We start from the raw sequence: 243,793 nt of genomic DNA on the forward strand, positions 1-243,793 counted from the left end.
CATGAGGACAGGTGGGTGCTGCAGAAAGGAGTGCGCAGGCACATTCCCGCAGTGCACTGCTGCACGCATGAGGACAGGTGGGTGCTGCAGGAAGGAGTGTGCAGGCACATTCCCGCAGTGCCCTGCTGCACGCATGAGGACAGGTAGGTGCTGCAGGAAGGAGTGTGCTGAGGACAGGTGGGTGCTGCAGGAAGGAGTGTGCAGGCACATTCCCGCAGTGCCCTGCTGCACGCATGAGGACAGGTGGGTGCTGCAGAAAGGAGTGTGCAGGCACATTCTCGCAGTGCCCTGCTGCACGCATGAGGACAGGTGGGTGCTGCAGAAAGGAGTGTGCAGGCACATTCCCGCAGTGCACTGCTGCATGCATGAGGACAGGTGGGTGCTGCAGGAAGGAGTGTGCAGGCACATTCCCACAGTGCCCTGCTGCACGCATGAGGACAGGTGGGTGCTGCAGAAAGGAGTGTGCAGGCACATTCCCGCAGTGCACTGCTGCACGCATGAGGACAGGTAGGTGCTGCAGGAAGGAGTGTGCTGAGGACAGGTGGGTGCTGCAGGAAGGAGTGTGCTGAGGACAGGTGGGTGCTGCAGGAAGGAGTGTGCAGGCACATTCCCGCAGTGCACTGCTGCACGCATGAGGACAGGTGGGTGCTGCAGAAAGGAGTGTGCAGGCACATTCCCGCAGTGCACTGCTGCACGCATGAGGACAGGTGGGTGCTGCAGGAAGGAGTGTGCAGGCACATTCCCGCAGTGCACTGCTGCACGCATGAGGACAGGTGGGTGCTGCAGGAAGGAGTGTGCAGGCACATTCTCGCATTGCACTGCTGCACGCATGAGGACAGGTGGGTGCTGCAGAAAGGAGTGTGCAGGGACATTCCCGCAGTGCCCTGCTGCACGCATGAGGACAGGTGGGTGCTGCAGAAAGGAGTGCGCAGGCACATTCCCGCAGTGCCCTGCTGCACGCATGAGGACAGGTGGGTGCTGCAGAAAGGAGTGTGCAGGCACATTCCCGCAGTGCCCTGCTGCACGCATGAGGACAGGTGGGTGCTGCAGAAAGGAGTGCGCAGGCACATTCCCGCAGTGCACTGCTGCACGCATGAGGACAGGTGGGTGCTGCAGGAAGGAGTGTGCAGGCACATTCCCGCAGTGCCCTGCTGCACGCATGAGGACAGGTAGGTGCTGCAGGAAGGAGTGTGCAGGCACATTCCCGCAGTGCCCTGCTGCACGCATGAGGACAGGTAGGTGCTGCAGGAAGGAGTGTGCTGAGGACAGGTGAGTGCTGCAGGAAGGAGTGTGCAGGCACATTCCCGCAGTGCACTGCTGCACGCATGAGGACAGGCAGATGCTGCAGGAAGGAGTGTGCAGGCACATTCCCGCAGTGCCCTGCTGCACGCATGAGGACAGGTGGGTGCTGCAGCAAGGAGTGCGCAGGCACATTCCCGCAGTGCCCTGCTGCACGCATGAGGACAGGTAGGTGCTGCAGGAAGGAGTGTGCTGAGGACAGGTGGGTGCTGCAGAAAGGAGTGTGCCGGCACATTCCCGCAGTGCCCTACTGCACGCATGAGGACAGGCAGGTGCTGCAGGAAGGAGTGTGCTGAGGACAGGTGGGTGCTGCAGCAAGGAGTGCGCAGGCACATTCCCGCAGTGCCCTGCTGCACGCATGAGGACAGGTGGGTGCTGCAGCAAGGAGTGCGCAGGCACATTCCCGCAGTGCCCTGCTGCACGCATGAGGACAGGTAGGTGCTGCAGGAAGGAGTGTGCTGAGGACAGGTGGGTGCTGCAGAAAGGAGTGTGCAGGCACATTCCCGCAGTGCCCTGCTGCACGCATGAGGACAGGTAGGTGCTGCAGGAAGGAGTGTGCTGAGGACAGGTGAGTGCTGCAGGAAGGAGCGTGCAGGCACATTCCCGCAGTGCACTGCTGCACGCATGAGGACAGGCGGATGCTGCAGGAAGGAGTGTGCAGGCACATTCCTGCAGTGCACTGCTGCACGCATGAGGACAGGTGGGTGCTGCAGCAAGGAGTGTGCAGGCACATTCCCGCAGTGCCCTGCTGCACGCATGAGGACAGGTGGGTGCTGCAGAAAGGAGTGTGCAAGCACATTCCCGCAGTGCACTGCTGCATGCATGAGGACAGGTGGGTGCTGCAGAAAGGAATGTGCAGGCACATTCCCACATTGCACTGCTGCACGCATGAGGACAGGTGGGTGCTGCAGAAAGGAGTGTGCAAGCACATTCCTGCAGTGCACTGCTGCATGCATGAGGACAGGTGAGTGCTGCAGGAACGAGTGTGCAGGCACATTCCCGCAGTGCCCTGCTGCACGCATGAGGAAAGGTGGGTGCTGAAGAAAGGAGTGTGCAGGCACATTCCCGCAGTGCCCTGCTGCACGCATGAGGACAGGTGAGTGCTGCAGGAAGGAGTGTGCAGGCACATTCCCGCAGTGCCCTGCTGCACGCATGAGGACAGGTGGGTGCTGCAGCAAGGAGTGCGCAGGCACATTCCCGCAGTGCCCTGCTGCACGCATGAGGACAGGTGGGTGCTGCAGGAAGGAGTCTGCAGGCACATTCCCGCAGTGCCCTGCTGCACGCATGAGGACAGGTAGGTGCTGCAGGAAGGAGTGTGCTGAGGACAGGTGGGTGCTGCAGAAAGGAGTGTGCAAGCACATTCCCGCAGTGCCCTGCTGCACGCATGAGGACAGGTAGGTGCTGCAGGAAGGAGTGTGCTGAGGACTGGTGAGTGCTGCAGGAAGGAGCGTGCAGGCACATTCCCGCAGTGCACTGCTGCACGCATGAGGACAGGCGGATGCTGCAGGAAGGAGTGCGCAGGCACATTCCCGCAGTGCCCTGCTGCACGCATGAGGACAGGTGGGTGCTGCAGCAAGGAGTGCGCAGGCACATTCCCGCAGTGCCCTGCTGCACGCATGAGGACAGGTAGGTGCTGCAGGAAGGAGTGTGCTGAGGACAGGTGGGTGCTGCAGCAAGGAGTGCGCAGGCACATTCCCGCAGTGCCCTGCTGCACGCATGAGGACAGGTAGGTGCTGCAGGAAGGAGTGTGCTGAGGACAGGTGAGTGCTGCAGGAAGGAGCGTGCAGGCACATTCCTGCAGTGCACTGCTGCACGCATGAGGACAGGCGGATGCTGCAGGAACGAGTGTGCAGGCACATTCCCGCAGTGCCCTGCTGCACGCATGAGGACAGGTAGGTGCTGCAGGAAGGAGTGTGCTGAGGACAGGTGGGTGCTGCAGCAAGGAGTGCGCAGGCACATTCCCGCAGTGCCCTGCTGCACGCATGAGGACAGGTAGGTGCTGCAGGAAGGAGTGTGCTGAGGACAGGTGGGTGCTGCAGCAAGGAGTGCGCAGGCACATTCCCGCAGTGCCCTGCTGCACGCATGAGGACAGGTGGGTGCTGCAGCAAGGAGTGCGCAGGCACATTCCCGCAGTGCCCTGCTGCACGCATGAGGACAGGTAGGTGCTGCAGGAAGGAGTGTGCTGAGGACAGGTGGGTGCTGCAGAAAGGAGTGTGCAGGCACATTCCCGCAGTGCCCTGCTGCACGCATGAGGACAGGTGGGTGCTACAGGAAGGAGTGTGCAGGCACATTCCCGCAGTGCCCTGCTGCACGCATGAGGACAGGTAGGTGCTGCAGGAAGGAGTGTGCTGAGGACAGGTGGGTGCTGCAGAAAGGAGTGTGCAGGCACATTCCCGCAGTGCCCTGCTGCACGCATGAGGACAGGTAGGTGCTGCAGGAAGGAGTGTGCTGAGGACAGGTGAGTGCTACAGGAAGGAGCGTGCAGGCACATTCCCGCAGTGCACTGCTGCACGCATGAGGACAGGCCGATGCTGCAGGAAGGAGTGTGCAGGCACATTCCCGCAGTGCCCTGCTGCACGCATGAGGACAGGTAGGTGCTGCGGGAAGGAGTGTGCTGAGGACAGGTGGGTGCTGCAGCAAGGAGTGTGCTGAGGACAGGCGGATGCTGCAGGAAGGAGTGTGCAGGCACATTCCCGCAGTGCCCTGCTGCACGCATGAGGACAGGTAGGTGCTGCAGGAAGGAGTGTGCTGAGGACAGGTGGGTGCTGCAGCAAGGAGTGCGCAGGCACATTCCCGCAGTGCCCTGCTGCACGCATGAGGACAGGTGGGTGCTGCAGCAAGGAGTGCGCAGGCACATTCCCGCAGTGCCCTGCTGCACGCATGAGGACAGGTAGGTGCTGCAGGAAGGAGTGTGCTGAGGACAGGTGGGTGCTGCAGAAAGGAGTGTGCAGGCACATTCCCGCAGTGCCCTGCTGCACGCATGAGGACAGGTAGGTGCTGCAGGAAGGAGTGTGCTGAGGACAGGTGAGTGCTGCAGGAAGGAGCGTGCAGGTACATTCCCGCAGTGCACTGCTGCACGCATGAGGACAGGTGGGTGCTGCAGCAAGGAGTGCGCAGGCACATTCCCGCAGTGCCCTGTTGCACGCATGAGTACAGGTGGGTGCTGCAGAAAGGAGTGTGCAAGCAACATTCCCGCAGTGCACTGCTGCATGCATGAGGACAGGTGGGTGCTGCAGAAAGGAGTGTGCAGGCACATTCCCGCATTGCACTGCTGCACGCATGAGGACAAGTGGGTGCTGCAGAAAGGAGTGTGCAAGCACATTCCTGCAGTGCCCTGTTGCACGCATGAGTACAGGTGGGTGCTGCAGAAAGGAGTGTGCAAGCAACATTCCCGCAGTGCACTGCTGCATGCATGAGGACAGGTGGGTGCTGCAGAAAGGAGTGTGCAGGCACATTCCTGCATTGCACTGCTGCACGCATGAGGACAAGTGGGTGCTGCAGAAAGGAGTGTGCAAGCACATTCCTGCAGTGCACTGCTGCATGCATGAGGACAGGTGAGTGCTGCAGGAACCAGTGTGCAGGCACATTCCCGCAGTGCCCTGCTGCACGCATGAGGACCGGTGGGTGCTGCAGGAAGGAGTGTGCAGGCACATTCCCGCAGTGCCCTGCTGCACGCATGAGGACAGGTAGGTGCTGCAGGAAGGAGTGTGCTGAGGACAGGTGGGTGCTGCAGAAAGGAGTGTGCAGGTACATTCCCGCAGTGCACTGCTGCAGGCATGAGGACAGGTGGGTGCTGCAGTAAGGAGTGTGCAGGCACATTCCCGCAGTGCACTGCTGCACGCATGAGGACAGGTGGGTGCTGCAGGAAGGAGTGTGCAGGCACATTCCCGCATTGCACTGCTGCACGCATGAGGACAGGTGGGTGCTGCAGAAAGGAGTGTGCAGGGACATTCCCGCAGTGCACTGCTGCACTAATGAGGACAGGTGGGGGCTGCAGGAAGGAGTGTGCAGGCACATTCCCGCAGTGCCCTGCTGCAGGCATGAGGACAGGTGGGTGCTGCAGAAAGGAGTGTGCAGGCACATTCCCGCAGTGCCCTGCTGCACGCATGAGGACAGGTGGGTGCTGCAGGAAGGAGTGCGCAGGCACATTCCCGCAGTGCCCTGCTGCACGCACGAGGACAGGTAGGTGCTGCAGGAAGGAGTGTGCTGAGGACAGGTGGGTGCTGCAGAAAGGAGTGTGCAGGCACATTCCCGCAGTGCACTGCTGCAGGCATAAGGACAGGTGGGTGCTGCAGGAAGGAGTGTACAGGCACATTCCCGCAGTGCACTGCTGCACGCATGAGGACAGGTGGGTGCTGCAGGAAGGAGTGTGCAGGCACATTCCCGCATTGCACTGCTGCACGCATGAGGACAGGTGGGTGCTGCAGGAAGGAGCGTGCAGGCACATTCCCGCAGTGCACTGCTGCAGGCATGAGGACAGGTGGGTGCTGCAGGAAGGAGTGTGCTGAGGACAGGTGGGTGCTGCAGGAAGGAGTGTGCAGGCACATTCCCGCATTGCACTGCTGCACGCATGAGGACAGGTGGGTGCTGCAGGGAGGAGCGTGCAGGCACATTCCCGCAGTGCACTGCTGCAGGCATGAGGACCGGTGGGTGCTGCAGGAAGGAGTGTGCAGGCACATTCCCGCAGTGCACTGCTGCACGCATGAGGACAGGTGGGTTCTGCAGGAAGGAGTGTGCTGAGGACAGGTGGGTGCTGCAGAGAGGAGTGTGTAGGCACATTCCCGCAGTGCACTGCTGCAGGCATGAGGACAGGTGGGTGCTGCAGGAAGGAGTGTGCAGGCACATTCCCGCAGTGCACTGCTGCACGCATGAGGACAGGTGGGTGCTGCAGGAAGGAGTGTGCAGGCACATTCCCGCAGTGCCCTGCTGCACGCATGAGGACAGGTGGGTGCTGCAGAAAGGAGTGTGCAGGCACATTCCCGCAGTGCCCTGCTGCACGCATGAGGACAGGTGGGTGCTGCAGGAAGGAGTGCGCAGGCACATTCCCGCAGTCCCCTGCTGCACGCATGAGGACAGGTAGGTGCTGCAGGAAGGAGTGTGCTGAGGACAGGTGGGTGCTGCAGAAAGGAGTGTGCAGGCACATTCCCGCATTGCACTGCTGCACGCATGAGGACAAGTGGGTGCTGCAGAAAGGAGTGTGCAAGCACATTCCTGCAGTGCACTGCTGCATGCATGAGGACAGGTGAGTGCTGCAGGAAGGAGTGTGCAGGCACATTCCCGCAGTGCCCTGCTGCACGCATGAGGACCGGTGGGTGCTGCAGGAAGGAGTGTGCAGGCACATTCCCGCTGTGCCCTGCTGCACACTTGAGGACAGGTAGGTGCTGCAGGAAGGAGTGTGCTGAGGACAGGTGGGTGCTGCAGAAAGGAGTGTGCAGGCACATTCCCGCAGTGCACTGCTGCAGGCATGAGGACAGGTGGGTGCTGCAGGAAGGAGGGTGCAGGCACATTCCCGCAGTGCACTGCTGCACGCATGAGGACAGGTGGGTGCTGCAGGAAGGAGTGTGCAGGCACATTCCCGCATTGCACTGCTGCACGCATGAGGACAGGTGGGTGCTGCAGAAAGGAGTGTGCAGGGACATTCCCGCAGTGCACTGCTGCACTAATGAGGACAGGTGGGGGCTGCAGGAAGGAGTGTGCAGGCACATTCCCGCAGTGCCCTGCTGCACGCATGAGGACAGGTGGGTGCTGCAGAAAGGAGTGTGCAGGCACATTCCCGCAGTGCCCTGCTGCACGCATGAGGACAGGTGGGTGCTGCAGGAAGGAGTGCGCAGGCACATTCCCGCAGTGCCCTGCTGCACGCATGAGGACAGGTAGGTGCTGCAGGAAGGAGTGTGCTGAGGACAGGTGGGTGCTGCAGAAAGGAGTGTGCAGGCACATTCCCGCAGTGCACTGCTGCAGGCATAAGGACAGGTGGGTGCTGCAGGAAGGAGTGTACAGGCACATTCCCGCAGTGCACTGCTGCACGCATGAGGACAGGTGGGTGCTGCAGGAAGGAGTGTGCAGGCACATTCCCGCATTGCACTGCTGCACGCATGAGGACAGGTGGGTGCTGCAGGAAGGAGCGTGCAGGCACATTCCCGCTGTGCACTGCTGCAGGCATGAGGACAGGTGGGTGCTGCAGGAAGGAGTGTGCTGAGGACAGGTGGGTGCTGCAGGAAGGAGTGTGTAGGCACATTCCCGCAGTGCACTGCTGCACGCATGAGGACAGGTGGGTGCTGCAGGGAGGAGCGTGCAGGCACATTCCCGCAGTGCACTGCTGCAGGCATGAGGACCGGTGGGTGCTGCAGGAAGGAGTGTGCAGGCACATTCCCGCAGTGCACTGCTGCACGCATGAGGACAGGTGGGTTCTGCAGGAAGGAGTGTGCTGAGGACAGGTGGGTGCTGCAGAGAGGAGTGTGTAGGCACATTCCCGCAGTGCACTGCTGCAGGCATGAGGACAGGTGGGTGCTGCAGGAAGGAGTGTGCAGGCTCATTCCCGCAGTGCACTGCTGCACGCATGAGGACAGGTGGGTGCTGCAGGAAGGAGTGTGCAGGCACATTCCCGCATTGCACTGCTGCACACATGAGGACAGGTGGGTGCTGCAGAAAGGAGCGTGCAGGCACATTCCTGCAGTGCCCTGCTGCACTAATGAGGACAGGTGGGGGCTGCAGGAAGGAGTGTACAGGCACATTCCCGCAGTGCACTGCTGCACTAATAAGGACTGGTGGGGGCTGCAGGAAGGAGTGTGCAGGCACATTCCCGCAGTGCCCTGCTGCACGCATGAGGACAGGTGGGTGCTGCAGAAAGGAGTGTGCAGGCACATTCCCGCAGTGCCCTGCTGCACGCATGAGGACAGGTGGGTGCTGCAGGAAGGAGTGCGCAGGCACATTCCCGCAGTCCCCTGCTGCACGCATGAGGACAGGTAGGTGCTGCAGGAAGGAGTGTGCTGAGGACAGGTGGGTGCTGCAGAAAGGAGTGTGCAGGCACATTCTCGCAGTGCACTGCTGCAGGCATGAGGACAGGTGGGTGCTGCAGGAAGGAGTGTGCAGGCACATTCCCGCAGTGCACTGCTGCACGCATGAGGACAGGTGGGTGCTGCAGGAAGGAGTGTGCAGGCACATTCCCGCATTGCACTGCTGCACGCATGAGGACAGGTGGGTGCTGCAGGAAGGAGCGTGCAGGCACATTCCCGCAGTGCACTGCTGCAGGCATGAGGACAGGTGGGTGCTGCAGGAAGGAGTGTGCTGAGGACAGGAGGGTGCTGCAGGAAGGAGTGTGCAGGCACATTCCCGCATTGCACTGCTGCACGCATGAGGACAGGTGGGTGCTGCAGGAAGGAGCGTGCAGGCACATTCCCGCAGTGCACTGCTGCAGGCAAGAGGACCGGTGGGTGCTGCAGGAAGGAGTGTGCAGGCACATTCCCGCAGTGCACTGCTGCACGCATGAGGACAGGTGGGTTCTGCAGGAAGGAGTGTGCTGAGGACAGGTGGGTGCTGCAGAAAGGAGTGTGCAGGCACATTCCCGCAGTGCACTGCTGCAGGCATGAGAACAGGTGGGTGCTGCAGGAAGGAGTGTGCAGGCACATTCCCGCAGTGCACTGCTGCACGCATGAGGACAGGTGGGTGCTGCAGGAAGGAGTGTGCAGGCACATTCCCGCATTGCACTGCTGCACGCATGAGGACAGGTGGGTGCTGCAGAAAGGAGTGTGCAGGCACATTCCCGCAGTGCCCTGCTGCACGCATGAGGACAGGTGGGTGCTGCAGAAAGGAGCGTGCAGGCACATTCCTGCAGTGCCCTGCTGCACTAATGAGGACAGGTGGTGGCTGCAGGAAGGAGTGTACAGGCACATTCCCGCAGTGCACTGCTGCACTAATAAGGACAGGTGGGGGCTGCAGGAAGGAGTGTGCAGGCACATTCCCGCAGTGCCCTGCTGCACGCATGAGGACAGGTGGGTGCTGCAGAAAGGAGTGTGCAGGCACATTCCAGCAGTGCCCTGCTGCACGCATGAGGAAAGCTGGGTGCTGCAGAAAGGAGTGTGCAAGCACATTCCTGCAGTGCACTGCTGCATGCATGAGGACAGGTGAGTGCTGCAGGAACCAGTGTGCAGGCACATTCCCGCAGTGCCCTGCTGCACGCATGAGGACCGGTGGGTGCTGCAGGAAGGAGTGTGCAGGCACATTCCCGCAGTGCCCTGCTGCACGCATGAGGACAGGTAGGTGCTGCAGGAAGGAGTGTGCTGAGGACAGGTGGGTGCTGCAGAAAGGAGTGTGCAGGTACATTCCCGCAGTGCACTGCTGCAGGCATGAGGACAGGTGGGTGCTGCAGTAAGGAGTGTGCAGGCACATTCCCGCAGTGCACTGCTGCACGCATGAGGACAGGTGGGTGCTGCAGGAAGGAGTGTGCAGGCACATTCCCGCATTGCACTGCTGCACGCATGAGGACAGGTGGGTGCTGCAGAAAGGAGTGTGCAGGGACATTCCCGCAGTGCACTGCTGCACTAATGAGGACAGGTGGGGGCTGCAGGAAGGAGTGTGCAGGCACATTCCCGCAGTGCCCTGCTGCAGGCATGAGGACAGGTGGGTGCTGCAGAAAGGAGTGTGCAGGCACATTCCCGCAGTGCCCTGCTGCACGCATGAGGACAGGTGGGTGCTGCAGGAAGGAGTGCGCAGGCACATTCCCGCAGTGCCCTGCTGCACGCACGAGGACAGGTAGGTGCTGCAGGAAGGAGTGTGCTGAGGACAGGTGGGTGCTGCAGAAAGGAGTGTGCAGGCACATTCCCGCAGTGCACTGCTGCAGGCATAAGGACAGGTGGGTGCTGCAGGAAGGAGTGTACAGGCACATTCCCGCAGTGCACTGCTGCACGCATGAGGACAGGTGGGTGCTGCAGGAAGGAGTGTGCAGGCACATTCCCGCATTGCACTGCTGCACGCATGAGGACAGGTGGGTGCTGCAGGAAGGAGCGTGCAGGCACATTCCCGCAGTGCACTGCTGCAGGCATGAGGACAGGTGGGTGCTGCAGGAAGGAGTGTGCTGAGGACAGGTGGGTGCTGCAGGAAGGAGTGTGCAGGCACATTCCCGCATTGCACTGCTGCACGCATGAGGACAGGTGGGTGCTGCAGGGAGGAGCGTGCAGGCACATTCCCGCAGTGCACTGCTGCAGGCATGAGGACCGGTGGGTGCTGCAGGAAGGAGTGTGCAGGCACATTCCCGCAGTGCACTGCTGCACGCATGAGGACAGGTGGGTTCTGCAGGAAGGAGTGTGCTGAGGACAGGTGGGTGCTGCAGAGAGGAGTGTGTAGGCACATTCCCGCAGTGCACTGCTGCAGGCATGAGGACAGGTGGGTGCTGCAGGAAGGAGTGTGCAGGCACATTCCCGCAGTGCACTGCTGCACGCATGAGGACAGGTGGGTGCTGCAGGAAGGAGTGTGCAGGCACATTCCCGCAGTGCCCTGCTGCACGCATGAGGACAGGTGGGTGCTGCAGAAAGGAGTGTGCAGGCACATTCCCGCAGTGCCCTGCTGCACGCATGAGGACAGGTGGGTGCTGCAGGAAGGAGTGCGCAGGCACATTCCCGCAGTCCCCTGCTGCACGCATGAGGACAGGTAGGTGCTGCAGGAAGGAGTGTGCTGAGGACAGGTGGGTGCTGCAGAAAGGAGTGTGCAGGCACATTCCCGCATTGCACTGCTGCACGCATGAGGACAAGTGGGTGCTGCAGAAAGGAGTGTGCAAGCACATTCCTGCAGTGCACTGCTGCATGCATGAGGACAGGTGAGTGCTGCAGGAAGGAGTGTGCAGGCACATTCCCGCAGTGCCCTGCTGCACGCATGAGGACCGGTGGGTGCTGCAGGAAGGAGTGTGCAGGCACATTCCCGCTGTGCCCTGCTGCACACTTGAGGACAGGTAGGTGCTGCAGGAAGGAGTGTGCTGAGGACAGGTGGGTGCTGCAGAAAGGAGTGTGCAGGCACATTCCCGCAGTGCACTGCTGCAGGCATGAGGACAGGTGGGTGCTGCAGGAAGGAGGGTGCAGGCACATTCCCGCAGTGCACTGCTGCACGCATGAGGACAGGTGGGTGCTGCAGGAAGGAGTGTGCAGGCACATTCCCGCATTGCACTGCTGCACGCATGAGGACAGGTGGGTGCTGCAGAAAGGAGTGTGCAGGGATGTTAGAAACGGGACCCTGGCTGGCCAAGACTCGCGTCGAGGTCAGTCAGGGATCACCATTCCTAAGGTCAGGGCAAGGGAGTTACGCGCCAAGATAACCCCTACTCGCCCTCTAGGTAACGTGGCGCGAGCAGCAAGGCTAAACTTGGAGGCGGTATGAGTTAAGTATTTGCGCACGCACCCCAGCAACAACACCCAAGGCCCACCACAAAGGAAACTCCACACAAGGGTATATATAAAAATAGCCTTTGTATTCCAATAAACATACATTAGATAAAACACACACTTTACATTGTGCCAGGGGCACGGGCAGAATTTACAGGGGATATTTACAAGACAGGGCCACCTGGACCACTGTCAGGAATCAGCACTTTTAGAAGTAACACTTTTAAAAATAGCCCTTAGGATGTAAAACTGTAGCACAAAGATAACATACAACCAGTCACTACTGGTACCAGGTGAGCACCACCTATGCAACCCTCACTATCTTAGGAGATTACACTAGGGACCTGGGCCTCGCTAGTACCACCTGCACTAGGGAGAAAACAACCACCTAAGTATTACAATACCTGTAGGGGTGTAAGAAAGGAAACACATGATGCATCACAATACATTCAGCGGTGTAAAAGGACAAAGCACATGACGCATAAAAACACATTCAGAGGTGCAAGAGAAACAAGGCACATGATGTATCAACAACACATTCAGCGGTGCAGCAAAGAGCACTTTGCAGAAATCACATTAACATGAACTTACATCAAAGTCCAGGGTCCAGGTTGCGCCACTTGCGCAAAACCTAAACGTAGCAGCCGCCCACTACTTGCTGGGCAGCTGAGGGACAGAACAGGGGGGCCTAAACGCTGCAGCTGGCACTAAGTGCTGCGCAGCTGGGGAAAGGCCAGGGATGGAGGAGTGCGCCTCACTCCTAAAGTCCAGAACATGTCCCTAGAAAAGAAAAGACCTACACGGTGCAGCTGCCCACTAATTGCTGGGCAACTGGAAACATATCGGCGCCAGGGGCCCTCACTGGCCCCTCAGGAAGCAAAACTGCGCAATAGGTTGGAGCCCTCTGGCTCTGAAAACAAATATGCAAAGGGAGAGCCTCTCAGGGCTCTCAAAACAAAGGTCTGGCACTTGAGCCTCTCTGGGCTCGTAAGACAGGAAATGCCCCCTGAGCCTCTCGGGCTCTCCATGAACTGCAGCCAACGTTGGAGCCTCTCAGGGCTCGAGGACAAGGCGGGGGCAAGCGGAGTCCCCCTCTGGGGACTCGACATGGCCAAACTGGGCAACGAGCCTCTCATGGGCTTTGAAGCAATGTGGGGCCCAGGGGAGCCTCTCAGGGCTCGAGGAGTTAAGATACGGGTGGAGCCTCTCAGGCTCGAAGTACACATGCCCAATGAGCCTCGTGGGCTCTAAATAAATAGTGCCGGGGTGACGGGCCACTGGGAACAGGTATGGCCACATCGTTGGAGCGGCCCGCTATCATGTGGGGCCGCTCGAAGAACAACCAGGGACAGTCCCGAGGCCCCCCTCCTTACCGGGCTCCGGGCGTCCCTTCTCTCTGTGTCCCCTCTCCGGGGACAGCGCAGGACTCCGCCTCCGGGGCTCCCCTCACTTCTGGGAGCCCCGTCACGCAACATCCGGCATCTTCACCCGGTCCCCCATCTCGGGACCGGGACTTGGCAGGTGGAGCCCTCAAGGCTCCGGGCTCCTCTTCTCCGGCCGGGCGCCACGGCCAATCAGAGGACGGCAGCGGGCGGGACTTCCTTTAGCAAACCGGAAGTCCCGCCTACAGTCAGGCGCGACGCCGCCTGACTTCCTGTTTTGCCCGCGGCTGCGGCGGTGAACACGGGGCAATGCCGGGTGGGCACCGGCTTTAATTAAATTGTACAGCGAGGTGGGCACTCGCTAGAGGTCCATTAAAGGGCAAATAAGCGGGGTGGCACCCGCTCCGAAAATCGGCAAAATGAGCCGTGGGCAGCCATAAGCAGGGTGGCACCTGCAAAGCAAAATAAAGCGCCTTCAGCGCTAAGGGCTAGATAGAGCGCTCCCAAGCGCTAGAGTAAAGAAAAAGCGCTTCCAGGCACTTTGTGAAGGAATCCAGGGCCCCCAGGCGCTAGGAAAGAAATACAGCGCTCCCAGGCGCTAGGAAGGCACAGAGAGCAACAAAAAGTCCTTCAGGGGTCCAAGGGCTGCAGTAGTCCAGGGGCTGGGCAGGGCCCAGGGGGGGCAAGCCTTCCCCTGGGCCCAAGCAGCAGCATGCCCCTGGCAGGATTCAAGTGTCAGAACAAGAACATCTTCATGGGGTCACAGCCCCTCTTTTATACACCTTTTCCCTTTGTCTTTAGGTGCAGGGTGGGGGGAGAACCAGTCGCAGCTGGTTTTGGAGTACCCTTGATGGCCCAACCACCCCTTTCATTCATCAGGCAGGCTAGGGTCATCAGTCGCACCACAGGGGGCGGAGCCAGCATTGTGTGGGGGAAACCCAGCCTCATTCAGGACACAGGCGCAGCCCCTCCCTCACATCAGCATGCTAATCTCTCCATTCACCACTGGGGCAGACCCACACAGACTCCTGGAGCCTGGCATCCCAGCCAGCTCCAGCCAATCACACGCCAGCACCTTCACAGCACATACACAGCCATGTCTAGAAGTGGCGCTTCCGTACAAGACACATACCCGCCGCACATACCATTGCGCAGCATTCACTCTCACGAGTTCGCACATACCAAGCTTGACCATGCACGCCTCACGCATCAGGAACTACCAGGGACACAGACATTCCCCATGCATTCCTATGGGAGAGCAGGCCAATCTCACACACGCACTCAGGGAGAGCACGCACTTTACACTGCGCCACAGTGTCAAAGTGCGCAAAGACCAGAAATCACTAGGCAAAAAGTTCAGGGGTGAACCTGCCAGACGGGCCAAGTCCAACACAACCCCCTTCCAGCCAAAACGCAGGGGAGAACAATCACCACCGTGATGGACTTACCTGCTTGGGGCGATAGAACACGGACGCGGGCCCGCACTGCAGGGACACCCTCCGGTTCTACGCCACGTTTATCCATAAGACAAGCACATACTTAAAAAAAAAACAGGCCCAACTAGGCTACCCCACTGGTACTCCTTAGTTGTCCACGGCTAGGACCAGGCCCTAGGCCATCCAGATACCACTGGTCCCTGCCAATACATAGAGTGGGGGGTAGTAACCCCTGGCCTACATAGCCATTCTCCACTCCCTTTCTCAGTGTAGTTCCAAACTACCACTGATTATTCAACCTAGGGTCCGCACCCTCAGGCTGACCAGAGGTCACGGGCAAGAATGCCCCACCCTACCTCTACTTCTGAAGCACCCTCCAGAACACAACTCTACCACCAGTTCGGGACCTTTACTCCCTCAGCAGCAGTGACCACGGTCAGACCAGCACAAGATCGGTGTAGTGAGGCGTTGCACTTTGCGGGTTGCCAGGTGCGGCGCAGGCGGCGGCTCACGGACCGCGTCGAGACGGGGACGGCAAGCGGCATAGGCTGCGCGGCCGAAGGCAGACGCGGCTCAGTGCGGTGCCTACAGGACACCAGGCTGGTCATGACAGAGTCACAGCTCCCCTAACTGGTCTACCACCTGGGATTCGAATTCACTCCTCCTTCAGCAGCAAGGCAACCACTGCAGGTCAATCCCCCATGCAGCTTACCCGGTTCCTTCTCTTCAGGCAGGAGTTCCTTCAGGACACTACATACAGTTGCCCTTACGTCCAGATCCGGAAACACCGGCTACTGGCTCCCCAACCGAGGGACGTACCCCTTTGGTCAGATGCCTGGCGCACCAGGACTTCCTTGAGGGTGACACATAACTAATGTGTCGTGTACAAGTCTTCCTGACACTCAGGACAGAAGTGGCATCACCCTGGTCACTCCCTGGCGACACAACCCTTCTGGTTGGCCCCTGACCCACTGGTTACTCCACTGGGGAATCTATCCCCCTCGCACCCCTCCATCTGGACTTCTGCACCCTCCCAACTGGAGCGGTACTGCCAGATAACAGAACTACTAGAGCCCTGCTTACAGGCGCTCCACGTTCTGTCCACACTGGGAGATCTCCCTAGAAGGACGCTCCATACGGACATGCTAGGCTCCCTCACCTGGTGTTCCTAAGAAAAAAACACCCAGACTACGAAGACCAGGCTTGTGCTCCTCTGAGCCACTTCCACCACACTGGGCTGGAAGACCAGAACCTTTCCTTAGGGTCACTCCCCAACAATTAACACAATGGCACAGGGCAGGGGAAACTCCCATGAGCTTCAGGCCCACCCATGAAATCCTGTTCACTGATGTTCTACATTCTTCAAACACTCTGGGAGATCTTCCTCAAATGACCTATTGGTACAGCCTAGGCCCCCGACCTGATGTTCCCTTCAGAAACATTCCAGGCCCTGACACTGGGTTTCGGGCACCTGGAGACATGCAGTCCCACCCACTCCTTCTCCTCTTGAGACAGGACGTGAGCCCCTACACCGAGACCTAGCTGGGCTACACTTAACCTCTTCCACCACACTGGGCTGGAAGACACCTCAGCCACTCCTTTTGGAATCACTCCATCCCCTATGCCTCTCTCCTCCCAGAACATTACCAACTCCAAACATCTGTCTCTAAATAGACCACAGAAATCAAAAGCCAGCTCCACTGTCTGCAGACGTTCTTGGGAAAAGTTTAACACACGGAACTTAAGTATCTGAGCAAAACAAGAGTACACAAGCATTCAGCAAGCTCCCCATCCAGAGAACTCACACACACGTCCAGTGCAACACACCACTCGTCCACACACACACCCCTCCCCAGACTGGTAAGGCAGTTTCTACCACCCCTGATTTCTCAACCTGACCACACGTGACACAGGTACCATTACTCCAGGGCAGGGACGGGGGACACATGCACTGAACACATTTATGCTGCCACCACTGGATCCCACCCTCCTGGTGAATCCAGAAAACACACTGCACTTAGGGGGATGATCTACCCTCCCGAGCTAGGGACACCTAACTCAAAGTGCACAAGAAACACATTTCCACAGAAATGACATTTTTAGCAAAAGCACCATACAATAATCCCCAAAATGTGATTTATCTAAAATGTAGAGTTTTGTAGTGTGGCCCGTTGCCACTGTGGTACATCGCAAACACAAATCCTTATCCTCACCGCTGCGTCCAATGTTAGAAACGGGACCCTGGCTGGCCAAGACTCGCGTCGAGGTCAGTCAGGGATCACCATTCCTAAGGTCAGGGCAAGGGAGTTACGCGCCAAGATAACCCCTACTCGCCCTCTAGGTAACGTGGCGCGAGCAGCAAGGCTAAACTTGGAGGCGGTATGAGTTAAGTATTTGCGCACGCACCCCAGCAACAACACCCAAGGCCCACCACAAAGGAAACTCCACACAAGGGTATATATAAAAATAGCCTTTGTATTCCAATAAACATACATTAGATAAAACACACACTTTACATTGTGCCAGGGGCACGGGCAGAATTTACAGGGGATATTTACAAGACAGGGCCACCTGGACCACTGTCAGGAATCAGCACTTTTAGAAGTAACACTTTTAAAAATAGCCCTTAGGATGTAAAACTGTAGCACAAAGATAACATACAACCAGTCACTACTGGTACCAGGTGAGCACCACCTATGCAACCCTCACTATCTTAGGAGATTACACTAGGGACCTGGGCCTCGCTAGTACCACCTGCACTAGGGAGAAAACAACCACCTAAGTATTACAATACCTGTAGGGGTGTAAGAAAGGAAACACATGATGCATCACAATACATTCAGCGGTGTAAAAGGACAAAGCACATGACGCATAAAAACACATTCAGAGGTGCAAGAGAAACAAGGCACATGATGTATCAACAACACATTCAGCGGTGCAGCAAAGAGCACTTTGCAGAAATCACATTAACATGAACTTACATCAAAGTCCAGGGTCCAGGTTGCGCCACTTGCGCAAAACCTAAACGTAGCAGCCGCCCACTACTTGCTGGGCAGCTGAGGGACAGAACAGGGGGGCCTAAACGCTGCAGCTGGCACTAAGTGCTGCGCAGCTGGGGAAAGGCCAGGGATGGAGGAGTGCGCCTCACTCCTAAAGTCCAGAACATGTCCCTAGAAAAGAAAAGACCTACACGGTGCAGCTGCCCACTAATTGCTGGGCAACTGGAAACATATCGGCGCCAGGGGCCCTCACTGGCCCCTCAGGAAGCAAAACTGCGCAATAGGTTGGAGCCCTCTGGCTCTGAAAACAAATATGCAAAGGGAGAGCCTCTCAGGGCTCTCAAAACAAAGGTCTGGCACTTGAGCCTCTCTGGGCTCGTAAGACAGGAAATGCCCCCTGAGCCTCTCGGGCTCTCCATGAACTGCAGCCAACGTTGGAGCCTCTCAGGGCTCGAGGACAAGGCGGGGGCAAGCGGAGTCCCCCTCTGGGGACTCGACATGGCCAAACTGGGCAACGAGCCTCTCATGGGCTTTGAAGCAATGTGGGGCCCAGGGGAGCCTCTCAGGGCTCGAGGAGTTAAGATACGGGTGGAGCCTCTCAGGCTCGAAGTACACATGCCCAATGAGCCTCGTGGGCTCTAAATAAATAGTGCCGGGGTGACGGGCCACTGGGAACAGGTATGGCCACATCGTTGGAGCGGCCCGCTATCATGTGGGGCCGCTCGAAGAACAACCAGGGACAGTCCCGAGGCCCCCCTCCTTACCGGGCTCCGGGCGTCCCTTCTCTCTGTGTCCCCTCTCCGGGGACAGCGCAGGACTCCGCCTCCGGGGCTCCCCTCACTTCTGGGAGCCCCGTCACGCAACATCCGGCATCTTCACCCGGTCCCCCATCTCGGGACCGGGACTTGGCAGGTGGAGCCCTCAAGGCTCCGGGCTCCTCTTCTCCGGCCGGGCGCCACGGCCAATCAGAGGACGGCAGCGGGCGGGACTTCCTTTAGCAAACCGGAAGTCCCGCCTACAGTCAGGCGCGACGCCGCCTGACTTCCTGTTTTGCCCGCGGCTGCGGCGGTGAACACGGGGCAATGCCGGGTGGGCACCGGCTTTAATTAAATTGTACAGCGAGGTGGGCACTCGCTAGAGGTCCATTAAAGGGCAAATAAGCGGGGTGGCACCCGCTCCGAAAATCGGCAAAATGAGCCGTGGGCAGCCATAAGCAGGGTGGCACCTGCAAAGCAAAATAAAGCGCCTTCAGCGCTAAGGGCTAGATAGAGCGCTCCCAAGCGCTAGAGTAAAGAAAAAGCGCTTCCAGGCACTTTGTGAAGGAATCCAGGGCCCCCAGGCGCTAGGAAAGAAATACAGCGCTCCCAGGCGCTAGGAAGGCACAGAGAGCAACAAAAAGTCCTTCAGGGGTCCAAGGGCTGCAGTAGTCCAGGGGCTGGGCAGGGCCCAGGGGGGGCAAGCCTTCCCCTGGGCCCAAGCAGCAGCATGCCCCTGGCAGGATTCAAGTGTCAGAACAAGAACATCTTCATGGGGTCACAGCCCCTCTTTTATACACCTTTTCCCTTTGTCTTTAGGTGCAGGGTGGGGGGAGAACCAGTCGCAGCTGGTTTTGGAGTACCCTTGATGGCCCAACCACCCCTTTCATTCATCAGGCAGGCTAGGGTCATCAGTCGCACCACAGGGGGCGGAGCCAGCATTGTGTGGGGGAAACCCAGCCTCATTCAGGACACAGGCGCAGCCCCTCCCTCACATCAGCATGCTAATCTCTCCATTCACCACTGGGGCAGACCCACACAGACTCCTGGAGCCTGGCATCCCAGCCAGCTCCAGCCAATCACACGCCAGCACCTTCACAGCACATACACAGCCATGTCTAGAAGTGGCGCTTCCGTACAAGACACATACCCGCCGCACATACCATTGCGCAGCATTCACTCTCACGAGTTCGCACATACCAAGCTTGACCATGCACGCCTCACGCATCAGGAACTACCAGGGACACAGACATTCCCCATGCATTCCTATGGGAGAGCAGGCCAATCTCACACACGCACTCAGGGAGAGCACGCACTTTACACTGCGCCACAGTGTCAAAGTGCGCAAAGACCAGAAATCACTAGGCAAAAAGTTCAGGGGTGAACCTGCCAGACGGGCCAAGTCCAACAAGGGACATTCCCGCAGTGCACTGCTGCACTAATGAGGACAGGTGGGGGCTGCAGGAAGGAGTGTGCAGGCACATTCCCGCAGTGCCCTGCTGCACGCATGAGGACAGGTGGGTGCTGCAGAAAGGAGTGTGCAGGCACATTCCCGCAGTGCCCTGCTGCACGCATGAGGACAGGTGGGTGCTGCAGGAAGGAGTGCGCAGGCACATTCCCGCAGTGCCCTGCTGCACGCATGAGGACAGGTAGGTGCTGCAGGAAGGAGTGTGCTGAGGACAGGTGGGTGCTGCAGAAAGGAGTGTGCAGGCACATTCCCGCAGTGCACTGCTGCAGGCATAAGGACAGGTGGGTGCTGCAGGAAGGAGTGTACAGGCACATTCCCGCAGTGCACTGCTGCACGCATGAGGACAGGTGGGTGCTGCAGGAAGGAGTGTGCAGGCACATTCCCGCATTGCACTGCTGCACGCATGAGGACAGGTGGGTGCTGCAGGAAGGAGCGTGCAGGCACATTCCCGCTGTGCACTGCTGCAGGCATGAGGACAGGTGGGTGCTGCAGGAAGGAGTGTGCTGAGGACAGGTGGGTGCTGCAGGAAGGAGTGTGTAGGCACATTCCCGCAGTGCACTGCTGCACGCATGAGGACAGGTGGGTGCTGCAGGGAGGAGCGTGCAGGCACATTCCCGCAGTGCACTGCTGCAGGCATGAGGACCGGTGGGTGCTGCAGGAAGGAGTGTGCAGGCACATTCCCGCAGTGCACTGCTGCACGCATGAGGACAGGTGGGTTCTGCAGGAAGGAGTGTGCTGAGGACAGGTGGGTGCTGCAGAGAGGAGTGTGTAGGCACATTCCCGCAGTGCACTGCTGCAGGCATGAGGACAGGTGGGTGCTGCAGGAAGGAGTGTGCAGGCTCATTCCCGCAGTGCACTGCTGCACGCATGAGGACAGGTGGGTGCTGCAGGAAGGAGTGTGCAGGCACATTCCCGCATTGCACTGCTGCACACATGAGGACAGGTGGGTGCTGCAGAAAGGAGCGTGCAGGCACATTCCTGCAGTGCCCTGCTGCACTAATGAGGACAGGTGGGGGCTGCAGGAAGGAGTGTACAGGCACATTCCCGCAGTGCACTGCTGCACTAATAAGGACTGGTGGGGGCTGCAGGAAGGAGTGTGCAGGCACATTCCCGCAGTGCCCTGCTGCACGCATGAGGACAGGTGGGTGCTGCAGAAAGGAGTGTGCAGGCACATTCCCGCAGTGCCCTGCTGCACGCATGAGGACAGGTGGGTGCTGCAGGAAGGAGTGCGCAGGCACATTCCCGCAGTCCCCTGCTGCACGCATGAGGACAGGTAGGTGCTGCAGGAAGGAGTGTGCTGAGGACAGGTGGGTGCTGCAGAAAGGAGTGTGCAGGCACATTCTCGCAGTGCACTGCTGCAGGCATGAGGACAGGTGGGTGCTGCAGGAAGGAGTGTGCAGGCACATTCCCGCAGTGCACTGCTGCACGCATGAGGACAGGTGGGTGCTGCAGGAAGGAGTGTGCAGGCACATTCCCGCATTGCACTGCTGCACGCATGAGGACAGGTGGGTGCTGCAGGAAGGAGCGTGCAGGCACATTCCCGCAGTGCACTGCTGCAGGCATGAGGACAGGTGGGTGCTGCAGGAAGGAGTGTGCTGAGGACAGGAGGGTGCTGCAGGAAGGAGTGTGCAGGCACATTCCCGCATTGCACTGCTGCACGCATGAGGACAGGTGGGTGCTGCAGGAAGGAGCGTGCAGGCACATTCCCGCAGTGCACTGCTGCAGGCAAGAGGACCGGTGGGTGCTGCAGGAAGGAGTGTGCAGGCACATTCCCGCAGTGCACTGCTGCACGCATGAGGACAGGTGGGTTCTGCAGGAAGGAGTGTGCTGAGGACAGGTGGGTGCTGCAGAAAGGAGTGTGCAGGCACATTCCCGCAGTGCACTGCTGCAGGCATGAGAACAGGTGGGTGCTGCAGGAAGGAGTGTGCAGGCACATTCCCGCAGTGCACTGCTGCACGCATGAGGACAGGTGGGTGCTGCAGGAAGGAGTGTGCAGGCACATTCCCGCATTGCACTGCTGCACGCATGAGGACAGGTGGGTGCTGCAGAAAGGAGTGTGCAGGCACATTCCCGCAGTGCCCTGCTGCACGCATGAGGACAGGTGGGTGCTGCAGAAAGGAGCGTGCAGGCACATTCCTGCAGTGCCCTGCTGCACTAATGAGGACAGGTGGTGGCTGCAGGAAGGAGTGTACAGGCACATTCCCGCAGTGCACTGCTGCACTAATAAGGACAGGTGGGGGCTGCAGGAAGGAGTGTGCAGGCACATTCCCGCAGTGCCCTGCTGCACGCATGAGGACAGGTGGGTGCTGCAGAAAGGAGTGTGCAGGCACATTCCAGCAGTGCCCTGCTGCACGCATGAGGAAAGCTGGGTGCTGCAGAAAGGAGTGTGCAGGCACATTCCCGCAGTGCACTGCTGCACGCATGAGGACAGGTGGGTGCTGCAGAAAGGAGTGTGCAGGCACATTCCCGCAGTGCACTGCTGCACGCATGAGGACAGGTGGGTGCTGCAGAAAGGAGTGTGCAGGCACATTCCTGCAGTGCCCTGCTGCACTAAAGAGGACAGGTGGGGGCTGCAGGAAGGAGCGTGCAGGCACATTCCCGCAGTGCACTGCTGCAGGCATGAGGACAGGTGGGTGCTGCAGGAAGGAGTGTGCTGAGGACAGGTGGGTGCTGCAGGAAGGAGTGTGCAGGCACATTCCCGCATTGCACTGCTGCACGCATGAGGACAGGTGGGTGCTGCAGGAAGGAGCGTGCAGGCACATTCCCGCAGTGCACTGCTGCAGGCATGAGGACCGGTGGGTGCTGCAGGAAGGAGTGTGCAGGCACATTCCCGCAGTGCACTGCTGCACGCATGAGGACAGGTGGGTTCTGCAGGAAGGAGTGTGCTGAGGACAGGTAGGTGCTGCAGAAAGGAGTGTACAGGCACATTCCCGCAGTGCACTGCTGCACTAATGAGGACTGGTGGGTTCTGCAGGAAGGAGTGTGCAGGCACATTCCTGCAGTGCCCTGCTGCACGCATGAGGACAGGTGGGTGCTGCAGGAAGGAGTGAGCAGGCACATTCCAGCAGTGCCCTGCTGCACTAATGAGGACAGGTGGGGTCTGCAGGAAGGAGTGTGCAGGCACATTCCCGCAGTGCACTGCTGAACTAATGAGGACAGGTGGGGGCTGCAGGAAGGAGTGTGCAGGCACATTCCCGCAGTGCCCTGCTGCACGCATGAGGACAGGTGGGTGCTGCAGAAAGGAGTGTGCAGGCACATTCCCGCAGTGCCCTGCTGCACGCATGAGGAAAGGTGGGTGCTGCAGAAAGGATGCTGCAGGCACATTCCCGCAGTGCCCTGCTGCACGCATGAGGAAAGGTGGGTGCTGCAGAAAGGAGTGTGCAGGCACATTCCTGCAGTGCACTGCTGCATGCATGAGGACAGGTGAGTGCTGCAGGAAGGAGTGTGCAGGCACATTCCCGCAGTGCCCTGCTGCACGCATGAGGACCGGTGGGTGCTGCAGGAAGGAGTGTGCAGGCACATTCCCGCAGTGCCCTGCTGCACGCATGAGGACCGGTGGGTGCTGCAGGAAGGAGTGTGCTGAGGACAGGTGGGTGCTGCAGAAAGGAGTGTGCAGGCACATTCCCGCATTGCACTGCTGCACGCATGAGGACAGGTGGGTGCTGCAGAAAGGAGTGTGCAAGCACATTCCTGCAGTGCACTGCTGCATGCATGAGGACAGGTGAGTGCTGCAGGAAGGAGTGTGCAGACACATTCCCGCAGTGCCCTGCTGCACGCTTGAGGACAGGTAGGTGCTGCAGGAAGGAGTGTGCTGAGGACAGGTGGGTGCTGCAGAAAGGAGTGTGCAGGCACATTCCCGCAGTGCACTGCTGCAGGCATGAGGACAGGTGGGTGCTGCAGGAAGGAGGGTGCAGGCACATTCCCGCAGTGCACTGCTGCACGCATGAGGACAGGTGGGTGCTGCAGGAAGGAGTGTGCAGGCACATTCCCGCATTGCACTGCTGCACGCATGAGGACAGGTGGGTGCTGCAGAAAGGAGTGTGCAGGGACATTCCCGCAGTGCACTGCTGCACTAATGAGGACAGGTGGGGGCTGCAGGAAGGAGTGTGCAGGCACATTCCCGCAGTGCCCTGCTGCACGCATGAGGACAGGTGGGTGCTGCAGAAAGGAGTGTGCAGGCACATTCCCGCAGTGCCCTGCTGCACGCATGAGGACAGGTGGGTGCTGCAGGAAGGAGTGCGCAGGCACATTCCCGCAGTGCCCTGCTGCACGCATGAGGACAGGTAGGTGCTGCAGGAAGGAGTGTGCTGAGGACAGGTGGGTGCTGCAGAAAGGAGTGTGCAGGCACATTCCCGCAGTGCACTGCTGCAGGCATAAGGACAGGTGGGTGCTGCAGGAAGGAGTGTACAGGCACATTCCCGCAGTGCACTGCTGCACGCATGAGGACAGGTGGGTGCTGCAGGAAGGAGTGTGCAGGCACATTCCCGCATTGCACTGCTGCACGCATGAGGACAGGTGGGTGCTGCAGGAAGGAGCGTGCAGGCACATTCCCGCAGTGCACTGCTGCAGGCATGAGGACAGGTGGGTGCTGCAGGAAGGAGTGTGCTGAGGACAGGTGGGTGCTGCAGGAAGGAGTGTGTAGGCACATTCCCGCAGTGCACTGCTGCACGCATGAGGACAGGTGGGTGCTGCAGGGAGGAGCGTGCAGGCACATTCCCGCAGTGCACTGCTGCAGGCATGAGGACCGGTGGGTGCTGCAGGAAGGAGTGTGCAGGCACATTCCCGCAGTGCACTGCTGCACGCATGAGGACAGGTGGGTTCTGCAGGAAGGAGTGTGCTGAGGACAGGTGGGTGCTGCAGAGAGGAGTGTGTAGGCACATTCCCGCAGTGCACTGCTGCAGGCATCAGGACAGGTGTTGGACTTGGCCCGCAGGGCAGGTTCACCCCTAGACTTTTTGCCTTATTTGTGACCCTGTGTCAGTGATTTTTGGGTCTCTGCGCGCTTTTCCCTGGGCCCCAGAGTGAAAGTGCGCGCATGTAGTATGGCTGGCCTGCCCTCCCATAGGAATGCATGGGGAATGTATGTGTCCCTGGTAGTTCCTGATGCGTGGGGTGTACAGGTTCGAATCTGATATGTGCGAACTCGTGGGAGTGAATGCTTCGCAATGGTGTGTGTTGCATGAGTGTGTCATATGTAGAAGTGCCACTTCTAGGAGTTGCATATTAATATAAAATGTGTCTGGTGTGTGATTGGCTGGAGCAGGCTGGTGAGCCTGGCTCCAGGAAGGCTGGATGGGTCTGCCCGGTGGTGAGTGGGAGATTAGCATGCTGATGGCTGGGGAGGAGTGTACCTGTGGCCTGAATGAGGCTGGGTTTTCCCCAGACAATGCTGGCTCCGCCCCCCTGTGGTGTGACTGATGTCCCTAGCCCTGCCAGTGAAAGAAAGGGGTGGTTGGGCCATCAAGGGTACTCAAGAACCAGCTGCGACTGGTTCCGCCCCCACCCTGCACCTTCAGACAAAGGAATGTACTGTATAAAAATGGGGCTGTGTCCCCACAGAAGTTGTTCTTCCCTGATCCTACTCGAGGGGCTGCTGCTGGGGCCAGGAGGAACCGCCACTTGGACTGCCTCCCTGCCTGGAGGGCCAGTGAGCTGGCCCCTGGCCCAGCCTTGCCCCCCTGCCTGCCTAGGAGGACTTTTGCTGGGCTTGTGCTGTCCCTTTGGCGCTGGGGAGCGCCTTACCTTGCCCTAAAGCGTCTGGGAGCGCTGCATTTGCTTTCTAGCGCTAAGAGCGCTTCATTTTCCTGAGGAGCGCTTGGGAGCGCTTTATTGGCTCGCTGGCGGCTGCCCACGCCGCAGATTCACCTTTTAAGTGACTTAGTTCGAGTGCCCACCTCGATTTCGTCCCCGTAATCACTGCTGCAGCCCGGGGCCGGGGAGAAGCCGAGGAGCAGCTGCTAGCGTCACCCGGGAGCCGCGCTGCCATTGGCTGTGGCTGCGGGAGGCTCGCCGGGCGATCAGCGCCGTGATTGGAGGAGCCCCTTTATTTTGGAGTATAGCGCTGGGAGCGCTGTGTTCCCCTTTTTGCGCTTGGAGGCGCTTTATCCCCCAGAGCCGGTGCCCATCCGGCATTTGCCCGCAAATCGCTTTTGCCGCCGCCCGGCGCCCGACCAGGAAGTCAGGCAAGCCAGGGGCGGGCCTCCGGGACAACCGGAACCGGAAGTGGGAGGGCGGGAGCCCACCCCGCCTCCCACGCAAGAGGAGTAGCGGCTGTTGTGAGCACCGGGGCCGGCAGGAGCCTACCCTGCGCCCCGGTGCACTCCCCCAGAAGACGAGAGGAAGAAGTCCGGCTGCCTGTCTGCCTCTACGGAGAGAGGGCGCGAGGAACAAGAGGTCCGACCAAGGAGAGAGCAGAGACACCGCCTCCCCAAACAGCCGGTGAGTGGGGCTCTGTCCATTTGGGAAGAGGAGGGCGTCGGGGCACGTTGTCGGGTTCCGCCCCTCCCCTCCATCGCCAGGGCAGTTGTTGTGAAGTCCCAGAGGGCTTCAGGGGCTACTTGCTTCACGGGCCCAGAGAGGCTCCAACGGAAAGGGGCATTCTGTGTTTCAAGAGCCCACGAGGCTCGTGAGGGCACCATTTGCTCTTAGAAAGTCCAGAGAGGGCTCAGGGGCACCTTGGCAACCTAGAGTCCCCCGAGAGGGACTCCACCGATCCAGGCACATTTCTCCCGAGTCCCCAGAGGGGGTACTCCAACGCTTGGACAGCCCACCTTGTGTAGAGCCCCAGAGGCTATGGGGCATTGCTTGGTGTTTTGAGCCCTGAGAGGCTCCTGGGGGCCATTTGTTCTTTGAGCCCAGAGAGGCTCTGAGGGTGCCATTCCCTCGTTTTGGAGCCCAGAGAGGCTCCAGCCTTTTGCGTTGTGAGCCCAGAGAGGCTCATTGCCCATTCTTGTGAAGAGCCTGAGAGAGGCTCAGGGCACCATTCCTTGTACAGGAGCCCGGAGAGGCTCCGCAGTGCCACAGTGGTGGTTCTTGAGCCCAGAGAGGCTCCAACGTTGCCCTAACTTTCCCTGAACCAGTTGCCCAGCACTTTGTGGGCAACTGCTACGTTTAGGCCCTGACATTGGGACACAGGGACTGTCACAGGTGGTGACTGATTTAAGTTTTGCGCAATGTTATTGCTGCACCTCTGAATGTGTTTTTATGCGTCATGTGCTCTGTCCTTTTACACCGCTGAATGTATTGCGATGCATCAAGTGTTTTCCTTTCCTTACACCTCTGAATGGGTAGATTATTCATCATGTGTTCTCTTGTGCTGCACCTCTGAATGTGTTTTTATGCGTCATGTGCTCTGTCCTTTTACACCGCTGAATGTATTGCGATGCATCATGTGTTTCTTTCCTTAAACCCCTACAGGTATAGCAATACTTAGGTGGTTTCCTTCTTGCTAGTAGAGGTGTTGTTAGCAGAGCCCAGGTTCCCTAGTGTAATCTCCTAAGATAGTGAGGGTTGCATAGGTGGTGCTCACCTGGTACCAGTAGTGACTGGTTGTATGTTATTTTTGTGCTACATTGATAATTCTATGATCTAAAAAGTGCTATTTCTAAAAAGTGTCATTTCTAAAAGTGCATACCCTGACAGTGGTCCATGTGGCCCTGTCCCTTGTACATATAATTCCCCTTGTAAATTCTGCCCGTGCCTCTGGCACAATGTAAAGTGTGTGTTTTATCTAATGTATGTTTTTTGGAATACAAAGGCTATTTTTTATATAACCTTGTGTGGAGTTTCCTTTGTGGTGGGCCTTGGGTGTTGTTGCTGGGGTGCGTGCGCAAATACTTAACTTACATCGCCTCCAAGTTTAGCCTTGACTGCTCGCGCCACGTTACCTAGAGGGCGAGTAGGGGTTATCTTGGCGTGTAACTCCCTTGTCCTGACACTTAGAAATGGCGATCCCTGACTGACCTCGACGCAAGTCTTGGCCGGCCAGGGTCCCGTTTCTAACATTGGTGGCAGCGGTGGGATAAGGATTTGTGTTTGCGTTGTACCACAGTGGCAACTGGCCACTACAAAGCTCTGCATTCTAGATGACCACATTTTTGGGGATTATTGTGTTTTGGTGAAGTTCCATTATTGCTTTTCCTGAAGAGTGTCATTTGATAATTGTGTTCAGTACATTTGTCCCCCGCCCTGCTTCCAGAGTTTGGTACCTGTGTCACGTGTGGTCAGGTTGAGAAGTCAGGGGTGGTAGAAACTGCCTTACCGATCCGAGGGGAGGGTGTGTGTGGATGAATGGTGTGTTTCCCTGGACGCATGAGTGAGTTCTTTTTTTAAGGAGAGTGGAAATTTTGGAATTGTGTACTTTTACTTCAGATTGCTAGGTCCCTTGTGTTGCACGTGTCTGTGAGCATCCTGTCAAGATGGAATCTCCTTTTAACCTTTGTGGCCTGTTTAAGTACAGTGTGCATGAGTTGGTACGGTTATGTAAGGAGAGAGACATCCCAGTGAGTGAGTCAGACACCCAGTCCAAGCTTAGGGATAACATGATCCTGTGGCAGAAGAGTGACTGGGAGCGTGAGCACAGTGAGAGGGAGAGGGCCCGGACCGCACACCATGAGGGTGGTGGGTCTGAGGGGAGCCCTGAAGAGTCTGATGTGGAGAGTGAGTTTGACAGTGGATGGGCGCCAGCAGAGAGCGAGTACCCCCTAGATAGGGAGTCCCTTGCTGGGTCCAGTGTCAGATGTAGCACCCCATCCCTTTCCCTGTCCCCAGAGGAGTGGGTGGATAGGAGAGAAGAGAGGGAGCACCAGCTGGCCATGGAGAAGCTCAGGTTAGAGTATGCCAGAGAGATGGCGCAGCTGGGTGTGAATGAGCGGACTGCAGAGGCTGAGAGGGCCTTGGCCAGGGAGAAGATAGCCCTAGAGTGTAGGTTATCCCCTGACTGCAGTCATAATTTTCTGGATCCCCCAGGGAGGGTTGAGTCCAGTGGTGGCAGCTATTTGAATCTCAGTGCAGGAAATCCCACTCCCAGTTCCCAGAGTCTGGTACCTGTTTCCCCAGAGGAGGGGTATAGGTTGAGATTCAGGGGCAGTAGGAAACTGTCTCACCAGTCTTGGGGGGAGTTTGTGGATGAATGTCAAGGTGCACTGGCTGAATGGTTAGAGGTTCACATGGAATCTGAGTTTGACAAACTATTTGATCTGGTTCTAAGAGAGCAGGTGCTTAGTAGTTGTTTGCCAGAGTTGCGCCTACACCTGTTGGAATGTGGGTTGACTGATCCGGACACCCTTGCAGAAGAAGCAGAGCGCTGGGAGAGTGCCAGAGGTTCTGTAGAGTCATTGGAGAGTGAGTCCAACTGTAGTGGTATAGGTATCTTCCAGCCCAGCGTGGTGGAAGAGGCTCAGTGTAGCCCAGCTAGGTCCCAGTATAGTGAGAGAGGTGGAGGGGCTGACTACCTGGCTCAGTGGAGCAGGAGTCAGTGGGTGGCTGAGAGCCCCCAGAGGCCCGAAGCCCTGTCTCAGAACTTGGGTGGTTTCTTGAGGGAACACCAGGTTAGGGACCTAGGCTGTCCTGGTAGTACACTTGAGGAGGATCTCCTAGTGTCTAGGGAACCTGGAGCGTCTGTAACTAGAGCTCCAGGGGTTCCAGTGTCCGGCAGTGCTACTCCAGGAGGGAGTGCACAGAAGTCCGAAGTGAGGAGTGATTGGGGGATGAGTTTCCCAGTGGATGCACCAGTGGACCAGAGACTAGCCAGTTGGGCTAGATCTTCTTGGGTGGACCCGGGTGGCGCCACTTCTGGTCTGGGGGATCTTTGCGCACTGTCAGGTGGACAGGAGGCGGGAGATCTGCGCCAGACAGACAGTCACACGACACATGGGTCATGTGTCAGCCTCAGGGGGATTGCGTGTGAGTCCCCAGAAGTCCTGGAGTGCCAGGCAATTATTCCACCAAAGGTTTTAGACCGGAGGTTGGGAGGCCAGGTTCAGGTTCTGCCTGACCTGAAGGGTAGGACAACTGTAACCAGTGTCCTGACCGGTTCTTCCAGAGGAACTTCTCCAGTTGGGAGAGGGCAGACCTCTGGAAGGGGGTGCAGAGGGTGGGAGAGCCCACCTCTGACCCTGGTGCAACCTGAGGGGTTAAACCCTGGGTTGGAGTGGCGTTGTAAGGGTACCCCTCGCAGGAGGAGGAGGAACCCTGGAAGAAGAGGTAAGGGGAGGAGAGCCTTCCCTGAGACTCCTGGTCCGCCTGAGGTTGTAGACCAAAGGCTGGTGAACCAGTGGCAGTCTAGTCCTGTCTTGCAGACAGGGAGAGTGGAGAATGGGTACTATGTGCCAGGGGTTACTACCCCCCGCTCTGCGAATTGGCAAGGACCGGTGGCACCTGGGTGGCCCAGGGCCTGGTCCTGGCCGCGGACAGCTGAGGAGTACCAGTGGGGTAGCCCAGTTGGTCCTTACAGTAGCTTTAGAAGGAACCCTAGGGGTTCAATGTGGCATAGAACAGGAAGGTGTCCCGGCAGTGGCGGGCCTGCGTCCGTGTTCTATCGCCCCAAGCAGGGAAGTCCATCACGGTGGTGATTGTTCTCCCCTGCGTTTTGGCTGGAAGGGGGTTGTGTTGGACTTGGCCCGCAGGGCAGGTTCACCCCTAGACTTTTTGCCTTATTTGTGACCCTGTGTCAGTGATTTTTGGGTCTCTGCGCGCTTTTCCCTGGGCCCCAGAGTGAAAGTGCGCGCATGTAGTATGGCTGGCCTGCCCTCCCATAGGAATGCATGGGGAATGTATGTGTCCCTGGTAGTTCCTGATGCGTGGGGTGTACAGGTTCGAATCTGATATGTGCGAACTCGTGGGAGTGAATGCTTCGCAATGGTGTGTGTTGCATGAGTGTGTCATATGTAGAAGTGCCACTTCTAGGAGTTGCATATTAATATAAAATGTGTCTGGTGTGTGATTGGCTGGAGCAGGCTGGTGAGCCTGGCTCCAGGAAGGCTGGATGGGTCTGCCCGGTGGTGAGTGGGAGATTAGCATGCTGATGGCTGGGGAGGAGTGTACCTGTGGCCTGAATGAGGCTGGGTTTTCCCCAGACAATGCTGGCTCCGCCCCCCTGTGGTGTGACTGATGTCCCTAGCCCTGCCAGTGAAAGAAAGGGGTGGTTGGGCCATCAAGGGTACTCAAGAACCAGCTGCGACTGGTTCCGCCCCCACCCTGCACCTTCAGACAAAGGAATGTACTGTATAAAAATGGGGCTGTGTCCCCACAGAAGTTGTTCTTCCCTGATCCTACTCGAGGGGCTGCTGCTGGGGCCAGGAGGAACCGCCACTTGGACTGCCTCCCTGCCTGGAGGGCCAGTGAGCTGGCCCCTGGCCCAGCCTTGCCCCCCTGCCTGCCTAGGAGGACTTTTGCTGGGCTTGTGCTGTCCCTTTGGCGCTGGGGAGCGCCTTACCTTGCCCTAAAGCGTCTGGGAGCGCTGCATTTGCTTTCTAGCGCTAAGAGCGCTTCATTTTCCTGAGGAGCGCTTGGGAGCGCTTTATTGGCTCGCTGGCGGCTGCCCACGCCGCAGATTCACCTTTTAAGTGACTTAGTTCGAGTGCCCACCTCGATTTCGTCCCCGTAATCACTGCTGCAGCCCGGGGCCGGGGAGAAGCCGAGGAGCAGCTGCTAGCGTCACCCGGGAGCCGCGCTGCCATTGGCTGTGGCTGCGGGAGGCTCGCCGGGCGATCAGCGCCGTGATTGGAGGAGCCCCTTTATTTTGGAGTATAGCGCTGGGAGCGCTGTGTTCCCCTTTTTGCGCTTGGAGGCGCTTTATCCCCCAGAGCCGGTGCCCATCCGGCATTTGCCCGCAAATCGCTTTTGCCGCCGCCCGGCGCCCGACCAGGAAGTCAGGCAAGCCAGGGGCGGGCCTCCGGGACAACCGGAACCGGAAGTGGGAGGGCGGGAGCCCACCCCGCCTCCCACGCAAGAGGAGTAGCGGCTGTTGTGAGCACCGGGGCCGGCAGGAGCCTACCCTGCGCCCCGGTGCACTCCCCCAGAAGACGAGAGGAAGAAGTCCGGCTGCCTGTCTGCCTCTACGGAGAGAGGGCGCGAGGAACAAGAGGTCCGACCAAGGAGAGAGCAGAGACACCGCCTCCCCAAACAGCCGGTGAGTGGGGCTCTGTCCATTTGGGAAGAGGAGGGCGTTGGGGCACGTTGTCGGGTTCCGCCCCTCCCCTCCATCGCCAGGGCAGTTGTTGTGAAGTCCCAGAGGGCTTCAGGGGCTACTTGCTTCACGGGCCCAGAGAGGCTCCAACGGAAAGGGGCATTCTGTGTTTCAAGAGCCCACGAGGCTCGTGAGGGCACCATTTGCTCTTAGAAAGTCCAGAGAGGGCTCAGGGGCACCTTGGCAACCTAGAGTCCCCCGAGAGGGACTCCACCGATCCAGGCACATTTCTCCCGAGTCCCCAGAGGGGGTACTCCAACGCTTGGACAGCCCACCTTGTGTAGAGCCCCAGAGGCTATGGGGCATTGCTTGGTGTTTTGAGCCCTGAGAGGCTCCTGGGGGCCATTTGTTCTTTGAGCCCAGAGAGGCTCTGAGGGTGCCATTCCCTCGTTTTGGAGCCCAGAGAGGCTCCAGCCTTTTGCGTTGTGAGCCCAGAGAGGCTCATTGCCCATTCTTGTGAAGAGCCTGAGAGAGGCTCAGGGCACCATTCCTTGTACAGGAGCCCGGAGAGGCTCCGCAGTGCCACAGTGGTGGTTCTTGAGCCCAGAGAGGCTCCAACGTTGCCCTAACTTTCCCTGAACCAGTTGCCCAGCACTTTGTGGGCAACTGCTACGTTTAGGCCCTGACATTGGGACACAGGGACTGTCACAGGTGGTGACTGATTTAAGTTTTGCGCAATGTTATTGCTGCACCTCTGAATGTGTTTTTATGCGTCATGTGCTCTGTCCTTTTACACCGCTGAATGTATTGCGATGCATCAAGTGTTTTCCTTTCCTTACACCTCTGAATGGGTAGATTATTCATCATGTGTTCTCTTGTGCTGCACCTCTGAATGTGTTTTTATGCGTCATGTGCTCTGTCCTTTTACACCGCTGAATGTATTGCGATGCATCATGTGTTTCTTTCCTTAAACCCCTACAGGTATAGCAATACTTAGGTGGTTTCCTTCTTGCTAGTAGAGGTGTTGTTAGCAGAGCCCAGGTTCCCTAGTGTAATCTCCTAAGATAGTGAGGGTTGCATAGGTGGTGCTTGTTAGAACCGGGACCCTGGCCGGCCAAGACTCGCGTCGAGGTCAGTCAGGGATCGCCAGTTCTAGGTGTCAGGGCAAGGGAGTCACACACCAAGGCAACCCTTACTCGCCCTCTAGGTAACGTGGCGCGAGCAGTCAAGGCTAAACTTGGAGGCGATGTAAGTTAAGTATTTGCGCACGCACCCCAGCAACAACACCCAAGGCCCACCACAAAGAAACACTCCACACAAGGTTATGTAAAAATAGCCTTTGTATTATAAAAATATACCTCAGATAAAACACACATCTTATTACACGGTGCCAACAGGCACGGGCGGAATTTACAAGGGATATTTGTACAGGACAGGGCCACCTGGACCACTGTCAAGGGTATCAGCACTTTTAGAAATAATTACTGTAGCACAAAAATATAACAGTAGAGCATACAACCAGTAATCACTGGTAACAGGACCTCTCTAGCACCACCTGCACTAGGGAGAAAACAGCCACCTATATGTCACAATACCTATAGGGGTGCAAGGATAAAACACATGATGTATCAACATTCAGAGGTGTAAAGGCACATGACGCATAAGCAATACATTCAGCGGTGCAGAATCAATAACCATTACCCCATACTCACAAGTCACCACCTGTGACTGTCCCGGTGTCCCAATGTCAGGGCCTAAACGTGGCAGTTGTCCACTAAGTGCTGGACAACTGGAGCAGGGAAAGTTAACACAAGGTTGGAGCCTCTCTGGGCTCGAAGAACCACCACTGTGGCACTGGTGAGCCTCTCTTAGGCTCTCTCACCAGTAAGGGGGGGCCGCTGAGCCTCTCAGGGCCTCAGCACTGAACAGGTGCAGCCTCGCTGGGCTGTGGGGTCCCCCTCTCTGGGGACCCAAGGCAATAATGCTGGCAAAGAGCCACGCCGGGCTCTAAATCAGCTGGTGCCCCCGGGGCACGGACAAACTGCTCCTCGAGAGCCTCTCTTAGGCTCGGGACGCGGGGCTGGCAACCGAGCCTCGCAAGGCTCGACAATGGAAAAAGCCCCCAGAGCCTCTCTGGCTCTTCACTGCTACCGGCGCGAGGTCGCGCTACAGAGAGGGGGCGGGGCGGACACCGGCAATGTGTCCCGACGCTCCCCCCCCCTCCCCTGCAGGCAGGCACTCACCGATCTCGCGCTGGTCTCTCCAGCGGCGGCGGGTCTCTCCCGCTGGTCTCGGGGCTCTCCTCTCCACTCGGGGAGCCTCGGGGATCCGGCCGGCCGCTTCTCTCTTCCCGGCTCGGTGAAGAAGGCGGGACTTCCGGGTCGATTCTCCCGGGCCGCGCGGTGATTGGCCGGTAATTCCTTTGCTTCCGGGTCGCCGCGGGCAGCGCGGCGGCTCGCTTTAGTCAGGCAGGCGGCTTCCCAGGATCCGAGGAGTGGGCTCCCTCGCAGATCCCTCGAAAACCGGGCAAATAACGCGGCAATGAGCGGGGTGGCACCCGCGCCGCCAAATCCTCCCACGAAGCGGGCAAGATACAGCGCTCACCGCGCTCGAACAAAAGTACAGCGTTTTCCAGCGCTTAGGCAGGCGATCTCAGCGCTCCTAGCGCTGAAGGGCAGAGAGCAGCGCTCTCAGGTTGTAACCAACGAAGTCCTCAGTGCTCCCCAGCACTGGAGGACAGGGCAGAGCTCCAGCAGGGCTGGAGGCAGGCAGGGGGGCAAGGCTGGGCCAGAGCCAGCACACTGGGTCTCCAGGCAGGGAGACTCCCCAAGTGGCGGTCCTTCTGGCCCCAGCAGCGGCACAAGCCCCCTCTGGCAGGATCCAAAAGAAGAACATTTTCAGTGGGGACACAGCCCCTTCTTATACTGACAAATCCTTTGTTTCAGGGTGCAGGGTGGGGGGAAAACCAGTCGCAGCTGGTTCTGGAGCACTCTTGATGGCCCAACCACCCATTTCATTCACTGGGGAGGCTAGGGTCGTTAGACACACCACAGGGGGGCGGAGCCAGCATTGTGTGGGGAAAACCCAGCCCATCCAGGACACAGGTACACTCCTCCCACACATCACTCATGCTAATCTCCCACTCACCACCGGGCAGACCCATCCAGACTTCCTGGAGCCTGGCATGCCAGCCAGCTCCAGCCAATCACGCTCCAGCACCCTCACTGCACACATATCTCAATGTCCAGAAGTAGCACTTCCCAACTAGACACAAACATGCCGCAGACACCATCTTGCAGCATTCACTCTCACGAGTTTATACATACTAAACTCGAGCCTGTACTCCCCACGCATCAGGAACTACCAGGGACACACACATTCCCCATGCATTCCTATGGGAGGGCAGGCCAGCCATACTACATGCGCGCACTTTCACTCTGGGGCCCAGGGAAAAGTGCGCAGAGACCCAAAAATCACTGACACAGGGTCACAAATAAGGCAAAAAGTCTAGGGGTGAACCTGCCCTGCGGGCCAAGTCCAACACAACCCCCTTCCAGCCAAAACGCAGGGGAGAACAATCACCACCGTGATGGACTTCCCTGCTTGGGGCGATAGAACACGGACGCAGGCCCGCCACTGCCGGGACACCCTCCTGTTCTATGCCACATTGAACCCCTAGGGTTCCTTCTAAAGCTACTGTAAGGACCAACTGGGCTACCCCACTGGTACTCCTCAGCTGTCCGCGGCCAGGACCAGGCCCTGGGCCACCCAGGTGCCACCGGTCCTTGCCAATTCGCAGAGCGGGGGGTAGTAACCCCTGGCACATAGTACCCATTCTCCACTCTCCCTGTCTGCAAGACAGGACTAGACTGCCACTGGTTCACCAGCCTTTGGTCTACAACCTCAGGCGGACCAGGAGTCTCAGGGAAGGCTCTCCTCCCCTTACCTCTTCTTCCAGGGTTCCTCCTCCTCCTGCGAGGGGTACCCTTACAACGCCACTCCAACCCAGGGTTTAACCCCTCAGGTTGCACCAGGGTCAGAGGTGGGCTCTCCCACCCTCTGCACCCCCTTCCAGAGGTCTGCCCTCTCCCAACTGGAGAAGTTCCTCTGGAAGAACCGGTCAGGACACTGGTTACAGTTGTCCTACCCTTCAGGTCAGGCAGAACCTGAACCTGGCCTCCCAACCTCCGGTCTAAAACCTTTGGTGGAATAATTGCCTGGCACTCCAGGACTTCTGGGGACTCACACGCAATCCCCCTGAGGCTGACACATGACCCATGTGTCGTGTGACTGTCTGTCTGGCGCAGATCTCCCGCCTCCTGTCCACCTGACAGTGCGCAAAGATCCCCCAGACCAGAAGTGGCGCCACCCGGGTCCACCCAAGAAGATCTAGCCCAACTGGCTAGTCTCTGGTCCACTGGTGCATCCACTGGGAAACTCATCCCCCAATCACTCCTCACTTCGGACTTCTGTGCACTCCCTCCTGGAGTAGCACTGCCGGACACTGGAACCCCTGGAGCTCTAGTTACAGACGCTCCAGGTTCCCTAGACACTAGGAGATCCTCCTCAAGTGTACTACCAGGACAGCCTAGGTCCCTAACCTGGTGTTCCCTCAAGAAACCACCCAAGTTCTGAGACAGGGCTTCGGGCCTCTGGGGGCTCTCAGCCACCCACTGACTCCTGCTCCACTGAGCCAGGTAGTCAGCCCCTCCACCTCTCTCACTATACTGGGACCTAGCTGGGCTACACTGAGCCTCTTCCACCACGCTGGGCTGGAAGATACCTATACCACTACAGTTGGACTCACTCTGCAATGACTCTACAGAACCTCTGGCACTCTCCCAGCGCTCTGCTTCTTCTGCAAGGGTGTCCGGATCAGTCAACCCACATTCCAACAGGTGTAGGCGCAACTCTGGCAAACAACTACTAAGCACCTGCTCTCTTAGAACCAGATCAAATAGTTTGTCAAACTCAGATTCCATGTGAACCTCTAACCATTCAGCCAGTGCACCTTGACATTCATCCACAAACTCCCCCCAAGACTGGTGAGACAGTTTCCTACTGCCCCTGAATCTCAACCTATACTCCTCCTCTGGGGAAACAGGTACCAGACTCTGGGAACTGGGAGTGGGATTTCCTGCACTGAGATTCAAATAGCTGCCACCACTGGACTCAACCCTCCCTGGGGGATCCAGAAAATTATGACTGCAGTCAGGGGATAACCTACACTCTAGGGCTATCTTCTCCCTGGCCAAGGCCCTCTCAGCCTCTGCAATCCGCTCATTCACACCCAGCTGCGCCATCTTCCAGGCATGCTCTAACCTGAGCTTCTCTATGGCCAGCTGGTGCTCCCTCTCTTCTCTCCTATCCACCCACTCCTCTGGGGACAGGGAAAGGGATGGGGTGCTACATCTGACACTGGACCCAGCAAGGGACTCCCTATCTAGGGGGTACTCGCTCTCTGCTGGCGCCCATCCACTGTCAAACTCACTCTCCACATCAGACTCTTCAGGGCTCCCCTCAGACCCACCACCCTCATGGTGTGCGGTCCGGGCCCTCTCCCTCTCACTGTGCTCACGCTCCCAGTCACTCTTCTGCCACAGGATCATGTTATCCCTAAGCTTGGACTGGGTGTCTGACTCACTCACTGGGATGTCTCTCTCCTTACATAACCGTACCAACTCATGCACACTGTACTTAAACAGGCCACAAAGGTTAAAAGGAGATTCCATCTTGACAGGATGCTCACAAACACGTGCAACACAAGGGAACTAGCAATCTGAAGTAAAAGTACACAATTCCAAAACTTCCACACTCTCCTTAAAAAAAAAAGAACTCACTCATGCGTCCAGGGAAACACACCATTCATCCACACACACCCTCCCCTCGGATCGGTAAGGCAGTTTCTACCACCCCTGACTTCTCAACCTGACCACAAGTGACACAGGTACCAAACTCTGGAAGCAGGGCGGGGGACAAATGTACTGAACACAATTATCAAATTACACTCTTCAGGAGAAGCAATAATGGAACTTCACCAAAAACACAATAATCCCCAACAATGTGGTCATCTAAAAATGCAGAGCTTTGTAGTGGCCAGTTGCTACTGTGGTACAACGCAAACACAAATCCTTATCCTCACCGCTTGCCGCCAATGTTAGACCCGGGACCCTGGCCGGCCAAGACTCGCGTCGAGGTCAGTCAGGGATCGCCAGTTCTAAGTGTCAGGGCAAGGGAGTCACACACCAAGGCAACCCCTACTCGCCCTCTAGGTAACGTGGCGCGAGCAGTCGAGGCTGGTTCTGGAGCACTCTTGATGGCCCAACCACCCATTTCATTCACTGGGGAGGCTAGGGTCGTTAGACACACCACAGGGGGGCGGAGCCAGCATTGTGTGGGGAAAACCCAGCCCATCCAGGACACAGGTACACTCCTCCCACACATCACTCATGCTAATCTCCCACTCACCACCGGGCAGACCCATCCAGACTTCCTGGAGCCTGGCATGCCAGCCAGCTCCAGCCAATCACGCTCCAGCACCCTCACTGCACACATATCTCAATGTCCAGAAGTAGCACTTCCCAACTAGACACAAACATGCCGCAGACACCATCTTGCAGCATTCACTCTCACGAGTTTATACATACTAAACTCGAGCCTGTACTCCCCACGCATCAGGAACTACCAGGGACACACACATTCCCCATGCATTCCTATGGGAGGGCAGGCCAGCCATACTACATGCGCGCACTTTCACTCTGGGGCCCAGGGAAAAGTGCGCAGAGACCCAAAAATCACTGACACAGGGTCACAAATAAGGCAAAAAGTCTAGGGGTGAACCTGCCCTGCGGGCCAAGTCCAACAGTGCTCACCTGGTACCAGTAGTGACTGGTTGTATGTTATTTTTGTGCTACATTGATAATTCTATGATCTAAAAAGTGCTATTTCTAAAAAGTGTCATTTCTAAAAGTGCATACCCTGACAGTGGTCCATGTGGCCCTGTCCCTTGTACATATAATTCCCCTTGTAAATTCTGCCCGTGCCTCTGGCACAATGTAAAGTGTGTGTTTTATCTAATGTATGTTTTTTGGAATACAAAGGCTATTTTTTATATAACCTTGTGTGGAGTTTCCTTTGTGGTGGGCCTTGGGTGTTGTTGCTGGGGTGCGTGCGCAAATACTTAACTTACATCGCCTCCAAGTTTAGCCTTGACTGCTCGCGCCACGTTACCTAGAGGGCGAGTAGGGGTTATCTTGGCGTGTAACTCCCTTGTCCTGACACTTAGAAATGGCGATCCCTGACTGACCTCGACGCAAGTCTTGGCCGGCCAGGGTCCCGTTTCTAACAACAGGTGGGTGCTGCAGGAAGGAGTGTGCAGGCTCATTCCCGCAGTGCACTGCTGCACGCATGAGGACAGGTGGGTGCTGCAGGAAGGAGTGTGCAGGCACATTCCCGCATTGCACTGCTGCACACATGAGGACAGGTGGGTGCTGCAGAAAGGAGCGTGCAGGCACATTCCTGCAGTGCCCTGCTGCACTAATGAGGACAGGTGGGGGCTGCAGGAAGGAGTGTACAGGCACATTCCCGCAGTGCACTGCTGCACTAATAAGGACTGGTGGGGGCTGCAGGAAGGAGTGTGCAGGCACATTCCCGCAGTGCCCTGCTGCACGCATGAGGACAGGTGGGTGCTGCAGAAAGGAGTGTGCAGGCACATTCCCGCAGTGCCCTGCTGCACGCATGAGGACAGGTGTTATGTTATGTTATATGGGTATTTGTTACGCGCACAACTACTCTTGAGTATCCTGGCGCGGATCATAACCACAGAGAAGTCCTAGAGAGAGCACAGCATTGTATTAGTAGGCTTGATTAAAAAGGTGAGTTTTGAGTAGCTTTTTGAAGCAGTTCAGATTTTTAGTGTCCCTGAGAGTGAACGGCAGGGCGTTCCAGAGGGTAGCTGTTTTAACCGAAAAAGATGAGCCACCCAGTCTAGAGCGCTTGAAGCGTGGAATTACCAGCCTGCGTTGAAAAGCCGACCTGAGATGTCGGCTGGGCACGTGAAGTGTCACTCTTTTCTTCAGATACGCCGGGCCAGTATCATGTAGGGCTCGGTGAGTGAGAACCAGAGCCTTAAATTGTACTCTTTGGGCCACTGGCAGCCAGTGGAGTGTGGCCAGTTGTGATCTTATACTGATGTGTCTAGGGATGCCCAGCAGAAGTCTTGCCGCCGCATTCTGGATAAGCTGCAGCTTATTTAACAGAAAAGAGGGGGAGCCCAGGTAGAGAGCATTGGCATAGTCCAGTCGGGACAGTATCAGGGCTCTGGCAACTGTTTCTTTGGCCGGCTGGGGCAGGAGAGGGAAAAATCTGCCTAGGGATTTAAGGGTCCCAAAGCAGGCGCCCGTCAGTCTTTTAATCTGCTCTGCAAATCGCAGATCATCATTAAACCAAATGCCCAGATGGGACCAGGTGGGTGCTGCAGGAAGGAGTGCGCAGGCACATTCCCGCAGTCCCCTGCTGCACGCATGAGGACAGGTAGGTGCTGCAGGAAGGAGTGTGCAGGCACATTCTCGCAGTGCACTGCTGCAGGCATGAGGACAGGTGGGTGCTGCAGGAAGGAGTGTGCAGGCACATTCCCGCAGTGCACTGCTGCACGCATGAGGACAGGTGGGTGCTGCAGGAAGGAGTGTGCAGGCACATTCCCGCATTGCACTGCTGCACGCATGAGGACAGGTGGGTGCTGCAGGAAGGAGCGTGCAGGCACATTCCCGCAGTGCACTGCTGCAGGCATGAGGACAGGTGGGTGCTGCAGGAAGGAGTGTGCAGGCGCATTCCCGCATTGCACTGCTGCACGCATGAGGACAGGTGGGTGCTGCAGGAAGGAGCGTGCAGGCACATTCCCGCAGTGCACTGCTGCAGGCATGAGGACAGGTGGGTGCTGCAGGAAGGAGTGTGCTGAGGACAGGAGGGTGCTGCAGGAAGGAGCGTGCAGGCACATTCCCGCAGTGCACTGCTGCAGGCAAGAGGACCGGTGGGTGCTGCAGGAAGGAGTGTACAGGCACATTCCCGCAGTGCACTGCTGCACGCATGAGGACAGGTGGGTTCTGCAGGAAGGAGTGTGCTGAGGACAGGTGGGTGCTGCAGAAAGGAGTGTGCAGGCACATTCCCGCAGTGCACTGCTGCAGGCATGAGAACAGGTGGGTGCTGCAGGAAGGAGTGTGCAGGCACATTCCCGCAGTGCACTGCTGCACGCATGAGGACAGGTGGGTGCTGCAGGAAGGAGTGTGCTGAGGACAGGAGGGTGCTGCAGGAAGGAGCGTGCAGGCACATTCCCGCAGTGCACTGCTGCAGGCAAGAGGACCGGTGGGTGCTGCAGGAAGGAGTGTGCAGGCACATTCCCGCAGTGCACTGCTGCACGCATGAGGACAGGTGGGTTCTGCAGGAAGGAGTGTGCTGAGGACAGGTGGGTGCTGCAGAAAGGAGTGTGAAGGCACATTCCCGCAGTGCACTGCTGCAGGCATGAGAACAGGTGGGTGCTGCAGGAAGGAGTGTGCAGGCACATTCCCGCAGTGCACTGCTGCACGCATGAGGACAGGTGGGTGCTGCAGGAAGGAGTGTGCAGGCACATTCCCGCATTGCACTGCTGCACGCATGAGGACAGGTGGGTGCTGCAGAAAGGAGTGTGCAGGCACATTCCCGCAGTGCCCTGCTGCACGCATGAGGACAGGTGGGTGCTGCAGAAAGGAGCGTGCAGGCACATTCCTGCAGTGCCCTGCTGCACTAATGAGGACAGGTGGTGGCTGCAGGAAGGAGTGTACAGGCACATTCCCGCACTGCACTGCTGCACTAATAAGGACAGGTGGGGGCTGCAGGAAGGAGTGTGCAGGCACATTCCCGCAGTGCCCTGCTGCACGCATGAGGACAGGTGGGTGCTGCAGAAAGGAGTGTGCAGGCACATTCCAGCAGTGCCCTGCTGCACGCATGAGGAAAGCTGGGTGCTGCAGAAAGGAGTGTGCAGGCACATTCCCGCAGTGCACTGCTGCACGCATGAGGACAGGTGGGTGCTGCAGAAAGGAGTGTGCAGGCACATTCCCGCAGTTCACTGCTGCACGCATGAGGACAGGTGGGTGCTGAAGGAAGGAGTGTGCAGGCACATTCCCGCAGTGCCCTGCTGCACGCATGAGGAAAGGTGGGTGCTGAAGAAAGGAGTGTGCAGGCACACTCCCACAGTGCCCTGCTTCACGCATGAGGACAGGAGGGTGCTACAGGAAGGAGTGTGCAGGCACATTCCCGCAGTGCACTGCTGCATGCATGAGGACAGGTGGGTGCTGCAAGAAGGAGCGTGCAGGCACATTCCTGCAGTGCCCTGCTGCACGTATGAGGACAGGTGGGTTCTGCAGGAAGGAGTGTGCAGGCACATTCCCACAGTGCACTGCTGCACTAATGAGGACAGGTGGGGGCTGCAGGAAGGAGTGTGCAGGCACATTCCTGCAGTGCCCTGCTGCACTAAAGAGGACAGGTGGGGGCTGCAGGAAGGAGCGTGCAGGCACATTCCCGCAGTGCACTGCTGCAGGCATGAGGACAGGTGGGTGCTGCAGGAAGGAGTGTGCTGAGGACAGGTGGGTGCTGCAGGAAGGAGTGTGCAGGCACATTCCCGCATTGCACTGCTGCACGCATGAGGACAGGTGGGTGCTGCAGGAAGGAGCGTGCAGGCACATTCCCGCAGTGCACTGCTGCAGGCATGAGGACCGGTGGGTGCTGCAGGAAGGAGTGTGCAGGCACATTCCCGCAGTGCACTGCTGCACGCATGAGGACAGGTGGGTTCTGCAGGAAGGAGTGTGCTGAGGACAGGTGGGTGCTGCAGAAAGGAGTGTACAGGCATATTCCCGCAGTGCACTGCTGCACTAATGAGGACTGGTGGGTTCTGCAGGAAGGAGTGTGCAGGCACATTCCTGCAGTGCCCTGCTGCACGCATGAGGACAGGTGGGTGCTGCAGGAAGGAGTGAGCAGGCACATTCCAACAGTGCCCTGCTGCACTAATGAGGACAGGTGGGGTCTGCAGGAAGGAGTGTGCAGGCACATTCCCGCAGTGCACTGCTGAACTAATGAGGACAGGTGGGGGCTGCAGGAAGGAGTGTGCAGGCACATTCCCGCAGTGCCCTGCTGCACGCATGAGGACAGGTGGGTGCTGCAGAAAGGAGTGTGCAGGCACATTCCCGCAGTGCCCTGCTGCACGCATGAGGAAAGGTGGGTGCTGCAGAAAGGATGCTGCAGGTACATTCCCGCAGTGCCCTGCTGCACGCATGAGGAAAGGTGGGTGCTGCAGAAAGGAGTGTGCAGGCACATTCCCGCAGTGCACTGCTGCACGCATGAGGACAGGTGGGTGCTGCAGGAAGGAGTGTGCTGAGGACAGGTGGGTGCTGCAGAAAGGAGTGTGCAGGCACATTCCCGCAGTGCACTGCTGCACGCATGAGGACAGGTGGGGGCTGCAGGAAGGAGTGTGCAGGCACATTCCCGCAGTGCACTGCTGCACGCATGAGGACAGGTGGGTGCTGCAGGAAGGAGTGTGCAGGCACATTCCCGCAGTGCACTACTGCACACATGAGGACAGGTGGGTGCTGCAGGAAGGAATGAGCAGGCACATTCCAGCAGTGCCCTGCTGCACTAATGAGGACAGGTGGGGTCTGCAGGAAGGAGTGTGCAGGCACATTCCAGCAGTGCACTGCTGCACTAATGAGGACAGGTGGGGGCTGCAGGAAGGAGTGTGCAGGCACATTCCCGCAGTGCCCTGCTGCACGCATGAGGACAGGTGGGTGCTGCAGAAAGGAGTGTGCAGGCACATTCCTGCAGTGCACTGCTGCACGCATGAGGACAGGTGGGTGCTGCAGAAAGGATGGTGCAGGCACATTCCTGCAGTGCCCTGCTGCACGCATGAGGACAGGTAGGTGCTGCAGGAAGGAGTGTGCTGAGGACAGGTGGGTGCTGCAGAAAGGCATGTGCAGGCACATTCCTGCAGTGCCCTGCTGCACTAATGAGGACAGGTGGGGTCTGCAGGAAGGAGTGTACAGGCACATTTCCGCAGTGCACTGCTGCACTAATGAGGACAGGTGGGTGCTGCAGGAAGGAGTGTGCAGGCACATTCCCGCAGTGCCCTGCTGCACGCATGAGGACAGGTGGGTGCTGCAGAAAGGAGTGTGCAGGCACATTCCCGCAGTGCCCTGCTGCACGCATGAGGAAAGGTGGGTGCTGCAGAAAGGATGGTGCAGGCACATTCCCGCAGTGCCCTGCTGCACGCATGAGGACAGGTGGGTGCTGCAGAAAGGAGTGTGCAGGCACATTCCCGCAGTGCCCTGCTGCACGCATGAGGAAATGTGGGTGCTGCAGAAAGGATGGTGCAGGCACATTCCCGCAGTGCACTGCTGCACGCATGAGGACAGGTGGGTGCTGCAGGAAGGAGTGTGCAGGCACATTTCCGCAGTGCACTGCTGCACGCATGAGGACAGGTGGGTGCTGCAGGAAGGAGTGTGCAGGCACATTCCCGCAGTGCCCTGCTGCACGCAGGAGGACAGGTGGGTGCTGCAGAAAGGAGTGTACAGGTACATTCCTGCAGTGCCCTGCTGCACGCATGAGGACAGGTGGGTGCTGCAGGAAGGAGTGTGCAGGCACATTTCCGCAGTGCACTGCTGCACGCATGAGGACAGGTGGGTGCTGCAGGAAGGAGTGTGCCGGCACATTCCCGCAGTGCCCTGCTGCACGCAGGAGGACAGGTGGGTGCTGCAGAAAGGAGTGTACAGGTACATTCCTGCAGTGCCCTGCTGCACGCATGTGAGTGCTGCAGGTGGCATGCTGATGCAACACACCGGGCCTAGGGGGAGATTTACAGACATTTTGCGCTGGGTTAACGTTACAAAAGTGACGCTAACCAGCTCAAAATTGTGTTTTTTTGCTATTTACTTTCCAAGGCAAAGCTTGTTTTTTGAAGGCAGCCACATTTTTTACTTGTTTCAGGATAAATGCCACCACCTAGCGGTACATTCTCGTCAACAGTGTTCAAAATGAAAGCACATAACCATAGCAAGGGTCACAAATACTAAAACATATTGTGGAAATGTAGCTTCACATGGACGAGGGAGTATGTTTTAGAGAAGTGGCTATATGTCCTACGCTATGAACTTACATTCCTACTTCAAAACATTTTCCTACTATTTATGGAATAGCGCAGCAGGAACCAATTTCGAGCAAACAACTTTTATTGTATAATTATGAAAAACTTTACACTTTGAAATAATGTACATTATGCAGCTGCAGAGTGGGTGTCAAGACATCTGCCCGTGTTCCTTCTGAAGGTCTGGTCAAGGATGCTTCATAGAGGGAGGGTGTCCCCTCGAAGAGTCAGCACCCGGTGCAGTGGCACCGGTCGCACCGCCCTAGAGCCGGCGCTGGCTTCACACAGGGAGGGTGTCCCAGATGGAGCACAGACATGAAGCTGTGATGGACGGTCCACACCTTGGCTGTGTCAGTGGGAAGTGAACCCTTGTGGGGGGCTTCCCAATGCCAGGCTTCTCACTTTAATAAAAGAGTCACTCTTGTGCTTTTTGGCACCCTATGATGACACTCCACCACCGCCATTTTAACTGACTTTAGTGTGTTATTTTACCCTAGCCTTCATGAAGGATGCTCCTGCATTTGCCTGCTTCTTTTATGTCCTGTAATCTTGCTTTCTTTCAATGGGAGCTGTTGCGGAGTGGATTCACAGTCTTGCCAAGAGCAGAGCGCATCAGATGTGCATTTGAAGGTGTGCAGGTGTGCAGGAATGTGTATTGTATTGTGCATTGGTGAGAATTATGAGTTCTTACTATTGGCTTTGACATGGTTTAATGTCATTCTGTTTTCTGACTTTACCTTGCTTTATGGCAGTGCCTAGCTTTGGCATGCTTTCATGTCATCTTGCTTTTCAATTCCATCTTGCTTTGGGCCTGTCTGTGTGCAGGGCCTAACAAACTCCTTTTTCATGACTGTAGCTATTTTCTGTGCTTGCACATCGCTGCAAAGTGGGGAGGGGATGTTCTGCTCTTCCTCCTGTTTTTTTGCACTTTACTGACTAGAGAAAACCGGTTCTTATCAGAGGAATGTACATGGTCGGTCTCGAACCCATAGCAAAGGCCTTATCAACCGAATCCGTGGCCTTGGAGCAGACTGGTACTGGCTTTCATGAGAACAAGGGGGCGAGTGTTAGACGGACCGGGAGGGTCGGCCGGGACTACGGGGAGAGGTCTCCGGGGAGAGCCGTCTCCAACGACTGTACAGACAAGTAACTTCCCCCCCACAGACGGACACCACACAAGGTTGAAGTTTAACGAGGCTTTATATGCAATTCTTAGGTTACGATGATATGATACAAGGAGGTCTGGACTCAGGGGTCCCCTCGGTTCTGGTCTCTGGATTTAGGAAAAGGGGTAGCGGGACAGTCTTGTTACCAATGAGTGGAAAATAGCTCTCAATCCTCGAGCTCGGCGTTCTAGATGATCGGGCCGCGGCGGAGCCAGCAGGTCCCGAGATGGACGAAGGAAAAACGACGGTCCGCGGCGGAGCCTGCAGGTCCCGGTGAAGATGACGGTTACAACGGTCCGCGGCCACGCCAGCAGGTCCCGACGACGATGAAGGAGATGAAGGTTGCGAAGTCTTGTGGCAGCGCCAACAGGCAGGACGATGGTGCACAAGACAGAGCTACGGCAGCGCCAGTAGTCCGTCTAGGATGAGTTCCTCTTTACGTCTCTCGACTCCAAGATACAACTGCCTTCCTGCTCTGGAGCTGCCCCAGTTATAGGGCTGGTGTGCTTTGATGTCCGGACCCTCGCACTTGGAGGTCGGGAGGTCCGGGATGAGGGAGTCCAGACACCCAGCAGGGGGGTGGAGCCAGCGCCCGGGGAGGCGATGGGCGAGCGGCACTTGGTGGGGGAGAGCCATCGACACCTCCTTCTCCCATTGACTTGCCAAGTAGCCCGCTCACCTCCTGGGTGGATGGTGGTGCCGGGATGTCTGAGGCCTGGCCAGGCCCAGGGCTGAGGTCGGCCGGGGGCCAGGTGGCCACGTGGTGGAGTGTCCAAGATGGCGCCCCGGGATGGGCGCGTGGGCTGGCAGTGGATCGGACCCACGAGGTTGACATGCTCGAGGGCAGGGGTCCCTGAGGGGACGGAGGACGTGCAAGGGTGGTGTGTAGTACCTGCGTGACCGGGCTCAGGCCTGGTCGGGCCGGGGGAGAGCGGCCTTTCATGTGGCCTGTCCAACATGCGTCCCCCCCAGCTGAAGGCGGGGAGAGTTACCCATCCTCTTGGGGACTCTCCTCGTCGAGGCGGAAGAACCGGGACAGGCCATCCGCGTTGGCGTGATCTGGCCCAGGCCGGTGTTCGACTGTGAAGTCCATACCTTGTAGGGAGATGGACCAGCGTAGTAACTTTGGGTTTTCCCCCCGCATCTGCATCAGCCACTGCAGGGGTCGGTGGTCGGTCTGTACCCGAAAGTGTGTGCCAAAAAGGTAGGGCCGGAGCTTTTTGAGGGCCCATACCACAGCGAAGGCCTCCCTCTCTATGGTGCTCCAGCGCTGTTCCCGTGGTAGGAGTCGCCGGCTAATGAAGGCCACCGGTTGATCAAGGCCGTCGGTGTTCACTTGAGACAGGACTGCCCCAATGCCATGGTCGGAGGCATCCGTCTGAACGACGAACTCCCGGCTGTAGTCGGGGGCCTGGAGCACAGGGGCGGAACACATGGCGGCTTTCAATTGTTCAAAGGCAGCTTGACACTCTGGGGTCCAGTTGACTTTCTTGGGCTGGTTTTTCGACGTGAGTTCTGTGAGGGGCCCCACTATAGTCCCATAGTCTTTCACGAACCTTCGGTAGTAGCCTGTGAGGCCCAGGAAGGCTCGCACCTCGGTCTGGGTGATGGGGGACTGCCAGGACTGGATGGCGGCAATTTTTAGCTGCAGAGGGGCCACCAGGCCGCTTCCCACCTGGTGCCCGAGGTAGGTTACAGACCCTTGCCCAATTTGACATTTGCTGGCCTTGATCGTGAGGCCAGCCTGCTGTAGGGCTTGCAGCACTGCTCGGAGGTGGTGGAGGTGCTCGGACCAGTGGTGGCTGTACACAGCGATGTCGTCTAGGTAGGCGGCGCTGAATCCTTCGAGCCCCGCCAGGACCTGATTGACGAGCCGTTGGAATGTCGCTGGGGCGTTCTTCATGCCGAAGGGCATGACTGTGAAATGGTAATGGCCATCGGGTGTGGAAAAGGCAGAACGTTCTTGCGCCCGGGGTGTGAGGCCGATCTGCCAGTAGCCCGCCGTCAGGTCGAAGATACTGAGGTAGCGGGCAGCTCCCATGCGGTCGATCAGTTCATCTGCCCGGGGGATGGGATGTGCGTCCGTTCGGGTGACCGCATTCAAGCCCCGGTAGTCGACGCAGAACCGGAGTTCTGGTGTGGTGCCGGGGGCAGCTGCTTTGGGGACCAGTACTACAGGGCTGGCCCAGGGGCTGTCTGAGGCCTCGATGACCCCGAGTGTGAGCATCTTGGCTACTTCTTCCTGGATGCAGGCCCGTACCCGATCTGGCACGCGGTAGGCCCGGTGGCGGATAGGGGGGCTGTCCCCCGTGTCCACATCGTGCACACACCAGGAAGTGACACCTGGGGTGAGGGAGAACAGGCTGGCGAACTGTGATAGGAGGACTTGACATTCCTGGCGTTGCTCTCTGGTGAGGGCCTCCGAGAGTCGGACCCCATCCACGGAGCCGTCTTGCTCCCGAGTCCGTAGGAGGTCAGGGAGGGGCTCGGAGTCTTCTTCAGCCCCAGTGTCTGTGGCCATCAGGAGGCTGAGTTCTGTACGCACAAAGTGGGGCTTTAGTCTGTTAGCGTGGAGGACCCGGAGTGGGTTCCGGGAGGATTCCATGTCGATGAGATAGGTGGCAGGACCCTTGCGCTCGATTACTTTGTAGGGCCCCGTCCATTTGTCTTGTAGGGCGCATGGTTCGGTGGGGGACATCACCCATACCTGTTGGCCGGGTTCAAATTCAATGGATGAGGCATTCCGGTCATACCACTTTTTCATGTCCTCTTGACTGGCCTCTAGGTTGGCTTTTGCCAGTTCCCGGAACCGCCGGGTCTGGTTGCGGAGGGTTAAGAGATACCGGAAGACATCTGGAGGGTTCTTTAACGGAGGCAGCTCCCAGCCTTCTTTGACTAGGCTGAGCGGCCCCCGCACTGGGTGTCCATATAGCAGTTCAAATGGGCTGAAGCCCAGGGATTTCTGGGGGACCTCTCGATAAGCGAAGAGGAGGCACGGCAGCAGCACATCCCACTGGCGACGGAGGGGCTCTTCCAACCCCCCGATCATCCCCTTTAGCGTGCGGTTGAACCGCTCAACGAGTCCGTTCCCTTGAGGGTGATAGGGGGTCGTGAATCGGTAGGTGACCCCGCACTGTTGCCAGAGGGATTTCATGTATTTAGAAATAAAGTTCGTGCCTCTGTCGCTGACGACTTCTCGGGGGAAGCCCACACGGGAGAAGATCCCCATCAGAGCCCGGCCGACTACCGGGGCTGTCACAGTCCGCAGAGGGACAGCCTCAGGGTAGCGGGTGGCGTGGTCCACTAGCACCAAGATGAATCGATGGCCTTGTTTTGTGCGCGGGTCCAGGGGCCCCACAATGTCTATTCCGACCCTCTCAAACGGGGTAGTGACCGCAGGAAAAGGTTGCAGGGGAGCCTTTAGTTTGCGGCCGCTCTTTCCACTGGCTTGGCACGTGGGGCAAGACCGGCAATGCTGGTGCACATCGTTCCTCATTTTGGGCCAGAAGAAGTGGGTCACTAGGCGACTGTAGGTTTTATCTTGTCCCAGGTGTCCTGCCAGGGGGACATCGTGGGCCAGGTTTAGCAGAAAGTCTCTAAAACGGAGGGGCACCACTAATACTCGGTTGGCCCCCAGCTCGGCGATTCTTTGCTCGCTGTACAGCAGATCATTGTCCCAGTAGACCCAATGAGTTCCGGAGGTATCCCCTGCGCTTTGGGCGAGCGCTTGCTGGCGGAGTCCCTCGAGGGAGGGACAGGTCTTCTGTTCTTGGCGAAATTGTTCTTGCGTGGGCCCCCCCTCTTGAGGCCACTGGTCGAGGTTAGCGAGGTCGGAAGGTTGAGCTGGTTCGGGGGGGGTGTCACGGTCGGTGGTTTCGGCTGGGGCGACTGGAGGCGGTGGTGCCGGCCATTCGGGTTCTTCGGGGCGGTGGTTGGCACGGGCAGCCATGGACCGGGTGGTGACGCACGCCCAGTCCGGGACGCCTAACATCCCCAGGTGTTCTCTTCGCTCCACGGCTGCCCACGGAGAGCTTTCAAGGTCATTTCCCAGGAGGCAGTCTACGGGGGCATCGTCTCGGACCGTTACTTTCAACATGCCGGAGACCCCTCCCCATTCGAAAGGGACGCAGGCCATCCGACACAGACTTTCCGAGTTATCGGCTGATCGTACAGGGCAGAGAATGTTCGGTAGATACTGTTCTGGGGTCACCAGGTGACAGCGGACGGCTGTTACACTGGCCCCGGTGTCACGGAGGGCTTCGGCCCGGCGTCCGTTGATGCTCACCCATTGGCTGTACTTCCGGGTGTTAGCGGGTAGGGGGACCCGCGGGACCATGTCTTTCCCCCCTAAGCATGCTAGAGTCATGGCGGCTGGCTCCCACTCTTGATGCTCTTGTTCGTATTCTTCCTGCTCCTCGGAGATCTGTTCTTCCCCTAGGGCCGCAGCGGCCACTTGGCGGGGTCTTGGGCTCTGGTACTGCGGGCAATTTGGGTCGTTTGCATAGTGGCCGACCCGTTGGCATCGGTGACACGTGACATTGGCTCTGTACCCCGGTCGCGCCGGGGTGCTGCCCCGGTTGGCCGGGGGGGTGGTGCTGGTAGCGGGGGCGACCGGAGCGTTGTCTCTTCCTCGTCCTTGGCCCCCTCCTCCTCCTCTGGGTCGGTGCTGACCATTGTTGTTCCGGTTCTGTTCGTAGGACCCATTCCGGCCCACTCTGGTGATCTCCCACCGGTCAGCTTCGGCTGCGAGCTGCCGGGGATCCGTTAACTTGCTGTCGAGGAGGTGTTGGCGGAGTTCAATGAAGCAATTGTTCGACAGATGCTCCCATACCATCAGATTGAACAGTTGTTCGTAGGTCGTGACATTGCTTCCTCTGATCCAGCCCTCGAAGGCTCGGCTAAAGTAGGTTACATAGTCCACCCAAGTTGTACCCGGGATGCGGGTGCAGTCTCGGAACCTCTGACGGTACATCTCGGGCGTGAGGCCATAGCGGGTGAGGAGTGCCGCTTTCATATGGTCATAGGAGGTCATCTGGTGGTCCGGGAGCTGTAGCAGGGTATCGCGGCCCTCATTGAGGAATCTCCCCCATAGACCGGCTCCCCAATCGCATCTATCGATCCGGTGTGCAGTCATAGCGATTTCATAGGCCTTAAACCATTGTTGGATGTCGTCCTCTCGGAAATATTCTCGGACAACATCCTTGGGGATGTGTACCTTTTTCTCTGTGGCCCCTGAGGTGTGGGGTCGCTCGGGCACCCCTATTTCTTTATTCTGCTTGCGTAGGTTGATCTCGGCTAGGTTCCGTTCGTGTTCGTACGCCAGTTTCTTTTCCTCGAGCTCCCTTTGTCTCTGTTTCTCCTCTCTTTCTTCTCGGAGACGCAGGTGCTCTAAGTTGATTTTTTGTTCGGCCAACTTAAGTTCAACGTCCATTTTGAGCCGGGCCATTTCTAGCTCGTGTAGTCGGGTTCTTTCTCTTTCCTGGATCTCGTCTTGCGAGAGACCCGTTCTTTGCCCTTCAGGGGCCGTGGTGGTTTTTTCTGCGGTGCTTTGATCGGGGGTTCCGGCAGCCCCGGTCTCTGCCCAAGATTCTAGGGCATGCTTAAAATCATCTTTGGTGCTTAGTCCGGTGGTAGCGATACCCAGTTCGATGCAGAATTGTTTTAGTTCACGATGGCTGTACTCCTCTAATTTCTCCATTTGGAACTTCTCGGTTGATCCGCTTTCTTTAGTTGTCATTGTGATTTTGTCGTGGGGTGAGCTACTCTCTGTACGTTATGCGGTGATTCGGATCGCGCCGCTGGCCACCAATGTTAGACGGACCGGGAGGGTCGGCCGAGACTACGGGGAGAGGTCTCCGGGGAGAGCCGTCTCCAACGACTGTACAGACAAGTAACTTCCCCCCCACAGACGGACACCACACAAGGTTGAAGTTTAACGAGGCTTTATATGCAATTCTTAGGTTACGATGATATGATACAAGGAGGTCTGGACTCAGGGGTCCCCTCGGTTCTGGTCTCTGGATTTAGGAAAAGGGGTAGCGGGACAGTCTTGTTACCAATGAGTGGAAAATAGCTCTCAATCCTCGAGCTCGGCGTTCTAGATGATCGGGCCGCGGCGGAGCCAGCAGGTCCCGAGATGGACGAAGGAAAAACGACGGTCCGCGGCGGAGCCTGCAGGTCCCGGTGAAGATGACGGTTACAACGGTCCGCGGCCACGCCAGCAGGTCCCGACGACGATGAAGGAGATGAAGGTTGCGAAGTCTTGTGGCAGCGCCAACAGGCAGGACGATGGTGCACAAGACAGAGCTACGGCAGCGCCAGTAGTCCGTCTAGGATGAGTTCCTCTTTACGTCTCTCGACTCCAAGATACAACTGCCTTCCTGCTCTGGAGCTGCCCCAGTTATAGGGCTGGTGTGCTTTGATGTCCGGACCCTCGCACTTGGAGGTCGGGAGGTCCGGGATGAGGGAGTCCAGACACCCAGCAGGGGGGTGGAGCCAGCGCCCGGGGAGGCGATGGGCGAGCGGCACTTGGTGGGGGAGAGCCATCGACACCTCCTTCTCCCATTGACTTGCCAAGTAGCCCGCTCACCTCCTGGGTGGATGGTGGTGCCGGGATGTCTGAGGCCTGGCCAGGCCCAGGGCTGAGGTCGGCCGGGGGCCAGGTGGCCACGTGGTGGAGTGTCCAAGATGGCGCCCCGGGATGGGCGCGTGGGCTGGCAGTGGATCGGACCCACGAGGTTGACATGCTCGAGGGCAGGGGTCCCTGAGGGGACGGAGGACGTGCAAGGGTGGTGTGTAGTACCTGCGTGACCGGGCTCAGGCCTGGTCGGGCCGGGGGAGAGCGGCCTTTCATGTGGCCTGTCCAACAGCGAGGCTATCAAGAAGCATCGTTATGTTCGGATTTGCATTAAAAAGGGGAGCCTCCACTGCTCTGGTGGGAGTTTGGTGGATTCCGAGCGAGGGCAGGCGTGTCTGTCTCGCATTGAACCCTGATTGCTGAGCTCTGATCCCCGGCTGTGTGAAGACTTCCCCCGGCCAGAAGTGGGCAGTGTATGCATCAGGTGATGTATTGAGTTTTGTGGTTATTGCCATTGTGATGTGAGCCAGTGGCTGTGATCGTTTGAGGTGTCTCTTTGTGGTGTGGGAGGTGCACATCCAGAGTGAGCCTCTACTGTGTACATATATCTTTCTGATCTCTTGCAGGACGTCCAGTGTATCTTACCTTATATCAGTTATTGCTTGTTTATTAATCAGTATAATTATTGATTCATGCCATTTAGATTATAAATTTGCTCAGTTATTGATTCATGCCTTTAGATTATAAGTTTGCTCCATATATTTGAATCTTATGCATTTGGTATCTGAGACAGCCTTTGTTTAGAGAGTTTTATGTAATAAACACCAAGCCTTATTCCAAAAGTGATAGAGTCTTTGCATTTTGTTAAATAAAACCCCTTGTCAAAAGGTGCTGTTTGTTTTATGTTGAAGTCCTAAAGTGGGCGGGGTGGTAAAACATGCTCAAAAGTGATATTGTTTAAAGGTGCAGCGGTATATTTGCCTCCCAGGTGGGAGTGCAGGAGTTGGGTGTGGCTTATTGTTGAGTAGCCACATTCAAAGGGAAACAACCTTTACAACGCAACGTTTACAGCACAACGCACTACCATTACAACAAAACTTTTACAACGCAACATCCATTACAACGTATGCCATTACAACGCAACCATTACAACGCATGACACTACAACGCATGCCACTACAACGCATGTCATTACAACGCAGTCATTACAACGGATACCATTACAATGCATACCATCACAACGCATAGTACCCTTACACTATCCAACACTTACCCTACTGTTGCACCCCGTGGAGTTAGAATAGTAATTTTTACCCCTACACTATCCAACACTTACCCTACTGTTACACACCCCTGGAGTTAGAATAGTGATTTTAACCCCTACACTATCCAATACTTACCATACATGCAATGTAATGGTATTTGTTGTAATGGAATGCGTTGTAAAGGTAGTTTTAACCACATGGCTGCTAGGCGTTTTCCCGTCCTGCGCTAAAAAAACAAAAAGTCCATAAATCATGACGAGCTGGCCTTGTCATCCGCGCACGGCAGGTAAGCGCCATGACGAGCCCAGCTCGTCATTAGCTTCGAAGGGGTTAAAAAATTTGTTGTAATGGCATGCGTTGTAATGGAATGCGTTGTAATGGATGTTGCGTTGTAAAAAATGTGTTGTAAAGGTATGCGTTGTAAAAGTATGCGTTGTAACGTCATACATTCCATTCAAAACAATCACAAGGTGCACTTTTTTTTACAGAGTTTTATATAGCGCGAACTTGACCCGAATCGGGTATCAGAGCCCTATACCGGAGCACCAGTTGCATTAACTTTGGACACATTCATTTTTTTTGTTAGGCACTGGGAGATTAAGTGATTTGCCCAGAATCACAGGATGTTGAGCGTCATTGCCAAGACTCAAACCCGGTTCCCCAGATTCGAGGACGACCGCCCTAACCGTTAGGCCAACTCCTCTCCCCAGGGGCACACAGCAGGGATAGATAGATGCTGCATTTAAAACTGTTCAGAAAAGGGGGTGGAGATGGACAGAGTATCTGAATTAAGCAGAACACTCCTACCCAGTCAACAGATCAGGGCTTGATCCATCACCGTTTTTTAGCTCACTGCACCATCCCAGCTCAGAACCTGGCTACATGCAAATTAGTCTGTCCCTGGCCCAGTGCATCATGGGAACAGGGCAGACCAAACTATCAAGCCAATTCTTTTACTGGAAAGGAAACAAGCTTCTGGGGACCGGTTTCTGGCATTACAGCCGTCTTCGGCCCGGCTTGCTTGAATACTGATGGTGCAGTGAGTAAGGGACTCACATCTGAGCATACCCTTCCACGCTTATGGTGGAAAAAACGATTCAGAAAAGGGGGTGGAGATGGACAGAGTATCTGAATTAAGCAGAACACTCCTACCCAGTCAACAGCTCAGGGCTTGATCCATCACTGTGTCCGCCAGCAGGGTCCAACACTACTCTTCATCTTTGAAGTGTGGCTAGGCCTCAGGTCAGCGGCATGAGCAAGAATTACATCTTTTGCTCAGAAAACTGGAGGGAGGGCGCCTACATCTGACTCCCTCGTGAGCAGGAGGTAAAGATCGACCATCTCATCAACAGATCATGTAAAAAGATCATGTATTAGACCACACACACATAGAACACAACAGTGCTCTCCACATGACTTGCGATAACTGACTTCCACATAACTCTACACAGCACATGCTCCACAGAGCTGGATGTTAAATCCTCTTTCTTATTTCAGGTCTGGCGTTAGCAAAAATCTTTTGATGTTTGTTAGACGGACCGGGAGGGTCGGCCGAGGATAAGGGGAGAGGTCTCCAGGGAGAGCCGCCTCCAGCGATCGTACAGACAAGTAACTTCCCCCCCACAGACGGACACCACACAAGGTTAAAGTTCAACGAGACTTTATAGGCAATTCTTTAAGTTACGATGGAATGGTACAAGGAGGTCTGGACTCAGGGGTCCCCTCGATTCAGGTCTCTGGTTCGGGAAAAGGGTAGCGGGACAGTCTTGTTACCAAAAAGATGGAAATAGCTCTCAATCCTCGAGCTCGGCGTTCTAGATGATCGGGCCGCGGCGGAGCCAGCAGGTCCCGAGATGGACGAAGGAAACGACGGTCCGCGGCGGAGCCAGCAGGTCCCGATGACGATGATGGTTACAAACGGTCCGCGGCCACGCCAGCAGGTCCCGACGACGATGAAGGATATGAAGGTTACGAAGGTTGCGGCAGCACCAGCAGGCCAGACGATGGTGCACAAGACAGAGCTACGGCAGCGCCAGTAGTCCGTCAAGGATGAGTTCTTCTTTACGTCTCTCGACTCCAAGATACAACTGCCTTCCTGCTCTGGAGCTGCCCCAGTTATAGGGCTGGTGTGCTTTGATGTCCGGACCCTCGCACTTGGAGGTCGGGAGGTCCGGGATGAGGGAGTCCAGACACCCAGCAGGGGGGTGGAGCCGGCGCCCGGGGAGGCGATGGGCGAGCAGCACTTGGCGGGGGAGAGCCATCGACACCTCTTTCTCCCATTGACTTGCCAAGTAGCCCGCTCACCTCCTGGGTGGATGGTGGTGCCGGGATGTCTGAGGCCTGGCCAGGCCCAGGGTTGAGGTCGATCGGGGGCCAGGCGGCCTCGTGGTGGAGTGTCCAAGATGGCGCCCCAGGATGGGCGCGAGGGCCGGCAGTGGATCGGACCCACGAGGTTGACATGTTCGAGGGCAGGGGTCCCTGAGGGGACAGAGGACGTGCAATGGTGGTGTGTGGTACTTGTGGCCTGGACTCGGGCCTGGTTGGGCCGGGGGAGAGCGGCCCTTCATGTGGCCTGTCCAACATGCGTCCCCCCCAGCTGAAGGCGGGGAGAGTTACCCATCCTCTTGGGGACTCTCCTCGTCGAGGCGGAAGAATCGGGACAGGCCATCCGCATTGGCGTGATCTGGCCCAGGCCGGTGTTCAACTGTGAAGTCCATACCCTGCAGGGAGATGGACCAGCGTAGTAACTTCGGGTTTTCCCCCCGCATCTGCATCAGCCACTGCAGGGGTCGGTGGTCGGTCTGCACCCGAAAGTGGGTGCCAAAAAGGTAGGGCCGGAGTTTCTTGAGGGCCCAGACTACAGCGAAGGCCTCCCTCTCTATGGTGCTCCAGCGTTGTTCCCGTGGTAGGAGTCGCCGGCTGATGAAGGCCACCGGTTGATCAAGGCCTTCGGCGTTCACTTGAGACAGGACTGCCCCAATGCCATGGTCGGAGGCATCCGTCTGGACGACGAACTCCCGGCTGTAGTCGGGGGCCTGGAGCACAGGGGCGGAACACATGGCGGCTTTCAATTGTTCAAATGCAGCTTGACACTCGGGGGTCCAGTTGACTTGCTTGGGCTGATTCTTTGACGTGAGTTCTGTGAGGGGCCCCACCATCGTACCATAGTCTTTCACGAACCTTCGGTAATAGCCCGTGAGGCCCAGGAAGGCTCGTACTTCGGTCTGGGTGATGGGGGGCTGCCAGGATTGGATGGCGGCAATTTTTAGCTGCAGAGGGGCCACCAGGCCGCTTCCCACCTGGTGCCCGAGGTAGGTTACAGACCCTTGCCCAATTTGACACTTGCTGGCCTTGATCGTGAGGCCAGCTCGCTGAAGGGCTTGCAGCACTGCTCGGAGGTGGTGGAGGTGTTCGGACCAATGGTGGCTGTATACAGCGATGTCGTCTAGGTAGGCGGCGCTGAATTCTTCGAGCCCCGCCAGGACCTGATTGACGAGCCGTTGGAATGTCGCTGGGGCATTCTTCATGCCGAAGGGCATGACTGTGAACTGGTAATGGCCATCGGGGGTGGAAAAGGCAGAGCGTTCTTGCGCCCGGGGTGTGAGGCCGATTTGCCAGTAGCCCGCCGTCAGGTCGAAGATACTGAGGTAGCGGGCAGCTCCCATGCGGTCGATTAGTTCATCTGCCCGGGGGATGGGATGTGCGTCTGTTCTGGTGACCGCATTCAAGCCCCGGTAGTCAACGCAGAACCGGAGTTCTGGTGTGGTGCCGGGGGCAGCTGCTTTGGGGACTAGTACTACAGGGCTGGCCCAGGGGCTGTCTGAGGGCTCGATGACCCCGAGCGCGAGCATCTTGGCTACTTCTTCCTGGATGCAGGCCCGTACCCGATCTGGCACGCGGTAGGCCCGGTGGCGGATAGGGGGGCTGTCCCCCGTGTCTACATCGTGCACACACCAGGAAGTGACACCTGGGGTGAGGGAGAACAGGCTGGCGAACTGTGACAGGAGGACTCGACACTCCTGGTGTTGCTCTCTGGTGAGGGCCTCCGAGAGTCGGACCCCATCCACGGAGCCGTCTTGCTCCCTAGTCCGTAGGAGGTCAGGGAGGGGCTCGGAGTCTTCTTCAGCCCCATTGTCTGTGGCCATCAGGAGGCTGAGTTCGGTACGCACAAAGTGTGGCTTCAGTCTGTTAGCGTGGAGGACCCGGAGGGGGTTCTGGTGCGATTCCATGTCGATGAGATAGGTGGCAGGGCCCTTGCGCTCGACTACTTTGAAGGGCCCCGTCCATTTGTCTTGCAGGGCGCATGGCTCGGTGGGGGACATCACCCATACCTGTTGGCCAGGTTCAAATTCAATGGAAGAGGCATTCCGGTCATACCACTTTTTCATGTCCTCTTGGCTGGCCTCTAGGTTAGCTTTCGCCAGCTCCCTGAACCGCCGGGTCTGGTTGCGGAGGGTTAGGAGGTACCGGAAGACATCTGGAGGGTTCTTTAGCGGGGGCATCTCCCAACCTTCTTTGACTAGGCTGAGTGGTCCCCGCACTGGGTGTCCATATAGCAGTTCAAACGGGCTGAAGCCCAGGGATTTCTGAGGGACCTCCCGATAGGCGAAGAGGAGGCACGGCAGCAGCACATCCCACTGGCGACGGAGGGGTTCTTCCAACCCCCCGATCATCCCTTTTAGCGTGCGGTTGAACCGCTCAACGAGTCCGTTCCCTTGAGGGTGATAGGGGGTCGTGAATCGGTAGGTGACCCCGCACTGTTGCCAGAGGGATTTCATATATTTAGAAATAAAGTTCGTGCCTCTGTCGCTGACGACTTCTCGGGGGAAGCCCACCCGGGAGAAGATCCCCATCAGAGCCCGGCCGACTACCGGGGCTGTCACGGTCCGCAGGGGAACAGCCTCAGGGTAGCGGGTGGCGTGGTCCACTAGCACCAAGATGAATCGATGGCCTTGTTTGGTGCGCGGGTCCAGGGGCCCCACGATGTCTATCCCGACCCTCTCGAACGGGGTGGTGACCACGGGAAAAGGTTTCAGGGGGGCCTTTAGTTTGCGGCCGCTCTTTCCACTGGCTTGGCACGTGGGGCAAGACCGGCAATGCTGGTGTACATCGTTCCTCATTTTGGGCCAGAAGAAGTGGGTCACTAGCCGACTGTAGGTTTTATCTTGTCCCAGGTGTCCTGCCAGGGGGACATCGTGGGCCAGGTTCAGCAGAAAGTCCCTAAAACGGAGTGGCACCACTAGTACTCGGCTGGCCCCCAGTTCTGCGATTCTTTGCTCACTGTATAGCAGATCATTGTCCCAGTAGACCCAGTGAGTTCCGGAGGTATCCCCTGCGCTTTGGGCGAGTGCTTGCTGGCGGAGTCCCTCGAGGGAGGGACAGGTCTTCTGTTCGTGGCGAAATTGTTCTTGCGTGGGCCCCCCCTCTTGAGGCCACTGGTCGAGGTTAGCGAGGTCGGAAGGTTGAGCTGGTTCGGGGGGAACGTCACGGTCGGTTGTTTCGGCTGGGGCGACCGGCGGCGGTGGCGCCGGCCATTCGGGCTCCTCTGGGCGGTGGTTGGCACGGGCGGCCATGGACCGGGTGGTGACGCACGCCCAGTCCGGGACGCCTAGCATCCCCAGGTGTTCTCTTCGTTCTACGGCTGCCCACGGGGAGCTTTCAAGGTCATTCCCCAGGAGGCAGTCTACGGGGGCATCGTCTCGGACCGTTACTTTCAACATGCCGGAGACCCCTCCCCATTCGAAGGGGACGCAGGCCATCCGACACAGACTTTCTGAGTTATCGGCTGAGCGTACAGGGCAGAGAATGTTCGGTAGATACTGTTCTGGGGTCACCAGGTGACAGCGGACGGCTGTTACACTGGCCCCGGTGTCACGCAGGGCTTCGGCCCGGTGTCCATTGATGCTCACCCATTGGCTGTACTTCTGGGTGTTAGCGGGTAGGGGGACCCGCGGGACCATGTCTTTCCCCCCTAAGCATGCTAGAGCCATGGCGGCTGGCTCCCATTCTTGGTGCTCTTGTTCGTACTCCTCTTGTTCCTCCGTGATCTGTTCCTCCCCTAGGGCAGCAGCAGCCACCTGGCGGGGTCTTGGGCTCTGGTACTGCGGGCAGTTTGGGTCGTTTGCATAGTGGCCGACTCGTTGGCATCGATGGCACGTAATATTGGCTCGGTACCCCGGTCGCGCTGGGGTGCTGCCCCGGTTGGCCGGGGGGGTGGTGCTGGTAACGGGGGCGACCGGGCCGTTGTCTCTTCCGCGTCCTTGGCCCCCTCCTCCTCCTCGGGGCCGGTGCTGACCATTGTTGTTCCGGTTCTGTTCGTAGGACCCATTTCGGCCTACTCTGGTGATCTCCCACCGGTCAGCTTCGGCTGCGAGCTGCCGGGGATCCGTTAACTTGCTGTCGAGGAGGTGCTGGCGGAGTTCAATGAAGCAGTTGTTCGACAGGTGCTCCCATACCATGAGATTGAACAGTTGTTCGTAGGTTGTGACATTGCTTCCTTTGATCCAGCCCTCGAAGGCTCGGCTAAAGTAGTTTACATAGTCCACCCAAGTTGTACCCGGGATGCGGGTGCAGTCTCGGAACCTCTGGCGGTACATCTCGGGTGTGAGGCCATAGCGGGTGAGGAGTGCAGCTTTCATATGGTCATAGGAGGTCATCTGGTGATCCGGGAGCTGTAGTAGGGCATCGCGGCCCTCATTGAGGAATCTCCCCCATAGACCGGCTCCCCAATCGCTTCTATCGATCCGGTGTGCAGTCATAGCGATTTCATAAGCCTTAAACCATTGTTGGATGTCGTCCTCTCGGAAGTATTCTCGAACGACATCTTTGGGGATGTGTACCTTTTTCTCTGTTGCCCCTGGGGTGTGGGTTTGCTCGGGCACCCCTACCCCTTTATTCTGCTTGCGTAGGTTGATCTCCGCTAGGTTCCGCTCGTGTTCGTACGCCAGTTTCTTTTCCTCGAGCTCCCTTTGCCTCTGTTTCTCCTCTCTTTCTTCTCGGAGACGCAGGTGCTCTAAGTTAATTTTTTGTTCGGCCAACTTAAGTTCAACGTCCATTTTGAGTCGGGCCATTTCCAGCTCGTGTAGTCGGGTTTTTTCTCTTTCCTGGATCTCGTCTTGTGAGAGACCCGTTCTTTGCTCTTCCGAGGCCGTGGTGGTTTTTGCTGTGGTGCTTTGATCGGGGGTTCCGGCAGCCCCGGTTTCTGCCCAAGGTTCTAGGGCATGTTTAAAATCGTCTTTTGTACTTAGTCCGGTGGTAGCGATACCTATTTCGATGCAGAATTGTTTCAGTTCACGATGGCTGTACTCATCCAATTTTTCCATCTGGAACTTCTCAGTTGATCCGCTTTCTTTAGTTGTCATTGTGATTTCGTCGTGGGGTGAGCTACTCTCTGTACGTTTATGCGGGGATTCGGATCGCGCCGCTGGCCACCAATGTTAGACGGACCGGGAGGGTCGGCCGAGGATAAGGGGAGAGGTCTCCAGGGAGAGCCGCCTCCAGCGATCGTACAGACAAGTAACTTCCCCCCCACAGACGGACACCACACAAGGTTAAAGTTCAACGAGACTTTATAGGCAATTCTTTAAGTTACGATGGAATGGTACAAGGAGGTCTGGACTCAGGGGTCCCCTCGATTCAGGTCTCTGGTTCGGGAAAAGGGTAGCGGGACAGTCTTGTTACCAAAAAGATGGAAATAGCTCTCAATCCTCGAGCTCGGCGTTCTAGATGATCGGGCCGCGGCGGAGCCAGCAGGTCCCGAGATGGACGAAGGAAACGACGGTCCGCGGCGGAGCCAGCAGGTCCCGATGACGATGATGGTTACAAACGGTCCGCGGCCACGCCAGCAGGTCCCGACGACGATGAAGGATATGAAGGTTACGAAGGTTGCGGCAGCACCAGCAGGCCAGACGATGGTGCACAAGACAGAGCTACGGCAGCGCCAGTAGTCCGTCAAGGATGAGTTCTTCTTTACGTCTCTCGACTCCAAGATACAACTGCCTTCCTGCTCTGGAGCTGCCCCAGTTATAGGGCTGGTGTGCTTTGATGTCCGGACCCTCGCACTTGGAGGTCGGGAGGTCCGGGATGAGGGAGTCCAGACACCCAGCAGGGGGGTGGAGCCGGCGCCCGGGGAGGCGATGGGCGAGCGGCACTTGGCGGGGGAGAGCCATCGACACCTCTTTCTCCCATTGACTTGCCAAGTAGCCCGCTCACCTCCTGGGTGGATGGTGGTGCCGGGATGTCTGAGGCCTGGCCAGGCCCAGGGTTGAGGTCGATCGGGGGCCAGGCGGCCTCGTGGTGGAGTGTCCAAGATGGCGCCCCAGGATGGGCGCGAGGGCCGGCAGTGGATCGGACCCACGAGGTTGACATGTTCGAGGGCAGGGGTCCCTGAGGGGACAGAGGACGTGCAATGGTGGTGTGTGGTACTTGTGGCCTGGACTCGGGCCTGGTTGGGCCGGGGGAGAGCGGCCCTTCATGTGGCCTGTCCAACAATGTTTAAAAAAATAGACATACAATATTCTTATTAAAAGGGGTTTTCAGCCATCTCTTTCCATCCATTGGTCTGCGGTTGTATCAGTCACATTTTGCTTCTGCCCACTCCAGCATGGGGCATGGAGTCAGCTCACTTACGCCACTGTATAACTTAACTTTGAGTGATGCAGTTTTCTCTTTTACAAGGAGCACTTCTACACACAAGCTACATCCCTCTTGTGCCAATGATTTTTTTATGTATTACTTTGATATTGCCTTTGGGTTGAGAGTCTGTGGTGACAGAGGGAGGCTTTACACCAGAAGTGAGCACAGACCCCATTCCACACTCCTGCCTCCTGCCAATGCTGTTGTAAATTCCTTTCAGAGTGTCCTTTATTTGTGCACTGCTGGTATTTCACAACACACAGATTGCATCCATTTGAAACTGTTCTGTGTTGCGTAATCAATAGCTTCAATGTAAAACTTATAAATTCATCAGAGGACAAATCTTCAGAACACATTTATTTTGGACTTTCACCAATGCCTCCTTAATACACTTTGCCCAGGAAGATGAAAATCAGCCTTAATTGTGTTTAATTTGCAGTACTTGTAACACTTTGTTACTGCCTTTTTTCCTTCAGTTTTCCTCCTTTCATTATTTCCTTCTTTCTTGTTTTTTTTTCTTTCAATCCTCTTTCCTTTTTAGGTCTCATCCTATGCAGCGCGCATGCGCTGCATAGGAGAGAGACCTAATGCCATCGGCACAGCTTTCCTGTGAAAAACGTGTTCGCGTTGCATTGCTTGCAATGCAACGCGAGCACATCTCGGCGAGTTTCTGGCGGGAGCGCGCAGCGCCATATGGTCGCATTATCCGGCGAGGGAATCGCGCAGGCCCCCTCCCCCTGCTGCCACTTTCAGGGCCGCGCGACTTTACTATTGCGTGGCCAATGCTTGTTTATGTCCACAGGCATCCAGCTGCCCCTCCGTCTACATTGGTGCTATGTAGCTGCCTATGTGTTTTAATTCTGACTATAACAATATTTTACAGGCCTATTACACACCTCCTTACTCCAGCACACTGGTTAGCACGGCCTCCCAAGACAGGATAAAAGATCCGCTGTAGTCGCTCAAGCACATCACCAAAAACTTTGACGTATAGAGAGAGTCACAACAAATACAACACTGGCAATCACACACTCCCTCATAGTGTAACATGCTAAACGATCCTACCCTCTTGACTCCACCACGTTTATCGCCATGGCTCCATGCTTCTGAGTGACTATTTGTTCATTTTAGGCTGACTTAACAGCATGTGGGCTTGAGTGTGCTTCTAACGCGCTGTTGACCTGTTTTTCGCACCGGTTTGTGTTTCTCTATTGACATTTTTAACCAACCATTGTCGTTTTGTGATTGCGGCTTGTTTTCGGATATTTTTTTCAGGTTCGTAGTACTATAGGTGAATTTTGATAGAAACTTGTGCTTGTTCTCTAAAGCAGGTTCTGCGCATGTTCACTGCGGTCTTCGAGGCTTTGCTTTCTCTTTAGTTTACTTTTGTGTCTATCTTGGACCTCCAGCGGACACGGGGTGCAGGACATGGAGCCCACGGATAGTGAAGGTGGTGGAAGGCCCTCAGGATGCGGCTGGTGCTGGCAGGACTAGCAGTCTGCCTGGCCGGTGCCAGTCTGTGCCTCGCTGTGTGTGACGATGCCAAGGTGAGTGTTAGCCTGGTGAGATCTAGTCGGGTGGAAAAGGTTTCAGATTGCTAAGTGTGACATTTTCAGAGTTTCAGTGTAATTATGAGTGACATTTCAACTATGAGCGACACTATCTCCTTCACCACTCATGGCTCCTGGAAAGTACTGTGCACTAGTAATGTACTAAAAAGTAAGTTCAAATAAAATGTGCATCTGTCTACTGATGTGAACTCATCAGCTGAGCTGAAGCCATTCTGCCAGTCCCTACGGCTTGCATTTATAACCCTGCACCCTTTTAAAGGGGCCTACCCCTATCGAAAGATTACTTGAATGCACCGACACATAGAAAGTGTGGGGTGTGATGTGATCTCTGATAACGAAAGTTTAGTAAACTGTGGAGCAGGGGTCTAGGTGGTCAGGGTATTTTTAGCCAGTTCCAAACACTACAAAGGCTGTGATGTTGACTTTTGTTCGGTGCAGTTTTTGCAGTTGTGCACTAGCAGTGCCATTCTTTTGAACCCTAAACACACTATAGTACCACCAGAATTTTCGGGGCCATTGCTCTCAATCTGTCAAAGTTATGAGTCCCCTGACAATGAAATTGCAAGCCAACTCAAAATGAAGATTAAAATGTGTCTGTCAGCGCAATTAACTTTTAGGACCTGGAAATTGTTTTAGTGGAGCCAGCTAGGACCTCAAATAAAGGTCATGTGATTGCAGACCCGCACAAACAAACGGGCACAGTTGCAGGGTATCGCGGTTCACTCAAGGCACTGAGACAGCAACACAACGTCCACAAAAGTACCTGCATTCCTTGTTGAAAAAAAGTGCACTGTGTAGTTGAATTGACTTATATCACAAATGGAGACCACTTCTAGAATGTGACCAAGTTAACATGAGGTGCCAAGTGGGGCATCTCACAACAAGTGATGGACTGGCATCACACACCACCAGGTGTCATGCTTCATCATCTGCCAGTCCTCGCCCTCTAGTTGAATTGACTGCCAGCCCCAGTCACCATGGCTGCCGCGACTCCTAGCGCTGCAGCGTCATGATTCTTTCTCGCTTAACCCATAGTGAGCACAGTCTCAGTTGCGGCCAGTGGAGGGTCAGGTCCAGTTATGGGTACTGCGTGCCTGCAGCTCTTTGCCAAGTGTGTGCCACTGCAGGTAAGCAAAAGGCCACGGGGGTCGAGTCTGAGACGTCGCAGGATACTGTGGCGTGGCGAGAGCTGGTAACCATTCCCCTTCAGCACTTACACCAGTGCAGACTATAAAAACATTAGAAGTGCTGCCCGACCCCACTCGTATCTCAGGAGGCAGTAGTGAACTAAATTAACCCTTTCTATGCTGATGACGGAACCGCTCTGTCATCAGCTGCAGTGGCGCTGTGCTGATCACGGAGCGGTTCCGTCATGGCCCTGCCACCGCGCCTGCGCGGCGCGTTCTATTGAGCGGGCGGGGCCATGACGGAACCGCTCCGTCATGAGCACAGCCCAACCGCGGCTGATGACGGAGCGGTTCCGGCATCAGCATGCGGCCACCGAGTGGCCGCCCCGCCCACTTAGCGCTGCAGCGGAATAGCCGCCGCAGCGATGTGGTTAAAGAGTGCCTGGTGTGACTCACAATGTAGTTACTAGTGACGTTCTGGCCACGTGGTTTAGGGTGCCTAACGCACAGATCACACCACAGCAAGCCTATCACGGAGACCCTCCGATGCTGCTCTGCCGAGTGACGCTGCTGAACAGTGTGAACTTCTTTTACAGGGCACAGGCAGGCGATCATGACCGCGCCACAACTGCTGCTAATTTATAAAACCAATACCATAGCCAACGAGACGCCTCTGTACTACGGATGCTGTGTAAGTGCGTGCGTGACCCTCGCCCTAGCACCAGTATCATCTCTGCAGCTCTGGTTGGCAGCTCCTTCCAAAGGAATCGAAGTTGTTGATTTGCTAATGATAGAGCGCGCAGGTCACCCGGGTCACAAGTTTACCAATTTTCACCCCGCGCACTGGGCCCTGACGCGAGAGACCTAGACTAAGTTTTGCAGTGAACCGGGTGATTTCTTGCACGCCACTATGAGTAATCCGGGGGGTGTCTCTTACACCACTTACTATTCGTGTACCTGACTTACCACAGGCACATTACTCCAGACAGATCAGGAGCTATCAGGGAATAGATGACAGGTTTCCTAGGAAAGAATATACTTTATAAACCACAATACATTTTCCACACTATAATCTGTAAAATAACCACAGACACCTGATGGGTTTGAAAATTTATCTGAAGATTTCAAAGTGAATAGGTTAGGATAAGCAATATACAAAATAACACATCAAGCATTAGGATCACGACCAAAATATAACTATGAATTAGGGCAAGGACCATTTGAGTATAAGTGGACACTAGGGGACAAGAGCCTTTAGAGAACACGCTATTCAGCACAAGTTTAACTAAACGAGGGACCTAAAATGTATATTTAGACTAGGCTACTTATGCTATTCTTACTTAGTTCACTGCAACCACGCTAAGGGAAAGGGAAAACGGGAACACACTAATAAAATATGACAGTTTGATAATCTCCTACAGGTGGGGAGAGAGGTGGAACAATTCTAATAAACAATTGCATATAATTCGCATTTCAAGGTAATAGGGCAATATCACAGGCAAAGAGTGCTTTATTAAGGAAAAAGAGAGTGTAAGTGAGAGAAAGACGCAAACCCACAAATAAATAATTACCTAAATAGGAATGAGGACTAACCCTGGCCACGGGTCAGTTTGGAAGGACGGGGACAAGGACCCTCAGAAAAGGAATGCCAGAATGCGAGCAGGTACAGCTCACGGGCAGTCAGGACAGGATACCCCTCAGGATTTGGGTCAGGACTGGGCTCACCAAGGTACGACCAACACCCACAGCTTCGGAAGCAACGCCTGCGTTACCCCTCTCTGCAAGTAATCCGCCAGTAACCCCGATTGGGTTTTCAAATTTCCCAGCAAAGTGCTTCGCCAGCACTTAAGACTATTTCCACCCCTAGGAGTTTGTGGAAAGTATGGACAGAGTGCTCCGCAGCACTCTAGATTGAGCACCTATAGAGTTCGTAGGGTCAGTGACAGGTCTGCTACTCGGACAAGTCGGACAATTTTCCTAAGCTACACTAGGGTAATTATACAGTTTGGGGACCCTTAGACCACCCATCAATGTTGCAAGTGACAGTTTCTCACATTATGATTGGTCAGGAGAGGTGGCTCGGACATTGTCACCTCCTAGAATTCAACGTTCCCATCATAAATTTAAATTTTGCTTATCCGCCCCTTGGGTTCACGTTCCCATCCATAGGAATACAGTAGAAAATACGAGTGTACAAGGCATAGCAACAAAGTCTCTGGGTTTCAAGGTGAATTTCATCGTCTTGTGCTGGGTTCTCAGGCGCATTGGGCTTCAGGAGCCAGCTGGCTTGTTTCAGCTTCTGCGCAGTAGAGTTTCTCCCAGGTCACATGGCAATACTCAGAGGAGCCTCATCATTGCGCCGGTTATGAATTTTCCAGCCCCCAGAGACGCGATACATGAAAAGTAAGCGAGAACAAATTAAAATCACACATAAAATGATCACACTGTATACCGTGATAAAATTCTACACACCCCTTACTTTATAACAGCAATAGTGTTAAAGTTTAGTGCGAAAAGACAGATAGGCTAAAGCAGCAGTTGCAAGCATAGAGCATGGTGAGAGACAAGCGGCCATGTTTGCAACAGTGCGCATGAGCACAGATTCCCTCCAGAATGCGAGTGCGTCACATCACATGGGTATGACCGACGCATGCGCAGACGGAATTTCAGCGAAGCGGCCATTTCTTTAGTGCAAGCTTTGTGAGAATGAAAAGACACATAGGCAAGCCTCTTGGGGACACCCGTGTGTTGGGGAAAATGCTAAATACAAGACGGACAGTTGGATTAATATGATTATAATTTGAATGAGGTTCATGAGTGCGAGCAAGTCGCTTTACGTGCGAATCCTTGCTCCATCAATCCCCTCTTTGATGATATTTACTATCATCACTATATAACGGAAACAGATGCCAACTCTCATTCTTCCATATCATTCATTTCTATCTCAACGAACTTATTGTTGATTTTTCTTTCAGCTTCTCTATGAGAGTGGTGATTCTTTACCTTTTTGTATATTTCATTCCTCAATTCTTCCAATTCCAATTCATCAATGTTTCTTTTCACCCCTCTCTTATTTGCAAGGGACCTTCTTTTGCATTTTTGACATTTACAGCAGATGAATATGATCAGAACAACCACACCTATTCCGATTATTGGCATCAGTACTTTCCACAAAAGATTTCTACCTAAATTAGAAAACCAACTACCTATTGAGGAGAGACCTCCAATCAGTCTCGTCCAGGCACTGTCAACCTCTAATGGTTTGAGCTCTTTTTCCAAATTAGTTATATTTTTTACATATCTTTTAAGTTCGATACTTTTATCATGTATGTAGGTGCAACAATGTTGCGCCTTCAGCATTCTACAGACTCCGTCCTCTTTTGCCAATAAGGTATCAAGAGCAAGGCGATTCTGCAAAACCATTGATCTGATCGCAACCATTTCAGTATTGACCAGCAGGAATCCAGCAGCAGTGTCAGTAGATAACCGATCCACTACTGTAGATAATTTGCAAATTCTGTGTGTGTTCAGAACTACCCCCATTCCAGGTATCAGTGCACTAAAAATATCACCTATGATTTCTCCTACACTTTCACGTTTTCTACGCACTAAGCCATTAGTATCTTCATCATTGCTTCCAGCAGCATTATTCACATGGTATATTTTCGGGAAAACAATGCCAAAGTAGCAGCTTCCATACCAGTGATCCGGCAATTTGAAATAAGCCTTGTTCCCACATATATATTCCGGGGAACACAGGTTCTGACCCATTTTTGAAACCCCAACCTCCAATTACCTTATAATTATGTTCACACTCGCTGGAACCAATGAATACATTGTTATAATATTCTGTCCTTTCTCTATGGAGACAAAGTTTTCCTTTCCATTCAAAATCCAGCAACAAAGCAGGATTAGCTTCGCCTTGAGAGGTGTTATCCATGTGCTCGGCCCACCTAGGGACTCTATCCTTTTTATCATTTGCCTTTTTCTGAAACTTTTCCCTCCTTCGGTCTGCCATTTTTATAAACATCTTTTCCTGCTCTTGCAAAGAACAGGTCAGATTCTCTTGTCGTGCTTCATCTAAGTCTATGTCACCTATAGTCAGGAAATATTCACCCATATAACGGGTTACCTCGCTTTTAACATGGACAAGGTTCAGATGTCCTCTAATAGGAAGTTCAGAAAACACTACGTCAGCATTTGAATAGTAGTACTGCAAAGTGCTTCTATAAAATAAGCTAGCTAATATACTGCAGGAAATTCCGTTGGTTAGGAGTAAGTGGTGATATGTCACACCTTCAGCTACAGACGTGGGTAGCTTCATGCAGACATAACAGTCTTCTATTTCCATAGCTTCTACATAATGCACTAACAGGTTAGCGAAAACATTTAAATGCGTCCTGTTTTTCATTTTGTGAAAGTGCAGTTCTCCCTCATCTGATGCTTCTAAATTCTGTCGTGTGTGTCTTTGCCTAACTGAATTGTCATGTTGTTCTAAGCTTCGTGGTGTTTCTGCAGTCTGTGCAACGTCTGTGTCTAATATTTCAGGTTCAGTAGGGGACAAGTTAGGATTTTTACTTATCATAAAAGGTATAAAGACGGTTAATCCTATCCATATCACTATTAGCATAGCTATACTACATAAGCATATTTTACAGCAAGTTTTACAACACCCAAATCTGGATCTCCCAGCTACGCTTGAATCAGACATTTCAGCTTACAGGTGGCCTTTGCAACCCCTCTTCTTCTCTTTACACCAAGGCTTCGCTCTGTTTTGTCTCAAGGAGGGTCTTCGTCCGAACTCCGATCAGTGACGGACTCCTCGTCACTTTTCCCACTGTGATTGGGCTCATCAATTTCTTCCAGCACCAGGTATGTCCATTCGGGGCTCCGATACAGTTTATTCTGTTTCTTCACTCTGTCGCTTTTTCTCAGAAACTTGCCTCGGGCTGGCTTCCGTTCACTTTCAGCCTTTTCACGGTCTTTCAGTTTCTCCTCGACTGTTTTTATTCGGAGTCTTAACCTTTTGACGTACCTGGGTGTACTTTTGCTTCTGTGACTTTCAGTGGTCGAGGACACTTGACCTTCCTCGTGCACTCTTTTATTTTTCTTCTTGTGCTTGACAGAGTCTATTTCCCTCCCTGTCTGACTAGTTCCAGGTCTTTCATCTATTTCTTCTGCCTGGTCCTCAAACTGGTCCTGTTCAGGTTCGCTTTGTAGGTTTTCTTTGCATTTAGGTGAACTGGATTCTGATTCCTGAACACGTTCATCTATTTCTATCTGCTCTGGTTCATGCACTTCGTTCTCTTCACTGTCTTCCGCATGAACTTCAGCCCTTACCACTATCTGTCCCTTCCCAGACTCCGGAGTTTCAGGTGGAGTGTCGACGTCTTGATCTGTTCCTACTTGGCCTATTTCCTGGTCAGGTGTGATGTGTGTCTCGTTGACCTGACCTTCTTCTTCTAGTTCTGTCTCACCTGGACTATCCCACTCACTGTCTAGGTAGGAATATTTCCTGGTTCGTATTGGATCATGAACCTGGTCGTCGGCAGGGTACCACTCAACGTCTCGACTTGTGCTCGGCAGTTCGATGTCAGCGAGATCCGGACTCTCCTCGGGAGTCTCCTCAGCGGCGCTGCCTTCAGCTTCAGTCGCGTTTTCTCCGGTTACCCGCTTTGTGTGGCTGGCATGGATCCACTTCGGCACACCAGCACACTTTACAGCAGTAGTGGTGACAAGAATCACTTGTCTTGGCTTTCCCCACTTTGGTCCAAGGCAACTCTTCCGGGTGTGTTTCTTTAACACCACCCAATCGCCTGGTCGTAGCTTATGTGCTGGAGTCTTGGGCCATTCGTCTTCTGTCTCTCCAATCTGGTGGGAGATAGAACGCACTTGGTCACCCAGCTGCTTGCAGTATTCTAGCACCAAATCATCAGTAATGCTTAGCAGTTTGTGTCCAGGTACCCATGCTTGTCGCATCACTCTTCCCATTAGTACCTCATGGGGGCTCAGGCCTGTTTTTCGATTTGGAATACTTCTCAGACTCATCAGCACAAGGGGCAAAGCGTCTGTCCATTTCATTTTGGTGGAATCACACATCTTCGCCAGCCTGGACTTTATCGTGCCATTTATCTGTTCAACCACCCCAGATGCCTCGGGATGGTAGGCACAGTGCAGTCTTTGCTTCATCTTAAAGGCCTTACAGAGCTCTTCTAGGACATCGCTGGCAAAATGCCCACCTTGGTCCGTTTCAATCGACTCAGGGATCCCAAACCTAGGTATCAACTCCCTGAGCAATAGCTTGGCTGTAGTTAGGGCATCATTTTTCTTAGCTGGGTAGGCCTCCGCCCACCGGGAGAACAGACAAACTATGACCAGGATATATCTATATCCCTTGCATCTGGGCATTGTTATAAAGTCTGCCTGCATCCTAACAAAGGGACCTACTACCTTTCCGAGGGTACTCTGCTCTACTACAGTCCTCTTTCCTGCATTGAATTGCTGACACACTAGGCACCTCTGGCAAAGCCTTTCCGCCTGGTTCCTGAACTTTGAATTATAGAACACCTTGTCAAACACACGACACATGGCATCCCTTCCCATATGTGTTGGTTCATGTATCATTCGGACCATGGGATCTATCAGACTGTCGGGCAGCACGGGCACTCCACTTTTGTCTACCACCACACCGTCATTCCTCATTCTGCATTCATCTTCACTCCATCTAGCTTTTTCTTCCCTGCCTGTTGATTGTTGTAAGTCTTTCAATTCATCCCACGTTGACACATTATCAAACAACATCAGTTGGCAGCTGTGTCCACCCCACAACCCAATTTGGAGGGACATTTGGTGTCGGGCACAAAATTGGGCAATTTGGTCAGCGTACCTGTTCCCGGCTGTCACATCATCATTTCCTGATCTGTGAGCCGCACACTTGACCACAGCCAATTCTTTGGGCAATTGAATAGCTTCCAATGATTCTTGTACCACCTTTCCGTTTCTGATAGGGGTACCTGAGGAAGTCATGAATTCTCTTTGTAACCATAGTTGGCCGAAGTCATGAACAACCCCGTAACAGTACTGACTGTCGGTGTAAACAGTTATTCTTTTGTTTTTTCCCCTCCTACAGGCTCTTGTCAAGGCAATGAGCTCAGCTACCTGGGCTGATTTCACTTCGCATAGGTAAGAGGCTTCTATGGTGTTTGTCAACGTGACAACAGCATAGGCAGCACACAGACCCCCACTCTCATGTCTTAAACATGAGCCGTCCACGAACATTGTATGATCCCCATCAAGCAATGCTACTTCTCTGATGTCAGGACGGGGCTTAGTGCTGAATTCTGTTTGATCAATGCAATTATGTTCCATTTCACCCTCGTCGTCTACATCCAGGGGAACAGGTAACAGAGTTGCTGGGTTGAGGATATTGCACCGAGAAATTGTTACATTCTCAGCACCAATCAAAATTCTCTCATACTTAGTCAGCCGACTAGGTGTGAGATACTGGGTCTTGGTTCTTGTCAGTAGAATCACAACAGAGTGTGGCACATATACGGTGACAGGATGTCCCATGACAATATTTTCACTCTGTTCCAGACTGACGCAAGTAGCAGCTACTGCTTTCAGGCATCCGGGCAGTCCAGCAGCCACCGGATCTAGAGTGGCCGAGAAATAGGCTACAGGACGCCTGACCAGCCCATGCTCCTGGGTCAGGACTGAGAGCGCACTATTTTCTCTGGTGTCACAGAATAGTTCAAAACGCTTGGAATAGTCTGGCATACCTAATGCAGGTGCGGTACATAGACAATTTCGCAATGTTACCCATGCGGACATGCTTTCGCTGTCCCAACTGACTGGGTCTTCCACTCCTTTCTTGGTCATTTTTATCAAAGGTTTGGCTAGATTTGCGAAGCCCACAATCCACTGTCTGCAGTACCCCACAACTCCTAGAAACATCCTCACCTCTTTCTGAGTTCGGGGTAGGTCCATTGCTTTAATTATCTTGATCCTTTCTGTGGTGACCTTCCGGATCCCTTTCTCTATCTGGTGCCCCAGATATTTTACTGAGTTTTTACAGAACTGCAATTTGTCAGGGGATACTTTATGTCCTCCCTTCCCTAGGTGATTCAGCAAGGCGATGGTGTCGGTGACACAGTCATTTTGAGTTTTAGATGCCACTAGAAGGTCATCTATGTACTGTACCAAAATGGACTCTCCGGGCAGTATCAGGGTCTCAAGACATTTCTTTAATATCTGGTTGAAAATCGAAGGACTTTCAGTGTACCCCTGGGCGACACGATTCCAGACATAGATATGGCTGTAAAATTCAAAACTAAAAAGGAACTTGCTTCCTGGATGCAATGGGATGGAAAAGAATGCATGGCACAGGTCAATGACAGTGAACCATTCCGCATTCCAAGGAATCTGATACAAGATTACTGCAGGGTTGGGCACAATGGGACAGCAAGGTACAACAATTTGGTTTACCTTGCGTAGGTCCTGCACTACTCGGTATTTCCCACTAGGCTTTTTAATCCCAATGATAGGCGAATTGCAGGGACTGCTCATTACTTCTTCTATGATTTCTGCTTCGAGCAATCGGGTAATTTCAGTTGCGACTCCTGCCTTTACTTCTGCACTCATTTTGTACTGTCTTGTTTTGGGATATACTGCATTTGTCTTAATTGCTATTTTAACTGGGTCCACGTTTGCCATTAAGCCTACATCTTTTCCTGAGAAATCCCACACTTCTGGTACTACTCTTAACTGAAGCTCTTCAGGTAAGTCTTCAATTGACAACGTTTTAATGTCAGCATCAGGTCTTACTAACATTAGTTTGTACAAACCATCTTCATCGGGGGTCTGAACTTCGACGCCTTTTGGTGAGCAAAAGATGGTGCAGTTCATTTTGCACAACAAATCGCGTCCTAACAGGTTCACAGGACTGGAATCACAGACCACAAACCTGTGCATTTCTTTAAAGTTTCCTATGGAGATTTCCATAGCCTCAGTTACTGGAGTACTTATTATCTGATTTGAGACACCCACTACTTGGATAGCTTCTCCCGAGAGGGGTAGGTTAGGAACATCCGCTGTTCTCACAGTGGACCGGGTAGCACCAGTGTCCAACAGAAAGGTGATGTCTTTTCCCTCAACCTTCCCTTCAATGTATGGTCCAGTCTGGTCTACCGGCAAGGAGGCGCCAAGTACGCACTCCTTGTCCTCCCCTCTCAGGCCCCGTCAATCTTGTTCATCACAGAGGAAAGAATCATTTAACAGGTACTGTGGAATTGCTGCATTGCTTCCATTCTCTCCCTCCCATATTTCCGCCCTTTCATTCTGCTGGCCCTGGTTCTTGTAATTCTGTCTAGGAGCGCGAGGTACTGGAGGTAGCTTTACCTGTTGCTGGTTCTTTTTCGTCCCCTCTTTCTGCACCTGTGGATTTAAACCATTTATAGGGGCATTACCGGCCTGCAGGTGTGGACACTCGTCTCTCCAATGCCCTAACTGGCCGCACCCATGGCAGGGGAACTTCTTCATAGCCTCTTCCCGACTCAATTTTGCCCGGGGCTTCCCTCCTCCCCCAGCAGTGGCATTCTGAGCATTATTACTGGAATTCAATTTACTTAACTGTTTTTCTTGCTGTTCAGCCAATTTTACTTGTGCCCACATCACTTTCTTTTTATTTTCGATTTCATCTTCGCAGTATTTTGCGTATTTCAGGACATCATCTATGGGCTTTCCCTGCCAACTTATTTTATTGTCTCGGATCCATTGGGATATTTCAGGCCTTAATCCTAGCACGAATCTGTAACTGAAATGGGTCATGTCTTTCATGTCCACATTATCAATACCACTGTAAGTTTTGAATACTTGCAGTAACCTTTCATAAAAGGAATGGACAGTTTCATCACGTTCTTGGGTGGTTCTATCTATTCTGGTCCAATCTGTCTCTTTTGCGGGCACCTTTTTCTTGAGGTATTGTATGACTTGCTCATACTTCCTCATTACTTCTCGTCTCTCGCATATTCCTCACTAGGCCAATCAATTTCAATTTTGCAGTCGGTCCACAAATCTACAGGGACCACAATGTCGAAAAACCCATCTAGGTCTTTCAGAAGACATTTCTGAACTTTTATAAAGCGTTCTACCTGCCTGTACCAATCAACTGGTTTTTCCCTTAATTTCGGGAAGTCATTTGTAAATGACACAATATCCTGTCGGGACCAAGGGACATGGACATATTTTCCTCCCGGGACCTCTCTCATGGGACACAATTTTTCTGTCGGGGTTACTTCCTTTAGCACGAATTCTGAAGCCTGAGACTTAGCCCTGCTGTCTTCCTTTTTCTTTGCCCACCGGGTTCTCCATTTCCCCACATCTCCCCATTTCTGCAAGAGTTTCAATAATTCCTTTATCTGGATCTGTTTTCCTACCACATTCAAGCTCTCTAAGTCTTTATCCGAAAAATCTACTCTGTAGGGTTTCTGAAGGATTTTGGAGCGACTGACATCGATTCCCATTTTTGTGGCTGTGTCCATTAACCTTTCATGGAGCAATCTAGCATTTCGGGTAAGATTTTTACTGATAAACAGTAACTCTTCTTCACTGTATGAGTTTAAGCGCTCTAATCCTACGTTTCCAGCCATCATTTCTTCTATTTCTATCCTTAGTTTATAGATCTCTAATGGTCTGGATTGGGGAGTGGTCTCTTTCTCCAACTCTTTGGTCCATCTGTCTAATTCTTCTGGTGATACTACTGTGGCACTCCTAACCCCAGATGCACCTTCAATCAACACCTCTTTTGGCCTACTCTGACTTCTTGCCCCCGACATGCTAGTCCTAGGTTCTCTAATGGGCAAATCCATCAGAACCACTGATTCACATTCACTCTCTTGATCGTCATCTATGAATACTTCCTTTCTCGGGGGTGGGATGCTAGGAGTAGGCATTATTGGGGAGATAACAGGAGGACGAGGACTAGCCAGGTTATCCCTATAAAGAGGAATAGCGGGTCCAATGGTTACTGGGATAGTCAGGGAATCTGGATGGGGATGTATCTGGGCTATGGTCCGGACTAAATCATCTCGCTGCCTAGCCAGGGCTTCCTTTTCTTGTTCTCTCAAACCCTTTCCTGTGGGATTGTCATGCAATACTTGAGGTACCAAGGGAGGGTAAATACTTGGGGCAGTAGGAGTAACCAATCGTGGTGGTCCTTCTCCAAACGGCTGATAATTCGGGACCGTGGATTTTGGTCTGCAAAACCCATCCCCTTCACTGGTTTTACTGTCTGTACCTGTTCCATCTGTCTCGCTATCCCTCCGACATCTGGGATATTTGGCAAACGGGTTTGGTGAATTCAAAGGCTCTGACTCGGCTGCATAGGGAGGGGGGTTTTTCATCAATAAATCTTCTAGGTGCTCATCTTCTGAGTCCCCTACGGGCATTAAGTGATGGGTCTTTTCTATGCTTTTTCCTTTTCCTTGTTCTAATACCCCCATCATTGGAAACAATCCCTCTGTCATCATGCTTTGTCTCCACTGTTTCATTTTCTGCTCTTTGGTTTCTCTATGGACCCTCGGATACCATTTACTCACTCCCTTGTCCATCCGGGGTCTATCTCTCTCCAAAGCCTCAATTTCCCACTCTTCTAAGGCTTCGTACAGGGTCAATCTGGGTCTGGGATGCAATTCATTCATGCGGGTCCTTAAGTTAAACAGGATCCTACCATTAAAGGTACCATCAATAGGAAATGCTAGAACTCCGTCATCTGCAGTATATTTTGCCCAATTCTCTAGCCATACACAGGTATGATACCCTTTTTCAAACATCATGAAGGAAGCAGGAGTATTCGGTGGAGGAATGATCACGCCCTCTCTCGTTCTAATGGGCTTATCTGTTTTAAAGAAATTCTTTACCTTGTCGGCAAAAGACATTTTTCTTTTTATTCCGTACATCATGTGCGGTCTACCTCGTATAATCTGTTCCTTATAGAAGCCTGAGTTCTGTGGATTAGGTAAGAACTCAGGATACCACATATGCCTTTCCAGGCTCGCTTCTAACTCGGCCTGATTAATTTTGTTTACTTTGGTACTTCCAATGCTAGCGCGACTCTTATTTTGTAGAAACCAATCAACACTGTGAATACAAAAATCCTTATCCAATGGGTGCGCGGCCTTTCGCGAGACCAAGTCCCACGCTCCGGCACTCACCCCTCCCTTACAAATTCGGCTTCACTACACACCCGCTGTTCTGACCAATACCAGCGCGGCACGGAGTGACGTCAGAGCAGCCTTCCGCCCGACTCCCTCCTTCACAAGGTAACGGAAACTTTTAACTTTTCCTAAAGTGCGAGCGCAAAACTTAGTTACTAACACACAACGTCTGCCACTATGTTTGAGTGTTCTAAATAGGTAGAAAAATTTCCTCTCACTACAAGTAAACCACTTCTGTCTACTTTTCATTCACTCTGGATAGACTTCTTTGCCTGACCCCTCACACTAGTAATATAGAACCCGTTATTCTTCTGACTCATCCACCTCAGTCAGGGATATGTACTGAGCCAGGATTTCACCAGCGGACTATCTTACTTACCAGTCAAGCCTCGGAGACCCTATTACTCCTCCCACATGTGACCCTTTCTAGGTGATATCACAAGGGAAGTTTTACACAAAGGACTCGTGGCTATCAATTATACAGATGCAAAAAGATCCTAATTAGTGCTTCCAGGTATTTCTTAACCCTACACTAATGACTCTAAACAAGTGACTTTTCCAGCTAACCGGATTCTACTCACCGTTAGCTATATACTTCCCCGGGGATTCGGACTACACTGAACGCTTACAAACAGTTCTTTGTTAATACGATATGTAACATTTATAGCAGCAATGCAAAAATCATATACAGTTACCCCTAAATCTTTTAAAACATTACAAAATATTTGAAAAATGCAATAAAAAAAAATCAGCAGCATAGAAATTTTAGCAGCACATTTTAATTTCACAGTTTGTTTATCAATTATCCTGTCTACCTAATTTAACTAGTCCTAACCATTACCTCTGCTACCAGAAAATTACTGATAGAGCGCGCAGGTCACCCGGGTCACAAGTTTACCAATTTTCTCCCCCGCGCACTGGGCCCTGACGCGAGAGACCTAGACTAAGTTTTGCAGTGAACCGGGTGATTTCTTGCACGCCACTATGAGTAATTCGGGGGGGGGTCTCTTACACCACTCACTATTCGTGTACCTGACTTACCACAGGCACATTACTCCAGACAGATCAGGAGCTATCAGGGAATAGGTGACAGGTTTCCTAGGAAAGAATATACTTTATAAACCACAATACATTTTCCAAACTATAATCTGTAAAATAACCACAGACACCTGATGGGTTTGAAAATTTATCTGAAGATTTCAAAGTGAATAGGTTAGGATAAGCAATATACAAAATAACACATCAAGCATTAGGATCACGACCAAAATATAACTATGAATTAGGGCAAGGACCATTTGAGTATAAGTGGACACTAGGGGACAAGAGCCTTTAGAGAACACGCTATTCAGCACAAGTTTAACTAAACGAGGGACCTAAAATGTATATTTAGACTAGGCTACTTATGCTATTCTTACTTAGTTCACTGCAACCACGCTAAGGGAAAGGGAAAACGGGAACACACTAATAAAATATGACAGTTTGATAATCTCCTACAGGTGGGGAGAGAGGTGGAACAATTCTAATAAACAATTGCATATAATTCGCATTTCAAGGTAATAGGGCAATATCACAGGCAAAGAGTGCTTTATTAAGGAAAAAGAGAGTGTAAGTGAGAGAAAGACGCAAACCCACAAAGAAATAATTACCTAAATAGGAATGAGGACTAACCCTGGCCACGGGTCAGTTTGGAAGGACGGGGACAAGGACCCTCAGAAAAGGAATGCCAGAATGCGAGCAGGTACAGCTCACGGGCAGTCAGGACAGGATACCCCTCAGGATTTGGGTCAGGACTGGGCTCACCAAGGTACGACCAACACCCACAGCTTCGGAAGCAACGCCTGCGTTACCCCTCTCTGCAAGTAATCCGCCAGTAACCCCGATTGGGTTTTCGAATTTCCCAGCAAAGTGCTTCGCCAGCACTTAAGACTATTTCCACCCCTAGGAGTTTGTGGAAAGTATGGACAGAGTGCTCCGCAGCACTCTAGATTGAGCACCTATAGAGTTCGTAGGGTCAGTGACAGGTCGGCTACTCGGACAAGTCGGACAATTTTCCTAAGCTACACTAGGGTAATTATACAGTTTGAGGACCCTTAGACCACCCATCAATGTTGCAAGTGACAGTTTCTCACATTATGATTGGTCAGGAGAGGTGGCTCGGACATTGTCACCTCCTAGAATTCAACGTTCCCATCATAAATCTAAATTTTGCTTATCCGCCCCTTGGGTTCACGTTCCCATCCATAGGAATACAGTAGAAAATACGAGTGTACAAGGCATAGCAACAAAGTCTCTGGGTTTCAAGGTGAATTTCATCGTCTTGTGCTGGGTTCTCAGGCGCATTGGGCTTCAGGAGCCAGCTGGCTTGTTTCAGCTTCTGCGCAGTAGAGTTTCTCCCAGGTCACATGGCAATACTCAGAGGAACCTCAACATGGCGCCAGTTATGAATTTTCCAGCCCCCAGAGACGCGATACATGAAAAGGAAGCGAGAACAAATTAGAATCACACATAAAAATGATCACACTGTATACCGTGATAAAATTCTACACACCCCTTACTTTATAACAGCAATAGTATTAAAGTTTAGTGCGAAAAGACAGATAGGCGAAAGCAGCAGTTGCAAGCATAGAGCATGGTGAGAGACAAGCGGCCATGTTTGCAACAGTGCGCATGAGCACAGATTCCCTCCAGAATGCGAGTGCGTCACATCACATGGGTATGACCGACGCATGCGCAGACTGAATTTCAGCGAAGCGGCCATTTCTTTAGTGCAAGCATTGTGAGGATGAAAGGACACATAGGCAAGCCTCTTGGGGACACCCGTGTGTTGGGGAAAATGCTAAATACAAGACGGACAGTTGGATTAATATGATTATAATTTGAATGAGGTTCATGAGTGAGAGCAAGTCGCTTTACGTGCGAATCCTTGCTCCATCACTAACACCGCCGAGTTCCACAAACCTGCAGGAAATATAGCTGTATTTCTTTTTCCCTTTTACTTACAAAGAGGTCATGTTGTAGTAAACTTGTTTGGGGTGATCTAGAAGTCCCACTTCCCATTTTACATCCCATGGTTGTTTCCTACAGGATGGAATCACACCAGACATGACGTGGAGACACAACCTGGCAAATAACCACCTTTGTGCAGTACTGTAAATATATCTCGGCCAAAGGCGCCTAGGTTTAGTCCTGGACTTACACAACCTGCGATGGATTTTCTGGAAGAAATGCTCCGAAGTAGAATTAGTTTTGATTATTTTGAAAAGTTTTCACCTGCAGATAATTCAATAGTAAAGCCTCGATTTCCATAGGAAGTTAACTCTTAGAAGCCCCTGTGACTAGTGATGCACCTGAATGTATTGACAGCAAATACACAAATGTTGTGAAGTTCTGTCTCTGCGCCGCCTGGTGTAATCATAGCAATAGTGCGGGTCGCGCAGAAGTGTGTGTATATATATATATATATATATATATCTCAGAGTGTTAGTTTATACCTCATAGGAGCATAGGGGATGATGTACATACATTCCTCCATAATTTACGAGAGTGACGTCACAAAAAGCCCACAGAATTGTTTAACTGGGCCGCGGGGTTATTCTTCACTGTGTGTCAGTCTTTTCAATCTCTGCACTGTGAGTGTTCAGGGCGCGCCCCTAGCCCCGGGGCGCCCCGCTTATCTACCACGGAGTGCAGGGTTCGTGCTGATTTTCAGAATAACCCCACGGCCAAGTGAAAGCATTCTATTTACAATAATACAAACGTATCTCATGCGGCTGTCCTTAAAACCTGGTGTGGATTCAGCCCTCGCGGACAAGGCGTGTCGACAATCTTCGCAAAGTTCAGGCAGCCCCCCCACGTTCAGACCAGAGCTGACGGAAAAGTAAGACCCGTGACTCACTGACGGCCCTGGACGCAGTGCGTGACGGCGTGACGACGCCAAGGTGAGTGTTAGCCTGGTGGGATCTAGTCGGATGGAAAAGAGAGTTCGAGCTATCCCATGCCAGGGCGCGTAGCTCACACCCCGCACATTTTTATTGCTTTTTGGGACTTGTAGTTTTGCATCTGAAACTATATGAGTCAACTGGGCTTTCAAAAATGGAAGCGGTGGAGAGTACTGTCACAGTGATGTACCTTTTCTAATTCTCAATCTATCATTTTTGCAAATCTCTGGTGATGGGAATGCTTCTCAGTCCTTCGACTCGTCTAAATACATTTACCAAGTTAATTTATTTCTTGTCCTGTGATAAGAGGCCTCATTTCTGGTGTGTTTTGTCCTGTTGTTATTTTTATAAGTGCCCTCAACTAGTGCCCGGAGCTATCTTCACCATCTGCAACCACCAACATAAATGTCTTGGGGACTCATCAAACAGTATGGTCTCCAGTGATTTCCCCGAAGAGATATACGGCCACATCCATCAAAGTCCGTTTTTGCGATTCCTTATTTGCGATTTTTAGGGAATCGCAAATAAGGAATCGCAAAACGGGATGCATGATTGAAATTGCATAAAATTTGCGATTCGGTAAAAATCGCGACTTTTACCGAATCGCAAATATTATGCGAATTCCAATTTGCGATTTCGCAATTCCCATTGATTCCTATGGGCCAAAAGGCCCATAGGAATTAATGGGAATTGCGAATTCGCAAATTGGAATTCGCAAAATGTTAATGCATTCCATGGGTGCAGGGGGGTCCAAAGGACCCCCCACCTGCACCCCTGAAATGTATTTTAAAATGGATGTTTCACACACACATGTCCTAAGGACATGTGTGTCTGTAACATGACAGTGTTTAAAATGCTAATTTGAGCATTTTAAACCTTTTTCGCAAATTACCACGAGGTTCACCCTTGTGGTAATTTGCCCCCCTAATTGCGAATTCGCAATTTTAAAAACAATCATGCATTGCTTTTAAGGAATCGCAAATTTGCGATTCCTTAGAACCAATCGCATTTTTGGAAATCGCTAAAAATAGCGATTTTTCAAAAAATGATTGATGCATACTAAAAAGGTATTTAGGAATCGCAAACGGCCGATTTTACCGAATCGCACCGTTTGCGATTCCTAAATACCTTGATGCATGTGGCCGATAATCCTGCTTTTCTTATTGATTGCGAAAGTACATTCCTGTGTTTTTCAGCCATATAGCTTTAGGTTCGACCACCACAGCTCCCATGCATAAACATAGGGGGGCTGATGAATCTGCCTGAAGCTGACAGCAGAGAGCAGAGTGAGATACTTTGGATGAGAGGCAACATATGGAGAAAAGAAACAAGTAAAAGCATTTAGCGACACGACATCTTCAAATGTTGTTTTTCATCTTTTATTTTCTGCTATGCACAGTATGCAGATGACGACACCAGCCAACGCGTTTCACCCAAAACTGGGCTTCTTCAGGTCAAAAGAATAATTAGCGATGAAAATATCGGTCATATGTAGATCAAGTGGCGGCGAGAACTGTTATTTCTGATTAGAGAAAGGCTAGGGTCTCGAGTTGAGGGGGGATTCTCATAGAGTAGACCCAAATCCCATAAGAATCATGACGTGTTCGTGGAGCCGTGTCCGGAGGCCGTCTTGCAGGCAGTAATTTTGAGATATGTAAAGGAAGTTTTGTCTGGATATGAAGAGGTATTTGTTTATGCACCGCCTGAAATGCCAGAAATAAGAACTAAAACAGAAACCTTTTGTCAGGAGGAAGCCAATGGAGCTGTTGTCTGGAGTGTGAAATATGTATGTCTCTCTATGGGTCAAATATCAACCAGAAAGCCTGATTCTGCATCAGGTGACATTTTTAGGTCGAGTCTGGACAGCGCATGCGCTGCTGCGAGGCATACAGTATTGGAGTATGACTTAGAAGCCCCGCCCACTCTCCATCCTCATTTGTCATTGGCTTGTGTCATTGACCTTCATAAGCCTGGCTTGTGAGTCGTTATTAGGCGTGTTAGTCCCTCCTTGGTACCACCTTGTCTGCATTTGTAACCTCCCATGGCGACAGGCCCTCTTACTTCTGTTGCAACACAGTATGTCTTATTTAGTCTGTAAGCACTCTTTTCTTTAATGGGTTTCTCCTACTGCAGGCAGGACGATGTGCTTTCCTCGCCATGCGCGCCTTCGCTTTCAAACAGCCCCAGACAATGGTGGCCCTTTTCTTTGAAGTGAAATAGGTCTCGCATTTACAAGAGTTTTAGCTATTGCCATTGTAAATGACAATAGCTTAAACTCTTCTAAATGCGAGACCTATTGCATTGTAAATGCTTGTTGTTTATCTTCCTTTCATAGCAAACACAAGGAGATGATTGACGGTGGGCTGAAGCTTTTCAAACACTCACCCCCCGTCACGGATCTTTGTTGAATCCATCATCATTCTTTAGCTTACTTCACCACCCCTGTTTGGACCCAGCAATATGCAAATCAGTGTTGACCCCCTGCCTCATGGGAACAGTCCAGCCCAAACTGCCAGGCTAGGTCCTCCCCGGACCGGAAACAAACATCCTGGGACTAGTTACGGGGTAACACCCTTCATCAGCCAGGCTAGCTTGAATCTAGTGGAAAAGTGAGCAAGGAACCCACGTCTGGGCACACCCTGCAAACAATGTACTAAAACTTTTCAGACACTCACACCCATTCATGGATCTGGGTTGAATCCATCATTGTTCTTTAGCTCACTTCGGCACTCCACTTTGGACCCAGCCATATGCAATTCAGTCTTTTCCCTGTGCATCATGGAAACAGTCCAATCCGAACTGCCAGGCCAGGTCCTCCCTGGACTGGAAACAAGCATCCTGGGACTGGTTTTGGGGTAACACCACTCATCAGCCAGGCTATCTTAAAGCCAGTGACAAAGTGAGGAAGGGACCCACGTCTGGGCATACCCGGCCAACTTAGAGCGAACAAAGCAAACATAAGGAGATGATGGACAGAGCTCTAAACCTTTTCAGACACTCACCCCAAGTCACAGATCTGGGTTGAATCCATCATCATTCCTTAGCTCACTTTGTTACCCCAGTTTGGACTCAGCAATATGCAAATCAGTGTTGACCCTGTGACTCATGGGATGGGATGAGCCCAGCCTGAGTGCCAGGCTTGGTCCTTCCTGGACTAATAACAAGCAACCTAGAACCGGTTTTGAGGTAGCACTCCTCATCTGCCAGGCTAGCATGAATCCAGTGGCAAAGTTAGCAATGAACCCACATCTGTTCATATCCTGCCAACTTTGGGCAAACAAAGCAAACACAAAGAGTTGATGGATGGAGTGGGACTTTTCAGACACTCACCCCAGTCACAGATCTGGGTTGAATCCATCATTGTTCTTTTGCTCACTTCGACAACCCACTTTGGACCCAGCCATGTGCAAATTATCCTTGAGCCTGTCCGTCATGGGAACAGTCCAGCCCGAATTGCCAGGCCAGGTCCTCTCTGGACCAGAAACAAGCATCCTGGGACCAGTTTCGGGGTAACACCCCTTATCAACCAGGCTAGCTTGAATCCAGTAAAAAAGTGAGCAAAGAACCCAAGTCAGGGCATACTCTGCCAACTTAGGGTGAACAAAGGAAACACAAGGAGATGATGGATGGAGGGATGAAACCTTTCAGACACTCACCCCCAGTCACAGATCTGGGTAGAATCTGTCATCTTTCTTTAGCTCACTTTGCCACTCCAGTTTGGACCCAGCCATATTCAAATCAGTCTTGATGCTGAGCCTCTTGGGAACAGTCCAGCCTGAACTGGCAGGCCAGGTCCTCTCTGGACCAGAAACAAGCATCCTGGGATCATGAGCAAACCCATGTCTACCCTGTCCACAAAAGGTTCCAGGCGGTTCACATGAAGTACCCTATGGGAACTCCTGGGAGGGCCTAGGTTCACCGAGTAGGTGACCTCACTTTCTGTTCAAGGGTGGTGTGGGGGCCACTCCACTTGTTTTGGATAGCTTCTGGGCTCCAATACCCACACATTCTGTCCTGGGTGGGAAATAATCAGCACAGCCTTTTGGTCATGCCAGTCTTTTTGAAGTTCCTGACTGGCCTCAAGGTTTTTACTGGCCTTCTTCATATACTCAGCCATGCGAGAATGCAGGTCAAGGACATAGCCCACAATGTCTTTTTTGGGGGGTTTGAGAGGCTGCTCCCATCCCTCCTTAACCAGACATAAGGGACCCCTAAATGGGTGCCCGAACAAAATCTCAAAAGGGCAGGAGCCAACCCTTTTTTGTCAGACCACTCTGTAGGCAAAGTGAAGGCAGGGTATCAAGATATCCAATTTTCACCTGAGATTTTCTGGGAGTCACATGATCATACCCTTTAGGGTCTTGTTGAACCTTTCAACAAGCACATTGCACTGTGGATGGTAGGGCGTGGTAAACGTATAGTTTACTCCACACTCTTTCCACATTGCAATGATGTAACTTGAAATGAAGTTGGGACCTCTGTCAGTTAGGACCTCGTTAGGCAAGTCCACCCTTGAAAAGAGTCCCAGGAGGGCCCTAGCCACCACAGGAGCTCTGGTAGTCCTAAGGGGAGTGGCCTCTGGATACCTAGTGGCATGGTCCTCCACCATTAGTAAATAATTGTGCTCCCCGGTTCTGGACATGCTCCCTGGTTCTGGACATGCTCCCCGGTTCTGGACAGGCTCCCTGGTTCTGGATATGCTCCCCGGTTCTGGACATGCTCCCTGGTTCCAGACATGCTCCCTGGTTCTGGACATGCTCCCTGGTTCTGGATATGCTCCCCGGTTCTGGACATGCTCCCTGGTTCTGGACATGTTCCCTGGTTCTGGACATGCTCCCTGGTTCCAGACATGCTCCCTGGTTCTGGACATGCTCCCCGGTTCTGGACATGCTCCCTGGTTCTGGACATGCTCCCTGGTTCTGAACATGCTCCCCGGTTCTGGACATGCTCCCTGGTTCTGGACATGCTCCCCGGTTCTGGACCTGCTCCCCGGTTCTGGACAGGCTCCCCGGTTCTGGATATGCTCCCCGGTTCTGGACATGCTCCCTGGTTCCAGACATGCTCTCTGGTTCTGGACATGCTCCCTGGTTCTGCACATGCTCCCTGGTTCTGCACATGCTCTCTGGTTCTGGACATGCTCCCTGGTTCTGCACATGCTCTCTGCTTCTGGACATGCTCTCTGGTTCTGGACATGCTCTCTGGTTCTGGACATGCTCTCTGGTTCCAGACATGCTCCCCGGTTCCAGACATGCTCCCCGGTTCTGGACATGCTCTCTGGTTCTGTACATGCTCCCTGGTTCCAGACATGCTCCCTGGTTCCAGACATGCTCCCCGGTTCTGGACAGGCTCCCCGGTTCTGGATATGCTCCCCGGTTCTGGACATGCTCCCTGGTTCCAGACATGCTCTCTGGTTCTGGACATGCTCCCTGGTTCTGCACATGCTCCCTGGTTCTGCACATGCTCTCTGGTTCTGGACATTCTCCCTGGTTCTGCACATGCTCTCTGGTTCTGGACATGCTCTCTGGTTCTGGACATGCTCTCTGGTTCTGGACATGCTCTCTGGTTCCAGACATGCTCCCCGGTTCCAGACATGCTCCCCGGTTCTGGACATGCTCTCTGGTTCTGGACATGCTCCCTGGTTCCAGACATGCTCCCTGGTTCCAGACATGCTCCCCGGTTCTGGACAGGCTCCCCGGTTCTGGATATGCTCCCCGGTTCTGGACATGCTCCCTGGTTCCAGACATGCTCTCTGGTTCTGGACATGCTCCCTGGTTCTGCACATGCTCCCTGGTTCTGCACATGCTCTCTGTTTCTGGACATGCTCCCTGGTTCTGCACATGCTCTCTGGTTCTGGACTTGCTCTCTGGTTCTGGACATGCTCTCTGGTTCTGGACATGCTCTCTGGTTACAGACATGCTCCCCGGTTCCAGACATGCTCCCCGGTTCTGGACATGCTCTCTGGTTCTGGACATGCTCCATGGTTCCAGACATGCTCCCTGGTTCCAGACATGCTCCCCGGTTCTGGACATGCTCTCTGGTTCTGGACATGCTCCCTGGTTCTGCACATGCTCTCTGGTTCTGGACATGCTCCCTGGTTCTGCACATGCTCCCTGGTTCTGCACATGCTCCCTGGTTCCAGACATGCTCTCTGGTTCTGGACATGCTCCCTGGTTCTGCACATGCTCCCTGGTTCTGCACATGCTCTCTGGTTCTGGACATGCTCCCTGGTTCTGCACATGCTCTCTGGTTCTGGACATGCTCTCTGGTTCTGGACATGCTCTCTGGTTCTGGACATGCTCCCTGGTTCCAGACAAGCTCCCCGGTTCCAGACATGCTCCCCGGTTCTGGACATGCTCTCTGGTTCTGGACATGCTCTCTGGTTCCAGACATGCTCCCCGGTTCCAGACATGCTCCCTGGTTCCAGACATGCTCTCTGGTTCTGGACATGCTCCCTGGTTCCAGACATGCTCCCCGGTTCTGGACAGGCTCCCCGGTTCTGGATATGCTCCCCGGTTCTGGATATGCTCCCCGGTTCTGGACATGCTCTCTGGTTCCAGACATGCTCCCCGGTTCCAGACATGCTCCCCGGTTCTGGACATGCTCTCTGGTTCTGGACAAGCTCCCCTTTTCTGGACATGCTTCCAGGTTCACAACATGCTCCCCGGTTCCTGACATGCTCCCTTGTTCTGGACATGCTTCCCGGTTCCCGACATGCTCCCTGGTTCTGGACATGTTTTCGAGCTGCCAGTCAGGGGGCAGGCAGACCCCCACCTGCGCCGCTCGGAGGACGCCTCAATGAGTTGCGAATGAATGCTCCTCGAGGTGCCTGGGATCGGATGGTCATACTAAAATATATTAAATATTTCCAAACTCCCCTTTGTGTCCCCCCACCCCTCATCGCTACACTCCATCTCGTAGTGACTGTGAGCCTCGAGTTAGTTTGTAGGAAAATCACAAAAGGGACCCCAAGACGTCACTGCATGACCCTGGGACCTTTACGTTCAGAAATATTTCTATATTACATAGTTTCTTTAAATCGAATAATTACACCTTGGAACAATTGCACTGGGAAAGACGGCGATATATGGCCCAAACTGCACAATCACAGCAAAAGCCAGGATTTGAACCCCAGACTCGGGGGCAGATTTACAAGCCTCTTGCGCCACTTTTGCGTCACTTTTCCAATGTTAAAAATGACGCAAAAGTGGCACAAGGGGCTTGTAAATCTGCCCCTCTGTTTTTATTTCCTGGATCTCACACTTCTATTCTTTAAAGCGCTTTATTACCTTACATTTACTGCAAACTCTCCTGCTCGATATATATCAATTATTGATAAAATACTCACTTTTCTGATCGAAAACCCTATTTTATTGAATTTTAATGTCAGTTCTCACTGCCTTCCGCTGCAGCAACACAAAACCAGCATCGAAGGATCCCGTTTATTCCGAAAATTCAACACTTCCTCAAAGTCATCGAAGGTTTGGCTAGAGGTACATAAAAATCGTAAAATGCATCCAAAGTAAAACTTTAGAAATGCCTTAATTTTCACATAAATAATTGTGACGTTGCAGCTGCTGAGAAATGTATGTAAATCATGAACGATACCATTTGTTTCTGATTAAATTGTGCCCTACTAGCCCAGACAGGTAAGTTGTTTCGAAGTTTTGAAATGTTATATCAACGAATATTTTCTGCACCCCTGTTTGGCGCCTCTGCCGCCCTCACACACACCAGCGCAGCCCCCTGGCGGTGGCACGCGAGGAATCGTTTTTTTTTTATTCGTAAAACGAGGCAGAAGACGTCATCAGAATTATTCATTTTTTTTGTACTATTTAAAACTCCGTTTATTTTTTACACGTTAAAAATCTGAGATACACTTCTAATACATGCACACTTGTATGTCCCTTTGAGGTACATTGTCGTCCTCTCTGTTAGCTGGGAAGCAAATCAATCCAAGCTCTTTAAATTGGATTCTTTTTTTCCACTTGTGGCCTATGCTCAGCCTGAAGCGCAGCCGCCACCCAGGGAGGGTGTTCTGGCCCCCGCGAGAGATCCGAAAAGAACCGGTGAGTGGAAACGATGAAAGCCCTGCATTTTTTTTTAATAAATATTTTTTTTGCTTATAATTTAGGAGCGACTCTGGAGACCTCTGCAGGAGGGGGGGGGGGGGGGGTTCTCACGTGACCTCCCCAGGCGACTTTTGGAAACCTGCCGGTGCATTCCGGTAGTATCTAGATAAACTGCACCAGTTTATCTAGATACTACCGGAATGTTTGTCAACTATAAAAAAACAAAAACTCAAAGAAACAAAAAACAACAACCAAAAAAAAAAAAAGCATAAATGTGACCGTGGAGCATCAGAGGCACAAACTGCAGAATCCCGGCGGTCCTTGCATTAGACAAGCAGAGCCGAGTGATCTGCACCCTATCGCCCGGGGCAGAGTTCACGCCCCGGGGGCTGCGGCTGCACCTGCCTCGGGGTCCGGGATGTCCCCGGGCCTGAGACGTCCGAGAAAACAAAGAAGAAAAGAGAAATCTTGCTGATCAGGGGAAGGAAGGTTAAAGGTTAACTTCGTCAGCGCCAAACTTAATTGAGGCGGGTCCCAAAGTCCAGAGGGGGCTGTATAAAGCCCTGGAGCAAGGAAGATGAAACCAACATCCCCCCGAGGTGTCGGACACTGCCGGCCGCGGCCAAGCTGTAAGTAATCCATCTAGCCAACTATTCATTCATGCGACCCCATAATCACCCGCCCGTCCATGCGTGCGTGTGCTGGGATTTCTGTAGCTCCACCGACACCTAAAATGCGTCGGATCGCAGCACGGGGTAGAAGGCAGAGAGAAAGAGAGCGTCAGAGGGCTTTTAGGCGCGGACTGTAGGGCGTGGGGTGGACAGTTTGTGTCTCATCATGTAGTGTTGTTTAAAGAGGCCGGTTTAGTTTTCTCCTAGATTCAACAAGCATTTGCAATGACTAGGTCTCGCATTAGGAAGGTGTGAGCTATTGGTATTGTCAATGACATTTTTAGGTCGAGCTGGAGAAAGCATTGCGTCCAGCGAAGTATCTAATGTTGTCCACCTCCTGGGAATCTGAGACAGGGATCGGGCACGGGCGGCGATTGGTGTCTGTGGCTGCGCACGTCCAGGCCGGCGCCGTGCACGTCTCCTGCCTCACATTCCCTGAAGTGCGCAAACACACACATACACACATGCACACACACACACACACACGCAGGCAGGCACACACACACACGCGCATGCACACACATGCAGGCATACACACGCAGGCACACACGCGCAGGCACACACACACGCACTCGGAGGGAGGGTGGAGTCTGTGTCTATAGAACTGGGAAGCGCTGCAGGGAAAGCGCTGTACATGATAAGATCACCGCTGCTGGCCTGAGGTTTTTATAGTGTGTGAACTTACCCCCCAACTTCACCGCCGTGTGAGAGTGCATGAAGATCACCATTAGAAGCACCGCCAGTGGCCTGGGAACCTCAGGAGGCCGTTGCCTGCTCCACCTACGTCACCTCTGTGCCGCGCTGTGGTTGGCTCAAAGTTTCAGCGATTCCCGCCGTGTCATCAGAGGGCTGCGCCGGGATTGGCTGCAGCTCTCCAGGACTTCAGTGACATCACCTGTGTGCCGCGCTCCCATTGGCTTTACCCAATCACATAGGGCTTGCTCTTGCCGCCTGGTCTTAGAGCTTCGTAGCCCTGCAGACAACAGGCGTTAGGGCTGGATAGTACTTAGCTCATCTGTCTCAGAAGGATGAAAGTCTAATAAAGCCCCGGCTCCATTGGATCCGGTCACCTGCTGAGATCTTGCCTTTGCTGACATCAGACCAGGCGTGGATGCGACACCTGAGCACAGATGTATGCATGCGCTGCATTAGCCCACCGAGCTACCTGCCCGGTTTGTATTGATGCGTGCTGCGTGCCTTGTGCATTCCTCGCGTATTTCTGTTCTCCAAGATACTCACTCGCTCCTTTGTTGCTGTCACAGACTTGTCGATTGATTTATGTGTTCCTGTTTGAGGCGGGGCTGCACCTCCCCGTCGCAGACTCGAGTGTGAGGGACAACTTTAAGGCCAGAGGGACCCCCGCTGCGACAAGGGACCCTCAGGGCTGGGGACACCACAGCCGCTTGTTGGAAAGGTGGCATCCCGCGGCAGCAGGGGGAGCGGACCCCGCCGGAGCAGAGGTAACGCCGGTGCCCCTACACGCCCTCTGCTGCCCTGAAGCTCAGCTCTCCAGTCCACTCACCGGCAGTGAACTGTGTGCCAGTCACCCCAAGCCTCTAGTCTAGGAGCTTTCTCGAGCTACATCCGGCTAGATTCCTGCCAAACAACCTAGCAAAGTCCGTGCAAGGATTGTATTATAGTGTATGTACCGCAGTGTTTACTTGCTGAAGATGCCAGTGAGACCTGTGCGTCCTTTGCACCCAGGGCATTAAGTGGGACGAAAAAACGAGGGGGGGGGCTTGTTTTAATATGTGTTGGCTTTGAAAATATATCAATTAATAGCATCGTTATTCACGAAGCCAATAGCTTACACTTTCCTAATGCGAGTCCTAGTGGCTATGGCAATGCTTGTTGGTAGCAAGCAAGGACAGTGCTGTTGTGGTGCTGAGTGATGATGTGGTTGGTCTGAGTGGTGTGGTGGTGTCCCAGAGTGATGTGGTGGTGTATTAGAGTGATGTGGTGGTGTCCCAGAGTGATGTGGTGGTGTCCCTGAGTGATGTGGTGGTGCTCCAGAGTGGTGTCCCAGAGTGATATAGTTTGGCGTTCCTGAGTGATTTGGTGGTCCCCCTTAGTGGTGCCCCTGAGTGATGTGGTGGTGTCCCTGAGTGGTGTGGTGGTGTCCCAGAGTGATGTGGTGGTGTCCCCGAGTGATGTTGTGGTGTCTCCGAGTGATGTGGTGGTGTCCCCGAGTGACGTGGTGGTGACCCCGAGTGAAGTGGTGGTGTCCCCGAGTGACATGGTGGTGTCCCTGAGTGATGTGGTGGTGTCCCAGAGGGATGTGGTGGTGTCCCGGAGTGATGTGGTGGTGTCCCCGAGTGACGTGGTGGCGCCCCTGAGTGGTGCCCCTGAGTGATGGGTTGTGGTGGTGTCCCCGAGTGATGTGGTGGTGTCCCTGAGTGATGTGGTGGTGTTCCCGAGTGATGTGGTGGTGTCCCCGAGTGATATGGTGGTGTCCCTGAGTGACGTTGTGGTGCCCGTGAGTGGTGCCCCTGAGTGATGTGGTGGTGTCCCCGAGTGATGCGGTGGTGTCCCTTAGTGATGTGGTGGTGTTCCTGAGTGATGTGGTGGTGTTCCCGAGTTATGTGGTGGTGTCCCTGAGTGATGTGGTGGTGCCCCTGAGTGATGTGGTGGTGTTCCTGAGTAATGTGGTGGTGTCCCTGAGTGATGTGGTGGTGTCCCCGAGTGATGTGGTGGTGTCCCCGAGTGACGTGGTGGTGCCCCTGAGTGGTGCCCCTGAGTGATGTGGTGGCGTCCCTGAGTGATGTGGTGGTGTCCCCGAATGATGTGGTGATGTCCCTGAGTGATGTGCTGGTGTTCCTGAGTGATGTGGTGGTGTTCCCGAGTGATGTGGCGGTGAACCTGAGTGATGTGGTGGTGCCCCTGAGTGGTGCCCCTGAGTGATGTGGTGGTGTCCCTGAGCGATGTGGTGGCGTCTCTGAGTGATGACGTGGTTAGTCTGAGTGGTGTGGTGGTGTCCCAGAGTGATGTGGTGGTGTCCCTGAGTGATGTGGTGGTGTCCTCGAGTGAAGTGGTTGTGTCCCCGAGTGACATGGTGGTGCCCCTGAGTGGTGCCCCTGAGTTATGTGGTGGTGTCCCTGAGTGATGTGGTGGTGTCACCGAGTGATGAGGTGGTGTCCCTGAGTGATGTAGTGGTGTTCCTGAGTGATGTGGTGGTGTTCCCGAGTGATGTGGTGGTGTCCCTGAGTGATGTGGTGGTGCCCCTCAGTGGTGCCCCTGAGTGATGTGGTGGTGTCCCTGAGTGATGTGGTGGTGTTCCTGAGTGATGTGGTGGTGTCCCTGAGTGATGTGGTGGTGTTCCAGAGGGTAGAGGTGGAGTTGGAGGATGGAGTTAGAGTTGGAGGGTGGAGTTGGAGTTGGAGGGTGGAGTTGGAGCTGGAGGGTGGAGTTGGAGGGTGGAGTTGGAGGGTGGAATTGGAGGGTGGAGTTGGAGTTGGAGGGTGGAGTTAGAGGGTGAAGTTGGAGTTGGAGGGTGGAGTTGGAGTTGGAGGGTGGAGTTGGAGTTGAAGGGTTGAGTTGGAGTTGGAGGGTGGAGGGTGGAGTTGGAGGGTGGAATTGGAGGGTGGAGTTGGAGTTGGAGGGTGGAGTTGGAGTTGGAGGGTGGAGTTGGAGTTGGAGGGTGGAGTTGGAGGGTGGAGTTGGAGTTGGAGGGTGGAGTTGGAGTTGGAGGGTAGAGTTGGAGTTGAAGGGTGGAGTTGGAGGGTGGAGTTGGAGGGTGGAGTTGGAGGATGGAGTTGGAGGGTGAAGTTTGAGTTGGAGGGTGGAGTTGGACGGTGGATTTTGAGTTGGAGAGTGGAGTTGGAGTTGGAGGGTGGAATTGGAGGGTGGAGTTGGAGTTGGAGGGTGGAGTTGGAGTCGGAGGGTGGAGTTGGAGTTGGAGGGTGGGGTTGGAGGGTGGAGTTGGAGTGTGGAGTTGGAGGGTGGAGTTGGAGCTGGAGGGTGGAGTTGGAGGGTGGAGTTAGAGGGTGGAGTTGGAGTTGGAGGGTGGAGTTGGAGGGTGGAGTTGGAGTTGGAGGGTGGAGTTGGAGGGTGGAGTCGGAGGGTGGAGTTGGAAGGTGCAGTTGGAGTTGGAGGGTGGAGTTGTAGTTGGAGAGTGGAGTTGGAGGGTGTAGTTGGTGTTGGAGGGTGGAGTTGGAGGGTAGAGTTGGAGGGTGGAGTTGGAGTTGGAGGGTGGAGTTGGAGGGTGGAGTTGGAGGGTGGAGTTGGAGAGTGGAGGTGGAGTTGGAGGGTGGAGTTGGAGGTTGGAGTTGGAGTTGGAAGGTGGAGTTGGAGGGTGGAGTTGGAGGGTGGAGTTGGAGTTGGAGGGTGGAGTTGGAGTTGGAGGGAGAGCAAGGAGTAACAAAGAGCGTGGGTGCGAGAGTGAGAAAGACATAGTGAGAGGGGTAGGAGGAGAAAAAAAATAACACACGAGTGGTGTGAACGTAGAAAGGGAAAAAAATTGAGTTAAAAACACCTGGCAACTGCATATATTTTTCAATATTCAGCATTGAAAGGGAAAGTAGGTTAGCGAGTGGGATGTTACAGGGAGAGTGAGGGAGAGCGTAAGAATGAGAGATAACTACAGGGGAGGAATGGAGATAAAGAGAGCAAGGAGTAACAGAAAGAGCGTGGGTGCAAGAGCGAGAAAGAGATGTGAGGAAAGGAGCTTTTAGTGAGGGGCAAAAGGCCCACTGGTGAGCTTTAGCTAATGCATGGCGAGTGTAGGACTAAAAGAACAAGATAACGCGGAGTGCATTCCTTTCAAGTCTGATGCGGGTGAGGGGGGGTGGGAGAGCGGCGACCTTTGAAGTCTGTTCCAAAGCCTTCTGACATCAAAGGAAGGGTGGGAGGGAACGAGCATATGGGGTGTGAGCGATAACGAAAGTAAGAGAGGGAGCAGGAAGTGAGGCCGAGCGCGCACTGGCGAAAGCAGTCCAGATACCAGCTTCGTGCTTGAATGCCTCACATGCACTGGCCATAATCCACATTCCAAAGCCCTCTTGATAGGCTTTCCTAGAGCCTCTACATAATTTCTCACAGAAGCAATGCACAAGCGCATTGTCTACAGCGAAACCTAAAAAGGATGGGGCACCTTCCTAACACAATGCATACATGCACACACCCACCCATCCACCCTTCATCCATGCATACATGCACACACCCACCCATCTACCCTTCGTCTGTGCATATATGCATCCTTCCACCCATTCACCCACCAATCCATCCACCCATTCACCCACCAATCCATCCACCCATTCACCCACCAATCCATCCACCCATTCAACCATCATTCCATCCATCCTTCCACCCATCGCCCCTTCAACCATGCATATATGCACACTTCCATCCTTCCACCCATCCTTCCTTTTATCCACCCAACCAATCATCCACCAGAAGAGACCCATCTACCCTTGTACATTAGTTAGTCCACCTACCTAACAGCAGTATCAGTTCATCCATTCCATACTCACACCTCCATCCATCCAATCAATTCCCCAAACCACCCTTTCATATCCACCTATTCATCCATTTCTATTCATCCACATGGAAAGAAGAAGGTTTTTGGACCAGTTAAATGGGTGCACTGCCCGTTCATACGCATACAGTTCTAAGTAATTTGAATTTTCCAGGTGCTATTCGGCGAGTGGACAAACCTAAACCACTCCTGTGAGTAAAGAACTACTACTATCAAGTAAAAGGTTTGCCGAAGCACTCTGTTGAGTAAAGACGATTGTCCAATGACAATATACAAGCACATTCAAGAACACCAATTTGACAGAAGTGACCAAAGTTCCACAAGATGAGTAAATCTTGGAGTCTTTAATGAAGATTACAGCCAGCCGACACGTGTTTCATCGCCTTCGCGATTCCTCAGGGCTGAAACAAACAAATAAGTAGCATCTAGCATATTCTTTGAGCAAATGAATTTCCATACCAGACCATGCTGTCTGGTCATTATAGATATACAGTAAATGCTTCCTCCTGCAGTGAACATACAGTGATTTGTTCAAGTTTGTTTCACTAGTGCCACCACAACGCATCCGTGTCGAATAGGGTGTCTACGATCGATGTTCTATGAAGACGTGGGTATACGTGATAGTGATTGTGATGGGTCTGTGTAAGAAGAACAAATTACTCAATTTATGTGCTCGGCGATTCCCAACGACACATAATGACAAATACCCTGCGTCGCAGCGGAAGTGTCCTAACCGTGTGCGGCTCTTACATCCTACATGCCAAACTTGTGATATAGTGCAAACATGTGTCATTGAGAAGGCATACCTAGATGGCCGTGTCAACATCAGAAGGTCTGTAAAATTGTTGAGAAGAAGACAAAACCGGAAAAATCTCATCACTAACCGCGTTAAAGTGATATTTGGGCAAGATATCACCATAATGAGACTGTCCGTCAATAAGTGTAAGTCGACTCACCGCTTAGCTGGTGATAATTCCGACCCAGCCGGGCCTTCCACTAGTAGCACTGGTTCGAGTGCGTCCAGCAGCGGTGGATGTCTTTATGTCTGTGACACAATAAGGGTGAAATATGTCACTTTAAATATGTAGTATTTGAATCGTTATCTAGGGGAACTAGGCAGGGCCTTACCTATTCAATAAAAAGTCACATGGACTCTCTCATTGGAGTCCTATTATTACCAAAGCATGTGATGGAATTCCCTCTCTTTTATCCTTGCCATAATATCATTATTTGCTTCCTATTCTGAAACATGCGTAGCGTGTCATGCATTACCCTTGAAGGTAAACCTATTCTACTTACATATATCTAGAGATCATACGAGTGTAGGTTGGGCTCGGAAACCACTCGATATATTTCACCCAAATTTTGGAACTCCCGTTACCGAAAAGAATGCTGTTTAGGAAAAGTAATACTCTCGTCAATAATTGATATGCTTAATTACAATTCAGTGGAATTACACATCGGAAAGTATTAACTTATCTTACCGATTTAATTTCTATGCGGGGAAACCGGGTGCGGTTCCAAATTGACTGTGTACCAAGCTACAGGAAAAGAGTGAAGGGGGGATTTAGATATCCGCTCGTTGCTTAAGAATTGATAAAAGAAACGTCCTCATTGGTATTCGTGTACGTATGTAATCCACTTACCCGTGTGCGGCTTCTCTGACTGTCTCAGGCGAGTGCACCTCTTCCGAGCCCGGCTCTGTGTTTGGACACGTGATTGTGTTCCAACCCACGTATATGCGCGTTACGACGTGAGGCGTTCCCTCAACTCGAGCGCATAAGAGAGTGACGATATCGGCCATGTTTAAGAGGATAATATATACTATATTCAATCCTCCACATGTTGTATAAAGTTTTGTTAATCGGATTTTCATATATCGTATAAGATGAACAGTGTTACACCGAAATATGAATTGAATCCCATATGTCCATTAGATGCGAGTGTGTTGTTGCCGATATGTGATCAGTTGATCACAATATTAATCATTCGAAGTGCTCTACTCGACGCATACAGAATTAAATGTATACCGTCATTCATAGGGAACTCCGGTAATTATCATGGTGAAATCATGCTCCCGAGTGCAGCGTGACAATAGACTCTATTGTTGTGTCCCATAGTGCAGTGCGCACCGTGATTGAGAAAAATAACTTATATGAGTGAATGGCCCAATCATACTGTGACTACCTATCATAATACAATGTATACAGTATCATAATCAATGTTTGGGTTATTCATAACTGTAGTACTCCGTACGGGAGACTCATCCCAGCGTTAGGAAAGATCTGGATATCAAACATTTCCACAGATACAGTTCTGCAACATTACTCATTCTTATGACAATCACATATAAATGCAATGTTATAGTGTCTCCATTCAATCACCCAAAAAGTATTGCATTTCCTGGTCATAATTTAACCCTAACTCCACAGATTTCAAGCGCATAATCCAGGTCGCTTCAGTGCGTCTCAGTCTTAATTCGCGATTCCCACCTCTTACTGCCAGAGGTACAGTTTCTATGCCAAAAAATTGCACATTTTTGCTTTTCTGGCCTTGTTGGCAGGAGGCTACGTGCAAGGCCACAGGATATTTGGGGTCACAGTTTACAATGGCTCTCACATGTTCCATCATTCTCTCTTTCAATGCTCTAATCGTGCTCCCCACATAATGTTTACCACATTCACATTCAATAATATAAATGACAAATTTGGTTGTGCAATTGATATTACTTTTGATGTCATAACATACTCCATCAGGGCCCATAAAATTTGTTGTCCCGTGTTTCGCCCATTTACACATACTGCAGAATCCGCATTGGTGGAAACCCAGACCACGTTGTGTCAACCAGTCTGCACTCCTTATATCCCGGGGTACTGTGGGACTCAACTTGTTCCGTAATGTGTTTCCTCTTCTGAACGAGATTTGTGGTCGTTCTGTAATGCAGTTGGTCAATGCTTTTTCGGATTTCAGTAGACTCCAGTGTTTTGTTAGACTTTTTCGTAAATCAGAATGGAGTGAATTGAAATCCGTGACCATTCTTATACAGTCTTTACCATCAGAATTTGATTTTTGTCTAGTGATTAGAGTGTCTATTCTCTTCACTTTCTTGATTCTTTTCTCAGCTTTTACAATAGAATTTTTTGCATAGCCCCTGGTATGAAATCTTTCTTTCATGTTGGTCAGACATCTCCCGAACTCACAGTCCTCACTACAGTTTCTTCTTGCCCGAATAAATTCACCAAATGGTATGGCGTTAATCTGATGTAGGGGGTGAGAGCTAGAAGCATGCAAAATTGCATTGCATGCTGTTGACTTCCTGAATAGTCTACTGTGCAAGCAATTAGATGAAATATAGAATTCGATGTCTAAGAATTCTATATTCGTTTTGCTCCACTTCATAGTGAAGCTTATTTTCCACGTATTGTCATTTAGATATTGAAAGAAACTCTGTAGTTGCTCCTCTGAGCCTGACCAAATGAGGATGCAATCATCAATATATCGACCCCAAAATATTATGGAGTCGCTATACTGACTACCCTTATCGCCCCAAATTAGATCTGCCTCCAGTGCGCCCATAAAGAGGTTCGCAAACGAGGGTGATATTTTTGAGCCCATGGCTACACCTTGCTTTTGTCGGTACCAGTGTTTTTCACACATGAAATAGTTATTTTTAAGCACTAATTCTATCATTGTGGATAGCATCTCCGTGTGTTTCCATAGTGTGGCAGGTCTATTGCCAAGAAATTTATTGATAGCCTGAATACCTAAATCCATGTCAATACTGGTATATAGGGATACCACATCCATCGTCACAAGAAGAAAGTCTTCTTGCCATTCCATGTCTGCTAGAGTGCTCAGAATATGTTTGGAGTCCTGAATATAGGAAGGTAAATTTTTGACTATCGGGCCCAGAAAGAGATCCGCGTATTCTGCTATTCTTTCTGTGGGGCCCCCTATGCCAGATACAATTGGTCTCCCCGGTGGAAAAGGTAGGTTTTTGTGAATCTTAGGCAAAGTATATAACCATGGATATGTCGGTCTGAATACTTTTAAATATAGGTATTCTTCCTCGTTCAGTAACCCTGATTGTTTCCAATTTAACAAATGGGAATTAATTTATATTGTTAAGGGACCAATGGGGTTATAGGTGAGGCTTTCATAGCACAATTCATCTTGTAATTGTTGACTAATTTCTAGTTGATAATCTATGCGATCCATTACCACTACATTCCCTCCCTTGTCCGCCTCTCGTATGGTGATGGTATTGTCATTCATAAGTATATTGAGTGCTGCTCTTTCCCCACTGGTAAGATTGTCCTTATATTTGAACATTCTGCTCTTGCGTAGACGGTTCAAGTTGTCAAGATCCTCTGATACACGTCTATAGAAGTTGTCTATGGCATTGCCACCAGGTAGTGTGGGAATCCATTTTGACTTGGACTTAAGCCCACTGACAATGCTATAATCAGATTCTATATTCAACTCTTCTAGAAGTGTGTCCATATCTAGAGGAGAATCTTCCATATCGGTCAATGATAAGAGAAGGTGAGTTGCATGCACATCATTTATTGATAAGGATTCAGTGGTGCTTGTTACAGGTGTATTATTAGCCCCTCTATCCCTTTTCTCCAAACCAAAGAAATGCTTTTTCATTTTCAGGTTCCTCACAAATTTAAACAAATCAATTTTTAATTTACATACATCACCAATTGCATATGGGTTGAAATTAAGACCCTTGCTGAGGAGGGAAACCATGTCTGGAGTGAGATGTAGTTTGGAAAGGTTAATCACCTGTACTTCTCTAGTGTCGGCACCATCTAATTCCTGTTGGCCCCTGATCTCAACTTCCTTCTGTAGTCCTCTGAACTTTCGTCCCCTGCCCCTCCTGGTTTTGGATCTGACTGGTTTCTTGCTGTAGGGAATCTGTTGCCCTTCCTGATCCGTAAAACCTCTTGAAAAAAAGGTGGCATTCCTTGTCTATCTTGATTGTCTGATTCTCCTCCTACAGTGCCTACGGAGTTGAGGGAGGTGTTGCTGGATGATAGGGAGGCAGGTTCTGAACCTTGTGTTTTCTTGTTAACATTCTTGGAACTATTTGGGATCAGGGAATCATATTTTTTGTCAAAAGTAAAAATTCTACCACGAGTGTAGTCCAGCTCATCCCTTCTTAATTGCCTGGCTTTCCTATTTTTGATGTCGGATTGATGTTTTAATAGGATTTCATCCAGGATGGTATAATTTTTTACAGTGGATTCAGGTCTATTTAGATCCTTGATTTCTTGTTCTATGGTGGCTATTTCTGCTTGTAATTTCGTAACTCTGCGTTCAGCGCTTACAATTAATATTTCCATTAAAGTAATAGAGTTGTTAGAGAGAGATTCTTCCCATTTGATCATGAGGTCGGCATCTAGGTCATCATAGGTGGGAAAAATTTGGCCTCTCAGACCTCTAGGGACACGTTTTAGCCTCAAAAACTGTTTGAGAGTAGCTCCATCCCACCATTTTGAGTTTTCTAGCTTCTTTAAGCGTTCTAATTTAATGAATTTATCTCTAAGGCCCTCAATACGAGGGGGATTGGTACTGGTGGAAGCAGTTTGAGTGGACATGCCTTTCGCTAGGTTCTCAAACAACTCTTCTGCCATTTTGGTACGATCCATGTTGGGAATGTCTAGTGTATCTAGCACTGGTATACTAGAGATCTACTTATAAGTGATAGGAATGCGTGGCGGCTACCCTTAACTGCAGATAAACTGGAAAGAAGAAGGTTTTTGGACCAGTTAAATGGGTGCACTGCCCGTTCATACGCATACAGTTCTAAGTAATTTGAATTTTCCAGGTGCTATTCGGCGAGTGGACAAACCTAAACCACTCCTGTGAGTAAAGAACTACTACTATCAAGTAAAAGGTTTGCCGAAGCACTCTGTTGAGTAAAGACGATTGTTCAATGACAATATACCCATGCGTTGTGGTGGCACTAGTGAAACAAACTTGAACAAATCACTGTATGTTCACTGCAGGAGGAAGCATTTACTGTATATCTATAATGACCAGACAGCATGGTCTGGTATGGAAATTCATTTGCTCAAAGAATATGCTAGATGCTACTTATTTGTTTGTTTCAGCCCTGAGGAATCGCGAAGGCGATGAAACACGTGTCGGCTGGCTGTAATCTTCATTAAAGACTCCAAGATTTACTCATCTTGTGGAACTTTGGTCACTTCTGTCAAATTGGTGTTCTTGAATGTGCTTGTATATTGTCATTGAACAATCGTCTTTACTCAACAGAGTGCTTCGGCAAACCTTTTACTTGATAGTAGTAGTTCTTTACTCACAGGAGTGGTTTAGGTTTGTCCACTCGCCGAATAGCACCTGGAAAATTCAAATTACTTAGAACTGTATGCGTATGAACGGGCAGTGCACCCATTTAACTGGTCCAAAAACCTTCTTCTTTCCAGTTTATCTGCAGTTAAGGGTAGCCGCCACGCATTCCTATCACTTATAAGTAGATCTCTAGTATACCAGTGATAGATACACTAGACATTCCCAACATGGATCGTACCAAAATGGCAGAAGAGTTGTTTGAGAACCTAGCGAAAGGCATGTCCACTCAAACTGCTTCCACCAGTACCAATCCCCCTCGTATTGAGGGCCTTAGAGATAAATTCATTAAATTAGAACGCTTAAAGAAGCTAGAAAACTCAAAATGGTGGGATGGAGCTACTCTCAAACAGTATTTGAGGCTAAAACGTGTCCCTAGAGGTCTGAGAGGCCAAATTTTTCCCACCTATGATGACCTAGATGCCGACCTCATGATCAAATGGGAAGAATCTCTCTCTAACAACTCTATTACTTTAATGGAAATATTAATTGTAAGCGCTGAACGCAGAGTTACGAAATTACAAGCAGAAATAGCCACCATAGAACAAGAAATCAAGGATCTAAATAGACCTGAATCCACTGTAAAAAATTATACCATCCTGGATGAAATCCTATTAAAACATCAATCCGACATCAAAAATAGGAAAGCCAGGCAATTAAGAAGGGATGAGCTGGACTACACTCGTGGTAGAATTTTTACTTTTGACAAAAAATATGAATCCCTGATCCCAAATAGTTCCAAGAATGTTAACAAGAAAACACAAGGTTCAGAACCTGCCTCCCTATCATCCAGCAACACCTCCCTCAACTCCGTAGGCACTGTAGGAGGAGAATCAGACAATCAAGATAGACAAGGAATGCCACCTTTTTTTCAAGAGGTTTTACGGATCAGGAAGGGCAACAGATTCCCTACAGCAAGAAACCAGTCAGATCCAAAACCAGGAGGGGCAGGGGACGAAAGTTCAGAGGACTACAGAAGGAAGTTGAGATCAGGGGCCAACAGGAATTAGATGGTGCCGACACTAGAGAAGTACAGGTGATTAACCTTTCCAAACTACATCTCACTCCAGACATGGTTTCCCTCCTCAGCAAGGGTCTTAGTTTCAACCCATATGCAATTGGTGATGTATGTAAATTAAAAATTGATTTGTTTAAATTTGTGAGGAACCTGAAACTGAAAAAGCATTTCTTTGGTTTGGAGAAAAGGGATAGAGGGGCTAATAATACACCTGTAACAAGCACCACTGAATCCTTATCAATAAATGATGTGCATGCAACTCACCTTCTCTTATCATTGACCGATATGGAAGATTCTCCTCTAGATATGGACACACTTCTAGAAGAGTTGAATATAGAATCTGATTATAGCATTGTCAGTGGGCTTAAGTCCAAGTCAAAATGGATTCCCACACTACCTGGTGGCAATGCCATAGACAACTTCTATAGACGTGTGTCAGAGGATCTTGACAACTTGAACCGTCTACGCAAGAGCAGAATGTTCAAATATAAGGATAATCTTACCAGTGGGGAAAGAGTAGCACTCAATATACTTATGAATGACAATACCATCACCATACGAGAGGCGGACAAGGGATGGAATGTAGTGGTAATGGATCGCATAGATTATCAATTAGAAATTAGTCAACAATTACAAGATGAATTGTGCTATGAAAGCCTCACCTATAACCCCATTGGTCCCTTAACAATATAAATTAATTCCCATTTGTTAAATTGGAAACAATCAGGGTTACTGAACGAGGAAGAATACCTATATTTAAAAGTATTCAGACCGACATATCCATGGTTATATACTTTGCCTAAGATTCACAAAAACCTACCTTTTCCACCGGGGAGATCAATTGTATCTGGCAAAGGGGGCCCCACAGAAAGAATAGCAGAATACGCGTATCTCTTTCTGGGCCCGATAGTCAAAAATTTACCTTCCTATATTCAGGACTCCAAACATATTCTGAGCACTCTAGCAGACATGGAATGGCAAGAAGACTTTCTTCTTGTGACGATGGATGTGGTATCCCTATATACCAGTATTGACATGGATTTAGGTATTCAGGCTATCAATAAATTTCTTGGCAATAGACCTGCCACACTATGGAAACACACGGAGATGCTATCCACAATGATAGAATTAGTCCTTAAAAATAACTATTTCATGTGTGAAAAACACTGGTACCGACAAAAGCAAGGTGTAGCCATGGGCTCAAAAATATCACCCTCGTTTGCGAACCTCTTTATGGGCGCACTGGAGGCAGATCTAATTTGGGGCGATAAGGGTAGTCAGTATATCGACTCCATAATATTTTGGGGTCGATATATTGATGATTGCATCCTCATTTGGTCAGGCTCAGAGGAGCAACTACAGAGTTTCTTTCAATATCTAAATGACAATACGTGGAAAATAAGCTTCACTATGAAGTGGAGCAAAACGAATATAGAATTCTTAGACATCGAATTCTATATTTCATCTAATTGCTTGCACAGTAGACTATTCAGGAAGTCAACAGCATGCAATGCAATTTTGCATGCTTCTAGCTCTCACCCCCTACATCAGATTAACGCCATACCATTTGGTGAATTTATTCGGGCAAGAAGAAACTGTAGTGAGGACTGTGAGTTCGGGAGATGTCTGACCAACATGAAAGAAAGATTTCATACCAGGGGCTATGCAAAAAATTCTATTGTAAAAGCTGAGAAAAGAATCAAGAAAGTGAAGAGAATAGACACTCTAATCACTAGACAAAAATCAAATTCTGATGGTAAAGACTGTATAAGAATGGTCACGGATTTCAATTCACTCCATTCTGATTTACGAAAAAGTCTAACAAAACACTGGAGTCTACTGAAATCCGAAAAAGCATTGACCAACTGCATTACAGAACGACCACAAATCTCGTTCAGAAGAGGAAACACATTACGGAACAAGTTGAGTCCCACAGTACCCCGGGATATAAGGAGTGCAGACTGGTTGACACAACGTGGTCTGGGTTTCCACCAATGCGGATTCTGCAGTATGTGTAAATGGGCGAAACACGGGACAACAAATTTTATGGGCCCTGATGGAGTATGTTATGACATCAAAAGTAATATCAATTGCACAACCAAATTTGTCATTTATATTATTGAATGTGAATGTGGTAAACATTATGTGGGGAGCACGATTAGAGCATTGAAAGAGAGAATGATGGAACATGTGAGAGCCATTGTAAACTGTGACCCCAAATATCCTGTGGCCTTGCACATAGCCTCCTGCCAACAAGGCCAGAAAAGCAAAAATGTGCAATTTTTTGGCATAGAAACTGTACCTCTGGCAGTAAGAGGTGGGAATCGCGAATTAAGACTGAGACGCACTGAAGCGACCTGGATTATGCGCTTGAAATCTGTGGAGTTAGGGTTAAATTATGACCAGGAAATGCAATACTTTTTGGGTGATTGAATGGAGACACTATAACATTGCATTTATATGTGATTGTCATAAGAATGAGTAATGTTGCAGAACTGTATCTGTGGAAATGTTTGATATCCAGATCTTTCCTAACGCTGGGATGAGTCTCCCGTACGGAGTACTACAGTTATGAATAACCCAAACATTGATTATGATACTGTATACATTGTATTATGATAGGTAGTCACAGTATGATTGGGCCATCCACTCATATAAGTTATTTTTCTCAATCACGGTGCGCACTGCACTATGGGACACAACAATAGAGTCTATTGTCACGCTGCACTCAGGAGCATGATTTCGCCATGATAATTACCGGAGTTCCCTATGAATGACGGTATACATTTAATTCTGTATGCGTCGAGTAGAGCACTTCGAATGATTAATATTGTGATCAACTGATCACATATCGGCAACAACACACTTGCATCTAATGGACATATGGGATTCAATTCATATTTCGGTGTAACACTGTTCATCTTATACGATATATGAAAATCCGATTAACAAAACTTTATACAACATGTGGAGGATTGAATATAGTATATATTATCCTCTTAAACATGGCCGATATCGTCACTCTCTTATGCGCTCGAGTTGAGGGAACGCCTCACGTCGTAACGCGCATATACGTGGGTTGGAACACAATCACGTGTCCAAACACAGAGCCGGGCTCGGAAGAGGTGCACTCGCCTGAGACAGTCAGAGAAGCCGCACACGGGTAAGTGGATTACATACGTACACGAATACCAATGAGGACGTTTCTTTTATCAATTCTTAAGCAACAAGCGGATATCTAAATCCCCCCTTCACTCTTTTCCTGTAGCTTGGTACACAGTCAATTTGGAACCGCATCCGGGTTCCCCGCATAGAAATTAAATCGGTAAGATAAGTTAATACTTTCCGATGTGTAATTCCACTGAATTGTAATTAAGCATATCAATTATTGACGAGAGTATTACTTTTCCTAAACAGCATTCTTTTCGGTAACGGGAGTTCCAAAATTTTGGTGAAATATATCGAGTGGTTTCCAAGCCCAACCTACACTCGTATGATCTCTAGATATATGTAAGTAGAATAGGTTTACCTTCAAGGGTAATGCATGACACGCTACGCATGTTTCAGAATAGGAAGCAAATAATGATATTATGGCAAGGATAAAAGAGAGGGAATTCCATCACATGCTTTGGTAATAATAGGACTCCAATGAGAGAGTCCATGTGACTTTTTATTGAATAGGTAAGGCCCTGCCTAGTTCCCCTAGATAACGATTCAAATACTACATATTTAAAGTGACATATTTCACCCTTATTGTGTCACAGACATAAAGACATCCACCGCTGCTGGACGCACTCGAACCAGTGCTACTAGTGGAAGGCCCGGCTGGGTCGGAATTATCACCAGCTAAGCGGTGAGTCGACTTACACTTATTGACGGACAGTCTCATTATGGTGATATCTTGCCCAAATATCACTTTAACGCGGTTAGTGATGAGATTTTCCGGTTTTGTCTTCTTCTCAACAATTTTACAGACCTTCTGATGTTGACACGGCCATCTAAGTATGCCTTCTCAATGACACATGTTTGCACTATATCACAAGTTTGGCATGTAGGATGTAAGAGCCGCACACGGTTAGGACACTTCCGCTGCGACGCAGGGTATTTGTCATTATGTGTCGTTGGGAATCGCCGAGCACATAAATTGAGTAATTTGTTCTTCTTACACAGACCCATCACAATCACTATCACGTATACCCACGTCTTCATAGAACATCGATCGTAGACACCCTATTCGACACGGATGCGTTGTGGTGGCACTAGTGAAACAAACTTGAACAAATCACTGTATGTTCACTGCAGGAGGAAGCATTTACTGTATATCTATAATGACCAGACAGCATGGTCTGGTATGGAAATTCATTTGCTCAAAGAATATGCTAGATGCTACTTATTTGTTTGTTTCAGCCCTGAGGAATCGCGAAGGCGATGAAACACGTGTCGGCTGGCTGTAATCTTCATTAAAGACTCCAAGATTTACTCATCTTGTGGAACTTTGGTCACTTCTGTCAAATTGGTGTTCTTGAATGTGCTTGTATATTGTCATTGAACAATCGTCTTCTATTCATCCACATATTCATCCATTTACGCACCCACCATACATCAACTCATCTACCTTCCATTCTTCCCCCACCATCCACCCATCTCTTCATCCTTTCACCAAAAACCTATTCCCACATATCCATTCACCATCCATCATTTACCCATATCATACTCACCCACAAGTCCCTCAATCAATCCAGCTACCTACTCATCCATCAATCCATCCATCCATCCATCCATCCATCCATCCATCCATCCATCCATCCATCCATCCATCTAGTACCCACCCATGTCTCCATCCATTCAATACGCAAATGTCCAACTTATATTGATTTGCTTGTCTGTCCAGCTGCTGATTCTTCCACCCAGGATCCATCCATCCATCCATCCATCCATCCATCCATCCATCCATCCATCCATCCATACCCATCCATCCTTCTAGTACCCACCAATTCAGACAGCCATCCAGCTGCTGATCCATCCATCCGTCCGTCCATCCATCCATCCATCCATCCATCCATCCATCCATCCATCCATCCATCCATCCATCCATTCATCCATCCATCCATCCATCCATCCATCCATCCATCTGTCCATCCATCAGTCCGTCCATCTGTCCATCCATCCATATACCCATCCATCCACTCTCCCACCCATCCATCCTCATCATCCAGTATACATCCATTTATCCTTATGTCCAACTGCAGATCCCTCCATCCATCCATCCAAACCCATCCATCCATCCATTCATCCATCCATCCATCCTCTCATCCACTCATCCATACATCCAATCACCCATCCATCCACTCATCCATCAATCCATCCTTCTAACCATCCATCCATCCACTCATCCATCCATCCAGTACCCACCCATGTCTCCATTAATCGAATATTTTATTCATTTATTTTATTAGATTTGTATAGCGCCTTATCACCCAGAGGTCTCTAAGCGCTTGTCCAAAAGTACATACTGAATACTCACAGGGCCAGAGCACAATAGGACGAGCCCCAAACCTCCCTGATGAGCACGGTTTTAAGCATATTCCTGAAGGGTAAGAGGCTCGGTTCCTTGCGCAGGTGTATTGGCAAGTTGTTCCAAGCCACTGGTTTCGCATTGGAGAAAGCACACACTCCCATAGTTGAAAGTCTGAAACGGGGGCGGACCAGAAGAGTGGCATCTGTCGAACGGAGTGCCCTACTGGGGACATATGGAACCAATCACGCCTTGATATATCTTGGCGCATTTCCATATAGGGCTTTGTGTGTAATGCAAAGGCCCTTAAACATTATTCTTTGCCTGATTGGCAGCCAGTGGAGCTCGAGCAACAAAGGTGTAGCGTGTGTCCGCCTCAGTTTTTAAAGACCAGTCTGGCTGCATCATTCATGACTGTTTGTAGCCTATGCAAAAACAAGAGTTGATGGACAGAATGCAGAACAATGTCATACATTTACCCCAGTACAGAGATCTGGGCCTAAATCCATCATATTTTTGCACTCCACACCACCCCAGTTCAGACATAGCCATATGCAAATCAGCCTTGACCCCAGCCCGAACTGCCAAGCCATGTCTTTCCTGGACCGGAATCAAGCATCCTAGGACCGGTTTCTGGCTATCAGCCGTCTTCAGCCAGGATAGCTTGACTCCAGTGGCGTGGAGAGCATGGGACTCACGTCTGAGCATACCCGACCCACTCGGGGTGACAATTGCAAAAACAACAGTTGATGGACAGAATGCAGAACAATGCCATACATTCACCCCCGAACAGAGATCTGGGCCTAATTCCATCGTTTTTTTGCACTCGCACCACCCCAGTTCAGACATGGCCATATGCAAATCAGCCTTGACCCTGTGCCTCATGGGAACAGTCCAGCCCGAACTGCCAAGCCATATCTTCCCTGGACCAGAAACAAGCATCCTGGGACAACTTTCGGATTCATAATCCTCATCAGCCAGACTATCTTGAATCCAGTGGCAAAGTGGGTGGGAACCTGTCCTGTTTCCAAGGAATTATTAAGGAGGAAAAGGACATCGTCCTCTATTCCTGGTAATGCTAGCTTAAATATCCTGGGGGGGCACGGATCCGCCAATGACCCTGACTTTACTCGCCCCATTAGACTCGCCATTAGTTCCTTTGTGATCGGGGGCAATGTTCTCAGGGGGTGGGCAATCCACTGGGCTGTCGGGGTAAGTTGAACGGAACAATCAAGTCTTGGGGTGTGAGATATTTCTGTTAGGAGATCTAATATTTTATTAGAGAAGAAAACCTGCGATTTTTGACAATCATCCTGTGTGAACGAAGGACTCTGCTCTTTGTTTTTCCTTAGTTCTGTCAGGCCTTTAAAGATTTCCTTCTGGGGATCTCTTGCCGCCGCAATTCTATCCTCATAAAATTACGCTTTCCTAGGCATAATTGCCTGTTTATATAGAGCAAATTCCTGCACATACAGAGCCAGTGCACTAGGTTCATACTTTCTACGCCAGGCTCTCTCAGTTTTATGCAAGGCTCGCTTCCTTAACCTAAGCGTATCATTGAGCCATGGGGCCCCTATTCCCTTATCCACAATTTTCACCCTCCGTGCGGTGCAGTAACTTCAATAGCTCTCTCAAGTTTTATCGTCAAGTTGTGACAGATAGCCTCTAGATTGTCTTCAGGCTGCTTAGGAGGGCGCAAGGTCTTCAAATTAGCTATAAAATCCCCCGCTCCGATCTTATTCCAGCTCCTTAAAACTTTCCATCCAGAAGATGGCTTTCCCCCTTGCCCTAGAACAGCAAAATGGCCCTGCGATAAATGGTGATCTGACCATGAGAAAGGGGAAATAACAATTGGGCTCAACCCCGGAACAGTCATCCAAAATAAATCTAAGGTATGGCCTTTCTCGTGTGTCGGGCCCACTACCTGTTGATCAAGGCTAAGTGAGTTCATCGCCTCTTCTAGCTGGTTTGCCTGGCAGTCTTTAGGAGATTTCTCCCAATAAAAGTTAAAGTCTCCCATTACCATCAGTCTTTTCTAACATGACCGAAGGTCATGAACTAGTTCCAGGAAGGAGTCAACAAAGCCTGGTGAAGTACGTGAGGGGCGATAGACTAGGAGTATTACCAAACATTCAGTAGCGGCATGGAATTTAACCCCTAGAACAATCGCACCCTCCAGACATTCTGCACAGATCCTTTCTGCTTTAATGCGGCTGTTATATTAGAAAGCAACTCCCCCCCCTTCATGGTGCCGGGTCGATTTTTATGAATGGCCACAAAATTTGATGGTAAAGATGCCACCAAGTCAGGAGTAGAGGATTCTTCAAGCCATGCTTCAATACCCAAATATCCAACTCATATTAATTTGTCCTTCTGTCCAGCTGCTGCTCTATCCATCCATGCATCCATCCATGCATCCATCCATCCGTCCATCTTTCCATCCATATGTCCATCCATCCATGTACCCATCCATCCATCCTCATCATCCAGTATCCATCCATTTATCCTACCGTCCAACTGCAGATCCTTTCATCCATCCAAACCCATCCATCCATCCATCCATCCATCCATCCATCCATCCATCCATCAACCCATCCATCCATCCACTCATCCATCCACCCATCTATCCATCCATCTATCCATCCATCCAGTACCCACCCATTCATCCATTCAATACCTAAATGTACAACTCATATTAATTTGTCTGTCTGTCCAGCTGCTGATCCTTCCACCCGGGATCCATCCATCCATACAATACCCACCTATGTCTCCATCTATTCATCTATCCATCCATCCATCCATGCATTCATCCATCCATCCAGTTCCCAGCCATGTCTCCATCAAGTCGAAACCCTAACGTCCAGCTCATATTAATTTGTCCGTCTGTCTTGCTGCTGATCTTTCCACCCAAGATCCATACACCCATCCAAACCCATCCATCTATCCATCCACCCATCCACCCATCCACCCATCCTTCCATCCATCTATCCAGTCATCCATCCATCCATCCATCCATCCATCCATCCATCCATCCATCCATTCATCCATCCATCCAGTACCCACCCATGTCTCCATCTCTGGTGTACAGCAGAGTCAGGACCAACATTGCCAAGAAGCTCAGGATTGTTATCGAAAGCAAACTCAACATGACCATGCATCACCGGCTCATGCTTCCATACCTTTGGAGATGCTAAGACAGGTTTTCTAATTCCTCCCAATCAGCATCTGTAAAAGTATCTCACACACCTGTCACAAGTAAACTGAACTCCAGGAACTCCCTCTATAATAGTATCAACTAAAACTCACCAGAAGGCTGAGGCCATTCAGAACTTGGAGGGTAAAATAATTAGCAACCTTCCATGCTGCACTTACATCACACCACACCTGAAGGAACTCCACTGGCTCCTCATATACAAATGAGCACCACTCACCCACACTTCAAGGCACTACATAACAAGGGCCCAGCATACCTTACCAATTGCATCTGCTTTCATAAACCTCCCAGACACATCCACTCATTATTACTTATATTTCCATGCATCCCACACATATGGAAAACCAGCTTCAGCAGTGTTCTCCCTCCCTGTGGTCACAGGCAGTCCCTGCAGTATGTCCTTTTTTCTCTTCTCTCTAAAGACCAGAGGCTATACTCACTGTCTAGGATTATCTCTCCATACTACATGCAGCCAGAGGCTTAATTTCTCGACCTTTACAATTGGGCCAGGGATGGCGACCAATATCTTTCCTGATTTCTCTGCCCTTTCTGTTCTCAGGGATGGAACATCATTCCCCAGGGACAGGCCTGGAAGGGAGGAGCTCTGACACTGTCCTGCAGGTCTAGGAAGAGGCTGCAGTCAAACCTCATAAGTGGGTGCAGCCCCTCTCTGGCCTAGAGTCCCTGCCTGTGACAACCAGGCCAAAGAGGGGGAGCCCCTGTGTCCCTGTGGATATCTCTGACTTACTGGGGTGGCAATAAAAAAGGACGTCTCTGACCTTATTGCCTTTCCTTCCTCTCTTCACTGTGGGGTACAACTCTCCTCCGTCTCTCTTCTCCTCCTTTGATGTCTTCCTCTTGCCTTCTCTGCCTTAGGGTGCAGTATGGTTTTGGATAAGTTCTCTGATATTTCTCCTCTCTTTTATTTGCCCCTCAGTTGATTCTGCTCAGGATGAAGTTCGAAGACCTCCTCCAAGAAACCGGGGGCTTTGGAAAGTTCCAGATCTTGATTTTGTCAATCCTGGTGCTTCCCAGGATCAACCTCCCTTTCCACTACCTGCTGAACAACTTTGTGGCTGTGGTGCCTCCTCACCGGTGTGCCTTTTCTGATCAGGGTGAGTTTGGGAATCTCACTGAGGCCGAGCTGCTCCTCATCAACATCCCTAGAGAGCCAGATGGGACCTTCAGCTCCTGCAAGATGTACAGAGAGCCCCAGTGGCACCTGCTTGAGAACTACACCTGGAGAAGACCCAAAGACTACACAGGGGGACCACCCAACAGCTCCACTTGGGGTCAACCAAATGCATCCACCCTGCAGAGCTGCCAGCATGGCTGGGCCTATGACCACTCCCAGTTCACCTCTACGATAGCCACACAGGTAAGAGCTGATCATATTAGAACTGATCTTATACTCAGGGTGACTATGGAATCTTGTCAAGCATTAAGAAAAAATTGAAATATGAATGAATTTTCTGATTTAATTGAAAATGCTGCTGCTTCAGACCAGTGTAGCAATGTCTGACGGGCCTGTGGCTTCTTTGGCGTAGTTTGGAGACCCCAGAAATGTTTAATTCAATATGGGTCCAGGACTAGGTAAAACAGTGGTGCTATCTAGAGACCCTAAGGTACAATGATAGTTTCATGGGTGCATGGTCGATATGTTTTGAGCCATAAAAGATTAATCGTCGGGCGGCACTTCTTCAGGACCTTAATAAACAAAAGAAAAGAGCCTCCTACTGGGGAAGGTGTGTAGGAGAGTAAGATCTGCTTACTATGGTTACCCCCACTTTTTGCTGGTATTTCACTGTTTTTTGACTTTAGTCATCGGCACCTGGTAGACTCTGATCCAACCTCTCCCCAAGAATTGGTAGAGAAGGCAGACAAATGGGTCAGAACCAGGGTGAAGCAGAAGGTACAGAACCAAGGTGATGACCAGAAGAAGTAAGATCCTAATAAGGTTGGGGAGAAGGGTAAAGACCAGAAGTCTTCACAAGGCCCCCAAAAATCTTCTAATGGTGGGGATTCCCAATCTTCTAAAAAGATAGGCCAAAATAAACCATGGTGTAAAATATGTAAACAAAATAGCCATTGGACTAGTAATTGCACTAGGAAAGATGCAACTCCAGCCACCATTGCCCCTAAGGCAACGGTTCCCTCTAGTTCAGCTCCAAGTGGTGGTACTCAGCAGAAGGGTGTTGCAGGGTTAACCCAGGGTACTGAGATAGGCTCAGGCCTAGTCAGAGTACCAACAAGGCTGTCTTGATCTATGATGGAGGCATGGATATGTCCTCCTGTGTGAGTCCCAGTAACCTGGGAAAATACAGACAACAGCCTTTAATAAATGGAAAAGAGGCTATGGCCTACAGGGACACAGGAGAAAGTGTCACAATGGTGACACAAGATCTTGTGGACCCTGGACAGATCATACTTGGTGAACTTTACCAAGTGACCAATGCTAGCAATGTCAGGACCAACCATGCCCTGGCAGTTGTTAATTTCTCCTGGGGAGGGGTAACTGGCCTCAAGAAAGTTGTGGTAAGTGCAGACCTCTCCTGTAGAATGCTTGCTTAGAAATGATTTAGAGACATCGGCCTGGTCTGAAGTGGAGTTGAGGACCCATGCAGAAATGTTAGCGATCCCTGCAAATGTGTTTGCTATGGCTAAGTCACATGCCAAAAAGTCTAACACTAAACAGGTCCTGGACTGTGGAATAATAGACCAGGTGCCTTCTAAGAAAAGGAGCAGTAGGGTTAAAGGCAGTGCCTGCCCCCTGACACAGAGTGTTGATCAGTCTCTTGTGGGAGATTATTGTGCTCCTGAAGAAAGAACGGTCCTAGAGGAGCTTGAGCCAGATCAGGTTGAGTTCTTGGGGACAGGGGGCCCTTCCAGGGCAGATCTGAGTCAGGAGCAGCTGAGCTGCCCTTCTCTTGACCCCCTCATATAGCAAGCAACTGCTGAGGCTGCTGGGAATGCTAGTGGCACCCAACTCCTATACTCAGAGAGCAGAAACCCCAAGCCTGGGGCAGCCAGGAGGTTGGTTATACCTTTGCAATTCAGGGTCTTCCTATTGGCACTAGCCCATGATATTCCTTTAGCAGGACACCTGGGCCAGAACAAGATCTGGGACAAAATTGTCCCTCACTTTCACTGACCCTACATGTCTGAAGACACAGTGGCAAGCCAGTGGCAAAGCAGGTGACACCACAAAGGCCCCCTTGATACCACTACCTGTGGTGGGGGGTTCCCTTTGAGAGAGTGGGGATTGACTTTGTTGGACCAATGGATCCTTAAACAGCATCTGGGAACAGGTGTATCCAAGTGGTGGTTGACCATGCCACTAGGTACCCAGAGGCTATACCCCTTAGGACCACTACAGCACCTGTTGTGGCAAGAACCCTCATAGGAATGTTCTCATGAGTGGGTTTCCCTAAGGAGGTAGTATCTGACAGAGGTGCAAACTTTATGTATAGCTACTTGACTGCAATATGGAAAGAGTGTGGAGTGAATTACAAATTCACCATACCCTATCACCCACGATGCAATGGTTTAGTTGAAAGATTCAACAACATCTTAAAGGGTATGAACAAGGGTCTTCTAGAAAAGCATAGGAGGAGATGGGACATCCTACTACCCTGCCTTTTATTTGCTTACCGGGAGGATCCTCAGAAGGGGGTTGGCTACAGCCCTTTTGAACTTCTGTTTGGGCATCCTGTAAGAGGCCCATTGTGTCTGGTGAAGGAGGGATGGGAGTTACCTCTCAAACCCCCTAAACAGGATATAGTGGACTATGTACTTGGTCTCTGCTCCAGGATGGCTGTGTATATGAAATAGGCAACTAAAAACCTTGAGGCTAGCCAGGAAAACAGAAAGCCTGGCATGACCAAAAGGCTGTACTGACTGTTTACCAGCCAGGACAGAAAGTGTGGGTGTTGGAGCCTGTGGCCCAACGAGCTCTTCAAGACAAGTGGAGTGGACCCTACACTATTATTGAACAGAAGGGAGAGGTTACCTATTTGGTAGATCTTGGAACTCCCAGGAGACCCCATAGGGTGCTTCATGTCAACACACTGAAACCATATGTTGACAGGGCAGACATGGGCTAGCTCATGGCTACTGATGAGGGTCAGGAAGAAGAGAGTGATCCACTTCCTGACCTGCTCTCACAGAACCTTGTTGATGGGCCAGTAGATAGTGTAGCCTTGTCAGGCAGCCTCACTGACCAGAAGCAAACTGATTTCAGACAGGTACTCAATCATTTCAGACATATGTTTTCTCTGACTCTAAGCCAGACTACCTGGCACACTCATGATGTGGACACTGGGGACAGTCTGCCTGTTAAAAATAAGATTTACAGGCAACCCGGTCATGTCAGGGACTGTATCAGGACTGAAGTTCAGAAAATGTTGAGTTTGAGAGTTATTGAACCCTCAGATAGCCCTTGAGCTAGTCCCGTGGTATTGGTAACTAAACCACACACCCAGGGTGGTAAAAGAGAGAGATGAGGTTTTGTGTTGGCCTCGCACCGTTTGTGTCGGGTCCTACACATGAGAAAGGGCACACCCTTGATCAAGTGTTCTCGTCAGTCCCGATTGCTGATATCGAAACCCTGCCGGTGCTCTGGACGGATCATAGGCTGATTAGGTTTTCTGTGCTGGAGAATGGGCGGCCGGACAACAGCGCCCCCACGTTGCCTAGACCAGCCTCGAGAGCGTTGCACAGAGTGACGCCTGATATGTTGGAGCAGGCGCTTACGGAACATCCCTGCCACCTCTCGGGGGATCTGGAAAGAGACACTGAGGCTCTGCAGCGGTGGCTGACTGAAAGGCTGGATGATCTTGCCCCAAAGGCAGCCCCTCGGTCCACGGTAATACGGCAATCTGCGCCGTGGTTCACGGAGGCGCTGCGTGTGGCTCGCAGCCAATGTAAGGTTGCTGAGCGGGCCTGGCGCCTTCAGTATGACGGGGAGGCCAAACTTGCCTATAGGGCGGCTGTGAAGGCCTATCACCGGGACATCCTAGGAGCTAAGAAAGAATATCTTGCTAGGAGGATTGAGGCGTCGGCGAACTCCTGTAAGGAGATCTTCACCGTTGTGAAGGAGTTCACGACCCCCAGCTCCCACTCACCCCCGCCAGTATCATCGGATGCGTGGGCGCGTGATCTCTCCAGTTTTTTTACCGACAAGATCAAGGCGATTCAGGTCTCCTTCTCGGAGAGCTCGGAGGAGGGTGGCTGCGGCCCCGGGGCGGGACATGGGTCATCGTTCACGCCTGTCGCAGTGCTGTCAGACTTTCCTGCCATCTCTAGCGAGGCGTCTCGGGTGCTGCTGGCCAGCCTTAAATCAGGCTCGCCACTTGACCCCTGCCCTGCCAAATTTTTGGCCAGGATGGCGGCGGTGGTGAACCCCCTGGTCAATCCTATCCTCAATGCCTCCCTGAGGGAGGGGAGTGTCCCTCGCACCTGGAAAAGGGCGATGGTAATCCCCCTCCTGAAAAAGCCTGGCCTTGATGCCGAGGTTCTGGCCAACTATAGGCCAATTTCACTTCTCCCGGCTCTGGCCAAGATCACTGAGAAACATGTCCATGGCGTCTTGTCGAGCTTTTTAGAAGACAACAATCTGCTCCATCCATCCCAATCCGGATTCCGTCCTAATTTCAGCACGGAAACGGCATTGCTGGAGGTCTCGGAGATCATCAGGGAGACCTTGGATGTTGGTGGCAAGGCCATGTTAGTCATGTTGGACCTGTCGGCGGCCTTTGACACCGTCCCCCATGAGGCGCTCCTCGCCAGGCTTTATGACATCGGCATTAGGGGGACGGTGCTCAAATGGTTCACATCTTTCCTTGAAGGCCGCCGCCAGACGATCTGGGTTTCCCAGAGCTCCGCCGAGATGCCCCCATTGGGAGTCGGGGTTCCACAGGGCTCTGTGTTGAGCCCGTCGCTGTTTAACATCTTTATGTCCCCTCTGGCGGCGGCGGTGGAGGCGTATGGGGCCCAGATCGTGTCCTACGCCGACGACACGCAACTCCTCTTCACATGCGGTAAAGACCAGGCATTAGACGGAGAGAGTATTCGGGGCTGTCTGGGAATGGTCTTCGACTGGTTCCAGCGGAACAGTCTGAAAGCCAACTCCAGTAAGTCGGAGGTCTTATTCTTTGGCTGTGCCACCGACCCTGAGTGGCGGCAATGGTGGCCGTCTGACATGTGTCCTCCCGCACAGTCATCATTGGTTGCCAAAAACCTTGGTGTCAAGCTGGACAACAAGCTTTCATTGAGAGCTCATGTCCTCGGTCTGGCCGGCACCTGTTTCGGCATTTTGAAGATGCTCCACAAGTTCCTTCCATTGCTGTCTGTGGAGCATAGGCGGATTACTGTGCAAGCGCTCATTGGATCCAGGTTGGATTACGCCAACGCCCTCTTTCTTGGCCTCCCTGATTATCTGGTCCAGCGCCTGCAGGTGGCACAAAACTCTGCTGCCCGCGCCATCTTCGGCCTGCATAGGCGAGCACGAGCTTCTGGGTTGCTGCAGACGCTCCACTGGCTGCCCATCCGGAAGCGGATTATGTTTAAATCCCTGACGCTGATGCACAAAGCATTGTTTGGCTCAGGCGCTGGGTACCTGCAGCGGAGGTTGGCCTTTTATCGCCCAGCCCGCTCACTGCGGTCTGAATCTCTCTTCACTGCTGTGGTTCCGCGTGTGAGGAAGGCCCGCACTGGGGGGCGTTCTTTCAGCTTCAAGGCACCCCAGTTGAGGAATACGCTTCCACTGGCGCTACGCAGCACCTCCAATCTGCTTCAGTTCAGGAAGAGCCTGAAGACTTGGCTTTTTAATCTCTATTTTTTTCTGGTGGGCGTTTCTTTTTCTTGTATTTGTTTTTCCTTGTTATGTTATTCTACACTGAGCTGCCTGTGGAAAGCTCCGGGACACTCTTTTAGAGTAGCCGTGCGCTATATAAACTTATTATAACATAACATAACATAACATAACATAACATAACAGAGGTCTCAATGCAGTAACTACGACTGATGCTCATCCAATGCCAACAGAATGTGAGCCTATAAGTATGTTGGCCTCAGCCAAATTTCTGAGCACATTTGATCTTACAGCTGGCTACTGGCAGATCAGATTAGCTGATGATGCAAAGCCAAAGACAGCATTTTCAACCCCTAGTGGGCACTATCAATTTGTGGTAATGCCCTTTGGTCTTAAGAATGCACCTGCCACTTTTCAAAGGTTGGTGAACAAAGTCCTAACATGCCTGGAAGACTATAGTGTAGTGTTAGAAAGGCGATCTTAGGGGGGAGGCAGAGGCTATCTGGCCGACCACCCGAGACCCACCTCTCCTTATGGAACTGGCCGAGCGTTGTCGAGAGGCCTCCTGGCGAGGTTACTCTCCTAGGATCCTACAGGCGAGCAATCACACCACTACAGAAGGACACCACACAAGGATAGATTCTTAACGTCTTTATCGGTAATCAAGGCAGGTTATCTCCGCGATATATGTACAAAGGGATCGAGGGATCCTTAAGGTCTCGGAAACTGTGGGAATGGGGTAGCGGGACAGTCTCAGTGTTAGACCTGACATCATTGGCTTGAGTCTCTCCTCCATTTCTTTCTGTTTGCCTCCACTGTTTACGATGTTTTTGCTGGTGTAATGCTTTGGGCACTGTGCCACTGCTGATCAGTGCCACAGTGCAAGTGCTCCCTATGTTAAATTACTGTATTGATTGAATTCCATGTTTGGCTTATTTGGTTTACTGTCAGTCCCTAGTCTAGTGCACCAGGAGTGCCAGGGCTTGTAAATACAAATGCTGCTCGTGGGCCTGCAGCACATGTTGTGCCACCCACAAGAGCGGCCTAGTAAAAGTATGTCTACAGGTCTGCCATTGCTAGACCTACGTGCAGTCTGGTACTGTCACGCTGACTGCGCAAGTACACCTACTTGCCAGTCCCCAAACCTTCCCTTAACTTCATGTTAGTCACCCCTATAGTAGGCCTGAGGGCAGGGTGCATTGTAAGCATAAGGTAGGACAAGCCTGACAAGGGTGGCATGTCCTAATAGTGAATTACAGCCATATTCGTTTTCACTATTGTAAGGTAACCTGCTCTCCATTAGTTAGAATGGGCTGCCTGGGTTATTAATGCTATAATCCTAGCTGGCTCGGGGAACATGGTGCAATGTCGAGTTTGGTATCCCTGAACTCGGGGTTTAATCACGCATCCATTTGTGTGGATGGTTTTTGGACTCTGGGTTTGAAAATAGCACTTTTAGAAAGTGGCTATTTTCTTGTCTAACTATTTCTGGTTTCTGCTGGTTTGGTGTGTGTGTGACAGGAGCTGGGTGGCTCCAGAGATCTGCTGAGTCAGTGTGGGATGAGTGGGACATTTGCATTGAGAGTAGGGGGAGAGTAGCTTCTGATAGCCTGCCCTGCCTGATACAATGCTGGCTCCACCTCCTGCCAGGCGACTGATGGCTCTGTGCCTGCCAGGGATGATCCTGGCCCCACCTCCTGCCGGGAGGCTGATAGCTCTGCTCCTGCCAGTGACAATACTGGCTCCACCTCCTACTGGGCGGCTAAGGACTCTGCCCTTTCAGTGAATAGGCCAGGTGCCTCCGCCTGGCTACACCCACAACAAACCCAGGATGTTGGGAAATTTCCCTGCATGGACAAAGGGATCAAAGCCAAAAAGGGGTATAAGAGAAGGACCCCTGAACCAAGACTTTAGATCACTTCTGACAAGGAACCCTGAAACCAAGGACAAGAAGCCTGCTGATCCAATGACTTGCCTACCCCTTCTGCCAGTGTGCTGTTTGCTGGGGGGAATCCTGCATTGCTTCTTTATTTTTGCCAAGGAACCAGGAGAGAGGAACTGTGTGTGTACTCTCACACTTGCTAAGAAAATCTCCAAGGACTGGAAGAGGGCCAGTCTCCTGCTAAAGTCACAGGGCTAAAGGACTTCACCATTTGCTAAAAGTGCTTGTCGCTGGAACTTGTGAATCCAGCACCTCTGAAAGAATCCAGCAATCTCGACGCCGACGGACGTCGCCGAATCCAGCTCGACATCGTGAGTAACGGCTCCAGTGTCCCGCTTCCTCGACGCCGGCCGCCGGGCCCCATCGACGCCAGCAGCAACGCCAGTGAGTAGCGAGTTCGGCTCCAGCTCCAAGTGACTTCGTGTCTGCACCGCTGCTGGTCGCATCGACTTCGAGCCCTCTCGACGCCGTGAGCGCTGCTCACTCTTGCAACTTCATCGACATCGACGACGACGCCGTATCCTGCTTCGCCTCATGAGAGCTGCTCCTGCCCGACATCGATCGACGCCGCTGCAGGTCTCCCAGACTCCGAGGCCGAATCGACGCCGAAGACGCGACGCCGGACATCTCGACGCCGCTGATACTCGTGTGCTTCGCTTTCTCAAGGTACTGTGTTGTTGGGGTCTGCTCGACTCCGGGCTCGACGTAGCGCTCCTCGCGGTCGACGCCGAACCCTTTGGATTAACTTTGCCTCGACGTCGTGTGACTCCCGTGTGGGTTACATTGTTGCCAAGAACTGTGTTTTAAAGAAGAAGAGTTGCTTTTGATACTAGAGACTTTGTGCTACGAAGAACCTACATTTGAACTATTATTTTCCCTTCCAAGAGTATTTATTAAGATTGTGTATATTTTTGTCGTTATTTGGTCTTGTGCTAAGCCTTATATAAAAATCCTTATTTTTATAATACTACTGTGTCGTGTCCATTTGTAGTGTATTCACTTTATTACTGTATGTGGTCATAAATGCTTAACGCACTGCCTCTGAGATAAGCCTGTCTGCTTTGCCAAGCTACCAAGGGGGTGAGCAGGGGTTATCTAAGTGTGTGATCCCCTTGCCCTGACTAGAAAAGGTGTGTCCCTATTTGTCAGAAGTGTATACCTCTGCCAACTAGAGACAGCCGGTTCTAACATTGGTGGGTCAGCGGTGAGGATTTGAACTTTGCATTTATGACCCATGTGCAGTGATTAGTGTGCGCTACATAGTGAAAGCAGACCATAGCGCAGCCACAATTAATTTGGAAAGATTCTATTTTTGTTCTCCGCTTTTCTGAAGCTTGATTTTAAGAACACTGCCAGTTTCAACCATGATTGACAACAGAGTCACTACCCCTGTTGTTGTTGTGGAGGAATTTGATAGAGCTAAAATCGACATCTACAAGGTAGAGGAGCTGAAGTTCTTTTGCAAGCAGTTTAAAGCTCCTACCAAAGGCCTCAAGCTTAAGGAAAACTATCTCAAAGCTTTGAAGGCCGGGTTGGAGTCCAGAGATCCCTCTGATGCGGTGGTGGTACCCACAGAGGAAGGGGATGAGGAGGTACCAGTGAATGGGCCTGTGTCCTCTCCCGGTAGCAGTGTTTCCTCCAAAGGTCTTTCCCCTGAAGAAAGAGAAGAAAGGGCGAAAGAGCGAGCATATAACATGGAAATGGCAAGGCTTAAAATAAATGGGCAGTTGGAATTAGAAAATGCAAAAGGTAGAAGAGAAGCTGATTTGGAGATCAAAAGGTTAGAATTTGAGAGAGAGAAGTTAGCTTTGGAGCGTGAAACCAGGTTGAGGGAGCTGGATATCCAAGCTAAGAAGTTAGAATTGAATCCCTCTGGTGGCAGCATCCCATCTGTGCCTGCAGAAAGTAAGTTTTATTTTCCCAAAGATGTGATCAAAGATTATCATAAGAATGAGGATATTGGTCAATGGTTCAAAGCATATGAGTTAGCATTGTTGGCCCACCGGGTCCCTGAGAAGGATTGGGGATCGGGGTTGTGGGGTCGCTTTGTGAATGAGGGGAGAGATACCCTGTTAGACATGCCTGTTGAGGATAGGATGTCTTATGCTCATATGAAAGAGGCTTTGATGTTGAGGTATGGCCTAACCCCAGAAAAGTACAGACAAGCTTTTAGAGAATGTAAGAAGTTGCCTGGTACGACGTGGGTTGAATATGTGTCTTTTTTTGCAGAGCCATGGATGAGTGGGTAAAGGGCAGCAAAGTGGAAAGTTATGAAGCTCTTTATGATTTGTTTGCTTGGGAGCACTTGTCTAATAACTGTTTTCCAGAGCTGCGCCAGCACCTTATTGATAGCAAGATATCTAACCCTAGAAAACTTGCTGAGGAGGCGGACCGCTGGGTCAGTACCAGGGTCCACAAGGGTCCAGTGGGAGACTCAGCCAAAGGTGGGCAGGGTCCCCAGCAGAAGAGTGGGGGGGACAAGGGAAAACAGAAGGAGTTCCAGAAAGGGCCCCAAAGTAATCCCCAAGGGAACCAAGGGAAAGGTTCCCAGCCTCCCCCTGAGAAGAAGCCAGGGGCCCCGACAGGTAAACCTGTTCATAGGAGCCCATTGACCTGCTACGTTTGTGGGCAGGCGGGACACCGGTATTATGATCCCCAGTGTCCCATGAAGAATTCGAATGTACCGCCGCGTGCACCTCCCCGTCAGTTGGCGAGTGTAGCCCTGGGAGGGAAGGAGATGGTTGTCCATGGTGGGAGGGGTCCCGCAGAGAGGTCCCTGGTCTCGCTAGGAGACATGGAAATGGTCCCTCTACCCCCTCTGCCTAGTAACACTAATAAATATAGGCAGTGGGTGACCATTAATGGCCATAGAGTGGAAGCTCTCAGAGACACCGGAGCAAGTGTGACAGCTGTCAAGTGTCACTTGGTGTCCAGAGAGCAGGTGGTTCCCCACGCATTCTACCCTGTGATAGCTGCTGACAACTCCCAGAGAGAGTGTGAGGTAGCTCAGGTTCCTTTTGAATGGGGGGGGGGAGTTTCAGGTACTCTTCAGGTTGCTGTGAGGCCCGCCATGCCTGTTGATTGTCTCCTGGGCAATGATTTAGAAGACTCCCCTTGGGCTAAGGTGGAGAGGGAGACACATTTGAAAATGTTGGGTGTGCCAGAGTGGGTGTGTGCGACCACTCGTTCCATGACAGCCAGTAAGGGTGTTGATGGGATCCTGGAGCCTGAAAGTATGGTCCAGGACCCAGCTGTAAAGAGAAGAGGCAGGGGGCGCGGGAAACCGTCCCCCGTAGTTCCCGTGGTCCAGGAGGACGTAGACCCTGAGGGGGATGCCCTGGAGCCCACAGGGGAACAAGTTGCTGAACTGGGAGACCTGCCCGAGCTGACCCATTGGCAGCAGGATGGTGGTCCCTCCAGGGAAGAATTTTGTGCAGAACAAAAAGTGTGCCCTTCTCTTGTGGGTATGAGGCAGCAGGCCTCAGCCCAAACCTCAGGTGATCAGTCAGGGTCACATTTTGTTTACTGGGAGAACAACCTCCTGTATAGCGAGCCTAAGGCTGCTGAGCCTGGGTCAGCCCGTGTGCTGGTGGTACCCCAGCCCTTCAGAGCCTTCCTACTGGGTTTGGCTCATGACGTTCCTTTAGCTGGACATCTGGGGCAAGACAAGACCTATGACAGGCTTGTCACCCATTTTTATTGGCCTCAGATGCGAAGGGATGTAGACATCCATTGTAAGACTTGTCACACTTGCCAGGCAAGGGGGAAAAGCGGAAGTAAGCAGAAGGCTCCCCTCCAACCTTTTCCAGTGGTCAGTACCCCCTTTGACCGGGTGGGGATTGACATTGTTGGGGCCCTGGACCCCAAGACAGCCCTGGGCAACAGGTTCATCCTGGTCTTGGTGGACCATGCCACACGGTACCCGGAAGCCATCCCTCTCCGAACAGTGACGGCCCCGTGGTGCGACGGGCACTGATGGGTGTTTTCTCCCGCATGGGGTTCCCCAGAGAGGTGGTGTCAGACCGGGGCACCAACTTCATTTCCAACTATATGAAGTCTCTGTGGAAGGAGTGTGGGGTAGCCTACAAGTTCACCACTCCTTACCACCCTCAAGGTAATGGGTTGGTTGAGAGATTCAACCGTACCCTTAAAGGCATGATCATGGGTCTTGAAGAACCAATGAGGCGGAAATGGGACGTCCTCTTGCCATGCCTGTTGTTTGCTTACCGTGAGGTGCCACAGAAGTCTCTAGGGTTCAGCCCCTTTGAGCTTTTGTATGGTCACCCGGTAAGAGGACCTTTGAGTCTGGTCAAAGAAGGCTGGGAGCAATCTCCCAGGAAACCTCCCCGGGATGTATACAGTTACATGCTGGCCTTTAGGAACCAGACTAGGCGCTTCAGAGATCTTGCTCAGGCAAATCTGGAGGCCAGCCAGGAAGAGATGAAGCGATGGTACGACCGGAATGCCACTCTGGTTGAGCTTCAGCCTGGTCAGGAAGTTTGGGTCATGTCACCTGTGGAACCTTGTGCGCTCAAGGACAGGTGGACTGGACCGTTTAAGGTTGTGGAGAAGAAGAGCGATGTCACCTACTTGGTGGACTTGAAATCTCCCAGGAACCCCTTGAGGGTCCTGCATGTCAACCGTTTAAAGCCCCACTTCGAAAGGTCCGAAGTGGGCATGCCCCTAGCTACAGATGCAGGAATGGAGGAGGAGAGTGAGCCTCTTCCTGACCTCCTGTCTGCAAAAGAGCAAGATGGGTCAGTGGATGGTGTGGTCCTCTCTGACACACTGACCCTTGAACAGCAGCAAGATTGTGACCAACTGTTGGGGCAATTTCCTGATCTGTTTTCCTTGGTTCCTGGTGTCACTCATTGGTGTGTCCATGATGTGGACACAGGAGACAGCACTCCTGTCAAGCACAAGGCTTACAGGGTGACTGACAAGGTCAGAGCCTACATTAAGGAGGAGGTCTCCAAAATGTTTGCTTTAGGGGTGGTTGAGTCCTCTAGCAGTCCGTGGGCCAGCCCAGTGGTCTTGGTCCCGAAGGCTGCAGCGCCTGGTGCTTCACCAGAACTTCTGAAGGACTGGGTTATTTAAGACCCAGCGGTGCCAGGGGACAACACCTGAAACCTTTGTGGGTAACCTGCTCCGGCGTACGAATAACAGAGACACAGGACACTTCCTTCGGCGTCAAAGATTCGAGGTTTATTTACTGCAGGGAACACAGAAGTCACAGGAAGTACAACGAGTGTAAGTTCGAGGAGACTGCTTCAAATTGTTACTGTGGATCGCTCCTTTTATACAGATTTCTCCCATAGAGTTACATGATACACAAAGGTTTACAACTCGGTTCCCATAATTATCCCCGAGAGGGGTCACTTTGGTCACTTTGATACATTCAAGGTCCGGAGCATGAGTGCGGAAACATTTGGCGGTTCCCAACTGTAAAAACCCATCTTCCCACCATTAGTACATTCCAATCGGCAGTAAAACAGATCGAAGAAGGAACAAGGACAGGTGCAGAGGAAGATGGAAACAGTGGGGAGATCGAAAAGGGTGTAAAAGGGGAGGTATCAGGAAACACGAGCTACAGGCATCAAAGGGACGTGCCTAATGAGATGCACGGCTGAGACAATAGACCGGCACGGCAAGATGAGCCTCGAGCGGGGCCATCTGCCTTACAGTATCATCCCCCTCGTCATAAAGACACTTTCAAGGGACATGTGTCCTCCGCAGATGTCTTGGGAATCCCAGGGTCGCGAAACGGACAACGTCCGTTCGCTGGCTACTTGAGGGCAAGAAACAAAATGGATGCCGTATCTAAGATGGAACCCGTGGGTACAGATGAAAAACCCACGTAACAAACGAACGGTTTAGGTTAGCACAGCGAAACTGCGCACACCCACTAAATTCGTCATTTGCGGTTCGTAGATACCAGACTCGACCATATTCGTGCGAGTCGAAAACACCACTTACAATTGTCACGGAACCTCACTTCGGTTCTGTGTGGATTACCGAGGACTCAATTCAGTCACCAAGACTGACGCGCACCCCATCCCCAGAGCTGATGAGCTCATAGATCGGTTGGGGGCTGCCCGGTACCTCAGTACGTTTGATTTAGCGTCGGGGTACTGGCAGATCACCTTAACTGATGGGGCAAAAGAGAGGTCAGCATTCTCCACACCAGATGGGCTCTACCAGTTCCGGGTGATGCCCTTTGGGATGAAGAATGCCCCTGCCACCTTCCAGAGGTTGGTCAACCAGGTCTTGGTGTGGTAATGGGTTCCCAAGGCCTACATGCTCCGCAGAATACCCACTTACACCATAAGAACTGTTGGCACGGAAACTGAAAAGTACAAAAGACAAGTTTATTAAGACCCCATGGGGTGGTGGTACATTCCTACAGCACCCTTCGGCAATGCAAGAAGTATCACACCGAACATCGGTGCGAGTCTTTCTTTTATACAACTTTACAGTAATAAAAAGGTAGGCGGTACATGGTTACAGAGTTTTTAGGTACATATATGGTCATTTTTGGAGCACAGCCAACTCATGGGAGGGGTTATAAGACCACTGGTCAATTTGGCGGAACATTCCTAAAGGATGACTGGTCAGTCGGAACTGCGCATGTACAAGCTTGACCGCTACTAAAAATAGCCTGTTGCTGGGCAAACTCGAGTGGTCAGTAACACGGACAAGGGACTAAAGGGCATGCTGACCACGAGGCGGCTCATTCTCTAAAATGGCCACCGTAACATACAAAATGGCGTTTTCGAGTAAGGCCAAGATAAGGAGAAAAACGTGTAGCAAAGCTAAACGCTAACCCAGTCATTGTCAAATTACGACATTGGCTGGACTGGAGAATTTCAGTGCTGCCTACCTGGACGACATTGCAGTGTTCAGCGTCAGCTTGGAGGAACACTTGCGCCACCTCCAGGAAGTGTTGTTGGCCCTGCGCAGAGCAGGCCTCACAATCAAAGCCAGTAAGTGCCAGATTGGGCAGTGTTCTGTGGTGTACTTGGGGCACCAAGTAGGGAGCGGCAAGGTGGCCCCCCTGCAACCCAAGATAGATACCATCCTGGCTTGGGCACCGCCCAAAACCCAAACTCAGGTGAGAGCCTTCTTAGGTCTCACGGGTTACTACAGGAGGTTCGTCAAGGATTATGGTAACATTGTGCACCCCTTGACGTCTCTGACTTCCAGGAAGCAGCCACGAAATGTGATCTGGACTGACGCCTGTCAAACGGCCTTTGACACCCTGAAAACTGCAATGTGTACAGCACCCATTCTCCAGGCACCCGACTTTTCTAAAGAATTTGTTGTCCAGACGGACGCTTCAGAGCATGGCGTGGGGGCTGTTTTAGCTCAGGTGAATGAAGAGGGCCGAGACTTACCTGTAGCCTTCATCAGCAGGAGGTTACTTCCCAGGGAACAGAAGTGGAGTGCAATAGAGCGAGAAGCATTTGCTGTGGTCTGGGCGCTGAAGAAGCTAAGACCCTACCTGTTTGGGGCTCACTTCCAGGTTCAGACAGAGCACAGGCCCCTCAGATGGTTGATGCAGATGAGGGGTGAGAATCCAAAACTGTTGAGGTGGTCCATTTCGCTACAGGGGATGGACTTTACCGTGGAACACCGCCCTGGCACAGATCACGCCAATGCTGATGGTCTGTCCAGATTTTTCCGCCTTAGTGATGAGAACTCCCCAGGGGAAGGGTAGTTCTCCCCACATTTCAGCTGGAGGGGACACGTGTTAGACCTGACATCATTGGCTTGAGTCTCTCCTCCATTTTTTTCTGTTTGCCTCCACTGTTTACGATGTTTTTGCTGGTGTAATGCTTTGGGCACGGTGCCACTGCTGATCAGTGCCACAGTGCAAGTGCTCCCTATGTTAAATTACTGTATTGATTGAATTCCATGTTTGGCTTATTTGATTTACTATCAATCCCTAGTCTAGTGCACCAGGAGTGCCAGGGCTTGTAAATACAAATGCTGCTCGTGGGCTTGCAGCACATGTTGTGCCACCCACAAGAGCGGCCTAGTAAAAGTATGTCTGAAGGTCTGCCATTGCTAGACCTACGTGCAGTCTGGTACTGTCACGCTGACTGCGCAAGTACACCTACTTGCCAGTCCCCAAACCTTCCTTTAACTTCATGTTAGTCACCCCTATGGTAGGCCTGAGGGCAGGGTGCATTGTAAGCATAAGGTAGGACAAGCCTGACAAAGTTGGCATGTCCTAATAGTGAATTACAGCCATATTCGTTTTTCACTATTGTAAGGTAACCTGCTCTCCATTAGTTAGAATGGGCTGCCTGGGTTATTAATGCTATAATCCTAGCTGGCTCGGGAACATGGTGCAATGTCGAGTTTGGTATCCCTGAACTCGGGGTTTAATCACGCATCCATTTGTGTGGATGGTTTTTGGACTCTGGGTTTGAAAATAGCACTTTTAGAAAGTGGCTATTTTCTTGTCTAACTATTTCTGGTTTCTGCTGGTTTGGTGTGTGTGTGACAGGAGCTGGGTGGCTCCAGAGATCTGCTGAGTCAGTGTGGGATGAGTGGGACATTTGCATTGAGAGTAGGGGGAGAGTAGCTTCTGATAGCCTGCCCTGCCTTATACAATGCTGGCTCCACCTCCTGCCAGGCGACTGATGGCTCTGTGCCTGCCAGGGACGATCCTGGCCCCACCTCCTGCCGGGAGGCTGATAGCTCTGCTCCTGCCAGTGACAATACTGGCTCCACCTCCTACTGGGCGGCTGAGGACTCTGCCCTGCTTAGTGAATAGGCCAGGTGCCTATGCCTGGCTACACCCACAACAAACCCAGGATGTTGGGAAATTCCCCTGCATGGACAAAGGGATCAAAGCCAAAAAGGGGTATAAGAGAAGGACCCCTGAACCAAGACTTTAGATCACTTCTGACAAGGAACCCTGAAAAAAAGGACAAGAAGCCTGCTGATCCAAGGACTTGCCTACCCCTTCTGCCAGTGTGCTGTTTGCTGGGGGGAATCCTGCATTGCTTCTTTATTTTTGCCAAGGAACCAGGAGAGAGGAACTGTGTGTGTACTCTCACACTTGCTAAGAAAATCTCCAAGGACTGGAAGAGTGCCAGTCTCCTGCTGAAGTCACAGGGCTAAAGGACTTCACCATTTGCTAAAAGTGCTTGTCGCTGGAACTTGTGAATCCAGCACCTCTGAAAGAATCCAGCAATCTCGACGCCGACGGACGTCGCCGAATCCAGCTCGACATCGTGAGTAACGGCTCCAGTGTCCCGCTTCCTCGACGCCGGCCGCCGGGCCCGATCGACGCCAGCAGCAACGCCAGTGAGTAGCGAGTTCGGCTCCAGCTCCAAGTGACTTTGTGTCTGCACCGCTGCTGGTCGCATCGACTTCGAGCCCTCTCGACGCCGTGAGCGCTGCTCACTCTTGCAACTTCATCGACATCGACGACTACGCCATATCCTGCTTCGCCTCGTGAGCGCTGCTCCTGCCCGACATCGATCGACGCCGCTGCAGGTCGCCCAGACTCCGAGGCCGGATCGGCGCTGAAGACGCGACGCCAGACATCTCAACGCCGCTGATCATCGCGTGCTTCGCTTTCCCAAGGTACTGTGTTGTTGGGGTCTGCTCGACTCCGGGCTCGACGTAGCGCTCCTCGCGGTCGACGCCGAACCCTTTGGATTAACTTTGCCTCAACGTCGTGTGACTCCCGTGTGGGTTACATTGTTGCCAAGAACTGTGTTTTAAAGAAGAAGAGTTGCTTTTGATACTAGAGACTTTGTGCTACGAAGAACCTACATTTGAACTATTATTTTCCCTTCCAAGAGTATTTATTAAGATTGTGTATATTTTTGTCGTTATTTGGTCTTGTGCTAAGCCTTATATAAAAATCCTTATTTTTATAATACTACTGTGTCGTGTCCATTTGTAGTGTATTCACTTTATTACTGTATGTGGTCATAAATGCTTAACGCACTGCCTCTGAGATAAGCCTGTCTGCTTTGCCAAGCTACCAAGGGGGTGAGCAGGGGTTATCTAAGTGTGTGATCCCCTTGCCCTGACTAGAAAAGGTGTGTCCCTATTTGTCAGAAGTGTATACCTCTGCCAACTAGAGACAGCCGGTTCTAACACTCAGTACCAGCCTGGTACAGGGATACCCTGCGCTCACTTCTCAATCCTCGAGCTGGGGGGTTCATCGGGGTCGGGCCGCGGCAGTGCCAGCAAGGCTCCGAAGATGGTTCAGCGAAGTCGGGCCGCGGCAGTGCCAGCAAGGCTCCGAGGATAGTTCAGCGAGGTCAGGCCACGGCAGCGCCAGCAGGGCTCCGAAGATGGTTCAGCGAGGTCGGGCCGCGGCAACGCCAGTAGGGCTCCAAAGATGGTTTCAGCGAGGTCGGGCTGCGGCAGCGCCAGCAGGGCTCCGAAGATGGTTTCGGTGAGGTTGGACGCGGTAGCGCCAGCAGGGCTCCGAAGATGGTTTCAGCGAGGTCTGGCCGCGGCAGCGCCAGCAGGGCTCCGAATAGGGTTCAGGGTTCCGTAGTGAGTTCGTCTCAGGGTCAGCCGCAGTTCAACCTGCAAGGCTCTTGACTCCAGGATACAACTCCCGACCCATTCCAGAGCTGCCCCAGATATAGGTCTGGAGTCCTTTGATGTCCGGACCCTCGCACCTGGGGGTCAGAGGGGCCGGGATGAGAGTGTCCAGACACCCAGCAGGAGGGTGGAGCCAGCGCCCAGGGAGGTCGGAGGGTGATCGAAACCAGGCATCCGGGGACGGCTGGAGGGCCATCGAAACTCCCCTCCTCCTTGATGTGTCAAGTGGCCGTTCTACCACCTGGTCGGATCTTGGTGCCTCGATGTCGGGGCTTCCCTGGGGCTGCGGCCGAGGTCAGGCCGAGGCCACGGGGCCCGGACGTGGAAGGTCCAAGATGGAGTCGGGGCCTGAGAGGGTGGCCCAGGATAGGGGTCGGATCAGCAGCGTGGGGCGAGTAGGGGTCGCCATGTTCTGGAGGGGGAGAGCCGGGGGTCGCCATGAGTGGTGGCTCTCGTGAAGGTTGGAGGGGATAGCTTCAGGCTGGAGGACAGGGGTTGACGTCGTCCAGGGCCCACCATGCGGGAGGAGTGGGACTACGCCACGAGGCCGGGTCCAACACACGCCCCCCCCAGCTGAAGGCAGGGAGAGTCACCCATCTTTTTGGGGGTTCTCCTTGCTGAGGCGGAAGAAGCGGGACAGGCCGTCAGCGTTGGCCTGGTCGCTGCCGGGGCGATGCTCCACGGTGAAGTCCATCCCTTGTAGGGAGATGGACCAACGTAGCAACTTCGGGTTCTCCCCTTGCATCTGCATCAACCACCGCAGGGGGCGGTGGTCAGTTTGCACCCGGAAATGGGTGCCGAAGAGATAGGGTCGGAGCTTCTTGAGGGCCCACACCACGGCGAAGGTCTCTCGTTCAATGGTGCTCCAGCGTTGCTCTCGGGCCAGCAGACGTCGGCTGATGAAGGCCACCGGCTGATCGACTCCTTCGGCGTTGATTTGGGACAGGACTGCCCCGACACCGTGCTCGGAGGCATCTGTTTGAACTACGAATTCCCGGCTGTAGTCAGGGGCTTGGAGCACGGGGGCGGTACACATCGCTGTCTTTAAGGTCTCAAAGGCGGCCTGACACTTGGGGGTCCATTGTACCTTCTGTGGCTGTTTCTTGGAAGTGAGTTCAGTGAGGGGCCCCACAATGCTGCCATAATTCTTCACAAAGCACCGGTAATACCCAGTGAGCCCCAGGAAGGCTCGGACCGCTGTCTTGGTGACCGGGGGCTCCCAGGCCAAGATGGCGTCGATCTTGGGTTGGAGGGGGGCCACCTGGCCGCTCCCCACTTGGTGTCCCAGATAGGTCACGGAACTTTGGCCGATCTGGCATTTGCTTGCTTTTATGGTCAATCCGGCCCTGCGGAGGGCCGCTAAGACTTCCCTGAGGTGCTGGAGGTGTTCGTCCCATTGGAGGCTGTACACCGCGATATCGTCCAGATATGCGGCGCTGAATTCTTCTAGCCCCGCCAGCACCTTATTCACCAGTCTCTTGAACGTTGCGGTGGCGTTTTTCATCCCAAAGGGCATCACCCTGAAGTGGTAGTGGCCATCGGGGGTTGCGAAAGCGGAGCGCTCTTGGGCACCTGGTGTGAGTCCGATCTGCCAGTAGCCGGAGGTTAGGTCGAATGTGCTCAGGTAGCGGGCCGCCCCCAAGCGGTCAATCAGTTCATCTGCCCGGGGAATGGGGTGGGCGTCGGTCCGGGTGACGGCGTTCAATCCCCGGTAGTCTTCACAAAACCTTAGTTCGGGAGAGGCGCCAGGGGCGGCGGCTTTGGGGACCTGGATGACAGGGCAGGCCCATGGACTGTCAGAGGGTTCGACCACCCCCAGAGCCAGCATCTTGGAGACCTCCGATTGAATGCAGGTCCGAACTCGATCGGGAACTCTGTAGGCCCGGTGTCGCACAGGCGGGCTGTCCCCAGTGTCGACATCGTGGACGCACCACAGGGTGACTCCGGGGGTGAGAGAAAACAAGTCTGCAGATTGTCCCAACAGCTTTTGGCAGTCTCGGCTTGGTTCTGGGGTCAGGGCGGAGGAGAGGTTGACTCCCTCCACGGAGCCGTCTTTTTTGGATGTGTTCAGGAGGTCCGGTAGGGGCTCGGAGTCGTCTTCGGCCCCGCTGTCAGTAGCCATCAGGAGGCTAAGTTCCGTCCGGACAAAGTGAGGTTTGAGTCTGTTGGCGTGGAGGACCCGGAGAGGGTTCCTGGGGGACTCCATGTCCACAAGGTATGTGACCGGGCTCTTGCGCTCCACCACTTTGAAGGGCCCAGTCCACTTGTCCTGGAGGGCACATGGTTCGACCGGGGACATGACCCAGACCTGTTGGCCCGGCTCGAACTCAATGGAAGAGGCGTTTTGATCATACCAGCGTTTCATCTCTTCTTGGCTGGCCTCGAGGTTGTTTTTGGCAAGTTCCTGGAACCGCCGAGTCTGGTTGCGGAGAGTCAGGAGGTATCGGTATACGTCGGGGGTAGTATCTTGTGCGGCCACCTCCCAGCCTTCTTTGACCAGGCTTAGGGGACCCCGGATGGGGTGCCCGTACAATAGTTCGAAGGGGCTGAACCCCAGGGACTTCTGGGGGACCTCAAGATAGGCGAAGAGGAGGCAGGGCAGCAGCACGTCCCACTGGCGTCGTAAGGGCTCTTCCAGGCCCATGATCATCCCCTTGAGGGTTCGATTGAAACGTTCCACCAGTCCGTTCCCTTGGGGGTGGTAGGGGGTCGTAAATTTGTACGTGACCCCGTATTGTTGCCAACGGGACTTCATGTAGCGGGAAATGAAGTTCGTACCCCGGTCACTGACGACTTCTCGAGGGAAGCCCACCCGGGAGAAGATCCCCATTAGCGCCCTGCCCACCACGGGAGCCGTCACGGTCCGGAGAGCGATGGCTTCAGGATAGCGGGTGGCATGGTCCACCAGGACGAGGATAAAACGGTGACCTTGAGATGTTCGGGGCTCCAGGGGCCCCACGATGTCGATCCCACCTGCACGAAGGGGGTGTTGACGACGGGGAATGGTTGCAGGGGGACCTTGTGCTTCCTGCCGCTCTTCCCGCTGGCTTGGCAGGTGGGGCAAGTCCGTCAGTGATTGCTTACATTATTCCTCATCTTGGGCCAGTAGAAATGGGTCACCAGGCGGCTGTATGTCTTGTCCTGCCCCAGGTGCCCGGCGAGGGGCACATCGTGTGCCAGATTCAGGAGGAAGTCTCTGAACCGGAGGGGGACCACCAACACCCGGCTGGCCCCTGGCTCGGCAATCTTTTGTTCACTGTAGAGGAGATCATTGTCCCAATAGACCCAGTGAGACCCCGAGGGGTCTCCGGCAGTTTGAGCGGCGGCTTTCTGGCGGATACCCTCGAGGGAGGGACATGTTTTCTGTTCTTGTCGGAACTGCTCTTGTGTGGGGCCACCTTCTTGACGTCATTGGGCCAGTTCCGGGAGGTCGCTGAGCGGGGCAATTTCTTCACGGTTGGGCCCCAGGGGGCCGGGCTCAGGGTCGGAGTCTTCGGAGACGGCGGGCGGCGGAGGCTCGGGCAACTCTGGTTCTTCGGTTGGGGTGGTGGCCCGGGCGGCCATGGATCGGGTGGTCGCACAGACCCACTCAGGGAGGCCTAGCATCCCCAGATGCTCTCTCCGCTCGACGTCGGCCCAGGGGGAACTTTCCAGGTCGTTCCCGAGGAGGCAGTCTACGGGGGCATCGTCCCGGATGGTTACTTTCAGCATGCCCGCTACTCCCCCCCACTCAAAGGGGATTCGGGCCATCTGGCACAGGCTCTCTGAATTGTCGGCTGACTGCACTCGGCATAGTACATTGGGCAGGATCTGGTCAGGGGTCACCAGGTGGCAACGGACGGCCGTCACACTGGCTCCCGTGTCGCGGAAGGCTTCGGCCCGGTGTCCATTAATGGTGACCCACTGGCTGTACTTCTGAGTGTTGGCCGGGATTGGGGCCCGGGGGACCATGTCTCTTTTGCCCAGACATACCAGGGACATGGCGGCGGACTCCCACTCGGTCTGGTCTTGGTCATAGTCCTCTTCTTCGCCCCTCTCCTCTCCCAGGGAGGCGGCGGCGATCTGGCGGTTTGGCGGACCGGTGGTGCTGGCTCACTGGTTCATTGGGCAGTTGGGGTCATTGGCATAGTGACCGGGTTGCTGGCATTTGTGGCAGATAACATTCGAGCGGGGCCTTGGCCGTGCTTGGGGGGGCCCTCTTCTGGCCAGGGAGGGCGAAGTGTTGGTCGGGGGAGGCACCGCGGGGGTGTCCCAGTTCCGGTTATGGCCTCCTCCGCCACCTCGCAGACAGTGGGGCCCCTGGGTAGCTCGGCCGTGGTCTCCCATCGAGTTCCGGGGGACCTGGGTGCTCTCCCATAGATCGGCTTCGATGGCGAGTTTACGTGGCTCAGTCAGTGTACTGTCGAGTAGATGCTGCCTGAGTTCGACAAAACAGTTGTTAGAGAGGTGCTCCCATATAATGAGGTTGAACAGCTGCTCGTAGGTGGTGACTTGGCTGCCTTTGATCCACCGCTCTACGGCTCTACTATAGAAGTTCACATACTCCACCCATGTAGTACCGGGCATTCTCTTACAGTCTCGGAATCGCTGCCGGTACATCTCGGGGGTGAGACCATAGCGAGTAAGGAGGGCGGCTTTCATATGTTCGTACGAGGTCATCTTGGCGTCTGGGAGCTGTAGCAGGGCGTCTCTCCCCTCGTTGACGAACTTTCCCCACAAGCCGGCACCCCAGTCTTTTTGCGGCACCCAGTGCGAGGTCATGGCTACCTCGTAGGCCTTAAACCATTGTTGGATATAGTCATTTTTATAGTATTCTCTGATGACATCTTTGGGGATGTGGACCTTTGTGTCCGCAGGAGGAGGTGGGCTCTGGTTCCCGGAGGCACTGGCCTTCCCGTTCTTAGCCTTGATCTCAAGTTCTTTTAAACCACGCTCGTGCTCGTACGCGAGCTTCTTCTCCTCTAAGTCCCTCTGCCTTCGTTTCTCCTCCAGGTCTCCTTGCAGCCATAGTTGCTCAAGGGCTATCTTTTTCTCGGCCAGCTGTAGTTCTCCATCCAGACGGAGTCGGGCCAGCTCCAGTTCGTGGAGCCGGCTCTTTTCTCGCTCTCGGGCGTCTTCGTGGGAGAGGCCCGTGTTTCCTTTGGTATTTCTTTCCTCTGCTGTGGTTGTGATGGTTTCCGGGCGCATATCTGGGACCGTGTCATCTTCGTTCTGGGGTGGCGTCGCTCCTGCCTCTACCCATGTTCGCAGGGCCTGCTTGAAATCGTCCTTGGTGCTTATTCCAGTGGTCGCGATGCCCAGGTCCTTGCAGAATTGTTTCAATTCTTTGTGGTTATAGTCTTCCAACCGTTCCTTCTGGAACTCTGTGGTCGGTCTGGTTTCCTTGGTAGTCATGGTCGGAGTGTGTTTCTGTCAGCAGAGGGTGAGTCACTCTCTGTATGATTTGCGTTGGCTCGGATCGCACCGCCTTCCACCAATGTTAGAAAGGCGATCTTAGGGGGGAGGCAGAGGCTATCTGGCCGACCACCCCGAGACCCACCTCTCCTTATGGAACTGGCCGAGCGTTGTCGAGAGTCCTCCTGGCGAGGTTCCTCTCCTAGGATCGTATAGGCGAGCAATCACACCACTACAGAAGGACACCACACAAGGATAGATTCTTAACGTCTTTATCGGTAATCAAGGCAGGTTATCTCCGCGATATATGTACAAAGGGATCAAGGGATCCTTAAGGTCTCGGAAACTGTGGGAATGGGGTAGCGGGACAGTCTCGGTACCAACCTGGTACAGGGATACCCTGCGCTCAGCTCTCAATCCTCGAGCTGGGGGGTTCCTCGGGGTCGGGCCGCGGCAGCGCCAGCAAGGCTCCGAAGATGGTTTAGCGAAGTCGGGCCGCGGCAGCGCCAGCAAGGCTCTGAGGATAGTTCAGCGAGGTCGGGCCGCGGCAGCGCCAGCAGGGCTCTGAAGATGGTTCAGCGAGGTCGGGCCGCGGCAGCGCCATCAGGGCTCCGAAGATGGTTTCAGCGAGGTCGGGCCTCGGCAGGGCCAGCAGGGCTCCGAAGATGGTTTCAGCGAGGTCGGGCAGCGGCAGCGCCAGCAGGGCTCAGAAGATGGTTTCAGCGAGGTCGGGCCGCGGCAGCGCCAGCAGGGCTCCGAATAGGGTTCAGGGTTCCGTAGTGAGTTCGTCTCAGGGTCAGCCGCAGTTCAACCTGCTAGGCTCTCGACTCCAGGATACAACTCCCGACCCATTCTAGAGCTGCCCCAGATATAGGTCTGGAGTCCTTTGATGTCCGGACCCTCGCACCTGAGGGTCAGAGGGGCCGGGATGAGAGTGTCCAGACACCCAGCAGGAGGGTGGAGCCAGCGCCCAGGGAGGCCGGAGGGCGATCGAAACCAGGCGTCCGGGGACGGCTGGAGGGCCATCGAAATTCCCCTCCTCCTTGATGTGTCAAGTGGCCGTTCTACCACCTGGTTGGATCTTGGTGCCTTGATGTCGGGGCTTCGCTGGGGCTGCGGCCGAGGTCAGGCCGAGGCCACGGGGCCCGGACGTGGAAGGCCCAAGATGGAGTCGGGGCCTGAGAGGGTGGCCCAGGATAGGGGTCGGACCAGCAGCGTGGGGCGAGTAGGGGTCGCCATGTTCTGGAGGGGGAGAGCCGGGGGTCGCCATGAGTGGTGGCTCTCGTGAAGGTTGAAGGGGGTAGCTTCAGGCCGGAGGACAGGGGTTGAGGTCGTCCAGGGCCCGCCATGCGGGAGGAGTGGGACCAATCCACGAGGCTGGGTCCAACATGCAGCATATCTAGATGATATTGTTGTCTTTAGCACCACCCGGGAGGATCATCTGGTCCTCCTGAGAAATGATTTGGAGGCCCTGCAAAAGGGAGGTCTAACTATCAAGGCTACTAAGTGCCAGATAGGGTAGAGTCAGGTTGTGTACCTGGGCCACCTTGTAGGTGGAGGCCAGGTTCAAGCATTACAGAGGAAAACCCAGACCATCATGGAATGGGTTGCTCCAACTACCCAGACTTAGCTCAGAGCTTTCTTGGGCCTGACTGGGTACTACAGGAGATGAACTACTCTAAATAAAAGTTTGTAAGCATAATAATGGCTAAAGGAGGGTCCTCACACCCATATTTAATTATAAAATGTATAGTCACATACTGCGACATGTGGATATAAATCAGATAATAACACTGCAGTACATTGGAATATAGGATCATGTTTTCACATTCGTACTTGTAGGATATGAACTGGTCAAGTATTCCAATTTGAAATTAGAGTCAAGATATTCTGCTGTTCTGTTGTTTCGTGGGAATAGATGAAAGTTAAGGTTCTCATGGATCCATCCAGACTCTGTACAAAGACAATGGGCAGATTTGATGGCCAACGTCAGGGGTGTTTACTTTTACATTTGTTGAATCCTAGCCAAACACCTACGAAGACTACAACGCATCCAAAACGCCTCCACCCGACTGATCGTCAACATCCCCCGCCGCACCCACATCACCCTCCACCTGAGAGACCTGCACTGGCTCCCCGTCGACAAGAGGATCACCTTCAAGCTCCTCACCCACGCACACAAAGCACTCCACAACGCCGGACCAGCCTACCTGAACAGCAGACTCAGCTTCTACACCCCCACCCGCCAGCTCCGCTCCACCAGCCTTGCCCTCTTCCCTGTCCCAGGCATCCAACTAACGACCTCCGGCAGCAGATCCTTCTCCTACCTCACCGCTAAGACCTGAAACACCCTCCCCACCCACATACGACAGTACCAAGACCTACTCGCCTTCAGAAGACTCCTCAAGACCTGGCTCTTCGAGCAGTAGCAGCACCCTCGCTCCCCACAGCGCCTTTGAGACCCTCACGGTTAAGTAGCGTGCTGATTCTTTGAAATGAAGTCAAAGTGATTGATTGAAATTAAGTCAAAGTGTGAAAAGATGGCACAATACTGTGGCTCTTCTCTCATCTGCATGCATTTGTGGGACATGGGTCAAAGGGTTCATGAATGACCCATCATAAAAAGTAGGTTATTGAATACACTGTAAATTAAAACAAATGCATGAACACATGAGTGAGAGCCCCATCAAAGCAATGGCTTATGAGGAACTCTTGGAACAATCCAACTGCACAAGATACATTCTCTGTCATCAGTGACTCTTGCATCTATCTCTGCCTCTCTCTTTCAGTGGGACCTCGTGTGCGAGCAGAAGTGGTTTAATAAGGCCTCTTCCACCTTCTTCTTCATCGGAGTCATGGTGGGAGCCATTCTGAATGGATACCTGGCTGATAGGTACAGTGTGTATTTCTTGTTTCTATAATTCATATGTGTTAGTTCCTCCTTGTGGTTCAAGTTCTGCAACCCTGGATATACTGTACTTTTTGTGTGATAAGTTTTGTGCACAATGATGTCTGCTGAGCAAGGCTTCTCACAATTCACAGAATCTCCTTTGTTGAAATCTGAGTGAAACAGTTCAGGAGATGCGGCTGTAGTGACCAATGCAGCCTGAGCTGGGGCCTGTCTAGTAATCCTAAACAAATGGACAATACCATGCTTGGTGGCTGTTGCGTTGTAGCACGGGGCAAGGTGAGTGGTGGCCTCTACGTGTGTGAGTCCTTCAGCTAGAGGATCCCCAGGGCCCCAAAATAAGTTACTCCAGGCACAGTGGTATCATCATGGATCACAAGGTTTGAGCCTTTTCTTCCTTTCATTAATTCTAATGCTCACGTGACCACAGCACCTATCACCAGGTCAGTGCTACGGGAAACATATGAAAACCCTCTCCCTCCTAAACATGTTGGGATTACCCGACTTCCAACATAAAATTCCTTGTTAACTCCAATGAAATGAAACATTGAACGCAAATATAGAAGATAACACTCAAAAGCACACACAAATCAGAGCAGCAGGACATTTGTTCTTGCTTAGAGCACGCTTTGGACTCTCCTAGAGTGTGATGTGCTTCACAGCTGACATGCTGCCAACCTACCAGGATCAGTGCAGCACAAAGTCCTGAAACCTTTTGGGAACAACAGGCTTCGGTCTGAGATGGGATGCCCCATCACGACGAATAACAGGACGGCCTTCCACCACTTCTCGATATCGCAGAGGGGTACCTCAAGATGCACCCTCTCTTCAGTCGATCTCAGGCACATTCTCATTAGGCGACCTGTGGTCTTAACTCTGAGCATTAACCCCTTTGCTGCAGGGGTAATTCTCCCTCTGTGCTGGGGGGCGCGCACAGCACCCCAGTGCTCGTGATGAGCTCAGCTTGTCAAGCAGCACGGTGGCGCTGTGCTCATGACGAGCTAAGCTCGTCACGGCCACACCCGTTTCCTCAGAACGCTCAGCACAGCGGGGAATTATCCTTGTGTTTGAGCGTTGCAGCCGTTGTGATGAGCTCAGCTCATCATGAGCACAGCGCAACCGTGCCTCATGACGAGCTGAGCTTGTTATGAGCAGGCATGAGGTTAACCTCAGATAGCTGCCCACTGGGGCAGGGTGCTTGATCTCAAGATTGTTACTCTCCAATGCATGGGAAAACTGATTGTTATTCTTCCAGGTATAGACGACTGGCAGGTGCCATTTACGACATTCCTAATGATACTATTGCACCTCTTATAGCTGCTATAATTGTCCCTTATGTGACACTGACCCTCCATGCACCAACCTCAAAGGGAAGGTCGAATTTGATTCCTGGATGTCGATCCTTGATAAGTACAAGATCAGCCACCTGCAGGAGTTTCGTCCAGGTTCTCCTCTTCGTAGATGTTTTGTCATTGTGTACCTTACGCTGGTGCAACACCTTTTACACCATTGTCACTAGATGCTGATGATTGATGACTCTGAATGGTAAGGAGTTGTATCATCCGCAGGTCTATTCATGCAGAGAGCTCTGGGACTCACTTTTGTTGTGCTATGCAGTGTGAGTCAGCATACTCATAGAAATGATTACAGGGCACATCCATGATCTTACACTCCACAGGTGCATAGGTGTAGAGCAGGGGGACGCTCTATTGAGGTTCAGACCCCTGCTTTATGGAACTCTATTCCATTGGCTTCCCGCAGTATACAGGGTCATTGGGCATTCAGGAAACTGATTAAAACCTGGCTATTCTCTTCCATCTAGCCCCTCTCTCTCTCTCTGGCTACCTGTCTGCTAGCGCTGGGGCGCCCTGTTGCTGGTGCAGCCATGCACTCTATAAATGTGTATAACATAATATCTGTTTCTCAGCTAACACTATCCATATTAATTACCTTATGGAGAGTTTTCATGCTCGGCTTCTCTATTAGCTTGGGGCCTTCAAGAAGTGATACGCTGATGAGTGATATCCCTGGACGGCAGGTACTGCGCAAGCTCCCAGTTTTAGAATGGCGACCCGTTGTCCATACAGACTCTTTCGGTAACCCATGGGTTGTCAAAACCATCTCAAAATGGACTATTGTTGGACTGTCATAGGGTCTATAATTTCCACCTCACGATACTTAGGAAAGTGATCGATAACTACTAGCATGTTTCTGCAATTCGGTAGACTCACAAAATCAGCACTGACTCAGTGCCACAGCCTTGGAGGAATGCCTTCCATGATGATAGGTGCTGGTGGGCCTGGGGTGCCAACAGCCTGACACGGCAGACACTGTGTGTTCAATGAGTTCATCCAACCCCGTACCGGACCTTACATCTGAGTCTGGACTTAGTTTTTGACTATTCCTTGATTGGCTGCATGTGCCAGGTCAACAACGCACTGTGTCAAACGCCCAGGTATTACCCCAGGTATTACCAACCAGGCCCTCTCAGTAGACAGGCTTTAGGGGTGGCAGCTACCTCATGTCATAGATGGTGAAGCAAGAGAAGTGTTTGTCTTGCCTCAGTAGTCCAATGGAATAACAATTGTGTCATTACGTTCCAGTTCCCCTTGTTTACCGCAGGCAAAGCCAGCTAAAGACACAACGTTCTTTTAGTGAGACTAGTAAAGGTTGGACATTTTAATCACCAATCTTATGTACTCCTCTACTTCCTCCACCCTGACTCTTCTTGGATGGTTGCAGGCCATGCATGCCGTGAGAGATATTCTACAAGATTTTGAGTCCCTGCCAGTGCTCTACAGAAAACAGGTGCTCCTGCAGTTGGAGAATCCACTTCTCAATTTTCAGAAGTGGCTTGGAGGAGAAGCCTGTTAATAGAGGAAGAAGAGGTTTGTGGTCAGTATGCATCAGAATTAGTGCCCATAGATATATATGTGAAACTGTCTGCAGCCCAAATGAATTGCAATGGCCTCCTTCTCAATGTCGGAGTACCTTTGCTCCATGTCCTTTAACTAGCCTATGCTATGGGAGCCCTGTTGGACATGGTCCTTCTCAGGGGATATCGCGAAAAACTATTTATCCCTCCTGGTTTTTGCTGAATCTCTTTTTGTGGCCTTAGGACTCAGGGTGCTTACCCCTGTAAAGCGGTGTGAAAGCATGCACACCCTCCCTACACATGCTGGGAAGGGGTGATTTCTTGATTGGTTAAGGTGTTGTACCTGTGAGTGCCTTGTAAAAAGGTACACCACATACCCAGGGCAAGTACTGGACTGGCTAATAGTGGGGCACTGCACTGATTGTGCCACCCAGCCGAATAGCCTTTCAGACATGTATCAAGCCTGCCATTGCAGGCCGGTGGCTGCACAGTTGCGCTTTTGCTCAGGTTGACATTTCTAACTTATTAGCCAACCCTGAGGGGGGCTTCCACTACCACTAGAGCACCCATGGGGTACTCTCTGAGGGATAGAGCAAGTGGTAGGTGAAAGGCAGGGCAGGTACACATGGGTGTTCTATGTCCATGTAGTGAGGAAACCCCATGTAGGTTTTCCTTACTTAGGAGGTCAGCTCTTTTCATGGGGCAAAACCGGGGTTTGCTGATTCTTTTTTAGGGGCCTTGGGGCCTTGGGGCTCAGGACAATTTCCTACTGTAAATGGAGTGTGTATGTAAGTACACCCTTCCTACACATTTTAGTAAGTGGTGCTTACATGATGTTTTTAAACATGCCACAAGTCAGCTATTGCAGGCCTGTGCGTGAGCACGTTCACTTATGATGTTTTTAACAAGTCTCCAGCGTGCCATTGCAGCCCCGTGTGTGCCCACCTGCACTCATGATGTTTATAAACATGTTCTCAATTCTGCCATTGCAGGCCTGTGTGTGCAATTGCACCTTTTCTCTGGTTAGCCTTTCTAATCCTCTGGCTACTCCTGAGGGGAGGACCTTTCACTACCACTAGACCACCCCTAGGGTAAGGCTTAAGGGGTGAAGCAAGTTGTAGGTGAAAGACAGGGCAGGTACGCATGTGTGCTCCCTTTCCTTCTTTTCAAATAGCTGCTCAACAATGACAAAAGCATTGGCAAAGCCAGAAGTGCAAAAAAGCAAGCGTTCAGCTCACAGACCATGTTACTTGGTGACTAGGGCCCTATCTTCACATGGTTTATAATTCTGTCTGCTACAGCATGCCCAGAAGCCATGGTGTCAGAAATCGGAGATAGTGCTTGGACTGATAAAATAGACTTTGTAGTCACTTAGGGACAGATGTATCAAAGGGTTTTATCCATTCTGTGTCTATGGGAAAATGTGTTCCTACATATGGCCCTTACTTTTGTTAAATAGGCTTTTTTGTTGTTGTAGGAAGTGAGAACGGTTGGAACAACTTTTAAAAGAAAAATCATGCGAAGGGAGTAGAACCAATCTTCAGTCTACATTTGTGCTTTGAAAGGGCTGTAAGTAATTCAATATCACATAAGGCTTTTAAAAAGCGATCATGTGTTTCTTAAAATCATCTTGAACAACAAATTTAAGAGGAAACCAGAAACATAGCAAACAGTTCTTCTATGGTCAAGGTATATTTTATTCACTTACTAAGATTAGTACACAAAATATTTGTACACGCAATATTATCTGCTAAGTTTTCAGTATGTTTACAAGTGACAATTCCAGATTTTCAGTGCACCTGTGTATGACATTTCCATGTAATGTGTGACACTTTGAGTGACCCTCTTTATTAGCAAAACAAAATAGGTATGGATCAGAGGATTTGGAACTCCCTTCCCCCGAAGCCGGGGTGAGCCCTTCCATTGTCTTCTTCAAAAAAGAAATCAAAGGGATCCTGATGAAGACATTTCTGCCTCAGTCGGGCTACTCCACTGTATACTAAGACCATAGCCATTGATTTGTGGCCCAGCTGCTGGGGTCACGAGAATGCCAGACTTTATAAGACTGTGAATTTTTCACCTTGTTGGTCCTGCTTTATTTGCTTGTAAAACACAAAAGTGTCAAAGGGTCTAAATTAAAAATCTATGTGTGACACATTAAACTGGTACTGTCTGTAACAACCCACTTAAAAGAAAAGACATAGAAAAGTGTCCTGTGATCCCTATAAGACCTATCAGGATACCCATCAGTCACCACTTGGAACCGCCCTTCATCATTTGGGATTCCTGTAAACCATCTACTTGGACCACTGCCGGTAAGTGTAGAAGGTCAGATCTCATAACCTCCTAAAAACCTTGCAGTGACCGGTGTGGTTAAAATGTCAATAGTGCCAGTTGGTAGGTAAAGGGGTGACTGATTTGCAGTGCTTATAAAAAAGAAAAGTGAGTGATAGTGAAAATAAAATTGGGTGAGGGAGCAAGAATGAAAGTTTATTCTGTCTTTTGCTCGCTCCACCAATATTAAAAGAGCAGCAAAGGTAGACTTAACAAATATCTACCTATATGTAGAAAATGGTCAACATGTTTCAGCAATTTGAAAGGACCAACGAGTCCATTGCTACTGCAAGGATAAAGTGAAATAATAAAAGTGACTACATAATTAACATACTGCGACACGGAAAAAGATCACCTGAGTTCCTAGGTGTAGTCTTTGCTTGCAGTTGTTTTGTATGTCACTAGTGGGAAGAAAAAAAGGGCACAGACAGAAAACGGTGAAATAACCACATACATATAGATATAGTCACATTTCAATAATACACATTTACCTCAAACATGATTGTTTGATAGAACAACACATTGGTTCTCAAATTTTCAGGCATTGTTAGACGGATCGGGAGGGTCGGCCGAGGACAGGGGGAGAGGTCTCCGGGGAGAGCCGTCTCCAGTGATCGTACAGACAAGTAACTTCCCCCCCCACAGATGTACACCACACAAGGATAAGGTTCAACGTTACTTTATAAGCAATTCTTTAAGTACGGTGAAATGGTACAAGGAGGTCTGGACTCAGGGGTCCCCTCTATTCTAGTCTCTTGGTTGGGTAAGGGGGTAGCGGGACAGTCTCGTTACCAATCTGGTGGATATGGTGGTAGATGAAATAGCTCACAATCCTCGAGCTCGGCGTTCTAGATGATCGGGCCGCGGCGGAGCCTGCAGGTCCCGGGATGGTTGAAGGTAGCGACGGTCCGCGGCGGAGCCAGCAGGTCCCGATGAAGGTGGTGGTTACAAACAGTCCGCGGCCATGCCAGCAGGTCCCGACGACGATGAAGGTTTCAGAAGGTTGCGGCAGCGCCAGCAGGCAGGTCGATAGTTCGCAAGGCAGGGCTACGGCAGCGCCAGTAGTCCGTCAAGGATGAGTTCTTCACTGCGTCTCTCGACTCCAGGATACAACTGCCTTCCTGCTCTGGAGCTGCCCCAGTTATAGGTCTGGCACCCTTTGATGTCCGGACCCTCGCACTTGGAGGTCGGGAGGTCCGGGATGAGGGAGTCCAGACACCCAGCAGGGGGGTGGAGCCAGCGCCTGGGGGAGCTGGGGGCGATCGGCACCTGGCGGGGGAGAGCCATCGACACCTCTTTCTCCCATTGACCTGCCAAGTAGTCCGCTCACCTCCTGGGTGGATGGTGGTGCCGGGATGTCGGGGCCTGGCCAGGCCCAGGGTTAGGGTCGATCGGAGGCCACGCGGCCTCGTGGTGCTGTGTCCAAGATGGCGCCCAGGCCGGGCGAGAGGGCCGGTAGGGAATCGGGCCCATGGTGTGGAGATGTTCAGGGGCAGGGGTCCCATATGAAACGGGAAACGGGTGGTTGTTGCGTGTAACACCTGAAGAGCCGGGCTCGGGCCTGGTCATGCGGGGGGGGAGCAAGCCTTACACGTGGCCTGTCCAACATGCGTCCCCCCCAGCTGAAGGCGGGGAGAGTCACCCATCCTCTTGGGGACTCTCTTCGTCGAGGCGGAAAAAGCGTGACAGGCCATCTGCGTTGGTCTTGCCCGGGTCGATGTTCCACAGTGAAGTCCATCCCCTGCAGGGAGATGGACCAACGCAGTAGTTTCGGGTTTTCCCCCCGCATCTGCATTAGCCACTGCAAGGGCCGATGATCAGTCTGTACCCGGAAGTGGGTGCCGAAGAGATAAGGCCGGAGCTTTTTGAGGGCCCACACCACAGCGAAGGCCTCCCTCTCGATGGTGCTCCAGCGTTGTTCTCGGGCCAGGAGCCGTCTGCTGATGAAAGCCACTGGCTGGTCAAGTCCTTCGGGGTTCAGCTGGGAAAGGACTTCCCCAATGCCATGGTCGGGGGCATTCGTTTGGACGATAAATTCCCGACTGTAGTCGGGGGCCTGGAGCACAGGGGCGGAGCACATGGCGGCCTTCAGCTTCTCGAAGGCCGCTTGACAGTCTGGGGTCCAGTTGACCTTCTTTGGTTGGTTTTTGGATGTGAGTTCCGTGAGGGGCCCCACAATGCTGCCATAGTCCCTCACGAACCGCCTGTAGTAGCCTGTGAGTCCCAAGAAGGCGCGGACCTCGGTCTGGGTGATGGGGGGCTACCAAGACTGGATGGCAGCGATCTTGAGTTGCAGAGGGGCCACCAGACCGCTTCCCACCTGGTGCCCGAGATAGGTCACGGACCCCTGGCCAATTTGGCATTTGCTGGCCTTGATCGTGAGGCCAGCTCGTTGGAGGGCCTGTAGCACCTCTCGGAGGTGGTGGAGGTGGTCGGACCAGTGGCGGCTGTACACAGCGATATCGTCCAGGTAGGCGGCGCTGAATTCTTCGAGTCCCGCCAGGACCTGGTTTACTAGCCGCTGAAATGTTGCTGGGGCATTCTTCATGCCGAATGGCATGACCTTGAAGTGATAGTGGCCATCAGGGGTGGAGAAGGCAGATCGTTCTTGGGCCCGGGGTGTGAGACCGATCTGCCAGTAGCCCGCTGTCAGGTCGAAGATGCTGAGGTAGCGGGCAGCTCCCATGCGGTCGATTAGTTCATCTGCTCGGGGAATGGGGTGTGCGTCTGTTCTGGTGACCGCATTCAAGCCCCGGTAGTCGACGCAGAACCGGAGCTCAGGCGTGGTGCCGGGGGCGGCCGCTTTGGGGACCAGTACCACTGGGCTGGCCCAGGGGCTGTCTGAGGGCTCGATGACCCCGAGCGTGAGCATCTTGGCCACCTCCTCTTGGATGCAGGCCCGTACCCGATCTGGTACGCGGTAGGCCCGATGGCGGATAGGGGGACTGTCTCCAGTGTCCACGTCGTGTAAACACCAGGGGGTGACCCCTGGGGTGAGGGAGAACAGGGTGGCGAACTGCAGCAGGAGGTCTCGGCAGCCTTGGTGCTGTTCCAGGGTGAGGGCCTCCGAGAGTCGGACCCCGTCCACGGAGCCGTCCTTCTCCCGAGTCCGTAGGAGGTCAGGGAGGGGTTCGGAGTCCTCCTCGGCTCCATTGTCTGTTGCCATCAGAAGGCTGAGCTCTGAGCGCACAAAGTGGGGTTTCAGTCTATTGGCGTGGAGGACCCGGAGAGGGTTCCGTGAAGATTCCATATCGATGAGATAGGTGACAGGGCTCTTGCGCTCGACTACTTTGAAGGGCCCCGTCCACTTGTCTTGCAGGGCACACGGTTCGGTGGGAGACATTACCCACACTTGTTGGCCGGGTTCAAATTCGATGGAGGAGGCATTTTGATCGTACCACCTTTTCATGTCTTCCCGACTGGCCTCCAAGTTTGCTTTTGCCATCTCTCTGAACTGTCTGGTCTGGTTGCGGAGGGTTAGGAGGTACTTGAAAACATCTGGAGGGTTCTTTAGAGGGGGCATTTCCCAGCGTTCTTTGACTAGGCTGAGCGGCCCTCGCACAGGGTGTCCATACAAGAGTTCGAACGGGCTGAAGCCGAGGGACTTCTGGGGGACTTCTCGGTAGGCAAAGAGGAGGCACGGCAGTAGCACATCCCACTGGCGACGGAGGGGCTCTTCCAACCCCCCAATCATCCCTTTGAGCGTGCGGTTGAACCGCTCAACTAGTCCGTTTCCTTGAGGGTGATAGGGGGTCGTGAATCGGTAGGTGACCCCACACTGTTGCCAGAGGGACTTCATGTATTTTGAAATAAAGTTTGTGCCCCGGTCGCTGACGACTTCTCGGGGGAAGCCCACCCGGGAGAAGATCCCCATCAAGGCCCGGCCGACTACCGGGGCTGTCACAGTTCGCAGGGGAACAGCCTCGGGGTAGCGGGTGGCGTGGTCCACCAGGACCAGGATGAACCGATGTCCTTGTGCTGTACGGGGGTCCAGGGGCCCCACAATGTCTATCCCCACCCTCTCGAACGGGGTGGTGACCACTGGAAAAGGTTGCAGAGGTGCTTTGAGCTTGCGGCCGCTCTTCCCGCTGGCCTGGCACGTGGGGCAAGATCGGCAGTGCTGGAGTACGTCGTTCCTCATCTTGGGCCAGAAAAAGTGGGTCACCAGGCGACTGTAGGTTTTGTCCTGACCCAGGTGGCCAGCCAGGGGGACATCGTGGGCCAGGTTTAGCAAGAAGTCTCTAAAGCGGAGGGGTACCACTAGCACTCGACTGGCCCCTAACTCTGCGATTCTCTGTTCGCTGTACAACAGGTCATTGTCCCAATAGACCCAATGGGTTCCGGAGGTATCCCCGGCACTCTGGGCGAGGGCTTGTTGGCGGAGTCCCTTGAGGGAGGGACAGGTCTTCTGCTCGTGGCGAAACTGTTCCTGGGTGGGCCCCCCCTCCTGACGCCACTGAGCCAGGTCGGGAAGGTCCTGAGGTTGAACGAGCCCCTCGGGAGTTTGCTCTGGGGGGACGGCCCGGTCGGTGTCTTCTACTGGAGCGACCGGGGGAGGAGGTGCCGGCCATTCAGGTTCTTCGGGTCGGGGGATGGCACGGGCAGCCATGGACCGGGTGGTTACGCACGCCCAGTCCGGGATGCCCAACATCCCCAGGTGCTCTCTTCTCTCTACGGCGGCCCACGGGGAACTCTCAAGATCATTTCCCAGGAGACAGTCTACGGGGGCATCATCTCGGACCGTCACTTTCAACATGCCGGAGACTCCTCCCCACTCGAAGGGGACGCAGGCCATCCGACATAGACTCTCCGAATTGTTGGCTGAACGGACAGGGCAGAGAACGTTCGGCAGGATCTGTTCTGGGGTCACCAGGTGACAGCGGACGGCCGTTACACTGGCCCCGGTGTCACGTAGGGCTTCGGCCCGGCGTCCATTAATGTTCACCCACTGACTGTACTTCCGGGTGTTGGCGGGCAGGGGGACCCGCGGGACCATGTATTTTCCCCCTAGGCACGCTAGAACCATGGCGGCTGGTTCCCACTCTTGGTGTTCTTGCTCGCACTCCTCCTGTTCTTCGGAGATTTGATCTTCCCCCAGGGCGGCGGCAGCCATCTGGCGGGGTCTCGGAGTCTGACTCTGTGGACAATTCGGGTCGTTTGCGTAGTGGCCGACTCGCTGGCATCGGTGACACGTGACATTGGCTCTGTATCCCGGCCGCGCCGGGGTGTTGCCCCGGTTGGCCGGGGGTGGGGTGCTGGTAGCGGGAGCGGCCGGGGCGTTGTCTCTTCCTCGTCCCTGGCCCCCTCCTCCTCCTCGGGGACGTTGCTGACCGTGGTTGTTCCGGTTCTGTTCATGTGACCCATTTCGGCCTACTCGGGTAATTTCCCACCGGTCAGCCTCGGCGGCGAGCTGCCGTGGATCAGTCAATTTACTGTCGAGGAGGTGCTGCCTGAGCTCGACGAAGCAGTTGTTTGATAGATGCTCCCATACCATGAGATTGAAGAGTTGCTCGTAGGTCGTTACGTTGCTTCCCTTGATCCAACCCTCGAAGGCTCGGCTGAAATAGTTCACGTATTCCACCCAAGTGGTACCCGGGATCCGGGTGCAGTCTCGGAACCTCTGGCGGTACATTTCGGGTGTGAGCCCATAGCGGGTGAGGAGGGTAGCTTTCATGTGGTCATAGGAGGTCATCAGATGGTCTGGGAGCTGTAGCAGGGCATCGCGGCCCTCATTGACGAACCTCCCCCATAGACCGGCTCCCCAGTTGCTTCGATCGATCCGGTGGGAGGTCATAGCGATCTCGTAGGCCTTGAACCATTGCTGTATGTCGTCATCTCGGAAATATTCTCGAACGACATCCTTGGGGATGTGTACCTTCTTTTCTGTTGCCCCCGGGGTGCGCGGTTGCTCGGGCACCCCTAATTCTTTGTTCTGCTTGCGTAAGTCTATCTCAGCTAGTTTGCGCTCGTGTTCATACGCCAGCCTCTTCTCTTCGAGCTCTCTTTGTCTCTGTTTCTCTTCCCGTTCTTCTCGGAGCCGCAGATGTTCCAGGTTCAGTTTTTGTTCGGCTAATTTGAGTTTGCCATCCATTTTGAGCCGGGCCATTTCTAGTTCATGTAGTCGGTTTCTTTCTCGTTCTTGGATCTCATCTTGCGAGAGACCCGTTCTTCGCTCCTCGGGAGCCGTGGTGTCTTTCTCTGCTGCTGCGACATTTTGGTCCGGGGGTCTGACGGCCCCGGTTTCTGCCCATGACTCAATGGCGTGCTTGAAATCGTCTTTAGTACTCAGACCGGTGGTAGCGATACCTAGTTCAATGCAGAATTGTTTCAACTCACGATGGCTGTATTCTTCCAATTTCTCCATCTGGAATTTTTCGGTGGATCCGCTTTCTTTGGTTGACATTGTGGTTTTGTCGTGGGGTGAGCTACTCTCTGTACGATTACGCGTTGATTCGGATCGCGCCGCTGGCCACCAATGTTAGACGGACCGGGAGGGTCGGCCGAGGACAGGGGGAGAGGTCTCCGGGGAGAGCCGTCTCCAGCGATCGTACAGACAAGTAACTTCCCCCCCACAGATGTACACCACACAAGGATAAGGTTCAACGTTACTTTATAAGCAATTCTTTAAGTACGGTGAAATGGTACAAGGAGGTCTGGACTCAGGGGTCCCCTCTATTCTAGTCTCTTGGTTGGGTAAGGGGGTAGCGGGACAGTCTCGTTACCAATCTGGTGGATATGGTGGTAGATGAAATAGCTCACAATCCTCGAGCTCGGCGTTCTAGATGATCGGGCCGTGGCGGAGCCTGCAGGTCCCGGGATGGTTGAAGGTAGCGACGGTCCGCGGCGGAGCCAGCAGGTCCCGATGAAGGTGGTGGTTACAAACAGTCCGCGGCCACGCCAGCAGGTCCCGACGACGATAAAGGTTTCAGAAGGTTGCGGCAGCGCCAGCAGGCAGGTCGATAGTTCGGAAGGCAGGGCGACGGCAGCGCCAGTAGTCCGTCAAGGATGAGTTCTTCACTGCGTCTCTCGACTCCAGGATACAACTGCCTTCCTGCTCTGGAGCTGCCCCAGTTATAGGTCTGGCGCCCTTTGATGTCCGGAACCTCGCACTTGGAGGTCGGGAGGTCCGGGATGAGGGAGTCCAGACACCCAGCAGGGGGGTGGTGACAGCGCCTGGGGGAGCTGGGGGCGATCGGCACCTGGCGGGGGAGAGCCATCGACACCTCTTTCTCCCATTGACCTGCCAAGTAGTCCGCTCACCTCCTGGGTGGATGGTGGTGCCGGGATGTCGGGGCCTGGCCAGGCCCAGGGTTAGGGTCGATCGGAGGCCACGCGGCCTCGTGGTGCTGTGTCCAAGATGGCGCCCAGGCCGGGCGAGAGGGCCGGTAGGGAATCGGGCCCATGGTATGGAGATGTTCAGGGGCAGGGGTCCCATATGAAACGGGAAACGGGTGGTTGTTGCGTGTAACACCTAAAGAGCCGGGCTCGGGCCTGGTCGTGCGGGGGGGGAGCAAGCCTTACACGTGGCCTGTCCAACAGGCATGAAGGCACTTAGATGTAGTTCCTGCATGTGATAGAATGTACTTCGTCTTACCCTTATTGTTGAAGTTGAGGACCCCACCACGCCTGGCAAATGCTCAGGGAACGAGGGAAGCACCGCTCTATTCATAAAAAGGAATCAAGAACAAGGATATGTATTTGCTTTCTGTCAACTGAAAAATAGCAAACACCAGTATTTCAAAAGATGTGTGATACAGAATACTTCTGCTTCTCGAAGGTATATGAGAAGCAAACAGGGAGTTTAGAAGAAATTGATTCTTTGGATTATTCTGTGGTGTCTCACAGGTACTAGGCAGGCAGAATCTCTCAGGGGCAGGGGGTCAGTGCACATTTGCTGCAAGGCCATTAACTATCCTCTGGCAGAGCGGAGTCAGGTGGCAGTGTCTTCCTGGGGCTGCAGAGGTTGGCCAGACTGGAAGGACATGGTAAAAATCTCCTGCCTTGATGTCAGCGAGCACAACGTTGTCCACTGGAAAAACAAATCTGCCACCTGCCTCCTCAGCGTCTGTGTAGTATCTTCCCGCATGATACTTACCTTGCGGTGAGTGTTCTGTGTCGGCGGGTGGTCGCGGGCACCATCGTGTGACTGGAAGATTAACTATGTTTGTCAAGAATAACTCCACCCTCGAGAAACAACGCTTGTTCTTAAATGTTCCCCATAAAAATTATAGGAAAAATGTCAGCTCAAGTTTCAGCTGTTCAACGTTGGAAGGTTTGTACTGAGGCAATGTGAGTGCATTGTTTGGTTAAAGCTAGATTGTGGCATGGAGCACAAAATCATCTGCTCTCGCTGAACGTTTATACAAAAGTGAGTGTGCAGTGTTGTATTAAAAGTTAATTTCAGAGGCAAACCAACAGGAGGTTGATTCTTTTATTAACTTAGCAGCGGTGACACGCACACCTTGTGCTTGTCATTGTGAAGTTATTTTTTGGTACAGTTCAGCTATTGTAAAGTACAATTCAACCCATATTTTCAGCAATAGCTATTGTCAGCACATCAATTCTGTATCAACTTTGTAGTGTCATACAGGGAAAAAAAATTCTGACATTCAAGTAGTAGTGAAACTAAGGAGTGTGCGTTTTTATACTTATGGATGGTGATACGCACACCTGTGCTTCTCAATGAGGTGATTTGCACACCATTGTCTGGTTCTTGTAATACAGCTGTGACACGCTCTGTTCATGAATTTGTGAATTGCCTTTAGTTTGAATATTTAAAGCAAATGGGGCAACAGATTCTTACTACCACCTGATCGTGCTCCAGTCTCTTATGAAGGAAGGTAGATAGACTTACTGGGCTATTTTGAGGATGTTTTAAAATTCAAGGGGAGACGTATTCAAGGAAAGTTATATGTTGCTATCAAGGGCCTGAATATTAGAGGGTAGTTTCACCAGGGGTTGATTGACATGATGTTATGTCCTGGTGCAAAAGAACAAGTACTAGCCATTAGAGATGACAGTTCTGTGGAACAACTCTTGAGTAGTAACCCCAGGGAATTTGCAGGAGAGTTAGGGAAAATAAAATGCTTCAAGCATCATATTTATATCAAATAAGGGGGAATACCTATCAAACACAATATGAGGGGTGTTCCTCTTAGCATTAGGGATGACATTGATGAAGAATTTACAGCATTATGCAGTAAAAGTATAATCGAACCAATAGAACCGTCACTTGGCTTTCTCCTTTGGTTGTAGTTTGGAAGAAGAATACTGACCTTCGAATCTGTGTAGATCTTCGCAGCCTAAACAAAGAGATCTTGATTGACTTTCACTCTCTTCCCAATATTACCGAAGTGTTGGACATGGTCGTCAGACAAAGAGTGTTTACAAAATTCGACCTGGCTTTTGCATATCCCCAAAGTGAGTTAGATCCAGAATTCAGGCATTTTACAACTTTTGTTTCTCCCTCAGGGTCTTTTCAATACTGTTGCATGCCGTTTTGACTTGCATTGGCTGCATCAGTTTTTGAATGGCTCATGGTGAACTTTCTAAAAGGGGTTACGAATGTTGCCATCTTTCAGGATGATGTCTTGATCAATGTGAAACTAACTATGATGATATTCTGCACAAAATGTTGGGTATTTTCCAAGATCAAGGGGTAGTTCTGAAAAGAGAAAAGTGTGAATTCAGAAAGAATTCAATGGAATATCTAGGACATATTATATCTGAAAAAGGAGTTAAACCAAGACCAGGGTTGTTTAAGGCAATTCAAGAGGCACCTGCACCACAATACAAAAATGGGGTTAAATCCTTCTTGTGGTTGTGTGTATTTTATTACCATTTCATACTAGATTATGCAACTAGAGTCAGGCCACTATCTTATCTCTTGAAGAGAAAAATAGAGTTTGAATGGAACAGTGTATGTGAAGAAACAATTGAGTGAGGTTGAGACATTGAAGCCTTATGATCCTTTGCTTCAGTGTTAGTTGACTTTGGATGTAATTAACCTAGGTTTGGGTGCAGTACTTACACAACAGGGTCAAATGGCTGAACACACAACTGGGTTTGCATCTGGAGTGCTCAGAAATGTAGAAATTCATTAATCCATGATTGAAAAGGAACTTTTGGCATGGTGGTGGGCAATAGCAAAGTTTAGATGCTGCCTATGTGTTAGGAAGTTTGTGTTACAAAAGGGACAATACACCTTTGGTGTCCGTTTTGAGGGAAGCATCTAGTAAAGGCTACACACCCTGATTGACGACAAGAGTTCTTCAATATCAGTTTAGCATTGAGCATATTCCTGGGAGCAAAAATATTTGGGCAGATGGACTGTCACGTTTTCCCATGAACACTGGTCTACAAAGAAATATGGATAACAGTGTCAACATATGCAATGATGAAGCTTTTAATGATGGTATTGTAGCAGCAGTTCAAATAAACAAATCTTGCCAATTACAGAGCAGGAGTGGAATAGGGCTGCGGAACATGATGAGGTTATGAAAGTAGTAACAACATTTATTGTTGGGGGATGGCCTAAGGAAATTAATCTTGAAGTGAATTTGAAACCTTATGCCAAAGTGTATAATGAGTTGTCTGTTGAAAATGGTCTTATCATGTGAGCTGAAAAAATGGTCCCACCCAAAAGTGTAAGGAATTGTCTGTTGCCCAAAGCTCATGAAGGACTCTGGGGGCTACCCTTACTAAGCATAGAGTTCAAGAATATTTTTGGTGGCCACAGATGGACGAGGAAATTGATACCCTTGTTCACAACTGTGTAATTTTTTCAAGTAGGGACAACAAGGTATTACGCACTACTACCCCTCCTCTGCCTCCTATTCCATTACCAGCAAAACCATGGGTAAAATTTGTTATTGATCTTATCGGGCCTTTCCAGACACTACCTCATCATTCACGCTTTGATTGATTTTTTAAGGTGGCCAGAAATTAAATTTATATGTGTGCCTGGGAAAGAGATATGTAGTATCTTCCCACGTGGTATTCACTGCACGGTGAATGTTCTGTGTCCGTGGGTCACTGCACGGTGAATGTTCTGTGTCCGTGGGTGGTCGCGAGCACTCCGGTTGATGGTTGGCTAGACTGCACTCCGTGACCACTCGCTGCCTGATGCTGACCCGGTCTGCAGGGTACTTCATTGTAACAATATGTGTTCAACCTTCACTTTGCGTTTGCGCATTCATTACAGTCTGCCTCTGGGGAGAATCCCAAACTGTATGTTCACAGTGCTGCCGGTGCCTTGCCAGAAAACAATAGGTACGCTGCCACCCCTGGATCTATGTGAGGGCTCTGTCTGATTGTTAATGTTCATCATGACAAGGTGTTGATAGAAGACCACTCACAGAGCCCGGCTGATTAAAGGTGATTACCAGGCCCTGTGCTGCCTAATTGGAGAGTTTATGATGTGTGAAGTGAATAATAATAATGAAAAAGTGAAGGAGACAGTGAGATGCCAGTGTATTGTGAAACAGAGCATGCTCTATAAGCAGTACAGCACACTCACTGCCAGCGCACTCCCTGCTTAAATGCAGCTCTTCCTACAGCTTGTATCCTGGGGTGGTTCCTGGGTGCTACAATATGTGACTAATGCCCGTTAGTGTGGTGATGAGGACACCAGTGCTAAAATGAGTTTGTCAAACCCCTGATGAGTGGTACTTGGCAGGGCTTGACATTAGTAGCAAAATGTGCATGCATCCTCCCTACAAAAATATTCAAATCTGTTTCTTAATAGGGATTGTTTATTCTGGGACTTTTTCCGATCTTGGAGGTCACATGCAAATGCATCATGTACCCATCAGAGCCAAAGGGTAAGCTGTGTTTTCATGTGTTTTCTCTCAGGTACGGCCGGCGCATGACTCTCCTGGTGTGCTCTGTGCTCACACTGGTGTTTGAGATGGCCGCCGCAGCATCTGTCAATTATCCCATGTTTGCCGTCTTCCGAGCTCTTTCAGGGATGTCCATTTCTGCAGTTCCCATCGTCTCAACGGCAATGTGTAAGTAAGGCTTTAACTGGCAGGAGAGTCTTTTCATCATTTAGATGTATTTGCATTTCTCCGACTCAGCCCACCTTGTCCCAGGGTTGTAAAACAAAATATTGAGTAGAAAATATCATGGGGCCAAACTTCGGAAGTCTAAATATTAACGACTAATATATCAAAAAGGTAAGTGCATATACTTTAGTATAGATTTACTACTTGTAACTTTAGTTCTACATTCCAGGAAGATATATATATCAGCAAGGTACATACACGTGGGAGTAAGTAAAATCAACCTATAAGTACCTTTGGATAGTGACCTTGTCAATGATTTGGTCAGTGATATTTTGGCCTCTTGATACTTTTTAATTGATATTCTGGTGGAATACCATGCCCCACTCCTCCTGGAACCCCTTAACTGCTGGGCCGCCCCCCCCCACCCACAGTGCTGATGTCTTTTTTGGCTCTATGGGGTAGTTCGTGTTTGAGCCCCTGTAACGTTTTGTCAACATAAGGTAGCCACATCAAATTTGTGTCCTTTTCTTCCAACATCTTGAGTATTCTAAAGGTACCCAGGGTTTGTGGATTTGCCTGGAAGGGACCGATAAATTAGCCAAAATACAGCTACATTTTGGGTCTTTGGTGAAAAATTGGGAAAAAGTGCTGAAGTAGAAAGCATCTGATTTTCTCCCTGCAAATGATATCAACAAAGTGTTCATGGTGATATATTTACCATCTCCCCAGCTTTCAGGCATAGGAAGACATTAGTTAGAAAACCAACATTTTCTACACAGTTTTAACATTTTATTGGGACATAGCTTTTGTGTGCTTTTTTGTGCTTTTACTTCTTTCAGTTAGTGCTAGAAATCGATCTAAAAACAATAATGGATTCCCAAAAGCTATACATTTCTTAGAAGAAATTACAGGTGAAAATGCAGGCACAAATGGATGTTTTTTCAACTCATTTTCAATATGCTTTAATTTCAACTGTTACTTTCAATAGAAACACCTTGAAGAATCTTGGCATATTTTTAAAAGCAATATACAGGTATGTCCACTGGAGCCTTATGGTTGCAGTTTCACAAAGAACTCAAGTGTCCAGAACCAATAACTGAGCTGCGCCTTGCTATGGTTTTTCAGTGTGTACCAGGTATACAGAAATTCACTTGGTAAAAAATAAAAAGTGAAAAATAAGTATCAAGAAAAATGATCTATTTCCGAAATGGGAACAACACATGGAGTTTAGAAGCAGTGGTTATTTGCACAACCTCATTTATGTGGTTACCTATACAAGCATGTAAATTAGAGGGCATTTATGAAAATGATTTTGTTTACACACAGGCTTACATGTGGAAGGGAGAAATGCATAGAAAGTCAATTGGCAATATTAGCTAGTTTGAACCAACATCGGTGTTCAATCCCCAGATGCCCCTGGATGCAATTGATGTCTTCTCTGAGGCAATGATAAATGATCTTCTCAAATTTAAACTTAAAGGTAATAACCACGGGCAAAGAAGCGGTAACATTAAACCTGTAGAGAAAATGGCCCTACAAAAAACACCACAGTCATAATAAAACCTTCAGACAAAGGTGGAAAAGTGGTCCTCCAAACAAGGGAGCAATACCACAAAGAGGCACTCCGTCAATTATCGGATGATAAGTACTATGAGAAATCCAATAGTGAAGTATATAAACAAAGTGTGAAACTGTATGAGGAACTGATACGGAAGCGGTCCTCTGTTGGGGACAGAGGAACATTTATTCCTTTGGAGCAACAATCCAGTGGTCCCCGCGTTTTACTATCTTCCTAAATCTGTCTATGTTTATTGACAACTGTTTTTGTTGCCCAACTTGAATCTTACACTAAGGACACTAAAGACTTTCTGAATAAGATTGTCAAAATTACTTGGAATCCCACTTATCTGCTGATGGTGTTGGATATCACAAGTTTATATACTTGTATCAAACATGAGCATGGTTTGAGTGCTATTCAACACTACCTAGAGAAACGACAGTTACGCTATGTGGAACACAATCTAATGCTACTTGAATTTGTAGAATTCTGTCTCACAAACAATATTTTCTTGTTTGAGGATCAATTCTTCAGGCAAGTGCCTGGTACAGCTATGGGCACCTGATTTGCCCCCAGTTATGCAAACTTGTTCGTTGGCTGGTGGGAGGAGCGGGTACCCAGGCTGTATGAGGGACAAAGTAGTGGGAGAGTAGTGCAGTGGCATCGGTATATGGATGACCTGTTCCTTGTGTGGCAGGGGACAGTGGACATGGTATATCAATATATTGATGTATTAAACAAGAATGATTTCAACCTGCACTTCTTGAGTACAATAAGTCCAGTGGCAGTGACCATTTGGACCTGAGGGTGTTTTTGGATAATGGTGAGTTACACACAGCCCTTTTTTGCAAACCCATTGCTGGCAACTCTACTTTGTTTGCCAGCAGTAACCACCCACCCAAGTTGATTCAAAGCATACCGTATGGCAAACTCCTAAGATTGAGGAGGAACAGTTCTAGAGAGCAGGACTTTGAGGCGGCTGCCTCGGAGTGCATTGCCAGATGGAGTGTGAGAGGCTATGATCTGGGTGCTCTAGACAAGACTCTGTGCAAAGTCAGAAAGATCCCTAGGGATAAACTCCTCATGGATAAACCCAAGAAGGACGACGCCAATAGGAAAGGCAGATTTCGTATGATCACCCCTTATTCTTCAGAAGCTAACCATATGAAGAAGATGCTCAAAAAGAATTGACACATTCTTAAGACCAATAGTGTCATCAGAGATGATATACCAACACATCCACTGGTAACATTTATGAAGGCTAGATCCTTACAGGATATATTGGTGAGGAGTCATTTAGAAAAGGTCACACTCAGAGTAAGCACCTTAAATGAGATGAAGGGATTCTTCCCTTGCAGCAGGTGCAAGGCGTGCGCCAGCATTAAGAGGGTTCTTACCTATAATCTACCAGACACAGGGAAATCCAGAGAAATCTCCAAATGTATTACGTGTAGTACACCGTATGCAGTATACTGCCTAGTGTGCCCGTGTGGGCTACGCTACATAGGCAGCACCATTCATCAGCTAAAAATCAGAGCAATAGACAAAGCTGATGCTGCCTACCCAGTAGCATGCCATTTTGCTGAATTTCATCAAAGCGATAGGAGCAAACTGCAATATTTTGGTTTGGATTATATTCCAATAATATCAGAGGTGGGAACAGACAACGAAAGTTACGCCGTTTAGAATCAAGATACATTATAGACTTACTCACTAAATTCCCAAAGGGTTTGAACATTGGGGAGGAGTTGATTGTGCATTTGGGAAAATAGTTTAGGTGACCTTTCTTGTTTCAGATGAGTTGACTGTCTTGCAGTTAAGCAAACATGAATTTAATGATTATCAATTGAATGATTGTTTTAGATGAAAGTGATTGGCTGTACATTAGTATTTGTAAATAATATATGAATTTGGATCACACAAACACTACAGGAAGGAAGTTTATAAGGATGGGACACCAGCTGATCCACGGCGAGATTTTGTCTCATTTTCTCCCCTTTTAATTTGTACGAACTTTATGCCGATAAACGACTTTATCACGTAATATGAAGCATAATGATTAATGAAATGTTCATTTTGCGCACATATGATTATGTATTGTACTAATGAATTCCATGCGTGCTGTATGAATATGCAGCGAGCAATTCCAATATGGCGCTCATGCTAGCTATGGGGTAGTTGCCCCTTCTTTACTTCTATGTATGTGAACAAAGCTTTATTAACATGCCGTTTTCAATGTGTCATGAACACCGAAGAAGGCTTCACGCCGAAACGCGTTTGTTTAGAGGCTGTTGAAAATAAAAAAAATCAAGAACGCCCCCGTGTATGCGATAATTCTTTTGTAATACGAAGAATGTGAGCGACTATATATATATATATATATCTATATCTATACAATTATTATAAAGAGAGAGCCCAAACCATTGAGGCGGGTAATCTCATGAACCTACAGCACCAATCACAACACCCAATACAGCATTGGAAAGGGCAGTTGCAGCAGAAGGACATAGGCTATACAGATGCCCACCATATACATTTGAAAGGTAAAAGAACCTTACCAGCAAAGTAGTCCCTTGTGGGCGTGGGTGGGGGCGGGGCGCGGCATGACGACAAAAAAAAGCGTTCCTTAAACGTGTGCGTTGTGCTGTGGGCGTGTGCTGGGGGCGTGAACAAGGCCAATGGGCGCGGCAATTGCAATTGCGCGGCAGCAAGAGGTGTGGCCAATGTGCGCGACAACCGGCAACAATCGCGCGGCACATCCCCCCCCAAAAAAGCGTGTGGAAAACAAACGTGTGCGTTGGGCCGGGGGCGTGGCCAAGGCCAATGGGTGCGGCAATTGTGCGAGAGCAAGGGGCGTGGCCAATGGGCGCGGCAATTGCCAGGGCTTAGGCGGGGGCAGACATGACTGATCGTGCCTGCGGGGACAATAACTGCAAAAACAATAATGGATTCCCAAAAGCTATACATTTCTTAGAAGAAATTACAGGTGAAAATGCAGGCACAAATGGATGTTTTTTCAACTCATTTTCAATATGTTTTAATTTCAACTGTTACTTTCAATAGAAACACCTTGAAGAATCTTGGCATATTTTTAAAAGCAATATACAGGTATGTCCACTGGAGCCTTATGGTTGCAGTTTCACAAAGAACTCAAGTGTCCAGAACCAATAACTGAGCTGCGCCTTGCTATGGTTTTTCAGTGTGTACCAGGTATACAGAAATTCACTTGGTAAAAAATAAAAAGTGAAAAATAAGTATCAAGAAAAATGATCTATTTCCGAAATGGGAACAACACATGGAGTTTAGAAGCAGTGGTTATTTGCACAACCTCATTTATGTGGTTACCTATACAAGCATGTAAATTAGAGGGCATTTATGAAAATGATTTTGTTTACACACAGGCTTACATGTGGAAGGGAGAAATGCATAGAAAGTCAATTGGCAATATTAGCTAGTTTGAACCAACATCGGTGTTCAATCCCCAGATGCCCCTGGATGCAATTGATGTTTTCTCTGAGGCAATGATAAATGATCTTCTCAAATTTAAACTTAAAGGTAATAACCACGGGCAAAGAAGCGGTAACATTAAACCTGTAGAGAAAATGGCCCTACAAAAAACACCACAGTCATAATAAAACCTTCAGACAAAGGTGGAAAAGTGGTCCTCCAAACAAGGGAGCAATACCACAAAGAGGCACTCTGTCAATTATCGGATGATAAGTACTATGAGAAATCCAATAGTGAAGTATATAAACAAAGTGTGAAACTGTATGAGGAACTGATACGGAAGCGGTCCTCTGTTGGGGACAGAGGAACATTTATTCCTTTGGAGCAACAATCCAGTGGTCCCCGCGTTTTACTATCTTCCTAAATCTGTCTATGTTTATTGACAACTATTTTTGTAGCCCAACTTGAATCTTACACTAAGGACACTAAAGACTTTCTGAATAAGATTGTCAAAATTACTTGGAATCCCACTTATCTGCTGATGGTGTTGGATATCACAAGTTTATATACTTGTATCAAACATGAGCATGGTTTGAGTGCTATTCAACACTACCTAGAGAAACGACAGTTAAGCTATGTGGAACACAATCTAATGCTACTTGAATTTGTGGAATTCTGTCTCACAAACAATATTTTCTTGTTTGAGGATCAATTCTTCAGGCAAGTGCCTGGTACAGCTATGGGCACCTGATTTGCCCCCAGTTATGCAAACTTGTTCGTTGGCTGGTGGGAGGAGCGGGTACCCAGGCTGTATGAGGGACAAAGTAGTGGGAGAGTAGTGCAGTGGCATCGGTATATGGATGACCTGTTCCTTGTTGTTGGACAGGCCACATGAAGGGCCCACTCCCCCTCTACCCGACCAGGCCCGAGCCCGGTCCCTCAAGTGTTACACACCACCACTTCACGTTTCCCGTCCCCTCCGGGACCCCTGCCTCTGAACATCTCGACCCCTTGGGCCCGATCCACCACCGGCCCACGCGCCCGACCCAGGCGCCATCTTGGACACTGCACCACGAGGCCGCGTGGCCTCCGATCGACCCTAACCCTGGGCCTGGCCAGGCCTCAGACATCCCGGCACCACCATCCACCCAGGAGGTGAGCGGACTACTTGGCAGGTCAATGGGAGAAAGAGGTGTCAATGGCTCTCCCCCGCCAGGTACCGCTCGCCCCCAGCCTCCCCGGGCGCTGGCTCCACCCCCCTGCTGGGTGTCTGGACTCCCTCATCCCGGACCTCCCGACCTCCAAGTGCGAGGGTCCGGACATCAAAGGGCACCAGCCCTATAACTGGGGCAGCTCCAGAGCAGGAAGGCAGTTGTATCCTGGAGTCGAGAGACGCAGAGAAGAACTCATCCTTGACGGACTACTGGCGCTGCCGTAGCCCTGCCTTGTGAACTATCGTCCTGCCTGCTGGCGCTGCCGCAACCTTCGTAACCTTCATCGTCGTCGGGACCTGCTGGCGTGGCCGCGGACCGTTTGTAACTACCATCTTCATCGGGACCTGCTGGCTCCGCCGCGGACCGTCGCTTCCTTCATCCATCTCGGGACCTGCTGGCTCCGCCGCGGCCCGTCCATCTAGAACGCCGAGCTCGAGGATTGAGAGCTATTTCATCTATTGGTAACAAGACTGTCCCGCTACCCTTTTCCCAATCCAGAGACCATAATCGAGGGGACCCCTGAGTCCAGACCTCCTTGTATCATTTTACCGTACTTGAAGAATTGCTTATAAAATATCGTTGAACCTTACCCTGGTGTGGTGTACGTCTGTGGGGGGGAAGTTACTTGTCTGTACGATCGCTGGAGACGGCTCTCCCCGGAGACCTCTCCCCTTATCCTCGGCCGACCCTCCCGGTCCGTCTAACATTGGTGGCCAGCGGCGCGATCCGAATCACCGCATAATCGTACAGAGAGTAGCTCACCCCACGACGAGATCACGATGACAACCAAAGAAAGCGGATCCACCGAGAAATTTCAGATGGAGAAATTGGAAGAATACAGCCATCGGGAATTAAAACAATTCTGCATCGAACTAGGTATCGCTACCACCGGTCTAAGCACCAAAGACGATTTCAAGCATGCCCTGGAGTCCTGGGCAGAAACCGGGGCCGTCAGACCCCCGGACCAAAATGTCGCAGCAGCAGAAAAAGACACCACGGCTCCCGAGGAGCGAAGAACGGGTCTCTCGCAAGACGAGATCCAGGAACGAGAAAGAACACGGCTACATGAACTAGAAATGGCCCGGCTCAGAATGGATGGTGAACTCAAGTTGGCCGAACAGAAACTGAGCTTAGAACATCTGCGGCTCCGAGAAGAAAGAGAGGAAAAACAGAGACAAAGAGAGCTCGAGGAAAAAAGACTGGCATATGAACACGAGCGCAAATTAGCTGAGATAGACTTACGCAAGCAAAACAAAGAATTAGGGGTGCCCGAGCAACCCCGCACCCCAGGAGCAACAGATAAAAAGGTACACATCCCCAAGGATGTCGTTCGAGAATACTTCCGAGAGGACGACATCCAGCAATGGTTCAAGGCCTACGAAATCGCTATGACCACCCACCGGATCGATCGAAGCGACTGGGGAGCCGGTCTATGGGGGAGATTCCTCAATGAGGGCCGCGATGCCCTGCTACAGCTCCCGGACCATCAGATGACCTCCTATGACCACATGAAAGCTGCCCTCCTCACCCGCTATGGACTCACACCCGAGATGTACCGTCAGAGGTTCCGAGACTGCACCCGCATCCCGGGTACAACTTGGGTGGACTACGTGAACTATTTCAGCCGAGCCTTTGAGGGTTGGATCAAGGGGAGCAATGTCACCACTTACGAACAGCTCTTCAATCTCATGGTGTGGGAGCATCTATCAAACAATTGCTTCATCGAGCTCCGGCAGCACCTCCTCGACAGCAAATTGACTGATCCACGGCAGCTCGCAGCCGAGGCTGACCGGTGGGAAATCACCAGAGTAGGCCGAAATGGGTCCTATGAGCAGAACCGAAACCACCACGGTCAGCACCGTCCCCGAGGAGGAGGAGGGGGCCAAGGACGAGGAAGAGACAACGCTCCGGCCACCCCCACTACCAGCACCAACCCCCCGGCCAACCGGGGCAGCGCCCCGGCTCGACCGGGATATAGAGCCAATGTCACGTGCCACCGATGCCAGCGAGTCGGCCACTACGCCAACGACCCAAATTGTCCACAGAACCAGAGCCCGAGACCGCGCCAGGTGGCTGCCGCTGCCTTGGGGGAAGAGCAGATCTCCGAGGAGCAGGAAGAATATGAGCAAGAACACCAAGAATGGGAGCCAGCCGCCATGGCTCTAGCATGCTTAGGGGGGAGAGACATGGTCCCGCGGGTCCCCCTACCCGCTAACACCCGGAAGTACAGCCAATGGGTGAGCATCAATGGACGCCGGGCCGAAGCCCTACGTGACACCGGGGCCAGTGTAACAGCCGTCCGCTGTCACCTGGTGACCCCGGAACAGATCCTACCAAACATTCTCTGCCCTGTCCGTTCAGCCGATAATTCGGAGAGTCTGTGTCGGATGGCCTGCGTCCCCTTCGAGTGGGGAGGAGTCTCCGGCATGTTGAAGGTGACGGTCCGAGATGACGCCCCCGTAGACTGTCTCCTGGGGAATGACCTTGAAAGCTCTCCGTGGGCCGCCGTAGAGCGAAGAGAACACCTGGGGATGTTGGGCATCCCGGACTGGGCGTGCGTCACCACCCGGTCCATGGCCGCCCGTGCCAATCCCCAACCCGAAGAACCTGAATGGCCGGCACCTCCTCCCCCGGTCGTTCCAGTAGAAGACACCGACCGGGCCGTCCCCCCAGAACCAGCTCCCGAGGGACTCGCTCAACCTCCGGACCTTTCCGGACTGGATCAGTGGCATCAAGAGGGGGGACCCACCCAAGAGCAGTTTCGCCAAGAACAGAAGACCTGTCCCTCCCTCGAGGGACTCCGCCAACAAGCCCTCGCTCAGAGCGCAGGGGATACTTCCGGAACACATTGGGTCTATTGGGACAATGATTTGCTATACAGTGAACAAAAAATCGCGGAGTTAGGGGCCAGCTGAGTACTAGTGGTGCCCCTCTGTTTTAGAGACTTCTTGCTGAACCTGGCCCACGATGTCCCCCTGGCTGGCCATCTGGGCCAAGATAAAACCTACAGCCGCCTGGTGACCCACTTCTTCTGGCCGAAGATGAGGAATGACGTACTCCAGCATTGCCGATCTTGCCCCACGTGCCAAGCCAGTGGGAAGAGCGGCCGCAAACTGAAAGCCCCCCTGCAACCATTTCCAGTGGTCACCACCCCGTTCGAGAGGGTGGGGATAGACATTGTGGGGCCCCTCGACCCCCGTACAGCACAAGGACATCGGTTCATCCTGGTACTGGTGGACCACGCCACCCGCTACCCTGAGGCTGTTCCCCTGCGAACTGTGACAGCCCCGGTAGTCGGCCGGGCCCTGATGGGGATCTTCTCCCGCGTGGGCTTCCCCCGAGAAGTCGTCAGCGACAGAGGCACGAACTTTATTTCAAAATACATGAAGTCCCTCTGGCAACAGTGTGGGGTCACCTACCGATTCACGACCCCCTATCACCCTCAAGGAAACGGACTAGTTGAGCGGTTCAACCGCACGCTCAAAGGGATGATTGGGGGGTTGGAAGAGCCCCTCCGTCGCCAGTGGGATGTGCTACTGCCGTGCCTCCTCTTTGCCTATCGAGAAGTCCCCCAGAAGTCCCTCGGCTTCAGCCCGTTCGAACTCTTATATGGACACCCTGTGCGAGGGCCGCTCAGCCTAGTCAAAGAAGGTTGGGAAATGCCCCCTCTAAAGAACCCTCCAGATGTCTTCAAATACCTCCTAACCCTCCGCAACCAGACCCGACGATTCAGGGAGATAGCGAAAGCAAACTTGGAGGCCAGTCAAGAGGACATGAAAAAGTGGTATGACCAAAATGCCTCCTCCATCGAATTTGAACCCGGCCAACAAGTATGGGTGATGTCCCCCACCGAACCATGCGCCCTGCAAGACAAGTGGACGGGGCCCTTCAAAGTAGTCGAGCGCAAGGGCCCTGTCACCTATCTCATCGACATGGAATCTTCAAGGAACCCCCTCCGGGTCCTCCACGCTAATAGACTGAAACCCCATTTCGTGCGGTCAGAACTCAGCCTCCTGATGGCCACAGACAATGGAGCCGAAGAAGACTCTGAACCCCTCCCTGACCTCTTATGGACTCGGGAGAAAGACGGCTCCGTAGACGGGGTCCGACTCTCGGAGGCCCTCACCCTGGAACAACAACAAGAATGTCGAGACCTCCTGCTGCAGTTCGCCAGCCTGTTCTCCCTCACCCCAGGTGTCACCTCCTGGTGTGTGCACGACGTGGACACGGGGGACAACCCCCCTATCCGCCACCGGGCCTACCGCGTACCAGATCGGGTACGGGCCTGCATCCAAGAAGAGGTGACCAAGATGCTCACGCTCGGGGTCATTGAGCCCTCAGACAGCCCCTGGGCCAGCCCAGTAGTACTGGTCCCCAAAGCAGCCACCCCCGGCACCACACCGGAACTCCGGTTCTGCGTCGACTACCGGGGCTTGAATGCGGTCACCAGAACAGATGCACATCCCATCCCCCGGGCAGATGAACTAATCGACCGCATGGGAGCTGCCCGCTTCCTCAGCATTTTCGACCTGACGGCGGGCTACTGGCAAATCGGCCTCACACCCCGGGCCCAAGAACGATCTGCATTTTCCACTCCTGACGGCCATTATCATTTCAAGGTCATGCCCTTCGGCATGAAGAATGCCCCAGCAACATTTCAGCGACTCGTTAACCAGGTCTTGGCCGGACTCGAAGGATTCAGTGCCGCCTACCTAGACGACATCGCTGTATACAGCCACCACTGGTCCGACCACCTCCATCACCTCCGAGAGGTACTACAGGCCCTTCAGCGAGCTGGCCTCACGATCAAGGCCAGCAAATGCCAGATTGGTCAGGGGTCCGTGACCTACCTCGGACACCAGGTGGGAAGCGGCCTGGTGGCCCCTCTACAGCTCAAGATCGCCGCCATCCAGTCCTGGCAGCCCCCCATCACCCAGACCGAGGTGCGCGCCTTTCTGGGACTCACAGGCTATTACCGACGGTTCGTGAAGGACTATGGTAGCATAGTGGGGCCCCTCACAGAACTCACGTCTAAAAATCAACCAAAGAAGGTCAACTGGACCCCAGATTGTCAAACAGCCTTCGAACAACTGAAGGCCGCCATGTGCTCCGCCCCCGTGCTCCAGGCCCCCGACTACAGCCGGGAATTCGTCGTCCAGACGGATGCCTCCGACCACGGCATTGGGGCGGTCCTGTCTCAATTGAACCCCGAAGGCCGTGATCAGCCAGTGGCCTTCATCAGCAGGCGACTCCTGCCTCGAGAACAACGCTGGAGCACCATCGAGAGGGAGGCCTTCGCTGTGGTATGGGCCCTCAAAAAGCTCCGGCCCTATCTTTTTGGCACACACTTTCGGGTTCAGACCGACCATCGACCCCTGCAGTGGCTGATGCAGATGCGGGGGGAAAACCCAAAACTACTGCGTTGGTCCATCTCTCTACAGGGGATGGACTTCACTGTGGAACACCGACCTGGGCAAGACCACGCCAACGCGGATGGCCTGTCACGCATTTTCCGCCTCGACGAGGAGAGTCCCCAAGAGGATGGGTGACTCTCCCCGCCTTCAGCTGGGGGGGACGCATGTTGGACAGGCCACATGAAGGGCCCGCTCCCCCTCTACCCGACCAGGCCCGAGCCCGGTCCCTCAAGTGTTACACACCACCACTTCACGTTTCCCGTCCCCTCCGGGACCCCTGCCTCTGAACATCTCGACCCCTTGGGCCCGATCCACCACCGGCCCACGCGCCCGACCCAGGCGCCATCTTGGACACTGCACCACGAGGCCGCGTGGCCTCCGATCGACCCTAACCCTGGGCCTGGCCAGGCCTCAGACATCCCGGCACCACCATCCACCCAGGAGGTGAGCGGACTACTTGGCAGGTCAATGGGAGAAAGAGGTGTCGATGGCTCTCCCCCGCCAGGTACCGCTCGCCCCCAGCCTCCCCGGGCGCTGGCTCCACCCCCCTGCTGGGTGTCTGGACTCCCTCATCCCGGACCTCCCGACCTCCAAGTGCGAGGGTCCGGACATCAAAGGGCACCAGCCCTATAACTGGGGCAGCTCCAGAGCAGGAAGGCAGTTGTATCCTGGAGTCGAGAGACGCAGAGAAGAACTCATCCTTGACGGACTACTGGCGCTGCCGTAGCCCTGCCTTGTGAACTATCGTCCTGCCTGCTGGCGCTGCCGCAACCTTCGTAACCTTCATCGTCGTCGGGACCTGCTGGCGTGGCCGCGGACCGTTTGTAACTACCATCTTCATCGGGACCTGCTGGCTCCGCCGCGGACCGTCGCTTCCTTTATCCATCTCGGGACCTGCTGGCTCCGCCGCGGCCCGTCCATCTAGAACGCCGAGCTCGAGGATTGAGAGCTATTTCATCTATTGGTAACAAGACTGTCCCGCTACCCTTTTCCCAATCCAGAGACCATAATCGAGGGGACCCCTGAGTCCAGACCTCCTTGTATCATTTTACCGTACTTGAAGAATTGCTTATAAAATATCGTTGAACCTTACCCTGGTGTGGTGTACGTCTGTGGGGGGGAAGTTACTTGTCTGTACGATCGCTGGAGACGGCTCTCCCCGGAGACCTCTCCCCTTATCCTCGGCCGACCCTCCCGGTCCGTCTAACACTTGTGTGGCAGGGGACAGTGGACACGGTATATCAATATATCGATGTATTAAACAAGAATGATTTCAACCTGCACTTCTTGAGTACAATAAGTCCAGTGGCAGTGACCATTTGGACCTGAGGGTGTTTTTGGATAATGGTGAGTTACACACAGCCCTTTTTTGCAAACCCATTGCTGGCAACTCTACTTTGTTTGCCAGCAGTAACCACCCACCCAAGTTGATTCAAAGCATACCGTATGGCAAACTCCTAAGATTGAGGAGGAACAGTTCTAGAGAGCAGGACTTTGAGGCGGCTGCCTCGGAGTGCATTGCCAGATGGAGTGTGAGAGGCTATGATCTGGGTGCTCTAGACAAGACTCTGTGCAAAGTCAGAAAGATCCCTAGGGATAAACTCCTCATGGATAAACCCAAGAAGGACGACGCCAATAGGAAAGGCAGATTTCGTATGATCACCCCTTATTCTTCAGAAGCTAACCATATGAAGAAGATGCTCAAAAAGAATTGACACATTCTTAAGACCAATAGTGTCATCAGAGATGATATACCAACACATCCACTGGTAACATTTATGAAGGCTAGATCCTTACAGGATATATTGGTGAGGAGTCATTTAGAAAAGGTCACACTCAGAGTAAGCACCTTAAATGAGATGAAGGGATTCTTCCCTTGCAGCAGGTGCAAGGCGTGCGCCAGCATTAAGAGGGTTCTTACCTATAATCTACCAGACACAGGGAAATCCAGAGAAATCTCCAAATGTATTACGTGTAGTACACCGTATGCAGTATACTGCCTAGTGTGCCCGTGTGGGCTACGCTACATAGGCAGCACCATTCATCAGCTAAAAATCAGAGCAATAGACAAAGCTGATGCTGCCTACCCAGTAGCATGCCATTTTGCTGAATTTCATCAAAGCGATAGGAGCAAACTGCAATATTTTGGTTTGGATTATATTCCAATAATATCAGAGGTGGGAACAGACAACGAAAGTTACGCCGTTTAGAATCAAGATACATTATAGACTTACTCACTAAATTCCCAAAGGGTTTGAACATTGGGGAGGAGTTGATTGTGCATTTGGGAAAATAGTTTAGGTGACCTTTCTTGTTTCAGATGAGTTGACTGTCTTGCAGTTAAGCAAACATGAATTTAATGATTATCAATTGAATGATTGTTTTAGATGAAAGTGATTGGCTGTACATTAGTATTTGTAAATAATATATGAATTTGGATCACACAAACACTACAGGAAGGAAGTTTATAAGGATGGGACACCAGCTGATCCACGGCGAGATTTTGTCTCATTTTCTCCCCTTTTAATTTGTACGAACTTTATGCCGATAAACGACTTTATCACGTAATATGAAGCATAATGATTAATGAAATGTTCATTTTGCGCACATATGATTATGTATTGTACTAATGAATTCCATGCGTGCTTTATGAATATGCAGCGAGCAATTCCAATATGGCGCTCATGCTAGCTATGGGGTAGTTGCCCCTTCTTTACTTCTATGTATGTGAACAACAACAAAGCTTTATTAACATGCCGTTTTCAATGTGTCATGAACACCGAAGAAGGCTTCACGCCGAAACGCGTTTGTTTAGAGGCTGTTGAAAATAAAAAAAATCAAGAACGCCCCCCGTGTATGCGATAATTCTTTTGTAATACGAAGAATGTGAGCGACTATATATATATATATATATCTATATCTATACTATTATTATAAAGAGAGAGCCCAAACCGTTGAGGCGGGTAATCTCATGAACCTACAGCACCAATCACAACACCCAATACAGCATTGGAAAGGGCAGTTGCAGCAGAAGGACATAGGCTATACAGATGCCCACCATATACATTTGAAAGGTAAAAGAACCTTACCAGCAAAGTAGTCCCTTGTGGGCGTGGGTGGGGGCGGGGCGCGGCATGACGACAAAAAAAGCGTTCCTTAAACGTGTGCGTTGTGCTGTGGGCGTGTGCTGGGGGCGTGAACAAGGCCAATGGGCGCGGCAATTGCAATTGCGCGGCAGCAAGAGGTGTGGCCAATGTGCGCGACAACCGGCAACAATCGCGCGGCACATCCCCCCCAAAAAAGCGTGTGGAAAACAAACGTGTGCGTTGGGCCGGGGGCGTGGCCAAGGCCAATGGGTGCGGCAATTGTGCGAGAGCAAGGGGCGTGGCCAATGGGCGCGGCAATTGCCAGGGCTTAGGCGGGGGCAGACATGACTGATCGTGCCTGCGGGGACAATAACTGCACAGTATCCTGCGCGCTATGAGCCAGGCAACTCTTTGCATAAAGGACAGTGCCTGCGGGAACACTAACTGCAGCATCTCCTGCGTGCTGTCACACACTCAACTCTCTACATAAACAAATTTACACCAGACGCACAACATTAACTAGGGCTGGAGCCGGGTTCAGGCGGCGGATGACGCAACTAAGCGTGCCTGCTGGGACACTAACCTTTGAACTGACTGCACTTTCCCACACGTGCAGTTTCTCCAGCATGCGCTCTCACCCACTCAACTCTCTGCCTCAACGACTTTACACCACAAGCACAACATCAAACAAAACTGGAGCCGGGCCTCAAGCGGGGGATGACGAGATTCAGCGTGCCTGCGGGGACTCGAAATTTACAACTGAATGCACTTTCACACACGCTTACCTACGGAAGTGGAGTACATACACACTAGAGACATCTGCTAATACTTCTTACTCTGAGGTACACACAGTATCTGCACACACATGCCTAACTATTGTGACACTTCATGCTAAAAATGTTCTCTACCGCGAGATTTTAAAATAAATTTCCCTAGCCTATTACACACATTCTATTTCATACCCAAACAACCTCGGGACCGGCTGCTAGTATATTACCTACTGGCGGTCGCCAGTAGGTATATATAGTTAGGATTTTTTCTCTATGGGATTTTTGAAAATTCTATGTCTAATAACTTTGGCGTTTGTGGACGGAATTGGCTGAAATTTTCAGGAAAATGGAACATTTTGTTTCTGAGCAGCCCCTGACAATTTGGGGGGGTTTCATCAAGGGGGGGTCGAGAAAAAAGGGGGTCACAAAACGCGTTTTTCCCATGTTAATTTCCATAGGGCGGTTGGCCTCACTTTTAGCTCGAACGGCTGAATGGATTTGCACGAAACTTGGCAAAATTGTAGGGACTGTTAGCCTGATGTGCCTTTGCTAGGTCTCAATATATGTGCTCCAGTGGATTTTGAGTAATTTAGGTTCAAAAAAAGATATATATCTGGGCGGAGCCTAACCACACATCTGATCTGATTGGCTGTCAGCACTTCATCCAAGAAGTGTTGGCAGCCATCTTGGGACCAATATACATGATAGCACCTCATTAAAAAGCATTGTAGTTAATAGAAGGTTTTAGGACTTTAGTTACATTATAAATCATTTGTTGATGGTACCATACTCGTTTTAGGAATTGTGGTGGGTTCTAAGGTGATTTTACCATGTGAAAAAACCTTCTGCTGTGATATCATGAATATTGTTTGAAAGAAAACTAATATCTCATGATTTTCCCACAGTGGTTTGGAAGGGGATCTATAAGCTAAACTGAAAGCATATTTTCTGTAAATTCACATTATCTTTCTCAGTCATGTGAAAATGAAGTCTGACATTCTCAGTAAAACATGTACATCCAACAAGGACAGAGACTGTCAGTTGATTCCTTTGTGTTCTACTGCAGCCTCCTAGAGTGTTCTAAAGAACAACTAGAGCGCTAACAGTCCTACTTATTACAAAGGTATGGCACACCTGAAGCCATCCTGATTGGAATAAAGTGGTAACTCCTAAAACATTTAATTTAAAAAGAAACAACATGAGGGGGTATATTTTGCCATAGAAAGTATGATTAGTGCTGCAGAATGAAAAATGAAAAATTTCCTAGCTATCGTAACAGAAAGTTTCAATTCTATTAAGGACAAGGAGGCGAGGATTATGCAGTCCTTTCTTCTCTTTATTCAAATAGCAAATTTAAAGTGGACCAATAAGAAAACTTTTACATAAACTTCAACTCCCATGAGCACATGGGCCACAGTGTCCATAACAACTGCCATCCAATCACGGGGCTGTCCACTGTATAATCGGTCCTGACCTCCCTTCCTCTTCCTCTTCTTGTCTGCGAGGAAAGATTCCCAGGGCGTACATCATTCCTTCTGGTCTAGTCCTAAACCAATACAAGACAACCGTTATCCTGATTCTTTTCCGTATAAGGAAGCAGAGAAAACAATATACAGAGTTGCGTAGCCAGGTAAATTTGAAAAATGTCTTAAGTGAGCTCAGAATAATCACACATGCTCCTAAAAACCTGATAATGAAATATTCAGTCTCACAATCAACGTGAAACAAATACAGTTGCATTAACATTATCAAACCCATTCAAAAGACTTACTTACTGAAACTACGGAGATTCCGGGTGGGTGAGACCATCGAGTCTCGGGAGGGATAATCCTCGCCTCCTTGTCCTTAATAGAATTGAAACTTTCCGTTACGATAGCTAGGAAATTTTTCATTCTATGTCAGGACGGAGGCGAGGATTATGCAGGTTTAAAGCCTGTCCACCACCAATTCCGCGGCACCATAGATGGGTTTGAAGTAAAATTTCTTGAATATGGACTCAGAGGACCAGTCCGCTGCGGCCATAATATCCTCCAAGCGGCCGCCCACTTGAATAGCCTTAGAAGCCATTGCTCCTCTCGTGGAGTGGGCTCCAAATCTGGTCACGTCCACCCCCGCCTCGGTCATGATCCAACGGACCCACCTGGCGATGGTTGGAGAGGAAACTGCTTTGAACGGTTTCTGCAAAGCAATGAGGAGTTGACGTTCTCCCGGGAGGCGGTATTCTGACGTCAAGTCCTCATACGCCTTGAGGCACCGTACCACACAGAGTTTGGGTTGGTCTGGAAAAGAAGGGTAAGATACCGACCTGATACTAGTCTTCGTTCTTCTAGCCACCGTAAAGGTGACTCCGTCCGGGGTGAACGCCCGTGCAGTAATATCTAAAGCCTTAACGTCGGAGACACGTTTGCACGAAACCAAACAGAGCAAGATTGCCAACTTGGCAGATAACTCCTTTCTGGAGAGATATTGATTGTCTCTCCAAGAACAGAGGAAACGGAGAACGATATTGACGTCCCAAAGGGAGTCATATCTGGGCTCCGGGGGCTTAGACAGCCGAGTACCCTTCATCAACCTACAAACCCAAGGGTGTTCACCTGCCGGTCTCCCATCGATAGGGGCGTGCCCAGCCGAAATGGCTGATCTGAAAGAATTGATAGTCCGATAGGCTAGTCCTGAATGAACTAATTCAGCTAGAAAGTTTAAGATGTAGCTAACATCTGCCCCCACGGGATCGGTGTGTCTTCCCAAACACCAACGACGCCACCGTTGCCAAGCCCAGCGGTACCTCTTGATCGTCCCAGGAGCCCAGGCTCTGCGGATGAGGTCCTCAGCCTCTGCCGAAAGTCGGCCGTCCTGCCAGTGTCCCCAGAAATCTTCCATGCCATGAGCCGCAAGACTCCCTGGATCACCAGAGGATGAGGTTCCCCCTGAGGGTTCGAGAGCAACGAAGGGAACAAGGGCAGTAGAATGGGACAATCCCATGACAGATCCAACAGAGAGGGGAACCACGCCTGAGCTCTCCAGAAGGGCGTCACCAAGATCATGGCAGCTCGTTGACGGCGAACCTGAGCCGCTACTCGCGGAATCATGAGAAAGGGGGGAAACGCATACGTTTGTTCCTGAGCCCAATTCTGCAAGAACGCGTCGACCGCTGACGCTTCCGGATCCGGTCTCCAACTCACGAATCTCGGGAGTTGACGATTGAGATGGGATGCAAACAGGTCCAATGAACATGGACCCCACCTGGTTATCAAAGCCTGGAAGACTGATCGTTCCAGTCGCCAGTCGCTGAAATCCTGGAAGTGCCTGGATTGCCAGTCCGCAATGGAGTTTTGCCTTCCCGGCAAGTATTCCGCTGTCACCGAAATCTGTTTCTCCAGACAATAATGCCAAAAGTCCTTCGCCAGGTTCGCCAAGGCTTGAGAACGTGGACCGCCCAGGCGATTGATATACTGTACTGCTGACACATTGTCCATGCGTAGCAGAATGCAGCATGATACCTTGTTCCGTGTTAGGGATCGCACCGCGAAGGAACCCGCCAGAAGTTCCAGACAATTGATATGGAGGTGAAGCTCCTCCTCCGACCACAGACCTCCCATCGTGATGTTGCCGCATCGAGCACCCCAGCCCGCTCTGCTGGCATCCGACTCGATGACCAGGTCCGGGCTGGAACCGAAAATCACTCTCCCGTTCCACGCACTCACGTGGTCTATCCACCAACGCAATTCCGTCCTCGTTTCCTCCGTGAGGGAGATAAGTTCGGAGTACGTGAGCCCCCTCCTGAGGTGCAGTGCCTTTAATCGCTGCAGGGCCCTGTAGTGAAGAGGGCCCGGGAAGATCGCTTGGATCGAGGAGGAGAGGAGACCCACGATGCGAGCCAATTGGCGTAGAGAAATCCTGTCCTTCCGAAGGACATGGGAGAGTTCTTTGTGGATTTTGGTTACTTTCTGAGAGGGGAGGCTGAGAGAAGCCGAGACAGAGTCTATCTGGAATCCCAGAAACGTAATCTGAGTCGACGGTCGGAGAACAGACTTCTGGGCGTTGATTACAAAGCCCAGATCCTGGAGTAATGCAATAGTCATGTTCAAATCCAACTGGAGACGCTCTGACGATTGATTCATAATCAATATATCGTCCAGATAAATGATTAGTCGAATGCCCCTCTCACGAAGGGTCTCCACCACCGGACGAAGGAGTTTCGTAAAGCACCATGGGGCCGATGATAGGCCGAAGGGTAGGGCTTGAAACTCGAAGATTGTGTCCTTCCAAAGAAACTGGAGGAACCTCCGGTGTGGAGGGAAGATCGGAACCGTTAGGTAGGCGTCCTTTAAGTCCAGACGCACCATCCAGTCCCCCTGGAGGAGGAGATCGCGTAGTAGGTGGATCCCCTCCATCTTGAAGTGGCGATATACCAACCACTCGTTGAATTCCCGTAAGTTTATTACCGGGCGAAATCCTACGTCCCTCTTTTGGACTAGGAAGATGTTGCTCAAGAAGCCCGCCGGGTGTAACCGTGACAGTCGGATCGCCCCTTTCCTGAGTAGGTCTGTTACCTCTTTGTCGATCAGGAGTCTGTCTTCCGAAGAGAAAACGAGGGGACGAGGGCACACCCTCTGATGGGGAGTTCCGTAGAATTCTATCTGGAAACCCCGCACCGTTTGGAGAACCCAAGGGTCTGAGGTGATCCTGCACCAGTTGTGAAAGTGGTGTTGTAACCTCCCCCCTAAAACGGACGGGGAAAAAAGGATAACACTCACCGGATGGACCTCCAGGTGCATTGGCTCCGCCACGGTAGCCCCTGCCGCGCCCTCTGCCGGCGCCTCTACTGGGGTAGAAATTACCCTGTCGGCCGTCGTTCCATCCATTGTTACGACGCTGCTGGTTTCTATTGTTGGGACCCTGCTGCTGCTGGCGGCCGGAGGAGCGGCCCCTACCTCTTCCGGCCACTCCAAAAACCCGTCCGGGAAAAATCTTTTTAATTGACGTTTGTGCCCTGTCCAAGGCAGAAAAGGTAGTGACGAACTTATTCAATTCCTTGATAAATGGTTCGCCAAACAGTTTGCCCTGTGCAATGGGTCCCGCTTCTGAGGTGGCCAAGTCACCTAACTTGGGGTCGATTTTAATGAGGAGAGACCTCCTCCGCTCTGCCGCTAATGCACAATTCGCGTTGCCCAAAAAGCATAAGGCTCTCTGGGCCCAACCTGCCACGATCTCCGTGGACATCGCGGTCCCCGACTCTTTGGCCCTCTCGGCCAGCTGGATAATCTGAGTTATAGGTCCCACTGCGTCTAGGAGCTTATCCTGACAGTTGCGCCAGGAGCGGTCTATACCCTTCTTGGGGTCCCTCATGAATTTGGCAAAAAACGCGCAGAGCTTCTCATCAATATCCGGGGTGATTGCCACCCTGCCTTCCAATTTCGGGCGAGGGCACTCGCCCCGCATGCGGGTCCTAACCTCCCTCTCAAGGGGCTGGCGAACTTTGCTCGCCACATACTTCGCCACCTTAGGATCAGGGATCCATTCCGATGATCTGGGATGGTAAATTCTGGTCGGATCAAACATGTCAGACTTATCGTCACCCTCCTGGGATTCTGAGGAATGAGAGGCCGGGCGCCAAGGGCGACCCGAGTAATCATCCTCATCCCCTGAGGAGGAGTCGTCATCAGTAACACCCTCTCCCTCCATGGGGAAACCATACTCCTGGTCCGTGTCCGGGGCGACCTCGTCGCCAGTCTCTCCGGGGTAAAACTCCTCCCGGCAGGGTATATTCTTCAACGTCCGCGCACTCTTACGGAAGGATTCTCGAAGGCGATCAAATTCCTCCAGGTGCCCCGCGTGACGTTTCCCTGAAACTTTGCCACCACCCTGCCCTCCTTTGGGGTCACGGTCGCCAGGCGCTGAGCCCCCAAACACCCCGGGGATGCTCTGGGCGAGTGCGTCCACTCTCTCCCTCAACGGCGCTAGGACAGAGTCCAACGCCTGCGAGAGCGCGCGACCAACCGCAGGTGGTAAGGGTTGGGAGACACAAAGCTCCTCAGCCTCCTGAGCGGAGTTGTGTAATTGTTCACAAGTTTGCATTGTGGAGGGTGTGAACACCTATCACCTCTTAAGATACTGAGGTAGCCCCCTCGCCGGTGTTCAGGACGTTATAAGCGTGACAAAAATCAACAGACTTGTCAAGATAGATGCGGTACCACTAGGCGGCCACCAGGTGGCGCAGCGCCGAAGCCCGCGTCAATGACAGTCAAGCCGAAGACTCGTCAATTACAGCCAAGCCGAAGCCGGTGTCTGGCGAGGGTTGGTGAGGCTAAGGGAACTCCAGCCTCAACGCGCCTACAGCCCGAGCGAAGACCGCTAACGCAGCCCTTCACACGAGGCGGGCGCCCCACAGAGTTAGGGAAACGCCGAAGCGCGTCTCCACACGCTCCGCGATCCAGCGGCAGAGACGGCGCAGGCAGCGCCTGTCGCTCGTTAAAACTGCCGAATAAAGCGCTGACACACAGCGCGAACAATGTTAACACAAGGCAAGCCACAGAAGCAGAAAAACTGCACAGGATAAACTCTTAACAATAAATAGCACCAAACGTCAGAAAAATGTGAAATGACTTATCTGACGAGCAGAGAAGAAAGAGGAAGAGGAAGGGACGTCAGGACCGATTATACAGTGGACAGCCCCGTGATTGGATGGCAGTTGTTATGGACACTGTGGCCCATGTGCTCATGGGAGTTGAAGTTTATGTAAAAGTTTTCTTATTGGTCCACTTTAAATTTGCTATTTGAATAAAGAGAAGAAAGGACTGCATAATCCTCGCCTCCGTCCTGACATAGAATTAGGGCACATTTTGAGTGACTTCTCAAATCCTTTTCTATTTCATTAAAACATTCTGACATGCAGTCTCCCAAAATGGCCACCAGAGACAAAAGAGCCCAAATGTAGCCCAAATATCACCCAGATGTAGCCCAAGTATAGCCCAATGACAGAATGTCCCAGAGTGTTCTAAAGAACAACTAGAGCGCTAACAGTCCTACTTATTACAAAGGTATAGCACACCTGAAGCCATCTTGATTGGAATAAAGTGTTAACTCTTAAAACATTTAATTTAAAAAGAAACAACATGAGGGGGTATATTTTGCCATAGAAAGCATGATTAGTGCTGCAGAATGAAAAATTAGGGCACATTTTGAGTGACTTCTCAAATCCTTTTCTATTTCATTAAAACATTCTGACATGCAGTCTCCCAAAATGGCCACCAGAGACAAAAGAGCCCAAATGTAGCCCAAATATCACCCAGATGTAGCCCAAGTATAGCCCAATGACAGAATGTCCCAGAGTGTTCTAACGAACAACTAGAGCGCTAACAGTCCTACTTATTACAAACGTATAGCACACCTGGAGCCATCGTGATGGGAATAAAGTGGTAACTCTTAAAACATTTAATTTAAAAAGGAACAAAATGAGGGGGTATATTATGCAATAGAAGGTATTATTAGTGCTGCAGAAATAAAAATTAGGGCACATTTTGAGTGACTTTTCAAATCCTCTTCTATTTCATTCAAAAATTCTGACATGCAGTCTCCCAAAATGGCCACCAGAGACAAAAGAGCCCAAATGTAGCCCAAATATCACCCAGATGTAGCCCAAGTATAGCCCAATGACAGAATGTCCCAGAGTGTTCTAAAGAACAACTAGAGCGCTAACAGTCCTACTTATTACAAAGGTATGGCACACCTGAAGCCATCTTGATTGGAATAAAGTGGTAACTCTTAAAACATTTAATTTAAAAAGGAACAAAATGAGGGGGTATATTTTGCCATATCGATTATGTCAATGACAATGACAGTCTGAAAACACTCAATTTAAAAAGGAACAACATGAGGGGGTTAATTTTGCCATAGAAAGTATGATTAGTGCTTCAGAAAGAAAAATTAGGGATCATTTTGAGTGACTTCTCAAATCCTCTTCTATTTCATTAAAAAAAATCTGACATGCAGACTGAAACATGCACTTTGAATACCAGCAGCAGACGTCCCTGGTGAGCAGTAGCTTTACTACAGTGATCTAATGTGCAACTAGAGTGCTAACATTCAGAATTTATGGCAAATGTGTGACACATCTGAATGCCTTCTTGATGGAACCAAAGTAAACAAGCATTGAAAATGCAACAGATCTCGCCCTCGTTTAAGTTAAAGCCATTCTGTTTGTAATGAGGTGGCTTTTTAGCTTTGCTTTTATTAGTGTTTTTTCAACTTTCATGTAAATAACATGCATCTGTATGCATATAAGTATATGTATGCATACATTTATGTTTGTATTTATATAGATATACAGATGATATATGTTTATATATGTATGTATATATATATATTCACTGAAAAAACCATAGGCTATAGACCATATATAGTTAGGAATTAGCATTTACAAAACCTTGAAAATTCACTGAAAAAACCATAGGTTATAGACCATATATAGTTAGGAATTAGCATTTACAAAACCTTGAAAATTCACTGAAAAAACCATAGGTTATAGACCATATATAGTTAGGAATTCGCATTTACAAAACCTTATTTTACTCACACAAAACCATTGAAATTCCATATATAGTTAGTTGCACTAACTATATATCGCGCACCCGCAATCCACTGCTGATGATGTCACATATTACATCATTCATGACATGGTCAGTGACATCACTGATGACATCACTGATGACATCTCAAATGACATCACTGATGACATCACTGATGACAACATCCAGTGACTGTATGTTTCTGTAAAGTTAAAATATGTCTTACATATTGAAGAATGAGTGGATGTATAAGTGTCTGGATGAAGGATTTAGTAGGTGCATGACTGACTGTATGAGTGAGTGATTAAATGTGTCTCACTGAGTGCATGGGTTAGTGACTAAACTGTCTTAATTTGTGCATCATTATGTCTGTTGTTCTGTAAACTGTTGCATGTGTTGATAAGTAGCTATATGAGTAACTATATGGGTTATTGATTGGTTGCCCAAGTATTTGTATGGGAGACTAAGTGTGTGTGTGGGTGGCTGGGAGGTGTATGACTCTGTGCATAGATGTGTGAGCAGTTGATTCACTAGATGTATGGTTTCAAAAGTGCATGTGGAAACAGCTGTATGGGCGGTTGACTGTGTGCATGAGTGTATTGGTGAGTGAATGGATATCTCAGTGCTACATGTCAAAGTAAGTACATATGTAAAACACAGTACATGTGAGAGTTGACATATATAAATAACTGTGCATAAGAGCCAGTGAATGTGTGAGTGGCTGTATGGATCATTGTGAACTTGTATCAGGGATTGTATAAGAGAGTAAATATGTGTTAGTATATGTTTGAATAAGTAAAGTTTGTATAACTGTATAGTTGAGGAAATGGAGGTGTGATTGATTCTTTGCATGACTGACTAGGTGTGTGAGTAACTCCATGGATGAGTGACAGTCTGTGAGTGTCTGTTTACACTGATTGTATCTAAGGTTATATTAGAGTCTGAAGAGGTTCATCGTATTATCACATGAATGATATAATCAGTGATGTGATCAGTAATGTCAAATGAGATGTCATCAGTGATGTCATTTGAGATGTCATCAGTGATGTAATTTGAGATGTCATCAGTGATGTCATCAGTGATGTCACTGACCATGTCATGAATGATTTAATATGTGACATCATCAGCAGTGGATTGCGGGTGCGCGATATATATATAGTGCAACTAACTATATATGGAATTTCAATGGTTTTGTGTGAGTAAAATAAGGTTTTGTAAATACGAATTCCTAACTATATATGGTCTATAACCTATGGTTTTTTCAGTGAATATATCTATATATATATATATATATATATATATATATATATGTATATATATATATATATATATATATATATATATATATATATATATATATATAGAGAGAGAGATCTTTTTTCTTTATATAGATGTGGTTTCCCTTGCGGCACCCAGGGAATGCACACATCAATAAAAAAACAATTAGCACCCCCCCTTAGGGAGGTCAGCCACTGAGCAGATGGGCTGACCCCCTGCCAATATTGCCACCATTTTTAAAAAGAAAATCTTCGGGAGGAGGGCGATCGCACCCCTCCAGGTAAAGTCAATGTTTTTTAAATTAAATATATGTCCCCGACGGGAGCGGCCCATTCCCTTGGTGGCCAGCCCCCCATTAAATCACTGGTGTCTAGTGGGGTGTCCTGGTCGTGGATCACAGCGCTGCTGTGATCTACAGCCAGGACACACTGGGGAGGCCGTTTTCAGCCTGTTTTCTCCACTGGAGTCATGAGGCCTTACCTTGGGGTTGTCCTGGCTGTGGTAGGGCAAACTGTGATGTCAGAGCACCTCAGGCACCCTGATGTCACAGATGAGCAGGAGGGGGAATGGTGAGAGGCACAGAAAGCCTTCCGCATCTCCCCCGGGAGAAAGAAATAACAAAGGCCTGGTGCTTTGCTCTGGAGAATTAAAGAGGGCACTTCCTAGTATCAGCCATTGGACCTGCGCCACACCAGGGAGGTACTGGGTGCGTCAGCCATTAGCCGACGCACGCAGCAGACAGGGTAATTTAGATGATTTCACCCCTTTGAGACATCTCCTTAGATTTCTAGCCCAAATTAATTCTATACTCTCAAACTCATCAGTGGCCAGCAGCAGAGCCAAAGCAACTGAAGAACAAATGCAAAGTCAGAGCTAAAGGTAAATAATCTGATCATTCAAGGACAAACAGATAAACAAATCTTCACAATAGCAGCACCTCAATGACAAGAAAGCGGTTGCAATCCTGAGATAGATATGGTTGTAGAGGGCTCTTACCTAGAACCTATTATAGATGAATGTCAGTGAACTGTGATATATAGAATTCTCATGAAGAATTCGTATTGAAGTAAGTCCCCAGAAGTCAAAACGGAGAGGGGAGATGACCAACTCCCAAATAAGACTTTCACAAATGTGTAATCCACCCCTACCATAAGTTAACATTGGGGATTACTTGTTATAATTAATGAGATGTAATTCCCAATTGGAAGGTGGTGGAATTATCATGTTTGGTAGCTATGGATTTGTAATATTAAATCCTCTTAAATGTTAAAGTTGAATTTATCATTAAAATTTTTAAAATGCCACTTTTAGAAATATGCATTTTTCTGCTCTTATCCTTGTGTGCCTGCAGCCTGCCTCCAATACAAATTTGGGGAGGGTGACAGCTGGGCCTTGTGCATTACCTCTGCCACACACTATGGGAGCTTAGGTGTGACTTAATGGGGTATAGAGACAAAATATCGACTCCAAAATATCGACTGGACATAATATCGAGTTTTAAATATAGACTGGACAAAATATCGACTGGACATAATATCGACTACAAAAATATTGTTTTTCAGGTAAGTGAAGTAATATCGACTGTATAAAATATAGATAGCAAAAATATCGATTTTTTAATAATATATAATATTTTATAGTGTATTTTTATGTAATAATATGTGTGAATAGTGTGTATTAATGTTATAAAATATTTTATTACATGAATTTTGTTTTTATAATAATTGCGTAATGTAATTCTGTAGCGGGTTGTGGGTTTATAGGGGAATAGGGTGGGAAGTAATTTAATAATAATTAATTAATTAATATATGTTTGTTAATATTTTTAATTAATAATTAATTGATAATTAATTAATATTAATTAGTTAATTAATTAATATAATTTTGAACATATTTTGTATTAGTAAATAATTGTTAATTAATTAATTGTAATTAGTTAATTACATTAATTAGAGTACATTTTTAATATATATAATTTTGTGTTATTTTTAAGTAATTAATTTGGAAAAAATAATATTAATTATTAAAATAATTACAGCTAATGTTCTAATATATTTACTTTATTGTTATTGTTAATTAATAATTAATTGGTAATTAAATAATATTGATAAATTTTGGGTAAAGGAGCATTTTTAGGGTTCAGGGTCAGTTTTCAGTTCATGGGTAAAGGGGTATTTTTAGGGTTCAGGGTCAGTTTTCAGTTCATGGGTAAAGGGGTATTTTTAGGGTTCAGGGTCAGTTTTCAGTTCATGGGTAAAGGGGTATTTTTAGGGTTCAGGGTCAGTTTTCAGTTTTTGGGTAAAGGGGTATTTTTAGGGTTCAGGGTCAGTTTTCAGTTTTTGGGTAAAGGGGCATTTTTAGGGTTCAGGGTCAGTTTTCAGTTTTTGGGTAAAGGGGTATTTTTAGGGTTCAGGGTCAGTTTTGGGTTTTTGGGTAAAGGGGTATTTTTAGGGTTCAGGGTCAGTTTTGGGTTTTTGGGTAAAGGGGTATTTTTAGGGTTCAGGGTCAACAAATAAGATTGTAAAAAATTATTTTTATTATTTTCATTTATTATTTAATTATTATAATTTAATTTAAGTCGTTTTAAGTATATTTTAGTAATAAAAATTTAATATTAATTTAATTTAACACTGTTTTTAATAAAGTCGATATTTTTTACATCTATATTTTTGTTAACGATATTTTGTACTCGATATTTTTGTACTTACCTGTTTGTAGATACAAACTCGATATTTTGACTGTCGATATTTTGTCCACGATATTTTGGCAAGTCGATATTTTGTCCCTCGATATTATTTCAGTGATCCATAACGGACCATTCTGGAATGATGGGCCGGAGGAGCTGCAAACAGCCTCACACTTACACCTGAATAGAGTGTGTCCTGTCCCCATACAAAGAGCAGCATGGCCCCTGTTGTGAGTCTGGAGCTAGGGCAGGAAGGGAGGACTTATGTGTACTCCAAAGGCCTTCTTTGAAGTCCTCCAAACTTGAATGGCACCACTGGGTATAAGAATTGGACTTCTGACCCTACCACTTCAGAATACTTCTGGACTTGTGGATACTCTAACAGGAAGACAGGCTACCACTCTGCCAACCTGCTGCTCTGGAAGAACTGCTTTCTTTCTGTGCTGACCTACTGCCTGCTGCCCTCCTTGCCTGGTGAGAAGGATTAGACCCACATCACTTGAACCCAGAACCCAAGTGACTCCAATGGCTTGCTGGCTTGCCTCTTGATTGAAGTTTCAGGGACGTAAAAGACTTCCAACTCAACTGCTACATCCCCTGGACTATGCCATCTGTGAGTCTGCTTTACCAAGTGGTGGCAACCCAGTTTTGGAACTTTGGAGGTAAGTTTGAAGTGCTACTCCAGCAGAATGTAAATGTAAATGTGTTTCGATTTATATAGCGCAACACTTTAACCCAGGGGTCTCAAGGCGCTTGCTTAGGGAACCCGTCCTGGTATTCCCCTGTGAGATACCCCGGCCGGGTATCCACAAGGTGAAAGCCAGGCATCCCGCCGCGAGGGGCCGTAGTGCATTGCCATCTGCACAAGGACTTGAAACCAGTGCATCTCCACTGCTGATGCATCACCACCATTGCGAGGATTTAATCTGATGCATCACCAACTGTGCAGTGCATCAAAACCATTCTTGACACATTATCAAGCTCAGAACTGATGCGTCTTCTTCCTTGGTGAGTCGACAGCGACGCATTGCCTCACCTGCACCCGCATCTTGTCTTCGATGGCCACACAACCAAGGTACTTTTCAGTGGGTCAACACTGGTCCCTCCTATCCAACCTGTGCTCCATCAAAGCTGGCGTGAACTTTTGATTTGACCCGGTCTAGTGCATCGAGATAGCTCCGGTTGGTGCCTTTTGCTTTTAAGCACAACATTTCAGTTTACTCTTTAAAAAAGTCTTAACTCTAGTTCTGCTTATTGGATTTTTGTTGTTTTGGTCTTGTGCTGTTTAATAAATTAAGGTTTATATTTCTAACCGGGCGTGGCATCTTTTTGTTTTGTGTTGTTACTGTTTTACTGTTTGAATTGTTGCCCAAATACTTTACACATTTCCTCTTAAGTTAAGCCAGACTGCCCTTGCCATGGTACCAGTGGGTGAGCACAGCATAATGTAGATTGTGTTTGTGATTTACCCAGACAGGGATTGTTCCTGCTTGGACAGGGTACATACCTCTGCCAAGCAGAAACCACATTTCTATCAATCCCACTGCTCAGTGTTTGAATTCTGCAAGAAACTGAATACCTGGCTCTATACCTAGGCCTGACTCAGCCCATGCAGCTCCTACTTCAGAGCCAATATACCCTCCTGGGCAAGTTGTGCATTATACAAATTAACATAACATGACATCTCTGTAAATTGCTGTTAATGGTTTCTGATGTTTACCAGCTGCTATTGTTTCCATCATGGAAATATATGCTGTTCCACTTCAGATTTCAAACAGCCCCTGGCCTTCCCTAACTTTATTAACACCTTGGCTGCTAGGCGTTTTCCCCCCCTGTGCTGAAAATTGCTCTTTTGCTGGTGTTATGACGAGCTCAGCTCGTCATCAGCACAGCTCAACTGTGCATCATGACGAGCTGAGCTCGTCATGAGCATCGAAAGGGTTAATGTAATTGGTACTTCTGCCAATCACTGCAAATCAATGTATATATCAATGTATATATATGTATATCGCAGTGTTGCTCCTGGCTCTCCTTATCTATGTATGTAGAAAGTTCTTCAACTTATTTGTCCTAAAAGACGGATTCTCTCTCTTTTCACTTCTTTCGCATTCCATAAGGGGCCCCCACTTGTCCTTCTCTCTCTCTCTTTCCCTCGTTGTATCCCTCATATTCAAGGTCAAGCCCTTAAATAAGAAACCAATCAAGATGCAATAACCATCACTGATAACAAAGCAATGATGCCCACTCAACATTCCTACTAGGATCACTGAAACTTCTAACAAGATATGATATGAGCTACCTACTGGGAACTCCAGTTACTATCCAAGTCTAACTGACTGATATCCTTAGGAACAAGCACACTCAATCAGCCATTAAGGTTTGATGTGAAGCTGGAATTGCAAATGGTTTTAAAGCCTTAAGGGAATGACAAAGGTGACAAAATATGCTCACAGTGTTTACATTCATTCATTTTGATTATGTAAAGCCAATTGTTTGGTTTCCCCTATTAACTATTGTATTCCAATTTGATGTTGTGGTTTATGTCAGGGTGGTCATATGGTGTCACCTCATACATGTAAGTGTGGTTTTGCACAGGGTCTAGCAAATGAGAACTAGTTAATTGCACACATGCTTGTGCCAACCCTCCTTACAGTATTTTTCTCTAGTTGTGGGTGGTATGATCCAGAGATCTGTGTTGGCCTTCCCCTTCTATGGATGGCAGGTACTTCTAGGTGCTCATTTTGAGATCACCTTGGAAGATCTGCATCCAAATGGGGTGTCTTATATCCAGGTCGTTTATCATGTTTCCCTTCTTTACCAAGACACAATCCAAAAGCTCTGCTGTTTGTACAGAGAATGAGGTTCTATCATGTGTGTTGTATTATAGAGGGTGCGTCTGCTGGGATGCCAGTTTAAAGCAAAGTTTTCTCTTTTGTGAGTATATTTGCAACTTTACTTTGACAAAGGACTTGCTTCTGCCAAAAATGTCCCTTTGTATGATGCAGAGCTTTGAAGGGCTGGTGTCTGGAATGTGAAATCAGTGAGGCTTTTGAAAGGCTAGTGAGATTTTGTCTCATAAATGGATTCGAATCATAAGTCTGGCTGCTGATTTATGGATTCTTTACAGTTTTGGGAGCAGTAAGGCGTTGCAACAGCTAGAGTTCATTTGTATAATAAAAAAGAGACAGAACTAGGGAGATAGTAGCCTAAACCTTCTTCAGGAAGGGTAGATGAGGAAGACTTGCCATATAAAGTGTTTTTAGCACCTTGGGGCCAGAGGTACAAAGTATTTTTCAGTTCACAAATGGCCCAATTCACAGTATGCTTTTTAAAATGTACAAACATCAAATTGTGATTCAGTAATGTAATACCAAATTTCAATTTGTGTTTATGACCCAAATTCGATTTGTATAGGAATTGGTATTGGCATTTGGAAGGGGTGTGTTTAGGGCGTCCCTAACAAATGCCAAATTGGTATGATATGTATTAATGTTTTGCAACAAAGTTGCGGTTGTAAAACAAAACTTTTCTGACTGAGAACATGTAGTGGTAACCCATTTGCAAATGGGAAGGAATTACCTAGGAACCCCTTCCTATTGTGAAGGGACTACTGTCTCTTCTTCAACAAGCAACAAAAAAAGAATGAAACTTTTCCTGTTAAATGCAGTGCTGTTTCTTTTAAGGGAAAGGAACTGCATTTTTTTTTAATCTGCCTTATTAAAAAGCGATCACAGACATGGTCACCTGTGATGGCTGTGATTCCTAATGGCTCACTAAGTGCCAACTACCTCATTGATACTCCTGAGGTAAGTCGATTTGCAACCCACCAGGAAATGCCAAATTACTTTTAAAACGTCAATACGTTAGGAATTGCAATTTCCAATTTGCGATGCATGAAGCATCACAATTTGCAAATCACAATGCCTAATGTTAGTGCATTTGGCCCTTGGTTCTTTTGTGGGAACCTGAGATAGGCTAAAATTCATGACCAGGGCTCATTTGTCATTGTACCTTGTGGTAAACCAAGTTCCTTTGGCCAGATGGTCGTAGCATAATAGTTCTAATCACTGCATGTTAGGTTCTCTGTTTTGGATGAGTTAAGTTTCAGGTGATTTTTCAGCCACCATTGGTTGATTACTTGGAGGCAGCAGTCTAGTCCTAAGGTTTCTAGCTGATTCAGGATTTTCACATTTGAGGAGATCTGAAGTATGGAAATCAAAGCAGATCCATTGCCTCGTCAAGACTAAGTTAACCTTTCTAAAAGTATGATATTTAAGCTGCAAGTGGAATTTACATTTAGTTGTGTGTTGTGTGATATAATATTAAGGTGTATTGTTGTCTAAAAGAAGTTCATAATTACTGAATTTGCTACAATACAGATGAGGCCTGAGAAAATAACAATAAAGCCTCTTCATTGGCAGAAGGTCTTGTGAATAGTATTATCCCCTGATACCGATGATCAACATCAAACTGGATCTAATCACTTTGTCTTGTTTTGCAGCTGTGGAGTGGGTGGAGGTGAAACACCGCTCCAAGTCCTGGTGCGTGTGCAGCATCATTTGGCCTCTTGGAATTATGCTCCTGTCCCTAGTGGCGTACCTGATCCGGGACTGGAGGTGGCTTCTCATTGCAGCCGCGTCCCCCTATATTTTGATCATTATCAGCATATGGTGAGTGGAGTAGACTAAAGATCCCTGTATGGCAGTCACTATGGGGCCGATTCACAGAACTAACTTAAGACAAAATCCTAAACTTACTACTTTTGGTATTCACAGAAGTTAGGATTTTGTCTTAAGTTTGTCTTAAGACAAACTTAAGACAGGCTTAAGACAGACTTAAGACAGACTTAAGACAGACTTAATACAAAATCCTAACTTCTGTGAATACCAAAAGTTTTGGATTTTGTCTTAAGTTAGTTCTGTGAATGGGGCCCTCAGCCATCTAAGAGTCTGACCCCATGCATGGCTATACAAGTGTATCTAATTTTATGCTCATCGCAGCTCTACTGCTTTCCTCTATCTCATTTTAATAGTGGGGTCTCAGACAAAGCTCTGCCAAGGTATCCTGATTCTGGTCTCTTGTAGTTTAACCCTGAGAAATAAAGCCATATCTTCAAGACCTCAAATAGTCACTGAAACATTTTCTGACAGTTTGGAAATAGTTCTCAAAATGAATCTTTCTTTGAAAGATGGTTCAATATATTCTCTGTTTCATACCATTCAGTGCCAGTATTGTCTCACCATGATGATCGCCCCTCTCCAACACTACTACCTTTCTTTAGAGTTTCTGATAAATGTGTTCTGTGTCCTCCTAAACTAAATTCTTGACAATGTCCTTCTCCTCATCTTTCATTCATCTCCTAGTGCCTGAGATCTGAAATTGAACAGCTATTTATAAACATCTTCACTCTTCCTACAGGTGGCTTCCTGAGTCTGCGAGGTGGCTGTTGACCAAAGGCAAGGTGAAGGAAGTTCACGCCCTCTTGGTTCAATGCTCTTCAATGAACAGCCAGAAACACTTGTCCTCCAGTATCAACACTGAGGTGAGAGAAGTGTAGTAACACACCAGAGCTATCATGCAACAAAGTTACAGACTGAACTCAAAACCAGTCATGCACCCCAGTATTGAAGCATTACCTCTTGATTCTTTCCATCACACTCAATTTGTGCTGTCCTCCCTATTGCTTTTTGTCTCCCAACATCCCTTTTATTTCTATTTATTACCTCACATCTTCTCTTCTGATACCACTCCCACTCTCTCTTCTACCTAGTTCTTATTTCTGCCTTTTCCCTTTCTTTCACTACCCCATTTCCCTTTTCACCTCCTCATCCTAACTCTGTCCTCTCTCTTGTCTTTCCCTTTTTCCTGCTTTCTCACCATTTCTTATTTCTGTTCTTCTACTTAACTATTCTCCTTCCTCACATCCAGCCATATATTCAGCCATGCTCTCCTTACCCACCTCCCTAATTCCTCCTTCTGAGGAAATATAAACTTTATGGTCAAGTTGTGTTCCCTAGCGTGTACCCCACCGTCTCCATGTACCAGCTTAAAGTGCATGTAACTTCCCTCCTGTGCCAGCTATGAAGACGCAAATACATTTGCGTCCAACGTTAACATGTCCTCTTTCAGACCCACCCTGAATGAGTTGAATAGTCCGTTCCTAAGTATGCTATGCCAACGTCTTTTTGTAGTGTACTTTACACGTTTTTCTGCTCTGGCAGAGTAGGCCCTGAATTTCTGCCATCGAGCCTTTTTCTGGCTTCTGACTCTGAAAGCCTCAGCCCAGGCTGTCTCTGTACCCGTGAACTCTGACTTACTTCCAGCGCGGCCCACCGTGCTTAGCTGCCTGCTGCCTCCCAAGACTGACTACAACCTTCGAATTATCTGTTCCGCTCCTCGAAAATACATTCCTGCCTACTAGTTTCAGTAAACATCCCCCCAGCTGCAGAGCCGAAGGGCCGGCCTGTCTCCGTGCAAGTAATTCATAGCCTCTGTTACCATGCTCCCATGGAAGGCCCATGCCCCCACGCTTCTCATGCAGACACTTAGGCACTTATACACGCACTCACAGTCAGTATAGAATAGCTTCTGCCCCAGAGACCTTTTCCGTTCAGATAATATGGTTCCCAAACATCAGATATCAGATATGATAGAAGTACAAGTTGATCTGACATGCCAGACTTCTGTCTCTTTCCGTCAGTGTAAATGTCAAGTCCCCTGCACCCTCCAGTTTCACGTCAATCACACGTCATGCAGCTGCGCGCGCATCCAAGCCTCCGATTTCTGCTGACATTGCAACATTTCTGTTTAGTGCCACCCACATATGACACCTACCTGTGACGTTTCTAGCGCACACCTCTAGTTCACGCCTAGTCCACGCCTTCTGATTACGTACTAGTAACACGTGGATGCTGTTATCTTGTCTTCTCTCAGCTGTTACGCCTCCTATATTGGTTTCTATGATGTAAATTAAGTATATAAGCTATGTATTGTCAATAAAATATTTCTCTATCCCTTCCTGAACCCTTTGTGGTTGCAGGAACCTGATATCCAGTTCCGGAACGATTCCTTTTTAAGGAATAAAACCCCTAAGAACTCTAACACCACGGACTCTGTTTCTTTCTTTCCGATTGAGTTATTATTGATTAAGTACTTACCTGCATAGAAATTAAGACGGTAAATTAAATATTTACGACATTTTGGCGCCCGAATAGGGACCCCTCCCCCACCCCACGCGCCGGTTGGTGCGTTGCAAGCTCTGTCCCCTGCCATCAGTTAGAAGGAAACTACGCGTACCGGCAGGATTTCCTGTATCTCCCTCTGGCCCACGGAGGTGACGAAGACTGCGATCAGCACCCAGACGAGGCGGTGAGGAGTGCGGAGGATCCCGACCAGAGCCTAGCCGAAAGAAGCAAGGTCCGAGGTGTCAAGAGGCCCACCAGTTTTCCGAAGTATCCACGTGTCGAGTCGAGTCGAGTCCGGTCCAGTCCAGTCGAGTTTTCCGAGGCCTTCTGTTTTCCGTGCTTCCCGGTGAGTACCATTGCTGGGACGTATCTAGACGGGTTTGGGTACACAAGTCCGGTCTGCACTGTTTTAGACAGTGTATCTGTACTGTTTATCAGTACATCAGTTATTCAAGTTTTTGCATTGTCTCTGACAGTGTATCTGTGCTGTTTAGCAGTACATCCGGTATAGGGGGTAGTCATATATGTCTCAAATGTCTTTTCATGTGATTAATGTCGTGGTATGAGTGTGACTGTTTTTAATGTGCATTATTGTGTTCTTGTATAACTAGCTGTATTCAGTATTAAGTAGCAAGGATTGAGCATTCAGTACTAAGTAAACAAGATGCCGTTTTTCAACAAGTTAAAGCAGATAGGAACTAGGAAAGGGATACTAGAGGAAGAAATTCCTATCCCCCCTAGGGATACTCCTGGAAATTTTATGTACCATAAGCATGGCATAGATGCCATATTATATCTAGATTTATGGGCCGATTATACTAAACATCTAGACGAAAGACACAGATGGCCTGTTACCGGAACATGGGATGCCGAGTGCATCATGAAGGTAGAGGAAGCATTATGGAAAAAGAAAACCAGACAATCTCAGAAAGACGCCATAGAGTTTTGGCGTAAGGAATCACATAAGCGTGCTGAAAAAGAACTACGTAGAGAAGACAGACTTAAAGAATCAGATAAAGCCCAAGAAAACGAATTAGTTACTGAAGGGATCCGAGTAAAATCAGAGCAAGTAGACCGTGCACGAAACAATCTCGTAAACGGTATGTATCTCGCGGCCGAGGGTTCGCCTGAGGCCATTTCAGAAATACCGAAAAATCTGCCGCCATCATTGGTTCCAACTAAAGTAACTCACAGGACCACTAAAGACATATTCCTGAATTCCTATCTAGAGGATGTAGCACCCGCTTACACCAATCTGCCTGTTCGCGTCCCGCCTACTGACGGTGACGGGGGTGTCAACCCGCCTCCAGACCAAATTCTGCCACAACTGCAACCAGGTTTCCCCGTTCGATCGGCCATTCCTCCACCTCCACCACTTCCCGCACCTAAAGTTGATCTACCGAAACCTCGTCTACCTGACCCTACTAAAAGACAAATTCAGGTACAGATACAGACTCCACAGAGAGATAATGTCCAAGCTTCCGCCTCAGGAGGTGCGATGGGGGGTCTTCGGACCCCGCCATTAACACACAGATTAAACCTTAAGGATATACAGAGTCATTTCACGTTCAAATCACCCCGCCTCGACATACTCAAAGAACAACTTACAGTTTGCAGATATGATCCAGTACCCGGCAAAGACGATAGAATGATGATGGCATCACTACGGTTACGATCTGCTACTGATTTCCTGCTGTTATTTGCAGGAATGAAGGAGCGTCTAGATAGAATATATCACTTTGTTCAGACTGGGAAAGACCCTGACAGTATTAAGGATGCTATGGAGCATCAGAAAGTTGACACTCAAGCATATATACTACGTTTTTTCATAAATTGCCTAATAAGAGAACGAGACAGGCCTGAAACAGATCAGGATGAATTAGATGCACTCAACAGGTGGGGTCAAAATATATCTGAAGGAAAACATGATAAGGGGACTTGCATAGCCAGTATGTACAAGAAAATAAGAAAAGCAGTGATAGACATACACGAAAAAGAGAAAGAAAAGGCTTCCTCCGAGGGGGAAGAAGAATTTGAAGAACCAGAAAAGACTACCGATACTATAGCGTATGTAGGTAAGGGAACTTACCTTAGGAAAGGCATTCATCCAGAAAGCAAGAGAGTTTTTCTCTCCAGCTTAACCAACCCGAATTCTCCTGAACATCAGTTCCAGGAGACTGATAAAAGGCTTCGAGAACGAATGGGGTACCATGTACTCAATTCTATGGATGAACAAGAACTAGCCCGGTCAGCCATATTATGGACTGACAATCCGGATATATACAATGATGACACCGTAGCACAGACATTCCTGAACCTTTCCCCAGACGAGCAGAAATTAGCAGGTGTATACATGATTCAGCACCTCCTCACGTTATACAGGAACCAACATTCTGATCCAGGTCCCTTACACGAAACATTAGAAGCACTACTCATGGATAGATGGAGAGGTCTAAGTACCAAGTTAATACAAAGAATTCTAGAACAACGACATAGATATAACACTTTCGTAAGCTCCGAATATGTTCCCGCTCCGCCCCCAGAAAGAAAAATGTATCATATGGAACGTCTGCATGGCATTGAAAGTCAGAACCCCTTACGAGAAGTACATCCAGTTATGGGTGACGATCATACCTTGAAACGCGTGTATGTACACACGCCTCTGACTAAGTTAGAACTGTTAGAAATGAAGAAACTAGTCCCGTGCCATGATAAAGACCCTGCAGGTTTTCACAGAGAGCTTAAAGACATGTTACTGATGGGGGATTACACATATGAAGATATCATGAAAATGTTAAAGGTACTGCTGCCCACGGGCATCTACGAGAAACTCAAGGAAAAGGAATGGGAGGTGGGAGAGAAAAAGATTGTATGGGCAGAAATAGAAGACGAAGAGAACAAACGTGTCCCAGGGGTAGGCCTTGGGGAGAAAACTAAAGCATTACCAGGTTTGATAGTACAGGTTCTGCCAAGATTACTGACAACAAGAAAGGAAGACTGGGATGCAATATCAGCATGTAAACAGAAACCCGACGAAGATACTAGTGACTTCTATTCAAGATTCGAGAAATGTTTCATTATTAATAGTGGTCTTAAACCAAGTAGCGAGTCGTACCCGCATCTTTTTGTATCAAAGTTAGTCGAGAATTCCCTGTTGGCAGTTAAAAACCGTGTATACAAGGTTGAGAGTACATGGCAAGCAAATACGCCATCACAGATGTTACAAATGTTACAATACCATCAGAACAGAATTAGAGAAGGACAAGATCAGGAACAGAAACGTATGAAAGACACGAAAATGAAAATGCTAGTAGCCCAGTCGGTCCCAACCGACGGCCACAGAAAGGGTACGACACAGACAGGTCACGCCGCAGCTCCCGTTAAAGGGACATGCAACTATTGCAAGCAGCCAGGTCACTACGTACATGAATGTCCAGTTCTGAAACATAACATATCAACAGGTAAAACTAAAGAGAGACCGCATCCACCAAGACAAGATCAGGCCCAGCAACAGACCTCACAGAATGTACAGCCCATGCAGAACACGCAGCCTATGCATGCTTCATCTCATACAGCACAGACAGTAGCGGTATCACAGCCACAGCCCATTGCCGCGACTCAACAAGTTTCCCAACAGATGTACCAGTATGCCCAAGCTGCTTACCCCGATTACCAACGATACGCATGAAACAGCCTAGAGAGGGAGTTGGGTTTGCCTCTTATTGAAATTCCTGTAGATCAAGAAGGTCCTTATGTACACAGTCAAGTATTGGGAAAAGACAGAAAGTTTTTAATTGACACAGGGGCAAGCCGCACCACAATAAGCCATGACGAAGTCCCAGGGGCACCCCTCTCAGGCTCACAGATTGTTTCCCTTGGTTTTTCAGGACAGCCCATTGTAAATGAAGTATCAGAACCAGTCCCCCTGGCCGTGGGTCCGTTATCACGTGTTACAGACTTGTTACTTACGAAATCATGTCCAGAAAATCTGTTAGGAATAAAAACATTGAAGGCTCTAGGAGCCATAATATGCTGTTCCCCGGAGGGAGTTAGACTCTTTCTGCGGGATTTCAAGGGTCATTATGTATTACGAGAGTTTGATGTCAGATTGAAAAATGTACCAGATCACTTGTGGGCAAAAGGCCCAACTGATGTAGGTTGTATGCATATCACACCATACCGTGTTACACTCAAGACAGGAGTTGTCTTACCCCGAATCAGACAATACAAGTTACCACCTGATGCTGTAGTGGCTTTACTGGAAATCATTGAAGAGCTCATTGCCCAAGGAGTGGTCGTAGAGACCGACTCCAATATCTGTAATTCACCCATCATTCCAATTTTTAAACGTACTGATCCCAATGCACCGCCAGTATATCGGCTGGTGATTGATCTGCGAGAGCTGAATAAATGCATTGTACCACAGTACCCTGTGGTCCCCGATATCTTTTCCCTATTGACTGCTATTGATTCTGAAGCAACGTTCTTCACTGTAATTGACCTCAAGAACGCTTTCTTTAGTGTACCTATTGATCCAGAGAGCCAATACCTCTTCGGATTCAGTTTAAATGGACGAAGTTTCAAATTTTCCCGCGCACCTCAAGGATTCACAGAAAGCCCCAGCATCTATAGTCAAGCACTGAAAAGACAACTAGATTGTATTCAAATGCCAGTTAACACCGCTTTACTGCAATACGTCGATGATCTGCTGATCACCGCACGAAGTGAGCCCGAATGTGAACAAGCATCACTGACAGTTTTACATTTCCTGGCCGACAAGGGACACAAGGTGTCTCCTTCGAAGCTACAATTCTGTGTTCAGCAAGTTGTGTACTTGGGTCACTTGCTGTCCAAAGTGGGGAGACAGCTCACTCCCGATCGCATTCAGTTAATTGTAAATATGCCACAACCCCAGACACAAAAGGAAGTGCGGGCCTTCATAGGCCTCACCTCGTACTGCAGACAATGGATTCCTCAATATGTATTTCTAGCTAAACCACTCATCCAGTTAACGACACAGGAGGCAGCGACTTCGACTGTCCTTCCTTGGACTCAGGAACACACACAAGCCTTTGAGGAATTAAAGAAAGCATTATGTCGAGCACCAGTTTTAGCGACACCATGTTACAGTAAACCGTTTACACTTTTTGTTACAGAACGTGATGGCACAGCATTGTCTGTCCTCACTCAAGACCAAGCAGGTTCACATAAGCCTTGCGCTTATTTTTCAAGTACATTGGATTCAGTAGCCCAGGCACTCCCTGCGTGCTTAAAGTCAGTAGCAGCAACAGCATTAGCAATCAGACAGAGCGATTCAATTGTTTTAGGCCATCAGTTAACAGTACAAGTTCCACATTCTGTAGAGGTTCTTTTAAACAGAACCCAGACTCAGCACTTGACTATAGCACGACTGACAGGTTATGAATTGACGCTATTCCAGCCACACATAGAAATCAGATGCTGCAGCATTCTGAACCCCGCAACACTGTTACCTTCAATTATGACAGATCCAGCCCCGCATGATTGCATAGAGATCATTAATGCAGTAACAAAGCCTCGACGAGACTTAACAGATGTTCCATTGACAAATCCAGACCTGACACTTTATGTTGATGGTTTATGTATGAGAACAAGTACAGGAGAATTAGTGGCCGCGTATGCAGTGACCACTGAAACTGAAGTTAAAGAAACACATCGTATTGACACACTGTCTGCTCAAGCGGCAGAGCTCATCGCTCTGACCCGAGCCTGTATACTAGCCAAGAACAGAAATGTCAACATATACACTGATTCCCGTTATGCGTTCGGAGTTGTACACGACTTCGGAATGTTATGGCAAGAACGAGGTTTTTTGACCTCTCATGGTGCCAAGATCCAACACGGTCCCCTCATTCAAGCACTGTTAGAAGCAATACATCTGCCTTCAGGCATATCCGTCATGAAGTGTAAAGCACATACTAAAGTTACAGATTCTGTTTCCCAGGGTAACGACCTGGCAGACCAGACAGCAAAACATACAGCATTGACGCACACTCAGACAACTGACATGACAAAGACAATAGGACCGACAAATTGTATGACAGTCAGGGATCCCACACTAGATGTAATCGATATTCAGACACATGCTACCCCAGATGAAATAAAGAAATGGACTGAACTAGGAGGGATCCAGACAGATCAAGGTTGGATGACGAAGGGAAAATCTACATGGTTTCTCCCTGATTCTATGGTTCAAGTCATGATCAATACAGCACATAGTCCAGCACATCTAGGAGAGAAAGCGATGTTAGACAGTTTACAAAATCTCTGGAGCAATAAACACTTACGAGCAGCAGCAAAACAGAAAGTGCGTACTTGCATGATCTGTTGTCAGTTCAATCCCGGTAAAAGCGTCCCTGTAGAGCAAGGTGGATTTCATCCTCCCGATCACCCTTTTGAAGTCCTCCAGATGGATTATCTCCAGATGGACCGTTGTCGAGGATTCAAATATGTCCTCGTAATTGTTTGTGCACTTTCCCGTTGGACCGAAGCATATCCAGTCCCAGATTACACTGCTCCGACCACTGCCAGGCAGCTGGTTCGTGAATTCTTCCCACGGTACGGCTTGCCTCGTGTCGTGTACTCAGATAACGGACAGCCATTCTCATCCAAATTAATGAAACAAGTTTCCTTGCTGCTAGGATATCAGTGGAAATTCCATTGTGTCCGACATCCCGAAGCCGCAGGCCTTGTAGAGAGGCATAACCAGACATTAAAGACCCGCCTTGGTAAAATATGTCAAGAGAAAGGGGTCGACTGGATAGTCGCCCTGCCAGTTGCACTGTTCTACATGAGAATGGTTGCCCACTCGAGATCAGGACTATCCCCGTACGAAGTGGTCTTTGGTAGACCACCGAATATGTGGGGGACGCCCATTCCTAAGAAAATTACTGATGTTGATTGTAATATGTTGACAGATTACCTTGCCTCCTTGATGTCTGCACTCCAATCATGTCGTTCACAGGTTGCCGCAGCCTTCCCTGACAACACTGATGTAAAGCCGCATGATGTCCGTCCTGGCGACCTGGTTTTAATTAGGAACTTCGACAGGAAAAGTCCGCTGGAGCCCCGCTGGAAAGCGCCGAAGACCGTCCTTCTTACTACGAGGACAGCAGTGAAAGTGGAGGGCAGAAAGGGGTGGATCCACACGAGCCATATTAAACTATGCAATGAACTGAAACCAGACCCAGACTCGTCCACCCCTTCCAAAGACTGTATCGAGCCTAGTGACTTTAAAGTTTCCGAACGAGAGAAAACTCCCCAAGAGGAGTATAGATTAAAGCTCCGATCTAGCAAGTCAGGCAGTTTAATTGTTTAAGTCCTCCCCTAGGTGAATCGGTTAAATAGTTTCTGACATGTATCCCCTAGATCGAGATAGAGAGAGAGAGAGACAATTCAAGAAACGTACATATTGCAAATCACTGCGTAGTCACTGTATAGTGACATTGTTAATCATGTTTTTTCTAAGTCTTCTGATTATTGTTGCAAGTATACTACTTCCTATCTATTACCCTATTTTCAAGCGTGAACAATCTGCTTACAATGTTTCTGCTGAACATTCTTTTAGCGAGTTACCTCCACATGAACTTTCTTACAGACTTGCGCTGCGCAACAACACATTCATTAGTATGCTACATCATTCCCATCAGACTAATAATGCTACAAACTGCTGGATATGTGGCCGACTCCCTCCCTACCAGAATTACAAGGGAGCTCTGCCCCTCTTTCCGTACCCGTTCACTCACAATGGCTCCTGTGGTGCATGGTTTAAAATAATTAATTCCTTAGATCCTGATATTGCTGTTTTCGAAGGGAGCTGGGTTTGGGGAAACTTGAACTTAGTTCTGCTCGACATCTGTTACCCTGATAAGGAGGGACTCCCCACTAGAATAGGAACTGATCTAGAAAATGAAGTATATGGATTAGGTAATTACACAATTAACCTTATGATTCTTACTGTTGAATCCGAAGCTGCACCAGTTCTGCCCGCTATGTCAGTATTACCAGTCACTGGTGAATTATGTGTCAGGAAGAAAGGTTCAGTACACTTAGGTCATAGTAAATGTACTACTGTGGTCGAATTCAGTGATCATGGTAAATCGTCCTTTAAAGCTATCCGTCATTCTTATTTTGTTTGTGGTCATACAGCATACATACGTTTACCTCCAGATTGGGATGGTACCTGTTATATGGCATTCCTTCTGCCACCTGTTTTTCTAGCTCCTCCTGATTATCACAGAAATACAAATCTAGTAAAGAACAGACTCAGAAGAGATCTCCCGCTTGTCGACTACACAGAAACGGCATGGGAACAATACACCGATTTTAATAAAGGATTCTTTTTCTTTTTAGGCCCCGTCCAAAATAGTAAACTAATACGCAGATTAACTAGAACACTTGAAGCAGTAGTGAATGAAACTGCCTCCGCCCTAGGTAACTTAACCGAAGAGCAGTCCGCCATGCGGGTTGTTGTCCTTCAGAATCGTCTTGTTATTGACGTCATCTTGGCAGATAGAGGTGGAGCCTGTAAGGTCATCGGGTCAAGTTGCTGTGTTTTCATTCCAGAAAACGCGCCATCTGTATACAAAGCTATTACACGTCTTCATAAAATTGCCAATCTGATACATCAGAATCCAGGCACCTGGACTTGGTCCGGTTGGTTCTGGACAACGTTAACCGCTTGGGGATGGAAGATCCTATCCTTCCTAGGCATTGGCCTAGTCCTAGTATTCAGCTGCTGCCTATGCTTACAGTGTGGGCCAGCGATTTGTGGACTGTGTGCCACATCATGCATTGAACATTCCAGTTTTCTTTCAAGACGTGAAAGAAAGAAAGAAGAGCAAATGATGTTACAAGAACAAACTGATCGATTCATGAGGATCGATATATCATGAAGGGTCCGTAGGGAACAAGGAGGGAATGAGGAAATATAAACTTTATGGTCAAGTTGTGTTCCCTAGCGTGTACCCCACCGTCTCCATGTACCAGCTTAAAGTGCATGTAACTTCCCTCCTGTGCCAGCTATGAAGACGCAAATACATTTGCGTCCAACGTTAACATGTCCTCTTTCAGACCCACCCTGAATGGGTTGAATAGTCCGTTCCTAAGTATGCTATGCCAACGTCTTTTTGTAGTGTACTTTACACGTTTTTCAGCTCTGGCAGAGTAGGCCCTGAATTTCTGCCATCGAGCCTTTTTCTGGCTTCTGACTCTGAAAGCCTCAGCCCAGGCTGTCTCTGTACCCGTGAACTCTGACTTACTTCCAGCGCGGCCCACCGCGCTTAGCTCAGCCTGCTGCCTCCCAAGACTGACTACAACCTTCGAATTATCTGTTCCGCTCCTCAAAAATACATTCCTGCCTACTAGTTTCAGTAAACATCCCCCCAGCTGCAGAGCCGAAGGGCCGGCCTGTCTCCGTGCAAGTAATTCATAGCCTCTGTTACCATGCTCCCATGGAAGGCCCATGCCCCCACGCTTCTCATGCAGACACTTAGGCGCTTATACACTCACTCACAGTCAGTATAGAATAGCTTCTGCCCCAGAGACCTTTTCCGTTCAGATAATATGGTTCCCAAACATCAGATATCAGATATGATAGAAGTACAAGTTGATCTGACATGCCAGACTTCTGTCTCTTTCCGTCAGTGTAAATGTCAAGTCCCCTGCACCCTCCAGTTTCACGTCAATCACACGTCATGCAGCTGCGCGCGCATCCAAGCCTCCGATTTCTGCTGACATTGCAACATTTCTGTTTAGTGCCACCCACATATGACACCTACCTGTGACGTTTCTAGCGCACACCTCTAGTTCACGCCTAGTCCACGCCTTCTGATTACGTACTAGTAACACGTGGATGCTGTTATCTTGTCTTCTCTCAGCTGTTACGCCTCCTATATTGGTTTCTATGATGTAAATTAAGTATATAAGCTATGTATTGTCAATAAAATATTGCTCTATCCCTTCCTGAACCCTTTGTGGTTGCAGGAACCTGATATCCAGTTCCGGAACGATTCCTTTTTAAGGAATAAAACCCCTAAGAACTCTAACACCACGGACTCTGTTTCTTTCTTTCCGATTGAGTTATTATTGATTAAGTACTTACCTGCATAGAAATTAAGACGGTAAATTAAATATTTACGACACTTCTTAGCCACTTTCACTCTCTATTTATGCCACCCAACACATCTTCCAATCACCCGTTTACAATCATTTTACACTATCTCTCCCTCTTCTCTCTCTCATACAATTACTTTTCCTTCTTCCAAATAACTCATCACCCTCTCTCTCCCGCTGCCCCTCTCTCAGTACATCATTGCCCCTGTGTTCTCCCCCCTCTTGCTTTCATATCACATTTGTTGACTGTTCATTTATTTTCTCCTCATATCTGTCCCCACCTTACCACCACACCTTCTCCTTCAATCATGATCTACACCTTATTTCCTGCTTCCAACCTGCTTATGCTCATGGTCACCACTTGTACTCGCACTACTTCACATTATGTCCACATCTTCTTTAGCCCCTTGATGGCAAACCTTCACCTCTTCCCACTCACTCTCTCTGCTCTGTCTGTCTCCCTTGCTTTCTGTGGTATCTGTGTATTGTTTTGTGTATTACTGTGCTATTTATTGCCACTTTATGTTCATCTAGTTTGTATTTCAATTGCTCCTGTGGCTACTGCCTGCCGGTTGGAGGATGTTGCCTTTCAAAGTGGCTAAGGACTTGGTTGCAGGCTGGTGACCGGAGTGGATAGATTTTCTTGTTCTCATGGAATAATACTTGGGATTTTACCATCTCTACTGAATTCAAATTGTATTTTATCTACCCTACTTCCACATTTGTCAATGTAGATACTTGAACAAGTTAAAGTCACTGGGAACAATAAGAACACCCTCTTAAAAAGAGAGAACTTTTGGATCCGCCTCATGTCCACTATGGCACCGAATGGTCTCAATGATCGCATGGAATTTTTGTGCTACCTGTAATGTATTGTTATGCAGATGGTTTTGTGCTCACGCTTTTTCCTGCATTTTACTTTTTCACCTTTATCAATCAAAGCGATGTATCTGTTTTTCATTGGTTTTTCTCCCTTCTAATATGGCCTCTACCCATTCACCTTCTTTGTCTCTGGTTTCTTTCCTGGCTACGTTAGACTCTTAGTCCTCCCTCTATGTTTCTGTTCCCACCCCCTTTACTTTGCACCGCAACAGCGTCTTTGCTGATTGAACACTGACTTTGCGGTACTCCGCGAAGTGCTACACACCACTGCTTGAAGTAAGTACCCACCTTGGGACATTTTGAGACCCTGCTTATATATTTTTTCACTCGGGTTCTGGTGAATCGACCCTACTGTGTGTTGCTGCACGTTTGTTTTAACGCGTTTATGGATGCGCTCGATTTCTTTCAGCGTGTGTACACACATGATCTATCAGAGACTTCTTTGTTACACTGGGTGATATCTTTTAGGCATTTGCATTAGGCGGATACCTGATCTTTCCTTTGCTTATCGTTTACATATATCAGATTCTTTACTTAGGTTGACACTTTTGTATTTTATCTTAAGACCACACATTTCTGGGCACAGTGTTTTGCATGTGAGCACCTTGTTTAGTGAGTTTTTCTGTATACATATAGATACAAGTTTGAATTGTTCTTTTTGGATTGTTTTGTAGAGTAATCCCCTGAAGAAGGGCGTGGCCCGAAATGCATCGGGATTTGTGATAATTTACTTTGAAAAGACCTATCTTATGATGGAAATTTACTTTTGGATATCTTATGTTGATTGAACCATGAAGCAGCAACTTCAACAACTGTTGAATAAATGGTGAATACTAAAAAAACTATTCGTCGCTCTATCACCATTAACCTTTGATGTTTAATTGAATCAGACCTACGGGTCCTCATTGTTGTGCACAGAGGTGCTCTCTCTCAACAGAGTGAGCTTTGTATGAGTTCCTTGGTTTTCACACTGCTTGGTCAGACAGTGTTTCCTCTCGTAGCACACTACACCTCTACAAAGGCGATTACCTTGCAATAACTCCAGCTGTGCGAGCTCCCTTCCGCTTTAGTATCTACCCTACTTCCACATTTGTCAATGTAGATTGGATAGAAGGATTGGATGTGTCTTTTGGGTGCCCTTTTGTTTTTTTTCCTCGATTTACAATTCACTTGGAGGAACAGGAAACTTCTGCACAGTTGGTGGCCTCTCTTTTATTGAGCTATGGGAGCTGGTTATGGCCTGTGAATGAACTTGGACTGCTTTATTGTGGTTCTTTGATTTTTAACAAGTGGAATTTTGGTGAATGACCCTTACTTGATGTCTCTGTGTTGTTATCCCTGCCCACAAGTATGTGCATGAGCTGCTACTTGAACGCGGGTGTGTTGGAGTCTGATCGGCCTATTGAGCGTCGGTAAAGTGGGGAATGTTTAGACACAAAATGTCCTGGAAGTGTACTGGCAGTGAGTCATTGCCCACAGCCCTGTTCCTTGGGGAATGCAAGTTGCCATTGCATTGTGACGCGCTGTGTGGAGGCAATTTCCACATCATAGTAACACACTGAGTGAGGCAATCAGCTGTTGCCGTAGCACCCAGTGTGTACTCTCCTATCAACATTCCTTGTTGCCTGGGAACTTGTGCATTCCCCTCAAGCCCTATGTGCAGCTGCGACTTTAGGCCAAATAGTCTTACAATGCATGTCACAACTCAGCAAGACAAGTGTATCAGGCAAGTTTGGAGGAATGCCGACTTGCATGTGCTTCCTGCCATGAAGTATGAACGCTCTGCTGAGGTAGCTTCATGCTGCAGGGTGATCTCCAATCCGCCACGGTGGGGACAAGTTATCATCTTGCTTCTGTACTTCCTGTTGTATCCTTCCTGAGTGTTTGTTACTTTGGAAGTTGCTTTCCAGGTTGTTACTCTTTCTAGGGTGTTAGTGCATTCAAGAACCTACAACCTTTATGTGCTAATCAATGGAGCAATTGTGTGATACAATTTCAAGTCTTTGTTTTGCTTGTCTTTTATCTCCTGCATTCTGATCTATTTCATATATTCTATTACATTCTCTCTTATCTTTGGGCAGGAAATATGCAGAAAAGTTCTCCTTCCCCTTTCTTTCTGGTCTCTCCAGTGATTCCTTGGATTAAGTGAAAAAACATTATTATTAATTATTTGAAAGTATGTGGACCAAATATGTCACCAGAAATGAAATCTGACATGATGTTACTTCATTGTTTTGGTGCAGAAGGGTAGGATATTTTTGACAATCTTCCTGATGCTGATACGCAGGAGGATGGTGATGGGGAGCATGTGGGAAATAAGTTTGAGAGGACAGTAAGGAAGATGGAGGACCGTTCTCTACCCAAAGTCTTAATTATCCTAGAGAGGTTTCTATTTGGCAGAGGGAAACAAGGTCTTGATGAATCTGTTGAGGAATTTATTACAGGATTACCAAACTAGCATTGTCCTGCAATTTTGACATGGGAGTGGAAGAATGTATTAGAGATTAATTTATGTTACTGTGCAATTCTGATAAAATTAGAAAGCCATTGTGGTCTAAAAATGATCTCACAGCATCCGAGATCATCATTATTTCAAAGAGTGTTGGGCATTCAGTGGAGTTTATCAAAGAGTTACAGAAGCAAAAGGACCACTCATCCCCTTTTCAGGTTGTGGGCATGAATTCTAAGAAAGATGCTGTGGGTAATACTGTTTCCAAAGCTGAATTCTTCAGATCTGTTAGCCCAAATCATTTTCCAAAACTTTAAAGAATGTCCTGGGGATAAAGCGATCTGCAAGAATTGTTCTAAAAGATGGCACTATGCTAGGTGTTGCATATCGACAGTTGTCAAGGACAAAGTTGTTGAAGTGAATGTGGTGGGTAATCCCTTGTTATTGCAAGAAGTCAGTTGTGTAGTGAATGCAGGTTGTGAGTATCCTTCGAGCAAAGTGGTGGTTAATGGAACCCAGATCTCCTTGATAATGAAATCTGGTACCAAGTTGCCGCTCATTTCTGATACTGACTTTGAGAAGAATTTTCGAGGGAAAATTAAACTTTTAGGTGGAAAGCGAATTAACCTGTGGGGTATTTTGTAGCTAAAATTGAGCTCTGGGGGAATGCCATTCGATGGGGATAGGATTTCTAGCTGGCCAGAACAGAAATTGTTGGGAATTTTCCTAGCTCACAATGCAACTCCCCAATGGCAAATTAGCAATGTCAAAATTGAGAAAACCAGTTTCTCCGACTTCAGGGTGGATTTTACTAAGGAATTCCCAGAAGTGCTTTTGGATGCAAATGTGGGTGTTGAAGGATGTATGTATTGTATTCAACCCATGAAAAATACAACACCAGTTACATGCAAGGTGAGAAATTGTCCCATACATTTGCAGGATGCTGGTAAGCAAGATTTGATCTGATTGTTTGCTGCTGGGATTACAGAGGCTGTTGAAGCCTCAAAATGGGTCTCTCCCATTGTGGTGGCCACCAAAGGTTCAGATTACATTAGACTCTGCATTGATTTGAGGCAACTCAACAAACAGGTGATGAAGGACAAGTTTCCATTGCCTAATATCACAGAAATGGTCAGTATACTGAGTGGAGGTAAGATTTTCTCCCCTTTAGACCCTACATCCACCTACCACCAGGTTTGCCTGAGTCTTGAGTCCGAGAACTACACTGCTTTCATAACCTCATTTGAGGTCTTCAGGTTTAATTGTATGTCATTTGGGTTATCCTCTGATGCTTCTGTTTTTCAGAGGCTTCTGAATGACATTCTAGGAAATATTCCGGGGGTCAATTTTTTTCAGGCTGATGTTCTCATCTTTGGCAACAGTCTTGCTTCTAATGTAAACAAAGCAAATGTATGTTGAGCTTGCCAGAGGTCAGGCACACACACACACACAGGCACACACAGACATCCCCTCCCTCTCTGCCCCTCCCCCCCCCCACTTACCGGGCTCTTTCCGCGTCTCATCTTGTGCACTCCCACCGTGCTGTTTAGCACCCGGCGATCCTCAGCTTGTTTAAAATATTTTGCGAGGCATAATCGCATATGGGCTCCAAAGGTTAGAACGCTGACCCTCCTTTTTCACAAGACCTTGTACCGGTGGCTGGGTGAGAGAGGAGGGTTTTGTGGGTGGTTTGGAAAGTCGACCAAAAGTGCAAAGCGGCAATAATCGCACCCGAGCCTGCTCCCTCCACTCCAGAAAGAGGGGGATGTGACGCACTGTGGTTCGGCCCCCTCTAGTGGCTCAGTTGGGAATCTGCAAGCACATCCGCCTCTTACGTTCTCCCTCTCACGCGCACGTACGTAGCCAGCACTGTATTTTGGGAACCGAGCCTCTTCTTCAGTTCTATTCTGAGCTTACAAAAACATCTAATCTGGTGAGTAAAATAGAAATGCTATTGAAAGTAAGCATTCATTGTGGTAATGCACACACCACACCATCCATTCCTGTGGCGTTCACTAGAGAATCAAGGCGGCGGCAGACACTGTGCAAGCCACAGGAGCCTCAGTTTATTGCTGTAGTGATTCTACAGAGGTGGGAATAAGCTGAGTATATTTTAAAACTAGAGAAGTGTTAGAAAATCCAGCGTTTTATACACTTTGCTCTCACCGTACGTACGGTGGCAGAAGCAGGATTTACTCAGAGAAGCCGCCTGAGTGTTAAAGATGTAAAATTCAAAATGTTCCTGGAAATACTTGCCCTTGCGTGCCGATGTCGAAACAGCTGCAGTACTGGTCATTGTCGTGCTCGACGATGCGATGCACACATTAAATCAGTTAGCACATGGCTGTGCCGAAGGAGTAGGGAACATGGATGTGGTCACGTTTTCGTTTCGGAAGGCCACCTGCGAGACCTGTCGACAGTGATCGCTAATTTTCCTGAAACTGCTTTCTCACCGAGAGCACATCCCCCTGTTTGACTTCCAGGCACCCGCTAATCTCTTCTCATGAGGGGATGATGGGCCAGAAAGCTGGCAGTGAGGTGCAATGTTGGCAGAGTGTTTTCGCACGTATCCTGAAGCATTTTACGACTGCGACATATTGACACTCCGTGAATTCTTCTTGAGAACTCCTCTTGTCTTAGTTAACAACCAGTTCATCTTCGTTCTGCTGTACAAAGACAAACATTGTTTGCTTTTGTGTCTTTGTATCTTGGAATTGCCCCTTTATTGAGGATTTCCAGAGCAGCTCTTTGCAAGTGGCTCTTATCAGAGCAATATTATCTTATTGTCACCAGGAGCTTCATAAAGTGCCACTTATTTACGGCTGAACTGCCGAATGTTTAAATGGCCCATTGAGTTGCTGGCACTTTCTCTGTGACGCCTTACGGTGCCCCGTATGTGTCAAAACACACTAGGTGCCTTCTAGTGACCTTTGCACTGCTGCATGAGCTAATTTCGTTCTTTTTTTATTCAGTTCGTTAACTTAAATGGCCTCAGTGGTAACCTGGCCCCAGTTTATTTCCCAGGGTGAAAATCTAGCCAATAAAATGTTAACGTTTTAGGAGCGCTACGGGCAAACAGAGCCCAATGAGTCTTTTCATTTGCCCTACTGCATGGCAAGAATGTCAGGCTTCTTTTTCGCGAGGATAGCTCCAAATCCAATAGCAAACATATTTCCTTTATTACTGGCTTTTGTTCTAAACTAAAGGGGAAAGCGTTCAAAGTGGAGTGTGAAGAGCTGAAAACACATGTTGCAAATGGATATAAAAATGATTCTGAATATTTGACCTATCTTACCGCTTTTCTTTAATGAAGCAGAGAGTGTTGCTTTCCAACAGTGATGTACTGCATGTTCTGTGGTTTGTAATATCTTACTTGAGTGGTTTCACTTTATTATAAATTGCTTTATTCACTGTGTTGTAACTCAGCAAACTTGTTGAAGCGTTGGCTATGATGCACAAAAAGGGATCTAAAAAGAGAGCAGAATTCTAAAAAATCTTATCACTAGAGGCACAGACAATATACAAGCAAACGTGAGTGCTGCAATTTCCTTCAGTGATATTATGCTTGTTGTGCCTTAAAACTGGCATTACTGCTTCGTTTCTCTTTGTAATACAGACTTACATGAAGGTGACCCTTCATCAGACAGGTACCACGTTGTCCCTTAACACTTTGTCATGTATAGAAACGCCGTGTTCAGGTTGATGTTATTGCACAGTTACTTAAACCCATTGCAAAAATGTTTGCAGCAATTCATAAAAATACAAAACACAAAGAAAGGTCGTTGCCTGAAGTGGGACCTCAAAAGACAAAAATTAGAATCATGTTAGTCACTCGTGGTAGTATATGCCTAGTAAAGTCACAACAACTAGCCACTAACATTACACAGCAGTTGTCACAAATGTTAAAACAACCCATTTGCTAATAATTATCTCCTTTAATCTATGGGTCTCTTCTTCCTTACAGATATGAATTTTCACTTTCAAATTTAATAATTAAGCGAAAAGAAACACTAATAACCTATTAAGCACTCTACATAGTCCATAAACTTCAAGCAACAGGCTGTAAGTTGTCGGATGTCACCCTTTTAGCAAGTAACATTGGGGTCTCTATGTTTTTGCAGTCCTAGCTGTATGTTATTAAATCAATCGGCACCATAGAATCTGCTTTATAGCTACATGGGCGATAGCCGATGCTGATAGTTCCGTATTTCCACCTAGCATACAATTATTTCAATGCGAACAGCTGAGAGTGAAGGGGGGACTAATTTACACTTCAATGAAAGTGGATGTTCAGGTATTCCTGACTTGCTCCTTTCGCGGCGAAGGCTAATTCATTAGGCATATTCTATTGTTCTATTTATAATATAAGCTTTGCCTCTGTTCTTTTCTGTTCTTTGCCTCTGATCTTATTAACTTTTGAAGGTGATCCAAGGAGGTTGACTGTCCCACGTTGTCACCAGTTTAAAACGCAGTAATGCTTTTCTCAATTTATTTGACTCAGGTTTGTTTCTAATGAGCGAGGGTTTGTTTAATTCCTGCCATATCAAAGTAGAGTTTGGTGGTGATCTAATTCTTGTTAAGTAGGTGACATAGTTTGGTGGTACTGAGTAAATTTGCTTCAGCATAGTAAATTCAAGGTGAGTATTATCTTCTTCAGTATCATGAGAAAGTTACCACAATGATCGTTGAGGGTTCCATTGTGCCAAATCAACCAAACAAATTATTCTATCTGGAACAGAAGCAAAGCTATCTGTAAGTGTTGCCATTAATTATGCCTTTATTATTCTTAGTGTTGGGCTTAGTGATGGACCAGAAAGTTGTTTACTTAGTGGTAAGAAAACAAATGTTCATTTAGAAACCTTTGCCTTCAAGGCCTTCAAGAAAGAGAGGTAGTCACTCTTCTCTTTAAGCCATATTCCCAGGTACGCAACATGTGTTATACTTTTGTTTATTCCAAGACAAAATGGCAATTTTTGCGCAATCTGTTATCAAAAATTAAAACCATGGTCTTTCAATGTATGTTTAATTTATTTGAGTGTCAGTAAGACTGCAAAGCAGTTAATGCCTGGTGCAACCCAATCACCGTCCTTTCTAACTGAACACATTCAACTGCATATTGCAGAATAGCCACAGTTTGGTCACCCAGTTTTGAATAAAAGAGACTAGCACTGTAAATGGAGGCACCAATGTCACCAATATATTAATTAAAAAGCAGGGGTACAGAAACAGAGTCCTGCTTCAGACCTCCATTAGTACAAACTGTGTCTCAGGCAATGGTTGATGTCCCCAGGTTCCCCTTGACCATGTATCTATGTATAGCGCTATAATAGCTCCCAGAAGAGATGAGAAATGCCTTAATTTGCCAGTTTTGACGAAATTGACTGCAAACCACACATTTGAAAGCAGTCTTAAAATCAATAAACACTGCTTAAGGAGGTTTGTCTGTGATGTGAGTTCCCTAATCTAAAGCAGGGAGAGAGCCATTAGGGTGTCCACTGTACAGTTGGTAACCAGTGTAAAAGTTTGTATTAGTTTTTATACCTCACCAAAATTTTAAATTACAGTGATAGATTCTTTGCAAAATATTTTCCTCCTACATCCAGCAACACAATCAAGAAAGAGATAGTTGTCAGGAAGTTGGCGAGCCCCCCCCTTTAATTTGTTAACAATATAGACACCCGCCAGCTATTTGGAATTTTTTAGTTAAAAAGATGTGGGTAAAGAGCGATGACAACATATCTCCTCTATAGTGGCATAATATGTTTTAAAAATTAGCTCAGGAACTTCTTTGGGGGTCAGGGGGGCCCTCATGCTTTTACTGACTGCAACATCGGTATAACTCTGAGGGGATTTAGTTCCTAATGCACATCACTGGTGCAGTTCATGAGATCTTCGCCAACGTTCAGTAACATAGAATAAATGTACTGAATCCATATATTGGTTGCTGTTTCATTGCTTGCTGGGCCATTGCTATCCCTCCTAAAATTATGTGCCTGCAAGTAGAATTGCGAGCGTTCTTGGACTTACGATCAGTGCAAATCTCTAGGCATGGTTTATCCTTAAACTCCCTCTATGTTTAGGTCTCGCTCTCGAGACCTATTGTCACCGAGATGCCTCTCAAGGGAGACAGACCGGGGCACGAGTGGCGATTCGGGACCGTGGATGCGCACGTACAGGCACACGCGCGCGCACATCTCTTGCTCCACATTCACACTCACGGAAGCACACACACGCGTGCACACACACACACACGCAAAAGCAGTCACACAGACACACACCCCCACGACTAAGCCCCACTTACCGTATCAGCGGCCTCAGCCGTCACTCCTGACTTCTGCTGCCACCGCTCCTCTGGGCCGGCCATCCACTCCGTGGGCGCATAGGACGGAAGTCCCGCCCCACGACAGCCGTGAGCGTGCACATCCCGACACCGGAAGTTCGGGAGAGTGCACGCGCACGGCTTGTTCCTCTTGTGACTCCTCCGGCGTCTCAGGCAGCCTTCGTTAGTTCAACCACACAGCAGGACAGCCCTGCCTTCCTTCGTTGATCAGCCTCCGGTGTGCAGCTCCAATCTAGCCTGCAGGGGGAGGTTAGCACATGCAGGGGAGAGAGATGCTTGAAACGGCTGCAACGGTTGCCATATCAAAGTTATTGAAAGATCCCAGCTGGCCAGCATTCCTGGTAGAGCCGCTTCCAGTAATCAGGAACTTGGAGCAAGCACAGAGCAGTCTTCGGCAGCGCAGTGCCGTGCCCCAGCAGCAAGCCTCTCATGCCGTCCCGACTCACAGATCAGCGGTCTACCAGTGAGTTACTAAGGCCCTTGGAGTCACCACAGCACCCAGTGTGCCTTCTCCATTGTGGCTCTTGCAGTAGTGTTTGCTGGGAGTAGTCAATGGGATACCTACAGACAACTAACACTCAATGTTGAAGTAACAGAAACTAAGCTGATAGGCTCCAAGATGTTGAACCGAGGCTGATCTTTGGATTTTGATTCCTTTAAAGCATACATCTTTCTCAATCACCTGAATGCTCAACCTATGCCACAATACACAAGTCCCCCCAAAAAATGGTGAGACAGCTTAGTCAATGGACAATTGGTGCAACACGATTGCCCTTCACTTTGATAAGTAGAATAGGAAAGAAAGCATGACATTTAGAGTAGATTTAGGAACATCCATGCAGAGCACAACCAACATGTGTAATAACAGATATCTCCATTTGCAAACTGATACTCTTGCTTTAAGTTATCACATTTTGTCCTTTCATTGAGTTGGGCTGTCATAAGGCGTTGTTCGGGGGTAATCCTCTGGTCAGGGGTAAAAAAACAGTGCAGTGCCACTGTAAAAGGGATATGGTAAAGGTGCAGTTAAGCTGCTATGTCTGCAGAGCAAGCCTCCCTCTGCAGCAACAGCGCATACTCTGACATGGCATCGAAGGGATTTTCACCACCTCCCGCCAAAGATGGAACAGAACGAGCATGAGGTAGTGACTATTACCCTGAGTCTTTGTCACTGAGAAATACTAATTGTCTTCACTCGCACTTCTTCACCATCGACTGACGGTAATGTGACGCCTATGCCTGTGTGTGTGTGTGGCTCTGTGCGTGTGTGTGTGTGTGTGTGGCTCTGTGTGTGTGTGGCTCTCTGTGTGTGTGGCTCTGTGTGTGTGTGTGGCTCTGCGTGTGTGTGTGGCTCTGTGTGTGTGTGTGGCTGTGTGTGTGTGTGTGTGTGTGTGTGTGTGGCTCTGTGTGTGTGTGTGGCTCTGTGTGTGTGTGTGTGTGTGTGTGTGTGTGTGTGTGTGGCTCTGTGTGTGTGTGTGTGTGTGTGGCTCTCTGTGTGTGGGTTTGATGCAAATGCAATAGGTCTCGTATTTGCGAGAGATTAAGCTCTTGGGATTGTAAATGACAATGCCATTTATTTATCTGTTTTCAAAACCAACACATAAATAAAAAGTTTGCCATTTATAACGCCAAAAGCTCTAACTTTTCCGAAGGCGAGACCGTTGCATTGTAAATGCTTGTTTAAGGGAGGTAATGAGAATGAAAAAAGTGAACCGAGAGGTAAACAAATGTCCTTCTACTCCAGGAGGACGAGGTGGGGTAGGAGAGGGAGAGGCAAAGGAATAAAGGAGATACATGAAAACAAGGTCCTGCACCAAGAGGAACTGAATGATGTTAATGCAATTAACTTGACGGACAAACCCATCGATGCAGACATGAACTCACAAGTATATGAGGAGCCTCAAATTGAAAAGAGTCTTTAATCTTAAACCTTGCACAAATAAAAATTCTGATACAACTCACCGAGATGTAATGTGCAATGATTTAACTATACAAGATGAACACAATACAAGATTGCTACTATCTATATCTGAATAGAAGAGTGACCCCCTACACAATGAGCAGGGATTTGAGTGATCTGAATGTACATATGGATATTAGCATAAGCAGTAGCCTGAAAGAAAAATCTAAATGGACACCGCAGCTACCGGCTGGCAGCAATCTGGACATTCTCCACAAATACTACAGACACACAATCACCATACACCAGCAAAAGTGACAACCTCACAAAGGGGGAAAGAGAGGCACTTCACACACTACAATCAGATAGGGAGATCACATTCTGCGAAGCAGATAAAGGAGGGAATGTGGTTTTAAGGAACAGCTCAGACTATGAGCAGGACATACATTCACAACTCAATGACCCAACTTGCTATGAAGCACTGTCTTCCAATCCTATCTGGTCCCTTGTAAAACATATAAACTCCAAACTTAAGGGCTGGCATGACCAATGCCTTTTGGACAGAAACAAATACACATACCTGATGGTTGACCGCCCTTGGTACCCCTGCATCTTTACTCTGCCCAAAATCCACAAGAATCTTCCAGGAACGGTAAAAATAACCTGTTACCTTTCATTAGGAAAACCCCAGAAATTCACACACAAAATTTAAAGGCTAATGGGACCTTGTAGTTAGGTATGGTAACAAGATCTTAAATTATGTTAAAAAAACTAGATATTCACTGAAAAAAATAAATGTTAATGCAGTGCTATAGGTGGGTATGATAATAAGATGTTACTTTATGTTAAAACGTACATATTCAGTGGAATAAACAACATTATAATTAGGTATTATAAAATCATATTTTTGTTAGAGAAAGAGCTCAGAAATACATTGAAAAATGCTTCAACCCCCCCTGAAAATGACATCAGTTAGTTAGAATTCAGTGAGCTAACTGCATCTTGCTATCCCCCCATGATCTTCTTATCATCTCATATACTATATCGCTTATGAAATTTTCAATGACATTATTGATACATCACTGACGACAGCTGAAATGATATAATTGATGTGATCATCCAAGCTACTGCTCCTTAGACTCTATAAATCCCTAAATCATTTTAGGAAACAAACTAGGTAGTGAGGTGCCAACAGACACATACATCAACAAATGAGTATATGTACATGTCTGCATGTCCAAAATAAAAATAATTTCACATGTATTGTTTTTCTGCCCCACCGATGTTGGCCTCGCAAAGTATGACTGGTGCAGATTTGCAGGAACATGGTTATCAGTTCAAGCAGCGTAGCCCGGAGAATTTTACATACTGATTCATCACCCTGCTATGCATTCCCGGGAGCAAAGTTCTTGAGATCGATGTGGACTATAAGCTCTCAATCATTCGGGCCGATTCACAGAACTAATTTAAGACAGAATCCTAAACGTACTACTTTTGGTATTCACAGAAGGCATTTACTTGTAGTAAAGTTAGGATTTAGTCTTAAGTTTGACTTAAGACAAACTTAAGACAAATTTAAGACAGACTTAAGACAGATTTAAGACAGACTTAAGACAAAATCCTAACTTTACTACTACTAAATGCCTTCTGTGAATACCAAAAGTAGTACGTTTAGGATTTTGTCTTGAGTTAGTTCTGTGAATCGGGCCCATTGACTGCAAATAATTTAACCTGGAATCACGCCACCTGCAGATGTGAAATTAGTACTCTATTACTGAGCTGCAGTGCTTTTTAAAGATCCTAATGCCTTAGTTACCATTTGATAATACCAATGTTGCTGCTCTCCATCTTCTGAATTTGTTTTATCATAATGTATTAGGATGAATTAGTTCTTTTTACTTAAGATTATTTGTACAAATGTCATAGTATTTTAACTCATTGTTTTATTCTTTTAATCAGTATTTTATGCTCAATACTGCTATGACATATTGTTGAATAAAGCTCATTTATTTTGATTAATTGATTGAGAAATAATTAAGTCTTGGAGACTAGTTGGATTTACTAAGGTAAAAGTTGGATGATGTACAATTAAACTACCAATAAAATGTTAAGTATAATCTTTACTTTGTTTAAACAAGGTAAAGACTAGGGGCTACTAGTATGAGTCGCAGGCCTAAGATTAATAAAACATAATAGGCTGTGGCTTGTTTCAAAATTTGGTTGCCAAAACATATTAGAAAATCTAGATCTTAGTCTTAGAATACATTGTTCACCTGTGGATTTCTGCACACATGCTGACACTGTCATTTAGTGCTAGTAACAATGTCTATATAACTAAAGACTTATTTGGTGCTGAAATATATTCCCCGAAATTCAATAAATAATCCGAGACATTGAATATAGTTTAAAATTGTGTAATCGATGACTTACTAACAGTAAAAGTCGCAGCATGACTGTAAGCATTGTGAAATTGGTGCATGCCAAACTGCATATGTGTAAAATATTTTTACAAACTAGTGCCGAGTTGTACATAGGATCTGGTTGGTGGCTAATGAATACATGTAAAACAATTGACTTAAAATTCTACATCACTTGTGATATTTTTCAGGTACAACTTGTTAAGGTAAATAATAAGGGTGGGAGTAGTTCACGAAGTAGCGCTACGCGTAGCTACACAAAATGCACTTCGCACTACGCGAGCTACGCGTAGCACTATGTGAACTGCTTAGTGGCATGTTCGCACTGTGCAAGATACCATTTTGAATGATTGCTGACAGGCATCCGACACTGTGCAATCATTCAAAACAGCATCTTGCACAGTGCGAGCTGTACTTTTCTGCCGCTCGAGTAGATTTTTACTCGAGCTGCAGCTTTCTCAACGCGGACTGGTAGTTTCTCATCACGAGCAGTCGTGAGCATGCGCGACCACTCGCAATGAGAAACATGACCTCCCCGCGTTGAGAATCTCGCGGGAGCTTTATTTTCCACGCTCGCGATCGGCAACTTGATGTTGCTGATCGCGAACGAGGAAAAAGTCTTGGGAGGATGTCATTTTGCTTGCTCGTGGTCACCAACTTGACGTTGAGGACCGCGAGCAAGCAAAAAATAACTGCTGCACTGCACTATGCTACGCTACGCATGTTTGCACTGTCCTCCGTGCAGTTCGCTTAGTGCGAAATTGCGCAAACTTCGCAAACTACGCGAGCGTAGCATAGTGCTTTGCCCAGGGTTATTAAATGACGGTCACACATTCTTTTAAATGGAATTCAAGGTTTAATGGATTGACAATCACTTTAATACTTACGCAGTCATTAATGGGGCAAATTCACAAAGTTAACTTACTCCTGTGAGTACTTTACATGTGTAAGTTTACTACAGCATACATTTCTGAACACATTAATGTCTACAGAGATACTGTGTTTCTTATACAGCTAATTACCAGAAAAAAGAAATATATCTATTAAAGGTGGGTGAATTCATTGACATGCTTCATGTTCTGCATGTTGCTAAAAGGTTGTAATAAGTAAAGACAAAGCTACCCAGCTGCAGATTGAGCCTTACAGACAAAAGTAAATTTAATGAGAAAACAATAGTCTTCACTTCTTATTGTATATTTCTATTCTCAGGTACTCAGTAAGATCGCAGAAGAAGAGAACACTAGAACAAATTACTCATTCGTGAACTTGTTTAGAACTCCAGAAATGAGAAAAATCTCTCTATACACAGGGCTGGTATGGTAAGGGAATTTTGTGTATATGATAAAAAAATGGTGACCGTACATTTTTGTTATTCTAGGATGGTGAAGTCAGATTTTTACCAATGTGTTCTTGCCTTTGTCTCATGTAGGTTTGGTGTGGCATTTTCCTACTATGGAATCAGCCTCAACATCATAGGTTTTGGGATGGACATGTACATGACCAACTTCATTTATGGAGCCATCGAAATACCATTCAGGCTGACCCTGTACTTTTTAATGAAGAAGACAAGTCGACGTCAAATACAAGCCTGGAGCATCTTTGTTTCCGGCTTCTTCATAGGCATCAATACCGTCATTCCAGTCTGTGAGTCTTTCCCGGAAGCATGGTTTCTGAAATAATTTTTATTAACATTTCTTGTATAGTGTCCGCTATATAACAAAGAAGAAAACAACAATTTAGGCTGAGTATAATACTTGTCATTTGTCACTAATACACTTGAATTTTCGGATAAAATGCTTGAATTTATAGAACAAGGCAAGATTAACATTTTGACTTCCCAGCAAAGGACATATGATGGAAGTCTTCGCAATTCATAATCTCTCATCTCAGTTCATTGGTATTGGAGAAAGTATTAAAAATACACGCCACAAACAATTTGATAATCACAAGCATAAAACAAATGGCTTACGGTAAAGAGATCCTCCTGGAAAGACTTCCATAAAGAAATAATACAGAAAATGTTGGAAATTTTCCCTACTTTTTGAAAATCTCTAGTAGTCATCTGAATTTATAAGACCATACATTTTGATATTCCTGATCTTCTAAGGTAACTAGATAAACTCCTCAGTAAGTTTTATTGTGCCACTCTTACCTTGTCCTCATGTCATATCGAATGTACCTCTAATCAATATTTAGTGCAGTGTTCAGTGATATCCCCCCACACTAAAGTCTTGGTTCAATCAAACCTATTCTATTTCAACAATGCCTCTGTGACTTCAACTGCTGAGCTGAATGAAATTGTCAGCCATTAGTTGGTTGCATCTGTGGCACACAGAGAGAATGCTGAGATAAGCATGCATCTTTCATCATAATTACATGAAAGCATGCATGCTGCAATCAAGCATGTGTAGAAAACCCCAGTTCTTCCAGTTTAACATTTTAGCTAGAACTGGATATATGTGAACTGCTAAGTTTGTTCCTATAGACTGTACAGCCTGAATATGTGCCAAAAATGTAAGTATGGGCGAAATTTGCGCATTTGGGTTCCGCAATCCGCAAAATCTGCGAATTCGTGCGAATTTGCAGATTTTTGGTTTTTGCGTGTTCACCGGGTTTTTTGCGTGTTCGCGGGGCTTTTTGCGTGTCCGTGGGCCGCTTGCATGGCGAAGTTACCCATGCAGTCGTGTATGGGCACAGCACCCTCTGGTTCACCACTGCCACCCTCTGGTTCATCACTGCCACCCTCTGGTTCACCACTGCCACCCTCTGGTTCACCACTGCCACTCTCTGGTTCACCCCTGCCACCCTCTGGTTCAGCACTGTCACCCTCTGGTTCACGACTGCCACACTCTGGTTCACGACTGCCACCCTCTGGTCCATCACAGCACCTCTGATTCACCACTGCCACCCTCTGGTTAACCACTGTCACCCTCTGGTTCACCCCTGCCACCCTCTGGTTCACCACTGGCACCCTCTGTTTCACCCCTGCCACCCTCTAGTTCACCATTGCCACCCTCTGGTTCATCACAGCACCCTCTGGTTCACCCCTGCCACCCTTTGGTTCAGCACTGTCACCCTCTGGTTCACCACTGCCGCCCTCTGGTTCACGACTGCCACCCTCTGGTTCATCACAGCACCTCTGGTTCACCCCTGCCACCCTCTGGTTAACCACTGTCACCCTCTGGTTCAGCACTGCCACCCTCTGGTTCACTACTGCCACTCTCTGGTTCACCACTGCCACCCTCTGGTTCACCCATGCCACCCTCTGGTTCGCCACTGCCACCTGCGGGTTCACCCTGCCACCATCTGGTTCATCACTGCCACCCTCTGGTTCACCCCTGCCACCCTCTGGCTCACCCCTGCCACCCTCTGGTTCAGCACTGCCACCCTCTGGTTCAGCACTGTCACCCTCTGGTTCACCCCTGCCACCCTCTGGTTCATCACTGTTACCCTCTGGTTCACCACTGCCACCCTCTACCGAGACCTTTTGTTACGCAGCAGCAGCACAAAAGATGCGCCATGGTGCTGGGTATTAACAACGTGACGATTCTGAGAGATGCGTCACGTTGTAAAGCCCTGTGCCATCAGGAGGCGTTCCGGCACAGGGGAGGGCGTTCCTGCACAGGAACGCCTCCTAAAAGTGGCTGAGTGAAATCTACAAGATTTCACTCAGTCACTTTTAGGCCAATGCTGCATCAAAACCCTGTGCCTGCTTAAAGCAGGCGCAAGGCTTGATGCAGCATTGGGGAGATAGGGCCCCCCAGAGCATTGCTGGAGCTGCGTCGCAAGCGCAATGCAGCTCCAGCAATGCGCTGCTTTTACAGCACAGATGCGTGACGCATCTGTGCTGTTTTTGCCACATGGTGCGCCGCATTGTAAATGCGGCGCACCATAGGTTGCGGAGCTGTGGCGCACAATAAGTGGCGCATCCCTGGGGATGCACCAGTTATTGTAAATCTGCCCCTATACATTTAGCCAACGAGGGAGCACTTACTGATTAGACAGTAGAAAGTACTCCAGTTGAATAGAGGTATTGCAAAAAAAGGTGGCATCTTCGTGGACAAACACGCAGGGCGGGATTCATTCTGCCCCCTCTTAGACTCGTTTTTTGTGCCCTTCTGCCCTCCGTTAGACTCGTTTTTCCCTTGTTTTTCTGGCTTCTGCCCCCTGTTAGACTCGTTTTTTGTGCCCTTCTGCCCTCTGTTAGACTCGTTTTTGTGCCTTTCTGCCCCGTTAGACTTGTTTTTTGTGCCCTTCTGCCCTCTGTTAGACTCGTTTTTCCCTTGTTTTTCTGCCCTTCTGTCCTCTGTTAGACTGGTTTTTTGTGCCCTTCTGCCCTCTGTTAGACTATTTTTTCCCTCGTTTTTCTGCCCTTTGTTAGACTACTTTTTGTGCCTTTCTGCCCTCTGCATCACCACATCATCACTCAGCGCTATCTCAGCATCACTCAGCACCACCACATTATCACTCAGCACCACCACAGCACCACTGAGCATCACCACAGCACCACCACAGCATCGCTCAGCACCACCACAGCATCACTCAACACCACCACAGCATCACTCAGCACTGCCACATTATCACTCAGCACCACCACAGCACCACTCAGCACCACCACAGCATCACTCAGCACCATCACAGCATCGATCAGCATCACCACAGCACCACTCAGCACCACCACAGCATCACTCAGCACCACCACAGCACCACTCAGCACCACCACAGCACCACTCACCGCTACCACAGCATCACTCAGCGCCACCACAGCATCACTCAGCGCCACCACATTATCACTCAGCACCACCACAGCACCACTCAGCACCACTACAGCATCACTCAGCACCACCACAGCACCACTCAGCACCAATCAGCACCACCACAGCACCACTCAGCACCACCACAGCATCTTTCAGCACCACCACAGCATCACTCAGCACCACCACATATCACTCAGCACCACCACAGCACCACTAAGCACCACCACAGCATCACTCAGCACCACCCCAGCATCACTCAGCACCATCCCAGTATCACTCAGCACCACCACAGCACCACTCAGCATCACCACAGCACCACTCAGCACCACCACAGCACCACTCAGCGCCACCCCAGCATCAATCTGCACAACCATTCAACAACAACTGGTTCAAATATGTTCTCTCAATGTTTCAAACTTTATTACAAATGTCACAAAAAGATGTTAATATTTCACTACTGTTATTGGATTTTCATCACAATAAAATACACTGAACATAATCTTCACAAAAGTTATTTACAAAAGTGTAAGCTATTGCCATTATAAATTAAAATCACTTTTATTTAAGTATTAATTATTTTAAAAAATTAAAAGCCATTGTAATTTGTAATATCAATACAGCTAAGTCACGTAAATACAAAACATGTTGCATTACAAATGCTATAGGTATCACATTTGTGAAAGTTATAACTATTGGCATTGTAAATGACAAAGCTATTAATTTAGCTATTTTCAAAACCAACACATAAATAAAAAAAATTGTCATTTACAAGACCAATAGCTCAAACTTTCCTAATGTGAGACCTATTGCATTGCAAATGCTTGTTTTTATATCTGTCAGTGCTTCCTGTTGAGGGTTAATTTTCGTGACAGGCGCCTCATTGCCTACTTGTAACTATTCTCTGACCCTGCTTCAAGGGTCAGAGCAGGGTCAAAGAATAGTTGCAAGTAGGCAACAAGGCGCCAGGAAGCACTTACAGGCTTACAGCAGCAGGTGCCCAAGTTGAAGTTAATTTCTTTGTAACCCTTTTGCTGTAAGTGCTTGGCTGGAAAATTCGTCCCCGCTGATTCACGGATTTTACCGCGATTTCGCGAGATTTGCGGATCGCAAAATCACCGGAAATCCGCAAATTCCGCGAGCGGAACGAATTTTCAGCCCATGTTTACAAAAATTGAATGAGAAATAGCAGAATTGAAATTGATAACTCTTGTCTACATTTAATAGGTAAAGAGCCTGTTGTCTTCCTATAGTGAAATATCCGAATCCAAAACCACTACGTTTCCTCTGTTAATATTCTTTATATGTTTCAACGCAGTCACAAGGTTGAGTGATAATGGTGATGGCACAAAACCTTAGTATTGGACTTGGCCCTTTTTGCAGGGTCATCCCTGAACTTTTTGACTTCCTCCTGTATTTTTTCTGACCTGTTGTTGGCTGTTTTATGACTCTGGGCACTTTACCACTGCTGATCAGTCCTAAAGTGCATATGCTTTCCCTACGGTAAATTGATGTATGGATTAGTGATTCCATGATTGGCTGGTTTGGTTTACTTGTCAGACCCTAGTACAGTGCACTAAGTGTGCCCAGGGCTTGGAAACCAAATGCTGCTGGTGGGCTTGCAGCACTGGTTGTGCCACCCACAGAAGCAGCTTGTAAAAGTGTGTCTCAGGTCTGCCATCGCAGAGTCTGTGTGCAGTCTAGTACAGCCATGTTGACTGGGCAAGTGCACCCACTTCCCAGTCCCTAAACATTCACTTTTCTGCATATTAGTCACCCCTATGGTAGGCCCAAGGACGGGGTGAATTGTAGGTAAAAGGTAGGACATGCCCCGATGTTTGTTGCATGTCCTCATAGTGAATTACAGCCATTTTTATTTTTCACTATTGCAAGGCTACCTGTTCCCCATAGGCCAGATTGGGCAGTTTGATTATAACATCTTATAATCCTAACTGACTCAGGGAGCTAGGAAGAAATACAAGCTTAGTATGCCCAAACTCAGAATTATAAAATACATCTTTTAGTGAAGTTGTTTTTAATATTCTGTGTTTGAAAATACCACTTTTAGAAAGTAGGTATTTTCTTGCCTAACTATCCACACCTGTCTCTGCTATGTTGTGTATTCATTGTCTGGAGTTTGAGTGACATGGGCTGGGAGAGTCCAGGAGACAGCAAAGGGCTGAATAGATCTATCTGCATCTAGATGAGTGGGAGGCATTGCACCTGGGACCTGAATAGGGCTGTGCCTTCCTTCCACAATGCTGGTTCTACCTCCTGTGGTGCTTCTGATGTCCCTGGCCCACACTGTGAAAGGAAAGACGAATTCTTGTCGACAAAGTGCTCCAGGATGGCACAAACTGGTTTGGACTGGGTACAGGACCCTCTGCCTTCAGAGGAAAAGTGATTTGCTAGTATAAATATTGGAACCCAGACCCAAGAACTTTAGATCACTTTTAGGAAACAAGAGGAACCTTTGCAGAGGAGAGGAACCAGATAAATTGAGGAGGAGACTATACCTAAGTCGAGTGCTGTTTGGGGGATTGGCCTGCAGCGGTTGCCTGCCTGCCAAAGAAAGGAGAATTAGTCTGCTTTCAAATCAACTTGTAAAAGATATCCAAGGGCTTGAGATAGACCTTGCCTCTTGCTGAAGTCTCAGGGACAACAGCTTTCACCAACTAGCTCCCCTGCTTCCCCTTGCTGGGAGTTGAAGCGCCTGCTCTTCAGCTGGGCCTTCTGAGGCCCAGCTAGGTAAAAGCACAGACAAACGCATGCATATCTTAACAAACTTGGAGAGACTTACTACTGTGTTATGGTTAGGAATGCTGTTTTACATTTGGTAGGCCTAATATTCTGAGCAGCTGATGAATAGTAAACCTTCAAGAGAAAAGAGAGGTTTAAGACATCTTGAGAGAAGGATAAGTGATTAGGCTACTTTGTATGAGTCTCTGGAAAGGTACAGTCAAAATAGGCCTCTGCACCGCTGTTGGTTCTTTCTGCATTCTTTTGCTTCTTTCTGTACCTTTTTGTCTATTTCTGGACTTCTGTTGCTTCTTTCTGCATTTCACTTTCTTCTTTTTGTACCTTTCTTCCTCTTTCTGCACCTCTCTTGTCTCTTTCTGCACTTCTCTTGCCTCTTTCTGCACCTCTCTTCCTCTTTCTGCACATGTCGTACCTATGAAGGCATAGTTAGAAATTAGCATTTCAAGAACCTTAGAAATTCACAAAAAAAACAGGATTCAGTGACAGTGTAGTTAGTAATTAGCATTTAAAAAACCTTAGAAATTCATTGAAAAAAACACAGGTTTCAGGGACATTATAGTTTGGAATTAGCATTTCAAAAAACCTTTGAAAAATGATTGAAAAAAAACACAGGTTTCAGGGACCTTATAGTTAGGATGAAATTTCACTCATAGAAAACCAGAGAAATTCAGCCGTAATAGTTAGCTGAGCTAACTATAACTCATGTTCCCGCAATACACTGCTGATGATGTCACATATTACTTCACTCATGACATGATTAGTGACATCACTGATGACATCTCAAATGACATCACTGATGACATCACGGATGGCATTTCAAATGACATCAGTGATGACATCATCCACTTAATATCTGAGGCACCTCCTCACACCCTAATGCAACATTTCTTACACCACTCTAAAATACAGACTACCATTCTCAAAACCATAGACACAATACCAGTAAGTACATACCCACTCACTGATTCATAGGTTTACACGCACATCTACTCACCTATACTCAGCCTATACTGTTACTCATACATGCAATCACTCATCAATACAGTCCCTGATATATGCACTCATAAACCCATATAGACACTCACACACCGCCACTCACCCATAGAGTTATTCACACAACTAGTCAGTCACCCTAAGAATCAGCCACACTGCCACTTACTCACTTATACAGTTATACACACACCATCTCACTTTTTCATACATATTACTAACACATATATACTTTATTCTGCAATCACTGACACAAGCACACACTCATCCATACAGCCACTCACATAATCACTCACTCTCACATATAGTCATTTATATACTCCAACATTCACATATGCTTCCTTTCACATATGTAGTTACTCACACCTTGTAGTATAAATATATAACATTCTTAAACTTTTTAGAAACACTCAGTCACTGGATGATGTCATCAGTGATGTATTTTGAGATGTCATCAGTGATGTCATAAGTGATGTAACTGACCATGTCATGAGTGATGTAATATGTTACCTCATCAGTAGTGCACTGCGGGGGCATGAGTTATAATAAGCTCAACTAACTATAATGGCAGAATTTCTCTGGTTTTGTACGAGTGAAATGTTCTACTAACTATACCGTCCCTGAAACCTTTGTTTTTTCCAGTGGATTTCTGGTTTTCTTGCAATGCATTTTCTAACTACAATGTCCCTGAAACCTATGTTTTTTTCAGTGAAATTTTAAGGTTTCTTAAATGCTAATTATTAACTTTAATTTCCTGAAACCTTTTTTTTCAGTGAATTTCTAAGGTTTTCTAAATGCTAATTACTAACTATAACATCACAGAAACCTATGTTTTTCCCAGTGAATTTCTAAGGTTTTTTAAAAATCCAATTTCTGACTATAACGTAGTAGTCTCATTAGCAGAGTGAGGCAGAAAGGGGGCTGGGCCTCCTGCCACTGCTCAGGAATTCTGCTGCATAGGTCTTATAGGATGTACCAGGATGGCTTCTTGGCCCCCAAAGTCCCTCAGGAGTAAAGTGGACTTCATCCCACAATCCGTAGGGTGCCAGGAGTTGCATTTCTCTTGCTTCTTTCTGCGCCTTCCTCTTTCTGCACATATCCTACCTCTGGACGAATAGCTAGAAATTAGCATTTAAAAAACCTTTGAAATACACTGAAAACACCATAGGTTTCAGGGACATTATAGTTAGATATAAGCATTTAAAAAACCTTAGTAATGGTGGTCAATGTCTTTCTTAAACCTAGAGAATTAGAGATCATGGTACAACCCTCCCTCGCTCTGTGTAAAAATATTTCCGACTTCTTTGACAGCAAAATTATGAAGGTTTACAATTCCAGCTCAGAGATACTAAGAACAGAGAAAACAGGTAGGAGCAGGGGTTGTGTGCCTGAGCCTTCCCTTATGCAATTTCTCTCTATCTCCCAGCAAGAAGCTCTGGCGGAAGTCCAGAGATGTAAGTCAGGTGCACCAGATGACCCCTGCCCCCCTAAACTATGGAAAATGAAGGCTCACTCTCTTAACCATGTATTGTCTCACTTATGGAATTCATACCTTACATCTGTCATTTTTCCATTTTTAATGAAACATTCCACACTTCTCCCCCTGATACAAAACTGAATGGGGATCCAGGGGATTTGAATAATTACAGGCCAATCTCTCTGTTGGCGGCACCAGCAAAAATGCTGGAAAAACTGATGCAGCAGCAATTCACCAACTTCATTGAGAGTAAGGGTATATTACATGACACCCAATCTGGTTTTCGGTCTGGTTTTAGTACAGAGACTGTGCTCCTGGAGGTGGTTGAGTCAGTAAGACTGTCAATAGATTCGGGGGCATCAGCGATGGTGGACTCCTGGATCTCTCTGCTGCTTTTGACACAGCTCGAAGACTGCAGGAGATGGGCATTGGGGGCATGGCCCTGGCCTGGCTGAAGTCCTACCTCAATAATCGTTCACAGAAGGTCTCTTTGCAACCCTATCAGTCTGATCCTAAACATGTTTGGTGCGGAGTCCCTCAGGGGTCAGCGTTGAGTCCACTTCTGTTCAATCTCTATCTGGCTCCGCTGTTGTCTCTGATAGCTAACTGGGGGGTGAAGGCAATTTCATAGACCGACAACACCCAGCTGTTTTTTTCCTTTAAAGAGCAGACCGAGGACTCCTTCATAAGCTACAAAGGCTGTTTGAGAGACATTGCGCTGTGGATGAACAATAACAAACTTAAACTCAAGTTTTTCAGGAAGGCGCCTCCTCCATCGCCAGATATCTGGTGGCGGTTGGAAATGGGACCACCCCCTGCAGCTACTATAAAAAATTGAGGCTTGATGTGGGAGGTTGATCTTTAATTCTTGGCTCAAATACTGCAGGTGACAGCCACCTGTTTCAGCAAATTGAGAAATTTGAGGACATTTCTATATTTGCTACCAGAAGATTGCCGCAAAATCATAGCCCACACCACTGTGACATCTAGGCTGGACTATGCTAATGGCCTCTATCTGGGCTTGCCAAAGTACCGAATTAGACGTCTGCAGATGGTCCAAAATGTGACTGCGAGACTGATCATACCTGTTCCATTCTGTCAACATGTCTCTCCGCATATAAAAGAGCTCCATGGTCTACCGGTGGTAAAAATAATTTAATTCAAGGCTCTGACTTTGGCATTTCGAGCTATGCATGGTAACTGCCCCAGCTACCTAAAACAAAGGTTATGCTGCTAAAAGCAGACTTGCTGAATAAGGTCCAATTCACAAAAGCTGCTCTGAACCCCACGCTTTAGGAAGGCTCACCTAGGTGGCAGGTCCTTTACGGTAGGTGCTGCCAAATTGTGGAACTCCCTGCCAAGCAACCTCCATCACATTGATCCTGAACCTCTTTTTAGGACAGCAGTCAAGACCTGGCTCTTTAGGGCAGAGTAGTGGTTTAGGGTCTATGCTTTGAGGTTTTCGTATGCTTACTGCCTACTGCTAGAGCAATGGGACACCTCTGTTTGAGGTAGCTGTTGTGCTTTATAAATGTCGGTATTACTATTATTATTATTGCAAACTATGCATTAGTAAAACCCTTCTAGAGAAAATCAAGATTTCAGGAACCCTTCTCTCCTTGGAGAAGAACTGTGACCCACCAACTATTGATGCCATGACAATAGGCAGCCTCTACCTAACTAACTACAGAAGACCACCCTCCCTCCCACTGTGAATTGAGTCAAGGGAGGGTAGAGTATATTGTGGGATCAAAAAATGCTCTTCTCCAGGCCTCACTGTGCAATAAACTATGAATGAACAGGCCTATTCCTAGTCCCTTTCAAGTTAATGTAATACTTGGACCCTACCGATTGGCTTTACCTGAGATACGCTGATCACACTCTGGGGAAGGTTTCACATATACTCAAGGGAGGAATAATTGGCCCGGAGGGAACCCCAAGCAGGCTAATTCCAATTAGCCTACTAAAGGTTTAGGCACAAAAGTGCAACTTTTCAAAAGTTACTATTCTTGAATATTTGTCAAAAATCCAGTTTAATCCTTGTATTGGACATTTTGTATAAATATCAAAACCGTGGTGCAATGAACTCCAGAGTGTTTTCTAAAGCAATGATACAAAATTAGCAATTAAATTGTATTTAAGCTTTACATTTAGATAAGGCCATAGTACATATACAGTAAAAATAGCTTTTGGAGGCTAGACATTGCAGGCATATGTTAACCTTTAATTTCTATGTGTTCCACTTTCAAAGTACTACACGCCCTGCTTGGTGGGTAGCAAGGCTTACTTTGGGGTGACTTATTTAGTACTTAAAAGTAAGACTTTCTCCTGTCAAAATGGGTTTTCTTATGATTTGTTCAGCAGCAGGTTTCTAAGGTACAGTGGTCTAGTTATGCCTGTTGGCCTGAAACAATATCAGCCAAGTCTATGGCAAACCACATGCTACAATTCACTGGTGACTATTCTGTCGTGTTTTAAGACACCAGGAAGATGCACTGGACACTGGATAGAAGTGACCCAGTGTGCAGAAATCACACACTAGCAACCTCAGTTAAAAATGTGTGGTGACCACAGAAAAAGAGACACTTCCTCATAAGAAAGTTACTGATTTTATTGTATTATTTGTGCAAAGTGGATAAAGTTACACTTGAGGACAGCCTTTGCTTCAAAAAAGCAAAGTATAACTCTGAGTAGTTAAAAATCAACAGAGATAGCCACAATTGGAGAATGGATGTATACAATGTTTTACATATCAGCAATGGGGAGATTTAATTTAAGTCAAGAAGTAAAAAATATTGCTTTAAGGATATTTTGTCAAATTTTCTTGAGATATGTTGTGAATAAGATATGACTTTAAAGTTGTATTATACCTTAGATCCTGACGTAGTGGGCTCTACTGGCCATTAAAGGCCCGCTTCAGCTTTCAAGGCCTGAGCCAAAGGCAAGGGCCTTTAATAAGGGAGTGGGCCTTTAATGGCCGGCAGAGCCCCCTAAGAGAGCTCTAAGGCTACTAGAACATTCCACCAAAGAGGTCAGAATGTTCTAATTTGTAAAACAAAGGTGTTCCAGAGCCCAACGGTGTTTATATCCCCTTGGGGTTTAAGAGGCCCCTGTTCAAAATCATACTGCTGGGAAAAGAAAAAAACATTAGAATGTTACTCTTTGGGGTCTACTAGCCTGTAGAAGCCCAGGGCACTCTATTGTCTTTAATGGAGCGATCAACATTCCAATATTCTAATAGTATATTTTTGTCTAATGTTCTTCTAACTTGGCTGTACAATATTTGGTCTATGTACGCTATACTGCCTATGAAATACACTGTATTATATAAACTCTCCTTATACAGAAAATTATATCCTACAATTCAAGTTGTTAATCCAGTAGCTAAACTAGGAGTATTTTGTGTCAATGGTCTGATCTATACTTTTTCTTTCATGAAATGAATATTAACACTATTTATTGATAGTGTGTACAGGTTTGATTAACATTGATAACAACTTTTTTATTACCTTTTTTTTTTTCTTCTTCCTGACGTTACCCAATTCCAGCTCTGGACCCTCTGCGAACAACGATTGCAACTTTAGGGAAAGGTTTCTCCGGATGTGCCTTCACGGTCCTCTTCCTGTACACTGCTGAGCTTTACCCCACTGTCCTCAGGTATGCCTAGACACTGCATTCTGATATTCATGACTGATAATGTGGGGAACACCAATACCAAACAGTCTCATATGTTTAAAAGTAAGCATTAAAGATTAAAGTAATCCTCAATCTCCAGTAGTATTTTTATCTGGTTTGCATTTGTTGTGCGGAGTCTAGTTTAGGATCCCCTCCATGTGCAAAATTGACAAGGTTTCTGGCAATCACCCATATTATCATGTCATAAACCTTGTAAATGAAGGGCCTCGTTTGGACACCTTTGCTGGTCATGCTGTTGTTTTTTTACCAGTCACTTGTTTCTATCTTCTAGCATTCCTGACTATGCTATGTAAAGGACTATGTGGTCAGTTCCTTCTTGGAAACACCACGTGCACCTGGTATATGAGTCCAATTGAGTCTCGGACCACTAGTGTGTCATTTCAAATATAGTCATTGTAAAGCTTGTAAGCTCACAATTGAAGGAAGTTATTTCACACACCTCAGATCCACTCACACATTACTACACCGCACAAATTGTAATAGTTCTGAGGTGATCTATACAATTAGCTCTCCATTGGATAAGTTGTATGTTGGACAGATGAAACAGAAAGTGAAAACTAGGATTTTGCAACATTGTAGCAGGATTTGCTGTAAATCCTGGTTGAGCATTTTCATAATGCAGGCCACCCCATTGAGAATCTGAAGTGGTGTATACTGAAGAAGATATATCACCATCCCAAGTATGGTGACATTTCATCAATACTAAACAACAGAGAGTGTAGGTGGATGCACATTCTTAACACAGTTGAACAGGGCCTTAATGAATTTGATGAGACTAACAGACAAATGGCTCTGATTAACTATTCATAGGATACTACACTGGTGTGTGTTTTACCATTGCTGTGGTAATCCTATTTGGATGATGGTCATCCAAATAGGAATGGTATGTCCCATGATCATTGAGACAGGTCCATAACCTAGATTCGTCCGGGTCTTATCTCCAAATGCAGTGAAGAGCATGTGAGAATAAAGGATCGTGATGGAGTCTAGTGCAGTGCAAAATGATAACATGTGGTGATTTTAAAAAAGGATAGTGGATCAATACAAAACTTTAATATGACTTGATCCCTCCCTTAATAAAACCAAGAACAGTGCAGAAATGCAGTTTTAAGCATATAACTGCATCAATTTGGCCAACATGTTTCAGCCTAAGGGGAACCAAATCCCGCGGTGAAAAAAGCAATCAAAGGATACAACTGTGTTTTTTTCTACAGTCCTCTGTATCAATCAGTGTTGATTTAATCTGTATTGTACAGGGAGCAAACCTCACCTCTCCTGGAACCTTGCTCAGGATAATATGAGGCCCCGCTCTGTCCGTCGTTGCCTCGTAGCTTCCAACTGAGCTCAGTATCTGCACCTGTCTGAATGATCATGGGACATACCATTCCTATTTGGATGACCAAATGAGAATACATGATCTACATCTGACGTTGATGGACATCCAACTCCCCTCTGTATGGGTCTATTCTTTATTTGAAGTGAATCCCAACATATGGTTTGCTACGTTTTGCCACTTTTTGAATAAGCTATATGGTTTATAGCCTCAACAACGACCACTGACTTGGTTAGCAGTGTTCGTTTTGTCCCCTGGAGCACACCAGGCTCAGTTACAGACCCCCATAGTGTGTTATTTTGTTTCTTACATTTAATGGTAGGGGGACTTCACCCTGAGCAGGTCTTTAAATATTTTCCCTCTGACCCTCCTTCCCTATTGTGTTTAACAACCTAGTCTCTTCACCCCTTTTACAAAGAAGAAGGCTGTCCAAAGTGTTTTATAGAAATGTATGTACCTGAAGAGGGACGGTCCGACTTCATGTATATCTATGTATCTAATTTATGTATACTTTGGTTATCTTTCATAAGCACATATGCACTTAATATCACTTGTCTCACCAAAGTCACATTCTGTTTTGATGTTTGTTTTACCATTTGTGTATGTTACAGCCATATACAAACTAAATAATGCATACAACTTTTGAAACTAATTGATCTTTTGATTCTGGTGTGTTTTGATCTGTGTTTTAATCTTTATTTCTGTTTAAAATAATGACTAGACTGTTCTTTGACATCTTGTGTCATCTTGGCCAAATTCAATTCATCAGTAAATAGTTCTGGTAAGCAAATGTTCCCACCCAACAGAACTCATTGTAGGGTATATTGTTCATACCCAGGTTCTGAGGGACTCAGGGTTTAACAAATTATCTTTAATATGCTACACAATCAGGATGTGTGAAGAGTGAGGGAATGGTCAAATGTCTGAATGATCTTGAATTAGAATTTCAATTTGTTGACCTCTTTCTTTGAAATTACTTTAACGTGGGTGAGGTGTCGCTTTGTTGGATTAACCAGCCAATGGGTAGGGATGACTCCTGGACAAACCTTCACCAATGAGGAAAGGGTTCCCAAGGGCAAATCTTCCCACTTTTCCTGCATGTCCTATTTGCCTTATTGCAAACTATTCCACAGTACATTTTTCTGAGGGCAATCCAAGATGACAGCACATTTCTGCCCTTGGACGCTGCTCCTTTGTCATCTAGAGGTGTGTTTTTAAGGAAGTAAATACCAAATGGCCTCTGGGACCAGGTCCCCCTCCTACTGGGCTAGTGCCAAGCTGTCTACAGAGAGCCTGGGAAACAAAAGCCTTCTCTCCTCCAGGACTCCCTTTATACCTGACTCTGAATTGGGAGGCTTCACCCTAGCCTAGTTTAAGTTAATTAAGTTCCTGAACCCTCTCTAACTGCACTTCCTGAGCTATATGTGTCACAAACCTCACACTCAGGTCTTCCTGCTAAAAGGCCTAAGCCACTGTCTCTCCTCTAGGAGCAGTTTTCATTGCTCATTAAGGGTGAGCACTGGCAGAGTCAACTTTTAGCTGCAGCATGTAGGATGCTATTAATGAATGATAGTGTGGAGTCATCCAGATGCAAGAGCACAAGGGCTTGAACAGCAGTTCTAAGGTTGTTGCTGGAAGAAATTGTTCTGCTTTCATTAGTAGAGAGCATTGGTCCAAGGCCATCTTTGTGGTTTTGGCAATGTGTTCCTAGAGGGTGAGTTTGGTCTCCAGGGGTGAATTTGAGTAACTTGACATTCAGTTAAAATTGGAGTTCGAAGACAACAAGTTTCATGTCACACAAATTTTACACACAACAATCACAGATTTTACACCTAGCTTAACTCTCCCAAGAGGGCAAATTTTTTCATGGAAAAAATATTAGCGAAGTTCAACATTACAGACCCAATGAGGACAGCAAAGAACCTGAAGAAAGTGCGGTATAAAGTTCTCCAATGGCTTTTAAAACAAAAAAAATCAATTGTCAACATTTTATGGTTCTCTAAGGCTTCAAGTCTGTTTTTACATTGTACTTACAGGCAAAATGGCATCGGGTACAACTTATTTCTTTCCCGCATTGGTGTGTCCCTGGCCCCACTGATCCTGTTGTTGGATGAAGTATGGAAGGTACTGCCACAAGTGATCTACTGCTCGGTAGCCATTGTCTGTGGCTTGGTAGCTTTTTTACTTCCTGAGAGACTCAACATGGACCTGCCTGATACAGTAAAGGATATTGAAGAGACACGGTAAGCTAGGTCTGGTTAAAGATCAGTAGGGTAACCACCCTAATCAAATCAAATCATAACAAATAGGGTATCAAGGCACTGGGGGAGGGGGATTCTGCTGCTGAGATGAGTTAATTATAGAGCAAATTTGTCAGGTCCTTCTTGAACTCCTGCAGGGTGGGAATGCATGGAGGTGGAAGTGGAGGCTGTTCCAGGACTTGGCCACTAGGCAAGAGAAGGTGAGGCCACCACCCTACTTCTGTGAATGCGGGGTAGGGGGGTGTGGGCCAAAAGGCCAAAAAGAGGGATGAGGAGCGAAGTTTGTGGGTAGGTTAGTGGGGGTTCACCCTATGGTTGAGGTAGGCTAGACCCTTGTTGTGAAGGGCACTGTATTTATGGGTGGGTAGTTTTAACTGGCATAATTTGTTGACGGGGAGCCAATGTAGGGCTTTGAGGTGGGAGAAGATGTAGGTCTCCCTCTACAGAGTCTACACAAACGATATAGACATATTAATCATCATAATAATAACCAACCCTTGGTTTCTGTTTACCTTGAATAACCACATCCACTTTTCTTCTTTGTGCTTTCTTTCATCAGACTCTTGTTTGCTGTGTAACCTGATGAGCTAACACAGAGGATTATTCATCTATTTTTTTTCTTTTAACAATTGGTACTTTTCTTTCTTCACCTTTATTATAAAACTAGCAGCCCGCCCCGGTGTTGCCCGGGGCAGAAGGGGGCTGGGGGCAGCATTGCAGCAGGAGTGGCGCAGCAGAGCGGCCGTTTTGTTGGTCCTGGCCGCTTCTGCCCACGCTTGGTTTTCCCCGCCGTCCCGACTTTGAAGAAAATGCTTTTTGAGCACTCAGTGTTTATGGCCCCCGCCCGTCGTTGGTCCTGGCCGCTTCTGCCCACGCTTTGTTTACCCCTACGTCCCGACTTTGAGGAAAATGCTTTTTGAGCACTTAGTGTTTATGGCCCCTACCCGTCGTTGGTCCTGGCCGCTTCTGCCCACGCTTTGTTTCCCCCTACGTCCCGACTTGGAGGAAAAGGCTTTTTGAGCACTCAGTGTTCATGGCCCCCGCCCGTCCCTCGGTGCGCACCTGCGGATGCTTCTCTTAACTCTTCCTCCGCTCCTCCCGGCGCTGCTGATTTTACCGCTCCACTGCTCCTCCGCTTCTCGCCGTTCTGCAGCTCCTCCCAGCGCTCATGTCCACCGCTGTTTCTCGGGCTCCTGTACGCCGCTCCTCCCTGCACTGCTGATGTCAGCATGCACGCCGCGGCCGTCGGCGCTACTTCCAAGGGACTACTTTTTTTTTAATCATACATTTTTTAAATAAGGTATATATTTTTTTTATATAGCCTATGTCCGTCTGCTTGTCCTGATGTTTTCAAACATGTATTGGGTGTTTGGATTGGTGGTGTAGTTTTCGAGTTTACCTGGCTCAAAGGTCACAGTTCTCTCTTTATAATAGTAGTATAGATGTGGTGCTTTCTCCTCACTTCTTGTTGTTTGAGGAAAAGCAGTTGATAATGCTCCTAGGGACCTTGCCTCACATATTCCACACTCCTAATTTTATGAATAGATTGTAGTTTGCAGCAAAAGGATACACAAGTGGTAGGAGAGAGTAAGTGGGGCATATTTCTAGCTTGTGGCAGGTATGTAACATACTACTTTACTTCACTGTGGACCTATATTGACCTCCCTCCTCCAAAACAAGAATTTTTGGGTTCACACTGTATGAGTGTGTTGAATTTGTCTACATGAAATGCTGACACAGATTATAATGTAAATTGAATATTCCCTACATTCAGATTGAAGATAATAGGAACATGTGTTTGGCCAGTTAGTGTCATATCTCGTCTTTGACCTTGACCTCTGGTCATCCATGCAGAAGTAGTTTTGACACTACAAAAAGTGAGGAACCGCTGACCCACAGTTATTATATGGTTTGTTAGCGGTTAATTTGAATTAGACAGTGGCTTGATAGTGACATCAAATAGCCAATGACTGTTCCATAGTAATCAATTCAATGCTGAAAAATCAAACTTTTTGTTGCGGGTTTTAAGTATAACTTATAAAACATATTTGTGTTTTTACCAGGCTCGAACCCATATGTACCAATGGGGATCCCAAAGAAGATGTTCGTTCGCACAATTTCTGAAAGCGCTGATGGTGTTCTGCAGCAGGGTGGTTCTGGCTAAGATGGACACTGAGGATTCATACAGTTCGTGGAACAGAATACGCCAAGGAACACAGCTTGAAAACTATCCAACCACTATGGGATGTAATATTGTAGTAACCCTCTGGGTGATGCCTTCTACTGAGGTGCTTTATTGATTCCTTGTTATTCTCTATACAGAGTTTTTGAAGCACCATTCTCCACTTCACTGTCCCTTTGAATTGCTTAGTGTAACAGAGACTAAATTACACTCTTGAAGGATTTATTTGCATTTGGATAGAACTTTATTTACGTGGGGAGCAGCTGAGTGGGAGCCCATAATCTTTCATCTGTTGCTAAGCTGCAAACTCCGGCCCTCAACAAAGGTTCAAATAGTGTGGGCAGGCCAGGCACCCGAGGCAAAGATGGTGATTTTATGTCAACAGACCCCTAGTCAAGGTGTTCTCAGAACATTTTGGATTTGATGACTTTTGAGCAGAAGATTATGTGCTGCTGTACTCCTTATTTCTACATTCTGGACAACTTTTTTGTATTTCATGCATTGGGAAACTCATTTGGCAAGACTCTTAAGAAATGGCTCACCTTTTGACGGTCCTCCCACACTATGGTCTATGGTCTAGGCATAGAATACAATGCAAATAAAAGTACTATGTCTGTTTTTTTATATGATAAAACTGTTGTTTGCTGGTGATAATGTTTGCTACATCCTGTATAAATGGAACTCCTTTCTCCCCCCACCAAAGTGCTTTTGCATTTGCGAGTAGACATGGGGAGTTGGGTTACCTTTTAAAGGGATGCTGATTTGTTCTTAGGGAATGTCTGACATAATATCGACAGACAGAATATCTACATACAAAAATATCGACACAAAAATATGGAAATCAAAAATATCGGAGTCATATCTTCATAAAGGTAAGTACAAAAATATCGAAAAATTAATATCGTAGTACAAAAATATCGAAATTAAAAATATCGGTTTTTAAAATGTATTAATAATAATGTAAAAATAATTTTAAAATACATATAATTTTACAAATATTAAATAAAAATATTAAAACATAATTAAAAAATTAAAACTAATACATATACATTTAAAATAAATTAAAAACTTAATAATGTAATGTAATTTTATTCTTTTTAATTTCATTTATTTGATTTAATTTAATTTTTTTTTATTTTTACCCTGTACGACTGTACCTCAAAAACCCAAAACTGACCCTGATTCCTAAAAATACCCCTTTACCCAAAAACCCAAAACTGACCCTGAACCCTAAAAATACCCCTTTACCCAAAAACTGAAAACTGACCCTGAACCCTAAAAATACCCCTTTACCCAAAAACTGAAAACTGACCCTGAACCCAAAAAATACCCCTTTACCCAAAAACTGAAAACTGACCCTGAACCCTAAAAATACCCCTTTACCCAAAAACTGAAAACTGACCCTGAACCCTAAAAATACCCCTTTACCCAAAAACTGAAAACTGACCCTGAACCCTAAAAATACCCCTTCACCCAAGAACTGAAAACTGACCCTGAACCCTAAAAATACCCCTTTACCCAAAAACCCCAAACTGACCCTGAACCCTAAAAGTACCCCTTTACCCAAAAACCCAAAACTGGCCCTGAACCCTAAAAATACTCCTTTACCAAAATGAATTAATATTATTTAATTAACAATTCATTATTAATTAACAATAACAATAAAGTAAATATATTAGCACGTTAGCTGTAATTAATTAAATTTAATAATTAATATTATTTTTTCCCAATTAATTAATTAACAATAACAAAAAATTATATATATATATAAAAAATTACTCTAATTAATGTAATTAACTAATTATTATTAATTAATTACCAATTAATTATTAATTAAAAACATGTACAAAATTATATTAATTAATTAAATAATTAATATTAATTAATTACCAATTAATTATTAATTAAAAACTTTTACAAACATATATTAATTAATTAATTATTATTAAATTACTTCCCACCCTATTCCCCTATAAACCCACAACCCGCTCTGATACTAAAACGCAAAATGTAAACAAATTTACAAATTTTCAAACATACATTACAAAACATGTTTAACAAACATATAAACTACATAATAAAATACATAACACTAAAAATGTTTTCGATATTAGTAAAATTCGATATTAGTAACATACATACCTTAAAAAAAACGATATTCTGTCTGTCGATATTTTGGACATCGATATTCTATACTGTCGAAATTAAAACATCGATATTATTGTATATCGATATTTTAATTTCGATATTTTGTCTGCCTACCGTTCTTAGGGGACACTTCTTAACCTCTAAAATAACTATTCTCTCTCTGTCCCTCCCTCTGTGTCAGATGCTGTCTTCTCACCTCTCCTCATTGGGAAAGTCATTGTAGCTCACTTGTTGTTAGATCTGGGTTAGGTCAAGAAAGTTACAATGGATTAGAAAGGTAATCTTTGTTTAAAAATGCTAGTCTGGACAATTTTTATTTGGTCAACTTCATGACACTTGTATTTGTGAAACTCCAGTTGCCTCTTCCTCTGTACTAAGATGGATAGGGTAGGCTAAGGAGAGTATAGCAGTTTTTTTTTAACAAATAAATCAAAGATGTTCACTTGGCACATCCAGCACATCCTGTGCCCATCTCAGGCCATAAATAATTGGCCCAGCTGCAGCCTCATATATGACGAGGACCGCTTGCAATCAGTATTATAGAAGGGACCCCATGTTCATGTCTTCCAAGACATCAGCAGACCTGTTCATACTATTGACGCCTCATCATCTGGGTGCTGATCAACGAACACAGGAAGGGGTGTTAGTGTCTTTACGATTATCCAGCACCTTAGTGTCTTTCTTATTATCACCAGGTACCACCTCTCTTTGACATGAGTTTACCTAACAGGTTGTGAATCTGGCTGCTCCTGAACAGGTGAAGTCTTGGACTAGGAAGAGAATTCCATGTTGCTATCCTGCTAGATTGTAGGGAAGTCAATTTTGGATTTTGTATAACCTGTTATCACTGCAGATACATGAAGCAGTCCATGTTCCAGGAAGTGCAAGGACCAGCTGAGCTCTTTTACCAGGACTTTGAGGCTCAGATTATGAGTGCCTCCAACGAAGACCTTCTGCCCCAGTGACAGAATAGAGTGCAGCTGCGTAGAGTGGTTCTGAGTATATTGCAGTGGCTCAGAGCGTAGTGGCATAGAGTAGAGAGAAGTGATAGAGTAGAGTGGTTCGGAGTGGAATGGTGCAGGGTAGAGTCTGGAGGTGTAGAGTATAGTGGTGTAGTGCATAGTGGTGTAGAGGGCAATGGTGTGGAGTGCAGTGGTTGCTACAGATACAAAGACATAGACAGCCCCTCAGGAAGTGCAAGGACCAGCCAAACTCAGCAAGCAGGACTTTGAGGCTCAGATGATGAGTGCCTCCAACAAACACCAGCTGCCCCAGTGACAGAGTAGAGTGCAGCTGCGCAGAGTGGCACGAAGTAGATTGCTGTGGCTTAGAGAGCAGTGGCACAGAGTAGATTGTTTCAGAGTAGAGTGAAGTTATAGAGTAGAGTCGTTCAGATTGGAATGGTGCAGGGTAGGGTCCTGCGGCATAGAGTATAGTGGTGTAGTGCATAGTGGTGTAGAGGGCAATGGTGTGGAGTGCAGTGGTTGCTACAGATACAAAGACATAGACAGCCCCTCAGGAAGTGCAAGGACCAGCCAAACTCAGCAAGCAGGACTTTGAGGGTTAGATAATGAGTGCTTCTCATGAAAACCTGCTTCCTCCAGTGGCAGAGTAGAGTGCAGTTGCGTTGAGTAGTGTGGTACAGAGTGGAGTGGTGCAGGGTAGAGTGCAGAGGTGTAGAGTGGAGTGGTGGAGTGTAGACAAATATATAGATTATAGTGGTCTGGAGAGCAGTGATTGGTGCAGATACAAAGAAGTAAACCAACTCCCCGGAAGTACAAGGACCAGCCGAACTGAGGGTCTCATTTACAAGGCGTATTGCGCTGCAGGTAATTCACTTTTTGTGACGTTCCATGGCGCAGAAGCCTGCTCCATATTTTGAAGCAGTACTAAGCCACGTTTTGGGGCTTAATGCTGCCTCATAAACATTGTTCCCTTTAAAACAGTTTTCTGCATTAAAGGGGCGTGCAATGGGTTTTACTTGGGCCATTTCCACCACCATCCAAGTCTTTTCATATGGCTTTGGTGTTATGCTTGAAACTAGTGATGCTTGCGTTCCTCAAGGACTCTAATATTTGAATAAACCTAGAAATACTGAGTACTGGAAAGCCTTGTTCAGCAGGTTTTCCTAATGGTTTTGACTGAGTGTGACTGTTCACCATTCTCCCTTTCTGCCTATTTACCCTCCTTAATTATAAGGGGTAGAGCATTATCAACAACAATAAAGCTTTATTTCGATATGAAAAATATTTTAAAAGGCACAACATTTTTAAAATACAGTACATGTTTTTTAAGAACACTTCATAAATAATTAAAAGGACAGAAGTAAAAAAATAATTAAACCATTTTACAGCTTTGAAAGTAATTTAAAAAGACAATTGCCTTATAAAATGTATCTTAGATCTTTCAGTCTGATCACCCATGCCCAGCTAAGAAATTTAGCTACCCCACAAACCAGTGTAGTACTAGGATCTGTCTGAAGTATTCTTAGGGCAGAGACATAGCTCCTGGTCTCGTACTGCCGACAGACAGGTTTCAACCATTTTGATCGTGGTTTATTGTAGGCGCTACAAACAAAAAAAAGGTGCGGAATGGTTTTGAGTGCATCATTACAAGATGGGCAGGTGGCAGGTGTTTGATTGGGGGGTTTCCCCTTAGAAGTACGTTCCCGTACCGGTAAGGTTCCCAATCTAAACTATATGTATAAGGCCCTGTCTTTGGGTTTTCTAATGAAATCCATATACGGTTCAAGAGAGTGTACTGTTTTGTGCAGACGAAACTCGTTTGTGAGTCTACGCAGGTTAGCAGCTCTGGATTCTTGGGCATCAACCTACAACCAATAGGCTCGCTTTACCTCCAGTTTAGAAACCGATACACTGGTCTCCCACGCGACATTAAAACCAACAGCCATTAACAACTTCTTAACCTTTGTTAGCCATACAATTTTATGCGACCCCTGCATATTCATAACTTCTCTAAGGCCGTCTGCATAGCTAGCTAGCTCAAGTGTACACCACAGGAGAGCCCAATAGAGAAGCATTCGCAAGATAACAAGATCTTTAAAAGATCTGCGACCAAGGTCATATGGAAGACGTTTGTTCAGGGTGCCCCTGGGTAATGACAGAAGCTCCCTAAAGAACTTATTTTCGGCCATGACAAGGGAATCAACATTATTGAAACCCCAAAGCTCCTCTCCATAGAGTGCACTGTTTATAACTTTTGCGGAATATATCTCCAGTTCAGGGGCTATGGATCTGGATAATGAGGCTCTGTGCTCCCTACCGATAATGCCCAGGACACGTTTGTGATTTAGGGCCATTTTCTCAATATGTGAATTCCAATTCAGTTGGTTGGATATCCTAATCCCTAGGTAGTCAAACGTTTTGACACACTCTAGTGGCTCCTCATTAAGTATGAGCGTACGATTGGCTTTCCTACTAGGGTTAAAATAAAGGAGCTTGGTTTTGGAGGTATTAATGACTAAGCCCCTAGAATTACAAAAAACACAGAACCGACCCAAAAGCTTTTGGAGCCCCATAGGCGTTTTAGAAACCATTAACGTGTCGTCCGCAAAAGCATAGCAGGGACTTTAACACCGGCCAAACTAGGGGCATCAGCATCAATGTCCGATAGAAAAGAGACAACCCCGTTTACAAACAAAGAAAAGAGGGTCGGCGCCAGGACACATCCTTGACGGACACCTCTGTTTACCGGGATTTTAGCAGTTTTCTGCTCCTGCGTGCCCCACCAAATGCATGCATATGCTAAGTCGTGCATTGCAGGCCAACAAGTTCAGAATGGGCAAGGGGAACCCCATCACCTGCAAGACCGCCCACAGACCCTCTCGGGGGACCCGGTATTATCAGTTTTTAGCAGAGGAACGCAGGCAATGGCTAATTAGTGTTAATTAGTGCTAATGAGGAGGATAATTGCAGACCCCCCAGCATGGAGCCATTTCGCAATTTGCCCATAAATTGTAAAATAAGCACTTTTGTATAAATCCCACAATTTTTTGAAAAGTGTTATATGCATATAACGGAGGAGTTAGGAATGCATCACACGCAGGTACCAGCTGTGTTGGCTTAAAAGTATAGCCGCACTCATAACATAAATGTTTATACAATTTCATCACAAGCAATCATAAAAACAACCATTGTGAATAAATCTGCACTGTGGTCAAATGCAGGCACATAGGATGATCATCGACGTTTTGACCCCACTAGTTCTAGGTACCAATGTGACCTTAATCCGGGGTCTTCTTCAGGACATGGGGTAGAGGAGGGGGGCCTGGGGGTGCATCACACTCTGTGCTTCCATAGCTAACTGCTGCACATGATTATTAGGCTTTGCCGACAGCAGTGGCTTGTCTACACAGGGGTACAGCAGGTCCGAACAGTGAAACAGGGTCTTGATTCTATGATTGAGGATGTAAGAAGTTGAAGTCTGTAGTGATTTCTTTGCACCCTCTCCGATCAGGTGCAACCAACTCTGTGCTTCCAAATCCAACTGCACGTTTCTGTGAGGCATTAATGACTACTGCCTCTGGCCTACACTGCGGTCAGCAGGGCTCACAATTCAGATTGAGTGGTGATTGTTCTATTACAGGATCCAGTAGTCAAGTAACTACAACGTCTATTGAAATACACACAATATCTTTTTAGTATACTTGCTTGAAGTACTTTTTTTAGATGAGTTATAGGTTCAGTACAATGACCAAATTCTTCTTGGTAGTGGAAAAGAACACTGAATAACAGTCTACACTGTGGACAGCAGAGATCGCAATTCAAATTATTTTGATTTATTTATTGCATAGTTTTCTGTAATTATGTTATTGTATTTTGTGAAAAGGAAGTGAGAAAAAGTATTCATGGATGTCTGTGTGACTACTGCCTTCAAATTACACTGCAGACAGCAGTGTTCACAATTCAGATCGAGTCGCTATTGTCGATGAGGCAGTCCTGTAGGAAAAAGTAATTGCTCAAGTGCGCTCTGTCCGCACCACGCATACACATCATCGCAGGCTCTGCACGCGCTTTTTGTTGCTTCGTGTATTACAAACTGGGCAGCTCAAGTCCACGGCACGTGGCTTGCTGACCGCTTCCTCTGGCCTACACTGCAGACAGCAGTGTTCACAATTCAGATTGAGTCACTATTGCAGATGATGCAGTCCTGTAGGCAAAAGACATTGATCCTAGTACAGGCCGCCCGCAGCACGCATCATCACTGGCTGTGCACATGCTGAATGCTTTTGATGTGGCTATCCGAGTGCACTAGAACAGATGGACCCTTTATGGTACAATCTTTCTGTGTATTATTTCAGATCTATTGCCTGTGTCTCAATATACCACAAGTTATGTTTTTTTTACTATATAATTTTTTCTGTATTATTTCCCATCTACTGTCCCCACTTTACTGCAGCACAAACTATTGACCCTTTTATTATTGAATCTCTGTGTGTGATCCAATGATTATTATTGTAGTTGATGCTAGCAGCAACCATTCCCTGAGGGCTGGTTTGCACTCACCCTACACGCATCCAGCACAGACGTCACTGGATATGTGACCCTGGTAATAAAAGGGAGTCGAGCGCACGTGCCCGTACCCACTTCCACTATCTATCTGTGTCTGTGTGCTTATTATCTATGCATGATACTGCCCCTGGGCCGTACCACATTACATTGTGCTGTGGACAGTGTATGCAACCATTTTAACTCTGGCAGTGGGGAAAACTTCTGTTATGTAACTTTTAGGTGCATGGCTATCACAGGTGGAAGGCTACTTTACAGACCATGAATATTGATGAAGATGATGGCTGCATGTTGTGTGTAGTGTAAGATATGTGTACATAGAAAAAAGTTTTCAAAAAAGCTCTCTAAGCAGAATAGGTTTGTCTTATCAAATGCTGTAGAGAAAATTACTAAAATAGGTGGCATTCTCCAACGGCTACAATGGGAAATGGTATGAACTAATCAAATGCTTTTTTTAAGGTCACATGGCAATCGTGCACCCAGCGCGCAAGGAGACTGCACCCAACGCGATTTTGAGAAAATATATTTACTATAATAAGTTTATTACAGTTAGAAATACATAAATGTTTAAAATATTTTAGATTATCGCTTACTCTCATATAAACTTCAAAGTTATTTTGATTTAGTTTTGAGACATAAATAAA

General features: G+C 49.4%; 2 protein-coding genes across 2 annotated transcripts; one reads left to right on the forward strand and one right to left on the reverse strand.

Annotated features, from left to right (window-relative positions):
* Positions 1–112,405: 112,405 nt before the first annotated feature.
* LOC147706709 (solute carrier family 22 member 7-like) lies at positions 112,406–243,233 on the forward strand. Its single transcript, XM_086925850.1, has 13 exons — positions 112,406–113,204; positions 139,344–139,447; positions 156,525–156,679; positions 189,198–189,366; positions 190,115–190,238; positions 217,230–217,339; positions 217,450–217,664; positions 229,550–229,658; positions 233,067–233,273; positions 235,355–236,250; positions 237,745–237,991; positions 238,099–238,723; positions 239,051–243,233. The coding sequence occupies exons 1-10, from the start codon at positions 112,779–112,781 to the stop codon at positions 235,413–235,415; spliced, it is 1,680 nt and encodes a 559-aa protein (XP_086781976.1). The 5' UTR covers positions 112,406–112,778; the 3' UTR covers positions 235,416–236,250; positions 237,745–237,991; positions 238,099–238,723; positions 239,051–243,233.
* Positions 174,092–178,243, reverse strand: LOC147706710 (uncharacterized). Its single transcript, XM_086925083.1, has 2 exons — positions 176,923–178,243; positions 174,092–174,444 (listed from the first exon to the last, which is right to left on the reverse strand). Exons 1-2 carry the CDS (start codon positions 178,241–178,243, stop codon positions 174,092–174,094), a joined length of 1,674 nt encoding a protein of 557 aa, XP_086781209.1.
* Positions 243,234–243,793: the final 560 nt, after the last annotated feature.

This window comes from Lissotriton vulgaris, chromosome 6, assembly GCF_964263255.1.
Source record: "Lissotriton vulgaris chromosome 6, aLisVul1.2, whole genome shotgun sequence".
In the NCBI taxonomy this organism is placed as follows: Eukaryota; Metazoa; Chordata; class Amphibia; order Caudata; family Salamandridae; genus Lissotriton; species Lissotriton vulgaris.

Coding starts and splice junctions, on each gene's coding strand:
- LOC147706709 (XM_086925850.1), top strand. CDS start 112,779: ATGAAGTTCGAAGACCTCCTCCAAGAAACCGGGGGCTTTGGAAAGTTC. Junction 113,205..139,343: donor CCTCTACGATAGCCACACAG/GTAAGAGCTGAT, acceptor TCTCTCTTTCAG/TGGGACCTCGTGTGCGAGCA. Junction 156,680..189,197: donor CATCGTCTCAACGGCAATGT/GTAAGTAAGGCT, acceptor CTTGTTTTGCAG/CTGTGGAGTGGGTGGAGGTG.
- LOC147706710 (XM_086925083.1), bottom strand. CDS start 178,243: ATGCAAACTTGTGAACAATTACACAACTCCGCTCAGGAGGCTGAGGAG. Junction 174,445..176,922: donor TGCACCTGGAGGTCCATCCG/GTGAGTGTTATC, acceptor CTTCTTTTCCAG/ACCAACCCAAACTCTGTGTG.